The sequence below is a fragment of the Salvia splendens genome, chromosome 3 (assembly GCF_004379255.2).
Source record: "Salvia splendens isolate huo1 chromosome 3, SspV2, whole genome shotgun sequence".
Lineage (NCBI taxonomy): Eukaryota > Viridiplantae > Streptophyta > Magnoliopsida > Lamiales > Lamiaceae > Salvia > Salvia splendens.
Genome location: NC_056034.1, coordinates 297,609 through 571,783, shown reverse-complemented (window position 1 = coordinate 571,783; position 274,175 = coordinate 297,609). Strand labels below are relative to the sequence as shown.

General features: G+C 37.5%; 41 protein-coding genes, 1 non-coding gene and 3 pseudogenes across 64 annotated transcripts; 14 read left to right on the top strand and 31 right to left on the bottom strand.

Moving 5' to 3' along the window:
• The first annotated feature begins 3,809 nt into the window (after positions 1-3,809).
• LOC121794147 (COP1-interacting protein 7-like) lies at positions 3,810-10,152 on the top strand. Of its 2 annotated transcripts, none has more exons than XM_042192187.1 (11): positions 3,810-4,030; positions 4,628-4,758; positions 4,845-5,027; positions 5,118-5,217; positions 5,295-5,316; positions 5,612-5,654; positions 5,818-5,970; positions 6,128-7,823; positions 7,932-9,204; positions 9,324-9,407; positions 9,715-10,152. In XM_042192187.1, exons 2-11 carry the CDS (start codon positions 4,691-4,693, stop codon positions 9,777-9,779), a joined length of 3,687 nt encoding a protein of 1,228 aa, XP_042048121.1. In that variant the 5' UTR covers positions 3,810-4,030; positions 4,628-4,690; the 3' UTR covers positions 9,780-10,152. The 2 variants fall into 2 exon arrangements, with proteins under 2 accessions (XP_042048121.1, XP_042048120.1); XM_042192186.1 differs by having other exon boundaries at positions 3,810-4,191.
• Positions 10,153-10,357: 205 nt separating this feature from the next.
• On the bottom strand, positions 10,358-11,872 carry LOC121794030 (dormancy-associated protein homolog 4-like). Of its 2 annotated transcripts, none has more exons than XM_042192039.1 (3): positions 11,154-11,872; positions 10,892-10,997; positions 10,358-10,775 (listed from the first exon to the last, which is right to left on the bottom strand). In XM_042192039.1, the coding sequence occupies exons 1-3, from the start codon at positions 11,419-11,421 to the stop codon at positions 10,745-10,747; spliced, it is 405 nt and encodes a 134-aa protein (XP_042047973.1). In that variant the 5' UTR covers positions 11,422-11,872; the 3' UTR covers positions 10,358-10,744. The 2 variants fall into 2 exon arrangements, with proteins under 2 accessions (XP_042047973.1, XP_042047974.1); XM_042192040.1 differs by having other exon boundaries at positions 10,911-10,997.
• Positions 11,873-14,190: 2,318 nt separating this feature from the next.
• On the bottom strand, positions 14,191-16,869 carry LOC121793663 (dnaJ homolog subfamily B member 7-like). The gene is made up of 5 exons (XM_042191702.1): positions 16,676-16,869; positions 15,969-16,062; positions 15,472-15,545; positions 14,821-14,877; positions 14,191-14,634 (listed from the first exon to the last, which is right to left on the bottom strand). Exons 1-5 carry the CDS (start codon positions 16,778-16,780, stop codon positions 14,392-14,394), a joined length of 573 nt encoding a protein of 190 aa, XP_042047636.1. The 5' UTR covers positions 16,781-16,869; the 3' UTR covers positions 14,191-14,391.
• Positions 16,870-20,942: 4,073 nt separating this feature from the next.
• Positions 20,943-23,923, bottom strand: LOC121794144 (probable complex I intermediate-associated protein 30). Of its 2 annotated transcripts, none has more exons than XM_042192180.1 (9): positions 23,785-23,923; positions 23,417-23,555; positions 23,247-23,323; positions 22,661-22,774; positions 22,324-22,380; positions 22,093-22,184; positions 21,767-21,847; positions 21,514-21,612; positions 20,943-21,307 (listed from the first exon to the last, which is right to left on the bottom strand). In XM_042192180.1, exons 3-9 carry the CDS (start codon positions 23,296-23,298, stop codon positions 21,116-21,118), a joined length of 687 nt encoding a protein of 228 aa, XP_042048114.1. In that variant the 5' UTR covers positions 23,299-23,323; positions 23,417-23,555; positions 23,785-23,923; the 3' UTR covers positions 20,943-21,115. The 2 variants fall into 2 exon arrangements, with proteins under 2 accessions (XP_042048114.1, XP_042048115.1); XM_042192181.1 differs by having other exon boundaries at positions 22,330-22,380.
• A 21-nt stretch (positions 23,924-23,944) lies between these two features.
• Positions 23,945-24,765, top strand: LOC121794145 (17.4 kDa class III heat shock protein-like). Its single transcript, XM_042192182.1, has 2 exons — positions 23,945-24,158; positions 24,290-24,765. Exons 1-2 carry the CDS (start codon positions 23,961-23,963, stop codon positions 24,545-24,547), a joined length of 456 nt encoding a protein of 151 aa, XP_042048116.1. The 5' UTR covers positions 23,945-23,960; the 3' UTR covers positions 24,548-24,765.
• A 335-nt stretch (positions 24,766-25,100) lies between these two features.
• LOC121794143 (CCAAT/enhancer-binding protein zeta-like) lies at positions 25,101-30,999 on the bottom strand. Its single transcript, XM_042192179.1, has 16 exons — positions 30,150-30,999; positions 29,655-29,727; positions 29,262-29,381; positions 29,057-29,132; positions 28,818-28,886; positions 28,643-28,723; positions 28,363-28,434; positions 28,157-28,249; positions 27,913-28,056; positions 27,650-27,733; positions 27,412-27,555; positions 27,195-27,284; positions 26,943-27,025; positions 26,491-26,853; positions 26,170-26,392; positions 25,101-26,085 (listed from the first exon to the last, which is right to left on the bottom strand). Exons 1-16 carry the CDS (start codon positions 30,964-30,966, stop codon positions 25,375-25,377), a joined length of 3,243 nt encoding a protein of 1,080 aa, XP_042048113.1. The 5' UTR covers positions 30,967-30,999; the 3' UTR covers positions 25,101-25,374.
• A 425-nt stretch (positions 31,000-31,424) lies between these two features.
• LOC121794142 (phosphoinositide phosphatase SAC2-like) lies at positions 31,425-37,675 on the bottom strand. Of its 2 annotated transcripts, XM_042192178.1 has the most exons (17): positions 37,454-37,675; positions 37,171-37,383; positions 36,427-36,631; positions 36,154-36,319; positions 35,339-35,561; positions 35,049-35,125; positions 34,657-34,841; positions 34,483-34,580; positions 34,233-34,366; positions 34,032-34,127; positions 33,415-33,787; positions 33,113-33,234; positions 32,897-33,010; positions 32,516-32,704; positions 32,231-32,407; positions 32,025-32,118; positions 31,425-31,924 (listed from the first exon to the last, which is right to left on the bottom strand). In XM_042192178.1, exons 2-17 carry the CDS (start codon positions 37,291-37,293, stop codon positions 31,805-31,807), a joined length of 2,496 nt encoding a protein of 831 aa, XP_042048112.1. In that variant the 5' UTR covers positions 37,294-37,383; positions 37,454-37,675; the 3' UTR covers positions 31,425-31,804. The 2 variants fall into 2 exon arrangements, with proteins under 2 accessions (XP_042048112.1, XP_042048111.1); XM_042192177.1 differs by having other exon boundaries at positions 37,171-37,675.
• A 5,225-nt stretch (positions 37,676-42,900) lies between these two features.
• On the top strand, positions 42,901-44,838 carry LOC121794239 (annotated as a pseudogene).
• A 79-nt stretch (positions 44,839-44,917) lies between these two features.
• On the bottom strand, positions 44,918-46,891 carry LOC121794240 (putative late blight resistance protein homolog R1B-16). The gene is made up of 2 exons (XM_042192320.1): positions 45,341-46,891; positions 44,918-45,224 (listed from the first exon to the last, which is right to left on the bottom strand). Exons 1-2 carry the CDS (start codon positions 46,710-46,712, stop codon positions 45,208-45,210), a joined length of 1,389 nt encoding a protein of 462 aa, XP_042048254.1. The 5' UTR covers positions 46,713-46,891; the 3' UTR covers positions 44,918-45,207.
• Positions 46,892-47,489: 598 nt separating this feature from the next.
• On the bottom strand, positions 47,490-50,952 carry LOC121797339 (putative late blight resistance protein homolog R1A-10). Of its 4 annotated transcripts, XR_006049822.1 has the most exons (3): positions 48,061-50,854; positions 47,888-47,954; positions 47,490-47,623 (listed from the first exon to the last, which is right to left on the bottom strand). XR_006049822.1 is itself a non-coding variant. In XM_042196097.1 (2 exons), the coding sequence occupies exon 1, from the start codon at positions 50,755-50,757 to the stop codon at positions 48,073-48,075; it is 2,685 nt and encodes an 894-aa protein (XP_042052031.1). In that variant the 5' UTR covers positions 50,758-50,854; the 3' UTR covers positions 47,546-47,623; positions 48,061-48,072. The 4 variants fall into 4 exon arrangements, 3 of the variants coding, with proteins under 3 accessions (XP_042052031.1, XP_042052032.1, XP_042052030.1); XM_042196097.1 differs by lacking the exon at positions 47,888-47,954 and having other exon boundaries at positions 47,546-47,623; XM_042196098.1 differs by lacking the exon at positions 47,490-47,623 and adding an exon at positions 50,900-50,952 and having other exon boundaries at positions 47,856-50,628.
• Positions 50,953-54,936: 3,984 nt separating this feature from the next.
• On the bottom strand, positions 54,937-57,134 carry LOC121797159 (ethylene-responsive transcription factor RAP2-2-like). The gene is made up of 3 exons (XM_042195897.1): positions 56,746-57,134; positions 55,261-56,197; positions 54,937-55,149 (listed from the first exon to the last, which is right to left on the bottom strand). Exons 1-2 carry the CDS (start codon positions 57,026-57,028, stop codon positions 55,311-55,313), a joined length of 1,170 nt encoding a protein of 389 aa, XP_042051831.1. The 5' UTR covers positions 57,029-57,134; the 3' UTR covers positions 54,937-55,149; positions 55,261-55,310.
• A 3,787-nt stretch (positions 57,135-60,921) lies between these two features.
• LOC121794141 (subtilisin-like protease SBT1.5) lies at positions 60,922-63,555 on the bottom strand. Its single transcript, XM_042192175.1, has one exon. It carries the CDS (start codon positions 63,524-63,526, stop codon positions 61,154-61,156), a length of 2,373 nt encoding a protein of 790 aa, XP_042048109.1. The 5' UTR covers positions 63,527-63,555; the 3' UTR covers positions 60,922-61,153.
• Positions 63,556-67,475: 3,920 nt separating this feature from the next.
• On the bottom strand, positions 67,476-72,836 carry LOC121794140 (AT-rich interactive domain-containing protein 4-like). Of its 2 annotated transcripts, none has more exons than XM_042192173.1 (16): positions 72,355-72,836; positions 71,930-72,280; positions 71,654-71,842; positions 71,262-71,315; positions 71,060-71,148; positions 70,629-70,905; positions 70,480-70,536; positions 70,348-70,379; positions 70,124-70,259; positions 69,856-70,029; positions 69,088-69,708; positions 68,864-69,001; positions 68,667-68,765; positions 68,469-68,569; positions 68,029-68,119; positions 67,476-67,935 (listed from the first exon to the last, which is right to left on the bottom strand). In XM_042192173.1, the coding sequence occupies exons 2-16, from the start codon at positions 72,077-72,079 to the stop codon at positions 67,840-67,842; spliced, it is 2,304 nt and encodes a 767-aa protein (XP_042048107.1). In that variant the 5' UTR covers positions 72,080-72,280; positions 72,355-72,836; the 3' UTR covers positions 67,476-67,839. The 2 variants fall into 2 exon arrangements, with proteins under 2 accessions (XP_042048107.1, XP_042048108.1); XM_042192174.1 differs by having other exon boundaries at positions 72,480-72,836.
• Positions 72,837-78,108: 5,272 nt separating this feature from the next.
• LOC121797108 (translation initiation factor eIF-2B subunit alpha-like) lies at positions 78,109-80,737 on the bottom strand. The gene is made up of 5 exons (XM_042195834.1): positions 80,134-80,737; positions 79,542-79,694; positions 79,331-79,472; positions 78,655-78,896; positions 78,109-78,579 (listed from the first exon to the last, which is right to left on the bottom strand). Exons 1-5 carry the CDS (start codon positions 80,557-80,559, stop codon positions 78,373-78,375), a joined length of 1,170 nt encoding a protein of 389 aa, XP_042051768.1. The 5' UTR covers positions 80,560-80,737; the 3' UTR covers positions 78,109-78,372.
• Positions 80,738-82,626: 1,889 nt separating this feature from the next.
• LOC121794137 (1-phosphatidylinositol-3-phosphate 5-kinase FAB1B-like) lies at positions 82,627-90,340 on the top strand. 2 transcript variants are annotated; one of them, XM_042192170.1, is made up of 12 exons: positions 82,627-82,971; positions 83,325-84,001; positions 84,256-84,999; positions 85,393-85,546; positions 85,629-85,973; positions 86,061-86,876; positions 86,953-87,284; positions 87,383-87,506; positions 87,607-87,777; positions 87,854-89,368; positions 89,474-89,740; positions 89,827-90,340. In XM_042192170.1, the coding sequence occupies exons 2-12, from the start codon at positions 83,403-83,405 to the stop codon at positions 90,169-90,171; spliced, it is 5,412 nt and encodes a 1,803-aa protein (XP_042048104.1). In that variant the 5' UTR covers positions 82,627-82,971; positions 83,325-83,402; the 3' UTR covers positions 90,172-90,340. The 2 variants fall into 2 exon arrangements, with proteins under 2 accessions (XP_042048104.1, XP_042048105.1); XM_042192171.1 differs by lacking the exon at positions 82,627-82,971 and having other exon boundaries at positions 83,331-83,522; positions 83,591-84,001.
• Positions 90,341-90,547: 207 nt separating this feature from the next.
• LOC121794138 lies at positions 90,548-91,462 on the bottom strand. The gene is made up of 3 exons (XM_042192172.1): positions 91,148-91,462; positions 90,926-91,041; positions 90,548-90,812 (listed from the first exon to the last, which is right to left on the bottom strand). The coding sequence occupies exons 1-3, from the start codon at positions 91,427-91,429 to the stop codon at positions 90,734-90,736; spliced, it is 477 nt and encodes a 158-aa protein (XP_042048106.1). The 5' UTR covers positions 91,430-91,462; the 3' UTR covers positions 90,548-90,733.
• Positions 91,463-95,434: 3,972 nt separating this feature from the next.
• Positions 95,435-97,900, bottom strand: LOC121795172. Its single transcript, XM_042193624.1, has 3 exons — positions 97,647-97,900; positions 96,379-97,505; positions 95,435-96,255 (listed from the first exon to the last, which is right to left on the bottom strand). Exons 1-3 carry the CDS (start codon positions 97,898-97,900, stop codon positions 95,435-95,437), a joined length of 2,202 nt encoding a protein of 733 aa, XP_042049558.1.
• Positions 97,233-97,339, top strand: LOC121797548. The gene has a single exon (XR_006049909.1). It is a non-coding gene; the product is annotated as a small nucleolar RNA R71 (small nucleolar RNA).
• Positions 97,901-100,644: 2,744 nt separating the features above from the next.
• On the top strand, positions 100,645-103,755 carry LOC121794136 (proteasome subunit alpha type-5). 2 transcript variants are annotated; one of them, XM_042192168.1, is made up of 10 exons: positions 100,645-100,750; positions 100,882-100,929; positions 101,019-101,100; positions 101,291-101,371; positions 101,839-101,952; positions 102,043-102,144; positions 102,615-102,673; positions 103,090-103,192; positions 103,326-103,391; positions 103,465-103,755. In XM_042192168.1, exons 2-10 carry the CDS (start codon positions 100,916-100,918, stop codon positions 103,555-103,557), a joined length of 714 nt encoding a protein of 237 aa, XP_042048102.1. In that variant the 5' UTR covers positions 100,645-100,750; positions 100,882-100,915; the 3' UTR covers positions 103,558-103,755. The 2 variants fall into 2 exon arrangements, with proteins under 2 accessions (XP_042048102.1, XP_042048103.1); XM_042192169.1 differs by having other exon boundaries at positions 100,656-100,760.
• A 280-nt stretch (positions 103,756-104,035) lies between these two features.
• On the bottom strand, positions 104,036-108,479 carry LOC121794135 (alanine aminotransferase 2-like). The gene is made up of 15 exons (XM_042192167.1): positions 108,125-108,479; positions 107,309-107,359; positions 107,158-107,208; positions 106,783-106,848; positions 106,640-106,701; positions 106,324-106,402; positions 106,127-106,231; positions 105,936-106,046; positions 105,725-105,862; positions 105,565-105,639; positions 105,320-105,440; positions 105,077-105,231; positions 104,914-104,988; positions 104,550-104,753; positions 104,036-104,353 (listed from the first exon to the last, which is right to left on the bottom strand). The coding sequence occupies exons 1-15, from the start codon at positions 108,365-108,367 to the stop codon at positions 104,237-104,239; spliced, it is 1,653 nt and encodes a 550-aa protein (XP_042048101.1). The 5' UTR covers positions 108,368-108,479; the 3' UTR covers positions 104,036-104,236.
• A 340-nt stretch (positions 108,480-108,819) lies between these two features.
• Positions 108,820-111,606, bottom strand: LOC121794134 (pectinesterase 3-like). The gene is made up of 2 exons (XM_042192166.1): positions 110,375-111,606; positions 108,820-109,635 (listed from the first exon to the last, which is right to left on the bottom strand). Exons 1-2 carry the CDS (start codon positions 111,414-111,416, stop codon positions 108,959-108,961), a joined length of 1,719 nt encoding a protein of 572 aa, XP_042048100.1. The 5' UTR covers positions 111,417-111,606; the 3' UTR covers positions 108,820-108,958.
• A 1,157-nt stretch (positions 111,607-112,763) lies between these two features.
• Positions 112,764-118,757, bottom strand: LOC121794133 (pectinesterase-like). Its single transcript, XM_042192165.1, has 3 exons — positions 118,139-118,757; positions 117,397-117,901; positions 112,764-113,676 (listed from the first exon to the last, which is right to left on the bottom strand). The coding sequence occupies exons 1-3, from the start codon at positions 118,700-118,702 to the stop codon at positions 112,985-112,987; spliced, it is 1,761 nt and encodes a 586-aa protein (XP_042048099.1). The 5' UTR covers positions 118,703-118,757; the 3' UTR covers positions 112,764-112,984.
• A 6,781-nt stretch (positions 118,758-125,538) lies between these two features.
• Positions 125,539-126,889, bottom strand: LOC121794038. Its single transcript, XM_042192047.1, has 2 exons — positions 126,761-126,889; positions 125,539-126,584 (listed from the first exon to the last, which is right to left on the bottom strand). The coding sequence occupies exons 1-2, from the start codon at positions 126,853-126,855 to the stop codon at positions 126,239-126,241; spliced, it is 441 nt and encodes a 146-aa protein (XP_042047981.1). The 5' UTR covers positions 126,856-126,889; the 3' UTR covers positions 125,539-126,238.
• Positions 126,890-129,468: 2,579 nt separating this feature from the next.
• LOC121795170 lies at positions 129,469-130,748 on the top strand (annotated as a pseudogene).
• Positions 130,749-135,425: 4,677 nt separating this feature from the next.
• LOC121795169 (beta-D-glucosyl crocetin beta-1,6-glucosyltransferase-like) lies at positions 135,426-136,850 on the top strand. Its single transcript, XM_042193622.1, has one exon. The coding sequence runs from the start codon at positions 135,426-135,428 to the stop codon at positions 136,848-136,850; it is 1,425 nt and encodes a 474-aa protein (XP_042049556.1).
• A 6,602-nt stretch (positions 136,851-143,452) lies between these two features.
• LOC121794132 (ubiquitin-conjugating enzyme E2 34-like) lies at positions 143,453-147,082 on the top strand. Of its 2 annotated transcripts, XM_042192163.1 has the most exons (11): positions 143,453-143,638; positions 144,601-144,627; positions 144,718-144,831; positions 144,941-144,995; positions 145,531-145,569; positions 145,753-145,816; positions 145,908-145,969; positions 146,063-146,102; positions 146,191-146,218; positions 146,323-146,414; positions 146,629-147,082. In XM_042192163.1, the coding sequence occupies exons 3-11, from the start codon at positions 144,775-144,777 to the stop codon at positions 146,903-146,905; spliced, it is 714 nt and encodes a 237-aa protein (XP_042048097.1). In that variant the 5' UTR covers positions 143,453-143,638; positions 144,601-144,627; positions 144,718-144,774; the 3' UTR covers positions 146,906-147,082. The 2 variants fall into 2 exon arrangements, with proteins under 2 accessions (XP_042048097.1, XP_042048096.1); XM_042192162.1 differs by lacking the exon at positions 144,601-144,627.
• A 1,239-nt stretch (positions 147,083-148,321) lies between these two features.
• LOC121794039 lies at positions 148,322-150,099 on the top strand. Of its 2 annotated transcripts, none has more exons than XM_042192048.1 (3): positions 148,322-148,446; positions 149,292-149,360; positions 149,524-150,099. In XM_042192048.1, the coding sequence occupies exons 1-3, from the start codon at positions 148,342-148,344 to the stop codon at positions 149,929-149,931; spliced, it is 582 nt and encodes a 193-aa protein (XP_042047982.1). In that variant the 5' UTR covers positions 148,322-148,341; the 3' UTR covers positions 149,932-150,099. The 2 variants fall into 2 exon arrangements, with proteins under 2 accessions (XP_042047982.1, XP_042047983.1); XM_042192049.1 differs by lacking the exon at positions 148,322-148,446 and adding an exon at positions 148,506-149,174.
• Positions 150,100-150,691: 592 nt separating this feature from the next.
• On the bottom strand, positions 150,692-152,244 carry LOC121793490 (RING-H2 finger protein ATL3-like). Its single transcript, XM_042191499.1, has one exon. It carries the CDS (start codon positions 151,840-151,842, stop codon positions 151,009-151,011), a length of 834 nt encoding a protein of 277 aa, XP_042047433.1. The 5' UTR covers positions 151,843-152,244; the 3' UTR covers positions 150,692-151,008.
• Positions 152,245-156,019: 3,775 nt separating this feature from the next.
• LOC121794131 lies at positions 156,020-159,609 on the top strand. The gene is made up of 7 exons (XM_042192161.1): positions 156,020-156,297; positions 156,504-156,962; positions 157,052-157,104; positions 157,515-157,552; positions 157,813-158,131; positions 158,225-158,538; positions 158,843-159,609. Exons 1-7 carry the CDS (start codon positions 156,285-156,287, stop codon positions 159,453-159,455), a joined length of 1,809 nt encoding a protein of 602 aa, XP_042048095.1. The 5' UTR covers positions 156,020-156,284; the 3' UTR covers positions 159,456-159,609.
• A 926-nt stretch (positions 159,610-160,535) lies between these two features.
• Positions 160,536-162,384, bottom strand: LOC121793698 (annotated as a pseudogene).
• Positions 162,385-170,412: 8,028 nt separating this feature from the next.
• Positions 170,413-172,472, bottom strand: LOC121794129 (salviol synthase-like). The gene is made up of 2 exons (XM_042192158.1): positions 171,466-172,472; positions 170,413-171,146 (listed from the first exon to the last, which is right to left on the bottom strand). Exons 1-2 carry the CDS (start codon positions 172,369-172,371, stop codon positions 170,520-170,522), a joined length of 1,533 nt encoding a protein of 510 aa, XP_042048092.1. The 5' UTR covers positions 172,372-172,472; the 3' UTR covers positions 170,413-170,519.
• A 1,271-nt stretch (positions 172,473-173,743) lies between these two features.
• On the bottom strand, positions 173,744-177,821 carry LOC121794130 (26S proteasome regulatory subunit 7). Of its 2 annotated transcripts, none has more exons than XM_042192159.1 (10): positions 177,650-177,821; positions 176,784-176,865; positions 176,471-176,562; positions 176,312-176,389; positions 176,036-176,097; positions 175,406-175,550; positions 175,080-175,298; positions 174,805-174,986; positions 174,287-174,462; positions 173,744-174,193 (listed from the first exon to the last, which is right to left on the bottom strand). In XM_042192159.1, exons 1-10 carry the CDS (start codon positions 177,734-177,736, stop codon positions 174,036-174,038), a joined length of 1,281 nt encoding a protein of 426 aa, XP_042048093.1. In that variant the 5' UTR covers positions 177,737-177,821; the 3' UTR covers positions 173,744-174,035. The 2 variants fall into 2 exon arrangements, with proteins under 2 accessions (XP_042048093.1, XP_042048094.1); XM_042192160.1 differs by having other exon boundaries at positions 174,325-174,462.
• A 453-nt stretch (positions 177,822-178,274) lies between these two features.
• LOC121797361 (uncharacterized protein YDL183C-like) lies at positions 178,275-181,534 on the bottom strand. The gene is made up of 8 exons (XM_042196117.1): positions 181,156-181,534; positions 180,519-180,583; positions 180,087-180,185; positions 179,633-179,680; positions 179,288-179,357; positions 179,112-179,183; positions 178,879-179,007; positions 178,275-178,712 (listed from the first exon to the last, which is right to left on the bottom strand). Exons 1-8 carry the CDS (start codon positions 181,348-181,350, stop codon positions 178,569-178,571), a joined length of 822 nt encoding a protein of 273 aa, XP_042052051.1. The 5' UTR covers positions 181,351-181,534; the 3' UTR covers positions 178,275-178,568.
• A 606-nt stretch (positions 181,535-182,140) lies between these two features.
• LOC121797107 (O-fucosyltransferase 36-like) lies at positions 182,141-185,139 on the bottom strand. The gene is made up of 3 exons (XM_042195833.1): positions 183,490-185,139; positions 183,149-183,398; positions 182,141-182,760 (listed from the first exon to the last, which is right to left on the bottom strand). The coding sequence occupies exons 1-3, from the start codon at positions 184,779-184,781 to the stop codon at positions 182,584-182,586; spliced, it is 1,719 nt and encodes a 572-aa protein (XP_042051767.1). The 5' UTR covers positions 184,782-185,139; the 3' UTR covers positions 182,141-182,583.
• A 4,370-nt stretch (positions 185,140-189,509) lies between these two features.
• Positions 189,510-191,366, top strand: LOC121793857 (cytochrome P450 71D10-like). Its single transcript, XM_042191886.1, has 2 exons — positions 189,510-190,397; positions 190,622-191,366. Exons 1-2 carry the CDS (start codon positions 189,510-189,512, stop codon positions 191,246-191,248), a joined length of 1,515 nt encoding a protein of 504 aa, XP_042047820.1. The 3' UTR covers positions 191,249-191,366.
• A 7,913-nt stretch (positions 191,367-199,279) lies between these two features.
• Positions 199,280-204,237, bottom strand: LOC121794127 (protein STRUBBELIG-RECEPTOR FAMILY 6-like). 2 transcript variants are annotated; one of them, XM_042192154.1, is made up of 16 exons: positions 203,806-204,237; positions 202,763-202,895; positions 202,600-202,671; positions 202,453-202,518; positions 202,297-202,368; positions 202,134-202,205; positions 201,957-202,028; positions 201,818-201,883; positions 201,653-201,715; positions 201,224-201,531; positions 200,855-201,141; positions 200,505-200,770; positions 200,278-200,410; positions 199,975-200,102; positions 199,736-199,892; positions 199,280-199,653 (listed from the first exon to the last, which is right to left on the bottom strand). In XM_042192154.1, exons 1-16 carry the CDS (start codon positions 203,900-203,902, stop codon positions 199,507-199,509), a joined length of 2,139 nt encoding a protein of 712 aa, XP_042048088.1. In that variant the 5' UTR covers positions 203,903-204,237; the 3' UTR covers positions 199,280-199,506. The 2 variants fall into 2 exon arrangements, with proteins under 2 accessions (XP_042048088.1, XP_042048089.1); XM_042192155.1 differs by having other exon boundaries at positions 199,975-200,093; positions 203,806-204,234.
• A 5,721-nt stretch (positions 204,238-209,958) lies between these two features.
• Positions 209,959-214,260, top strand: LOC121794128 (15-cis-phytoene desaturase, chloroplastic/chromoplastic-like). The gene is made up of 15 exons (XM_042192157.1): positions 209,959-210,207; positions 210,905-211,163; positions 211,239-211,371; positions 211,525-211,613; positions 211,692-211,749; positions 211,898-212,053; positions 212,134-212,282; positions 212,392-212,511; positions 212,641-212,854; positions 212,932-213,034; positions 213,131-213,178; positions 213,331-213,376; positions 213,507-213,694; positions 213,777-213,939; positions 214,058-214,260. The coding sequence occupies exons 2-15, from the start codon at positions 210,966-210,968 to the stop codon at positions 214,115-214,117; spliced, it is 1,725 nt and encodes a 574-aa protein (XP_042048091.1). The 5' UTR covers positions 209,959-210,207; positions 210,905-210,965; the 3' UTR covers positions 214,118-214,260.
• Positions 214,261-219,010: 4,750 nt separating this feature from the next.
• On the bottom strand, positions 219,011-222,935 carry LOC121794126 (tyrosine-sulfated glycopeptide receptor 1-like). Its single transcript, XM_042192153.1, has one exon. It carries the CDS (start codon positions 222,406-222,408, stop codon positions 219,259-219,261), a length of 3,150 nt encoding a protein of 1,049 aa, XP_042048087.1. The 5' UTR covers positions 222,409-222,935; the 3' UTR covers positions 219,011-219,258.
• Positions 222,936-225,643: 2,708 nt separating this feature from the next.
• On the bottom strand, positions 225,644-230,276 carry LOC121794124 (vacuolar cation/proton exchanger 3-like). Of its 9 annotated transcripts, XR_006049240.1 has the most exons (13): positions 230,007-230,274; positions 229,205-229,502; positions 229,034-229,101; positions 228,919-228,947; positions 228,141-228,337; positions 227,834-228,046; positions 227,562-227,690; positions 227,371-227,487; positions 227,236-227,289; positions 227,032-227,148; positions 226,838-226,931; positions 225,879-226,023; positions 225,644-225,767 (listed from the first exon to the last, which is right to left on the bottom strand). XR_006049240.1 is itself a non-coding variant. In XM_042192148.1 (12 exons), the coding sequence occupies exons 2-12, from the start codon at positions 229,475-229,477 to the stop codon at positions 226,013-226,015; spliced, it is 1,302 nt and encodes a 433-aa protein (XP_042048082.1). In that variant the 5' UTR covers positions 229,478-229,502; positions 229,896-230,275; the 3' UTR covers positions 225,644-226,012. The 9 variants fall into 9 exon arrangements, 7 of the variants coding, with proteins under 7 accessions (XP_042048082.1, XP_042048084.1, XP_042048081.1 ...); XM_042192148.1 differs by having other exon boundaries at positions 225,644-226,023; positions 229,896-230,275; XM_042192150.1 differs by having other exon boundaries at positions 225,644-226,023; positions 229,205-229,517; positions 229,939-230,275.
• A 2,489-nt stretch (positions 230,277-232,765) lies between these two features.
• Positions 232,766-234,437, bottom strand: LOC121797163 (mitogen-activated protein kinase kinase 5-like). The gene has a single exon (XM_042195901.1). It carries the CDS (start codon positions 234,032-234,034, stop codon positions 233,003-233,005), a length of 1,032 nt encoding a protein of 343 aa, XP_042051835.1. The 5' UTR covers positions 234,035-234,437; the 3' UTR covers positions 232,766-233,002.
• Positions 234,438-238,657: 4,220 nt separating this feature from the next.
• LOC121796443 (telomerase reverse transcriptase-like) lies at positions 238,658-245,261 on the bottom strand. The gene is made up of 12 exons (XM_042195299.1): positions 244,906-245,261; positions 244,667-244,744; positions 244,527-244,592; positions 244,254-244,419; positions 243,662-244,122; positions 243,265-243,391; positions 242,823-242,967; positions 242,418-242,556; positions 240,640-241,746; positions 239,682-240,244; positions 239,295-239,567; positions 238,658-239,222 (listed from the first exon to the last, which is right to left on the bottom strand). The coding sequence occupies exons 1-12, from the start codon at positions 245,200-245,202 to the stop codon at positions 238,952-238,954; spliced, it is 3,693 nt and encodes a 1,230-aa protein (XP_042051233.1). The 5' UTR covers positions 245,203-245,261; the 3' UTR covers positions 238,658-238,951.
• A 1,259-nt stretch (positions 245,262-246,520) lies between these two features.
• Positions 246,521-249,223, bottom strand: LOC121793470 (DNA-dependent metalloprotease WSS1-like). The gene is made up of 5 exons (XM_042191482.1): positions 249,109-249,223; positions 248,265-248,440; positions 247,979-248,174; positions 247,385-247,813; positions 246,521-247,045 (listed from the first exon to the last, which is right to left on the bottom strand). Exons 2-5 carry the CDS (start codon positions 248,417-248,419, stop codon positions 246,851-246,853), a joined length of 975 nt encoding a protein of 324 aa, XP_042047416.1. The 5' UTR covers positions 248,420-248,440; positions 249,109-249,223; the 3' UTR covers positions 246,521-246,850.
• A 1,534-nt stretch (positions 249,224-250,757) lies between these two features.
• Positions 250,758-251,348, bottom strand: LOC121795083. The gene has a single exon (XM_042193519.1). The coding sequence runs from the start codon at positions 251,346-251,348 to the stop codon at positions 250,758-250,760; it is 591 nt and encodes a 196-aa protein (XP_042049453.1).
• A 3,344-nt stretch (positions 251,349-254,692) lies between these two features.
• LOC121794123 (D-3-phosphoglycerate dehydrogenase 1, chloroplastic-like) lies at positions 254,693-257,958 on the top strand. Its single transcript, XM_042192145.1, has 5 exons — positions 254,693-255,406; positions 256,100-256,476; positions 256,601-256,711; positions 256,799-256,894; positions 256,969-257,958. The coding sequence occupies exons 1-5, from the start codon at positions 254,770-254,772 to the stop codon at positions 257,638-257,640; spliced, it is 1,893 nt and encodes a 630-aa protein (XP_042048079.1). The 5' UTR covers positions 254,693-254,769; the 3' UTR covers positions 257,641-257,958.
• A 7,024-nt stretch (positions 257,959-264,982) lies between these two features.
• LOC121794122 (putative late blight resistance protein homolog R1A-10) lies at positions 264,983-272,348 on the bottom strand. Its single transcript, XM_042192144.1, has 2 exons — positions 271,863-272,348; positions 264,983-267,352 (listed from the first exon to the last, which is right to left on the bottom strand). Exons 1-2 carry the CDS (start codon positions 272,295-272,297, stop codon positions 265,127-265,129), a joined length of 2,661 nt encoding a protein of 886 aa, XP_042048078.1. The 5' UTR covers positions 272,298-272,348; the 3' UTR covers positions 264,983-265,126.
• Between the last annotated feature and the right edge of the window lie 1,827 nt (positions 272,349-274,175).

Genomic DNA, 274,175 nt, shown 5'->3' with positions numbered 1-274,175 from the left:
TCGGGCACGTTGATTGAGTACATTCCCGGGTCGCCGAGCTATCTTCCCGTGTGAAATATGTCGTTGATCGCAGAATTATATGTAGTTCTTGTGTTGTGATGACGTTCTGAATAAAAGTTTTAGATCGTTTTACATGTGTTTTTTTGGCTGGAATAGTGATGTATGACTGTGTTGCGTTGATATTGTGTCTGTTTTGTTGGGTCGTAGGCAGTGTGAAATGAGATATATATACAAGATATGTTATTAATTGGGTCCTCTCATTTTGTTTCGGGTAATCCCTACCCAGATTTTGAGCTAATCTGACTGGAATTTTATTGTATTAGAAATTTCGGTCACAACCCTAATCTTTTGGATTTGGGCTAGCCTGGTAAACTAATTGGATAAAAATTAACATGTGTACTTCTTTCTTCTTAAGGAACCTATATTTTCAATAAATATATAAACTTATTAAAAAATTAAAGATATGTAAGTATTGTTAGGATCGTCGACTGCAATATTAGTTTGATATAGTCCGCTTTGGGTCAAGCCCGCACGGATTTGTTTTTGGGTCACTCCCAAAAGGCCTCAAACTGATTGGGGTATGGGTTTATAACCCAACAAACCTCCCCTCAAACCGAGACCACATCGGGAACGCAGTCGACACCAACATGGGTCGTTCCAGCCCTGGCCCCTGAGTCATCCTGGGCCCGACTCTAACTTTGAGTCCTTCAGGGCCCGACCCTAACCGGGGCTCATCCAGGCACAACCCATAGCCACCTGGGCTCTGATACCACTTGTTAGGATCGTCGACTGCAACATTAGTTTGATATTGTCCGCTTTGGGTCAAGCTCGCACGGATTTGTTTTTGGGTCACTCCCAAAAGGCCTCATACTAATTGGGGTTGGACAGGAATTATATACACCTTTCAACTTCCCTCCCTCACCCGATGTAGGATGGGTTTGTAACCCAACAAGTAAATCATATGAAGAGCAAAAAAGTTAATCTAAAATCTGAACAATTGGATAACATTATCTCGCACCAGATTAACTCACAATCCAAGTAACGTGACTCAAACCCGAGGAACTGGCCCTCGGTGCAACTGTAAAGCAATGGGATTAATTCGTAGTAATACTTAAAGTTAGTTCATAAAAATTCAAATCAATCTCATTAGCACAAACTTGTTTGGTGTTGATAGAGCAATGATCTCATGACTGAAATAGCATGTGTCCGAACTAATGTCTTCTTGGCCTAGATAACTTATTTGCATTTACAATTAGTCACTTCAAAATTATGAAACTAATGTGGTTCACCCAACTCACTCCATTTTCTTGAAAACAGATCTAATTTGATCAGCCAATTTAAACAACTTTTTTTGCACTTTTAATTGGTTGCATTACATTTACAGCACATAATATATGATTAGATCAATATAGTGGCAATGGGTGGCCAGCCTGTGATGGTACTGATCATTTTTTATCATAATTTTCACTTCTTTTTTTGGCAGCCAAACTCCCAATTCCCACTTTTTCAAGACATAAAACCACTTTACAAATATACATAGAATAAAATAAATTTGATCGCACAATTTCTGGTAATCTTGGTGGAGTGTGTGGTATATAAATGCATATTCAAGATTAAAAAATTGCTTAGCTCAATAGAAAATTCCCTGCTTTTCAGCATATTATATATGTGTGTTAAAATCGTGTCACAATGTCACATTATTTCATTAGTCAAGAATAGTGAATAGACTAAGTTTTGATGATGCCTAGAAGAATTTCTTCATGGATGAATCTAAAAGTGCGGCAGGAGATGAAATGTGGTTGAATGAAGATGGAGAAGCAGGGCACGTGCCTGATTTTCATATCCTGTGAAAATCCAGCACGTGCTCTGGCCCTCCATCTTCTTCCCTCGTTCCGATGAATTCTTTAAAGCTGGAAAATGGAAAAAAAATTAAATTCATGAAGGTAAATTTTCTTTGCTCCATTTTTATCTCTACTAGATTAATGCATTGATATCCTCTTGATTGCTTTATTCGAACATGATTTTGCTTCAGCCCATTATCAAATTTTGGATGTGCCCCTAACTTTGATCAAGTCTTTAGGTTGTTGACATTCTCACAATAGTCTTTTTGTATGAGTGAATTATGAAATTTCCATTATTAAGGCAAGATATAAAGTCCAAATTTGTGATTATAGTATACAAGAGGGTATTTAATGGGCCTGATTGCAGCCCATATTGTAAGACTGATTGGCAATATATTGACTCTTTCATTTGGGCCCATGAGCTATAGTGATTTTTTACTGAATTATTCTTTTTTAGTAGTTTTACTTTTATAATTTTATTATGAATACTTTGTTTAGTTCTCTTGTGTACTATAAAACTAGATGGTTATAGATTGTTAGTACAATGTGGAGTAATAAAATAGAATTGTAAATTAATTTTAGAATGCTCCCTTCCTATGAAAGGCTTTACCAATAAAGTTATATGCTTGAGAAACTTGAACAAGTCAAAAAATACAGCACAAGCATTCAGATGATGGGCCATCTTTGAATTATAATGTAAGCTTTATTTTTATCTATAAAATGAAAAATAAAAAAAGTAGTACTAGTACATAATAATTTCATAATGTCAAATGCATGTGAAATATGGATTTTCCAAGAGCTACTCATAATTCATGTGGTGAACAATGAATGGAGAGGGTGTGGGGCTAAGAAAGGTTTGGAAAATATGAACAAAAAAAGAAGATCAAGGCAAAGGAATGTTGATTGTCATTTTCCATGTGTATCACAAGAGTTGGTTTGGCTTGGAATAAGAAAAGGCAAAACAATTTGGTTGCTATTGTCATCTATCACCATGTTAGGTTTTACCAATTGCAATGGTGGATTTGGAATTTCTAGTTTTTATATATATATTATCATGATCGGTTTAAATTAATACTACTGATTTATGACAAAAAAAAATTAAGCTAACACTCGCAAAATTAATCAAATCATCCAAGTGATTTTTTTGCAAAATATACTTATTTTATTTTTTTATTAACTATTCCATGGTTTGCCCAAAAATGTCTAATATGACAACTGTATTATTCTCTACACGTCTTTAACTTAATTCCATTTATTCACTCTCATGTTCTTCTAACCATGACAATAAATAGATATAATTGATTGAAATTAAACATTGCCTTATAAGCCTAACGATTACTAGTAACAATAAACGGTGCTTAAAACCCCGCAAAAAATATTAATTGAGATTTGAACTTTTCAAATTTGAATACTCCATATAATACCAATTTCGTCTATTAAAGGAAATAAAGGAATAGGAAAAATAATTATTTTAATGAAATGGCACCATTGCCAAAACTAAACGGCTATTTGTTTATAAAATCACAAGTTTAGTTTAATTCTAGATTATTTTTTATTTTCAAAAACTTGAATGACAAATAATATAATTTTTAAAATTCTCAATCATCCCAAGATTTTCTTTTAGGCGATTCTAATGCTAAATTTGTGTACACATATAAAATTTTAGTGATATCTATAAATAATGATATAAATGTGTATTAATGTAACGACACGGTCAACTAAAAGACATTGTTTTAAAACAAAGAAACTATAAATATATAAATAAATTAAGTTTTTTCCTTAAACCTTATAAAATGATAATTAAATTTCATAATTTTAATAATTATTAATCTAAAAAAAATCAATTAAGGAGGATAATTTCGTAAATTGAGGCCTAGAATAAGCAAGCTAAGAATTCCACCACAATAGACTTTTTTGTCTTTTCATTAATCCTTCACTTAACGATTTCAAACATACAACAGACAAGTAAAGTGAAAACGAACCACACTCAAAAAGAGGACAGAGAGAGAGAGAAAGAGGATTCATTATTTGTCTGAACGCACAAACAATTACAGCATCAAGGCACCACCACTCCATCCTCCATCCTCCGCTCCCCCACCTTCTCTCTCCATACCTACACTTAGCTGTAAATACACACATAATAATTCTATCCATCTTCAGAGAGAGAAGAGAAGAAAAGAGAAGCTCAGGTAGAACCAAGTGTGTGCATTTGTAGTATGGCGGCAAATCCTACAAATTCGAGGTGAATTCGAGCATTTTGATTGAATTTCGTTGGAGATTTATTGTTGAATGAACTTGAATCCGACGATCGCGTTCCAGTGTTGAAGATCTTCGCGCTGGCATCGCTGAGGTCAGTTTATGATTCCTCGATCGCTTTAGTTTGGATTAATAAAATTTGGTGTGTTGTTTAAGTAGTTGTTTGATTAGTGTTGAAATGTTTCTGCATTGGTTTGGATTGAGCTGATAACTTAGCTGTTGCGACGATTCCTAGCTCAAGTTGATGTGTGGCATTTGAATTTTGTTTGGGGAAAATCAGATCTGAGGCATAATTGATTTTTATGTTTATTTTCTGATTGATTTTTAGCTCAATTTGAAGCGCATTGTGGCTGATTTTGTAGATTTTGTGCGATTGTGCAGTTTCAGTGATGGAATTTGGTTGGCATTTGTGCTTTACCTTTTTCTGGTGTTGGATATACTTGAATCTGATTTTGTGTGGTTTTGGTTTTGGAATTTCTATTAATTGTGTATGTGGAATGGAGAGGATTTTCATGTTCTGATGTTCATAGGTCTTAGGGGATGGAAGTGTACATATACGGTGTAAGACGGTGAAGATAATATCGTTTCCTAGTATGGAAAAGATAAAGCCGGACACACCTCTAGATTACGCTGTATTCCAGCTTTCGCCAAAGCACTCGCGGTGAGCTAGCATTTCTTTCTTTGTGATTGCCAGCAGAGTTTACGTGGTAATGCTTGTTGTTGACTTGTGAGCTCGTTTTTCTCCAGATGTGAATTGTTTGTTTCGAGTGGTGGGAGCACAGAGAAGCTTGCTTCAGGACTTCTCAAGCCATTTGTTACGCATTTAAAGGTTGCGGAGGCACAAGCTGCCTCTGCTTCACAGTCAATCAAGCTTGATCCTGGACGACATAAGAATGCCAAGGCATGGTTCACCAAGGGCACACTTGACAGGTAGTGGCACTGTTTCAACCTTCAGCCTGTGTTAATCCTTGAAGATTTGGATATGTCTGATATTAGGTATTTGTAAATTTCATTTTCCAGGTTTGTACGATTTGTTAGCACCCCTGAAGTTCTTGAACTTGTCAATACCTTTGATGCCGAGATGTCACAGCTGGAAGCAGCACGGAGAATTTATTCACAGGTATTTATTGCCTATTAGTATCTTGTTTTCCTAATGAGAAGGAATCAATGCTAAATTACTTTGGTTGCCTGTTACAGGGAATGGGCGATCAACTTTCTGGTAAGAATTTTCCAGTTTCACATTTATTGTTAGATTTATCTTGTGTCGGATGCTTTGAAGGGTATACTATTGTTATTTCTGTACATTTTTGTTGCTTTGAAGCATGTACATTGCTATAGTATATTATACTTATTCATTAGCGTAACAATTGTTACTGAACGTGTTTGGATTTTCTGGATATCCAAGTAATTTTCTAGTCTGCAAGATTCTACGGTCATTTACCACTTCTTGTGTATGTAGTATGGTTTTTACTCTAAGAAGAAACAATAATCTTATTATTTACGACTTGCTCCAGGTGGAGGTGGATTTGGTTCGAGTGCTGCAGATGATGCCACAAAGTATTTCCCCCCCTCTGACTTATGTATTAACTGCCATCATCTTTTTCACTTTCTGTCCAAGTTGTCTCTACTAACGAGCATCGGGATGTTACTCAGCTTTTATTATCCAAAAACGACTTTGAAGGCATGCAATACTTAATTCTTTTGGTTGTAATCTATACAGAAAGGAGCTTCTCAAAGCTATCGACTTAAGGCTTGTAGCCGCACAGCAGGACCTAACTAATGCATGTGCTCGTGCTGCTGTTGCTGGTTTTGATGCTGACACTGTTCCGGAACTTCAAATGTTTGCTGATATATTTGGTGCTGAGCGCCTAAAGTAAGGATTTTCATACATTCTTCGATTTAGTGAATTAAAACAATGATATGTGCATCTCCAACATAAAACGAGCACTGTATGACTAAAGGCATTTTTCTCGTGTGTGAGATCTCCCTGCACTAAGCTAACCTGCTTTTGCTTGCTTCTGCTTTTGCAGTGAAGCTTGTGGAAAGTACATATCTCTATATGAGAGACGGTCACACCTCATCAACCAATTGAAGTCAGGGTCAGAAGACCGAGCTATTCGTTCCTCATGCACATCAGATATGTCCATCGACAATGATTTTCCCTCTCCGCCTCATCCAGAACCAACAACACATCAGAAGCCCCGTCACACTTTTAGTAGAGAATCCAGTGTAGAGAGGGATGGTGGAAATAAGCAGGGCAATGACATTGGTGAAAATGATAAGAAAGATGAGACATCAGCTCCTGACCTAACAGGTTCTATTCAAGCCAGTCAACCTGGAAGACGACTCAGTGTTCAGGACAGGATAAACATGTTTGAGAACAAGCAGAAGGAGAATTCTGGGGGAAAGCCTCCTGTTGTAAAATCTGTTGAGCTGAGGAGGCTATCGTCTGATGTGTCAATGATGGGAGCAGCTGCGGAGAAGGGAGTCTTAAGGAGGTGGAGTGGGGTTGGTGATATGAGCATTGACTTGAGCGCTGAAAAGAAAGACTCTGACAGCCCGTTATGCACTCCTTCCATGAAATTGCCTTCCCAAGAGGATAAAGTTTTGGATTCGGACAATGATGCGACAAAGGGTTCTTCAATAATTAAGCCTCAGTCAAGTGTCATTCCTAGCGAGAGCCGGTCAGAGATTGCTGGGCTAAAGGATCGGGATTCGTTACCGACACAAATTAGGGAAACAAGGGATAAATCCGCTGCACAATCAAGTTTGACGTCCACATGGAAGACTATGGAAGAGTCTTGGGCTTCTGAAGGTGTTTCCGATTCAAGATTGCAAGAGGCTTTTGATGCTCGGCATAAAGAGATTGAAGGTGATTCTTCTTCTGCTCAGCAAGAGTTGAGGTCTAGTGGGGGAACTGAAGTAGTGGAAAATACGGAATCTATTGAAGATTCTGGACCTCGGAGGATGAAGTTCAATGGAAAGGTCTCAGGAGCTGACCTCAGTAAGAAGACAATAGTTCTGCCTGATGGAAGCAGCAGGACGCTGTTTTCTCGTAAAATTGCAAAGGAGGCTCAAGAAGGGTTTGAATCTTTTGCTACACCTCCAGAACAACTTCAGAGGGGAAGGCAGACAAAGGGTAATCAGGACCGCAATGACGAGTTACAGATGAAAGCAAATGAGCTTGAAAAACTCTTTGCAGAACACAAACTGCGAGCCCCTGCAGATCTGTCCAACTCTTCCCGCAAAGGTACATTAGACGATGCACAATATTTTCCAGTGAGTAGTTTTCAGTATTCAAAACCAATACCAGATATCTCCCCTCAAGTTTCCGATAGTTATAACCCAAATGAGCCAACTGGAAATTTGAAGAACAAAACCAAGCTAAATGCTTCGTCCTCCATGAAAACTGTTGATAGTCAGAACAAAGGTGATGCTTTGAAGAAGAGTTTCTCCGAGCTTAGTGTTTCAGAGGGTTCTCGAGGGAAACTATACCAAAGGTATGTTCAAAAGAGGGATGAAAAACTGAAAGAAGATTGGAGTTCCAACAGAACACAGAAGGAAGCTCGATTGAAGTCAATGCAGGATAGCCTTGAGAGGAATAAGTCTGAGATGAAGGCCAAGTTATCTGGATCCGCAGACAGACAAAGTTCAGTATCCAGTGCTCGGCGCCGTGCTGAGAGACTCAGATCGTATAATAGCAGGTCAATGTTGAACAGCGAACAGGTAAACTTTATATTATGCTCTATCTTGGCATTAATGAGTGGAATCATCATAGAATTTGTGCATGCGTGTGTTTTTCAAAGGATTCTTAACAATGTTTCACATTGACAGGAGCATTTAGATTTTGGAGATTGTGATTTTGATGATGATGCTTTGGATTTCCGAGAGAAGAAGCTCATACCTAATAACAAAAAAATTTCATCAACGACTCCTCACCCTTCAGCTACTCCAGTTTCAAGGCCTGCTTCAAAAGCTTCCACTGGTTCTGTAAAGCGAAGAATGCAACCTGAAAATCCTCTTGCCCAATCTGTCCCCAACTTCTCAGACCTGAGAAAGGAAAATACTAAGCCTTATTCTGGAGGTGGCAAAGCAATGCGTTCACAGGTGAGAAATCATACTCGTAGCAAAAGCATAACTGAAGATATGGGTATTGTCAAGGAGGACAAATCACGCCGGCTGCAGGCATTGAGGAAAGGCTCAGCGAATCCAAGTGAGTTCAAGGATGTTTCTTCTCTGGACTCAGATGGTGTTGTATTGACCCAGATTAAATTTGATGAGGACATTCAGAAAAATGTTGGTACCAAGCCTTTTCTTAGAAAAGGTAGTCGTGCTGCCCGAACAAGTATTGCGAGGCAGAGGGTCTCTGTGGGATCCGAACGTGTAAATGATATGGATGAAAATGATGCAATTGCCTCTGAACCTGATGAATGCATAAATACTGTACAAGATGGAGGAGAGGAGGAACTCAAGAGCTTGAATGCCGAAGAGGACAATATTTTAGAAACTAGGGAACCTGAACTAGATACATTTGTGAACTCTGAATCCGAAAATGGTGACGACACTCTCACCTTTTCTGCAGTAGACCAGGCTTTGGGCTCAAAATTTTCAAGAGAAATTCCTTCATGCTTCCTCCCTGCTGACTCTGTGCAAGATTGGCATAACGGAAGTCAAATGTCGTGGAATTCTCGCAGTCAACATCCCTTTTCGTATCCCCATGAGACATTTGATGCTGACACCTCTGTGGATTCCCCAATTGGAAGTCCTTCGTGGAATTCACATTCTTTAAATGTAATGGAGGCTGATGCTGCTAGGATGAGGAAGAAATGGGGAGCAGCTGAGAAGCCTATGGTAGCCGCCAATTCATCCCGTAAGGATATGACTAGAGGATTTAAAAGGTTGCTGAAATTTGGAAGGAAGAATCGTGGCTCAGAGACAATGGCTGACTGGGTCTCTGCTACCACATCAGAAGGAGATGATGACACCGAAGATGGACGAGATCTGGCCAATCGTTCCTCAGAAGATCTCAGGAAGTCGAGAATGGGATTTTCTCTAGCTCAACCTTCTGATGATGGCTTCAATGAAAACGAGCTTTTCAACGACTCAGGTGGTTATAGTATCTCATTATGTTTTCTCTTTCCTTTTATGCTTAGTCAGCAATTCAGGCGGCAATTAAGAACTTCCGATGCCTCTTTACTGATGCGTTTATCTCCTTTGCCCACACAGAACAATCCTCGCAAAGTTCTATCCCAGCACCTCCAGCCAACTTCAGACTAAGAGAGGATCATGTTTCTGGAACCTCAATCAAAGGTGAAGTATGCAATGTCGTGTTTTTCGTTCCAAATACTTGAACTCCAAGAGAAAATGCATACAGAAATCAACATCATCTGCGAGTGATACTTAGAAACATCTTTTACCTATATACTCTTATGTAACCCAAATTATTTCCCTTGACCTCATCATCTACACGCACGAGCACTAACACATACAATGTTTTTTATGTTCATATCTTACTAGTGAGGGTGTTCCTTCTCGGGCTGCTCAAATCATGTATACTTCTCATTATGAAAGTGTATCAGTTCATTTGGTTGCTTACACTATGCTCTGTTTTTCACAGCTCCGAGATCATTTTTCTCACTATCGACGTTTAGGAGCAAGGGAAATGAGTCCAAGCCCAGGTAATGTTTTTCAGTAGACTGTAAATTTGCTCGGATTGGCTTCAACGGCGCTAGCATGACTGATATGAGTGGTAAATGAGTGAGTATGATGCTTTATATGCTCATGGATTCTAATGGCATCTATGGAGACTTAGTTATCATATCTAGTTTCAAAATATTCTATTTTTGTATATTATAACAACTAAACAGTTCCAATTTGTGGAACATTAATGTGATTTTGGTAGCTAAGAAGCATTCTTTCTTAAAACCAGTGTTTGCACTTGCCTTGGAATTTTGATGCTTTACTAAAATATAATGAACCGAACTCTACCATTGTATCTCAGTTACTCTCTTATTCTGGTTTATTTCGTATTGTATTTCACTATTATCTTGTCTAATGAACTGAACTCTGCCATTGTATCTTACTATTATCTTTTCTGACACCGAAAGTCATCTTTAGGAACAAGATATGGGGATTCATTATTTGCATGAGTAGTTAAAGTTAAAGTTATTTTAAATTGATCTAGTAAATCCAACATACATAGCTAACAATAATAACATTGTAAAATTTCTATGGCCAATTATTAAAGAGACAAACAGGTATACTGCTTCATGAGAGAAGTTCAAATACAAAAATAACATATTTACAACCCAAAAAAAAACCTTATGTACATGAATCAAATCCCCCCAAACAATAGTATATAAAAGAAAATCCCTAATTGTCAATTAAAATGACAAAATATATCCAAAAGAAAAAGAAAATCCCCATAAATGAGGAATAAAATAATAACTCGACTTTCCCTCTCTCTACTCTTCTCAGAAGCATTACTTAGAGATCCTAAACAGATGATTTTTTCTTTCCTTTACATTTTCTCCATCATCTGGTTTAATTTTTACATGCAAAACTTACCCAAAAAGGTTAACTTATTTGCATACATACATATATATAATTTTTTTGAACAAATTCATCACTTCCTCTTTGAAATAAACTCAGCGATCCAAAGAATTTACGATCAGAATCCTGTTAAGAAAGAAGATGAATCTTAGATTAGTTATATGACTTGTAAAATGTGTGATAATCAAATCTTGAAGAACTAATTAATGATACAATTAAAGAATAATTGGAGGGCTACAAACCAATCATGAAAATTCTTACTCTCATGGTCGGAATTGTGCAACCCTCCTCCACCCGTTGTCGGTTTCCTCCTCAACCATTTCTTAAAATTCCCTCCTGGAGAATTTGCTAAAAGCACCCCAAAATATATCAATATTTCAAATTGTTGCTTTGGTAAAATTTAGAAATATATACTTGTTTAATACTCCCTTAGTCCTACTATAAGCGAGTCACTTCTTTTGGCTATAAAGAGGTGTTGAATAAAAAAAAGGCTCGGGGTCTTACGTGAGAACGGAGAGCTAGAGGTGGAGCTGGTGGCGGAGGAAGGTGTCGACGGTGATCCGACGTCGACATTTAGGTTTAGGTTACGTAGAGCATCACGGCGCACGACGGTGATGCTCCGGGTGATCCGGGCCTGGTTGGCGTCGAATTGGGGCAGGGCGGTGGCGGATCTCGAGGCGGAGAAAGAGTTATATTTGCGCAGCTTGCCGAGGCCGGCGTCCGGAGGCGGTCCGGCCAGTGTTTCGTCCCAAAGTTTATGGAGAAACCCCATAATTACGAGAAAAAAATATGAAAAAATAGAATTTTCTAAAAATGCCGATTTAATTGTGTGTGTGAATTTTCTTTTGTAACAACCGAAAATATGTAGGTGATGAGATATGGAAATAATTTTCTTGGGATGGAACACCACCAAACACACGACTGTTACAAAGAAGATGGAATAAAATAAATAAATTAAACGGACCTATTTATTTACGATATAACAAAATTAGTGAAAATGGGAAAAACTAAGGTTTTTATAGAGACATTAGGAAGAAAATCCTAAAAATAGATTTTGAGTAATTTGTGGCGAAGCATTGAGTGTTTATTGGATCAAAACCAGTCAATTTTTGTGTGGAGAAATTTGATCACTAACATCATATTCCCTGATTGGTAAAATATTTATTATGAGTCCGAAAAATAATAAGAGAGGTTAGTACAGTGTAGTGCTACTAGTATCTATCTAATTTGTTGGACTCAATTTTATTTAGTCCAAAACTATTGAGTCTGGTTTCTACTTTGTTGGCTATTAAAAATTAGGTTGATGAAGATTTGATTTCCACAAGGAATTACTAAAAAGCATTGTAAAAGTAGAAGCACAAGTTGTTGAAGTGGGGTAATAAGATAAGAAAATAGACAAGTGGGGTTGGAAATGTCGGGCAACAGTGGGCTTAAATGGACTTAATCTCATCCACTTATAAAGTTGGAGGGCCCTCCAGCAATTAAACCAAAAAGAGAAGGGGATAAAATTAATAAATAAATAGTTGACGGCGGTGGATGGCGTCAGCAGCTATAAAAGCTAGGAAATGTTTTTTTTCAGAGTTAGTCCTTTTTGACAAGTACAATCAAGATGAGTGGAGCCCACGTGGACCATTTGCCCACGTGATGTAGCACCCACATTATTATATTCACAATTTTCATAATTGACATATTAGTATATCATAAATTTAACTTTTTACTAAATTAAGTTATGACAAAGTTTGTGGAGTGGTTTACATTACTGAATTTATTGACGTGGATGGAATTTATATGTCTTAAATTAAAACTTTGTGGAGTATCATCTATTTAAATAGTTTATATATGAAATTTGTCAAAATTAGGATATAATCATCATTTATATAAATTGTGTAATTGACAAAACTTAATACTACTAGTTTTTAATTCAATTTCCCTTTTTATTAGTTTTAATCGCTGTGAATTAGTAGAACCTGATTTTTCACAAATACTATTGCTACTTCTATCAATTATGTCAATACATATATAGTACTACTATTTGTTTATGAAAAAATAAGCATTTTTATTTAGAATAAAGCAACTGTCATTTTAAATTTTGTGAATAACTCTAAAAAATGGAATGGAATGGAATGGAATAGAATAGAAAAGGTTGATATTAATTGACGGCTGGTCTCCATTTCCCAACTTGGTTTGTGTTCTGTATATTGATACATATGAACATCTCCAATAGAAATAGCTCAGCTATAGCCAAGCCACAAACTCCTCCTGCCATATGAGTAGCACTAAAAATTCTTCATGTCACATCATCAGGACAAGCAACTGGACAAGCAATAGCTCAGCCATAGCCTAGCCACAATAAACAAAATTATAAAAACAAATAATTAACAATCACACAAAATACGAAATTAAATTTACTACACAGATACGGAAAAACTTAATAATAATATTGAAATTTAAAAAAGTACATTAATTAAAAAATTTACATTAATCTAAAAAAAATTACATTAAAAAGTATCACACCCAGTACTGCGTCTCCGTTGGGGTCGATGTGTGCGAAGAAGCAATCACAAAATCAAAATTGGGGCGACATATGTTGTCCCCCCCCCGGCGTCCCCTGCATCCCTGGGTACCCCGGCATCATCTGCATCTCGGGTGCCCACCCCGGCATCATCTGCATCCCGGGTTGCATCCCCGGTACCCCCTGCCCGCCCGCCATCGCCGGCCCCCTCGGCATCCCCTGCTATCCCGGCATACCACCCCCGGATGCCATCCCGGACATCATCTACTGCCAAGGGTACATGTTGTAGTACCCGGCCATTGGACCCCATCCACCTCCCACGGGTACCGTGGGAGTTTGAGACCCGCTCGTCCCTGAAGTAGGCTCGTTGTTGTGCTCCATTTCGCGTTGTTTTTCTTGTACAGAAATTAAGATAGAGAGAATACTCGTTAAAACAAGTTGTGCAAATGAAAATGACGTGCAAATCGCGTATTTATAGTGTTTCAAAAATTAAATAAAAATAAATAAAAAATTCCGCTGGCCGATCGGGAGCCTGCAATGGCGGCCAGTATATCGGCCAGCGCTCGGGAATCTGCGTGCGCTCGCCGTTTTTCTCGCCGATTTAGCGCTCGCCGGCTGCAATGGTTCGGCGAGCGGACCGGCGAGCGCCAGGGATCGGCTAGCCGGTCCGCTCACCGCCATTGTGGATTCTCAAGTTGATGGCCACCTTTTTGGCACACCATAATAGACTAAAAGGTTGTTGTCACTATATTATTTTGATATAGTGACATACAATAAAATATTATAATCGCCACTCTTTTTTTTACTTTTATACATATTAACAACTACACAGTCATAATTATGTATATAAATGATGTCTGGATACCACAAGATCATGATAAACACATGCTACCATCTCCATCGCCATCCTATTATTAATTTATTATTAAGATATTTCTTTTCAGCACATTACTTAAAAAAATAAATTTAAAAAGTTATGTATAAAAATAAAATAAAGTAAATACAGTGGAAGTGCAATAGCTAGAGGTGTATCAAACAAAATTACAAAATTATTATTCAAAATTATGCAATACAAAAGTAACAAAAAAAAAGGCCATTGCATAGATATAGAAAAACTTGAGATTACAAGAAATAAAACAACTAACTAGAAAAACCAATTTGTTACAAGGGAGATTAAATTCCACAAGAAGGAAGTTAAGTACTACTAAAAATAAAATCATAGGCCTCAAACTACCTCCGACCAATCTTTGCATTCTTTTTCCGGCTACTCTCTCCGACCGTCCCCGGCCTCATCTCATTCGAGCTCCTCTTGTTGGAGACGCCATAGGCCTCATTTCCTGAAGCTGAGGACGATGAGGAGGAGCGTGTTGGGGGCGTGTCTAACCGGGATGAGCTAACGAAGGCTTTGATGTCGCTCTCGAAGAGCTCGTCGAATAGCTCTTGAAGCTCTTCCAATGTCTCATTCCCACTCTCCTATCATACACAAAAATTTTGCTTTAAAATTACAACACAATACTCAGCCATGGATCATTATTAGGTCATAATTGTTGCAACAATAAATTTAAAACTATGCCCTTTTTGGGTAACAATTTTTCATGTTCTTTGTCAAACTTAAGATTAAAAAAACATAAAAAAATATTGTAGGATAAAAGAACTCACACTGGATTTGGTTTGGTTCATCATTGTAGCCATCTCATTCAAGAACTCACCCATTCCCTACATAAAATCAAAGAACAAAAAGAATTGAACACCAATTCAAATATATGCTATATAAAATTAAACTCACATGGTTGATTAGTTGTATTAAACGACGTTATTTAAGTAACCTCACGTTTTGTTCACATAGTATTTTCTATCGGTCACATCATACATAATTTCTATCAAATCCGAGATTATGGACCAACTGAGGAAAAATGGCAAAATTATGATATAATCATGTAAGTCACGAGATTGACCATTAAAAGTTAGTTTTTTTTACAATTTTCCTTGAATAAATTAGACATAATCTAAAGGCCATTATCATCCTCTAATAATTTAATTAGAGACCCTATCTATGTTGGTTCATTAAAGAATTCCAACTATGAGATATTGGGACCACATTCTCATCACCTCAATAGCCACCAAACTAAAATAACACACTAGAAACATTGATTTATATCTATTCAAACAACTTGATCCCACCATTAGTCATATGTGAATCAACTACACCAGAGAAAAGGTGATAAAGTTAATATGCCAAAGATCTCATATTTGAGTATCGTAGCGCAATCTTTAAATTTAATGTTCCAATTAAACGATTATGCAACTTACATCGTTGTCGGCGTCATCGTTGCAGTCGTACACTCCTACATCGTACAGAAACCTCTTGTTGGTGTCTGAAAGCACTGTTTTTGCAACAGCATCAGATGATAAGTAAGTTCACTTGAAGAAAGTTCAAGAATTCAAATTTTTTGACAAAATAAAAAAGTACACTAGCAAGTTGCAATATAATTGATCAAGTTGTGTTTGTGGATAAAAAAAATGAATAGAAACTACTCACCAACACATTAACACAAAAGAGAATCCACAAAAAATGAGTGGTGATCTAAAAAATTTGTGTTCCTATGCAACCAGAATCAAGGCCAAAGAATTCAAACATTTGCATTAAAAATCACATTTCTCAATCAATTGTGATCAAGATGGCCCACCAACCACCTCTGTTTACCATGAACTAACAAGATTTTGGTGTTCTAATTGACAGCTTTTAATCATGATCATTTAAATACTTATAAAATATAATGAACATAATGATGTAATCATTTTTTTACCTGAATATGCTTGCTGAATAGCTTGAAATTTCTTCTTTGCCTCATCCAAATACTTAGAATTCCCTGAAGCAGAGAACCGATCTGGATGCCATTTCTGTCACAAAAACATCAAATTAACTCTTTTCCAGATCAAAATCTATGATTTTAATAGAAAAACCATTTCAACCTAGACATTCTCTCTAGTGTTTGTGTGTATGTGAGAGAGATAGTCATCAAGAAAGATCACAGCTATATCATCAAACAGAGGAAATATCACATTTTTATCAGCAAACTGAGGAAAGATCACATTTTTATCCCAACATCAAGAAAACTGCAAAAGCCCAGTTGCAATATTTTTCAAGTTTTTCAGTGTGTGTGTGATTTTGATCTTCATGTACGACACTTTCAATGTAACTTCAATTCTGAGTAAAGATCACATTTTTATCTCAGAATAAAAACCCAGTTTAAAACCAATTCCAACAATCATACACAACAAATTTATGATGTTTGTGTGTGATTTTGACCTTCATGAACAACACTTCCAATGCTACTACAATTCTCAGTGAAGTAAAGATAACATTTTTATCTCAGGAAAAAAGAACCAGTTCAAAACAACTCCCAACAACCTTACTCACAAAAAATTCACAATCATTTCCAGTATGATTTCCTTATAAACAAACACAAAAAACAAAAATGAACAATCATATGTCAAATGCTGTAATTCTAACCAGAGCAAGTTTCTTGTAGGCATGCCTCAGCTCTGCTGATGTGCATTCCTTCTTCAACTCCAAAACAGCATAATAATCACAGCTCTTATCTTCTTCACCAGCCATAGCCTCAAAACTCCACAATCACTCTACAAAAAAATAAAAAATAAAAATCCGATCTTTTTCTTGTCCCAACACACCCCTTTTTCAGCATATGCGTGTGTTGCATATATAGTAGAAAGTGTACATGTACACATACTAAAATAATACTCCGTATTTGTTACTTCTCAATAAATGCTAAGAGCATCCGCAATGACGCCCGTCCCAACGGACGTCCGACCGACGTGCCGGACGTCCGCGCGGGACGTCCGCCGTTGTGCAAAGGTGACGCGGATATGGACGTCCGCTGCGGACACCGGAGTTCTGTGGCGTTCCCGAGACGTTCGTGGCGACGTCCTTGCGGACGTCCGCCATTGCATTGACCCCACGGACGTCCCGATTATTTAAATTTTTTTTTAAATTCTATAAATACGGCTCGTTGAATTTCATTTCATTCGCTCTACTTGTATTAACGAGTATCTCTCTCTAAATACTTTTCTTTCGAAGATAATGGAGCACCATGATAGTGATTCCCCCGCCACGAGCGAGTCACAGGGACCTATCTTTCCCGTTGGCGGAAGTACCCCAATGTCCGCCACGATGTCCGAAATGACGGGGATGATGCCCCAACCCCAAATGACGACGGGGATGATGCCCGGGTACTACAATATGTACCCGCCTTGGTATGAGATGATGCCCCAAATGCCCGGAGTGAGTGTCGGAATGACCCCAATGTCGGGGATGATGCATGGAATGCCGGGGATGATGCCCGGAATGCCGGGGATGATGTCGCCCCAGATGCCCGGGATGATGATGTCGGGGATGATGCAGAGCTCGCCTGTTGCTGCGGGGGGAGTATGCAGGGGGTCCCCCAATCACCGGTGGACAATGTCTATCGCCCCTATATGGATTTACTGTCGACGGACAACCCCCGAGTACTCCTCTCGAGACTCAGGTCACTGGCATCGAGACGTTCTCGATGGTGGAGTTGTGGCTATCTCCGATCCGGGATTCTCCCACAGACGCACTAACGGCGATAGGGAAGAGGGGGAGGACAGGGAGAGGGAGGGGCATGGGACGGGGCACTACCTCGCCTGCAGCGGGGTACGATGGTGAGGCGGGGGCCGCTGAGGGGGGAGGGATCCAGCTGGAAAAAGAGGACCGTCTGGAGCACAAAGGAGTGCATCGCGCTTGCGAAGGCGTGGATCAGTATAGTGGAGGATCCATATATCGGGGCTAACCAGCATATCGACAGGATGTGGTGGCGCATTAGCCAAAGCTACCTCCAATTCAAACTGCCAGAGGGGGAAGCCTCACAACGGTGAGCAATGCCGGAAACAGTGGGAGCGGCTGAAGAGGCAGCTCAGCCGATTCGCCGGCATTTACACAAACAACCTGCGCTCGGCAACCAGCGGCATGTCTGCCGAGGATGTGAAGCTTCTGTCTCACCATCAGTTCAAAGACGCTGCGGCGGATTTCGGGGAATTCAAATATTGAGATGCGTATCTTGTGGTGCAGACTTCGGCCAAGTTTACTGCGGGTGTTGAATCTGGCTGGCCGAAGCGGATGAAGATCAGCGCCTCCGGGGAGTATAGTAACAATGCTGGTTCCCACGAACTCCCCCCCCTGCCGAGGCAGAGTTCCCGACACCTTCATCGTCGGCCTGCCGCCGTCGCCCGGTGGGGCAAAAGTCCGCGGCGCGGATGGCGAGTGGAAGCGCCAGCGGGTCCGCCGAGGCCCAATCGGCAGCTCCTACTAAAAACGATCCCGAGCTCCGCTCACTCACCCGCGTCGCGCAACATGAAATCCTGTTACGTGCAATGGTTGAATGGCGGACATCGACCGATCGCCATTACAGGTCGTTGCGCGATTTGGGGTTGGGAGACATGGCGGTGAGTGGCGACGAGGGGACGACGAGGGTAATGGCGGCGGGGAATCCGAGGAGTGAGACGACGGTTTTTTTTTAACTATGTAATTTTTTTATAATAATTATGTATGTTTTTTTTGTACTATGTATGTTTTTTTAAATAAAGTGGTTGCAATTTCTCCATATTTGTGTCGAAATTTTAATTCTGTAAATTGTTTAATTCCGTAAATTGTTTAATTTGGTGAATTTGTGAATTTTTATTATTGTGGGAAGTCCGTCGGGATGTCCGCCATTGTGCACTGGAATGTTCTATGATGTGGCAATGCAGTGAAAAGTCCTTATGACATGACAGGAGGTGTTTTTGAAAAAAATCCTTATAACATGACATGAGGTGTTTTTGGGATGTATGCAAAAAATGCCCTAAAAGATCACTACAAGACGTAACCATTTGCAGGTGTTGAAGAGAGAGAAACAACTCTCTCTCTCTCGAAAAGTTTCCAGAAAGCATATTAATGTGTAGGGTGTTTTTATACTGAATAATTCCAAGAAAATAAAATGCTTAAAAAAAGGGGCAAGTTTTGAAGAATTTTGTGGGGTGGTTGGTTTGTTAGATAAGGGATTGTGAGGTTGAAAGGTTTAACGGCTGGGATTGAATGTTGGATTAGATATTTTTTTCAGCTTCTGCCTCCAGAAGCTTCTCCATTTACTGTTTTTGGTTCTCTTGCTTTTTTTAATCCTTTTTTAAAATTTTTCTGGGATTGATGCATGTTTTTGTGATTTCATTTGCGTAGACGACAGGGCATTCTTGGTCATTTAGGGGGTGCTGAAGCTCCCTTGAAGGGAAAACATCTTGCCTTATTCATAGGGGCTGTTGCCTTTCTTTGGGGAATTGAAAGAGGGCCTTCAAAAACATGATCAAATCAAGATAGAAAGAATAAAAAGTAGTGACAGAGATACAATAATAATAGCTTTATACACACTCATGCCTTTCTTGGTTAAGGATTTGTCTCTTTCATTTATCAATACCAGTTTGCTATCTTCCTTTCATATTCCTCCACAATTATCTAATTTATTTTCTTCTCAAGCAATTCACCAAACAAGCTAGTGAGCAATAGCGCGTTCATTCAATGCGTTTATCATGCATGCCTCTCGTGATCAGCTTGCCTATCGCACCACCTTCGGCTTTCGCCCTTCACTTCATGGACAAACATTTACACTGGGGCACCCTCTTGGTGCGCGCATTCGCAAACATAACACTTATTTGAATAAAATGAGAGTAAAAATCTTGTATCAGGCTCATGGAAATTGCCTCCCCACAACATGATTGTGATATCCAACATTTTTCCCTTGTATAATTGTCACTTATCTTTGAAATAACCACTGTATCAAGTTAGAAGATAATAGAATAGATATCACTTTTATATGTTTGCACCACAACCTCAACTTTTGCAATTGGTATCAACAAAAATCTATGATGTATGGCTTCAAGTCTTCAACTTTGTGTTTATGACTGAAATTAGAAGGTAGAGTGGTCCATATTCCAATTATGGGATCACGTGACCAACAGGTGCAAACTGCTGCAAATCACGTGCCTCATAATACAAAAATTAGATACTTTTTCTTATTTGGTTTCAGTTAGGGCCGTCAATTTTTGACACGACACGATAATCTGACACGATAATCTGACACGAATCTGTACTAAGTTATTGGGTTGGGGTCAAGTCTTATTGGATCCGTGTCCTTATCGGGTTGACCCATTAAGAACCTGATAATTTCGGGTTAGGTTCGGGTCGGATACGGGTAACCCATTAAGAAATAATATTATTATTTTTATTATTATTTAAAAAATATATATTACTTTAATTTTTTAATTTCTTATAAATTAGTTTTAAATAGTATAAAACGAATTTTAATTATGTAAATTAGGTTAAAAATTAAGGTTTAATCGTGTAATATTAGGTTTTAATCGTGTCATGTCAACCCATATTATATCGTGTCGATAACGAGTTCGTGTCGGGTGCGGGTCGTGTTCGGATTTGAAGGTAGCAGGTCGGGTTCGTGTTCGGATTTACAGTTTCCTTAACAGGTCGGGTTCAGGTTAGGCCTTATTGGGTTGGGTCATTATCATGTTGACCCGATAACGACCCAATCCGCACGATTTGTCAGAACTAGTTTAGACAGTAGAAGGAAATATGAACTGAATCACAAGATTGTGAGGGAAATTGTGTCCACATCAACAAAGAACAAATCCCACCGTCCTTTTTTCTTCAAATCAATTAAATTTGACCGCAATAGTTAAAGAACTGTGTAGAAACACAAGCCTGAAACAGATCAGCAGCATATTTATTGAGATTTCTTCACATATAGTATGTGTTTTTCGTCCAACGACGCGGGTATAATGACATCATCAATATACACGTAGTAGACCATCGAGGTTCAAAATATGTCTTAACAAAATTGAATTAGTGTCTATACTCGATAGCAACGAGGATCAACTAACTCAATGTTCTAAGAGCTTTGATCCAGTCTATCTCGACTCGAAAATCACCTGGACCAGAGATGGCGCCTGGGATTCCCCCTTCTGCATTCAGCGAGAGAGACATTCCAACAACGCGAGATGGGTTCATCTCGAGCTCTGCGTCTATCACATTGCCTCGCCATGTTGGCAGGTATCGAGCAAGGGGGATCTGCCAGATAGAAAACATAGCTCTTGATTAGTAAGAGAGTTCAGTTTTTGCTCGTGCGCAAGAATATGGAAATGTTTCTCTTTCGTGTTCTTCAATACTGAAAAAGGCAATGGTACCACTTTTAGTCATCTGTATGGTAGGCACTCATATGACTGCCATGGCCACATTGTATGTATGCGTGACAGAGAGAGAGAGAGAGAGCTTGCCTTGGCGATGTACCAGTTGTCCTTAGGCACATAAACAAACGCCTGCCACGAGTTATCTTCTTGTTGTCCCGGAGAATTCACCCAATTCTCTGTATAAATCTGCATCGAAGTTAGATTTATCCTCGATAAGCTTGTTTCTAGTTATATAAGCATCGTTAAAACCGCCTATGATTGAACTCAACTCACTTAAGGCATCAAAAAAGAATATCTTCTTCGATGTGTCCAAAGTTCACAACAGGGTCAAATTACTCACAGTAGATATGTAGCATCGCCCGTCTCCTCTAACTTTTAGAGCCAATGTGTCATACCCATCCAGATCAATGAAGCCATCAAACTGCAAAACAAGTGAATGAAGCTAGTGGTATAGAAAACTTCATCCACTTAAAGGACAATTCTATGGACAGCTTATTCATTCAAACTTTTGCACTATAACAATCATTGGTGAAAACGTAGATACAGCCAGAATACTTACCATTCCAATCCCTCGAAGACAGAAACTTGTTAAAGGAACCATTTTAGAAAAAGAGAATATGAAGACATGCTATTGATCTCTATTTCTCGATTATAGTTTATCATTACCTTCTTAGATCTCATTCCGCAGAATCCACTTCTACTTATATTCCACTTAGTACCTTCACTGACATCCAAGGAAAGGTTTCCAGAGAATACACCTGTGAGGTTTTAGTACCAACAAAAAGTTACTTTTGTGAAGGCAATCGTGAGTAGCTTTCATTAGTAGACAGTAAATAACACTGTTTCTGTGACAATTAAGATGAGCCGATCACATGAGAAAAGGGTTATTTTGCTAACCAGTACCACTTGATCCATTGGCAGACTCTTTTATCTGCAGCGATGCTGATGACAAACCTGAAAAAGTAATGTTTGCCGTTTGTACAATGATATCTGCGATTTTCCTTCTTCATATTCTATCGTTTTTTCAATCTTCATCATAATTCTTTTCATAAACAGTGCTTGCTTGGAACATACATATTTATGATCAGATAGAGCCAACAAAACGAGTACTAGTATTCTGGAGAAACTGGCATCGCCTCACAACATGTGTGCTAAAGTTACACAAAGCCAGATAGAACACAAGGAAGAATTTATCATCTTTTTATATGAACATCAAAATTTCTCATACTGATACCATTGAATTCAGAATCTGCGTACAAATGCCATCGCTTTAGTTCCTCTTTTGAGTCAAACTTAAAGATGTACCGTTCACTTGGAGGAAGCAAGTCCTCAGGTTTCCACAAAAGAGCTGCAAGATAAAAGAAAACAATAAGGCAAACACAAAAGGGGGTATACTAACAAATATTACGAGTACGAGCAACATATCACCTAAACATATAATTCTCAACTTTTTTCTATCCTATCTCTCCTTAAAAACCCCATAATCAACCAAAGATTGAGTTTTCTAGATTTCTCTTTTCAAAGTATTAACAGAAATCATAGTTCCTCACAACAACATAACTCTAAAACAAAAAATTGATCCAAGCATATGTTTTTCATTAATACTCAAAGCTGCATAATTTGACATCCTCCCCAAAACAACAAGAATTCATATGCCAAGTTCATATTAGATTCATCATGTTCCTAAATCAGCTTAGCAAACAGCTTTATAATGCTAATAATTAGGCAAAAGAGGAGCTTCACCTACAGCACACCTCAAAGAAAAGGGAAATGCCAAACGCGGTTGCTGATGAAGAAGAGAAGGCAAGTGAAAATTTTACCTCTTTTAGTTGCATTAACTGAAGCTTGCCACAATCCACGAAACCTAGACATCTTCTCGATTAATTTATGGTGAACTCTGAAATCGAACATCAATTTAGTTTCACATAGTTTACGCATAACATGTATTTGAGTGATCTGAGCTGCGAAAACCGAATAAAAAAGGAATAACCTGTAATCGAATTCGAAGGCAAGAAGAAGTTTTGATGATTTCTTCACAGATTTTCAAAGCGTAGTTTCTAGCTGGACTGAGGAATTGAAATGGTGGAGAGGATCGGATAAAACGGCGCCGTTTACATATAACAGCAACACTGAAAAAAAAACCATTCTTTTAGTATTTCTTTTCTTTTTTTGCGATTTTTATTTTAGATATCAACAAGGGTAAACTTCCTTCAGATTTACAAACTTTTGTACGTTTAAACAAAATTCTAAATACACAAATTTTATATTTATCGCAAGTTTTCATGATTTAATAATACAGAAAAATCAAAAGTTTATAAGCATAATTCGTAGATAAATACTGTGAGAAAACGTGCTTACATTCCAACAGGTGTCGCATTTCCTGTCGTTTCTAGAGTTTTTTCAACAATTCTGGAATTTTCAATCTTCCAGCTTTAAATCTCACTCACTTCAGCTGCAGCAATCATCACCCCAATTTCGTTCAGGCATTACATCGGACACATCCAAATCTTCATAATCTTCGTTGAGCATACCGAATGAGCTCCGTCGTTGAAGCCATGACCGACCTGCTGAATTTACCGGAGACACTCGAGAAGCTACTGCACTCCGCCTCGCGCCACGACGGCGGCGGTGGCCGCGGCGGCGTAGCCAATTTCCCGGCCGACATTCTCGACACGCCGAAGGAGTACGTCTTCTACTTGGACGTCCCAGGGCTATCGAAATCGGACATTCAGGTACGAAATTCAGCTCAGTTGCTCGAATTGAAACGAAAAAAAAATAGGCATTTATGAAATTGATGCGAATTAGCTCGCTCGAGCTGAAGGTATTTTAAGGTATATATCAAATTGGTGCGGAATTGCTGCAGGTGACAGTAGAGGAGGAAAACACGCTGGTGATAAAGAGCAACGGGAAGAGGAAGAGAGAGGAAGGCGAGGAGGAAGGTTGCAAGTATATACGGCTGGAGAGGAGGCCGCCGCAGAAGCTTACTAGGAAATTCCGGCTGCCGGATAACTGCAACGTGTCGGCGATCAGCGCAAAGTGCGAGAACGGAGTGCTGACGGTGGTGGTGGAGAAGCTGCCGCCGCCGCCGAAATCTAAGTCGATCGAGGTCGCCATATCTTGAGATAGCGTTTTGTAGCGTTTGTGTGTGGGTTTTATGGGTTTTAAGTGTGTGTTTAAGAAATCGATGGTTAAATGTAGAAATGTAATTTTGTATTTTGTGTGTGATTATGGGAATTTACTGTTTTAGGCTTCAGGATTAAGTAGTAAATCCACCGTTAAATGTGAATCGTAGTTCTGTTTTTTTGCATGATATCTATAATCTATTTCTTGTTTGTTGCTTATTCCGATTTATGAGAAAATTCTGAATTCAATTTGCAATACTTCAAGATTATTAATGTGTTATTACTGGATGAATTAAAATCAAAGCTGATAAGGTATTCATTTTATTTGTAATAAAATCAAGTAAATGATAAAATAATAAAATTTTAATGTTTATAATAATTTATAAAATTAATAGGTCAAAAATGATTTTGAAGTTATCAAAATATATTATATGTATGAAATAATATCGATAGCAAAACAAAATAAATATTCAAATTATGTAACTAAATTAAAGTAGCATTTCTAATCAAATTATAATCTGTCTAAAAAAACTGTGGCCGAACAAATAAAAATTTTCGCACATAAAAAGATTGATTTCATAAATTGGGGAGAAGCATCGAGTCCAAACAAAATTCCCCTAAAACAAGATTTATAAGTTTATAACTAAAACAACAGGTATGAGCACATTTTGCGAAGTAAAAAATTTGGCAGAAGTTTCAACAAAATTTACTAACCATCTCTCAAATAGGCTGAAGAAGCTTCTGCTTCTGTATGCACGGCCGCACCGTGCATCGTAGAATCTCCGTCGCCGGAGTTCTGCATTAACTTGCACAAGCAGAGCTGCTACTAAGATAGTTTTCTCTTCTTTTTATCCATCTTCGACTTGTGCTTCTTCTCTTTGGGTGCACTCGGTTCAAGACTTTCTTCCTCCATCAAATGTTCGTACTCTTCAAGGCTGGCAAAAGGGGAAGCTCCAGGTCCTTTACTCGATTTCCGCTTCTTCGTCTTCGTCTTCTTCTTCTTCCTCCCTTGTTCGAAGCCCTCGTGGAGGTCGCTTCCACTGTCGCTGTCGTCGCCAAAACCTCCTTCGCCAAGTGCCGCCTCATCTTCGTCGAAGTCGCTACCGTCGTCTGCTTGTCCTTCCGCGATATCATCATCATCACTGTCCTCGTCCAAACTAGCTCCGCCGTCGTCGGATACTTCGTCGTCTGTGGGGATGTCGATTTCTCCGTCGCTACCCTCGGCTATCAAGTCTTCATCGTCTTCGTTGTCAAGATCGTCATAGTCATGATCGCTGTCTGCCTGTGAGCGGTTGGAAGCGTCCAACACGTTTTCGATCTCTTCGTTGTCGCTTTCGTCCTCATCACTCGCAACGGCGTAGATCTCCTCAGCAGCCTCGTCCTCAGCTGTCTTCTTCTTCTTCATCTTCTTCTTGAGTTTCTTGGAGGAGTCCTTTTTGTTCATGTAAAACTTATGGAAAACTACATCCTCAGGTGGCACGTCGGCCTCAGCCAACGACAGGATCTCCGGCCCTATCAGCTGATGGTTCATGTCAATCTGCAAGAAGATGGACGGAAGTTGAAGATCACTCACGGCTAAGCGAGATTGAGCAAAAATGGGAACATGTGGATGCGAACAAACCTTCTTGGCGGGTTCAATGTCGGAGGCGCCATGCCACGTGTTCTGCTTCGGCTTCTTCTCCATGAACTTGTCCAGGAATGCGCCAAGGGAGAGGTCACCGATGGGGTTACCATTGTACACAATGTTCACTCCAGAGAGAAGAGTTTTGGCCATTGCAGCAACGGAGGGGTGCCCGTGTGAAGCAAATACCGTCAGCTCCCGCCAGGCGGCCCGATCTGCATTGCTGTTGGCAACGAGAGTTAGCAAGCATCAAAACACGAGCGCATAAGCAGATTATACGTCAGAATATGCTGATAAAACATTTACAAGAGCTAGAATTACCAATAAGCAGGTTCTCTGTGGCGCGGGTTGTAACCTCCGGGTGGTGGGGTGGGAGCTTGATTACTGCACACTTCAAGGTCACCAGTCGACTCCAACTTTGATTTCACAGTTTTTTTGAAACCACCTCCCCCAAACAAATCATCTGCTTCATTTTGGCCATCCTCATCGGAATCAGAGGTTGCACCTTCGAGAAGTGATTCCTCGCTATCATCATCAGATGCTTGACTGGTTTCAGCTATTTGGCCCTTCTTGTTGCTGTTGTCTGATGCAGGAATTGCCTGATCGCCGTCATTTTCAGTAATATCTTCGAAATGCTCGAGATCATCATCAGCATCAACAACCTCATTTTGAAGCACCATATTCCTAAAGATAAAATAAGTTCCAGTTTCAACCTTCAACAGTATGTACACCTTACTATAATGAAGGTTATTTTGTAGAAGAAAACGACATACCAAAGAGGAGGACGAGCTTTCAGAACTTCAGAAAGCAAAAAAAGACATCCACAAGCATACTGAGGCGGCAGCTGTAGGGCAACCTGTTACAGAGAAGCTGTTAATAAAGTATGACATAATTTGTTGTCCCAAGTACCAGAGTTTTAGTATCTGACAAATGAAATCTGATTGCAGATTCTTGGACGTTCCTAAGCAGCATAATATAATACTAATGTCATATTTTACACTGGCAAGCACCAATTCAATACAAACCTGTAACAGACGTTTTGAGAACGCACATACACGCTTTATATTAATATCATTCTTCATTGCCCTCAATAGAAGTGCAATAAACATTTCTTCCTGCCATTGTGGAATAAAACACGATTAACCATCTCATTAAATGGAAGAAAAAATAGTGTATTAACAAATCAGAAGAAGCATTAAATAATGCAATCATTCAAATAGTAGATAATAGTGTTTTATTGACCTTGGAAGAATTCATTGCAGCTGGAAGCAGCAATTTTGAGTACAAGGCACGATAAAACCGGTCACTGACAATTTGATTTTTGGATGAGATTTTGTCAAGAAGCATCAGTGCTTGGACACCCACATTGAAATTCTTAGAATGAACCTGGTCAGAGAGCACATACTTCCCAGTGTAAGATATCTTTGATATAGACCATATATCAATAACTACAGGAAATTCTTGGCATTAAAAGACCTACCAGCTGGAACAAAAGTGGCGTCTGGACCTCTATAACATCATCAGCTTCCTCAGTTGACACAAATGGGAAAGCTCGATTAACACCCTGCATCAGAAGAAAGGGTAGCTTTCAAATCGGCTATTTGTGAAGTCTTTATCATACTAGATACAACAAGATTAAGTAGATTTGGTAGAGTATGAATAGCAGCATTGCAAAAAAGGGTATCAGATATTTCCCACTTATGATGTTACTAGAAAGGAAAAGGAGAGACCATTTTTACTGACCGTTAATAGAGCCGATAATAACCGTGAATCCATTTCAATATGCGACTCCGATAAGGCTTTTGATTTGCCCTCTTTCGAAGAACTTGAATTTTTTTTGTCCTTCTTCTCCTCTGATTGTGCTGTTGAAGCCTCTGATATCAAAAGCTAAAGAAGTAAAAGATGTAATTAAACTCCTTCACAGGATCACAGAGAGCATATGAACTGGACTGTATAGAAGGGTAAGTATTAAAACTCCAGATCCCACCTTGAAAAGGGTAAAATATATATCAATCAACCGTTTTGCTGCTTTAGGTCCATCCCCTTTGTGACTCAAACGAATTTGAGTCAAGAAGTTCACCTGTTCATCCACAGAAGAATGAGGTTCAATACAATCTTACCCAGATAAAGAAAATAGATCAGTCGAGTTTAAATTCACAGGAAAATAATGAGGAAATCTGATTAAAACCATACAGCGTGATACTTAGAGCGTAATCCAAGACGAGGTCGAAAAAGGAAAGTGTCCACTTCATCTATTACCACTGCCTGTAAAAAGAAATTTTAAATTCTTCAATTTCTTCTTGCACAAGTATGATGGGGAAGGCATGAACCATGTAGACAACAGAAGGAAAATGATTCAAAATTAATTAATAGATCCATCATCCACAAGTAAAAACACAAACTGAAAAGCCCACTGATACAAAAAGTTTTGTAATCCAAAATATTAGCATAAGGTACGAATATGAAAAATCACCTTCATATTTGGATGCTCAGATAAAAGATTCGCCAAGTGATAATCAGCATTTGACGCAACTTTGTTTTCAGGATCTCCAAGCTGCCAGGGAATCAAGAATCAAGAATAAAAATAACATAGTTGCTGCTTTTAATTTGTCCAGCATACTGTTTACAAAAATTGATTCTAGAAGTACCTTATTAACCAGTGCAGATAGCAATTTGCGCTCTTGTTCTGATTTGTTCTTCAGCAACGTATATATAATCTGAAACATTGGATCAAACATGAATATAAGTGCTTCTGTTTCTTTCTTACATGAACCAGTTACACCACATAATCCCACTGGCTCTGATTCATATTGCAAAATTACCAGTCATTAACTGATATGCAAGAAAATGGATAGACTGGCTACACAAGCTAAGGTGATCCACTTACCTTTAATGCCATGCTTTTGAGCCTAACTATCACATCCAGGGAAGCTTCCTGAAGAGCGGAAACAAATTGTTCATACCTGCAAATTAAACAATATCCCTCACGTTCCATGGACAATGATTCTCTACTCAATCTAATCGTATTGCCGAAACTATCATACATAAAAAGTGACAAGAATCTAAATATGAGAAAATGTAACAAGAGATACCTCTCCTTCAAAGATTGCTCCCAATACCAAAAGAGTAATAGAGAGTAACCATCTTTGGTATCAGAGAGGTGATTTAGAGGCCTCTGGGAGAGTGTTTTCAACTTCCGATCAGGTAATAGACTGAAAAAGGAATTTAACAAAGATCAGCTTCCCTTCAAAACTGGAATGCAGCCATAACTAATCAACAGTGATAAACTCAGCCGTTATGTTAAGTCCCAAAATAAGTTAGTTTAGCATATATAGAAGACAGCATACAAGTAAGGAAACTGGAAGAGGCTAGTCTTTGCACAACTATTGATTGTGATTTTCAGCAACATCCACTTGACCAGAAATAAACTGGAAAATTTATTCTGTCAAACAATCAAGGGGAATAAAGAAACAAGGAGAACTCACATAAGAAACATTTCTTTCAGTGCTTCAAAGGCTGTGAATGCATGTCGTTTCCCAACTTTTGAAGTCACCATTCCTGCATATCATAATTCTCACAATGTTAGCTTATAAAGCAGCTAGAGACTCTAAATAGATAAAATTTCAATTTAGGCTATCAACACTTTTCACTTCACAACACATCTACTCTCTAGCATTCCCCAACATAGCAAAAGTCAACTAATCCCAGATTGCTACGACAATTTGTTTTTCTTGCTCTAGCATCACTCTCGGAGCTATTCAGCTCAAATTGGCCAAAATGAAGCCGTGATCAGTGTGACTAATATAGCTTTACAACCCAAAACATAAATCATCAAAGAACACAAAAACCATCTCGAGTCCAAACATAGCAATATCCCAAGAACTAAAACCAATACAACCAGTGTGCATGAGTAAGGTGTGTGTAAGCTGTAACTCAGAAGAAAAAAAAAAAGAAAAGAATTCACTAAAAAGGCTCATTACCCAAAAGAGTGTCAACTGCTCTCAGATTAGCAACTGCATTATCCCCAATCAAAACAGACAGCGCAGAAACCTTATCAGCGGCCGTCCCCGACCTCTGTGTCGCAAAAAGCATCTTAATATCTCCGTGTTGCCCTCGCGATGTCATATATTCCTGCGCATACTGAGCCAATAGTCGCTCCCCCAATTCCTTCTTCTTCTCCACCAATCCCTTCCACTCCTCCGCATCCTTGAACTCGATTTTCTTATCATTCCCGATCAATTTCTCCTCCAGCTCCGCCAAGTCGCTGTGCCACACTCCCGCCAAGCTCGATTTCACCAACGGAAGCTTCGGGAGATTCTTAAACTTACTATCAACAGCATTCTCCTCCGGCAAATTACTGCTCATGAAATCGACCTTCTCGTTTTGAACTGGTCTAGGATTGTTGAACCTACCACCGGCATGATTTCCCTGTGAATTATTGCTCCTGAAATCGCGCTTCTGGTTTTGAGCTGGTTTGGGATATTGCTTGGGGTTTGGTTTAGGATTGCCGAGCTTACTGTTAACATGCTTTTCCTGCGAATTGCTGTTCCTGAAGTCGCGCTTCTGGTTTTGAGCTGGCTTAGGATGCTGCTTGGGGTTCGATTTAGGGTTTTTGGCAGCGGATTTCGGTGATTGAGAGGCGGTTTTGAAGGAGCCGGTTTTGCGGAAATCAGAGTCGTTGAAGCCGGAGGAGGGGGCGGAGGAGGAAAAGCCGAGGGTGGAGGCGAAGGCGGCGACGTCGGAGTTGAGGTCGACGGCGGCGTCCTTTGGGGGTTTGTTCTTTTTCACGGCGACCATTTTCGGGTGGATTGGAAGAGTGAAGCTGCAGTGGAGAAGAAAAGGGTTTTAAGGCCCAATGGTTTTGGGCCTTTTAACGACGTGGGTTTAAGGAAGGCTGATTTGTAGCTGTAGAAATTGGAATGGGCCGATCGATGAAGCCCACGTTCCATTCTGTCGGTTTAGATTAAAAATCTTCCGATCATAAGGGAAAAAGGTGAAACTCATAAATCAAAATTAATCTTCAATCACTTCAACATTCAAATCAAATCATCTTAAATCGATTTAATCTTGGGTCAATTCAATTTCAAATAATCTCGAATTCAACCTTGTAACAATTAATTTCAAAAAATACATCCATAAAAAAAATCAATCTTGGATCAATTCAATTTAAAACCATGCATCAATCAAAATTTAACCCTAATAAATTATAGTACAAACAAAACAAAACAAAACAAAACAAAACAGAAACAAAAAGGTACATACAATGATGAAATAAATTGATAACTACGTATGTACACAGAAGATCAAGTACAGAATTCCCAACGATAGATGAAAAGTAAACTTACTATTTACAACTCGAAGGCTAAAAAAAGAGCGAGAAAAAAAAAAGGATTGCAGTGTTCAAACTATCTGTACTTTCTCCTCAAGAAATGAACAATTTACTACACCAGTAAAATTAGTTGGTTGCAAATGTACAATTTTCAGAATATATCTCTGTACCAAAATTTCTCCATCCATTTTTATTGCTACGTTTTTTTCCACCATTTATTTCTCTATCCACATCCTTTGGATGGATTCATCAAGTCAAATAATGGCGCCAATGTTACTGCACTGTTTTTGGGGACGAACGAATGTCTCAAGGAAAGAGCACGTTGCCGTTGATGACCCAATGCACGAAACTGTCCGAGAATCCAGTGAGGTCGACTGAGCTGCTGGCAGAGCCACATCCGAGGTTTCCGCTGACCAGCTCCTTTCCCTGTAAGCACATAGATGAGGTGACCGAACTTCGTGTTTAAGACTTTAACTATATCCGAATTTAGGCTGAAGATTGAAAAGTGTGTTGAAAGTGAACTGACCTTCAAGCTTGATCCAGATTCATGGCATGGGGTTGATGCCATTTTAATTTCACCCGAAGACATTACAACGTTTGGGGAAGCAATTAGCAATGATCTGGAATGAGGAAAGGTACAGTTAGCAACGAACAAGCAATTTGCATGATCCATGTTGAAGAAGATCGTCAACATGAACCTCAGATTTCTGATTCTGAGAAATAATGGTTTACCGTTCATAAGTTTCCTCTTCACAGGAGTTCCCGGATGAAGATAGGCAATCCACATCAAGAAAGTTTGAACAGTTGATTAAATCTCTGCGGTCAACAAAGTATGTACTCTCGTTTTCAAGAACTTGCTCTTGTTGCGCATCAAGGAACAGCTGTTTACGTGACATTGAGGGAGTATACCTAAAAATTGCAGCCAATGATGTCAAGACATCGTGCAACCAATACAAGATTTAAAAGGTTTTATGTGTGCAATGCGCCATTTACTTCTCCAAATGTAAAAACTCATACCGGGAATAAGTTATAGCAGTTTCACAAGTTGAAAATTCTGGAGTCGATTCTGAAAGACACACGCCACAGTCTTGAACCTCCATAGCTAATGGCCTTTGAGAACTATTCATCTGAAGGACTTTCTCGTCAACATTGGCCGAGTTGTCACAGAGAATGTTCCCATCAGAAAACGATCTTTTGATCATTGACCTGCAAACTCATTTGGCATTAGCAACACAACGCAAAGCACAACAGCAAAATACTTGCAGTGTTCAGAGCAAAAAAAGTTTTTGTTTGCTTTTAATAAACCCATAATCGTAGTATGAACAAAATGTATAATTCACATATCGTGTGTCTGATATGAGTAGTAACATGGTAGGTGCAGGTATGTTTTGTAAATACCTAGCATTTTCTGCTGCAAATTCAGATCCACGTTTTCCAACACTGTAATGTTGATCAGAATCAAGCTCCCAAAGAGCCGGTTTACCCTGCTGTGGCTGAAAATGACCTAAGAACCTGCTCACAAAAAAATTAAGCATGTATAATAAAATATTAATCACATATTATACCAATACCTAACCAAAAAGGATCAGCTTAAGGCAGGACCAATTGGCTTACACATTTATGGCGTCTTGTTTCTCAGCATCCATGTAGGCATTACTGTAAAAACGCTGAAGAGTTCTCAAAAACTCTTGGGACTGTGTTGCTGCTTTCCACTGACCTCTTCTCTCCGAGAAGATCTGTTCATTGTAGCACATATTAGGTCATCAAGAAGAAGAAAGAAGAGCGCTTTGTTTCCAAAACAGAACATCTTATTGAAGTTTACAATGTTTATCTCAGCAAGAAAAACCAAGATGAGAAGTGGGTTTAAGGTGTTGCAGAGTAACGAAATTTTAAAACCTCTCATGGTCAAAATATACCTTATTATGTGCTGCAGATCCACCATACTGTAGAGCAAGAGTGTCGCCCATAGCTTCATAAATCTTCATTAAATCATCTGCCAATGAGGAGTCTAAACCAATACTAGGACTATTGATATACCCTAATGCATGCAACTGATGACCAAGAGCAACGAGCCCATACACATATTGGGCAACATTGGTCCGGTCCAAACAATCAATGCAATTTGTTCTTAATACCCCTTTCTGAAACAAGGGCAACTTTACAACATGACAATCATTCACGTCAGAGCCAATTCTATCTTCAGCATTCATATCATGCACATCTTCATTCATAAGGAAAAGGTCTTCATCGGGGCAATCATCATTGCAATCACTACTGCAGGGGAGTTGGCTGTAGAAGAGTCGATCGGTTATCATAATCGTGTAACAGAAAGAAGGATTATAATCATAACTAACTTACAACAGAAGTAATATTAGTACACAACAAACATAGTGATCCAGAAATTTAGGTAATAACTATCTATCTAGTAAAATGCATAAAACAGTTGGCTTGCCACAATATCACAGTCTTCAAACTGATTAAGTAACAATGCAACAACCTTCAGAAAATATCAGTAATTAATCAAATCCCTCACCTTGATACTGGAGGTAATTCACAATAGAAGAAGCCAGTTAAGTCCAGCGCGTTAGCTGCTACTTTGACTAAATATGCCAGCACACACGCCGCTTTGCTGTAGAGCAGACGGAGAGATCTTAAGGTTACAATATTCAAGTGTGAAAGTAAACAGGAAAAAAAAAAGCAAAGGGAAGGGAAGGAAAGAACTTTGAATTTATACTTTCTAGAGTGTTTACTCAAATCCCAATGAAGGAACTTCAAGCGATTTTCATGTGCGAGATCTTTATTGATGACTTCAATAGCATGAGCAAACTCTGCACGCAGAATAGATTCCCGTGGCTTCTTCTCACGAGTCTGGGAATTGAAAAATGGAGTTTTAAAGACATTTAACACAGTAACTATCTGGAGAATGTAGATGGTGATTCTGCCACTTTAGCAGTATCGGCCCAACAGTCAATGCTAAAGTTTACCTTAATCAAGTTTAGAATAATGATAGGATTGCCATATCTCTTAGCTAGATTCTCAAAATGAAGCCTAGTGGCTTGATATGCATCATCCTTCTTCGATACTGCACAAAGGTATGGTTAGAAGAGTGTCTAAAAAGCACTAAAGTGTGGATAAATTATTTTAAATAATCGCCATACATATGATGTCTGGTTTAATATTCAATCTAGAAGTTTCTTGTGACCAAAAGAGTGGTATTGAACCCCGATTTTGCACAACAGAAGATATTTGTCTTGGTCTTCCTACCACATCCTCAAGCACTATTTGTTCGGTCTCAACATCATTTGCTACACGACCCTTTTCATTAACCCCACGTTTTAAGTATCTGCATCAGAGACACATGGACTGGGTTTTAGTTCAAAATACTCACGTAGTTGAATACAGACCTCCTAATTCACAATGCATTATGGAAAAATCAAACCTGTATTATAGAAAAATGGATTGAGATCATGGACATAGCAAAAGAAATCATTTTTATAAACAATCGTAGAAGAAACAAAAACTATATTAATGAGGCTAGAATTTTAAGGACCTGGTGCCAGCATAGTGACGAGATCGTCTAGCAATAAGAATTAAACTGAAATCGTGGCCAGATACTGAGAGCTTAACCTGTTAAAGATTCAAAGTTAAAAATCAAGTCATGATAGTAAAATATGAAGATACTCAAATATAAGAGATAGTGAGTATTCAATAAAACATGAATTTCACAAAACATAAACTGCTATATCATAGAGATCAGAACAACTAAATCATAAGAGCAGAATCCCTATAACAAATGAGGACAACAGAGACGATGGGCTGACTTCTTATGAATATAATTACCTGTTTAAAGAATCCATAAACCAATGCTACTGTCCAAACAGAATTCCTCAGCTGATTTCGAATACCACGAGTTAAGAATTCATTCCAGACGAACATTGTCTCATAGAGGGATAATCCTGTTTCATGTTTGCTTAGATTCCTTTGAAGACTAAGCATAACATGGTAGGAGTAGCTAAAAAAGAAGTCCTTGGTGAGATCCACATTGCGTAAGAGCTTCTTGTATCTATTTATCAACAAAAGAGAAGGCACGGCAAAACAAGTCAATAGAAGTCCATTTCAAAAGTAAGATATAAGAGAACAATTCTTAAAAACATAAAAAACTAAAGGCAAGAAATGTCCCCCTTAACTCTGATGATACCTTCGTCATTCAACAAGTTAAATTAATACCACAACACCAATGTGGATTGTCCTGCACATTAACTGGGAAAAACTGGCAACGGGCACTAAGAACAATTTAACTACGGCATATACAATAAGACTGTGCTTACGATGATCTCTAAAAGGACTATCAATTATAGGAAAAAATAACACTCAAATGCTATAATGCCGTAAACAATTAGCATCGTACGACAGCCTTTAGAGAAGGGTGCATTGATGATATATTAATGAGATTGCCTCGAAAATGTAGATCCGGCAGAAGACACTATAATATAATATAATAATATAATAAAGGTAAAGCATTAAATAGCTTAACAACAACTACATTAACAATTAACAATAAATAACAAGCGACATAAACATAACACACATATTCAATCTTATAGTTTTGTCCTGTCGAAACATAGCAACTTTTTACATATGAATTGGCAAAAGACCTGTTCTCGCTTTTAGAATAAGCCATATTTGAGTTGGCAGAACAATAAGGTACTGGGATCATCTCGCTCTTGGCAACGGAATATACTGCATGACCACAAATTGTGCCAATCTTCTTTCTTTTAGTGATAATGATCATGTAATAAGGTCCCAAAAATTTTATGAATCCTGTAACCACGAGAAGAACCACAAGAAAGTCAGAAGAAATATACATCCTTTTTTAACTGATTCACACAACCAACTTGTTGAGAGTGGTAATAACAAAGATAACATACCAACAATTCCATAGCATGTGGTGACAAATTTTAATCCGCCCGTAGACTTGTTTCCATCAGCAATTCTTTGCAGAAGCTCGGATTGTTCATCCTGAGAGTATAGTGTCGAATCTTCAACAACAATAAGCTCGGTTTGATCTGATCTGCTTATCTTCAAGACTTTCCAGTACTTTTTCCTTCTCTCAAATCCAAACATATAGAAGTTCTAGAGAAGCAAGAGAAAATGAGTGAGCTGATTGTGTAAGCAGGGAACAAACATAGACTCATGTCATAGATTCAGTCATATATGTTCATACAACCAACTCCAAAACAGAAAGAATGTAAATGCCGTTACTATAGAACTCCGAAAGTGAATAAGATTTACAATGATGCTTCGAGTAAATTTTGCTAAAAGGAGCAAAATATAAAATCAAGACAAATTAATAGCAAGCTCTAGCAGCTTACAGGGTGAAACAAGAAAAAGGCTGCGTCAAAAGACTGAATTTTCACAAATCTGAAGAATTAAACCCCCCCTAAAACCTTCTCCTATTCAAGATCACGTCTCAACGGGTTAAAATCAGATGCCAACGTCAATAATAGTTCTATCCCTTACGATTAAAGCAAATGCACAATCGACAAACTTAACGCACCAATCAAAACACAGCAACTTACTCCCCAAATTCAAACCACATATAGCAGAAGATATCACAACAACAATAATTTAGTTTCAAACAAGCAAACAGCAACGAGATCAGATATTTATACCGAGCGAGTTTCATAAAGCATGAATTTCTGAAACTTGCCACCGCCGCCGCCACTAACGTCATCAAAGCTCGCCTCCACATTGAAAGGAACCTTCGTTTCATTCTCCAAAGTCATGCTTCCCATTCCCCGAGCCTCGAGCTCGGGCTTCGCAAATCCAACTATCGCATACAAATTCTCCAAGCAAAGCTGCAAGTCAACTCTGCTCCACAAACCCTACCATCCTCAAACAACTCAGCCTACACAAACAAGTATCCGAAATCCAAAATAAAACTCTATTACTCACCAACAACTATCTCACTACAATGAGACTCGATTTTCAGCTAAAATTTTTCAAAAAAATCGCGATAAACTCGGAAACAACAGAAAATATGCGAGCGAGGCTGCAGATTGAGAAGGCTGGGGTTGAAATAAGGCGTAGATCGAGAGAGAAGATTTAGAAGCAAAGCTCCGGCGACTGCGTCCACAAAAAATAGGCGTGAAGAGAGAATAAGGAATATACTACTAATAATTTCTATTTTTATGAATTTAATCTGTAGCTGTGTAATTAATGGCTGTCTTCGTTTTCAAAAGATAATTTTCCAGCTTATTTCATTAAGCAGTTTGTAAATTTAATTATTCACATCCGATCAATATTGATTAAAAATGAAGTGAATAAACAAATGATTCAAACACATGCTTGACTTATTAAATGGAAATAAAACGTTTGAAAATAAATTGTTAAAGCTTCTTAATTTTAGGTAAATTTTGGTTCTTAACTATAAAAATCGATAAAAAAAATCACAAAATTCAATATTGCCGATATTTGATCAAATTTTAGTTCGTAACTATAATGTTAGATTAAAAATATCACAAATTTATACATATCGAGCTGATTTTTTGTCGTGTAACAATTATGAATATTGTCGATTTTTTCAAACAAAACTTTTAATTGCGGAACAATACAAAATTTGATCAAATTTTATCATTTTTCATCAGTTTGTTAGGGAAAAATTTATTTGTATGGCTGTATTGAGACACTAGTATTATAGTATATGAATTTTTTTAATTCGTTGAAAAAGGATTTAAATGTCCCAAGCATATTCTTTTGATTTAAAAATGAAGAAAAAAATTAAATTGAGTGTCGTTTTAAAATTCGAGTATTGTTTATTTATTTTAAGATGATATTATGAAAAATAAATTTTTAGACTTGTGATCGTCTTTACTTACACGCATAATGTTCATTGACTATATACTAGTATATGTTATGCTTTATTTAACTCTTCTAAGTTTCGCCAAACGTTTTTTTAATTATTAATGATTTTTCATATTTCAAAAACTGCACTTAATTAATAAATTGGAATAACTATAAATCACGTGATATTAAAGTAACTAAATTCATTATTTTGTTTTTTTTTGTAAAGAAATTCATTGATTTTAATGGTTCTTGATTGGCTAACCGAATTCGTTTGTTAGACTAATGATTATTATTATCGTGATATGTTTCTCTTTAATTTTGGTCAAATTAAGTAACCTCACTTCATAATTTTCTATTTTTTGTTTAAAATTTTGATAATAATTTCAACAACATTAAGGAGAAAAAAAATGCAAATTTTAACTACATTATGCTACTACTATTTTTATCATATTGGAGATGAAAATACATTTCATTTTCGTGGAATAATATGCATAAAATATTTATTCGTTATTATAATAATGGTTAAGAACGACTTTTACTACTATAAAATACATAAATAAGATGCTGTGGTAATATTCCAGCTGTTTACAGCATATGCTGAAATATTCGGTGGCTTTATATTATTTTTATTTTCTGGCATTTTCCTATAACCGCTTCAATTTTACCATAAATTTATGATGTTATATTTGCATCATATTTTGCTACATTATCCTTTATTCCATTAGATGGATATTACCGAAGCTCAAGGTGATATATTATCATAACAGACCGTAATTTCTAAAATGTTCTATTTAATTAAAAATATTATTAATGTTATTAGTTTTAGCATACTTATTAATCATGTCAAGATTTACAATAATATTGACTTTGCCCATCTCTGATCATTTCCCCTAAAAAAGCATTAAAGCAATATTCAACGAAATCATAAAATTAATATAGTATAAGTATTAAGTATTAAGTACTACTATGTCAAAAAAATTCATAACTTGGCCCATCATTATTTCACTTCCCTAAAAAAAGCATTTAAGCAAATATTCAACGAAATAAAGAAACGTCACGTTGATTCTTAATTAAATACCTAATTCTCAGAGAAATGGAAAATTGACTAATAATTTGTATATACAATATAGTAGTACTATATTATATATGTGGGCCTATCGATATTTATTCATCAATTTCATAGTAGCATACCATAAAATATTAAATATATATATATATATATATTCTCCGGTTCTTATCAATATTCCTTCTTATCAACAAATTTCTTATATACTTATCAAACTCTACGCCGACAAAGAAAATGAATATAACTCAAAAATTATAATGATCCAATTAGTCAAATACGAGTAATTAAATGGAGTGGCGTACTATCCACAAATATTTTCCTAGTATATGTTGAGTCCATACATTTACTTGTAATTATAATTCTCATTTCCCACAAGTACATGTTATATAATGACCAAAATACGTAATTTAATTGAAATTCAATTATAGAGTATAGACTATCTTTTGGCTATTTATGGAAGCATACCTCATAAATTACAATCCAATTAAATGTATTTTTTGTCTATACATTACTGCTCATTCATATATCTCGAATTAAATCCAACTTATATATATGTAAAAATCATTTCAAACCTCTAAACATTATTATTTCGATAAAATCATCACAATATTAATAATAAAAACATTTGGTACTCCTACTCAAACATTTACATTAAAATATTTGTATAATTCATTATTAAAATTATTAATTTTTATACTCCCTCCGTCCCATGTTACTCGCACTTTTCATTTTAGGCCGTAAATTTGAGATTGATTTTTTAGTATAATTAAATTAGAATTTTAAGTGTAATGAGACATCACTTAATAAAAGAGCTCATAATTTAATCTAACATATTAATTAAATATAGTTCTAACTTAAACTATAAATAATGTATATAGTTTGTGACGAGCCGAAATAGATGAGTGCAAGTAACCTGAGACGAGACGGAGAGAGTATAAAAATTTATAGAGATGACAGCTTTGCCACGTGTTTGATACGTGCTCTCACGCTCAATCATCGGCCGCAAAATTTAAAACCTTATCATTATTATTCTACGTTTTAACAAATTGGCCCCTCAATTATATATATTCTTCGCAAACTCCCCTTATCTTTCAAAAATTGGCAACATTTATTCGTGAATATGTTTGAACAATTTTAGTTATGTGGCAGTAAACATGGGAAAATATTATTTCTCGTTTATTTGAATTCATGACGGTTTATTCGAAGTTAAATGGATTTAATCTTTAAATTCATGTTATAGTATTTCACAATATCCATGAACTGCATGGGGAAATATTATTAGTATTTAAAAAATGACAAAAATTGCCAAGTATTCTTGTAGAAAAAATGTAGGAGTATAAACTAACAAATTGTATTGTGTGTATATATAGTTACATATATTTATCAAAATATTAAACCTATGTTATTGATAAAACGACAAAGTTAAGGTTAGGTAAAGCTTAATAAGTAGATGACCACAAATATGAACTTTGTGCAAGGTCATTAAGATAATCTCAAGCATATGCTTGTTGTCACTTTAATAGCAATAATTTGATAGCAACCCCTCTTAATATTATAAGTATATAAATGATGTGGCCTTAAAAAAATGTACATGTAAATCATGTGGTTGCTATTGCTTTTTCATGCTTGACCTTTTTTTAATACACGTCGATCCACTTGAGAAGAAAATAGTACTCAAATGTTTGATTTTAGGTCATATTTGAGAAATTATATTGGATAAAAATATTATATACTATATGTTTTTTTAGTATTACTACATGTTAATATTATTGAGTAGCGAGACTCAGTGGCGAATCTAGTTAACAACAAGGGGTACGAGTGTACCCCCAAATAGCAAATAGCCCAGTGGTATAATGCTAATATGTTATAGCACCCAGGTTTCGAGTCCTCCCAAGTGCATTTTTGTTCTATTTTGCTTTTGATATCTATATTTCTGTTTTCATTTGTGCATTTTTCTGCTATTTTGCATTTGATATCTATATTTCTGTTTTAATTTGTTATCAATTTACAGCTGTTACGTATGGATATGATTGAATATAATACTCCAAATAATTTGTTCTCTCATTTGTTTTATACCCAATAACTAAAGTATATATAATTGGATATAATTTTTATAATTTATGACTTTTAATTATGCTCATATTTGGGGATTATATAGAAAATATTATGTATTTTGTTTTGGTTAAAATATTAAAAAAAATTAAACCAAAATAACGTTTGTGCTAGATAAATATATAAGAACCTGCATTTTAAATAGTAGTAATATTTTTCAAGTAATAAGAATAAAAAATAATTTTATTTTTATATATAATGAAGTGATTCATTGAAAAAAAATGATTGGGATAATAGAATAAAAAAATTGATTAGTTGTTAAATCTTTCGTGTAACTATTTATCGTACCCCCAATATAATATTTCTGGATCCGCCACTGGCGAGACTAGAATATGTAATCTCCAAGGCAAAGAAATTTGTCACTAAGTTCGAACCTTGTTTTCGTGATATATATACTTGTAATATTTAATAAAGTACGTAGTGATTAATTTATAGACTATACCCTTTTTGGAAAAACTTGAAAACTTATTTTATCCACAAAATATGTGTTAACTTTTTAAAAGGTTATGGAGTCCTTGTGTGTATCAAAGTACAGAACCATATTGGAAAAATAAATCACTAAATATGGATTGCATATTGTTAAACATACATTTAATTATATGTGCATGTTTATAACTACTTATATCATTTAATATATTTCTTGTGGTCATTTAATAACTTTATTAATATTGACAAATTAAAATCACTCTAGTTTTTTTTATCATACTATAAATAATTACACGAGATAGTTTCATGAAAGAGAATACATGAATTGCCAAAATCAAAATGTAATTTTCAGTGGCTAACAACTTTAGACAGCAAAAACACTTAGAAATATGGATATGGGCTTTGTGAAATTAAATGTGTGGTTGTGGTTTTATAGCCCGTGAAAATCATGGGTTTGTTTAGGTTGGCCGTTGATGACTGTTAGGGTCGTAATCGTGTCGGTATATGATAACGATGAGACCGGAAAATGGAATGGAACTCGTAGAGATATGGCCAACACAAACATAATTTATTCAGGCATATACACTATACAAATGCTTAATATGTAATAATTTTAAAATTAAGATTTTTTACTATTTAGTATCTCAAAATTAACAAAGTAAGAACTTAAGAAAGCTTTCCTAATCTATTTTTTATAATCACTTCCAAGTTCAAAGTGAAAAAAATATCGATATAGTCAATAATAGTATATTAGTTGTTAGAATAAAAATAGCTAAAAAAATTGTTTTTATGTATTATTTCTATTTCATTTGGACAAACTTTGTTTTCAAGTGTGTTACTATAAATATTGGAAAATTTTGTTGGGCCTTGAAATGGGCTTTTATATTAGGCCATTAACTTAACCAGATCTGGTATGCGACTTTGGACCCGACCCATTTACCGGCATCTCTACCTCGGCATTTCTTCTCCAAACAATTGTGCAATGCAGCGATCTACTGTAATCGATCGACTCACTGAGTTGCATCTACCGAGTTCACTCATGCCATGTACACTAGGAGAGCTGCACTCGTCACGCTCACTTCTTTGAGACGCGCAATCAAGGTATGTCAGAGAATCCCTCTTAGTTTTGCTGCTCCGTAGAAATCCATAATTTTGTCCGGTGTGTCGGACCTGCCATTGAACCAGCTGATATTTACAGCAATTATGATGGAGATAGAGCTGGAAATCAATCTGGTTACGTCAATTAAGATCGAAATGATCAGTTTTTTGTCTGGAGTTTAGGTGGAGTTGAGCAGAACCAAAACCTTAGCAGGGTTTATGGGAAAATTGGGGCTGATAGATTTAATTTATCCAATACTGTTGGTAATGGTAACGGTAGTGTTCAGAATCAATCAGATTGTCGGCGGTGAGGTGGATCGGATTCCGAACCGGTAGAATTTTGGCGGGAAGATGGAAATTGGCACTTTCCAGCAGAATGTGGGCTATAAAGGTGGAAATTTGGATGCGAGGCCGCATAATCATGGAGGAGCGTGTTTAGAGAATTCGAGAGGAGGTTCTTAGTGCCGGTAAAAAATGGTGATGATTATGGTATTCATCATCAAAATGATTCAGTTTGAGTGAATCTCAGAGTGGAGTAGTAACGGATTTTCGAGTATTGACTGATTTATCTATGAAAGTGGAGAGCCGATCCACTAGCAAACTGGATGATATTGATCAGTTTACAAGAGAAGGGAAACTTAAGGAAGCGGTGGAGCTGCTGGAACTGATAGAGAAACAGGTGATCCGAGTTGATCTGCCTCGGTTTATGGCACTGGTTAAATCATGTGGGGAGAATTAGGCTTTTGCTGAAGCTAAATCTGTGCACAAGCATCTTGCGAAGTCGATAGCTCATCTTGAAGTCAGAATGTATAATCAGATAATTGAGATGTATTGTAAATATGGTTCCATGGAAGATGTTTGATCATATGCTTGAACGCAATCTAACGTCTTGGGATATTATGATATCTTGGCTTGCTCAGAATGGCCATGGAGAAGAGTCCCTTGAACTGTTTGCAGAATTCAAACAATCCGGGATGAGACCTGATGGACAGATGTTTCTTGGGGTGTTTTCTATGTGTGGCGTTATAAGTGATGTTGTGGAAAGAATGCTGTATTTTGAGTCCATGATGAACGATTATAGCGTCGTTCCTGCTATGGAGCACTATGCTAGCATGGTTGGCATGTTGGGAAATGCAGATTGCAGGGTGCTTAGATGAAGCCTTGGAGTTCATTTACAAGATGCCAGTCGAGCCATCCGTGGAGATATGGGAGACCTTGATGAAGTTCTGTAGAATACACGGAAATGTGATGCTTGGTGATCAATGCACTGAGCTTGTTCAGATTCTTGATCCATCGTGCCTGAATGAGCAATCGAGGGAGGGCCTGATACCACTAAATGCCGGTGATTAGGCATTGGATTCATGAATATAGAGCAGGGGATAGGTCTCATCCGGATGCTTAAAGATTATACGGATTGCTGAGGGCGTTGAAGCAGCAGATGAAGGAGGCGGGATACATACCGGAGATCAAACGTGGGCTCCATGATGTAGACCATGAGACCAAGGAGGAAGCTCTAATGGCTCATAGCGAGAGACTTGCAGCTGCACACGGTTTCTTGACTTCTCAAGCTCATGCCTCTCACGGTTTCGTGTATGCAGCGATTGCCACAATGTGTTTAAGATCATCTCAAAGATAGTTAGGGATATTGTTGCACAAGATCGTAAGAGGTTTCATGATTATAGAGATGGATCGTGTAGTTGTAATGACTTTTGGTGATGGAGACTGCTTAATTGAGGTTCTTCAGGATTTGTACACAATTACTCTCTGGTGTTTGATTGATTTTGTGGTGCTACTAGATGAAACTTCCCTTGTTTAAACAATGCATGATAGATAAGAAGACAACTAGATGAAATAATACAATGAACTTCAAATTTAGCAATGAAGCAACAAATTCTTAAACTTTTTTTACAAGGTTAGTTCTTTAATAACCTACCACACTTCAACTTCAAAGTTGGCACTTGCCAAGCTCTTCAGTGTTTCATCTTTCTTCCAAACCTTGACTCGAACGCAGAGGTCTAGTTGGTCTCCATATAAATCTTCGTGTTCGTCTACAATCTTTTTAGCTGACACCACCACTGATTCACTGCAATATTCCACATCAATCGATATCAAGGTTGCTATTTCTCCGACTTCGGCTGGGATCCCCTCCAGTTGAACTAAACTACAAAGACGAAGCTTCTGCAGAAGTGGAAAGTGAGACTTGTTTGACACAATCCAATCTTCTAGACTATTACAAAGATCCAAATGTAGAAACTTGAGGCTACAGAATTGGCCTTTAACTGTTTCCCACTTGCCTGATTTGAAGAAACCATATTTCAATACAAACTTCTGGAGAAGAGGCAATGAACCAATCTTTGGCATTATGTCTTCCACTTCCATATCATAAGAGGCAACAATAGACAACTTCTTAATGGAGTGTGGGAACCTTATCCACTGCCAATACTCATCACATCCATTTCTGGTGAAGCAACAAAAGTTTTCCAATTTACTCAAACACTCAAGATAGCTAAGACAATTCTCTCCCTTCATTTGTTTCACATTATACATTAGATGCAATTTCTTTACATTAGGAATTCTTCTAACCACCTCCTCATTCAATAACAAATTCACAACTCCGTTGAGTGTCTGCAAATTCTCCATGATAACAATGTCATTGTTGCCACTAGGAGGATCAGGGAGCATCAATTTGCGTCGCCTAAACTCGAGATGCTGAAGTTGATGCAGTTTCCAAATTTCAATCGGTGCGATAAGATCATCCAAACAATGAATAATCAATGTATGAAGATTCCAAAGCAGATCAATCGAAGCAGGGAATTTCGACTTTTGATGAACTCTAACAGCAAGGTACCGTGAGTTCACCAATTCAAACACATTATCTAGGAAATAAGCACCACTAAAAGTATCTACATAATATGCTTTGAATGTCCTCAGCAACCTAAGATTGCGAGGTAGTCGAACTTCTCTATCCCCCTTCCCGTAATCACGCAGTATGGAACGAGCATGTGATAAAGATCCCAAGACTTCATTTATTGACAACCCTGAAATCTTAACTGGAAAAACAACCCGGCGTTCGCTGTTATTTGTTGTAGGATCATCTCTTACGACACGATAAAACCTTTCCTTTTCAACTTCTTTCAAACACATATCTCTCAACAAGTCATGAATTTTACAATATTTAACATTTCCAATAGACCCTAACTTATCAACTAAAATGAGATTTCTACCAACCAACTCTTTCAAGTACTCTTGTGCAGTTGTTTCCATACATTTCCCACTCATTGGTTTTAAAAATCCTTCAGCAACCCACAACTTCAGGAGCATTGAGACGCGGATCCTACGATCTTCCTCAAAAACACCCATATACAAAAAACATGGCTTCAAATAGTTTGGCAGATAGATATAGCTAATCCTCAATATTTTATAGCAAAATTCATCATTATCATTAATAACAATTGAATTCAAATTTTGCTCTATAAGTTCCCAATATTCTCTTGTATGCTTAGATTTTGCCAAAAGACCTCCAATTGTAGCAATTGACAGAGGAAGCCCTTTACAATTTGCTACAATATTCTTTCCAATATTCTCCAACTCAAGAGGACAACTTTCTTTTCCAAACACTGTCTTACAAAACAATTCCCAACCGCTAGCCTCATCTAGAAATTTCATACCAACTCTATAAGACTCATTAAACTGCGAACTCAAGTTTGTTAGTCTAGTTGTTACGATTATTCGACTCCTATTTTCGCCATAAGGGACGGGAAAGAAAACTTTGATCTTGTCCCATACCTCTACACTCCAGATATCGTCAAGTATAACAAGATACCTCCTACCATATAAAAACTTGTACAATTCCCCCCCCCCCCCCCCCCCCAATTCTTCCTCACTCAGATCACTGCTTGAATCGCCACTTGCTTGAAAAAGAACTCCTCTAAGTGTTTCTCTAACACTATAAGTTTGAGAAATTGTAGTCCAAGCACGAATATCAAAATGCTCCTTAACAAGTGCATTCTCAAATAGATTTCGGGCAAGAGTGGTCTTACCAATTCCGCCCATCCCCATGATTGGGATGATTTGGCAGTTGAGTTGATCTCCAGTGAGCTTATCCAAAACTTCAAGAAACACATCGTCAAAGCCCACCATCACGTTTTCCTTCGCGGTGGAAGAAGATGTCAATGAGCTAGCACAGGGAACCTCTCTCTGCAGCCGAGTGACAGCTACAGTCCCCATGGCTTCTTTCTTTATCAGATTCAACTCATCTATGACTTGTTGAAGTTCATGAAAGAAGTCCTCTTCAATAGTTGCAGTTGCAGCTGCGGTTGTGGTTGCAGTTGCAGTTGTGGATGAGCTTGCGCATTTACATACACCTCGAAACAAGTTAATAAAACTGATCATCTTCCCACGTATTGTGGATCGTCTATCATTTTGAGCCACAATTTGGGATTTATTGATGTCTCCATGCATTGTGGAAGATCTGTGAATATTTAGCACAATATGGGATTCGATAACATCCTCAGCTGCATAAACTGCATCAGCAATGCGACGCTCCAATGGATCAGCTTCACGGCCATTGAGAAATTCTTGCAAGAAGGTAACAATTTGAGTGAGAGATTTTGTGAATAGAAATTGGAGGGGAAGGATGTTTGTGAAGAGTATCCATGATGTGCATACAAGAAAGTAGAGCTCCATAAGCAGCCATGCTTAACTCAATCTATGAATGCACACAATGAAAATGAGAAGACAACAATATGGTATTATGACTCCACACTTTAGAATTGCAATATGATATAAGTAGAAGATAAAGATGAACAATTCAAATAAGAAATGGTGTGGTTATTATTCACCTCAATTACTAAGGCTAGGTGGGTAGCTTTTTTCTCCCTTCCACATTATAGCTAAGATAGTTGGGCCCTATGTTTTATTGGCGGTGTAAGATCATGCATGAAGGTGTAAGAGCTTTACAGTAATGAAGCAACAAAATGCTCAAACTTTTTACAAGGTTACAAAAAAATCTCACGTTCTTTCTTCATTAGCAATTTCCATCATCTTCTCCTGTGGAAATGAGAGGATATTTGATGAAGTGATACACATCAACTTCAAAGTTGACACTTGCAAAGCACCTCAGTGATTCATTAGAAGTCGAAACACGAACATGAAGGTCTGTCTCTCCATGTAATTCCTCGAGTTCCTCTACTATGTGTTTAGTTGACATCACTGCTGATTCACTGCAACTGTTCAATGAAATAGACTTCAGAGTTGCTACCTCTCCAATTTCTGCTGGGATCTCCTTCAATTGACGAAAACTATGAAGAAAAAGGTTTTGGAGGAGTGGGAAGTGAGAGCTGTCTGACACAATCCAATCTTCTAGACCTTTACAATGCTCCAACCGTAGAAACTTGAGACTTGTGAATTGACCTTCAATTGTTTCCCACTTACCTGTTTTGAAGAAACCATACTGTAATACAAACTTCTCGAGAAGGGGCAATGAACCGATTTTTGGCATTATGTCTTCCAACTCCAGAGTAAAAGAGGCAACAATAGACAATTTCTTGAGAGAGCGAGGGAGCCTCATCTCTTGCAAATACTCATGACTTCCAAATCCATCGCAGAAGAAATTTTCCAATTTGCTAAAACAGTGAAGATAGCTGAGACAGTTTGCTCCCTCTATTTGCTTCACCTCTTTGTATGTTAGATTCAATTTCTTCACATTGGGAATTCTTTCAACCACCTCCTCCTTCAAAACCCAATTCGTCACTCCTTTGAGGGTATGCAGATTCTCCATACCAACAATGTCATTGTCGCCACTAGGAGGGTCTGGGAGATTCAAGTTGCTTGACCTAAACTCAAGATGCTGAAGTTGATGCAGTTTCCAAATTCCAATTGGTATACCAATATTTCTGCAACAAATGATCAATGTGTGCAAATTCCAAAGCAGATCAACTGAAGTAGGGAATTTTGACTCGTCATGAACGCTTATAGCAAGGTACCTTGAGTTCACCATTTCAAACACATTATCTAGGAAATAAGAACCATTCCAAAAAGATAGGTACATTATAGAACGATCATCACTATCATCATATGCTTTGAAAGTTCTCAACAATCTAAGATTGTGAGGCAGTCTAACTTCACTCTTGCTGCTTTCATCATAATCACATATTATAGAACGAGCATGTGATAAAGATCCCAACACTTTATTTATTAGCAACACTTCAGTTTTCAGAACAACCCGGCGTTCGCAACTTATGTGTAGTGGATCGTCTCTTATCACATGATAAAATCTTTCCTTTTCAACTTCTTTCAAACACAAATCTCTCAACAAATCATGAATTTTACAATACTTAATATTTCCAGTACACCCCAACCCATCAACTAAAATGAGATTTCTATCAACCAACTCCTTAAAATACTCTTGTGCAATTATTTCCAAACTTTTCCCATTCCTTGGTTTTAAAAACCCTTCACAAACCCATAGCTTCATGAGCATTGACACGCGGATCCTACGATCTTCTTCAAAAAAACCCATATACAAAAAACATGGCTTCAAATAGTTTAGCAGATAGATATAGCTCATCCTCAAGATTTTCAAGCAAAATTCATCATTGTTGTTGATAACAACTGAATTTAAATTTTGCTCTATATGCTTCCAATATTCTATCACGCGCTTAGATTTTGCCAAAAGACCTCCTATTGTTACAATTGATAAAGGAAGCCCTTTACATTGCACTACAATATTCTTTCCAATATTCACCAACTCAAGAGGACAACTTTCTTTCTCAAACACTATCTTACAAAACAATCCCCAACTACTTTCCTTATCAAGAAATTGCATATCAACCCTATAAGACTCATTCAACGAAGAACTCAAGTTTGACAATCTAGTGGTTACGATTATCCGACTACCATTTTCGTTATTAGGAAAGAAAAATTTTATCTTCTCCCACACCTCTACACTCCACATATCATCCATTATTACGAGATACCTCCTACCAAATAAAAACTTGTATATTTTTTCTCCCAATTTTTCCTCACTCAGATCACTACTTGAATCACCACTTGCTTGGAAAAGAACTTCTCTAAGTGTTTCTCTAACGTTAAAAGTTTGAGAAATTGTAGTCCAAGCACGAATGTTAAAACGCTCCTTAACAAGTGCATTCTCAAATAAACTTCGGGCAAGAGTGGTCTTACCAATTCCACCCATCCCCGTGATAGGGATGGTTTCGCGGCTGAGTTGATATCCAGTGAGCTTATCCAAAACTTCAAGAAACACTTCCTCAAAGCCCACCATCACGTTTTCCTTCACAGAGGAAGAAGACGTTGACGCAGCAACGGGCTTTTGCTGCAAGTGAGCTTCCACTGCAATCTTCTGCACCCCATTCTTGATCAAATTCATTTCTTCAATCACTTTCTGCAGATCTTGATAGAAGCCATGACCCTCAACGATTGGAGATCGTCGGTCAATCTGAAGCACAATTTGTGATTCGATAACATCTTCGGCTGCATAAACTGCATCAGCAATACGACGCTCCAATGGATCAGCTTCATGGCTACCGGCAACAGGGGATATATAAGCAGCATCAAGAAACTCCTGCAAGATGGTAACATTTTGAGTGAGAGATTCAACTTGTTTTTTGTCAATACGAATTGGAGGGAAAGGATGTTTGCGAAGGGTATCTATGATATGCATAAGAGAAACCAGAGCTCCATAAGCTGCCATGCTTATTAACTCTTTGAATCAAAGAAGATAACCAATATGATATTCAGAGATGAAAGAAGACGTGCTGAAAGAATACAAACAGTATTTAGAAAGACCATTAACCAATCTCGTATTGTTATGATTCCACAATTGAGAATGGTACCTTTTTTATAGAAGATAGAGATCAAAATAACCAATCTTTTATTCGAAGGTGGAATAAGACAATTAACCACTCTGATTTCAAATTTGAGAGTTGCATCTTTATTTATAGATAAAGACTTAGCTTCTCCATATTAAATAAAGGTCAATATTTTTTGTATGGTACGAAATATATTTAAGCCAATAGCGGTAGCTTTATTTATATAAGTTACATAAAACTTGATATAGTCTTTAGTAGTATATAGTCTAAAATTAGTTATTAATATTTGTTCAAAAAAACTTTTTTAGTACCAGATACCTGAAGTGTGTTAGCTATTGGTATTAAACGATTTGTTTTGATTCATATTTAATAGTTTCGTAAAAGATTAATGAGCAAAGGTGTTTTAAAGTCCAAATTTGGTCTAGTACAATTGCAAAAAAACCTATAATCCTATACATTTTAGTGTGTTAGCTTTTGGTCATAGACAATATATGTTGGTCTATATTTAACTCATTGGTTAGGTTAAAATATGGTTGACTGTTACTTTTTAACTAACCCTTAAATATAGACCAAAATACATTATTTATGACCAAAAGGTAATACGCTTAATGTGCAAGACCCAAAAGTTTTTTCTGAAAAATGTAATAAAAACTTTTTTAGTATTTTATTCCTTCTGTCACAATGTAATTGGGTCGTCCCACGATAATTAAGTCATTTTCTTTTATAGCAAAGAAAATCTACTTAATCTCTCTTACTACTTTATTCTCTATTTATATATTTTTCTTCCACTTTATTTTCAATTCACTTGACTAACTAAACGATAATTTCTTAATTTTCGTGCTCAAATAAAAACGCCTCTATTAGGAACGAAAGGGATATTTTATTTATGATGTGATGTTTACTTGAGCTTTTCAATGATGAGGCAAACGCGCAACTGTTATTCAAGTGTGGGTTAGGTTGCTATGGTGAATTAATCTTCAAACAATAGGTGAATTATAAGACTATATCTTGATTTATAAGTTAATAGGGTGGTAAGATTTTTAAGTGGGAGTTATCCGACACAATCCAATCTTTTAGACCAAGACATTGTAGTTGTAGAAACTTGAGCCTTCAATCTTTTAATACAAACTTTTCAAGAAGAGGCAAGGCAACGCACCCATTTTTGCCAATACCCATCATATCATATCATATCATATCCATTTCTGGTGGACCAGAATAAGTTTTCCAATCTACTCAAATACTACTGAAGATAGTTTTAATTGGAATAACAACCCGACGTTTGCGGAGGATCATCGCTTATGATATAATAAAACCCTTCCCTTTTAACATCTCTCAACCTCAACAAATCATCAATCTTACACTACTTTACATTTCCAATCCACCCCAACTCATCAACTAATATGACATTTCTATCAACCAACTCCCTAAACTACTCTTGCACCATTCTTTCCAAACATTTCCCACTCCTTGGTTTTAAAAATCCTTCGGAAATCCACAGCTTCTCAAGCATTGACACACGATCTTCCTCAAAAACACCCATACACAGAAAACTTGGCTTCAAATAATTTGGCAAATAGAAGGAGCTCATCCTCAATATTTTCAAACAAAATTCATCAGTACTGTTAATAACAAATGAATTCAAATATGTGCCACCGATATTCTCTTGTGCACTCAGATTTTGACAAAAGGCCTCCTATTGTAGCAATCGATAAAGGAAGTCCTCTACAATTTGCTACAATATTCTTTCCAATATACTCCAACTCAAGAGGACAACTTTCTCTCCCAAAAACAATCTTACAAAACAAATCCCAGCTACTAGCCTCATTTAGAAATTCCATACCAACTGTATAAGACTCATTCAACTCAGAACTCAGGTTTCACAGTCTAGTTGTTACAATTATTCGACTCTCATTATGGAAATTAGGAAAGAAAAATTTGACCTTGTTCCATACATCAAAATTCCACATATCATCCAAAACTATAAGATACCTCCTACCCCATAAATACTTGTATAGTTTCTCCCCCAAATAGTCCTCACTCAAATCACTCAATTCCCCAGTCTCTTGGAAAATAACTTCTTGAGAAACTGTAGTCCAAGCACGAATATCAAAATGCCACTTAACAAGACCATCGTCGAATAAATTTCTTGCAAGAGTTGTCTTACCAATTCCGCCCATCCCAACTATTGGGATGATTTGGGAGTTGAGTTGACCTCCAATGAGTTTATGATACGAGACATATCTTCCATATCTCGCATATATTTTGCTTAATTGGTTAAGATTAGTTTAGATTTATTTATTTGAGGATTCCACGTTATAAATACGTAGGAATATTTCATAATTGGGGTTCAATCAAGAAATAAAATACTTTAGTTCTTGTCGTGTGCGATCGATGAGCAAACGATTCTCGCGACCTCACGGAGGAATCTAATCGAGGTTAAGGAAACATGAGAACTCATCCCATCTCATAATTGATACATACCAAACAGGAGAACTCATCCTGTTAGGAGAGAAAGCTCATTTAGTGTATACCTCTCTCATTTAGTTTATATACCCCACATCAGTTGTTCTCGAGCTCATTTAGTCTATATACCTCTCTCATTTAGTCTATATACCCCACATCAGTTGTTCTCACAACCGATGTGGGAATTGAGTCCGTAATATTTGACCCTTCTTTAAGAGCCAACGTCCTCGTTGGTCACGGCTGGTTCTTTGCCAGGCCACCACTCCGTGGGCCACTACTCCAACGTCCTCGTTGGTCACGGCTGGTTCTTTGCCAGGCCACCACTCCGAGTTCTCGTTGGTCACGGCGGATTCTTTGCCCGGTCACCACTCCGTGTGGCCAACGTCCTCGTTGGTCACGGTTGGTTCTTTGCCAGGCCACCACTCCGAGTTCTCGTTGGTCACGGCCACGTTGGTCACGGCGGATTCTTTGCCCGCCCACCACTCCGAGCGGTCCCAAACGCACTCGTTGGTCACGGCGAATTCGTTGCCCGGCCACCACTCCGAGCCTTCGGGCTCTCAATGAAAGCACCAATTGATACAGACCAAACAAGAGAACTCATCCAAAAGACTAGCCCTGTTAGGAGAGAGCTCATTTAGTCTATATACCCCACATCAATTGTTCTCACAGCCGATGTGGGAATTGAATCCGTAACGGTTTATCCAACAGTTCAAGAAACACTTCTTCGAACCCCACCATCACGTGTTTCTTCAGAGTTGAAGAGGACGTCAATTCACCAGTGGGCTTTTGCTGCAAAAGAGCTTCAACTGCAATCTTCTTCACCTCTTTCTTGATGAGATTAATTTCTTCCATCACTTTCTGTAGATCATCGTAGAAGTCATGATCTTCAACAAATGTGGATCGACTGTGAATCTGATGAACAATTTGGGTTTCAATAACATCCTCAGCTGCATAAACTGCATCCCCAATGCGACGCTCCAATGGATCAGCTTCACGGCCATCGGCAACAACAGGGGAAATATAACCATCAAGAAATTCCAGCAAGAAGGTAACATTTTGAGTGAGGGATTCAACTTGTTGTTTGCGGATAGAAATGGGAGGGTAAGGATGTTTATCGATGCTATATCTATGATATTCATAAGAGAAACCAGAGCTCCATAAGCAGCCATGCTTAACTCTTGAGTGAAAGAGAGAATCGGTCTTCTATTCAAAGATGAAATAAGAGTACACCTATCGTTTCTTATCAAATACTATTACGAAGCCAATTAAAGTCTGCATCAATAATTTCTTATCAAATATTCTCAATTCTGCACCAATTGTTACATATCCAATATACGGAAATGTTTCTTCACTTGTTTCGCCACCTACTATCTTTTTGACTAGTAACAGGAAATAACACCCTACAATCTTTCAACCTTTTTCCTAACACACCTTTCAATTTTCACCTAACATTATCCTTTGCTTCACAAGTTGCCAACCAGTATGAATTTCACAAACAATTCAGCAAATATGCTTCACAACTTGCTACAATTAATATATACTAGTACATGTTTACTATAACTGCTACCTCATTCTGGTGCTGGAAACAAACAGGCAGATAGGGTATAATATAAGTTTAAACACGTAATAAATCATCCGTACAGGCATCATATCATCATTGTCGATTTTTCAATGTTTCAGACACAAATTTCATCTAGTTTTTACCTATGTAATGCACATTATGATTTACGCAGACTCCTAGTAAAACACCATCAAATGGCATTTGGCATGCTTTGAATTTTGCCATTCTTGATCACTAGCAAACAACACACCTGCAGAAAAGCAAGAGAAAGATATCAACAACAAAGTAATAATGGATTCATCAAATTTCTATTACATATTTAAAGCAAATATAATTTTGAACGGGGGGCAAAAGCACTAACATGTAGCCTTATTTACAAAAAGGCAGCTTTTAACGTGCCAAGCTGCAGCATTAGATACTCCCTAGTATAGCTGGGACATCATCAAAAGACCAAAGACCCATCGCGCTTGCTCCATCTTGAGCTGTCTCTCCATTAAGGAAGGCTTCGAGTGAGGCTTGCCAATTGCTCTCGAGATATGGCATCTGAAAGAACTTCATCTGGGAATCAAATGCTGATAGATCATCAGAGACAGTGTTCCCATCACTGGGTGTGAGATTTTCAGGTATGGTCTTGGTTTTCTTCACTGGGCCAGCATCCTCAGTAAAGTCAGCTTGTTCACCCTCAAGCACCGTTGACAGCATAGATGATATTTCTGAGGGTTTTACGTAGTTTTCACCGCAAGGAAATTCTGAGCAATCAAGAGAATTGCTTTCCTGGTCAGAGCTGAAGAAAACATTTGATCCATCAGTAGGAGTAAGTGGTTTTAGATTGCTCCCATCAGCTGTATTGTAGGTACCAGCATAGCAGAACTGCTTCACTTGCGGTTTCTCTTCAACGACGCCAAATGAATTGCAGTAGTCATCATTTGGCATGCTCATGAAATTCAGACTTTCATTCTCGTTGAGATGAACTGCCAACAGGCTTTCCTGAAGAATCTCCTGACGAGAGTTTGCCTTAACAGTACATCTTGAAGCAGCAGGAGGAGCATCTTCAGGGAAATTCACCTTAGCTTTCTTGCCCCTGATCCTCCGAGCCTCAGCATCGTAAGCTCTAGCAGCTTCCTCCGCAGTGTTAAAAGTACCAAGCCACACACGAACCCCTTTCCTCGGATCACGGATCTCAGCCGCCCATTTTCCCCAAGGACGTTGTCTAATCCCTCTATACTGATTCTTCCTCTTTCTTTTTGAACACTTTCCATCCTCCTCGTCAGATTCAACGGTGTCTGTATGTGTCACGCCTTCATAAAAAGCAACAAGAGACCATAAACATCAAACAAGGAACAACAATGAAGAGAGACCATCGGTATATCTGGGCTATTGAAAGAAAACTCCATATGAACGAAGACTGTATTTCTATCTTCTTAGTTACAAGAACCAACATTAGATGCATAGAATTACACTTAATTACAAGATGTACATATTAGATCCATATGATTACAACAACGACTAAGCAAAAAACATATAATTAGAGTCCAATAACAGAACAAACAGGGAGTACTTGACATCTTTTAGATCTTCTCTAAGAAAGGAACCAATGCACCTTCCTTCATTCAATTCAATCAGAATTACCAAAGCTAAACAAACAACAATGAAAACCAAAAATCCATACCAAAAACACATCCTAACTATAAAGTTGGGCTACGAACTACTGAACATTTACTAGCCTGCTTATAAAAAACACAAAAAGGAAAATAAGAAAGCAAAAAGTTATTCATAAATTCATTCCAGAAATCGCATGCGACAAACCTAACAACAAACATCACCACGAATAAAAAAACAGCCTCACCTTTTGAACCAGAACTCTTCGAAGCGGAGAAAGCGAAGGGCTTCTTCGCGCCAATCTCGTCCTCACTGTCGGAATGATCCTTGAATTCCTGGAAATCAGCCTCGAAGTCGTCCTCCAAATCGACGATCAGCGCAGATCTCATATGCTTGGAGCGATAGCTGCCGCGATTCTTCTTCCGGTCCAAGCCGGCGACAGCGCTTCCCCATAGCAAATCCGCCGTGAGTCGCGCCGACGACCGGCTCGCCGGCGCCACGAAATCCGAGATTATAGCTCCACCACACATTGCAGACTACACTACAGTAACTCTTCGATTCGTTGAGCCGATTTTGCGAATGAAAAATAGGTTTGCTTTTGGGGGAGGGGAAATGAAATTGAGAGAGAGAGTTGCGTGTGGCTTGTCTTTAGTGGTGTTTTATACATGCAAAGAGGCAGATGAGATATCGAGGTGGTGGCGAGTTCTATTTGACGATTTTATCCCTCGTGAGAAGGCGAAATTACGGGTTTGAAGTTTTTTGACATATATGCCCCTGAGATGAGGAAATAATTTCCTTAATTAAAGCTTTAATTGTGTGTGTAATTTATTTCACATTCCGAGTGATTAGTAACAAATTAAGGAAATGAACATATAGATAAAAGCAAATGTTCTATCCAAACGAATAAAGTTACTCACACCAACTCCATTTGCTAAATTAAATTAAAATAGAAGGTGTGTTTACAAGAGTGATTAAAGAAGTTGATCATATGCATGATTACAGGGACGGAACTATCAGCGGCCAAGCCACCGCTCCAGCGGGGGCTTGGCCGATCCCGGAACCTCCTTACCCATAGTCGCCCTCCGCCCCGGCGCCACGACACCGAATGCGAAATGTGTTCAAAGTTGAGAAGCTGCGTCGTCAAATTTGGGGAAGAAGATGAAGGAAAATGGGCTTGAACTCATGTTGGAGTATTAATTTTCTATTAGACCTTAAATTTTATATAATATTTATTGGGCTGTTTTTATTGAATATTATGATAATAAAACAAGTCCAAGTTTAAACAATTAAACACATAAACTAAAAAACCCAACAATTAAATCCCACATGCTATGCAGCCGAGCATAAATTCTTTTTCACAATTTTGATTTCTTCTTTTAATTTAATTTTTTTTCTTCCTATTTTATTTTTCTTTTTAATCATGAGCGGGACACTTGTCACCAAATTGTCCATGCATGATTATGTATTTGTAGATTCTCCAAGTCAAAATGGTGTCAGCTTTATCCAATAATAATAATAATAATAATAATAATAATAATAATAATAATAATAATAATAATAATAATAATAATAATAATAATGTGAAGAGTGTTTCAGCTTATAAAATTGGTCACAAGCTCAATTGAGGAACATGATATGAAAGCTAGAATAAGAAATATTTTACTCACTATTACTTTGGTAATAGTGAAACTTGATTATTAATATTAGTATCTATTTTTAAAATAACTTTGATTATAGTAATTATTTTTGTAAATAATTTTTCCCAAGTAGGACAATAGAAAGGGAAATACAAACAATTGGACAAGTAAACATTCTCGATTGTTTTACTGTTTACAATTAATGGAGGTCAATCATGTCATTTGACATTAATTCTATTTTTACTGGTTAAGTTTTTTATTCAAACTGAAAATTATATGCTGCAGAATTTAGGCACGAGCTGTCATTAATTGACAGGAAACTAATGCTGGATTCTTTTAATCCAACTTTATGTTTAATAATATTTGTAGGTTAATAAAAAATTACCATATGGTTATCATATTATAGATTTTGGCATATCCTTATTATGTTACAATCACTAGTAAGTACTAGCGTAACTTTCACTATAGTAGATTTGAATTTTTCAATCCCCATCCCATTTTATATTTTATCAGTTGTTCCTTAATGTCATTTAATATTGAACGTAGAAAGTCCTGAGTTCAAATTCAATTGAATACTCTTATTTCCTCGATTAGATTTTTCTTTAAAAAAAAACTAAATAAGAAATATGAAAATTCAAAATCACGTGAAGATTCTTATTAGCTTGACATTTCTTGATAAGTGACTAATTAAAGATTCAATTACATCAATTATTATGACTTTAGACGATGTAAAATTTCCTAATCTTTTCGAGAAAGAACTAGAAAACAACCGATTCACGTCATTGTAATTTGTAATTATTGCATTTGTGATATGGTGGTTCAATTAAGATTCTATTTGTTATTAAAATACTATATATTTGCCCAAAATCGTAGAGTTTGTACATGTGAGAATACGAATAATTTGTTTAAAATATTAGTATAATTTAGGTGATTAATTGGTTGGAAAAGATGGACGGCTGTCCCAATTAAAATCCAACATCCTTTTAAGTTAAGGGACAAAAACTTATCTTAATTTGTCTCGTTTTCAAAAAAGGTTTAATGTCCCATTTTATCAAATCAAAATCTCACACGTCAAGATTCCAAATGATCAGAAAGTTGCTAAAATGAAAATATTGAGAACAATAATATGAAACGTGACAATATAAATATGAAAAGAATAAATTTGTCAAAACATGTGATTATGTCTTGAGGCTTTTAGACGGTGCTGGATAATTTAATTTGTAATTTTACCTCACCACTAACCATATAATAAAATAATATTAAGAATAATTAATAATAATAATAATAATAATAATAATAATAATAATAATAATTGTATAGATGACATCCTTATGAATGTGTGCGAAATACAATTCCACCGGATAAAATCTAACAAGAAGATGATATATATTGGTTTATTGTAGCGATATTTTTGGACCACAACTATGAATTATGATAAAAACGTCTCTTGCTTTTGCATTTTTTATGATCAAAAGAGGGCAAGTTGTGAAGTAGCCTCCATCAACTTGCAACACTGAAATAAATAATTAAATTACCCTTCAATTGTTTATCTGCAACTGGTTGAAGTAGTGCAATAATTAAAATATTGTTTATCGGTTCAGACTGAAAATAAATTCTATCGTTACTGTTTATGAATTTTTGACAAAGTTTGTTCAATCACATGAATTATTTTATTCACAAAAGTCGTATTTGTGCTTCATGATTTTTCACGCAACAAATTGTCACTCCACCGAGCATGCAATTCCATGGTAGTATAACTATAGAAGGTTGTATAATTTAGATATATATAAATTGACCTGTATATTGCCAAAAAATAAAAAAAATAAAATGTTGTATCTAAATATGTACTCCCTCCGTCTCATGCTATTCGCACTTTTCACTTTGACATCTTAAATTTAAACATGAATAATTAGTATAAATAAATTAGTATTTTAAGTGTAATAAGACAATACTTAATAAAGGACACACTAACTAACTCTAATATCTTAATTAAATACCATAATTTATAAGAGTATTTAAAAGTAGAAATAGTGCAAATAGTTTAGGAGAGTCTGAAAATGAAATATGCAAGTAACATGGGATAGAGAGGGTACTACCTACTTAAAAATTATGATATTTAACAAGGCAAATTATCAGAAAAATTATAGTTTTCCTATTGAGTGATAACCGCAAATAAATCCAAACTTCAATAGTTATTCGGTTATTTTTTTAAATGGCGGAACGGGTTAGAATTTGTCCAAATTTAAAGGGTTCTCATAATTTGTTTTATTTAGTATGTATGGGCCCAATCGATTGTCGCTTAGCCCCTTTTCTTTATGGGCAAATATGTATGGGCCCAATCCATTTGACTGGGCTTCTATACATGGGCCCATTAACCATGCCTTGAGTTGATTTGACAGTTATCTGAATTTTATGTTTTTGTCTAAGTATAAAAGTTTATTTCGTGAATAAATGGTGTAATTTGTAGTACATCGGTTAAAATTTGTGTTAGAATAGCATGATTTTCTGTCGGCAGAAGGTATAGTGGATGATGATGTATGCATTTCTAATCATGAAGCAGCTCCCACACAAATTCAGCCAAAACTTTCATATTTACTGTGAATTTTAAGAATAAAAATATTTTATAATAGAATCCAAGTGAGTTAATTTCTGCAGTGTAGAGTCGCTTTCGACGTTCAAAAAACCTAAAATTCCAAAGAATTAATTAATTAATCACAAAAGATAATGAAAAATTTACCATCAGTTGTTAAAAAATACTACTACTAACCTACTTTCCATCTGCATAATTTCATAAACAAGAGGATCATGAATCATGATCACTTTGATATAATCATATACACCACAACCAACATTCCCCTTCTTTTTTTACAATAACATTTTTTCATTCTTAAACATGCTAAAACCTCTTAGCATCTTCACCACTTCTCTATCTCCCTCTTCTCTAGCCCATCAACCTACACTAAAACACCTCACATTGATGATCATCATCAAAACCTCCATTCAATTCAAGAATCATGATCAAAGGGGTTGCTGCAATGTCACCACCACGGCGCTCGTCACGTTCCTCTTCCCGTCCGACCACGTGATCGAGCCACTCCTCACGACCGAGCTCCCCGGAGACAGCTCCACCGCCTCCGTCCGCACCCTCACTAGAAAATTCAGCTTCTGCCCCACCCGCCGGAAAACCAACCTCTCCGGCTCCACCGTCACCGCCACATCCACAGGAGGTCGGATTCTCACCGTGTAGATGGAATCCGAATCTCCCACATTCGTCACCGTCCTAATAAAATGCGTAGACAGATTCCGCTTCCCATATTGCTGAAACACTGCCGCCAATGTGGGATAGTTCAAATTCCCAATATGGCCGGCGTGCCTCGCGCCGCCGCAATCCGCCGCCTTCCTCGTAATGATCCGAATGTTCGCCGCCGTGTAGTTCGAATTGCAGAGGAAATCGACGTAGTCGAGGGACGAGATGTCGTAGACGAGGCCGGGATCCATGGCCTTTTGAGGGTGGACGTGGCCGGCGCCGTAGTCCATCACGGTGGAGACGTTGCCGGTGGATTCATCCAGCATTGTCTCCCCGCGGCTGTCGTGACTGTACGCCGTCGTCATCAAGGCCGACTTGATGGCGGCGGGGCTCCAATCCGGGTGCGCCGCCTTTAGCAGGGCGGCCAGCCCGGAGACGTGGGGGCACGCCATGGACGTCCCCGAGAGTATGTTGAACTCCGTGCTCCGCTCGTCCGAGGCTACTCCGCTAGGGCCGACGTTCGCGGGCCAGGCCGCGAGGATGTTGAGGCCCGGGGCCATCAAATCCGGCTTTAGGATCTCTGGAGTCTCCGGATTTGGGCCCCGGGCCGAGAACGCGGCCACGACCGGAGCCGGAGCTACGTTGAGCCGCGTTCCGTGGAATAGGATTGTGGCCTCCGCCGGAGAGTTTGATTTCTCGGCGGATTGGATGTATTTTCTGATTTCATCGCCTTCAGTCGCGCCAACCGCCGTCGCCGGTAACAAGTGGCAATCGGCCACCAAACCCTCACCGTCGAAAACTCCGTTAGCGATAATCATACCAACGCCACCGGCTTTCTTCACTACTTCCCCTTTTGCCGGTCTCGAATTAATCCCTCTGTCGCATAACACGATTTTCCCTGTCACCAAATTAGGATCTAAAGAGCCATCCAAACAGAGGGAAGATGAATACCCATCGCTACCTTCGCCCCCGGCGTAGATTAGCGGGTAGAGCTTATCATGCGCCAGAGCCGGACCGCCGTAAATACTGACGCCGGAAATCTCCCTTCCGTCACCGAGCTTAACGTTAGCCGGAAAATCGCGGTCGATCGTCCCCGCACCGACGGTTGTCATCCACGGCGCGACGTTAGTGACCGTCAATCCGCCGGGGCCACCGTTTCCGGCGGAGGCGGAGACGAAAACGCCGGCGTCCGAGGCGCTGAAAGCGCCGATCGCTATTGCGTCGAGATAGTACGGCACCACCACTCCCCCGACGCTGAGAGAGATCACGTCGACGCCGTCGGCGACTGCGGCGTCGAACGCCGCGAGGATGTCGGAATCGTAGCAACCGGCGTTCCAGCAGACTTTGTACGCGGCGAGGCGCGCCTTCGGCGCCATCCCCGCGGCGACGCCGCGGGCGTAGCCGAGAGTCGACGCCGGAAAAACGTACCTCCCGGCGGCGATTGAAGCCGTGTGAGTGCCGTGTCCGTCTGAATCTCTAGGAGATCGAAGCTCCATCGATTCGTTCATTTTGCCGTTGCTCGCTTCATAACCAGCGCAGAAATACCTAGCTCCGATCAATTTCCGATTACACACATCCGCCGGAAATTTCTCAGCGGCAACACACTCTCCTTTCCACTTCGCTGGCGGAGGACCTAAATCCCGATCATTGAAGCTCTCTCTCTCCGGCCAGATCCCCGTATCGATAACTCCAATGACGAGATCCGACCCAAAATCCGACTCCTTCAACAACCCCGCACTATCTCCCGTCTTCAACCCTAGAAACTCCGGCGAACGAGTCGTGTGCAAGTGCCTCACCTGCTCCGGCAGCACCGCCATCACTCCAGGCAAATTCCTCACCTTCTCCACCTCAATCGCCGACAGCTCCGCTGCGAATCCGTGGAAAACGTTGTCGTACGAGTGAATCACCCGTCCAGATGCCGCATCGGCGGAATCAGACGCGGTGGCGACGGATCTCAGCGTCGATTCGTACCAATTGCTGTGAGTGAGGTATACCGAGGGTTTGGCGTCGGGCTGGACGCGAACGATAAAGGTTTTACGATACTGCGGCGGATTCAGCGCGGAGGAGGCGGTGAGAAGGAAGGGGATTAAGAGAGAGAATGTAGAGAGGGGAGAAATCGCCATTGGAGGTCCAGATTCATTCATGCAGTTTCAGTAGTGTGTGAGTATTTAAGGTGTGAGCTGGAAGAATACAGTTCTAACTTCTAATGATGGTGATATTGATGAACGGCTGAGATTGATAGTTAGGATTTGATTTATTTAGTTGCTAGTGTTTAAATTTTGGTTGCTAGATTAAAGAGACGAAAAGGTCGCTTTGAAATAGTTTGGGTAAATTAAACAATTATTTGATCGAATATATTACTACTATATGACAGCACCTTAATACTAGGGATTATTGTTATTTGTGATGAAATTATATATATGATAATTATTTAATATGTAATCAAATACTACTCATACTTTCAAGGTTTTAATTTGGACAAGCTACTAAAAGATATCATTCTAATGCTCTATGTTATCATTTTTTTACAACGTTTTTCAAATTGTTTATGTATAATGAGTTTAGTTAAATTGGAGTACATCCTAGCTAGTATAGCTCATAAAGTGATCTAATAATTATTAATTGAATGCAGTGATGCTTCCTTATCCAATAATAGATTTATGGGGAACAAACAATTAGATTTGACGGTTAAGTAGGTCACAATCAATTTTTATGCTAAATGAGGCTGTAAAGTATTGCTAAATCCCATAAGTATAAATTTGGTAAATTGACGGTGACGGGTATCTATTTTGTATTGCTAACCTAGATATCGGTGAGGTCCAATCTTGATATTATTGTTGATTGTTTTTTCTATATTCACATCAACTTTAAGGCAAAGTTAATGTGTTTATTGCAAATATAATAAGGTATTTAGAGCATCTCCAATGCTGGCGGACGTCAAATAGCCGTCAAATAGCCTTCACACTGCCACATCATCAGCACTACAATTCTCCTGCCACATCAGCTTGCCACATCAACTGGACATCAAATAGCCATCAAATAGCCTTCACACTACCTATCCACATCACTAATAACAATTATATAATTTAATTTACAATTGTATCAAAATACATAATTTAATTTACGAGACAAATACGGAAAATTCGAATAATAATATTAAAATTTAAAAAGTACATTACTTTTAAAAAAAAGTACAACAATTTAAAAAAATTACAAAAAGTAAAAAGTACATTAATTTAAAAAAGTAAAACAAAATCACTCATCGCCGCCGTCCTCGTCTCCGTCGTCGCCCAACGCTTCTTCACTGCCGTCGCCGCCGCCTCCGTCGCCACCTACGCCGCGGCTATTCCCGCCGGTGTCCCTCCTCATCGCCTCCAGTTCTTCACGCTGGCTCTGGAGCAATACGCGAAGAAAATCCTTCACCTCGGGGTCCACCGCCGCTTGGAAGTCGGCTAAGGTCTTCACCATTTGAGCGCGCGTTTGTTGGCGCGCGAAGAATTTGAGCTCCTCGGTAGACCTGCCGAGGGGGGATGCCGAATGGACATCCTGGGAACTCGGTGTGCCCCCCCTCGCAACCTGCTGCGCCCGCCTTTGCCCAACCGGGCGAGGTCGGCGACCGAACGACCGAGGAGTCGGGACCTCCTGGGCCGTCTCGGGGAGGTCTGACGAACCACCGCTGCTGCCGCTATAATCTCCGGTATAGTTCAGTCTCTGCCTCTTCGGCCAGCCAGCGTCGACGCCTGCCCGGAATTTCTCCGACTCGTTGAGCACAACGTAGCAGTTCCAGTAGGTGAACTCATAGTACTTCTTATCCGGATCGGGGTAGGCTCTTTCCGCAATCCTCCTGCAGTCTTCCTCTGTTTGGCCACTGGTCTGCATGCGGAGGGCGTTGGCGTACAAACCCGAAAATCGAGAGACGCCAGCCCTGATTCGGTCCCAGCACTTCCGGACCTCCTCCCCGGTGCACGGTCTCCCTTCAGGGCAAAATGCCCTGTAGGCTGCAGCTATCTTCGCCCACAAGTTGACGATCCTCTGGTTGTTTGAAACGAGAGGATCGTCGCAAACACTCACCCACGCCTTGGCAACCGCAACGTTCTCCGCGTCCGTCCACTTCCTCCGGCCCCGGATTTCGGCGCGGGGCTGCGACGACTCGCCGACCTTCTTCGCCTTGCCCTTCTTCTTACCCCGCCCTACTCCCTGGCTTTGAATGAGAGTTTCAGAAACGTCGTTAATATCAAAACCCAAGTCCGCTAAGGAGAAGGTCTCCGAATACTGTGCATCCGTTGGGGTCGATGTGTGCGAAGAACCGGTGGAAAAATCAAAAGTCGGCCGATAGGCGTTGTCCCCCCCGTGCGTCGCCTGCGACTGTGGAATCATATGTTGCGCCGGTGGCATCATCTGCTGCGCCGGTGGCTGCATGCCGGGTGCCCACCCCGGCATCATCTGCATAGGGGGCTGCATGCCGGGTGCCCACCCCGGAATCATCTGCTGCCACGGGTACACGTTGTAGTACCCGCTCATTGGAGGCCAACCACCTCCCCCAGGAGCCGGGGAAGTATGGGACCCTGCCCCGGGAGTCGGGGGCGTCTGAGACCCTACACCGGGAGCCGGGGGAGTCTGAGACCATCCCCCGGGATTAACTGGAGTACCTTCGTAGTTGTTCTCCATTGCTCGTTATTGATCTTGTACAGAAAGTAAGGTAGAGAGAGAGTACTCGTTAAAACAAGTGGTGCGAATGAAAATGAGGTTCAACGCGCGTATATATTGTGTTTTGCGAAAAAAAAAAAAAATATTTAAATCCGACGCCGGTTTGGCGCCGATCCGGGAGCCACAATGGCGCCCGTGAGGATCGGCGTGGGAACCGGCGTCAGCGCGGGAATCGGCATGGCGACGCCGATTTTGACGCCGATTTCGCCCACGCCGGTTCCAATGGTTCGGCGTCAAACCGGCGTGGGCGAAAAATCGGCGCTCCGGTGGTGACGCCGACCATTGGAGATGCTCTTATGAAATTGATAATAGACAAAATAAAATACTGAAGCTAATTGAATGTCACGTGTGTGCTGCAATTGTTGTTGAGTGCAACAAAACACACTCGTTTGTCGTTTTATTCCAGTTGTAAAAAGTGTAGTCCTTTAATATATGAACTTCCTCCCCACTTACCAAAAGCAATTAATAATAATAATAATAATAATAATAATAATAATTATTATTATTATTATTATTATAATATACATTTCTTTTATTCTTATGTTACGTATTGAACAGATGCCTCTACTTATAATATTGTTTGGTTGCATGGAATGTCGTGTAAATAAATACGTATATGGGGGACCCTGCTGAATAAAATGTGTGTGTGTGTGTGCGTGGGTTGGGGAATTTGCGGGTATATATAGTTTGAATAAAGAATTTATTACTATTATTTTATTTTTATAGTGGGATTTAAAAATTAAAGTCTAGATATAATATAGTGTGACTTATAGGAGATACTATGCTAATTAATCAATGCAATAGGTTAAAAATATTAATATAATAATATTGAAATGTCAACATAAATTTAATTAATATTTTAATATATTGTGTTGACATTAATATTTAAAATGTTAACATAAATTATGTTAACATTTTAATGTGACATATGCTGATATTTTTAATACAATTATAAGTTAAGCAAATTTTCAATTTATGAAATATGGGACTTATATGTATATCAGTTTATGAATAGATGGATGGACAAAAGAATCTTTACAATGATGACTCCCTTAAAAAGTGAAATTTATCTAAATAAATAATTAATGATGTCAAATTTAAACAATTGAAAAGTTAACGGGTTCAACATACTACTACTACAAAACAACAGTGATACGAAACATAGAGTTCAAAAAATCAAATTAAACAAAAAACAAAAGTTAATCATATTCTCTTCTACCCATAAAAATTGGCAAATCTTTTACTGTCTCTATATAAAATGAGCCCCATTCTCCAATCTCTGCTACTTCAATCACTTTTTATTTCTACATCTCTCCTATTTTATTAGTTTTGCATTAAACTCGTATTGTCCGCAAAATCCCTATTTTTATAGAATAGAGCTTTACATTTAATAAATTACCCACAAAATTATATTTAAAATGTATATCAAAGTACATATGTACAATAAAAATGAAACCGACAGAGGACATTTGAGGCATCTATCAAGTGACATTTTTCATAAAAACTACAAGAGCTACAAAATGCCTTGCCTCAGATACCATATAATTACACATTAAGCAACTAATTTGGCTATTATATCCAATTAGCCCCAACAAATCCCTCTTTTGGGACATTTCCTACCACCTACAATTCTTCCACAAATTACATTTTCCTCCCCATATGTATTCAATATTTCGCCTCTCGCCTCCGTAAAATGAGGGGAAAATGTAATAACCCAAAATATGATTGGTCATAAAGAATTAAGAAAGACTCAAGAATATCCATTTCCTGATTTCATCTTTTTCTTGTAACTAGTAACACTGCATTGTGGGCATATGTATTCCAGCCCATCTGTCTTGGCATAATCCTGAAAAAATTCAAGAAATTGTGGTTTTCAGCCATGGAAATAATCAAATAATGGCTCAACAATTTAACAGTGGTTGTGGATTTGAGATGTTACTTTGAAGGCCCCCAAACCGGGCCGTCGGTCGCAGCCAAAATGGGCCCACTCCCCGCACAAACCGCAGTTGACCCAGTCTCCGGGCGCGCTACTGGTGAATGTTCAAACACGCCGACCATTAGTGATCAACTCAAGGGCTAAACATAAACTATTAGCTTCGTGTGTGTGCAGCAGATCGCTATGTTCGAGAAAAGAGAACTCGTTTTCAAAGCATCGAGCTTTGGTGATTCACTCAAAGGCCAAAATAGAGCATAGTAGCGTGTTGCAAGCACGTGTGTGAGTGTGCAGCAGAGCATAATATTCAAGAAACGAGTAAATTTTAGAAACATCGAGCTTTAGCTATCGACTCAAGGGCTACAAAAATCCGTAGTAGGCGTGTGTGTGTATCTGTGCGAACGTGCAAAATCAAGATAAGAGAAAAGAGGGATTGCGGAAGAAACCTGCGGCATAATAAGCAGCACTCGCCATCGACGTCATCGTGAGCCAATTCGTATTCTAGAAGGTAAGTTTCATAGTGCCTTTTGAGCGTATTTCCCACGCCCTGGTTCAAGAAACGTACGTATATCAAGTTTAAGCAGGATTAAAATGCGTAAGCGTAACACGTTTCAACATTAAGAAATCAAGTTTTGGGGCATTACGGTCATTCTATTGGTAACCGTGTGATTGCGCATCTTTGAAAAAACCTGTCCTTTCCAGTTAATGCCATTTCCGACGTGAAAACCCCCTCGTGTGACAACCTGATCATCATCGAAAAACCATCATCAAACTATGTTACTAAAATGATATTATTTCGATCCTTCAAGAAGCATTACTAGGAGTCTAGGAGAAGTCTTACTTCCCGGTAGAGGTTAAATAGATCGAGACGCTTTGCATTTAGTATGGCATCTGGGAACTCGGCAAGGCCCCCTTGAGGGATGAGACGATTATGCCCTCGAAGGATGAGGAATTGCATCACATCCTTGAGAAATTCCTCCTTCACGAAACGAGAAGCAGAAAGATGAGAACTATGAAAATCAAAACAGAAACAAATGGAAATATTTAGATTGAAGAACAATATACCTCGGAGCACACGTGCAACAGGCTTCTCCCACAACCATGCTTCTTTAGAGGGAGAGGATTTAAAGATATGACCTGCTTAGCTAATGAAGCCGAACTTGATTTCCGATGGGAGGGTGGAGTTATCCCAGCATTATGTTTTGCCGGGGGAGGAGGCAAGTTAGCCTTCACAGGGCCTCCATCGTGCCCATCTGCCACCGAAATTCTAGAAAACGGAAGCATCTTTTGGTGACGAACGTGAGGGATGGGCCTTAAGGCAGCTATCTTGATTCTTCGTCTATGGGTCATACTTGGCAAACTGACTCCGTTCCATAGCATAAGTTCGTTCTCTTCTTTTTTAATGTAGGTCCGGCTTCCTGCAGCTAAACCGTTTAAACTGCCGGTGGTAATTTCCTGGCAAATTGAAGGCCTCTTTCGACTAGGAGGAGGTGGCCTTAACCAGGATGGAGGGCTGCTAATTTTTAGATTATTCGAGAATCCATTCTTCCCCTGCATTGAACAGAAAAATAGCAGACGTTCTGCATCTTCTCTCTCGAATGAAGCTACAGCCAATCCCTGGATGCTGGCGATTCCGAGGGCCACAAAATTACGGTACGAAATATCAGGTGCTAGTTGCCTCAAAACCTAAAGTCAAAATCATGAAGCACTTAGAAAAATAGAAACATAAATGTTTTTCGATAAATCACATACTAACGAATTTAAAGGATGCATAAAAAAATGGGTGCAACGGCCATATAAAATGGTTCAGTAAGAGAAATGAAAAGTTAGCACCTGTGAAGCCCAACTCGGGACCTTCATACAGACTTCGAATACTGCTGCTCCACACGCTACTGAGACGGACCTTCGAGGTTCGGATGTGGGCGGTTTGTTTTCATCAGAATTTGGCGGTGCATGGATCAGCTCGCTCTTGTCTATGATTTCACTCTTTATATGATTCTCCAACAGCTATAAGAATTGGTCGAGTAATTCAGCCAAATTACATAAATAATAAAGAAAAAAAAGCCATAAAGCCAATATTAGAAAAGTTTTAACGCATCACCTGATCATCAAAGCATGTTTGAGCACTCCCCGATACCAAAAGAGAAATGTGGGCTGAACTACTGGTTGATAAATCACATCGCATTGTCACGACACCCCGAGAAAACGTGCCAGCTTGGAGGGGTGGAGGTAGAGCACTGGAAAATGATACAGGCAGGTCAAGTTTCTGACGACCTATATCAATAAACGAGGAAAACAGTATCAACATGTAAATTGCAAACTCACCTAACCCGATTGTGAAGTTTGCTCCCTCGCATCTGAATTAGCACAGGTAATAAAAGTTAACCAAATGAGCACTCAAACAGATCATCGTCTTAAGAGTGAAATTAGCAATAACCGAAGAGTGGTGGTGCTTACTTCGATACTGAGGAGGGCATTCAAACCATCCTCCAACGGGCTCAACAAACGAGAATCCTGAAAATAGTAATCAATTAGGTCCAAGTTTTCCTAGTCTTTTTCAAAACGACGCATTAAATAACATTGGAATTTTTAGTTTACGCCATTACCAAGGAACTAGCCACTCCACAGATGAGGAATCTCATGTTCACATCATCGTCGTATATCTTTATTGCAGGAAGGGAGCCAGAAGTGCTTTCTTCATCTTCCCCAGCATCCTCAACCTCGGGAACGTCGACAGTGATCCTAGGAGGTTCCCCAAAAAGATTAGGGCCCACCTCACCATCGACTTTCTCGCCGTCAGAGAGGACACAATTATTTCGAAGACAGTAAAGCCGAAATGAGGCATCGGCTAGTTGGAACGCATCCCATGTATGACATGATGAGCTACAGTAGATAACATAAAAGGCACCAGGTTAAGATTTTAGCAATTTATATTGAGACATGGACACAACAATATATGGAGGACAGCAATCTTTGTCACACAAGCAAGTGAAAGCAACCGTATTTGATGAATTAATCAGTAAATAAATATAATTACCTTTGTATTACAGATAATAGAGCATTACGAAAATGGCTAGCCGCATAGCATGAAAATGAGTTCTTCCAGTATATTACGTAAGGAATACCCTGCACAGATGAAGACGGTGAGCCGGAAGCAAAATCTGCATACGAATTTCTTTTCTTGTCAAAAATTAAATTGCTAACATTTTCGACAACCAAAATTACTCCTCTTTGCTTACCTTCGAATGAAGAGACTTGGCCAACATTTCACCATCTGGAACCTCCAAATAAACCTTCGAAAAAGCGTTTACTTCCAATCAGACTTAATATGAGCATTAGGGATATGAAAGTAAAAACATTAAGCCAAGATATTTCAAAGTTATTTTCCCTACTAATGCTCGTGTTACTAAGGAGAAACTGACAATCAACCAGTGACACTCTTTTCTAAAGTTGACATCGAATTCAATGCATGTTCCTCTTCATCTTTATATAAACTAAACTACTCGTTGTTTGCAGCCTTGTTCGTATATTAAAGAAAAAAACAAACTTCTACGTAGTGGCAACGAAGAACCAATCCAAAAGCTAATAGCAAATATAACGACAACTTGGTGGAGAAAGCAAAAAAACATACAGTAGTTGGAATTGTGGAGCTAAAAAGTCCGGAAACAGCCTCAGGAGAGGACAGCTCCACCCCTCCCAAAGAGAATGACCCGACTTCCTTATTTTCCAACTGTTTCCCTTGCAAGTAAACAAGATTCGGCTGCAACGAATCAAGAGATTTGCGGAACTCATCTGGTGTCGGGTTCTTCAGCGTTTGGACCTAACAATGCCAACATAAACGATGTAAAAACTGCAGCAAACAACATCAGGTTCGACTTAGACGAGCTAATAAGCATCATTTATGCACCTCTAAACGTCCTGAAGATGCAATTTCAGGGAAGGGGAACCTCCTCTTCTCCTCCGAAACATCTTGATTCCGCTTGCTCTCTGCTGGTTCCGAACACAAGACCGCGAGAAGATTGCAAGTGTGTTTCAGAGCTCCTTGGGTGTGGAACATATCCAAATCACTGGATTTTACTCGAGAAGGGCAGGAAACTTATCCAAATTTACTTATCTCTCACAAAATCCACTTATTCTCCACTTTAAAAACCACATTCAAGCATCATTGCAGCAGCATGATGAACGAACTTCACTTGAACTAGCACCAAAATTCACAACTTATTTCCACACAAATAACACAGAAAAATCGAGGCCTGATCTGCAGAAAAATTAACTGAACCAAAATCAAACAAAAGCAAATAAATTTCTACAGCAACAGAAATCATAACTTACAAAAATCACACAAGAATTACTTAACACATCATCCTCCCAACTTATGAATACCCAAAATCAGCTGAAACAGACACAAAAGACATTGAAGATTTCGAAAACCCAGATGATAAAACAAACAAACTGACCGACCCAGATGGAGAAATCAACAAAGATCGCCGCTTTCAAACCAAAACAAATCTCCTATCGCATACAGAGGGAAGAAAAAATAGGTAACCCTAATGCGACTGCCTATTTAATTCAACCCCGATAAAAAATCAAACAATAAAAGAATAGGAAAAGGGGAAAATAAAAAAGAAAAATCGTGTGTTTCAAGAATCTTTATCAATTGATCTTCGAAACAAGTGATGGACTTGCTCTATCCACCGCTATATCATCTCCATCTAAAAAAAATTGGGGAAATCTTTAATCTTTATTATAATGTGGCAATAAACTAAATTCTTTTCATAATGATCTGTTAAAACTTCAATTCTGATTTTGTTAACTTGAATTCATCTGCTATTATAATTAGGTAAGTTAATTGCTGTAATCATTTACTTGGCAATTTTTATTTTTTTTGGATTATCAAAGTCAAACTACATTTCAATTTTCGTCCCAAATCGTAAAATGTGTTCTAGCACTGTTTTCATTCATTCCCCTTTAGCCAGGATTGATTGAATTATAATTGGAATAAAATTGAGGGAATATTGAATGAAATTTCTGGGTGCTTTGGAAGAATACTGAGTGTTGTATTGTTGTCATCTTCTCTCTCTCTTTCGTTCAAATTTTTTTTATTAATATTTTGGTAATTTTATTTTATAAATCATGCTGAGTATTGTGTAATTCATAAAATGGTGAATGCATGATTGGCATATTGCATTCAATAAACAAATTTAAGAGTGATTTTTTACGAGTAGTGTATGATATTCTTGTTCATCTGATCATCTCCCACCATCAAAACTAAAGTATTTTTTTTGAAGTAGTGTGTGAGATATTAAAATGCTAATAAATTCTTATTTATAAAAATATTTTCATTTTTGCACAATAAATATAGCACTTTCTTTAATAATAATTTCAATTGCATGCTTGACATGTCCAACACTGACCATTTAACTTCATTTTGGTTTAGTAAAAATCAAATCAAGTAGGGGGCTTATATCCTTTACAAATTAAATGTGAATTTCGTATACAAGTTGGGAATAATATGGAGTACTTACTAATATTAATAGAGTAGACGTAGATGATAAATTGTAATACTATGTGACAGAGTTATACAAATAATTTCACCTTTCCATTTTGAATTTAAAAAATTGACTTGTGTGCATATATGATATGATTACAATAACCTACCACAATGGCTGTTCGAAGATGAATAATTATAGCATTAATTATAAATCGCTCTTTTTTATGTTGTTGAATTATTATTATCCAACAACTTTCAAATACTCCTATTATTACTAGTAATACTTTTTTATTACAGCAGTTAATGGTTTGAAAGAGCAAGATGGTTTTGATAACATACGGTCCATTGCCTTAATACAGACTGAAAAGTAGTAGTATATTTTATTTTTGTTGGGCATAATAACATGAAGATACGTCATGTTATGAAATATATTGAGTTCATTTGGTATAGTTGTTTGGTAAAATATTTAATTTACTCAAAAGTTAATTTTTAGGATTATTATAATAAGTAGAACTGAATAATAGTGTAGAAAGATTTGAGAATTAATTTAATTTATTAATATTTTGAGTAAAGGCCAAAAGTGGTCCTTAACATATGACGATTTTACGATTTTGGTCTAAAACATTATCTTTTTAATTATTTAGTCCTCCACAATTGAAAACATGCTGGATTTAGTCCTTTTTAGACGGTGCCGTTAAAAATTAACGGTAAAGGCATGTTTAAACTATTTTGATGGGATTTGGTAACTAAGTACGTTTTGTTAACTACCAGTACTCCTGCTAAATTATTAATCAATTATTTATCAAAAAAAGCTCCACGCGGTGGCGGAGAGGCAGCGCACCGCCGGGTTCCCGCACCATCCCGGCGGCGAGAGGTACTTCTCGTCGTAGTTCTTATTCGAGAACATGGACGCGGTGGAGAACGGCTCCGCACCACCGCCAATCGCGCAGAAGCAAGAGGGTTTCGGCGACGGATCTCGAATGAAGTCTTTGCTGGATCAGAATATTGTGAAATTGAAGTTCAAATCGAAGAACAACACCAAATTAGGATTCGCCGACGGTGTCAAACATAAGAGAATCAATTCCAGAGCTCAAATCCCGATCGATTATTAAGAAATTCTAGAGGAAAACACCTCTCACGAGCACGATCTCATGAAAACAGTTGGGTGGTGGTCGTTGCTTGGCTGGGCAAACTCAGAAGGAAACTTCTTTGCAACCATTGCCTCTCCAAGTTCAATTTGATGTAAATCTGAACCATTTTCGTTGAATTTCTATGTTTCATTTTAGAGGAAGTCGGCTCATTTTTGTTGGATATTTTTTTTTGTTCCATCTTCAATTTGGTTCGATTGTTAGGGTCGATTCTGGTTCAAGGCTGTGACGATTTATAGTTGAATTGGAGTTCTTTCCAGTTGAATTTTTGGGTTCTAGCAATTGCTGGAAATTTCAGTGATTTGGCTGGACACATAGCGTATACGTTCATTTATCAATTCATTATTATTTCATTGCTTTTTGATCAATGAAATTAATGGGATTGTCATGATTAACAAATTAATTTAAGTTGAGGAGCGCGGCGGAGTAGATCGTGGCATCGATAAAACGTTGGGCGAAGGATTGTGAGGATGGAGATGGCGAGAGATGGAGGCAGCACGAATGGAGATGGAGTAGAACGAAATGATGCTGGAATCCCAGAAGCAAATTGTCGATGCATTTTTGAGGGGATTGTTTCAGCTCAAGAACATTAAGAAGAAGGTGAAAAGTGAAAACAGACCCATCTGCAAATTCACCCTCAGTAATGTACTGTATTTTCTTTCTTATTTTTTCAAAAATCCTTATAATATATGGAGTTTGATGCGTAATTTAGTTTTAAATAAATTAAATATTCTAATTTAAACTCCTAATTCAGTCAAAATAGTTTAAACATGCATTGACCGTCAGTTATTACCGGTGCCGCCCAAAAAGGACTAAATCCGGCCCGTTTTCAATTGTGGAGGACTAAATAATTCAAAAGATAATGTTTTAGACAAAAATCGTAAAATCGTCATATGTTAAAGACCACTTTTGGCCTTTAGTCTAATATTTTATCAATAAAAATTACAAAAGTAGATAACCTACTACATACCTCAAATTATAAGAGTAAGTTATTTATAATCAATAAATAAATGAAAAGAACCAAATTGCATGTGTTTCCACTAGTCTTTAACTGGACTTCTCAAATAATAAAACCAAACAAACAACCATGAGCTAAAATCATCACCAAATCTAACACTCAAATCTTTTCTACACCAACACAAAAATCGGCGGCGCCGACGCAACCACGCTTCCAACACCTCTAGCCTCGCACCGGCGACGGCGCTGCCAAGATTCTTCTCGTGGAAACCCCGATTTTCTTCATATCTTCCAAATAAATATTTTAGAGTGGGAAAATTAAAATGTATAAAACCCCAATATTTGAATAATTTAAAACAAATAAATAACTCTGTTTCAGACTAATGCGTTCTAGTTGGTTTTATTTCGAAAACAATTACCTGCACATGTAAATTTCTTTGCCACTCCAAGGCTTGTGGCAGAGGTGGCAAGAATTGAGAAAATTGTAAGAATATTGATAATGGTGGCAAGATATTCCATCTTCTGATTTCATATTTTCTTCACTCGAACAATTTCTATTGGAAAAAAATCCAAAGACAATTTTCCTCGAATAATCCCATTTCTTCGACCTCCACATTAGTGATAGCATGATGAATATCTGTTGAAACTATGTGACACTGTGTGTATGTGTGTTTTTAAAATGGGAAGATTTTATGATTTCAAAAGCTTACATTTCAGTTGAATTTATACAGTACGAGGACGAGAAGCATCGTGTGACCTGTGAGAACACAGAGAAATGGAGAGGCAGCCGTGAGCTGAATAAATTAAACAATTATTATGGAAAAGATGGGTTTTGTCGTTTTTATATGAAGTTTTATTATATCTTCTGCACATTTTAAATAGGTTTTTTCATGATGTTTAAAAGAGTGTACGGACTATTTTTAAAATTATTTTGTGGTTCTCTATTTTCTTCTCTTCTACTACTATTAAATTTTCAAACTAGTTTAGTTTCTGTATTTTTGACCTCGAGTGGTTGTACGTTTGAACCACGAACATATCTTTTATGTTGGATTGGAATTTTAACACAAAATCATCTGGCTTGTATAGAAACGTAGCCTCATATACTACACCATAAATAATTTAGGCTTGGTAATTTTTTTTCCTTGTATTTAAAAATTGTGACTAGCTAGGTTATCATTAAATTTAAAACTTACATAAGGGGCACACTCATGTGCGTTCGGGTCTCACGCTCGACTCGAATATATTTAAAATATCAAACAATTACTTCTTTTTCTTTGAGCTAATGTGAGATAGAGCTTAATCAATATTTGTAATTGAATACATATGAAAGTTCGATTTATTTATTGTATTCACTTTTTTATAAGGGGAAACTTAAGTATAAAACCGAGCTTTAGTTATCATGTAATTTGTAAAATGATATTTTTATTTGAGTAAAGTCAGTAAATTTTGTAATTTGTACAATTTTTATTGATTTTAATCACATTTTAATTTTGTAATTTGTACAATTTTTATTGATTTTAATCACATTTTTATTGACGGGAAACGAACGTAGAAAACTAAGCTTTAGTTGTAAAATGATACTCTCTCCGTCTCATATTACTCACACTTTTCATTTTAGATCTTTAATTTGGGATTGATTTTTCAGTGGAATTAAATTAGTATTTTAAGTGTAATGAGAATCACTTAATGATGAAATACTTAATTTACTTTAATATATTAATTAAATATTTTAATTCTTACTTAAAATATAAATAGTGTAAGTCGTGAAATTAACATAAAACAAATATAGTATTTTTATTTCTAGTATCTTTTCACACTTTAATTATTTTTGCATGTTGTTTTAACCCGTTTAAGTGGTGACCATATAAATTTGTTTGAGAGTTGAGCATCGTGATCAAGCCGTAAGGACTGTCTCATAAAAAACAAAACGTATTTTGTGGCTCTCTTACATCTCTTATTTCATACTAGTGGAGTACTATTTTCTTTAAAGTTCATGTATTAGTTATGGACACAGAATGAAATAGTAATATTTCGAACTCGTGTTACTACTTACTATAATTTGTAAATAATTTAATTTTGGGTCGAAAATTTTGATTTATGGGAAAAAATGAAAAAGAAAAGTAACGATTTGGAATAATTCTGTTTGATTTAAGTACATAGCCATTTTACCTAGCTACCACACTAGGAGGTCTACCATGTTACTCTTCTAGTCTAAAGTCTAAAATGTGCAAAAGTTATACTTCAAATATTTCATGTTACTTGAGTTCGTATTCCATTTTGAACTTTCCAAGAGTCATTTTCAGCAAAAAAACAACACATTAATTCTCTTACTTTACCTTCTCTCATCTCTCTATTGTATTTTGTATCTACTTAACCATACTAAACACTACTTAAATTACGTGCTCCAAAAAAAGACTCAAGTAACGTAAAGACTCAAGTAACGTGAGACGGCGATAGTATAAAACATCACATAAAAATGACAAATTCATCTAGTTAACATAACTATTTATGTGACTCAAAAGTATGTCTATGCTTTCTATGCCAAAAAAAGAATCCTATTTCACCAAGAAAAAATCCAGTGCAACTACAATCATACATTCAAAAAATTCCAACATAATCATGCTGTCCACAAATATCTCAGAAAAGACTAATCTTGAAGCAAAATTTCAGCATGTGCACCAACATGCTAATCCATAATCTTGAAGAACTAATAGAAAAAATGATGTGGTGCCAAAGCAAGCTGCACGTTTTAGTCTATAGGTAGAGCTGGATGAGCTCGTCACTTACCACAGACGGTGTAAGAACGCCAAGATCAGTAAAGAGGAGGGTGAGATACTGTGGGGGGGTGTAGTCGCGAGCAGATCTTTCAACCTCCACCTTTGATGGAATTGGTACGCCAAAATCAATGGGGCGTAAGGCTGGCGCCATGTCTTTCTGGTCCAACGGGTATAGGCGTGCAAACTGCAAGAACGGGCATGCATATGTTTCAGAATAATCCAAACTAAATTTATGAAACACAGTCAGGGTGGATAATACCTTGTAGCTCTCAGCAGCAACGTACATTGGCTTGTTCATGGCTTTGGCAACCAATGCAATTTGGTAGGTTCCCATCATGTTTATAATGCCTCCACTTTCAACCACACCATCTGCTCCAACAAGTACCATGTCTACTTCATCCATGCTATATGCCACAGCAGAGTCAATTAAGAGCTTAACAGGGACATCCAGTTTGGCAAGCTCATTGGACACACGTAATCCTGACCTGTCGGGTCTTCCCTCTGTGTTCCAGAGTCATATCATACACTAAACTGAAAAGTCTATCCTCAAAGAAACATGTATGCCTCAATCCTCATAATTCACAAGTGCATACAGCAAGCCAGTTATTACTTGCAAAAATATGCACATTAACTAATACTATTGAAAAGAATGCCAAGCATTTTTTAGCAATGCTTATGGATGACTTGAGAAGCCATAAATGGTCAGGTTTGTAGTTTGTTTAGAGGAAAATAGATGATTCCAGTATTATTTTCGATAGCCCTCTGACAGATTTATCTTCCTTTCTTATTTTCGTCTCAGAGGAAAGAAATCCATACGACTATTATGAAGTGCTAACTGCTAAGCACTTGGACAAAGGAAAACAGTGATCAAATATGTTACTGATAATGTGGAGAAGTAAGTCAGGTGATATAGAGTTGATGCTAGGAGCACACACCTGTGCAGAGAACTCGAAACAGTTTCTTATTCTCCGCTGCAGTTCTCAGAGCTTCGAGCACAACCCTGGAGAAGCCATGCACCAGAATTGTGCAACCATCGAATATAAAATCTTGACTCAGCATAGCTATTATTCTCCGAGCCTGTCATGGGAAAGATCCGTTTAAACAAATTCAAAGCTTGGAACTCAAAACTGTCTATCAAATGAACACCTTATATGATATCTCCCCAAACTTCTCAGCACGCTCAAGAAGTCGGGACTTGGCAGAACCGAAGTCTTCACGATCTAAAGCTGAAGTTCTAGTCACATATCGCATGAAAATGTCACAACCAGCTGTTAAGGAGATTGAAGTAGTGTCCCATGACTGCATCAGAATTGCAAGAATTCGTAAAATTATCAATGTCATTCTGATCAACACTCATTGTTCTGTCAATCTAATAAACTCAAATTAGAGATTTGCTACTTCACAATTCACATGATCCAAACACAATTAGATAAGTGGTCAAAGATGTGAAACATTCAAACTCATTTGCAGGAATTCAAGCATAATAGAAGCAGAAGTCAATTTTCAATGAAAACCAGATGTTTTTTGTAGCTCTAATTCATCCGTCGAATGGTCGGTTGATCCATACCACTCATTATTCTATCATCTAACTAATCGATTCATTTTATTCGTTTGCCACTTAATATTATCGAAACAATCAGATAAAGATTTACAAACTCAGTTGGAATAATACAAAAACGTTATAACATAAAATGAGGGATAAACAAAGAGCTCGACAAAATCGAAATAATTTGCTTACTTTAAGAGAATCGGATGCCTTTTTAAGCTCAATTTCAAGCTCCATCATCGTTTTCGCTTGGCTCGAACGAATTACCGACGCCAAAGCCCTAATCGCCGCCACAGCCTCCGCCAATTCCGGCTGTTTCCGCCAATTGTTAAACTCGTCAACCACCGAGAACTTCTTACCTTTCTCCTCGCCACCGGACGCGTTGTTCTCCACAGCAGCGTCGTCCGCGTTTCCTGCGACGGCGGCCTGCGCCTGAGCCAGCCAATCGCTCGTTACAACGCCGTGGTGCGCCGCACGCGTCTCGTAGTACATTGAGACGTTAGCGCCAGGGTTTTCAGTCATGGCGGTGGATACAAGGGAGAGCGGGCGGCTCTCGGCGGCGTCTTTCCGCTGCTGCTCCTGCTTGTCGAGGATGAATGAAGCTGATCGATACCACATCTGTCTCTTTTCGTGAAATTAACACGTTTTTGATGGATCGATTTGCGGTTAGCGGGAATGGGAATCAGAAATTTGTGCGATTCAGCCGTGAAAACGACGCCGGCGGCAGGGTTTTGGTGAAGTTCTGGCAGGATTGAGAGAAAGAGGGAATGGGCGGATTTTGGGAATAGTTTCTCTACGGTTATTTAATTATGTAGAGCTCCGATGGAGTTTTAGACGATCGCCACGTCATAAAACTGCAGCATCAACGGTTGGAAAATTTCAATGTGATGTAGTAGTATATTTTTGTTGTGTGTTATAAATGCAGGTCCCTCTGTCCGCGATAAGCCTCTCTCCGCGATAAGTCAGTTTTTTTTATTTTAGTCCGTCCACAATTAGGAGTCGTGATTCATTGTTACTATAAATGTAATATAGTCTTACATTCCACTAACTCATTTCTCTCACATTTTATTTAAGACTAATATATACAATTAGAACTCATATTCCACTAACTTTTTTCGCCAACGTTTTTTAACCTTTCTTAAAAATCGTGCCGCCAAGAAATGAGACTTCATGTGGCAATGCATTTGCTAACAATGTTTAGTTGGCATTTTATGTTCATAGGCAACTCAAACCCTCAACGAGCATCCCCAAGTCATAGATGACTAGTTGGTATATCGTGCCCCTTGATTTGTGCATGCCTCTCGAAGGATAAAAGATATTGTTTTGGTAAGCCAAACCAGCCTCTTGATCATGACGACCTTGTGCCAAGGTTCTTGTGCTCCTCATATTTGTGTTTAGGACCCTTGTAAACCCTAGTGACAATGTTGTCATACCTATTTATTCCTCTCTACGACTTGATTCGTGAAATGAGAATGACTCAATTTTTTGGGACGCCGGTCAATTTGTTTGTCAACGACAGACTTGTAGATATATGCCAAAAACAGAGAACGACATAGTCGGCCCCAAAGCTGAGAGCAAGAAGATGGCGATGCAGCCGATGCAAGGTCCTCGAATGACTATTCGGACCCTCCTAAGTACTAATACATACTTTATTCATTTAAAATTACTTTTATTTTTTATGTTAAACAGAACAATACCATTTTATTTTTAAAATCAACTTCATTTTGAGACTAATGATTTAATAAAAATTATAAATTCGTGAATTGTCATTAAAATTTTATAAAGTTCGAGCAATTAATCAATTTTCTATAATAAAAGTAGAGTACCAATTTAACATGGACCAGATGGGCCGACCCGTTATTTCACTTTCGGATATTAAATTATACTAGAGCCCATGATAAAGCGGTCAGTAGCTTTGCAAAACAATTCTAACATAATTTTGGTAATTACAGCTCTCAATAGCCCATAATTTCAAATCCTTTTGAGATTTGGCCCAAAATTAAAGTAGTTGACCATAATTTGATTTTACATATAAAAATCAAATTATTAAAAAATGGAAATTAAAAACAAAAACATAACGAGTAGAGTACATGATATACAATGAGTGGCAATTGGTGAATGGCAGTAGTGGCAACATAACTTAATTATTACATATTGAATTATAAATTTTAAATCCCGAAAGTGATTTAGTAATTGGTCGGAGTAAATGGAGCAAGTATTGACCATTTACCCAAATTGGAAATTAACATTAACATTTAAATAAATACCCCATAATTGAATAACAGCTCATCAAATTACCTAGTAAAATTGATAACCTAATCAAGAAGATAATTGATATACTCCACTTTATTTTTGTGATCCCTTTTCCAAAATTAATACGTAACACATAATAAAATATTATACATCAAGAAAAATCTATCAATTCCAATTTCCAATTACACAAGCAAATATTATTTTATAAAATAAGAAGCAGTCCGCTAAAACTAATTTATTTTATTGCCTGATACAACAATTTAAGTCAGCTTTCAAATCTAGCAAAAAAGAAAATATATGTTAAGCGACAATTGGAATATAGCCACGTGTCTGTTAACCATAGGCCGTCGCTTTCATAATTTTGTGTTAATCAACAAATTGTGATTATTTAAATTGGGATGAAAATGGCTACGTACAGCTTAGCTTGTTTCAGTCGCTTTCTTCTCAATCAAATTTCTCCTACCATTATTATAATCATGCAATTGCAAATCTCTGACCACGACGAATCATTTCGAAAATTAGTTACTTAGTTGTATTAATTCACGCCCCAATTACGATTAATCTTGGTGATTCAACTTCCGATTTCCCATATATTTGAGGATCAAGAAATTAGGGCTGACACTCGCTGAATGAGAAGGGGCAACTGTTTCTCCCCGAAATCCCGCGTTTTTCAGAGTGAATTGTGTGACAGAGGGGATACAGAGTGATTATTTTTTTGAATCCAGTGATTGCGGCGTGTTTCTCCGGATTTCCCCTTCGGAAGTTATATGTATAAAGGTTCGTTTTTCTTTCATTGCTCTGCTGTGTGTGAGGGATTGATATTGGATTCGTTTTAGTTGTTGTGGTTATTTTTCTTTCATTGCTCTGCTGTGTGGGTAGAGTTGCCAGCTGGAATTCGGGAGCTACGGCTATTAGTTCTTGATCAAGGAAGTTGGGAGGGGGAAAAACGATTAGGGGATTGTGCTTAATTTTGAGTGGATCAAGTGTATTGCAGCTGTTTTAGTTTCAATTGAGTGTTTTATAAGTAGAATCTATTGATAAGATTGGATCAGTTTGTTACTACTTAATAGGTTATTTGTTGTATTGAAGTTGAGGAGTCATTATTAATCTATTGTGATTCTCTGTGTCAGGGGTTGTTGGGAATGGATGTTTGAGTTGGAAAGAAATGAGTATATCACAATGAGTTGGAAGGGAGGGTTGTTGAGTCGATGGATGACCCTGATAGGACGTTTCCGGATCTGGTAGGCTTGTTTAAATCTTGGATGTCATGGCGGTCGGAGCCTGCACATGTGTCGAGGGATTTCTGGATGCCCGACCAGAGTTGCAGGGTATGCTATGAGTGTGATTCACAGTTTACCTTGTTTAATCGTAGACATCATTGTCGTCTATGTGGTAGGATTTTCTGTGCCAAGTGTACTTCGAATTGGCTTCCTGTTGGACATAGCGAGCCAAAGATTTCATTAGAAGAGCGAGATAAGATTAGGGTCTGCAACTACTGTTTCAAGCAAAGTGCGAAAGATCAATGGGGAAAAGAGTTGAGTGTAGCTGTTGATGATGGGCTTCAAGTGGACCTACCCGATGCCAGCTGTACTTCTCCATCAACAACCAGTTTTCTTAGCACCAGATCTAGTGGCACCTGTGGTAGTAGCACTACATTTGTGTCAGTACCACAGTCTGCTGGCCCCACCCCGATGCAATCACTCTCAATGGAAGCAGATTTAGATAGGCAAAATGTTGGAGCAGCAAAGATCAATGTCACGGAGGAGCAAAACCTGTCTGATGACCAATTTGATTATTTCCGAAACAGGTTATTTCTGATCTTCCTTTATTAATTTCATAGATAGCATGTTTCTTTGAGTGTCTCAAGAGATTTTATAAAGCTTGAATAGATTAGAGGCATGATATTTTATTTCGGATGAAATAGTTAATTGTGGTGAAAATATTAGTGTAGTGTAGTTATGCTCAATTGTTTTGTTGAGTGCTTATATTTATTCACGTGAGTTTAAGCATTGAAAATCAATATTTGGTTGATAGTATTTCTCATCATTATTTGTTTAACAGGAGTGATGACGAGGATGATGAATTTGGAATATCTCAGTTAGGTCCCATAGCTAGTGACTTCTCCCAGGTTAATGGCTACTATGGTCCTGTTAAATTCGAGGATATCAACAGTGATTACAACTCACGTAAAGTTCATCCTGATGGAGATGCTGTTGATTCAAAAAGTACGACCAGCTCCCCTTTGCGATATAGTCTTAATTCCCGAAACTCTGAAGAATCACAGCAGATTGCTGAAAAAGATGCTGAACACGATATTGGTGATGAATGTGAGGCACCTTCTTCTCTATATGTGGCAGAAGACGTAAATACAGAGCCTGTTGATTTTGAAAACAATGGAGTTTTGTGGCTCCCTCCCGAGCCTGAAGATGAAGATGATGAAAGGGAAGCACTTGTATTCGAGGATGACGGTGATGGGGATGCTGCTGGAGAATGGGGATATTTGAACAATTCAAGCAGCTCTGGGAGTGGGGAGTTTCGTAGTCGGGAGAAATCAATCGAGGAGCATAAGAGAGCCATGAAGAGTGTGGTCGAAGGCCATTTTCGGGCTTTAGTAGCTCAACTTTTGCAAGTAGATAATCTTCTTTCAGAGGATGAAAATGACAAAGAGAGTTGGTTGGAAATAATCATTGCCTTGTCATGGGAGGCTGCCACATTTTTAAAACCAGATATGAGCCAGGGGGGACAAATGGACCCAGGGGGATATGTCAAAGTAAAATGTTTAGCTTCAGGGCTTCGAAGTGAGAGGTAAATACTTTAACCAGCTTGCAAATGGTTAGTAAATATTTTCTCTGTGTGTGATTTTCTTTAATTTCCACTGAGATGAAAGCAAACAGGGTAATGAAAAAGGTGAAATTTTTTTTAAAGTCAAACTCAACAAAGAGACGAAGCTGGTGATTATGAATACCGAATCATCATAGAACATGGGATTTATGGACCATGTTCTTCTTTCCTCTACTGCTTCAGTATTTCTGAAATATGCCCCTTCCTATAATAAACCTATACCTTTAGGTATATTTAGATTTCAGTCAATGACTCAATGTAGAGGATTTTGGAGGTTGAAAGTAGAACATCATTCTTGTGTTTATATTCTGTTACATTATTTTGTATTCCTCGGATGGTGACAATTTTACCTTACAGTTTGGTGGTCAGAGGAGTTGTGTGCAAGAAAAATGTGGCTCATCGACGGATGACATCAAGAGTTGAGAAGCCTCGCTTAGTGATCCTTGGAGGGGTACTTGAGTACCAGCGGGTTTCTAATGCTCTTTCAAGCTTTGATACACTGTTACAACAGGCAGTATTATTGACTTCACTTTATTTAAATCTAAGCTTATATTTTCCTTGGTCATTGAGTTTAACATTTGACTGTTCAACAGGAAATGGATCATCTGAAGATGGCTGTTGCAAAGATAAGTGTGCACACTCCTAATATTCTTCTGGTTGAGAAATCTGTTTCGCGCTACGCCCAGGAGTACCTTCTCGCGAAAGAAATATCACTTGTTCTGAATATTAAAAGACCACTTCTGGAGCGTATAGCCCGTTGTACTGGTGCCCAAATCGTTCCTTCAATTGATCACCTATCATCAGAGAAGGTGGGTTATTGTGACATGTTCAATGTAATGAGATTTACGGAAGAGCACGGTAGTGCTGGCCAGGCTGGAAAGAAGCTGGTGAAGACTCTGATGTATTTCGAAGGTTGCCCCAAGCCACAAGGATGCACTGTAAGTTTGTGACAGATTTATCATTTTGAAAATTCAGTATTCAAGTTTAGCTCTCTTAGGGGTATTGTGGCTGTTTATTTTCTTCAGATAATACTTCGAGGTGCCAGTGGGGATGAATTGAAGAAAGTGAAGCATGTCGTACAGTATGGAGTTTTTGCAGCTTATCACTTGGCTCTGGAGACGTCTTTTCTTGCTGATGAAGGTGCCTCTTTGCCAGCACTTCCATTGAACTCTCCTATCACAGTTGCACTACCAGATAAGCAGTCGACAATCGACAGATCCATCTCAACGGTACCTGGTTTTTCAGTTCCATCTGGTGATAAAACTCCCGGACCTCAATCTGTTGGTGATCTACAGAGATCAAATACTTTACCCCCTTCAGATCTAATCAGGGAAACGATTGCATCGATTCATGAATATTCAGACACGCATAATATCCCTGCTCCTTTAAGCTCTCAATATGGTGAGCCTCCAATATCATCTTGCGTGGATCAGCATTCATCCTCGAATCCATTGTCTGCTGAAGATCAAGCTATTCTAGACTTGGGCCTGTCCATTGAGGCAAAACCTAGTGAGTTAAACGGACTTTCTGTTGCAGCGGCAGATATCCACTCCTCTAATCAATTTGGAGATTCAAATGTCAAAATTATAGATTCTAAGAGTAATGGCTCAAATCTAACATCTTTACAAACGGATGCTCTCAAAATTTCTGATGAACAACCTGCTCTGAAAGAAGAATTTCCACCTTCTCCGTCAGATCATCAAAGCATCTTAGTCTCATTGTCATCGAGATGTGTATGGAAGGGGACTGTCTGCGAAAGATCACATTTGTTCCGGATCAAATATTATGGTAGCTTTGACAAGCCATTGGGCCGTTATCTGCGGGATCATTTATTCGATCAGGTATCTCTCTCTCTCTCTCTCTTCAAACTGAAGACAAAATTTTCAGTCTTACTGACGTGTCTACCATATGCAACAGAGTTTTGTATGCCGTTCATGTGAGATGGCTTCCGAGGCTCATGTCCAGTGCTACACTCATAGACAAGGTACTCTGACAATTTCAGTGAAAAAACTACCTGAAATAATTTTACCTGGTGAACGGGAAGGGAAGATTTGGATGTGGCACCGTTGCTTGAGATGTCCCAGGGCTAATGGATATCCGCCTGCAACTAGGCGTGTTTTGATGTCGGATGCTGCATGGGGGTTGTCATTTGGAAAGTTTTTGGAGCTAAGCTTTTCGAACCATGCAGCTGCGAGTAGAGTGGCCAGTTGTGGCCATTCTTTGCATAGGGACTGTCTTCGATTTTATGGGTATGATCCATTTCTCGTGTTCCATACATATTTACCACTGCCTCTCGAGCATATTGGATCTATTTTATCAACCAAGTCTACTTGCTTGGCTGATGCAGGTTCGGGCAAATGGTTGCTTGCTTTCGTTATGCGTCGATTGATGTTCATTCGGTGTACCTACCTCCCTCAAAACTTGATTTCAACTACAAAAATCAGGAGTGGATAGAAAAAGAAATGAATGAGGTGAAACAAATGTCATTCTCTCTTTTTATTCCTTCGGGATCTCTTGTCTCTTTAGATATGCCAAATATCCTTTCATTTACACTTTCTAACTGTCTCACAGGTGGTTGGGCGTGCTGAGCTCCTCTTCTCTGAAGTTCTCAATGCTCTACGTCTTTTGGCAGAAAGAAAAAGCAGTGCAGGTGCGATGAACGGTGTTGTGAATGTTCATGAATCTAGGCACCTGATTATAGATCTAGAAGGGCTCTTGCAGAAGGAAAAGTCAATGTTTGAGGTTAGGGATCATTTTCAAATCAAGAGTTTCATTTACAAAGCAATTTTCATGTGATTAATATCCTTTTTTTTGGCAGGAAATGCTCCGGAAAATCATGAGAAGGGAGGCAAGAATAGGGCAACCTCTCATTGATATTCTCGAGCTCAATCGGCTGCGCAGAGAGCTAGCTTTTCAGTCTTATGTGTGGGACCAGCGCCTGATATACGCAGCCAGTCTAGATTCTAGTAACAAACCAAATAAGGTGGAGGTTTCCACTTCAGAGGCCGTTCAGAAAATTCTCTGTGAAACTGAGAGACTTCAAGATGTAAATGTACTAGTTCCAACCAGTAATACTTTAAGCAGTTTGGTGTCGGCTGCTGCCGATGCAAAGCTCAAAGAAAATCCCGATCATGGCAAGGTCGGTCTGCTCTACAATCACCTCGAGGTGATTCCCCAAAGAACTGATTTATCCTCAAATCCGAATCATGGAGATCAGAACCCTCTTGAACCCTCTCATGAAGTAAGGTCTGCTGATAAATCGGATGCTCTGGCTTCGAGCGTCAATGTACATAAAGCTCTCTTAGATGGTCAAACTCCTATATCTTTGTCGGATACTCTTGATGCCGCGTGGACTGGTGAGAGTAATCCTGGTGTAGGAGTCCAGATAAAGTGCAGCGTGCCAGAGTTAACTGAAGTCGATACTTCATCTGCTGTCAGAGGATTTGACAAGTTGGATATGGAATATGACAGAGAGGAGTTGCCTTCCTTCTTATCTACCAATAATTCTGGTGATGTGGATGACTCTGAGAGCTGGCTGACCACACCATTTTCCATCTACCACAGATCACCAAGCAAGAATTGCTCGGGCTTGGACTTGAAGCTGGATGTGTTGGGTGGATATGATCCAGTATACATCTCCTCGTTTCAGGACCCCGAACTCCAAGGTGGGGCCAGGTTGCTTCTCCCCGTGGGGATAAACGAAACTGTCATCCCAGTTTATGATGATGAGCCAACGAGTCTTATATCGTATGCTCTCGTTTCGCATGATTACTTTGGCCAAATCTCTGATGAGCCTGAAAAATCTAGGGACACTGCAGAATCTTTTTTTTCAATGCAATCCCTTGATGCCGGGTCCTCCTTTCAGTCATTTTCATCGTTGGACGAGGTGATGCTGGAATCGTACAAAAGTCTTGGATCCGGAGAAGAGAGCATGTTGATGAGTTTCCGCAATTCCTTGAATTCGGACCCGGTCTCATATACAAAAGCGTTGCACGCCAGAGTGTCCTTTACCGATGATGGCCCCCTTGGGAAGGTCAAATACACGGTCACATGTTACTATGCAAAACGTTTTGATGCATTGAGGAGGATATGTTGCCCATCGGAGATGGATTTCGTTAGATCCCTTAGCCGTTGCAAGAAGTGGGGCGCCCAAGGTGGGAAGAGCAACGTCTTCTTTGCAAAAACTTTGGATGACCGGTTCATAATCAAGCAAGTGACGAAGACTGAGCTGGAGTCGTTCATCAAGTTCGCTCCGGGCTATTTCAAGTACCTGTCTGAGTCCATCGGAACAGGAAGCCCAACCTGCCTGGCAAAGATCCTCGGTATCTATCAGGTATATCTCCATCCAAAAAACTGAATCTTTATCGATGAATGAAGTATGATATTTTGTGGTAAATTTAACATCATGTTTGAATTCTATGTTGTTTCCTTCGAAAAGGTATCTTCAAAACATCTAAAAGGAGGGAAGGAAACCAAAATGGACGTGTTGGTGATGGAGAATCTACTATTCGGAAGAAACATGACACGTCTCTACGATCTCAAAGGTTCATCCAGATCGCGATACAATCCTGATTCTTCCGGAAGTAATAAGGTGTTGTTGGACCAGAACTTGATCGAAGCAATGCCCACATCTCCCATATTTGTCGGAAACAAAGCCAAACGAGTACTAGAAAGAGCAGTGTGGAACGACACTGCTTTTCTCGCTGTAAGTTTCTCATCTTCTCTCCTTATCGTTAACGAAGTCACACTGCCTTTACTTACATGTTCATTTCCTCCCATCTCTGGCTGCAGTCCATAGACGTGATGGACTACTCGCTACTAGTCGGGGTTGACGAACAGAAGCACGAGCTTGTCCTTGGGATCATCGACTTCATGAGACAGTACACATGGGACAAGCATCTCGAGACATGGGTGAAGGCGTCGGGCATTCTTGGCGGGCCCAAGAACGCCTCACCAACCGTGATCTCTCCGAAGCAGTACAAGAGGAGATTCAGGAAGGCCATGACAACGTATTTCTTGATGGTCCCAGATCAATGGTCACCTCCTATGATCATTCGTAGCCAGTCGCAGACGGAGATGGCTGAAGAGAAGTCACAGTCACAGAATACCGCACATGATTATATGCCCTCTGCTTAGTGAAGAAACCTCATTTGCTTGTATATTTTGAAGCTCACTTCATTTTTTTTTTGTATATCTATTTTTCTCCATTTCTATATTCTTTTGTAAGCAGTGGCCATTTGAATCTTGTTTAGTGGTAGAATTCATATTTTTCAGGGAAAAATATATGCAAGTCCCATTGTACACATTCATTTTGTGTGTTGCTCTGTTTTCAGCCATGAAGTTGCAAATCTGCTTTTGCAGATCTATGCATCTTTTACCACTTTTTAGCGACCAATATCCCTATAATTAACGAGTATAATTAACGAGTCGAGCTTAAGCCTCGGGGTTTAAATTGTGAGCTCAATACTAAACAAGTCATTTGTATATTGAGCTCGAGCTACTAACAAACAAGTTAACAAAAACCTTCATTTACATGTACGTTCGAATTCCCAAAATGAAAAATCAAGAAAGAAATACATGATTTCATAGATTTCTGGATTTCATCCACATTATATTCTGTTTCTGAAGATTAATAATTCTTGTTATCAATATACAAAACATCTTCTAATTCCTCAAAAACTTTAGTATTTCTATGATGTCAAAATATAGTCAGCTCTTTTTCATCAGATTCATGAAGCCAGCATCTCTGAAGCAAGTCTACTATCTCAGCATCTCCACTGTCACATGATGAAATAATCGAGTCAAATACAAGTCGAGTTACTAAAAAATTGTCGACAAATTGAATAATTTTCGAGTCTTGCGTTGTGACAAATTAACACTATTATGTTACCTTGAATCACAAGAAATTCGTTGGGAAAAACGAGGGCCTTCATCGTATCCTTCACAAATCATCTCTCCATTTGCATCTTTGTAGCAAACTACACCATTTAATTTATCTTCAAACACCTATGATTAATCATGTGAAAAGAGAAAGAGTTTTAACAAATATTAAGTTGTAAATTAACTTGAACTATAGAACAAAATTCATGTGAATTATTGAAAATGATCTTACCTTGATCTTGTTGTGATCATATGACCTGATCTGGATGCCAGCTGGCATGGGACCGGCGGCACACATCATGACCAAACTACCCCTCGAAGCCCGTTTGATCGGATCGCGGGTAAATACGAGAATAGAAGACGAAACACCGGTCGATAAACTTATGGCTATAGCCATGAAATCATATAGGTTTTGGGAAGATGAGAAAGAAGAAGACGAAGAAGAAGAAATGTGGTTGGTCCTTTTCTTTGTAAGTTTGTGGGGACTTAGTGGAGAGAATGATGAAGCAAACATTATATTGTATATATAAAGAAATAAAAATGGTTGATTTGAGGTTGGGATGCTTGGCTTTTAGGTTTAATACAAAGTTATAATTAAATAATTTGGGAATAGGAGTGAGACAAGGGTGTTAGGTATTATTGCTGCCTAATCAATTTTGCATTATCTCATGTAAATAAATTATTACAATGGTTGGAGGGCCCATTTTGCTTATCTTCAACTTAAATATGAGTCATCTTGATAGGTTGAAAGTGGCATTGATTACATAAGCCAAAATTAGATACTCATAATTGTTACTACTAATTGTTTGAATATAGCATATTTAATCTAAATTGATTAAATAAACATTAATGACATCAACCAATATATAACAAATTGGTATAGTTCAACTTGATAAGACGTGTATGTGAGAGAGAAAGTGTCTTATTGCAAAAACTATTTGTTAGGCATATGTACAAATCAGTTAATAATTAATACTACTACATTTTGGTCTATAAATTGTTTTCTAATATAGGCACATGAATAAGATTTAAAACTAAATAGTGAATAAGAAAGTGGAATACCAATGTCCACATGATTGAACACAACCCATAATTATTAAAGATTAGTACTACTTCTTTGTTGCATTATTGGCGCCACAGTTCATGTACATATAATTGTTTATTACTACTAGTTACTACTATCATATGCAGTAATAAATTAATAGTAGTATATATTTTATGTAATAATAATAATTCCGTCAGACCGTCACCCAAGAAGAAGAACAAAAAAATGTGTACACATACAATTATGTGGATAATTTTGTTAATAGATTAGATTAGATTACAAACTGTAATTAGCTTATATGATAATGTTACTTGATATCTTTAAAAAGTTGTAAATTAATTAAAAAGTAGTAGTACTATACTAGTATTAACAAACTTTCCTTCTCTGAAACCAAGTATATAAGGTAAAAAATAAAATAGTGTGACAAAGGAAGGGGTCATACAATTGTGTGGTCTTAATTAAAACCCAATTTATAAATAAAATTTAGAGTATTAATATTATGTCACTAGGTGGTGAGACCTCATGATGTGATATTTTAGAGTTCTTAATCAATGTATAAAGATTATCAAGTTCAATTATTTTAACTCTAATAATACTACACTACTGCAATAATACAGTATCGTAGTAGTATTTCAAGTGTCGATCCACAGGGAGGCAAGATTGCTTACACTTAATATGACTACACAAAGCATATAAAGATTTTGTTTTGATTTTGAGATGGTTAACTAAATTAAGCTACTAAAATGAGATTTTTGACACGAGAAAGACAGGTCACTCCAAGTTGCTCACTAAGCTTGCGTTGTTTTACACCATTTACAACGAAACATACGACGGGATTATAATTATCAACCTAATCGCGTGCACTGAACATGTCTACGACGTATAGTTCACAGTCAGCTGAACACTTGTTCCATGAACCAACTTTCAACGACATTTAATTCCTGCGGATGCGCGGGAATAAATGTCGTCTACTATAATCACTTACCTAATCCACTATCAATTTATCCCCTGAACAGTTCTAAATCGAAAGCATACCAACAAACGATCAATCCTAAGCTATGTTAAAGAGACAATAGTTAAGATTTAACAACACTACATCATTAGCCAAAAACGTAGCATTTTAATTATCAAACACATTGTTGGTATCAAACATACGATTCAAGGTGTTAAAACAAATACACAAGCCTAGATTACAACTCGGAGCAACAAAGAGAGCCTAGCCTATACACATGGTAGAATGTAGAAATAAAACCATAGGTGTGATGCTCTCGTCGAGTGGAGTCGGGATTCGGGAATGGATGGTCGGAATAATGGCCGGAATGCCTTCCTTCTCTTCTTCCTCTCCTCCTTTCTCTCCCTCTGTCTCTCTTCTCTGTCTCGTTCCCCCCCCATCTGATTCCTTTTTCGCTTATTTTTTATACTCAACCGTCGACTAAACTGCCAAATCGCAGTTGCGCGACTGAAACGCCCGACCGGGCGAATTCAAAGGGTAGAAACGCCCGACCGGGCGAAGTGCTACTGGAGGTATCGTGGGGAAACGCCCGACCGGGCGTTTTGTGTCGTCAATAATCGCCCGACCGGGCGAACTTTCTGGAATCCTCATGCGTAACGCCCGACCGGGCGTTTTTGAAGCTCAGAATCGCCCGACCGGGCGAATTCCTTATCTCTGCATGCTTTGCCCATTTCACCTGCGAACTTCCAGCTTCCAACTCTCCTAAACTTCCCTACAAATACACTTTGATGAGTTACAAGTACATGGAAAGTGTGTAGTTTAGGGGGGAAAAGTATAAGAAATATGCTTCGCATCAAATACCCCCAAACTTAAGCTCTTGCTCGCCCCGAGCAAGATACATTTTAAGCACAAAAACTCAACCAAGTCTAACCCGCAAAGAGATTTTCATCAACAAGAATCATGTAGGGACGTGAGTGACAAGAACTAAACCCCCGACATTTCCAATCGAGATTTCCCACTCTCAAGAACAATCACTCATCCCCCTAGAACTTCAAGTCAAGATGCACTTCAAAATAAGTCCAAGCATGCGATCAAACAACTCAAACCATCATCATTGACTCATTAAGCAATACTAACCACATAGACTCACAGATTTCAAATCGAACCTCTTTAACTCTACCAAGTTCTTTACACAACATCCACAAGCATCAACGATAAGGTCCAAGGTCTTATTTCAAGGTTGTAATGGGGCTAGGGACGAGGTAGGATAAGTATGGATAGTGAGCTCAAAGGCCACACATTTGAGTGCCAAAATCTTCCCTCCTACAACTTCCTTCCAAAGATTAACCAACGAAAAATTACAACCAAACCCACACTCCCCCAAACTTGAGATCTATTCCAGACGAGATTACACAAACAAACATAGAAGCTCTATCTTTATTTCATCAACTTATTCCTTTTTTTTTTTGTTTTTGTAAAGACCTCGACTTTTGTGAATTTGGAGGTCGTCTTTTTCTTTTTCTTGTTTTTTTTTTTCTTAGAACTTCATTCTTTTCACCTTCTATCAAGTCTAGAAATGTCTACTCTTTACAATTCACCACCCACACTCAAACTCAAACCACAAAGCTCAACTTGTATTTAGCACCCAAATAGTAGCAAGGTCTATCGATGAGGCTAAAATTAGGCTTATTTCAGTGGCTAAGTGTTTGGCTAAGTGTTTACACAAAGAATAAGAAATTAAGCTCAAGGTGGCTTCTAGGGGATCATTTGATGGACTAGGCATGTGATCATTTGGCCATGGAGTTCATCCTAGTGCCTTATCCTCCCAAATCGTTAACACAAACGAACGCAAGCACTTCACTTGATAAGCAAATCAATCCAACATAATTTCCACAAGTCATGCGATTTTCACACTCTCCTCAACTCAAGAAATCGGATGTAATCACGACATGCTTTTCAAATAGATTCATGCACCCATTCCATTCATCCTAAGCTTCAAAGTTCAAGTAAAATTAAGTAAAATTTCCCAACCAGAAAGCCGAAGATCTAACATGCATCCGTCAAATACATAGATTCAAAACATTTTAGCATATAATACACCCAAAAAAAACATGCATCATGCATCACAAATCATTCATAACCCCCCCAAACTTGAATGCTTCATTGTCCTCAATGCATGCAAAGAAGACAAATAAAGTAAAGGGAAAGGAAACTCCCCCAAACTTGGCATAACGTCCATAGTGCATTCGGGTGGGAGGGTGGGTGTAAAAATCCTTTGCAGGTGTGCTTCCTCCTAAGCTCCAATCCTAACTCCCAGTTGCTCCTACAAAAAAAAAAAAAAAAAAAAAAACAAAAACTACAAAAAGAAACACTCAATTCAAAAAAAATGTTGGAGGAAAGAATTGAGCAAACAAAACCTCCAACATATGAAATCAAAAATAAAAACAAAAAACTTGGGTTGCCTCCCAATCAGCGCCTTTGTTTATAGTCGTTGGCTCGACCTTCTTCATCCTTGTCTACCTCTATCCAGGCTCCAATAGGCGCTTCCCCGCCTTCTCTTGCTTGATCACCAGCTCTTCACCATCTACTCGAAACACCACCGTGTTTGTCTTGGTCTTAATCACAACATCCCCGGTCGCTAAGAATGGCCTACCAAAGAGGATAGGCATGTCCTTGTCCTCTTCCATCTCTAGGACAATAAAGTCGACCGGGAGTACAAACTTGTCCACCTTCACCAAGACATCCTTGATGATCCCTAGTGGCTTCACAATTGAGTGATCCGCCAATTGTAGCTCAATATCGATTGACTCAATCCTCGCTTGTAGACCGATTGACCTCGCCGTCTTCAGAGCCATCAATGATATTCCCGAGCCTTGATCAAGTAGGCACTTTGGGAACTTTTTATCTCCCATCTCACATGGGATCACACAACTCCCAGGGTCTCGTCTCTTCGCAGGTATCTTCCCCTTCACCAATTGTGAGCAAAATGCGCTCAATCTCACCACACCATCCTCTTGTATCTTCTCCTTTTTTGCGATAAGGTCCTTAAAAAACTTGGAGAATTTAGGAAAGTGTAGGAACAAATCCACTAAGGACACATCTACTCTGACTTTCCTAATGATACTCATCATCCAATCGAGTCCTTTCTCTTGAGTTATTTTCTTTGTCTTCTTCTTCTCGATTGGGAAAGGAGGCGGGGGGATAAAATCTGGAAAATTAAATGGACACTTCGGGTCCATTGCCGGACTTAGCGGGATCTTTTTGCGGATATCCTTCTCTACTCGAATTTTTCCACTTGAATCGGATTCTTCACCATACTTCTTGCTGCCAGATGCAGCCTGAACTTGACCATGTTGGGCACCCTGCACCAACTTGGGACCTCCCTTACATACCTCGTCCGCCCGTGCGTGCGAGGAATGCAAGCCTAACATCTCATCCGCCCCCGCGTGTGAGATGCCGGAAGTACCTTGGCCGTCAATTAATGGTGTCGAACCTAACTCGCGACCACTTCTTAGCTTAACTGCCTTGCACTGCTCATAGCCCTTAGGATTAGGCACCGTATTGCTTGGGATGGTATTCGGGATTCTTGTGTGAGATGCTGTAGCAATCTGCCCAATTTGAGTCTCGAGATTCCTCAATGTAGCCTCCATCTGACCAAACTTCTCTACCGTCCTTTCTTTGAAGCTCTCATTCTCCTTTTGACTCTTGGTCATGAAGGAGAGTATCTGTCCCAATTGATCTTCTACCGATGGCTTCTTCTCATAACCCGGGGGTTGAGTGTTTGTCCTCCATTGGTTCCCCGAGTTGTTGCTAGGACCACTTTGATTCCAGTTCGATTGCTGAGGCCTCCAATTCTGCTGATTGCTGTATTGGTTGCCTTGGTTAAACCCTTGGCAATTGTTGCCAATGTAGTTCACATCCTCGATTGGTGGTCCTTGAAGACTAGAACATTGATCAGTATGATGCCCTCCTTGACACAATCCACATCTCATCACTGCCACTGCTTTGGGTTGAGGAGTCAGTTGCAGCGATTTCACTGCCTTTGTCATCGACGACATCTGGGTGCTTATATCTGCCAATTGAGCTTCAATTGCAGATACTCTCTCTGCATCCTTTGTAGCACCGAATGTGTCTCCTCCTTTCTCTGCTGCTCTCCTTGGGTTGTGCCAGTTCCGTTGATTGTTAGCCAACCTTTGGAATAAGGCTCTCACATCCTCATGCGTTAAGTCATCCAGGTTTCCATTAGAGCCTGCAGTAACTAGTCCCGTGCCTTCATTGTTGAGTCCCTTGTAGAATTTCAAAAGGTCATGCCCCGGAGCTAGACCATGGCTCGGGCATTTCCTTATCAGGTCTGTGAATCTCTTCCAAGCTTCTGCAAAGGACTCATCATACTTTTGATGGAAAGAAGTGATCTCTTCTCTCAATTTCTCGATCTTCATCGGGGAATTATATTCTAAGAGGAACAACGTCTTCAACTCTTGGAATGTTTCAATGTTGTAGCCCGGTATAGAGTCATACCAAGCTCTTGCTTTCTCCCTCAGAGAGAATGGGAATAAGACCCTCTTGATCAGATTGTGTTCCACATTCGGGGGTCTGTGAGAGTTCGTCAACTCGTAGAAGGCATTGAGGTGGCTCATCGGGTCTTCATCATCCCGTCCATGGAAAAGATTCCCCCCATTCACCAAACTAATGTAGTGAGGTGGAATGTTGATGTTGTTGTTCGCATAAGCAAACTCTCCGGGGTACTCAATTCCCGATCTAAGAGTGTCGCCAAACCTCACAACGGGTGGTGGGACAGCGTTGTTGTTATTATTGTCGGCCATCGACTCAGCTTCCAGATCACTGTCACTATTCTCAAACAATGGGTTATCTCTGATTGGACTCGGCGAATCCTGTTGAATTTCAAACCCGGCTGAACTTCCTGACCCTTTCCTTCTTTGATAACAGAGTAATCCGAAAGGCGGTGTACCCTGAGATCTCGTGTGCATTCACGACTTTCTTTTTTTTTTTTTTTTTTTTTATCTACACAACAGAAAATACACCAAGCACAAGCACAATATATTTCCTAATTACCGAAAGCGAGACCTCTCGACAACTTCGGGGTAAGTACTATAAAAAGTGTGTGCTTAAGTGAAAAACTAAACTACCTAAAAACTAAACTAAGAGTTAGGTAAAAATTACCTTAAATAATACACTCCTTCGTCTTCAAGTCCGGACGTGGTAGATGGCTATCACACCGTAGAACACGAACAATGTACCTAAAAAAACTCAAAAAGAAAAATCAAACAAAACGAAATAAAAACTAAAATACTTAAGCATAAACAAGCTATTGCCTCCCCGGCAACGGCGCCAAAACTTGATGTGATATTTTAGAGTTCTTAATCAATGTATAAAGATTATCAAGTTCAATTATTTTAACTCTAATAATACTACACTACTGCAAGAATACAGTATCGTAGTAGTATTTCAAGTGTCGATCCACAGGGAGGCAAGATTGCTTACACTTAATATGACTACACAAAGCATATAAAGATTTTGTTTTGATTTTGAGATGGTTAACTAAATTAAGCTACTAAAATGAGATTTTTGACACGAGAAAGACAGGTCACTCCAAGTTGCTCACTAAGCTTGCGTTGTTTTACACCATTTACAACGAAACATACGACGGGATTATAATTATCAACCTAATCGCGTGCACTGAACATGTCTACGACGTATAGTTCACAGTCAGCTGAACACTTGTTCCATGAACCAACTTTCAACGACATTTAATTCCTGCGGATGCGCGGGAATAAATGTCGTCTACTATAATCACTTACCTAATCCACTATCAATTTATCCCCTGAACAGTTCTAAATCGAAAGCATACCAACAAACGATCAATCCTAAGCTATGTTAAAGAGACAATAGTTAAGATTTAACAACACTACATCATTAGCCAAAAACGTAGCATTTTAATTATCAAACACATTGTTGGTATCAAACATACGATTCAAGGTGTTAAAACAAATACACAAGCCTAGATTACAACTCGGAGCAACAAAGAGAGCCTAGCCTATACACATGGTAGAATGTAGAAATAAAACCATAGGTGTGATGCTCTCGTCGAGTGGAGTCGGGATTCGGGAATGGATGGTCGGAATAATGGCCGGAATGCCTTCCTTCTCTTCTTCCTCTCCTCCTTTCTCTCCCTCTGTCTCTCTTCTCTGTCTCGTTCCCCCCCCATCTGATTCCTTTTTCGCTTATTTTTTATACTCAACCGTCGACTAAACTGCCAAATCGCAGTTGCGCGACTGAAACGCCCGACCGGGCGAATTCAAAGGGTAGAAACGCCCGACCGGGCGAAGTGCTACTGGAGGTATCGTGGGGAAACGCCCGACCGGGCGTTTTGTGTCGTCAATAATCGCCCGACCGGGCGAACTTTCTGGAATCCTCATGCGTAACGCCCGACCGGGCGTTTTTGAAGCTCAGAATCGCCCGACCGGGCGAATTCCTTATCTCTGCATGCTTTGCCCATTTCACCTGCGAACTTCCAGCTTCCAACTCTCCTAAACTTCCCTACAAATACACTTTGATGAGTTACAAGTACATGGAAAGTGTGTAGTTTAGGGGGGAAAAGTATAAGAAATATGCTTCGCATCACCTCATCACTAAGCACCAAGTTAAGATTTGACAGATGCAGAATAGTATAATAAAATATCAAATGTTATATGCATTTCATTTGACTTCTTGAGATCTAATGTTTCTTTCTTCAAATAATTTTCTTTTTTCTTCTGTGGTAAACTCTAATGATTTCATATGTGGAATATAAAAAAATATTTGGTTCTATTAGTCTCTATTTTCAAACTAGTAACCTCATACTCGCAATGTGATTGTGATGACTATTCGAGATGATTAGCCATTAACTAATCGACACCTTCACCTATAGAGGCAAGTGATAGTTTTTTTAAATAAATAGATCCAACGTAGTAACATCAATAATTTGGTTTCTTGGTCAACCTCAAATGGTGAAAAAAAATCATGCTATATTAGAATATTGGGTAAGAAGATATAAAGCTAGGCAAAAGTTATAGTATTAGAATATTGAGACCATTTAATCCTTGAATTAAGGATATAAATAAAACAAATTTAGATAAGAAGAAAAAATTATTGGGTGTTTAATTGATCGAAATTAACTTGTTTTAAAATTGCTGAAATTAAATTGGTCCAAGATTATCCCCGAGTAATTGTCATAAAGAAAGACCAAGACTAATCCTACTTAATATTGTCTCAAGATTAAGTATCAAGTCATATCTATCTAATCGAACAACATCATATGACTTAATTCTATCTAATTTATCAAATCGAACACCAACCAAAGTTGCAACTTGTGTGTGGATGAGTGGGAAAATTTATGAAGTTGCTCGAATAATGAACAAGTATTTTTATTGGGCCATTTATGAATATTATGTCAATACATGTACACTCATACTCATTAGAAAAAGAAATTTCTATTTATAAACGATAAAAGTAATTATCAACTATAAATAAATTATACTCCATAGTCGATACTAATATAGTAATCTTTTTTATTTATATTGGGCCCAAGTTGAAAATTTTAATTGGGCCAATGGCACATTACATGAAAATTGGTTTACATGAATCGAATTATATACGGTCGTTTGGCCCATCCCATCAAACCCAAACCCGCTAACTCTTCCTGGTAACCCGAATATCAACCCATTTTGAGTTTCGGATCTTCCCTATTTTCTTGCTAGACACGAAGGAAAAAGCTCAGTTGCAGAAATATAAAAGTGAAGTTCACTCCGAATTTATTGAAAATATCGCTTTCTTCTTTGGTGAGTTAAGGTTTGTCGGATTCAGATCCGTTTCAAGTTTTCTTCTGCTCAAATCGCGAAGATTAGTTACTGTAAGAATGCAATTCTATTTGATTCATCGTAATTGAGCTGTTTCTTTGATCTGTGCGCAGGAACTTTTGAGGCTTTGTGTTTACGCAATCGAAAATGTTTCTGACGAGGTAATGATGATATGTTTAGGGTTTCTCTAAGGTTTTTGAGCTAATTTATTTTGACAGTGGTGTGATTTGTTTTTTTCTCGAAATTTTAGGACTGAGTATGATCGGGGAGTGAATACTTTCTCTCCTGAAGGCCGGTTGTTTCAGGTTGAATATGCCATTGAGGCGATTAAGGTATTATTATGCTCATTTCAGTCCGCTATTTGAGTTTTTGTTAATGGTTGTGTGTGTATATGTGTGTTAGGTTTGTAACTTCTGAATTGTAAGGTAGTTTTTGTGCTTTCTTTGAGTGTTTTCGTCAATGTGTGTGTGTGTTTGGTTTGTAATTTCTGAATAAAAAGGTAGCTTCTGTGCTTTTGTTTAGCTGGGTTCAACTGCAATTGGTGTAAAGACTAAGGAGGGAGTTGTTCTTGCTGTTGAGAAGCGCATTACGTCGCCGCTGTTGGTATGTTTATCATCCTGCAAATTAAGCTTGGCTTTAAGCTAGTTTGAGCTTCTATTTTATTACTGTGAACATAAGTGCACATTTCAATTATTGGCTATTAACTCCTTGAATGCATGAGTGTGTGAAGGAGGTATGATATTTTTGTTAAAAAATGATGTAAGCTGGCTGTACTTGCGATGGTTACCAAGGATTCAAGTATTTGTTCTAGTTAAAATGTGAGTTAGATATGTTATGCGAAGTAGCTTTGAGGTCAAGAATGGTACAGTGCAAAATAGTGAAATATCAAAGGATACTGCCCAATGCCCCCTCACTTCATTGTAATTTTAGGTGCAAAATGGTGAAAGTGTAAACATGATTTACACTTTCTGAAAGCCAAGTTGTATTTTATTGTCATTTTAGGCCTTCTATGATGTCCAGTGATCTATACTACTATTTATTTGAATAAATGTCACATTTTACTGCATCAGGAGCCGAGCAGTGTGGAGAAGATAATGGAAATCGATGAACATATAGGGTGTGCCATGAGTGGTTTGATTGCTGATGCCCGCACACTCGTTGAGCACGCGCGAGTTGAAACTCAGGTACCCTTTAGTTCATATTCCTTGCCAGTTCTTAAGACCTGTCATGATTTGGTTTCACAGATGTTAATGTGAATCTATTGCATCCTCCAGAATCACAGGTTCTCTTATGGTGAGCCAATGACTGTTGAATCTACTACTCAAGCCCTCTGTGATCTTGCACTGAGATTTGGGGAAGGGGATGAAGAATCCATGGTTAGCCTCTTTCAAGTTTCATACATATATCTTGATTTTTTTTCAAAGAATTGTTGCTATCAGTAAAGCCCGGAATCCCCAAGTTTGTGAAATGTGGTATTCGAAATTCATTGCTCCTCACATTGATCTTCTTGAGGATGCCGAAATCTTAGAGTTGAATGTTAAAGTACGTTCTATACTCCTATCAACGGGGCATTTTATGCCAGAGGATCTTCTAGAGCTTTTTCTTTCGAGTTTCTATCTTGTCGTCTCAATGCCTTTGGAAAGTGTGGATACATATTGTTTTATGCGTCATGAAAGTTCAATGTTTGAGTTGCTTTGATACGAGGAAGATTCCCAAAGCATTATTTTCAAACTATGTAGTACTTGTGTCAAATTGTTCACAATCCAGTCAGTCTTTACTTCTACCCTAATTAAGTTACAAACCATATGCTTGTGTTTTTCTAATTTTCGATCTCTGTTTTGTGCAGTCAAGACCTTTTGGTGTATCTCTTCTCATTGCTGGTCATGATGAGAATGGCCCCTGCTTGTAAGTAATTTTTAGTTTGATTTGGTAATAGCTCTCTTCATATAATTGGATACAAGTCACCCGACATGAAGTCTTCTGCATGGTTGAGTTTTTGTGTTACGGACATAGTGATATAATGCATGTGATATATGTGAAATTATAGAGCTTTCTAAATCCTGAAACAGTTGGTTAGCTCATTTTTAATGCTAATTTCAACTAAATTTTCGAATAGGATCAGCTTCTATGTGGTAAATTATGACCTTTCTGAATGCTAAAGCTGCTTGCATAGTGTTTCTACCACTCAATACTTTGCTAATTGCGGATAAATTTAGCTGTAAATCAAAGTGTAATTTATTACCTTACCTATTATTCCTTTTGGCAGCTCTCCTTGCTACCTGCTCGTTCATTAGAACTTACACTAATTGCTTTATGCACAGGTACTACACTGACCCATCTGGCACTTTCTGGCAATGCAATGCAAAAGCCATCGGGTCAGGTTCCGAAGGTGCTGACAGCTCTCTGCAGGAGCAGTATAACAAGGTATCTAATACTTCCCCCTTTTTACGTACACACATCGAAGTTTAATCACAGAAACTCGATTATCTGTTCATTTGGCTATTCAAGTGCGCGACACTAGATCTTCAGTTACCTGATACATTCGTCATGCTTGCAGGAACTGACCCTCAAAGAAGCCGAAACCATTGCACTCTCCATTCTGAAGCAAGTTATGGAGGAGAAGGTAATACATCACTTTGTTCGTAAGCTTCCCTCTCAATGTAGAGTTTATTAACTGCCATGTCGTTTCATCTCAGGTGACGGCCAACAATGTCGATATTGCCAAGGTGTCACCGAAATACCATCTCTACTCCCCTTCGGAAGTTGAAGAAGTTATAAGTCGCCTGTAAGAGAAAGAGGGATTGGTCTATTTTCTGTTGGCTTTTCTGTTGCTGCAATGTTTGAACTCATTTTGTAGTGCTACTCTATATGTTAGTAGTTTAAACCTTAATTTTCCTCTTTTTTTCATTACAGTATTTTTCTGACTTAACGTTATAACCTTACATTTCTAAATTTAAAACCTTTTTTTTCATTTCATTATTTACTTAGCTTTCGTATTAAGTACTTTTATGTTGGAGCTATGTATAACGCTAATAACTAATCTCCTTTGTTGCAATGTATCTTTTGATTTTTAGTTTTGGACACATAAGAAATGAATGTCCACTTAATTAAGTGGAGAGATAATAAGCATGATAGAAAAAATAGTAGGAGAAAAATAATATAAAATAAAATAATTGATATTGATATTGATATTGATATTGATATTGATATTGATATTGATTTTTACCGTAAATGAAAATGACTCAACAAACATTTCCAAGTGAAACATATCGAACATCAAAGTCTAATTTATTTCTTACCGTAGCAACAAAATAGCCTTCCAAGTCGAGAAACAACCAATTTATGAACCCAAAATTCGGAATATAATGTTTAGCTCTACCCAAATCTGCTCACCAAAAGCATTTTTATTGCCCTATATTGTTTGTACAGATAACCTTGGAAAGTCGAATTCGAACTATCGGGCTTTGCTCAGTCGCGATACTCATCCATGAACGCTTTGTGAAAGTCCGTGAGACGAGACACGATGGCTGATATTCTATCCTCTTGAGGTAAAATCGTGCACCTGAAATGCCATGTCCCGGGAACCTACAACAACGCGGTGCATCAGTCAGCAGTCGAAGAAATCCGCAAGAAAAGTCAAAGCAGAAATAAACCAGTTAGCATGATGAAGCCACTGCTACTCTAAGTCACATTATTTAGATCTTCTCGTTCGAACGTATTGCAAATCGTACAACGCTAACAAATGCTCCCAACTAGTATAAGTTAAGTTACTGGTCGTCACCTGTCCGAATCCAGAACCAGGAACGACTACCACTCCAGTGGCATTGAGGAGACGACGAGCATAGAATGCATCAGGGGCAGTTTTCACGAACTTTGCAGCTTCGATTGCTTTGTTTGGCAAGCTAATGCGAGGGAACAAATACATTGCTCCTTCAGCCCTGTTGCAGGTTACTCCCTCCAAACTGTTGAGCGCATCTTCGAGAGTCTGAATATGCACAAAAATCGAGTTAAAGTCGAGCACGATTTATCTTTTAGCCTATTTCAATCGAGAATTGCAAGTTTTATTCACTTTACTTTCATTGCTTGTGTTTCTCTTAGGTTTTCATGGATGTTTCATTGCAAAAGGTTCGAGACGAAGTGCTAACCTTAGCCCGTCTCGCTAGGGAGGATAAAATTCCATCTCTCTCAGCAGTATAAGATTCATACGATTCATCTCCCACCTGCATTGCATCAGATACGAACTTCTAAATACGAGGCGCACAAAGTGGAAATGGTCTGAAAATCGAACAGAGTCACGATAGTACTAACCTTTGGTGGGCTCATGACGAGGCTTGCGAGAATCTGACCGGATATGTTAGAACAGAGGTTGACCGATGCTAGTTTGTACATCTGCTCTCTTATCTCGGGAGCGAAGCCAGTGACTTCCATGTAACCTCCTCGTTTTCCACATTCTCCGTAGTAACCTGGGAGCATCGAGCGAAAATAAACACATATACTATATTGAGAAAGCTCCTAAGATTATCATGATACGAGATGTGCCTGTAGCTATACCTTTCGACACAGACTGGAAGGATACCAAAGAAATGTCTTTCTCCCCGTAACCCATGGACCGTGCCACTTTCTTGAACGAGTGAAACTGCTTGTCGGGCGCATATATATTTTCTTGGTACACCTGCAGAGGCGCGGCCAGCATCAGCAATCTACTAAATTTATAAGTTGGTTCTGTCATTTTCAGCCCATTCATACACGTAAAAGTTAACGAGAAGCAAAATAGAGCATGTGAAGAATAAAGTCACCTCGTCGGCCAAAAGAACGAGTCCTTCGTTCTTGCAGAAGTCGACAATTTGCTGTTGGTTGCTCTCAGCCAAAACCTTCAGAGAAAGCGATAAATACGGGAACCAAATAACGAAAAATGGAATTAGTTTCTACAAACACGACGATTGGCCAATTTGTTACCTGCCCAGTGGGATTTCCGGGATTTATAACGACTAAAGCCCTGACATCGATGCCCTTTGATCTGGCTGTTTCCAACTGCTTCTTAACATCAGAGACTTCCAAACCCCATCCCGTTGCCTCATCGAGATAATATGGAACCTAGGAGACAATAAAGTGATGGCTTAAAATCATCCTTCGATTTCGAAGAATAGGAAAAAGATGTGAAACGTACAAGAGAGCCTCCATGCAGGGCAATCGAAGCAGAATACAGAGGGTACTGTGGAATAGGGCAAAGGATTCCGTCGTTTTCTGATCTTATCAATAACTGCATCATCATATGCACCTGAAAGACGAGCGCAGATGTTGTTATATCTAGAATTGCACCTGTTTCGCCTGAACAGTGATAGGTGAATTTGTGAATACCGCAGGGCTTGCGCCATCTGTCAAGAAGATATCATTTGGATCGGCCGGGAATCCATCACGAGCCTCGATGCCAGAGCATATTGTGTCGCGCAGTCCTTTGATACCCTGATTTTAATGATGAACAAAAGTTGATACATTAGTGAATAAGACATGAATTCATCTCATGAATTAGATCACAAAATTGCTAATTTTATTACCTGGCTGTGGCTATAAGCTCCAGTGGCTCGTCCAGGAATCTGATCGAGTATCTGAAATGCCCGCTCGATAGAATCAGCACTAGAGATTCGCAACAATGATTTTGTTAGAAAACGAAGATTGAACCAAATAACATGCAACCTAACTACTCCACATGACAATAGACAAAAGGACAAACGCATAACTTGATCAACTAAAAAGTCGAAAAACGCAACTCTTTTCAATCTCGACGGAAGCAAAATTGAAACAAGAATCCCTCGTTGTCACGAGTCCTTCCAATACAACAACGTTAGGTAGATATGATTACGATGAATATACCTAAATATCCCCTGTGTTTCGCCTTTATCCAAGATGGCAGGATGGTCACACAAAGCAAGGACCTGAAATCAGAAACGAGGATGTTTGAAATACAAGCAACTGCACAATTTCGAGCTTCGTTGCACCATTAGAGAATAACACACCTCTCTGAAAAAGGTGATTGGCTGCTGCCCAAGAGATTGAGGATTTCCAATATTGCAGTATATTATCTGTGGAAACAAAGGGAAAATGAAGCAAAAGCAGTGTTTCGGCCAATGCTATTGAGATTCAAGTAAACTATAAAAATGCCAAAACTTTCTCAAATTCGATTAAATTGAAATCACCAAAGCAAGCTTCTAGTATGAATATACCAAAGCAAGCTTCTGCAAGTATTTGAAGATTGTATCTTTTTGTTTGAACTTTCCGTCCTCACTTTCTAATTCATACCATAAGTCGATCAAATTTCTAACATACTTTACACATCACGCTACGATTTGAAACTTGCATGCAAGCAACTCAATGTAGGATACACTACTCACCTCATCGAAGGGATGAGAGTCCGGATTGACCTTCAAGTCTTCTTGTAATTTCTGTCAAAACAAAGCATGTAAAATAACAACAACCTCAAAGTTCACAAACGAAATGACTATGATGCATCGAAACTAAAAAGGATTGAATGAACTCATTTACCTGAGCAAGGTTCACGATTTCACCACGGACTGCATACTCACACTCCAAAACCTGGTAAAGAAGTTTGTTCGATTATTAGAGTTTTCCCCCCTTTTTCTCCAAGAATAGTATTGAACAAGGCAATCAAATGCTGATAATACGAAACACCATGAAAAGGAAAAGCAGCAAATCCGAGATAGATATCACATCATCAAATAGAACAAAATCACATTCTTCACTCCTAATTCAGATAACAAATTTTTTGTGGGCTTCCATACATGTTTTTTGGCCCGGTACGATTCCTATTCTCACTAGGATGATTATGGCTCACTACATTGCCTATATGTAGTTGTTCTCTCATTGTAAGTTGTATCCGAAAACATAGTGAAATCCATGGCTTGGCATCACGCCATCCGTAGACACGCATCGTATAGGACTGGATAAACACTTTATCTCGATTGTATTAGAAATTACTTGTGCTTTATTATTTCCTAACAACAAACACTTAACATTCAGACATACAGCTCAAGAAACAAGCTAATGATAAAAAACATTATCAAAATAACCAATCACAGAGAAAAACAACAGTGGAAAATAAAGCAACATAAAAATGGAAGACTGAGAGTAGTGACCAGCTCAGTATTGACAGTATACCCCACCAAAAACAGAAGGTCAACTAATCTAAAAAAGTAAAATTCACACACAAGAATCAAAACCTACAAAAACAAACCATAACCACTCCCAAAATCAGATCACAAACATCAAAAAAACAATACTAACACCACATATAAAAACAAGCGGGAAACACCCGAACAAGATTTTAAAAAAACAAATCACCTTAGGATTGATCGAATCGATCTTGATAGGGGTGGAGGAATAATCAGAAGCCATGGATTCAGAAGGAGCAGAGGGATTCGAAGCAGCAGAGCTCAGGAAACGCAGGAGAATAGACGATTGGGGCAGCGGATTATGATGTGATTGAGATGAGAAGACTGAAGCGGTGGGATGCTGCAAACTGACAGCACAGATTTTCCTATGGGCTAACAAGTTTTTGGACTTTTCCGCCGCAAATTTCCGCATGTTTTTGATTTATACGAATCGAAACGGGAAAAGGATTTCTGGGTTTATCCTCAGCTGCCGAAAGATTTAATCTTTTGGATGAAAATGGCAAAGGGCGATGTTTTAAGGATTCTTGCCGAACAGTCATTTATAGGAAAAGTTTACAGGCTTTGCAATAACTCAAATTTGGGTCCCACTTTTGGTTAGATTCTGGTAAAATAAAACCTTGTTCTATTTTTGAACATTATAAACTTAAATTAAAATATTTAAATTTTATTTATTTATAGTACTAATAATTTACTATATAACTGTCAACGAATGGGGAGGTTCCAAGATCGGCTAGATACATATTTTATTTTTCATTTAAATGTTTATAGTGTTTGCTTTGTGTGTGGAGTTTGAAGTTTGATTTTTTTAATTGAAAGGGTCTCGACTATACATCTAGCTAATCTAGAGAAAAAAAACAACCAAAATAAATTATATGATAATCAACTAGCAACCGTATAAAGTTTTGATGGAATTACAAATTTTCAAAATACCAAGCAAATTAATTTTACGATGCAAAGTTGTTATAGAGAGACGAAATCAAAATTAAACAAAAAAAATGTTAATTTATGTGGAATCAAAAGCGACATTTGAATCAGCCAACCAAGATGGGCCTTGAATAAATGAATTCACAGTGTACTTAGACGCCTCGGCCGTTGTGAGAGTGGGCTTATACCCGGCCCATTTAACCCGACCGGCAGTGCTCGACCCTGGCCCGGTATTCTGATACTCAGCATAAAAAATCGAGTTGGGCGGGTCGACACCGTTTACCCAAGAAATCCAGCCCAATGGGTTCAAAAACACGCCGATTTCGGTGTGCATGACAATCGTGGTCGAGTAATCTTTCCAAGGCCGGCCCAAATAAGTTGGTGCAGTGAGCTTATCAAATGGGCCCATCACACATCTTTGGATGGAAATGCCAGTGTTTTGGTTAGGGTCTTTCTTGCCTTGTGCAGTGATGGTCACAAATTGATTGGCCATGGGCTGCCTAGGCATGATGTTGCACTTTTGGAAGACGACGGCAGCATTCCCGAAGATGAAGTCGATGGTACCCGTAACGTTGCACTCGCGGTAGAACTGGCGATTGGAGTGGGCGTAGAGGGTGTCTTGGTAAGCATCGAAGGAGCACCGATGGAAGACAGATTGGTCGGAGCCCGACCGGAGGGCCACGGCCTGGTGCTTGTGTGGCCCGGCCGTGTTTATGAACCCTATGTCCCGGGCTATAAATCCCTTGCCAGCAACAGCTATTGCACCAAAAAGTTATTTTAGCTATTAAAAATATATCAAATCTTAAGAGAGATGTTGAAGAGTTATTATTTTATTTTGGTTTGCAAGTACTCTATTATAGAATAATTTCTATACCTACGTGAAATCATTACTCACAACAAAGTTTAAGTGCATATGATTAGATTGCTCACACCACCACTGAAACTACACATATAAAGAAAATAAAAGTAATTAACGTAAAAACAATTCAAATTACTTTTATCAATGTAAATGAGATAAGTGTGTAGACACACACTTAATACACATGATTGTAACTAACCATATTCATACATTATGCACATTTAGTGAATAAAATAAATAAATCAAATATTGCTACTTTTAATTAACAAATGAAAAGTGGAGGTTCATGATTTTGACTACCAAAGTGAGAGCAACAAATATAATGACGTTGACCTAAAAAATCACATGGTAGTGTCTCAAAACTTTCATGACATGTTATAACATGATCTAGTTGAAGCATTATTTGAATTGAATCACATGTTATCTGACATTTTCAGATCACAAATTACTGGAGTGCTTCCCTCAGATTTGATCGATGCTATAATTTTAAATCTAAAGTCCAAACAATAATTTAAAATCAATATCTAAATTCACTATTACTTGTTCCTAATTTGCATCTTGCATTATATTTGTATACTCACAACTAAAATTTGAAATTAATACTTAAAAAATAAAATACGAGACTGAAACACTAACCGAAAGTGGCGGTGTCGAAGGTGGCCACTCCGTCGACATTGTTCTTGTCGGCGGAAATAACCGTGGCAGCGGCGCCGTCGCCGTAGATCATCACATTCCAATGCGCCTTCTCCAACAACACATTCTCCTTATACACTCCGGCCTTCACATATATCACAAATCTCGTCTTACTCTTCTTCTTAAGCCTCTTCACCGCCTCATTCACCGTCGTCACATCGCCGGAGCCATCCGCCGCCACAGTCACATCCGGCTTCGGCCTCTCCTCCTGCAGCAGCCGCCGCTCCGCCGCCCCGACCCACGCCGGAAAACCATCCGCCGCCTCCCCCAGCAGCCGCCGGTGCGCCGGAATCTCGAACCCCCCGAGAAATCCGACCACCTTCGTGACGATCGCTAGGCTGTTGCTGGCGAACTCCGTGGAGTTCGCCAGCAACTTCCTGACGTCATCTCTGACCGCAGTCGCATTCGCCCCTGCCTCGTCGAGGGCATCGAGGCACGTGTCCTGGTCGGTGATCGCCGCGCTCAGCCACGTCCTCAGGTTGTCAGAGACGGAAAGCAGCTGCTTTCCGTCGCTGGTGTGGGCAGAGTCGATGGTCTCGCTCAGCGAGTCCGCGGCGTCGCCCAGCACGGCGCTGCAGACCTGCAGCGCCTGCCTAGCGCTCGCGCCGAGGCTTTCGTGCTTGCGGACGTATTCCGTCGCGAAGTCGGATGCTTTCGCCAATGCCTCCGCAGCGACGGAAAGCGAGTAGCGGAAAATCGTCTGCGGATCGGACGAGTTGGAGGACCTCAAACTCGTGACGCACGACTCGGGGTACTCGGTCGCGCTGCAGAGGGATTTCAGAGCCGCCGAGGTGGTCGCCGGACTTTCGCCGGAGTTGTTTTTCCGGTGAGATAAAATTCCGGCGACAATTCCGGTGATCAGGCCGATCAAAAGAATTGCTGAGATGGCGAGGATGATGAGACGATTCCGAGTTTTGCGACGGAACTCGGTGTCGTCGCGCTCGTCGACTTTGCCGTAGCCTTTGAAGGACTTCACGGTGTCCATGGCTGAGTTTGTGTTTGCGTAAAAGGCGTGTTTTGGTGTTTGTGTTATTTTTCGAGTTGGGGTATTTATTGGAGTTGGAAAGGGTGTTTTTTGTGTTTGTTAATTTGTTTGAATTCTTCTTCTTCTTCTTCGATGCTTCTTTTGTTTTATTTAACCATTAGTTTTGTAGAGATAGTAATACAGTGTGCTCTGGCTGGATTAACGTGTGTGAGATAAGCGCTTTCACATTTGTTCCAGATGAGTACGCGCTTTTACAGTAGAGATAATTTGTTTCTCAATATTAAATTGAGACAACGTTATCTCAAAGATAGAATTAGCTAAGATTAATTTTGTCAAAAAAAAAATGATTCATAACTAATTCGACGAGACGAAAAAAGTTATTTTGATAGGTGTTCTATATTCTAAATTTTCAATTTAGAATTTTTTAAAAATAATTTATAAAGTTTTTTGCATAACAACTCATACTTATAAAATACTGAAAACTCTACAAAATTAAACGGAGTATGAATAAAAAATAAAGTTTTAACTTGGTTGTATCTCATATTAAGTTCTATAATGATGAATCCCACTGAACATCGAATAAGATTCAATTTATCTAAATTATTAAAGCAAACGACCCTTGCCGACAGTTTGAGAGCATAATGAATGAAATTTTAATGAGAAGGGCCCTCTATATATACTATTCATTTTGACCAAATCTCCAAATATATACAACAATGATATATTTTCTTACTTAAGCCTATCTTTCTTAATGCTCCTTTTTAGACTGTCAATGTTATTTCTCAGTTTCTCTCTCCTACAAATTCATCTCATTCTTATCTTTCAATCCCCAATAATGTCATGCCATTCCTATCTGCCAATCCACAATAACAGGAATCACTTGATAATAGTACTCCATATAATTTGAAATAAAGTTCAAAATTTTAAAACAGTAGCATTAAACATTAGAGAATAAGACATGTTATAGCCTTTAGTATTTGGAATGATATAGTGTAGGTTGGGGTGAAACATTCAAATATAGTATAATACTAAGATTAAATAAAATCAAACATATAAGTGTGAGTACAGAAAACTAAATCGCCAAATGGACCCCTGTCGATAACATTTGGGCCGGGTGGTAAGTATTTAATTTCTAGATCCAAAATAAATAATGACAAAAGATTTAAAACAAAAAAGGTGTAGGGTCAAAATACATACTACTTGTGATGTAAGAATTCGTCAAATAAATTATGTCATACATAAAAAAATGGAAAATCTTTTTTGATTGTTATGAAAAAAATGTACTATTATAAATTTCTCAAATCTTCGGTCTCCAAATGTCATAATGTGCTAAAAATACTCTTCATGTAACAACGTGCTAAAAACTTGCATTTTTTTTTTCATTTTTATAGAATAGTACATTATTACAATCCACAAGAAGACAAGATACAACTTATTCCCAATTTAGACACAAAGCCACTAAATCTAAATTGCACATTAAGGATTATTGAAGCAACTCAAATGGGCCTTAGCTATGGGCCTCAATTATGAAAACCAATCTCATCAACTAAAAATTACACACACAAGAATCACAACCCTAGTGAATAAGGGAAGCCGGTTGACGGCAACCAACTCCCACCGGCGACGAACTTCCCCGGCGTGTAACCCGCAGCCTCGGTCGAGCTCGTGATCACCTTGTACCCTTTCCATTTAACCCTTCCGGAAGTGGACGCCCCAGCCCCCGTGTTTTGATACTCTCCATAAGTCAGAGTATTAAGGGCGAAACTCCCGCTCCACTCATGCCACCCGGCCGGGTGTATCACGTCCGTTATGGACGACTGCATGATGATGGTCCTAGCATATTCCTTCCAAGGCCGTCCAAGATAAGTAGGAAAACTTTTTTGGACCGACTTCAAGTCAGAAGTCGCTCCAATCCTACTTTTTTGTATCACTATGCCCGTATTCTGGTTCGGGTCGGTTCGGCCATGGGCCGTGACCATGTTCTTTTGACCCGAATTAGGGCGACGGGCGTGGATGTCACAATCTTGGAGCACTGAGGCGGCGTTACCAAAGATGAAGTCGACAGTGCCAGCTATGTAGCAGTTTATGAAGAAATTTCGATTGGAGTGGACGTAAAGCGTGTCTTGATAGGCTAGAATGTCGCATTTGTAGAATGCGGAAAGATCCGACCCGACCCGAAGCGCGACGGCTTGGTGCTTGGAGGGCCCGGCTGTGTTTTGGAAAGTGATGTCTCGGGCCAAGAACTTTTCTCCTACTACAGCTGCAAACCAGCATTTGAGAATAAGTTAGATGCCATGTTATTTCATTAAAAAAAGTGGATGCAACTACTTTATAAAGCAATGGCATTAACGAAACCATCAAAAGGTGGTTGAAATGCGACAGTTTGACTAAATATTAGACTATATATATTGTTGTGATTTTATGTAACCTATTACAAATCTAGTGACTAAACAATTGTAACCAATATTTACCGATAGTGATTGCTATTTTTTTTTAAGAAAAATTAGTAAAAATACATAAGAAAGCAGTCAAATAATTTGTGTCGGTGAATTAGGTGTCGGTCCGGGTTTTAAGTGACAATTAAAGCGTAATTAAAGGAGGGAACGTGCTAACTTATGAATCATCACATCAATAAAATGAAACACCTTAATGTTATCAAATCATGCTTTAAGAGACGTAGAATTTATTTCCTGTATACTTAAATAGTGAAACAAGAATTTTTTTAATTTATTTCGATGATAGAAATTTTTATATTTAAATTATTTACATAAAAACATTAATCTCGTGACTTATGTGTCAGTCACAGCTGTATACGTATGCATATATGTGTATTACTTAATAAAGAAATAATTTGTATACATAACATAGTACTATGTATTTATAGTATTGCCAATAAAGCTAACAAAAATTAAATTAATAGATGTATACATTATTTATAATGGGAGTGTTATATTGTTAACTCAATACTTAATTGCTAACTATAATTAAATAATAGCCATTAGATATTCAAATCAAGGGCCTAGATCATCACTCCCGGAATGTCAATACGATCAAAAAAACGTCAATAAGGGTATTAAGGTCAATTTACAACAAATTAGTTATAACTAACTTTTGAAAAATATCCCATAACTTTAAAACGCATATAATTTTCTAGATTTAAATTATATTTATATCAAATTAAAGATAATTTCATAAGGATTATAATGAGAAAAATTCAAAAATTTTCAATTTTTTCTTACAACAACAAATGTCAACCTAGTATATAAAATGTCAATATAATACATGTAGAATGTCAATATAAGCAATGTGTTAACATTCTCAAAGCATTGTGTTGACATTCTCACAACATTGTGTTGATATTTTCGAAACACTATATTGACATTTTCATCCAAAACCCTAATTTGGTAGTTTTTTTATCTTTTTCGATTTAATTAATAAAAACGAAAATTAGTTATCGCAAATTTTAGACCACAAGATTTCTAAAATCATATGGTCTTAAATTAGTGTAGTTAGCAATTAAATGATGAATTACCAATTGATCACTCCCCTTATTTATCATATCTATATCTATTTTCTTTAGAGCATGCCCATCTGTGCTCTTGCGCAAGGACGGCGTCCGTGCCATCGGCAAGAGCAGACCCCTGCTCTCCGCTGTACTCTTGCCAACGGCACGGCCCTGCTCGATGCATAGAGCACGAGCAACCGACGTGGCATGCTCTGGTTGACTTAGTTTATCATTTTTTATTATTATTATTTTAAAAAAATTGAAAAATTCAGATTTAATAAAAACATATTTTCTCACTTCCTAATAAAATATATCCATTTTTTCCACACTTTTAATTTATTATTTTTATTGTTTTTACCCCAAAATTCATACTTTTATAATACTCTCATTTCAAACACAAAAAAATGACACTATACCAAACAAATCTCTCAATATCAATTTTTAGGATTTTTTTTAAATTTTTAGGATTTTAATTATGTAACTTTTAATTTTTTTAGTAATTTGTAATAGTATTTCGCGTATTATTAATGCATTTAATATTGTGGAAATGTTTTTAGTAATTGAAGTATTTAAATTAAATAATAGAATGGTGAGACCTTTGAGCATGCTTTTGCGGAAGAATATGAATGTTGGTGTTGTACTCTAGCCAAAATGCAAGAGGTAAAAAATTAATAAAAGTGGATCCGGACACACATCCAAACTTTTTGACAAGAGCATGGATTGAGTTGCTCTAATGCTCGACAGCCATATACGCATGCACACAGTTTTCCATAGATTGTAAAGAATTCAATATTTGTGGGCGCGTATAGTCAAATATTTGCATGCAAATATACCGTGAAAAATTATTATCTTATTTATATTCCTATTATATAGTCTATGTAGATGTAACATCCACGCCATGATTTATTTTATAGAAAAAGGTCAGTCACTCATTTGCATGACAATTGACAACTTGACTAATTATCTTTGTACTCATCAATAGCATAACTTTACAACTAGGCGATCGAAAAAATATCAGGGAATAAAAATTAATTCATTTAATTATTTGTATAGCTTTTTCAAATGGGAATAAGAATTAATCATATTTCGATTATAGTTATCAGAAAAATTATCTTCAACCCCTACCGAACTTATGCTTAGAGAATTATTAGTATTAAAATTCTACAAATATTTTTTGCCACTAATTTTAATTATAAAATTATTATTAGAGCATCTCCAAGGGGAGAGTTAAATAGACAGATAAAGTTATATAACTACCATATTTACCTTTTTTTTCATGGAAAATCATTATCCAATGGAAGAGGTATTTGAGAAGGTATTATATCTTTTTCCATTTTGAAGAGATATCTTTACCTCTCAATTGATGGAGAGGTAAAATTTTATAACTACTATATTTGCCTTCTTTTCATGAAAAATCATTCTTCAAGGGAGAATGTATTTGAGAAGGTATCACACTTTATGTTTTTTTAATGCATTTTGTACTATTATTTTATGTTTAAAAATTATTTACCTTTCTATATACCTTTTTCTTTTGGAGTATTTTTTTTTAAATGATATATTTCACTTTTTGAGTAGGTATATAGATGATATACCTTTTTTATTCACCCTTCTTTATTGGTAATAAAGATGCACTTACTAATATATTGGGACCCAATTCTAGAAATATGGAAGGCTTCTAAGAAACGTAATGATACCTTGTTTCTCTTCTTTGCTATTTTATCTAAAAGGACAGACACTAAAAACTAAAGAATTCATATGATTTTGTACTCAACGTTTTGTATGTATAGTAGATTCGTATATATCGAATTACAATAATCCACCCAATCCTAGTCTCTACTTTGTTCTACTCTAGTCACTTTCGACACCTAGTGACCACACACACACATTCGACTTTTGTCAATATATTCTTAAATCAAATCACTTAATTACATGCAACAATTTTGAAGTTGTATTATTAGTATTGCACAATGTGAAGATCATAATGTCCTACAATTGATTTAACTATTGATACGAGATCTAATTCTAGTATCTTCCACATTACCACATACCATAGAAAAATTCCATGTAGCTAGATATAAATTTTTGAAAATATATTAGTAGAAATTACGAAATTTATCGTATAATTATCGTAATTTTATTGTATTAAAGTGAGAATGACTACTATTTCTGTATTTTTGTTAAAATAGCTAGGAGTACATAATTTACTTATTTCTCTATTTTGAAAATTAGGCATAGTGTAGTAATTTTCATTTATTTACATAATGGTTATATTCTACGGAAATTGCAAACATAAAATATGAAAACTAAACCAAAATATGAAATAAACCGAATGATGCTTACCTAAGAAAATTGAAAAGGCAAGGTGCAAGAAAAATTCAATTTTAGTGGAAAAATGATTATGCATGCACGAACAAAACATTAAAAACAAAACACAAAACACGACTAATAGAGGAAAAAGCAAGAACCGTAACTCACCTACTGTAGCCGAGTTAAACGTAGTGCTTCCGTCGACAACGTTCTTGCTGGCGGTAATGATGGTGGTGGTCCGCCCATCTCCGATGAACATTATGTTCGTCTTCTTCTTCGGCACCTCCACGTTCTCCCTGTAAACCCCCGCCTTTATCCTAATCACGTACCTCTTGCTGCTCTTCTCCGGCGCCGCCGCCACCGCCGCCGCCACCGTCTTGTAGTTTCCGCTCCCGTCCGCCGCCACCACCACGTTCGGCGTCACGGAGGACGACTGCAGCAGCCTCCTGTCCCCTGCCGACAGCCACTCCGGCCAGCCCCCGTCCGCCGCCGCCGTGAGCTTCCTCCCGCCGTTGAGCTTCCTCTCCTCCTCCGCATCCTTCTTCGTCATGTTGGTGAGCATCGCGAGAGAGTTGCTGCAGAGCTGCTCGACTCGAACGACCTGCCCTCCTATGAAGACTTCTCGTACGTGCCTGTCGGCCTTATTGTACGAGAAGCCGTCAAGGCAGGTCTCCTTAAAAAAAATGTGAGATCGCCTCTTATATTAATAATCCTACAAATTAGCTTGAAATTGTAAATTTGCCTTGTTAATTAACTTCATTTTGTACATTTATTATTTAATTTCAATTTTTGTATGCTTTATCGCTTCAAATTAAGGTACTAAAATTATTTGAACATTATTAGTGTCAGAGTGGTTAATGACCGTGACAAAATATTTTACGTCCAATGTTGCAATTAAACAAAAAAAAACCTGATTGGTAATGGCGGAGGAGAGTAGGGTTTTGAGGTCGTCGGCGTGGGCCTCGATCGACTTCTTGAACGGGTACTCGTTGAGCTCGTCGACAGCGGTCTCGAGCTCATCCAGCGTCTCATCCAGCGTCTCGAGGCAGTCCTTTAGCGCCCCCTTCTCCCGCTTCGTGAAGTTGCCCTTGTCGTCGGCGAGCAGCTTTCCGATGGCGGCGTAGTTCCGCTTCACGGCGGTGATCGTCACGTTCAGCGACAAAGTGATGATGTCTTTGGGGGATTTCACCTTCTTGCCGCCGTCGAGAGGGCCGGCGATGGCGGAGTAGCAGAGCTCTGGGTACAATGTGCTGCTGCAGGATGATCGAGCGATGGCGTGGGAGCTGGAGATTTTGAGGGCGGCGCTGTCGCCGGCGCCGGAGGGGCTGTGGCGTCGGGATTTTACTCCGGCGGCGACGCCGATCACGGCGGCTACCAGGACGGTTGTGGCGAGGAGAGAGAGGAGGAGTTTTTTTCGGGTGGTTTTGTCGCCGGAAAATGATCTTCCGGCGAAGAATTGGCGGAGGCGGGACATATTTTTTAAAGAGAAAAGGGATTGGTTGATAATTTGCTGAGGGATAGAATGACTGATCTGGACCTTCCATTTATAATGTATTACTATGATTGCTATTTTTATATTAAAATATATTTTCAAAGTTTATATTCTAATGTATAAAAAATTATTATTTTTATATGCTTATAAATTTTAGATTTTATATATGAGTGTCATTTAAAAAATGAATTTCATGAGTAAATTTAATTTGGTTGATTTAGATTTTTTTTATTAAATACTCCAATGAGTATTTCTAAATATCATATTTAACGTATAAATATTACTTCCCTCGTCCCTCAGTAATTGTACACTTTCGACACGAATTTTAAAAAATGTAAAGAAAAGTGAGTGTAAAAAGTTAGTGGAATATGAATCTCACTTTTATATATTGATTTTATAATAAAATGTGGGTGAAATGAGTTAATAGAATGCATGGTGTCAGGGTCTATATACCATTTATATATGGTAAAAGTGAAAATTGATAATTAATAGGACTTATAAAAATGATAAAAGTGAATAATTAATGAAAGACGGGGATTAGTCCTAATACGTAGTATAATTTATATTTAAGGCGGGACAAAGCTCATCAGCTCATCAACTTTAACAATTGAGACACGCAATGTTGAATTGATTGGGGCTGCTATGGATTCTTTTCATTTTCCTTTTATTGAAAGAAAAAGAGAAAGAAAAATACTTTTCAACTTTTGTTAAAAATATCTAGTTTTCATTTAAATGTTTCAGAACTTTTTTTAATAATAATTTAGGTTTCGGGAGTATTATGCAAGTGTGCAGGGATTATTTGATGTAATTAGACTTGCATAGATTTAAGGTTTGCCTCTATCTATTATCAACCACATTTGATACTGAATATAAGTTTGAAATCAAATATTAATCTTCGACTGCATAAAAAGTTGTAGTTGTTTGTCAAGAAAGTTTAATTTATATGAGTACCATTTTTGAATTTTTTTTTCTTGAATTTATGAGCAAAATAACATGCTTAATTTGGATTTTCCTTGATAAATAATGAGTATTTCTATTTTCTAATGTATAAGAGTAACATGTTAATGTCTAAAATATTGATATAGTTTAAATTCTTTGAATATATGGACAAAGCTTATCATTTTAACAATGGCTACATGCATATTTGTATAATTCATTGGGGCTGCTAGGGATTCTTTAACTTTTTTCATAAATTAAAGAAAAAGAAAGAAATTAAAATACTTAACAAGTTCAACTTCGTCAAAATATCTCTCTCTGTCATCACAATATTTCATAACCCTTTCCATAATAATTTAGAATATTTTGGGAGTACTATGCAAGTGTGCAAAGATTATTTGACGGATTAGACTTACATATATTGATTAAGGTTCCTTTAAGTATTAAGCACAACTGATTTCCAATGGAGTATAATTAAGTTTGAATTCAAATAGTCTGAAATACCTATTAAAATCTCTTAAAAAATTGTGTTTACTATGGTAAATTGCTTACGTTTAATCTTTTAAATTATGTCAGTTTTCTTCATAATTTGATAATATAATTTTTATATATTCATCGTACAACTCATTCTTATATATCTGCATAGGATACTAAATAAAGCGTCTACATGCTTACATATCACAAATATACTTTTCTTAGGGAAGTGAGTTGCTAAAAGGTATATACCCATTTGAAAAGTATTGCCTTTGAAAAAAAAGGACTAATTTCATTTTTTAACTATTTAGGTTGCTATATTACGATTCTGATTGATTGATCGAATATAAATTGAGCAATATTTCACCCCCAATATGTTAGTATTGCCAATTTTGAAATTAATTTGCCCCAATTTGATAGGGAGTTCAAAGATGCCAACTTCTTCTCCATCTATTAGGTTGGAGGTTCGAATGATCATGATAGATGGATTGTTGGAAACGATTAAAATCTTAATGCCAATCTTATGCAAAAAAATTATAGATTATACAAAAGTGACAAACATATATAAAGTGTAATTGAATTAAATTTATAAAATTCATGTGCATGGTAAATAATTTCCTTTTACTTTTTATCCAAAAAGAGGGTGGGGTTTGCTTTTCACACAAAGGAATTGTGTTATTGCCCTAAATGTACAATTAAATTGGAGTTTTCAAACTTTTTTTATAAACAAATTCATAAAATTTGAATAAAGTTGATTCAAAAATATAAATTTCTTTGTTCATTATATCATCCAATCATATATATTCTTTCTTGATTTATATTATTAGGAAATAATAAATTGAAAGGTGGACACAAAGAGAAAAGTGTGAATAAAAAAAAATAAAGATTGCAATCATGCACTCTTTATTCAATTATTTATACTTTTCACCAGAAAATAGACAGTTTCATAGATAGTGATACTAGCTCTGATTTCTACTATAATATTACGATGTTTATCATCAATATAATTAATTAAGTAATTATTCCCTGTCTAAATTTATAAAATTTCCTTTTTAAGCTCGACCTGAAACGATATTAATACCAATCGTTTGAATCCCACCGACAATGGGATTAAAAAATATATAAATTAATTTGATGTTTTTAATAAGGTCAAAATCAATCACCTATTTTATAAAGTATGGATAATTTTGATTTCTTTCGCCCAAATTATTATAAATTATGGATAATTTTGAATTCTTTCCTTTGTTTAATACCTAGTTTTCGGCACTTTATATTTTTAACTACCGTATATTCTCACCTAGTTAGATTGGCGTATAAAAATGCGTATTGTTTTTATAATTATATATTCAAAAATGTGTTTGATTAGTGTACAGCTATGGTGTCTGCTGGAAAGAATATATGTTTTTATTATATTTTTATTTTAATTTTAATTTTATTTTTATTTTTATTTTATTTTATTTCTTTGAAAGCATTTTTAGTCAGACCCTCACATGCATATGATGATGCATTGGGTAGGTGTAGGTAGTACTGTACATATGTTATTTAATTATCAAACTATTTTTTTCATCTTCGTTAATGATTTTCTGTCTTATCTTGTGTCTCTTTGGTCATGATCAAGAAATAAATTTATATATGGTTTAAGTTAAGCAGATTCCAAGTACAAATTTAATTTACCAGTACTAGAAATGAGTCCTCTGCATTTTTAATGTTTAATATTGTAAAGCCCCACTTTGTACTTGTGTTAAATTGCTTTAAATTGAGATTGCTGTGTTTGGAAATTAAAATTTCATGGCCTTCATAAAAATTGTCAATGATGTCGATAGAAATTTTGTATTTAGCATAATAATTCAATAATATTTTTAATTTATTAAGAAAACTCAGTTATTTGTAACAATAGGGAACATTTATCCAGGATCATTCAGTAAATAATTAATACACGTATTTTTATTATTTAATGTGGCTTTTTTGAAGCACCAATCACGGCATATAATTAATTGGATTCGTTTGCCACTAGTAAAGCAAATTTCCTTTATTCGTCTTGTAGCTAGACTTTAATGATGATTATTCGACTTAAATAAATAAATATTGTGTCATATAGGAGTATTTATTAGTTAGACAATTTGGATTTTTAAATTTGATCCTTGGTGAAAAAATAGATTGAATTTATAACTCTTGCCACTTAAAAAATTACAATTGCATTCCAAAAAATATTTATCCAGTTGGTGAGAATGCAAATGTAAATTTTTTTATTATAGAAAAAAGTAATGTTTAATATTTTTAATGACTCACAAGCATTATGTTTCATTAATTGTAATATAATTTTTTCATCTGCGTTTTAATTTGTAGCATATCATATTCTGATATTCATATACGGATGTTGATAAGTGAACTTGTTTTAATTCGTGAGTGCTTTATTTTCAATATTTTATATAGACGTTAATAGTTAGCCCATTTTGAGCAGGCCTTTACTTCCTAGGCCGAGTTCTCATAGTCATAGAAGCATTTTTCCTAGTTTTGTTAAATTAAATTAATTATCCAAACTGAATTCTACTTGGAGTTGGAGACGAATTCTTAGCGCAGTTGGAGACGAATTCTTAGCGCAGTCTATAATTTTGTGTGTGTATATATATATATAGAAGTTCGTTCTTAACACTTAATAAAATTTTGAAAAATTGCAGATACATGTAGACGATACAACAGAAACATATATCGACAAAATACAACAAGATACAAATATGATGGCCAACGAAATACAACAATATTTCACATGTGAAATCTGTATAGAACCAACAATGTTGAGCCAGAAATTAAGCCACGACACCAATTGTGTTCATAATATTTGTTTCACGGTACGTTGTATGATTGCATCATGTTCTTCTCACATTATTAATTTTTCTACTTTTTTCATTTGCTTTCAATCTGTAAACCGTACACTAAAATTATATGATTAGGCTTTCATTGTTATATTTTACTACGTTTCTTTTCACTAAGGATGTGTTCGGTTTGCAAGATTGTATCCCGAATTAAATTTGTAGTGTGTTTGGTTCATGAGATTCAATCCCACAATTCAATCTTAGATAGATAATCATAGAATAATTAGTCATAACTATCCCCTATGACTAAAAAATCTCACAACTCAATTCTAAATTCTATCTTGGTACTATTATTTTATCTAGGAAACCAGACACCACCTAAGGTGGCGTTCGGTTGCCATGACTAATATCATGAGACTATCCATCTAGAATTAAGTTGTAGGATTATTTTAGTTGGAGGGGGAAGGCTATGACTAATTATCATGAGACTATCCATCTAGGATTAAGTTGAAGGGTTCAATCTTATGAACCAAACATGATACATATTTAATCATGAGATTTAATATTACCAACCGAACACCCCTAAGTAGATTATTTTTGTACCGTTTAAGATCAATTAGTGCATAGTTGGTGATATTCATAGAATATAAAATTAGAAATTTTCAATTTTATGTAATTGTCCCACAATAATAAAAATTTGAAAAATTGACGTGATACAAAATCATGCCTTTCTAATAAATTATCATCGTTTTATTTTCAATTTTTTACCATTGCAGGACAATTGCAGAAAAATGAAATTTTATTTTTTTATTCCATGAAATACTGGAAATCAACTACTAATAATTATGATTTAATTTACTAACTGTTCCTTAAATTAAAAATTCTTACAGTATGTAAAACCTATATAGTACTATTAATTACACTACTTGTGAATTATCCTATTTCCATTTATGATTTATGTGGATGTCAATTAGAACCTGTAAGAATACACATTTGTATAATAAAAAACATATAAGTAGACAAGTACTATAGGAGTATCACATTATAATACTACCACCGTCCCAAGATATTAGACTCATTTCTTTTACCACAAGAATTTAAGAGGTGCTGTTTAGTGGTGCAAGTGAAGTTGGTAATAAAGTATTTTTCTAATTTCTTTTTCTTTCCCGTGTCATGCAGGTGTGGGACCGTATATTGCCACGTATGTGGTTCAAAAAAATGTCGTCAAATACACAGGAGTCGAAATTTGCTGTGTGTATTTGCAACAATATCTTTGTTTTGTTTTATGTTAGTTGCTTCTATTTTGTGGCGATAATTTGGAGGAAATTGAAATTAAAATTCCATCTATTATTTTTGTTTATGGAAGACAGTGCTAAAGTCTAAAATTAGACATCTATCTTTGCTCCAAGCAAATTTGGTCCTACACGTAATTGCGATAACTTTTGGTCTTAAAAGTATGTTTTGGTTCACAATTAAAAAAAGAAATTTCTTAATTTTCATAATTAATAGTAGAGTGAACTACAAAACTAGTACCCAGAAAATAAGGTTTACTTTTGGTCTTAAAAGTATGTTTTGGTTCACATTTAAAAAAACTTGTTCATTTTCATAATTATTTTTCAGATAATTTATCTCAAAAAATTTCTTCATTTTCATAAATTCAAAAATCACAAGTTTGATCCTCAAATCAAACTAAATAGACAAATATACCCTCAAGAGTTAAAGAGTAAAATAGTGAATTTGAGATTTATGAAATTTTTTGACTAAAATTGTATTTTGTAAATGTTGAGTACTAAAAATGTGCAAATTCTATTTTTTGGGTACCAGTTTTGTAGTTCACTCATAATAGTACTATCATACCATATCAATTTTCATATTCTTCCATGGGGATTTTTTACAGATGTTCTAAGTTGTCAATTAATTATTAGTTGGTTCATTTATTTTATTAGGTTACAAATCCATCTATGTGATTTAAGTATTTATGTTGGTTAACGATTGATTAAATCCTCTAATGAGTCGTTACTATTGGGTTTAAATAATTGCAATCATTTTTTGGGTTGCTTAATCATGCTGTGTTATAATTGTAGCATATCATATACAGTTGTTAAAAATATTACTAGTATATGTCAACTAGGGAAGGCGCTTCTTTTTTTGTTTGTTTTAATCCATAAAATCATGACTGATTGATTTTCAATGAATATCATAATTCCTTTCAAATGGTTACATTTTATTATGTTTAGAACTGCCTTATTATGAGAATGTTTTTATGTATAAAACAATATTTTTTATTGCATGATATGATTTTGAAGTTGGTTTGGGCTTGGATTGGCCCTGTCCAATATTTTGTATATAGACCTTCGTGGGCAACCCGAAAGGTCTACTTTATAGCGGGCCTATACTTCCCAATGGCCCGATTCGATTTATCATGAATTCCCAAATTTTAGAATTTTTAGTGATCAGAGAGAAATACAATAAATAAATCCATAAAATTGGCTAAGTAAGCAAAAACTATTGGGATTAAGAGATTATATACAGAGCACACACTCCTCTGTAAATTCCAAGTAAACTGTATACATGCATTATATTCTTAATGAAAAATACATAAATAATAGATTTCCTTTATTGAATTTAAAATATAACACACAAAAGGTGGTACTGATACAATAAGAAAACCAATGCCAATCGAACCAAAAATCCAAACTCTGAAGGAAAGTAAATTGATCCAATCTGAAAATCCAAAAAAATACGAACCAATTAATACTTTGATTTAGTTCTCTTCAATTATTTGGAGTAGGAATATTCCTCTCACCCCTATATTTAGCCATTTTAAGGGCAATTGTGGAGGCAAATGAAGAAGTTGCATGATTCTGGATGACAAACATTGTTCAGTTATTTAGAGCACATATATTCTGCTCATCCCTGTATTTGACCATTTTTAGGGCAATTGTCAAAACAAATGAAGAAGTTGCATGATTCTTGATGACATACATTGTTCGATTATTTAGAGTACGGATATTCTGCTCACCCCTATATTTGACCATTTTAGGGCAATTGTCGAAACAAATGAAGAAGTTGCATGATTCTTGATGGCATACATTGTTCAATTATTTAGAGCACGGATATTCTGCTCACCCCTATACTCGACCATTTTTAGGGCAATTGTCGAGACAAATGAAGAAGTTGCATGATTCCCTAGCACAAACGCCGCAACACCCGTTTTGTGGCGAGAAGTTGATAGGTGAGAGTGTGCGGAATTCAAACATTCTTCCCCAATTTGATGTTTTCTATACTTGCCTTTCTATGGAAGCATAGATCGCATTGGCGACAATGATACATCCATCTCCTGGGATCTTGGATGGAAGTATACATAGACCGCATTGGTGACAATGATACATCTAGCTCTTGGGATTTTGGGTGCAAGTATAGATTGCATGTGCGACAGTGATACATCCAGCTCTTGGGATGCATTTCCATTCTGGTGGCGCTTGTCCCATCCGCGGCTGGTGGTTGGCGCTAAGGGGTTGTTGTGGGTGAGTTGCGTGTTGAAGGAAATTATTTCTATCATGACGAAGGCTCTATTTAGTTCCTCAACCACCTCATTTGTTGGAAGCCGGAACATGTCTTTCTCATTCCACCCATTTACTCTGTTGCAAACATACATCGTTATTGTATTTTCTCTCTCACAAACAAAATTGATCTTTAACTAACAAAAATTCTCTTAAATTGCATGAAAATAGTGACTCGGGCTATTAGCTACACAACAAAGACAAGTACTACATGCTATATTCGTAACATAGAAATAAGACATATATATACGTACCTAGTCGTGCGAGGCGGCTTGTTGAAGGCGCGCTCAAGATGCGTAACATAACTGCAAATCTCCTTCTCCTCCTCCTCCTCGTCAATCTCACTCATTTCTCTTTCAATTCAATTTGGAATGTTTATTCGTTGTGTGTGTTAGTATACAATTGGCAAGTACTTATATATATAATGACAAATCTTGGGGGGATTTTGGTGCTTTGAGTTTTTCAAATTAGGCAGACAATATAATAATACAAACTTGTAATGTTGGCAAAGGATATATGTATCACTAAATTACTCAAAGAATCTCCTTTTTCTTTTGTGTTTGTCGTGTACTTTTACCTTAGATCATTCAAAGATTGAGGAACTAATGAGTTGAGTCAAACCAGTAGTTTTTTTGGCATAGTTTTTTTAATTAAAAATTTAAATGCACTAATAAATATTTTATTCAAAGTAATCAGAAGAATGGCATCTTCTCTTTTTCCTTTTTCTTTTTATTTTTTATTTTTTTTTCCTTTTTTTTTGCTTTTGAGGAACTTATGCTCTCTTCTTTGTAGTACTCCTACTTTATATTTACCTGCCAATTCAAATTAGTGTGTTAGTAACCTTAGTTTGTAAATGACCAAAATTTATGTTAACGCCAATCTCAAAATGTTAAAAATATTTATACTGAAATGTGTTCCTCCAATCCACCACCGTATAATTTTAATTCCCTTGTTTATATTTTTTCAACATAAATAGCTTATTAAGATATTGATTTAGGTAGCGCTCTGCTTAGCATTTCATCGAACAACTGGAGCGCTTGGAAGAATTTCAAACAAAACAAATGAAATATGATCCTTCTAATTAGCAGATTTAATTCCTCTTATCTTGCATTTTAAAAATCATTCCGTTGTATAATCTTTCAATTGTTTAATGGAATTAAATATTAACACATAAGAAGAGTAACAGAAAAAAGATAGATATTAAATCTAAAAATGTCTTATAAATAATAGTACTTAATAGATTAAATTCATAAAGCTTTACAAATTATTGTCCAAAATGATACTGCTAGTAGTATTTCTTTTTTCTTTTTTGCTCAAATAACTATGTTGAAAGGCCCAAGTTATAATGGTAAAGCAGTGGGTTTGGATCGGCTCGATCCAATATTTTGGGTTTGGGTTGGCCCATATATACCTTAAGTTGGCCTATGCTGGAGAAGCATCGCAGAAATTTCTTGCGCAGAAAAATGGGTTTGATAAATTAAAAGTGAATCAATATTATTTTAAAGAGAATAAAAATTTACAAAAAATCTGAAAAATGTAAATAAATGGAGTTATTATTAAAAAAAAGAAGACAGAAAGTAAATTTGGAGGAAGAAAAATCTATGCACTTTCTCCGACTAGATTATTGTTTCTTTTGTTTATTTTTCAATACTTTAATTGAATAAATTGAAAAAAATAAAGTTATTATTAGACATGCGGTGAATGGGGCAATAGAAGGAAAAATGGCTACAGTTATGGATGCTCTAACCATTTCATATATTAGGCATATATGGGTAGTGATCAATTGCTAACTCATCATTTAATTGCTAACTACAACTAATTTAAGACCATAGGATTTTAGAAATCTTGTGGTCTACAATTTGTCATGTGTAATTTCATTTTTTATTTTTTAATATTAAAAAGATAATAGCAATTATCAAATTTAGAGTTTAGAAACACAATGTCAATACAGTGTATGAAATACATCAACACAAAGACATGACAATGTCAATACAATTTCATATTGACATTGTACAAGCATTGTATTGACATATTATTTGTCATGTATTGATATAAAACTGTTAACGAAATTTATGAAATTTTTTGAATTTTTTTTCAAATTTTGACATCAGAACATATGTAAGTGAGATCTCGTTAGAATCCTTATGAAATTATCTTTAATTTGATATATGTTGTGCAAAAAAATAATTTAAATCGAGAAAGTTATATACGTTTTAAAGTTATGGAATATTTTTCAAAAGTTAATTACAAATAATTTATTGTAAATTGACCTTAATATCCTTATTGACTTCTTCTAGGCCCTTGATTTGAATATATAATGACTATTATTTAATTATAGTTAGTAATTAAGTATTGAATTAGCAATATAACGCTTCACCAAAACATATATAAGTATATAAATAAACTGAATCGTTCACCATATCCACGTCAATATCTCTTCGTAAAAAACAAATATTTTGCAAAATATACTCGATAAGCCAAGAATATATTTGCTTGGGATATACAAAATGGTTTCTCAACCACTGATTTTATTTATCCAATAAAGAATCACTAATTCGTGTGACAAATACTAATTTATCAATACATCCCCCAAATCCCATCCAAATCATTTCCATTCGAATCACATATAAACCCTAAATTGGGAGAAAATATTCAGTAATATAGACGTGCAAAGTTGGTGTTCCATTTTTTTGACAAGTGATTTGATTCTAAATCAATTCATGATTCTAAAATATGAAAAAAATTCCCAAATATTTGTGACCCTCACATTAAAACATTTAAAAAAAAAGTTTATGGTGAAATATTATGCTAGCTTAATTCTAAAAAGATATTCTAAATCACCATCGGATTATGATAAGCTTTGATTTTCGGCTAGCCCGTCTCTAACTCTTCGATAAACCCTAATTATGAAAATTCCATTATAAAAATGGCATTATCAGTATCATTTTAGAAGGAATTGCACATGAATTCTCTACACATTCTAATGTTCCCATGGCTCGCCCACGCCCACATCTCCTCCTACCTCTCCCGCCGCAACTTCACCGTCCACCTCTGCTCCACCGCCGCCAACTTCAAGTCCATCGAGAACAATATCGGCACCTCCATCCGCATCGTCCAGCTCCACCTCCCCGAAACGCACCTCCCCCACCACCTCCACACCACCAACGGCCTCCCGCCCCGCCTCAAGCACACGCTCGACACGGCCGCGCCTGAGCTCCGCCGCGTCCTCGCCCAAATCCGCCCCGACCTCCTCGTCTACGATTTCTTCCAGCCATGGGCGGTCTCCCTCGGCGTCCCCGCCGTGGAGTTCATCGCCAGCAGCGCCACCATGATGGCCTACCTCTTCCACTGCTTCTCCAAGCCGGCCGCCTCCTTCCCCTTTCCCGAGATCTACTACCGGGATTATGAGCTCCCCGCGCTCGCGGCCGGCGAGAGAGTGAGGAGGGACGTCTTTGACGGGGTTGGCTTGTCAAACGGCGTCGTTTTTATCAAGGGTTTTAGGGAGATTGAGTCAAAGTATATTGACTATTTTGGCTGATTTGTTAGGGAAGAAAGTTGTTGGTGTTGGTGCCCTAGTCCAAGAAGCTACTAGCATTAATGGTAGCCATGAATTGATCCAATGGTTAGACAAAAAAGGAGAAAAGGTCTACTGTTTTTGTCTCTTTTGGGAGTGAGTATTTTCTTACTAAGGAAGATATTTTAGAGCTTGCTCATGGTTTGTAGCTTTCCAACTTCAACTTCATAGGTTTGGAGGATAACAAGATTGTTCTAGAAGATTCCTTGCCACTAGGGTTTCTTGAGAGGGTTGAGGGTAGGGGTTTGGTGGTGGAGGGGTGGGCTCCACAGGCTCAGATTTTAGGGCATGAGAGTGTGGTTGGTTTTGTGAGCCATTGTGGTTGTAGCTCAATGATGGAGAGCATGAAATTTGGTGTGCCTATTATAGCTATGCCTATGCATCTAGACCAACCGCTCAATGATAGGTTGGTGGAGCAAATTGGTGTGGGTGTGGAGGTGGTCCGTGGGATGCTTGAGAGGGAGGCGGTGGCCGCGGTCATACGCAGCGTGGTGGCCGATGAGGGCGTGAGGAGGAGTGCTGTGTCAATGAGTGAGAAGCTCCAAGTGAAAGTGGATCAAGAGATTGAGGAGGTTGTTCAAGTGCTTGTCAAGCTTTGCGAGAGCAACAAGAAGAACAAGACCAATGACTTACTGATTTTTGGTTACTTCTTTATTAGCAGGTTGTAAAATTTAATTTTGTAACGAACGTATAATTTGATTAAATTAATCATAACGATTATATTTTATGACCGATTTGAGGTACAAATCATTATTTTTCGCGTAATATTTAAGTTGAAAAATAGTTTATCCGTCCATTTTTTTATGTCTACCTGAAAATATTCATGTAAAAATGTACCACATCGATAAACTAAGGACACAAAAGGACACAAAGTATGAGAGCTAATTGTTCTAGAACAAAATCATAAAATAGATAACCGAATCAACTTATAATAATTTTCCCAGTATGTTTCATTTGTATATTGCGGTATCAAGAGTCACGAGTCGAAAAGATTGAAGATTTTAAATTATAATAATGAGATTAATAACACTGGTGATTATACTATTAATGTTGTTTACATAGGGGTGCATTATCGAGTATATCGAGATTAATAAGCCAAGAAGATTTTAAATCCTATGGTCTTAAATTAGTTATAGTTAGCAATTAAATGATGAGTTAGTAATTGATCACTCCCAATATGCCTTATATATGGAATGGTTAGAGCATCCTAGCCATTTTTCCTTCTTTTGCCCCATCCACCATTTTTCCTTCTTTTGCCCCATCCACCGCATGTCTAATAATATAAAGATGCGTGACTTTCTGTACATAGGAGATTAAGAAATGGAAGAAAATCAAAATAAAATCAAAGAAAATCAACCATGAAATACACGTCTACATGGAAGGGAGATAATCATGAGAAGTGTATAACCGTTGCATTGAGGATATTCCTAAACTAACCTTTTCGTTATTTATAAGTAATATTACTAATTACACATGGCATAAAAATCGGCCATCAGATTGAAATAATCAATGGTTTGGGATTTGTTTTATGTTTTACAAATATTTACCATAATGATATGACATCCTTACATTCATATATATATATATATAGGGATGTATTCATTTCCTTTTTGTATATTTTCTCTTTTTTCCTTCTTGATCTCAGCCCCACGATTTTGTCATCCGACGGTTAGATTAGTGCCACATGTCATTTAATAATGCAGAGTTTCTGTTGAATAATGCACACCGACTAATAATGCACCATTATAGTGTAATAATGCAGATTTTCAGTTGAATAATGCACACCGATTAATAATGCACCATTATAGTGTAATAATGCAGATCATCTGGACCGTTGATGAATGAGATCTAACGGCTCATATTAAGAAGAATAAAGGATCTAAGGGATGAATAGGAGAATAACGCTCCCATATATATATATATATATATATATATATATATATATATATATATATAGGGGAGCGTTATTCTCCTTTTCACATCTTAGATCCTTTTTCCTTCTTAATATTACGCGTTAGATCTAAGGCATCAACGGATCAGATTGATTCTATAAAACTGGTTCCGTGTTGCATTATAGAAGGTGGTTGTATGCATTACAGGGTTATTATTGACATTTGACGGAAAAGTAACTGCCACATTTTAGTATCTGCGAATAATGCACCACATGGTCACGAGTAATGCATATAATTGACTATATAATGCACAATATGTGAACTGCAATGCATACGAATAAGATGTACCATGTTATGATGTTTGGACACACGTTTCTTGTTTCCCCTAAGGGTTTAATAAGCTTAGGGGCTAGGGTATAGTACGTAGACACGTATGTAATCTTCACATGGTAACGAGTAATGGATATAATTGACTATATAATGCACAATTTGTGAACTGCAATGCATACGAACAAGATGTGCTGTGTTATGATGTTTGACACACGTTTCTTTTTTCCCCTAAGGGTTTAATAAGCTTAGGGGCTAGGGTATAGTACGTACGCATTAATAACAAATTATAAAACGATACGAATAATTCATCAAATTGTCACGAGTAATGGATGTTATTAACTATATAATGCACAATATGTGAACTGCAATGCATACGAATAAGATGTACCATGTTATGATGTTTGACACACGTTTCTTGTTTCCCCTAAGGGTTTAATAAGCTTAGGGGCTAGGGTATAGTACGTAGACATTACTAACAAATTGTTGTTATTGGAATATACGTCTGTGCATTATTTGGTTTAGGTAGTGCATTATGTAACTGTTAATTGTCATTATCTCAGTATATTATGCATTATTAGAGGTATTGTGTATATGGGTTAATCAACGGATTGAAGATTACATACGTGCATTTAGTAATGTCTACGTACTATACCCTAGCCCTAAGCTTATTAAACCCTTAGGGGAAACAAGAAACGTGTGTCAAACATCATAACATGGTACATCTTATTCGTATGCATTGCAGTTCACATATTGTGCATTATATAGTTAATAACATCCATTACTCGTGACAATTTGGTGAATTATTCGTATCGTTTTATAATTTGTTATTAATGCGTACGTACTATACCCTAGCCCCTAAGCTTATTAAACCCTTAGGGGAAACAAGAAACGTGTGTCAAACATCATAACACAACACATCTTGTTCGTATGCATTGCAGTTCACAAATTGTGCATTATATAGTCAATTATATCCATTACTCGTTACCATGTGAAGATTACATACGTGTCTACGTACTATACCCTAGCCCCTAAGCTTATTAAACCCTTAGGGGAAACAAGAAACGTGTGTCCAAACATCATAACATGGTACATCTTATTCGTATGCATTGCAGTTCACATATTGTGCATTATATAGTCAATTATATGCATTACTCGTGACCAAGTGGTGCATTATTCGTAGCGGTTTCCAGCCATTATTAGATTACTATTGTACCCTCATAATGCACAAAATAGGACAAATAATGCAACACGGGATTAATTACCCAATGTTGATCTTGACCGTCCATTTCTCTAATCTAATGGCTGATATTAAGAAGGAAAAAGGAGGAAATATAGGAAAAGGAAATGAATACATCCCTATATATATATATATATATATATATATATATATATATATATATATATGGGTTGCGTTAAAGATAGAACCATTCTTAAGTGTAGAACCTAGAACTCTACATATTTTATTCATTGGATGAGGAAAAAATGACGGTCAAGATTAAAAATCATACATATTAGACTATGTTTTCACGACATTCCGGACTCAACATGTGAAAAAGCTCACATGTTGATGGAAGAATGAATGAAACGAAGAAGAGTCCATGCATGCTTTATTTTTTCACTTCTCTGCATTCACCCATTAATAATAGTTTTGGTTGTAATGGGAAGTTGCTGTGCAAATCAACACCATTGGATTAAAAGATCTAACGACCTCCGTTTGACATTGGTTCTACGTTTAAGAATGGTTCTACGTTTAAGAATGGTTCTATCTTGATCACAATATATATATATATATATATACTCCCTCCGTTCCATAGTAGTGGAGACACTTCTTTTTGACACAGAGATTAAGAAAAATTATGTTAATTGGATTAAGTAAAAGAAGAATAAAGTAGGAAATGAAAAAGGTAGAGAGATGAAGATAGTAAAGTAAGAGAGTGTAAAGTAAGTGAAAAGAAATGTGTTGACTTTTACTAAAAAGAGAAATGACTCCACTACTATGAAACATACTAAAATGACAAAATGACACTCCACAACTATGAAACGGAGGGAGTACTTATTTTGTATTTCATCACATATAATTATTCTATGGCCATGAATTTGTCATTTGAACATTATAAGTTGAGTATTAATTTTTTATATTGATGATGTTTCGGTATAGAATTATTTCAGTTGTTAAAGTGTGATTGTCTATATGTAATCGAGATCCAAAGTGTTTTAATTGATATAAATTGGCCAATCCATTATTTTGGCTTTGGGTTTTGGCTGGCCCATTCCACAACAAAATAAAGATCATCAAGGCATTCTCATTCCAAAGATAATTGTTCACTCTCTTAATTAAATTCTATTCAAGTAACACACATACACACAAAAAAAGCCCTAGTTCTTAAAGAGAATAAAGTTACGGTAAATAGGGCACAAGGGAAAATGGTTACAGTTAAAAGTTACGGTTTGCTCTAAAAATTCCATATATAAGGCGTATATAACTCTATAAATAAGCTCTGATTCTTTGATCACCATACCCACATCAAGATCTCTTTGGATAAAACAAAGATTTTGCAAAACATACTCTATAAACCAAGAATATATTTTCTCGGAATATACACAATGGTCTCTCAACCTTGCATTGATTTTATTTATTCAATAATAAATCATAAATTCGTATGAAAAAAACTAATTCATCCATTTCGAATCACATATTAACCCTAAAAAAATCACATATTAGTATAAACCAGAGATGAATCGGTGCGTCAAATTTTGAATCTAATTCTATTCATAATTCTAAAATATCGAAAATTCCCCAAAACTTAAAAAAATCATCTCTGGTGAAATAATGAATCAAAAATTCGTTTTACCTAAACTAATTCATCCATTTCGAATCACATATAAACCCTAAATTAGGAGGAAATATTCACTACTCCTACTATAGACTTACCATATGACAATACGAATTGGTGTGTCATTTTCTAAATCCATTCACGATTCTAAAAAATTTTCTCCAAAATTTGTGATCCTCACATAGAAACATAAAAAAGTGAAATATTGTGCTATCTTAATCGAATAATGAAACAAACGAATTCTTGGTAAGAAATATTCACACAAAAATGTGACACTCGATCTATAAAAATGGCACGATCTCAAGAACTTCATCACACACTAGAAAATTTCTTCTCTAAAAAAATTCTCATGGATTCTCCATTAAACATCCTAATGTTCCCATGGCTTGCACACGGCCACATCTCCCCCTACCTCGAGCTCGCCAAGCGCCTCTCCCGCCGCAACTTCACCGTCCACCTCTGCTCCACCGCCGCCAACTTCAAATCCATCGAGGCAAACATCAGCGGCGGCAAGGAATATTCCATCCGCCGCGTCGTTCTCCACCTCCCTGAAACGCACCTCCCCCGCCGCCTCCACACCACCAACGGCCTCCCCCCCGAGCACATGGACGGCCTCAAGGAGACGCTGGACATGGCTGCCCCCGAGCTCCGCCGCGTCCTCGCCGAACTCCGCCCTGACCTCCTCGTCTACGACTTCCTCCAGCCGTGGGCCCCGCTCGTCGCGTCGGAGCACGGCGTCCCCGCGGTGGAGTTCATCACCAGCAGCGCCACCATGAACGCCTACCTCTTCCACTTCTTCTCATCCGCGGTGGACGACTTCCCCTTCCCGGAGATCTACTACCGGGAGTATGAGCTCGTCCACCGCGACCGCCTGCTCGCGGCGGACGAGGGGGTAAGGAGGAACGCCTTTGCCGGGGTCCGCCGCTCAAACGGCGCCGTTTTGATCAAGGGCTTTAGGGAGATTGAGGCCAAGTATAGTGACTATTTGGCTGAATTGCTTGGGAAAAAGGTTGTGGCTGTTGGTGCCCTAGTCCAAGAAGCTAATACCATTAGTGGCAGCCTTGAATTGATCAATTGGTTGGACAAAAAGGAGAAAAGGTCTACTGTTTTTGTCTCTTTTGGGAGTGAGTATTTTCTTACCAAGGAAGATATTTTAGAGCTTGCTCATGGCTTGGTGCTTTCCAACTTTAACTTTATATGGGTGATTAGGTTTCCCAAAAGGGAGGATAACAAGATAGTTCTAGAAGATTCCTTGCCACTAGGGTTTCTTGAGAGGGTTAAGGGGAGGGGTTTGGTGGTGGAGGGGTGGGCCCCACAGGCACAGATTCTAGAGCATGAGAGTGTGGGTGGCTTTGTGAGCCATTGTGGTTGTAGCTCAATGATGGAGAGCATGAAATTTGGTGTGCCTATCATAGCAATGCCTATGCATATTGACCAGCCGCTCAATGCTAGGTTGGTGGAGCTGATTGGTGTGGGTGTGGAGGTGGTCAGGGACGGCCGGGGGAGGCTCGAGAAGGAGGTCGTGGCCGAGGTCATACGACGTGTGGTGGGCGATGAGGGCATCAGGAGGAGTGCTATTTCCTTGAGGGAGAAGCTCCGACTCAAGGGAGATGAAGAGATTGACGAGGTTGTGGCCGTGTTTGTTAAGCTTATTTGGGAGAACAAGATGAAGAAGAGGAACAAGAAGAGCAAATGGCTAGCTAGCTTTCATTGAAATACTCTGTAGGAGTATTTTTTTAGTTTCTGAGTTCTTGTTATTTACTACTAGTACTAATTTCTTTTTCATGTTAGTTACTAGTATAGTAGTACTAGTTTTTTTTTCAGTCCGCTGCATATAGTTTTTTAAATGCAGTTGGTTTTTATTCGGACGCCATAATCTGTAATTTTTTTAAATGCAGTTGGTGAATTTGAATTGTTTTTGAGTGAATTATGAGACTTGTCTTTTTTAATATTAGTGACATGATGCAATGCCTTTATAACTTTGACTGTGTTTTTTAACTTAAACCAAAAATTTAAATATTTAATAATGGTTGTAAACATTGATTTAATTTACGATGACAGAATATATAAAAAAAATTGATTGAATTAGTTTTGTAATAAACATGTAATTTGGTCAAGTTAATCACAATGGTTATATTATAAGCTATTTGTGGTACAAAATCTTTATCTTTTTGTGGAGAAATAGTTAAGTTAAATAATAGTTGATCGTCAATTTTTGAAATCTCCATGATATCCTGGTGTCTAGGATCAAAATCAAAATCAAAATCATTAAGTAAACATATATTTAGGACCAAATTAAAATGGACTTTAGTTTGTACGAAAATTAAAGAATTCGGAATTTAACTAAGTAAATAAATGCTAGTACTAAATTTCTACAAAAATTACTAAGTAGAGGCATAAAATATTCTGAATTTTATCCTCTATACATGGATAAAAACCTACCACAGTGCTAGTGGAAAAGCAGTGGGTTTAGGTTGGCCGATCCAATTTTTGGGTTGGCCCATTTTCTGAGTGGGCCTATTCGTCCCAAAACGATTCTGGTCGATTTTTTACTAGCGCAGTCAAACTATAATCTATGATTGAGTTCTGAGATAAAATATATAGGTGATGTTCGGTTTCCTAGATAAAATAATACTATCAAGATATAATTTAGGATTGAGTTATGAGATTAATTTAGTCATAGGGGATTAGCTATGATTAATTATCCAATGATTATCCATCTAGAATTAGGTTGTGTGATTGAATCTCATGAACCAAACACACTACATATTTAATCACGGGATACAATCTTGCAACCAAACACCCACATACAATACTACTTAATTCTCATCAAATTATATTAAAATTAATTCATAATTATAATAAAATAAATAAATGTATAGATCCGTATCATGGGTCCACATTTCACTAACTTTTTTTCCTTATTTTTTCTTTACAAAGTCAAACAACCTCTTAAAATAAGTGTCATGGCGGACATGAGGAGCATATCACAACCACTTGTTCTCTCTTCCCTTTATACTTGGAACTCATTTCACCATATTTTAGATTAATCCTTTGAGAGTTGCTTCTTCCATCCCATCCCCTTTAGGGATCACATCTTTAACAACATTCGGGAATCATAGGCCCGCACTCGTTGATCCAACAACAAGTGCGGGCCGAGGGTATCCATCATCTTCTACAATAATGCATCCACCTCTTGGGATTCGTTTCCCTTTCACAGCAGAATTCATCAGGATGGAATTGATCAAGCACGACCGCGCTGCTGCAGGTGGCGCTGGTCTCATCCGTGCCTTGAGGTGAGCTGTGGAAGCCGGATCATGTCTTTCTCATTCCACCCATTTATTCTGTTTAAAACATATATACTAGCTTACTACATGCTTATTCTTAAACTTATTAGCTTCAACTTACACACGTTAACTAACAAAATTTAATATATATATATATATATATATATATATATATATATATATATATATATATATATATATATATATATAGGGTTTTGATCCATGCAAAACCATTCTTAATACAAAAATGCAGAACCAAGCATACAAAAGTCATTTTTAGGTCATTGTAAGCTTATTTTTACGTCATTATAGTAAGGATGACATGAAATGATCTTAACATGACCTCAAACCCAAAGTTTATAATATGACCTAAAACTGTTTTACAATGACTCTCTGTGTTTTTGTTTAATTATTGACCATTAGATTGTCAAATCTCATGGTCAAGATTTGGTCTGGATTTTGTATTGAGATCAAGTTTTGTATTGATCATTTTCCTATATATATATATATATATATATATAGGGAGATGATCAAAATAAGTATGTGTTTAAATCCAGAAATGCAGACCAAATCTTGGCCCTAGGATTAGATGATCTAATGGTCAATAATTAACCAAAAACACGGAAGGTCATAATTAAGCAATTTTAGGTCATATTATAATATTTGGGTTTAATGTCATGCTAAGATCGTTTTATGTCATGCTTTGTTAGCATGACCTAAAAATTACCTAATTATGACCTAAAAGTGACTTAATTATGATATTGTTCTGCGTTTCTGTATTTAAATCTAGTTTTGCATAGATCAAAACCCTATATATATATATATATAGGCATAGCCTATACTTATATTTGTACTTCACTTAATACTCAAATTGAAAATATCAAATAAGTGCATGCTATATTTGTAGTATTTTTGAAAGTAACCGTGAGATCGAGATTCGAGCTATAGTTTAAGAATAACACGAATATTTATTGATTTAGATAAGTAATGAGATTGATTCCGGTAGAATTAAATGATAGACGTACATACCTAGTTGAAGGTGCACTTGACTCACGATGGCATGCATCGAATTTATAACCATATTTCACACATTGACGTGGGTCATGAAAATATATTGAGAGAGGATGATGGCAAATTGGCAATCATCAACCATCTCTTTCTTACTCATTTTTTGTTCCTTTTATTTTCTCATCTCTCAATTAATCACTTTGGAAAGTTGATTCTTTGTGTGTGTTTAGTTAGATATTTGAGTACCTATATATAAGCAAATTTTGGAAGACTTTTTGAAACTTTATTTAACTCATAATAGTAGAATAATACAACACTTGTAATATTATTGTTAGCAAATAATATTGTGTCACTAAGATATATACTCAAGAATCTGCTTTCTCTTATGTCTCTGACTCTGTCTGCGATCATTCAAAATTTGAGGAACTAAACTAACTTTGAGTAGGGTCAATTCAACCAAGTTTTTATGACAGTTTTTAAATTAAAAGATGTTTCGATATTCGTTATGCTACTAAATATATTAATCAGAAAAATCGGTGTCTTCTCTTTTTCCTTTTCCTTTTTTTTTGTTTTTGTAAAATATCCCTTCTTAGGTAAATAAAAAACTTCTGTACAACAGCAATTAGTTTCTTAACAAACATGTAATTTGAATAAATTATAGCGATATTTTATGAGCGACTTGTTATAAACTGGGGTACAAGTTGGATTAGATATGCTACACATGACTTCTTCATTTTTCTAACAAAATAGAATGATTATCCCCACTAATTTTCCAGTTGATGTAACAAGTTTAACCTCTATAATTAAAAAAATGGGCCTTAAACGAATAATAGATTAATAGTGGTGCACTTACATTTTAACAAGGCTCATAGAAAAGTCTTGTAACCGACGACTCTAGCATATAGTACTATTGATTTCAATGATGCTTGCTGCATATGATCATGACCTACTCATCTCTATCAGCCTAATTAAACTTTTATGAATCTTAGAGATGTAATTGCAAATGAAATCAAAGGATGTATCAAGAATGGATAATTTATTTGCTTAAATATTACTCAAAAAAGTATACACATGAAAGGTTCCGGTCTAGAGTTGCTAAGTGGGTTGAGTTGGGCTATAAACTGATCCAACTAGCTCAGAGGCGGAGCCAGGATTTCATTGTAAGAGGGGCAAAATTATAATATAGGATATTTTTAATATATTTTAAGAGGGGCGATTGGTATAATTTTATATATATATTCAAAAATTTGCAATAAATGTATAGAGGTGAAGAAGGAGTAAGGAGGGGCATTTGCCCCACCTTCAACCATGCTAGATCCGCCCCTGAACTAGCTTGAGGCACGGTCCAACCGAAACCAACGACAATCTGATTTGACTGAGTTGGTTTCTTTTTAAAATTGTGGACCCAGTGTAACTTAATTAGGTCCACTTTGTGAGAGTATATATTTATATCGAGTTGCAATGACTAAATATTAATTATAAGTATCGAGTAATTGTAAGATCTGCTTTTCAAACTGTAGTTCAATATATAAGCATTTGATGATATTAGAACTTTAAGGGGATTGATAATGCCACATACATTATATTTTAAATTAAAAAAAATTATTAATTAAACTAAAAAGGTATTAATGTCAATTCTCTCTCATCAAAATCATCTTAAAACTTTAAATTTACGTAACTCTCTCGATTTAAAAAAAATCACAAAAAATATACCAAATTAAAGATAACTTTATAAGGATTCCAACGAGATCTCAATTGCATATGTTCCGACGATATTAGGGTGATGAAATTTTATAAATTTTATTTCAATTTTCGTATAAGTTGATAAGCAGATTTTATCAACAAATGTAAAAAAATCTCAATATAGTCTATGCAAAATCTCAATATAATATAGGTAAAATATCAATAAAATTGTGTTGATGTTTTCTTGTACTTGTGTTGATATTCTCATGTCATATTGTTGATATTTGTAATACACTATGTTGATATAAAAACACCCACGAAAATTACCATATGATAACATAATGGCGATATTACCCTTTTGTTGATATTTTGTCTACTATTTATTGAAATTTGTGAGCTTTAATCTCATCCACTCATTTCAAAATCTAAGGGTGTAGATTTAGTCTTAGTTTTGGATTATGATGTTATAAGCATTAGAAAAGGACCCTAGAACTATATGTAATGATATATTAGTTTATTACCCTATTAAATAAATATATATGCTCACATTTATCTTATATGTAATTATTTTTAAGAAATTGAATTAAAAGACGGATTTGGAAAAGGTATAAATGAATAGAAATAATTATGATTAATATAATGTTAAAATTAAGATCACAAGGTGACGGATAAATGGGTCTTATATTATATGGGGCGATTTCAAGATCTACTAAGAGGCCTGGCCAAGCCTGGGCTTAAAAAAGTCCAGTTAGAGCGAGCCTGCATTTAAAAAGTCAAATTAAAAATTAATTTGACATTTAAACGATGTCGATTCCAATGTAGGTTTGAGACCCATGTTTTGAAATTTGTCGTTATTATATAGTACTACATCCGTTGCATAATAGATGTCACACTTTCCTTTTTAGTTTGTCCCACAAAAGATGTCTCATTTTTCTTTTAAAAAAAGCTCCCTATCACATTAATATATATTATTAGGAGTCGAATAATCATGACAACTAGGCTGTCAAACTTGAGTTCTTGTGGTGTAGCAAATCATATCCCACATCGGAGAATGAACAAGAGTTGCAAGCATATAAATGAGCTACCCCAACTCCATTAGTATGAGGCCTTTTGGGGAGTACCCCAAGAGCAAAACCGTGAGGGCTTTGCCTAAAGCGGACAATATCATACTAATGTGGAGTTCGGGTGTGCACCACCGGGACCCAACAGTGGTATCAGAGCCTTGGTTCAGGGGCTGGGCCTGTGTGGCTCGGGGTTCGGTGGGTTGCGCTTGCAAGTTCTCCGATGTCTCTGCGTGAGCTCGACTAAGACCTGGGGTGACCTGTGGACCTGTAACATGGGGCAGACATGTGGTCTTGGTTTGAGGGGAGGTTTGTGGTGTAGCAAACCATATCCCACATCGGAGAATGAACAAGAGTTGCAAGCATATAAATGAGCTACCCCAACTCCATTAGTATGAGGCCTTTTGGGGAGTACCCCAAGAGCAAAACCGTGAGAGCTTTGCCTAAAGCGGACAGTATCATACTAATGTGGAGTTCGGGTGTGCACCACCGATACCCAACAGTTCTCAATTGAATCTCTTATAGAATTGGCGACAAGAGAATAGTTGGAGAGTATAGATCATGATTTTAAGTTCAATTGTCATTAACAATATAGCTGATGAATTTTACTTGAAAATATTGAGGATGAGCTATATCTACCTCCCAAACTATTTGAAGCAAAATTTTTTGTATATAAGTATTTTCGAGGAAGATAGTCATATCTGTGTGTCAACGCTTGAAAAACTACGCGTTTTCGAAGGATTTTTAAAACCAAAGGGATAAATGTTCGGAAACAATTGCACAAGAGTACGTGAAAGAGTTGATTGATAGAAATCTCATTTTAGTTGATAAGTTGGAGTCTATTGAAAATGTTAAGTATTGGAGTACAATAAATTCATGATTTGTTTCGAGATTTGTGTTTGAAAGAAGTAGACAATCGTGTCATGAAGGATGATGATCCAATTAATGATAGGGAACACTGAGTTGTTCTTAAAACTCCACTGTTATTAAAAAGTGAAGTTTTGGGATCTTCGGCACGTGCTTGTTCCATTATAGCCTCATTTTTAGTCATTTAAATAATTAAATTTTAGTAAAAAATATGAAATAAAAAAATAAATATCCATAAATTTATTTATTAAATTATGATTAATTGATCATGAATTACTCTCCAAGAGAGATGGTGAACATAAGAATTTAACTTAACTTAACTTAACTTAACTTAACTTAGGGGTTTCATAATTAATAAAATTATTTTTACCTCAACATTCAAGTAGGGTTATAAGTTATAACCATCTTTTAATTCCCAAAAAGAAATTAGGAGTAACAATTTAAGCTCAAAAATATATCCTCTGCCCAAATTCAACGCGTTGGATTTTGTTGAGTGGTTAGAATTAATTATCCAAGATTAAAAAATCGCTGAAAGCTGAACTCTGCTAAAGACTTTTCGATCAATTGTTCGTTTGATTTTGGGTTCTCTAACTCCGGTAAGGACTCAGTTTATACTACTGTTTTTTTGGCTCTTTTGATTTTCGGATTTATGTTTAATTTTCTAATTAGATTGAGATTCAAAAATGTGAGAGAGATTACCGATTTGTTTAATTTTCTGATTTTGATTGATAATCGATTACGCTTGTATATGCGCAATTGGGGTTAGATCAATTTGGGAAATGAAATTATCGAAAGTTAGAAGTTCCTAAATTTGCCTCTGGGGATGTTGGGGTATAAGGGCTATGAGTTTGACTGCATTCTTGGAAAATTTTGGATTATTCGTTGATGATTGACCAATAGGTAATTATTTCTAGGATTTGTAGCAATGGTGATTGTTGAGCAGAAGATGCTGTTAATGTTTCCGCATTCATTAGTCAGTCGCCGCCTTAGTTAACACCATTCTGTGCATCTATTGGTCAATCTGTTGTGATTCCTAATATCACGTAGAGATTACTTTTGCTGAATACTGATGAAGATGGCAAGGAGCTGAGTTTCTATTGAATTTGTAAAGTTTGTAGGAAGTTAGCACTTTAGTAATTTTTTCTTCGATAAGAAGTGGCAATCACGACCGGGGCCTAATTTAACATCTGAACCGTGGCCCTGTTTAGTGGGGGCTTATTTAATTGATTTAAAGAGATGGGAGCATGTTGGTTAAAAATAATGGATGGTAGCTTAAATAGGTGTTTGGTGTGATTACGGATATTGCCTAATTTACGAGGATTTAGAGAATAGGAGCAGGTTGGTTAAAAATAATAGATGTTTGGAGTTATTACGATATTGCCAAATACTCCATTGCACTAAAAGTTTTTCACAACTGATTTGATATTCTTCCAATTTGGGAATTGTTATTTGATCATGTCTGAATGATCTCCTCTTGCATCTCTCATCTGAAAATGGGAAAATGTACTGTCTGATTATGTTCTTCTGTTTTGATGTGTGTACTATTGAATTGCTTCAGTGGAACTTCGGTCATTGAAATTTCAGTGTAAGTCGTATTGTGTATTGCCTGTTGGCAATTTAAAGAAAAGAAGGGGAAAAAGTTTTTTAAAGTTAAAGACAAACTTTCGCTTAGCAGGGAACATCCTATTCGATACTGTGGACAAGATCAATATCCCCTGTAAGCAACATTCAAATGGCCGAAAAAGCATGTTTAAAGCGCCTCCAAAAGGAATATAGAGCCCTATGTAAAGTAAGTCGTTTTCAACTTCTGGAAATGCTTGAAATTTCATGCATGGGGCTATGGATATCCTTTCTGGTGAACTTCATTTAACGTTATATACTGATGATGTCACATACAGGAACCTGTCTCCAATGTCGTGGCACGCCCTCTGCCAAATGACATCCTTGAGTGGCGTGAGTCTTCCTTGCCTATTATTAAAACTTACTTCTATAGTTATTTTATTATTATTTTACAGTAGCATGTGGTTCCCCACCTCTTTCTGAACATGTTCTTAAGCATAGTTTGCTTTCATTTTTTCCCGGGAATATAAATAGTTTCTTTCTCATTCATTTGACAAATATGTTTGTCCACAAGTAAATGATTGGTTATACTTTGGAACCAGCTAATAATGGTAGTTCATCACTTCATCTACATTTTCCTGCAGCATATTAGTTGATGGGAGGTTAGTTCCCATCTTTTGTTGTTGTCTAAGATACTCTCCATAGTATTGATTGTGGAAATTGCGTTAAAGATGAGACAGCTAATTTTCTTTGTGATGGGGTTCTTCTTTCCAGTTATATTCTCATTGAAGTCAAGATCTTTGATAGTGTATCTGAAGAGCTAAATGGTGTCACTGGTGTTGATTATTTTGTTTAAATCATGATATCTAATGGTTGTTTCAGATTAATTATGTAATGATATGACTCTTTTTCCTAATTCTGTGTTCAGATTATGTTTTGGAGGGAAGTCAAGGAACACCCTTTGCAGGTTTTTGGCTCTTTTATTTTCCATCTATAACATGTCTGATTCAGGAGGATAGTTATAAATGGGTTGCATGCGTACTGTGTTTATCTGCAGATGAACTACTAATGCTTTTAACCCTGGACTGTTTTGTGTCTTTGTACTAAATAATTGTCTTTGATTTTCTTTTACAATCTCTGATCATTCAAGGTGGATATTACTATGGAAAGATAAAGTTTCCACCAGAGTACCCATTTAAACCTCCGGGAATCACGTAAGTTTTCATCTCTTATGCCATGTCTCCTCCTTTAAGCATGATGTTGCAATCTACTGTTCATTTAAAATGTTCTCCATATGCTGTGTAGCATGACTACTCCAAATGGACGCTTTATGACACAAAAGAAGTTATGCCTGTCCATGAGTGATTGTAAGTTATTTGTTGTTGCTCTAGCATATTATTTCCTCGTGTTATCTGTACTCATTCTCTTGTGTCACACTATTTATTTGATTCCTTTTCCAGTCCATCCTGAGAGTTGGAACCCCATGTGGTCTGTCTCAAGGTAAAGGATTGTCTAGAAAAATATCGCTCTTCATTTTCTCTACCAATTATATAAGTTTATTGTGCTGATTTTTCCCATTTCTATGCAGCATACTGAATGGCCTCCTTTCATTCATGGTGGGTTCCATGCTAATGGGGAATTTGATCATTTTAAACTAGTAAACTAGTTTCCACAGTCGAAATATACAACCAGGTGCTATTTGTTTTCTATTTTGTTTCAGATGGACAATAGTCCTACCACTGGCAGTGTCTCAAGTACAGACGCAGAGAAAAAGAGGCTTGCAAGTACTTCCCTGGCTTTTAATTGTAAAATGTAAGTCTTACTTAAGGATATGCATTCTCTTTTATCTTCATTTCTTGGTCTGCGTAAGATGAATTAAAAGTGCCTTTTATTTTGTTTATTGTTACCAAATCATCAGTTAATTTATTCACCAATATATTGCTGTTGAATGATGAACATTAGTTACTTGTTTTAACATCTGGGAGTTATGATTGATCTCAAAGCTCTCTTTTTTTGTTCCAAACAGCCCAACTTTTAAGAAACTATTTCCAGAGTACCTGGAGAAATACGAACAACAGTTAGCGACCGAGCAATCTGCTGATCAGGCAGCACAAGAATCCGTCAGGGATGAAAGTTCCCGCCCCACATTAAAGAAACGTGGATCCCAGGTGGATGCGAATAACGTAGACGTCCCAAAAGAGGTAAATAACCAGCAGAAACGCGGGTCTTTCCCTACCTGGTTGTCAGTGATGCTCGTTTGCATTTTCGCTGCTGTAATGGCTCTACCCCTGCTTCAACTGTGATGATATATGGCCATCTTGAAAGGGATATTTTGAGTGTGATTTAGGTGTAATATTAGCATTCTCTAAAGCTGTGGCAATTACTTGATATCTTATAAGTCTTAAATGTACCGAAACAGGACCTGTACAGTGGTCGTGCAAATGAAGGAAATATGATTTGAATCCATGTATTGTGTATTACTCCTTTCCTTCACTCGTGGTTTGTGTCTAAAGTAGCTTAACCCACTTTTTTTGTGCTTTAAAAGAGTAATTTTTTTGGAATGACCCCTTAATAGTGGGATGACTCATTACATAATTAATCAACACATTAAATTCAAGTGCATTCATTAGCTGAGGTTTCAATTCCAATGCCTGAAATCCTCTGTTTGTCTTTTCCTCCTTTTCTGGTCTTTTGTCTTCTACTTGAGCTTCCACTTCCTCCACTGAAGTGGAATATTTATCCTAGTTATATGTTTAGTTGATGAACTATTAAATATATTAACTTTAAAATTTGAAAGTTCAGTTTTTTAAACTTTTGCCAAGTTGTTATTTTGCATATCAACTTTAAAATTCGCCCATATATTATTGAAGTGTCATTTGTTTTGATATTGCAACTAATAAAGTTTTTGAGGCTAACATGACTTGAAAAATTATTTAAGTGGCACTGTAGAAAGTCAACCAAAATAACCTCACAAGACATAGTAAACATCAAAATGACATCAACTAAATTAAAGAATAAATTGCTTGCTGAATTTCTGTACACTTTTCTTCTTCAAGACCATCGACTCACATTATTTGTCAAAAGTTCACATGTTCATGTCACATTGTGAATAAGTCCCAAGTTCTAACTCCTAAATACATCTAAGAGGAATGATATGCTACATACCTTATGTGAGCATCACTCTCGTTTGACACGCATTTAACGTTGTTCGTTTCGATTTATCTGTTTAGTTTGATTCTAATACATTAAAAAATGTTATTGCAATTTTTAATTTCAAAAAATTCATAAAAATCAAAGCTCGATTTGCTCGTTTTCTCTATAATTTCAAATAAAATAATAAATAAAGCTTTGGTTTTTATGAATTTTGTGAAATTAAAAATTGCAATAACATTTTTTAATGTATTAGAATCAAACTAAATAAATAAATTGAAATAAACGAACAACGTTAAACGTGTGTCAAACGAGAGTGATGCTCACATAGGGTAGGTAGCATATCATTCCTCCTACATCTAAATTCATTTGAGTTATGCAATGAAATATTTTGATTTGGTAAATTTCATTTCTCAAGAAAAGGATAAGATATCATATATCATGGGATCCTCCTAAACATGCGGCGTGAAGAATTGAGAATGATGAAATAGACAAACCCTATGATGACAAATATTATTAGGTTGTGGCATTCCACTACTTCTTGCTTTACAAAACATCCTTTTCACCACTAATCTTTAAACCAAACTTTATGCTTAATTTAAGTTTGAGTTTATTTACACCAAACTTCACTTCATTTCTCCATGATTTCATGTCTGAAGACCTACTAAGCCAGCAAAATGAAGGACCATATTTTGTAAGCAATCTTCCCTTTTATGAGATATATTCTCTATTTTCATATTGATATTTCGGTAAAATGTCAAATAATCACGAAAGATAGTCAGATATATACTCCATATCCCAAGATTTTTAAAAATGTAATTATAAATCACGAAGTTTACAATTTAAACCAAACTTCACATCTTAGCTTATTTTTGCCAAAAATGAGACGGATGAGATAATTGCGAAAATTGTAAACTTTGTGAATTGATAATTCAATTTTGAAAAGTGTCCAAAAGAACAAGAATTTGACCATCCTTCATGATTTATCAAGCAATTTGCCCTACTTTAATTAAAATATTTAGTTAGTCGTTTTAGTGGACTATTATAACTTAGAGTAAACGTGACACACATCATAATACGGTTGAAATAGGATATGATCTACTTTGGTAACATTGATTCACGTTTTGATTTTGCAAAAAACTTACCTTTTCTTGAAGATATGCTCTCTCTCTTTCTCTGGAATTTTACAAACGTTAGAAGTAAGTAGCTTTCACTGCCATTCCAACTGCTACAGTTTTCCAAAATTTCCAAAATTTTCATGTGGCCTTGCATACATATTAGCTGGCCTTAACGTTTTCACACATTTTGCAAAGTGAATAAAAAATCACTATAAAATAAAAAACAGAGATATAGTCCATATCTTTAGCTAGATAATTTCATTGTGTTGTTTGCTCTCTCTGCAAATTCAAGATCATTTCCAAGGTACGAAATAGTTCTGTGTGTTTTTTCACTTACTGAAAATCTTCCAAGAATTTTTATTAATCTCTTTTTTTTTTTTTTTTATGTATATACATTGATGGTTATTCTCTTAATCTTCAGGCAAAGATGAATGAATCTGCAGATGATTATTATAGCCATGAATTTGATTATCAGTCAGATTTCACACAGGTTTGTTTGATCCCATGTAATGTCAGTAGTATTCATATATTTTATTTATTTATTTATTCTTGAAGTTTAAAATCTTAATATTACTTCCAATTTTCAGTTCTTGCATCTTTTTGGTTTCAAAATCTTTTTTTTACTACAGTATTATTTTCTTTTCATGTTTCAGTTCTTGAAAGAAGCCAAAAACAGCACCTTCCAAGTGAATCTAAATGGAGTAGAGAAAAAGGAGACAAAACAGTTGGATTGGGAAAAAAAGCACAGGAAATCATGGAAAAAATCCCTATTTTCTTGGTTGAAGAATGGCACTAGAAGTAAAAGTAAAACACTCAACCAACCATCTCACTCTCACACCACTTGCCCGCCCTCGAGGGCGAAGCGCGCCAACATGTCAGGCCCAATCAGACGATCTACTGGTGTTGTCAGCGCATCGTCTGAAAGGACCCGTCGTGCGGCGTCTGGGCCCCTGGCCGGGCTTTTTGGTTCGACCGGGAGCCCGAAAGGAGCATACATGTGCCTTGGAGAGATTAAGGAGCAGAAGATTCAAGCTTATGGGCCTATATATATGGTCACATAGATGTTTTTTTGGGAGATATATAATTTATTGAATTTTGGATGAGTTGAGACAACAATTGGATAATTGTTTGGTGCCATCTTGTTGTAGACCACATATTTTGCTTGCAGTTGGGTCAACATGGCATATTGGCAATGGCACCACCCCTAATAAAAGTTTATGTTTTTATTACCCTACAAAATATTAATAATTACACATTGTCAAAAGGTTGAAAACAAGTAAATTCTAGTCTTATATCATCATTTCAAAAATGGTAAATTCCATTTTGGTGAGTCCCACAATTTTAAAAATCAGTTGGAAAAATCAGTTTAGATTTTGTTCGCAATTATCTCATAACAAAATATTAGTTAAATTATAGCTGATGAATTATACATAAACGTCATTGGCAGTGAATTAAATGATATCCTCTATTCATAAAGAAAATGACGTTGTTTAATTGAAAAACATAGTGTCGCACATAACAAACATGATTTTTTTGTCATGTGATAATTAAAAACAAAACAAACTTTATGAGTTTTCTGACTAATTTTTAAAGTTGGAAAATAAGCCAGAATTTTACTTACTTCATGCTTTTACCAAATGTTGGCCCTTTTAAAAAAACAACATATGCAAAATTGTGCATACTTCTCATTTCTCAATATCTAATTCACATCAACAAACATTACTCTAACTTCCATTTCATTTCAATCTCTCATCATCTCACAAAATCAATAGTATCCTAAAAAGAGATGTGGATCACAAAGGATAAGACAAAGAATCAAACTTCAAAAATCTTGATATATACTAGTAGTATATAATAACCTCTTGAATACATAGCTATTACATTGACACTATGCAAGATTTCTATATAGAGAATCTAACCTATATCTTTATACAACAAATTAAGCATATCCCAATTCATATATGCTGCAAGAAAACAACTAACTCATCTCCATCAAGAATCAAAGAACATCTAACAAATAATCCATCTCACAACCTCTCAATCATCTCTAAGCAAATCACAGCTCAAACTTGTTGAACCATAACCATAGTGAAAAAGTCTATATGCCTAATGTGAATATAAAACCAAATCAAAATCAATCAACTCAACCCTCTTACTCCTTGTTCAAGATCAAGATTTCTCGGGGTTGAGGGATTCACTCTTCTGTTGCCACTAAGCAGCCTCTTCAACGACCTCAGCCTCGTTGGGACCGTGGATTTCTGCTCTTCCTCCTCAGCCCCTTCGCACGAAGGGGCTGAGGACGAGGACGAGGAAGAGGATGAGCTCGAAGACTCCCCATTGCCTTGATGGCCCTCTTCCACACAAGGGGCAAAGGTGCTTACTTGAGTCTCATTCCCCCAAATCAACACATTGGTTGGGAAATTAGGTATCACAATTGCAACTGAATTCTCCACCACTGGATCATGAATCACACCCTCCCCATCTGTGGCGAAATCCGAGGATTTCGCCACAGGGTTTCTGCAGAGAGGGCAAGTGGAGTGAGATTGAAACCACATGTCAATGCAATCAACATGGAATCCATGGTTGCATTTGGGCAAAAGTCTTGCCTTTTCACCCTCAGAGACTTCACACAGACACACAGCGCATTCCAAACCCTCTTTGAACTCTTTCGGATCGAACACCGTGATGGGTATGGTTTTGAGCAGCGAAGGGTCCAATCCGCGGCGGATGGCGGAGGCCGCCGCGGCCTCGTGGTGCCCCGCCGCGAATTCGAGGTGGCGCCGCCTCGTGGCGGTGGCTGTGGTGCTTTCTTGGCGGCGGTACCAGTACCTCCTGGCGTAGAGGTGGAGGCAGAAGACGAACACCACCACGAAGAAGAGGAAGACTATCGCCACCACCATTATCTTCCCCGTCAGCTCTATCACTCCCGCGTCCCCGATCTTGCCGCTGCTTAGCTCCGCCGCGTCGGCCATTTTTCGAGGATGGAGGAAAGATTGAGTCTTTTTTGTGAAGTGACCCGAGATTTCGAAAGGGTTTCTTCAAAGATTCGATCTTTTTGTCAAGCAATCCAAGAACTCAAAAGGGTTTCATCAATTAGCTGAGCAGAATTGAGATTTCGAGGGATTGGGTTCTTGAAACTGAGAAAAAATGTAAAGAGGGGAGAGGGGAAGAGAAAATGAGGATAAAGTTTGAAAATTGAACTGATCAAATTGTGATCTTTTGAAGAATGTGATGGGTTTCTATATGTAATAGCAGAAGCAAAAGGGAAGCTGCAAGAGAGGTCGTGGAAGTGAAGAGGGTGTCAAGAAATGGAGAGAGAGAGATCAGTCAACCGAGAGATGTAAGAAGGGAAAGAGGCCTACACGGCGGCGTCTAGAATGGGTGCAAAAGCAAAGAGACCAACTGCAATTTGATGGAGGCTTTTAAATTTCTAATTGACTTGTATTTTTTATTTTATTTTTTATTGTTATTACTGATAATTTTTAGTACTAGAATTTTAGATGGAGGAGACGAGGATTTTAGATCATTGACTTCTGTTGATTTTGCGTTTGACCATGAAAAGAATTTCAAAGTCTTCTAACTTCTTTTTTCAATCTTGTATTTTAACATGGTTTATATGGTTTTTAATACTTAAATGTAGTTTATAATAGCTTACTTTCTAAAGTAGTTTCTACTCGTAAGAAATTTACACACACACATAGTTTACATGTTGTTTGGTTTAATAGATATGATCAATATGGTCTATGGACCAAGTTATCTATCACAGGTATAATTATGCAAACAAAGCATTTAATTAAGTTATACTCCTTATTTTATCAATCATACTTTATTACTCAAACACACATTAAATTATAGTTGTACAAGTATATATTAGGTATAGTGTGTTCCACTAACTTTATTAGTGCCCTAAATACCTCATCAATATGAATTTATACTATAGGCTAGGCGTACATGTTACTAAGACATGAATTTTGACCACAATATAATATCAAGAAATTAAAATCGTTTTTTGAAATAAGGTAATAATAACTCCAAATGAATTATGACAATAACTGAAATGGACACAAGTAATTGAAAAATCATTTGTGAAGATGTTGACTAGTGTGCTTTTTATTTAAAGATAATAAATTTGAAATTAATTTATTTTCATCAAAATAGAAAATTTCCAATTAGGATAAGGAGTCTTGTCTTATGCATTATTCATTAGACATAAACTGTGATTAATTATCTTGTCATAGGGGAAGAACAAGAGGGTGGTTGATAATTAATCTATAGCCAAATTTGACCACGATATGCACTTTCTTTTGACCCATGTTTAATTCTAAAACTCAATTTTGAATTTGCCAAAATGTTGACTGTTTATTTTCTTTCAAGTAGACTTGTTTTGATCAAATATTGCAGCTGAAATCATTTTCAAACCACATAAGAGTATATAAAAAATTCAATTTTCAGTACTAGTACTCATATACAAGCACAAGAGTCTTAATTATCAAAATAAATTTAACTAAATAAACTTAAAGTTTGAGTGTGTGTGTATGTATGTGTGTGTGAGAGAGAGAGGGGAGGCATCATGATACGTTCATGAAATTCATTGACATGGTTTCAACTTTACCTCAAATGAAAGACTTTATCTATTTTAATATTTTGCTTACATGTTACCATACATTACACTATATGTTAATTGTAAGAAATGAATAGTGTGCAAAATGGGCCCTAAATTATTTATTGCAAAGGTGTAGAGTCAAGTTTACAAATGCCCTTTTGCATTTGGCATGTGGTAGAAAGTGACAACAATCTAATTCCCATAAAGATCAGTCTTTTTCTTATGAAATTTAGTTAATTCTCACAAGGTGTCAAAATTTACTTGAAAAAATACACATTTCTTCACATATATTTTTAGGTTAGAAACAAATATCCAATTTTGCTAAATCGTATGATTGTCATAAAAAGAAGTACTACTCCATAAAGAAGTATTATAATAAAAACAAATATTGTTTGTATATGTATAAAATCATAATTATGTTTCCATGTAGAAACAAGCCAATTGCCCAAAACAGGTTCAAAAATAGTATAAACATTTAATTTTAATCATATATAGTTCAAGCAAGTAATGCTTTACATAACGCCTTCTTTAAAATTTTAAATTGAGGAAAATAATTATTGATACTGCTTCTGTGACTGAAAAAATAAAATATTTTAATTTTTATATTTGTCTCAACGCTTTAAGCCATTTACCTATTATTTCCCCATAATTATTGGGATTTGAGGTCAACAACTTTCCAAAAGTTTCATTTTATTTTCTCCCACCGAAAGAAATACTATTACTCCCTAAATTTTGGCAGGGCAGACAAAAAATGTCCCCAGTGGTGCGTATACATGAATTCTTGCAAAAATTTAAGCCATATTTAGGGCAAAATGATGAATATGAAATAATTGCCCCCTATTTTAGATATAATCATATAATTTTTCTTGCCCTTTACTTGATTACGATTGTTAATAATTTAAATTTGAATGGGAACACGCGACAAGATGTATGATTAATTAAGGGACTAAATTATGTGGCTAGGATTATAATAGTATAGATTTCAAATTTGGAAACATGGCTAGGGATGGCTGTATCCTATCTAATTTAATTTCCCTTTTATTATTTTTGTTATATCATGTATATTGCTATTATTTGATTTTACATTTTTTAATTAAAAGGTCACACTCTCCATTTATTAGACCATCTTAAAAATGGTCATACTTTAGGTTAAGATGGAAAGTTAAATCCCAAAAAAAAAGGTAATTGTGCTCAAAAGAGGACGTTAACTATAAATTGTACTCTATATTAGTATGTTTTAAAATATACTACTAGTATATCGTGATATTTGCATATATTTTGAAGTTATATTTTGTACTCCTACTAATGTAGGAGTTGATAGTGACATCACAAATATAAATTTAAATAGTAGTAGCCCCCAACAATTTAATGATGGTATGTTAGACAAAATTAATATATATGTGTGCTATTTGTACTCGACTAGTGACAACCAACGACAATCGATTGAATTGTTGTAAAGTTTTTTTGGCAATAATACATTTTTGAGTCGTATTATTGTCTCCCTCCTCTCAATTCGAACGTAAATAATCGATATTATAGTTTCTCCATTGTTATAAAATAGAAACTAATTAATATTGTTATTTCTTATAGTTTAAGAAAATGATAATTCTGCTCCAAAATTAAATCGATGATATTAAAAATAGCAATAAGAGGCATAACGTGAAATACACGATCATAGACTAAATGAAATTATTCCCACCAACACAAAAAGCAAAAACGATAATTCGACGACTTAGTCAATCATCTCACTATTATTTAGTCCGAGAGAACACGGATATATTTTTACTATTTATTTTTAAAAATAATAAATAAGACAGAATATTTAAAATATAAAGATTTGTTTCATAAAAAGTGTAGTAGTATCTTTAAGTATTGGGTCATTGGGTGAACTCTTTTGATTATCAAATGAATATGGACTTAGGAAGCTAAATTTCATTCTAATTAGGACCTTGAGAATCCTCATGCATATCATAAAAGTAGTGTTTAAAGCTTACACCATCCAAATATAAAATAATGTGATCTTGTTTGATTATTGATTTTATAAAATTTATTAGTAATATTTTAGTTAAAATTATACGCCAGATAGGCGCACACTAGGCCCAATAACTATGCGTTTCAATTTAATATCAAGGCCCATTTAAAGCATTAAGCCCAAGGTTAACCAGGAGAATATATTAATATTATTAATTTTATATAAATTTTATTAGATTATAACTTATTGTTATTAATATTATTAATTATATGAACACATAAATAAAGATTTCTATTTATTCATTTATTCAAAGTTTTGCGAAAAATGATAAATAAAACTTTGACTTTTAAGTGATTTATAAAACTAATTATGTTAATAATAATTTCAAAGTATTAAAATCGAATAAATATATTTTTAAAATTTAAAATTAAAATGAAAATGAAAACAAATATATGAACAAAAGCTATGCAGATAATACTAACACGACGTATCTAAATATTTATTATACTTACAAACAAATTGCATAAATTTGCAAATATCAACCAATTAAAGGGGAAAATAAATAAGTACTCCGTGAAAGATATTCTCATTATCCACCGCCGGTTTCCCACACCAAAACAATCTGTGTCAGTGTGTGGCTCTCGCTCCGTTTTTTTTTTCTTTTTTTATCATAATTGAATTCATTTTCTATGAATTCACCAACCCTTTTGTTTAGTTCAATCTGATTTCACTTCGCTCTATCCAATTTTGAAGTCATTGCATGGAATTCCCCCAAACGACGGCGATTTGTGGTTGTACTTAAACAGTGTGCTTTGGATTCCTGACTTGATGAGATTCCCATGCCTTTATTAGGTAAATTTGGCCGGAAAAACCCTAATTTAGGTTTCATTGTTGGGGGTTTCTTATATTTACTCTATATACATTGTGCTTCTGCTGCTGTGTTGGTTTTGGAAATTGTAAAGCTTTTGTTTTTATGAATTATAACTGAGATGTTGTTGCTACTAGAAATGTGGGATTTTCTAGCTGAGGCTGTGAGAATTGATGTGTTTGTGTTGCAGATATTGCTATTTCACAACCTTGCTCTTGTTTCCTCAACAATATAGGAGTATCATTTAAGTCAGTAATCGATCTTCCTAAGAGAATAGTAGTTGGCAATGATAGGAGGTTGGTATTGGGATCCACATTTTCAGGGAGGAACTTTTGTAATGGAGGAAGGGTGGGTGGAGACTTTACCTCAGGGAGAGCCGGGGTGTGGCAGGGTAGGCTGATGATAAAGGCTGTTGGTACGCTCGAAATTTCTAGTGTACCTTGCAAAAGTGGAGGGGTGAAGAGGCTTCAAAATGCATTGATGATGAATGTTGATTCTGTGAGGTCGAGTTCCACTGAAATTGAACCGGCACAATCTTCAGGTGAAGACTCAATGGACATGGATGAGAGGGAGTGGTTGAGACGGATGAGGATTTCCAAGGCGAATAAAGGGAATACGCCGTGGAACAAAGGAAAGAAGCACAGCCCAGGTGATGCAACACGTGCTTTTATTAAGTGCTTGTGAATGAACTGATTCTATTGAATCTAGCAATGTTTTAAATGTCTTCTTTTTGTGCAGAAACTTTGAGGCGGATAAAAGAAAGAACAAGGCTGGCAATGCAAAATCCTAAGGTAATAGGATAACCAATTTGTCTTATTTGTTTCTGATAGTTCATAGTTAAATAAACCTTCTAACTAAATTTTATCTGATCGGTATAATCTAAAGGCCTAGCTGCATAGTAGCAGTTTCAAAATATTATGTCAATCATTTTCCCTGTTTGGTCACTTTGTTTAATTGTTGTCCACATACCAATCTTTGGAAACGTGTATGCATAGTATCCGTTTTTCTTGATTCTGTCGCATAATATTGGCAAGGCTTTCTCTTTCATTGCTAACTTCATTTAGTTTTTTTTTTGCTATTCCATTTATCAGTTCTATTATCAATTGATTACACACATATAGAAATTCCAGCTTGAGAATATGAAGTATGAACTTACTATATTTGATTTGAGGAGGCATTGTAATGATTTATGGCAATGTAGGTCAAAGCCAAGCTGATTAATTTTGGGCATGCTCAAAGGTAGATTCACTTTCCTGTATATTTCGCATTTTTATATTGGTTCTGGCATTTTAGCCATTACTTTTATTCGTTTTCATTTGGGCTATGAAAATGATGCTGGAGGTGCTTATGTTGATTACACCTTTATAGTAGCTAGTGGGCTTGTGTTTGATAGATTTAAGGAAACTGATCTCCGTTTTGTATTGACTTCATTGGCTTTGGAAATTATTGAACAGTTTTACAATATGCTGTCTCCTCTCTGTTTTTCTACATCTTCGCAGTGAAGAGACAAGGTTGAAAATTGGAGCTGGTGTTCGACTTGGATGGGAGAAACGCCGTGAGAAATTGATGGTCCAGGATACTTGCTACTATGACTGGCAAAATCTAATTGCGGAGATTGCCCGGAAGGGTCTTCAAGGCGAGGAACAATTGCAGTGGGACTCATACCAGATCTTGGATAAAGAGCTCCAGCAGCAATGGCAACAGAGTGTCGAAAAAAGAAAAAGCATGCCTAGACCTAAGGGAAGCAAGAGAGCACCCAAATCAGCCGAGCAGAAGAGGAAGATCTCAGAGGCCATAGCTGCAAAATGGGCTGATCCTGTAAGATCGGACTTGGGTTTACTCAGGGTCCTTCTCTCAAAAATCTATTTTCTCAGTTTTCATTCTCATGCTTACATTTCTCATATAATTTAGGATTACCGGACTCGGGTCTACTCTGGTCTAGCTAAATATCATGGCAAACCTGAGGGGAAAGAATGGAAGCCTAAGAGAAAGCCTGCTGGTGACGGACAGGCTCAAAGTAGAGGTCGTAAAGACAAGGATGAGAATGATGATGCTGCAAGACGCAGGACGAAAAACCTAAATCAACCAATTAGAGCAAAGAGAAGAAAAGCACCATCATACAAGGACCCGTTGGCCAGCACCAAACTGGAGATGTTGAAAAACATTCGAGCCAAAAGAGCTGTTGCTGTCAACAACCCGAAAACTGAAGCAATCACTAATGCCAAGTAAGTTCTTATATCCATAGCTGATTGCTTCAATTTGGTTGATTTTTCTCCGTCAACAGAATAATGCGTTAGAGGAAAAAAGAAAACAAGGAAACTATAATCTTGGTTTCTTATTATATTGTAGACAGATGAGTATCTCCAATACTGATTTCTGGAAATTGATGTATAGTTCGTATTTGTGGCTGTGCATGTGTTACATTTATTTGTTCATCTTGGATTAATGGATTTCATGTGTTTGTGCATATATTCTCATTTCTCACATAAAACCCCATTCTCATTTGATCTTTTCTCTCTATATCTGCAGGTCGTTGATTGCAGAAGCCGAGAAGGCGGCCAAGGCGCTTGAAATAGCTGCTAAGACTAGCCCTCTTGCTCATGCTTCGTTGATGGAAAGCAGGATGCTGATCGCGGAAGCACATAAGCTCATCGAATCCATAGAGCTCGAAGATGCAACAACATCTATTGAAGAAGATAATAGGGGAACTCCAAATCTTGAAAACGAGGCGTATGCAGACGAGAAAAATATGGAACTCATAAAGCCCGTGATAGTAAACGGAGTCCACAGCATCTCTGACGATCCTGAAGAAACCTATAGCTTCAGTTTCGATGAGTTCATTTTTGCAGATTTCATCAATGGCAACAGCTCAAGTCCTTACCCTCTTGAAATGGAAGAAAACGGGCCTAATGGCTCTGTCTCATCAGTTTTAGATAGCATGATGAACAGCTCTGATTCGACCAAGAATCGTGTCGATCATAAACCAAACCCTAATGGGAGATCAGTTCATACACAAACTTCGGTCGTGAAGGGACCGGAGCTCCGACATGAGAATGTAGAGGCAGAGAAGAAAGGGGCGAACGTGGTCAAGAAATGGGTTCGTGGGAGGCTCGTTGAAGTTGAAGAAGAAGAAACATCTTAGGTTAGCTCTAGCATTTTTGGAATTAATGCATTAGTTTCTATATATCCATATTGATAGGAAGTATAGAGTGTTCAATACTAGCTTATATCCAGGTTTTGATGTCCAAGAATTATTCAAATTTTTACTTAAATCTTAGCAAAAGCCATGCATATAATTCATGCCTTCTTCATTTAAGGAAACCTAATATTACATACGCAATGGTCGCCCTGGTCACCACCCTCGTTGCAACGTCGAGCCAAGTTTGTTTCCCCGAGAGATCCTTGAGAAGAAGCGATCTGTTTGCAAAGATTTTAAGAGTGTCTCCAATAGGGGAGCCGCGGCTCGTGGCCCGCGTGTGGCTCTGCCGCGGCTCCCTATTACGAGAGCCACGGAAGGCCACGGCGGGGGGCGCGCCCATGGGAGAGCCACGACTGCGGCTCGGCCGCGGCTCCCTATTGTGGCGGCCGAGAGCCGCGGCTCAGCCCAATTTTGAATTTTTTATTTTTTAATAATTTCAAAAATTATTTATAAATACCTCATTTCACACCCATTTTTAATATTTTTGAAAATTGTTTATAAATTTTTAATTTTTTTTATTAAATTATGCATTTTTTTTATAATTATTATAGTCCGATAATTTTTATTCTAGTTAAATTAAAATATATAAAAAATGAAAAAAATAATTAATTTGTGGCTTGGGCTTGTCCACTATTAGGGAGGACAAGTTTTTTGGTGGTCCGGCCAAGTTTTTGTGGCTTGGGCTGAGCCACGGGCTTAACTATTGGAGACACCCTAAGTTCTCCGAAGAACTCAGAAGCTCTCGAGCGTGCAGATCCTGGCGCCACTGATACTATATTTATTCACTTACCATGAACACCATTAATAATCATAGGTGTTCTGGTTTCATGAGAAACTGCGTAGAAAGAAATATAAGGATTAATACAAATGTAGTTATACTGCAATCCATGACCGTGGAGTGGATTAATACTTATAGTCAAGTAACTCATTTTCTTTGTTTACTTACTTGTAAACATCTTTGAAGAAAATTAGGTGACCGACCATCCGCCTCCATAAGGCATTAAGCACCCTTACATACTAGTATAATTTAATAAGGGATAATAATTTCATTTATGGTGCTTATTAGTTATTACACAATCACAGATAGTGCTCTAAATTACACATCATCACTCCAAGTCATGCAGTACTAGCTAGTACTATTAATGAGTGAAGCATGTACTTGCAGGCAAAGGTCGTTTAACAATGGGAACCAAATGCAAAGGCTGTTTCCTTCTAACAGTGGCGCCAAAGGCCTCCTTCATATCCAAATCTTCATGTTTCGGCATTTTCCAATCAAAATGATACAGAAGCATAGCAAGCGGAAGCTCTACGTTTGCCAGTCCAAATGACATACCAGGACACATTCTTCTTCCTGAACCAAAAGGTATATATTCTAGATTGTTCCCTTTGAAATCAACGCAGCTCCCCTCGAATCTCTCTGGTATAAACTTCTCCGCATCGTTCCAATACTCGGGATCCCTTCCCAGTGCCCATGCATTCACTATCACTCTGGTTTTTGCTGGGATTTCGTATCCATCAATTTCACATCTTTCGACGTTCATTCTGGGGATTAAAAGTGGAAGTGGAGGGTGCAACCTCAATGTCTCTTTGATGATTAATCTCATGTATTTCAGCTCGTCAAACTTGGCTTCATCTACGTATCCCTTGTCGTCAAAAACCTTCCTTACTTCTTCTTGTGCCTTGCTGAGTATGCTTGGGTTTCTCATCATCTCTGACATTGCCCATTCCACGTTGATGGTTGACGTGTCGGTTCCAGCTACGAACATATTCTAAACCAGTAATATAAGTAATGCATTACAAGGTAAAACACACCTTTTATTTAGAAACAAAGTTTCATTTTAGATTTTTCCAACTTAAAAATGTGAATCTGCTTACTCTCACATTTCCAAATAAAATTAATAAGCTTTGCCATTTTTTTAATACTGAAATACACATTTAAGTAATATCTTAATTGAGAATGAAGGAAGCACAAACCAGAACCACAGCTTTGATATTTTGAGTAGTAAGAGGGAATTCAGTTTCATCTTGTTGAATCTTGAGCAGAACATCCACCAGATCTTCCACCTCGCCACCATCACCAGCGGCTTTATGCTGCTCGATGATGCTATCGAACAGCTTGTCTAATTTTCGATACATCCGTTGGGTCTTAAACTTGGCTCCGGTGATCAACGGAAGCAAGTTGATGGACGGATAGAGATCGGCCAACATGAATCCCGTCGCCAACTGGATGCTTTCTTGGATTATAGAAGTCACCGTTCCGCGCTCATTCGTCTTGCCCCCGACCACCACCCTCGTTGTAACATCGAACGACGTCAAGTAGAGTATTCCTGAAATATCAACCGGAGATCCTATCCTTTCACAAGAAGCGATCTGTTTGCAGAGACTCAAAGTCTCCTCCTCTCTTATGCGGCGGAAGGACTGCACGCGCCTCGCGCTCAGGAGCTCGAGCGTGCAGATCTTCCGCAGCTGGCGCCACTGATCCCCGTAGGGGGCTAGGACGATGTCGGAGTAATTGTAGGTGAGCTTCTCCGTCATCAGCCCCGGGGGCCGATTGGCGAAGTTGATATCGTGAGTTCTCACCACCTGTTTGGCGAGGTCGACGGAGGAGATGATGACGGAGTGGATTTCGCCGAGCTGGAGATGCATCAAGGGGCCGTGTTTGGCGGCGAGCTGTCGGAAGATGTGGTGGGGCGGGGCGGGGCGGGGCGGGGCGGAGCATGAGGTGGAGGTTTCCGATGAGGGGGAGGGTTTTGGGGCCGGGAATGTGTGAGTAAGTCTTTGCATGTTTTGAGATTGTTTGAGATTTGAGAAACATCCACACAATGAGGAGAAAGGAAAGTAGAGGTATTAGTATATTGTTAAAAAGCTCCATAATGTTTAATTTGTTTTGTGTGAAGTTATTCATTTATATGTATATTGAGTAGCTAACAAATGTTGACTATCATGGTGAAGTGGAGTTGCATCAATATCAATTCATATATACTGATGGTGAAGTAGAGTTGCATCAATATCAATTCATTGAAAGACACCGCATAGTATATACTTTTATATATATATATATATATATATATATATATATATATATATAGAGGTGTGTGATCTAATACTAACTTTTTTATAGTAATAACTATATCAAATACAATTTTGATCTGAAAATATTTTATTTTATTTTATTTTATATTGACTCTATTAATTTTATATCGAATAAACGATCATCACTGTAAATAGAAAGAGTAATCCTTAAGGGTGTCCACTATAAGGTGGACACGCCCAATAGCCCCGCCCCAATTTTTTGTCCATAGCCCCAGTTTATTGTCCACAGCCCCAAAATTCTATTTCCGCTACTATAGTGGACACCTCCAATAGCCCCAAATTTTATAATCAACTTTCATTTTAAAATGTTTCAAGTAATTACGAACAAATTTATCGGGCTATACGTACGTAGAAGAAGTCGACTATACGAATTAAAAATAAAAATAAAATTTAAATTGAAATTTAAATACAAATTAAAGTGTAAAAAAAAAATTTCAAAATGAAACCGCCGCGGCGGTTGTCCGCTGCTATAGGAGCCGCGCCTATAGCCCCGCCCGCCGCGTCCTCGCCCCGCACGCGGCGAAGCCTCGTCCGCCGCCCTCCCCCCCACCAGCCGCGTCCGCCCTCGCGGCGGACACCCCCCCACTATGACCGCCGCGTCGACCGCCCCCCACCGCCCCCTTCGCGGCGACCGCCGCGTCCACCTTATAGTGGACGCTCTAATAGTCTGTTTGGTCAAATGTTTGAAATTAATTAATAAGCGCTGATAATTCCACACACGCATTTTGAATTTAAAGTTTATATATATATACGAACAAATCAATAGTAGTTATGCAATCTTGAATTATTGGAACTTAATGGTGTGTAATTAATCATCAAAGTCGCCTCACCATCTTGAATGGATATGTTCGAAATTTCACTGGAATTGATATGTTAAAGTCTCTGCAATTAATAATAGTTGACTTTATATCAGCTAGAATAATTAAAAAAGTAATTAGCTGAATAAATTAGTTTTCGTCATTTTTCAATCCTATAATTGGAAAAAGAAAACAATTTTATGTGTATATAATTGGAAAAAAAAGTAATTAGCTGAATAAGCACTAGCTTTGTTAATAACATATAACCATGCATTAACTTGTAAATATGTATTCTTCATTTAAAAATATAAAATTATTGTAATAAATTCAAAATCATTGTAGATATTATATTACAAAAGTGATATAAGCAGAGTAGTAAATATTTAGATTTCAAAAATATTTAAAATGTTTATTTTGTTACATAGAGAATAAGATGCATGGATCACAAATTATAAGTACTTTAGGACAAAAAAATATTAACACAAGATTAAAAATGATTTTAAGTAAAGAACAAATATAACAATATGACATATGCAAATTAGTAAAAGTTTAAATTTCATAAAGTATATAAATGTTTTACTTTGATAATAAGAAGAAATATGAATTGATAAAATAAAAAAAGTAAAGAATGGAAAAAATACGTTCTTGTTGAGGGTTAAGCCCTAAACTTCTTAGTTAAAAACTCAACACTAAACCATTAGACTACTACATTTTATATGACATTTATTGAAAACAAATACATTTCTACACTTCACAGATGGGGCGGATATGCTATTTTCGGCTCGATTCAAGAGAAAGTATAGGCTCTCCGAACGGCTGGGAGGGGGCGAGATCCACCAGTGCTACTAGGTTTTTGCTGAAACTCACCGCCAAAAAAGAAAACCGAACTCCACAACCCCAATATATAGGCTGGAGTATCTCTACATACGGTAAACCTAATTTACAATAATTGTTATTCTATATAAGGCACAATATTCTCCCATATCAACTGCATATAATCTTTCTGATTTTATGTGATATTTCTTCTAACACTCCCCCTCAAGCTAAGTAATTGGATTCTCAATACTTAGCTTGCATAATACTTCTTGAAATGACTTCGAATTCACTGCCTTTGTCAAGATATACGCCAACTGATCTTTAGACTTGACATGAGACATTACCACCACTTTTGCTTCAATGTTCTCCTTGATGAAGTGTCTGTCTACCTCCACATGTTTGGTTCTATCGTGTTGCACCGGGTTTTCCGAGATACTAATGGTCGCCTTGTTGTCACAAAACAATATACAAGGAAGGGTAGGTCGAAGGTCTAATTCCATCATCAGTCTTCGCAGCCATAATATCTCTGTTAGTCCACTCTTAATTCCTCTAAACTCTGCCTCTGCGCTAGAAAACGCTACTACCTTCTGCTTCTTGCTTTTCCACGTTACAAGGTTCATTCCTACAAATCTAAAATACCCGGCAGTTGATTTTCTATCATTTGGGTTCCCTGCCCAGTCAGCATCGGGGAAACCATGTATCTCCATGTATCCATGCTTCTCAAACATAAGTCCATGTTCAGCTGTTCCTTTCAGATACCGAACGATTCTCAAAACCGCTTCCCAATGTGCTTCTTGCGGTGCAAGCATAAACTGACTCATTACTCCAACTGCGTACGCAATATCTGGTCTAGTGTGAGATAAATAGATAAGTTTCCCGACTAACCTCTGATATCTCCCCCTGTCGGTCGGCTTTGCTCCTTCCACTATCTGCAATCCATGATTTTGCACCATAGGAGTATCTGCTTGTTTACAATCGATCATCCCTATCTCAGCCAACAACTCAAGTATATACTTCCTCTGATTTATGAAGATTCCCTTATTTGACCTTAGCACCTCTATCCCCAAGAAGTACTTAAGGAGACCAAGATCCTTCATCTCAAACTCATGGAATAAGTTCTTCCTTAGTTCGACCATCTCCTCTTCACCATCTCTAGTAATGATTATGTCGTCTACATATATGATCAGACATGTGATCTTTCCTCCTATTTTCTTGATAAACAAAGTATGATCTGCATTACTCTGTTCGTATTCGTACTGTTTCATTACTTTTGTAAATCTCTCAAACCATGCTCGAGGTGACTGTTTCAACCTGTATAGTGTCTTCTTGAGCTGACACACTTCCCCATCTACAAAATCTCCCGTGAAACCAGGCGGTGGTTCCATGAATACTGTCTTAGGTAACTCTCCGTGCTGGAATGCATCTGTCACATCAAACTGGTGGAGCGGCCAATCCTTATTAGCAGCAATCGAGAATAACACCCGCACGTTATTAATCATAGCAACCAGGGAGAACGTTTCAACATAGTCCACACCATACGTCTGGGTGTATCCTTTCGCCACGAGTCGTGCCTTGTATCTCTCTATTGTCCCATCTGGTCTTCTTTTTATAGTGATTACCCATCTGCACTCGACAGTTCTAGCTCCTTCAGGCAATTTGCTTGTGATCCACATATTATTCTTCATCAGGGCTTTCATTTCAGTAAGCATTGCTTCCCTCCACTTCTTATACTTCATTGCCTCCTCGGCTGTCTGTGGGATTTCTTGTTCTTCGTACAGTGCTGCCTCAAATGCCCGAGCCATTTTAGTTAGATTTCCTTGTACGAAGTTTGCCACCCCATAGCAGCTCTTCTTCCCTATCTTTTCAGGTGAATATCGTTTTTCCGGAATCCCCCTTGTACTTCGGAAAGGAAGCACATATCTCCCGGTGTCTTCATCCACGGTGTTATCCTCCTCTTGGGGTTCTGTATCAACCGGGTCAGTAATAACTAGACTCTCAACAACATTCAGTTCAGTAATTACCTCAGATATCGTCGGAGGAGGATCGCTTGGGAGCGGATGAGAAGGTTCTTGTGGCGAGACGTGCTCGGCGGCAGTGACCACCACTGGATCTGTTGAATCCCCAATCGAGGAGTTTGGCAATGACACAACCCAACTTAGATAGTCCTCGGAATTACTTGGACCACTCTCCCCCTGAATACTAAGGTGAGTATGATAGAAAATTTCGGTTTCCAGGAAATTGCAGTTCATGGTGGTGGTGATTTTTCGAGTGAAAGGGTCATAGCATCTGTAACCTTTTGATTCACTCCATACCCCACAAAGACACATTTGGTTAGACAAGGTTGATAGTTTGGTTCTCTCGTATTTTGGGATATGAGTGTAGACGGTACAACCAAAGACTTTTGACTGAAGGTTCAAGTGTTCGGGTATTTTGGCCTGTTTGGATAGTGAATGAATGGGGATTTTCATGTTCAGGATTTTTGTAGGACGACGATTGATGAGGTAGATGGATATAGCAACTGCTTCTGGCCAAAAATATTTGGGGACTTTGGATTCAATCATTATAGCTCGGGTCATTTCTAGGATTGTTCTATTTTTTCCGCTCGGCAACCTCATTTTGTTCTGGTGTATAGGCACACGAGGTTTGGTGGATCACTCATTTTTCTTTGCAAAATTGGGTAATAGCACTGTTAACGAATTCCCTCCCATTATCTGACCTAAGGGTTTTGATAGTGGTATGAAATTGTGTTTTAATCAATTTAAAGAACAAGGTAAATTTATCAAACACATCAGATTTGTTTTTCAAAAAATAAACTCACCTCATTCTAGTGCAGTCATCAATAAAAATCACAAAGTATCGAAAACCATTCTCGCCCACCACTAGTGCGGGACCCCAAACGTCAGAGTGTACTAAAGAAAACATGGATTTCACACGAGTATTTGTAGGCTTAAAAGACTGTCTATGGCTCTTGGCCAAAACACAAGTTTCACATGAAAAAACATAAGAAATTGGAAGGTTCGGATAAAACAATTTAAAGTAACCAGGAGAAGGGTGTCCTAGTCTTCAGTGCCAGAGCCAAGTTTCCTATTTCGTGGATCCGTGAGCCAGCATTGCACTGCCATGTTGAGCTATCTCGTCCACGTAATAGAGTCCTTGCTTCTCAGTGCCACGCCCAAGAATCCTCCTCGTCTGAATATCCTGCAAAATACAAAAGTCGGGGTGCATTAGGAGCGTGCAATTCAATTCCTTAGTCACATGACTAATTGACATCAGTCTCTGAGATAAAGTAGGGACATATAGACAGTTCATGAGTCTGAGTGTAGGTGAAATTTCAATTGTGCCTGATCCTTCAACAGTAATCAATTCCCCACTCGCAGTTCTAATATATGACTCTGTGCCATTATCAAAAGTAATAAAATCATTCCTTTCTGGAGTCATAGTATCAGTTGCCCCACAATTAAATATCCAACCCTTGAAGTGTTTATCAATTACATTATGAACATGAAATGCAACGGAAGTTTCTCGTAGGGGTTAAAAACTATTTTTAGACACATAATCGGGGCAAATATGATATTCTCGACCAGTCTGGGGTTCAATTGCAATTTTTGGGCAGTCATGGGGGCGAATATTAACATGGGGTATTTTCTGAAATTTCCAGTTCTTATGGGGTAGCAACTGTAAATAAGTGTGATTTAAATTAGGGAAATTAGGGTTTGGGATTAACCCAAACCCGTTACCTCCTTGCGTCGTTCCGTCAAGGATTCCAGTCATCTCCGTGAAATTCCCGGTGCCTCTCACGTTGTCGCCGACGGGTTGGTCCTCATGACACACCCCAGCCCCTAGTCCACCTGATTCCCCATGATTTTCTCCGTCAATTCACCGTGGTGTTCCATCGTTGTTTACCCCGACGGCGAGCTTCGCCTGCGCCGCCCCTGCTCTCGATTTCTGTCGCTCTTCCCACCATTCCGGGTACCCCAATCGTTTGAAGCATGTCTCCCATGTGTGCTTCTGTTTTCCATAGTGGGAACACCATAATTTTGAGTTGTCGGGGCGTTGATTTCCTGATCGGCTGGTGGCGGAGGGGCGCGGTGGAGCGCCGCAGTACTGTGGTCGCTGGTTCTGGGTGGCGGAGCCCTGTCCGATCGCCGCGAGCCCATGTCCGATTTCACCCCCAAATGACGTATCGGCGTTGCTGCCGTTGGCTTCTCCGGTGGGTGAGGGCGATGCCAGTGGCATGATTCGACGTTGAGCCGCCTCCGTCTTCACCCATCCGTAGGCTGCCTCCACTGATGGGGTCGGCTCCTCCTTCAAGATATCCCTCCGAATTGAATCGTACTCCTGATTCAATCTGGTCAGAAATTTAATCAATTGTTTCTCATTCAAGTGTGTTCGAAACTGATCGATTCCCTTATCACAACAACTAATCGGCTGCTTCTGGCTTCTGTCGATGTTGATCTACATCCCGTGGATCCTCCGGTAATAAGTCTCCGGATCGAGGTTTCCTTGTTTGATTTTATTGTCTTCTCTTCCAGGTCGTAGATGTGGTATTTGTCGGCCTTGTTCTCGAAGGTCACGACAAGACTGTCCCACAACGCTTTGGCGGTTAGATGGTGCGCGAAGTCGGCAACGATACCGTTCTCGATGTTGTCGACGATCCACGAGAACACCACCAAGTCGTTTTCCTCCCACACATTGAGCCCTTTGCTTCTTGGTTCCGGGGGCTCGTTCCTGATGTATGAGTAGGCTCATCGGCCTCCAATTTTCACTTTGATCAATCGAGACCAAAGGGGGTAGTTTCTTCCATTCAACTTGAATGCAACTGTGATACTTTTGCTATTCCTCAGACTTGTTACCTGTTCTGGATCGGTTTTTGTGTCCTCTGTCTCTGACATTTTTGGTTATAGGATATGTTATCTTATCTGGGTTTGATCTGGTTTGAAAAGGGTCGAGAAAAAGGTATTATCGGCTATGATGAAAATTTTCTGAGCCAAGATCGATCTGCTCTGAGGCCATGTAGAAAATCAGTGGAGAGAATCGGTCGTTTATTCAATAATGAATATGATACAGAAATTATAAGAATATATAGGCTAGAGTATCTTTACATTTGGTAAACCTAATTTACAATAATTACTATTCTATAAAAGTAACAATAGTTTCACATATCAACGGCATATAATCTTCTTGATTTTATGTGATATTTCTTCTAACATTCCCAAATCCCAATGAAAATATGCAAGGATACGCTGCACGGCCACCACATGTTTTCTGAAATTCCCATAGCGGTCAAATCCCACCATGCCTAATTGCCTATTGTGGGCAAGTACGAGGCTACACTCATTACAACCAAGTGTTTCTTCACCAGGGAAGCAAATTAGAGTAAGTTTTGTGGGATTCTTGTCTTTGATGCATATATCCAATAAATTAAATATTACTAGTACAATAGCCCTCTTTAGAGGTTTGTCTTGGGCCACTTTATAGTTTTCTAACTTTGAGTTAAGTTCGACTCTTTTCTTCTTTTTCACTTTGTTCTTGTTAGTTTTGTTTACTCCGTATCAACTCGGCTCTTGTCAAATGGAGTTGTGATACAGATATCACACTGCAACAATCCAAAGATGCACCGGATGTAACGGAGGAGCCACCGGTGGACAGCAGCGAGGAAGAAGGAAGCGCAAGGGAGGAACCACGAAGGACTTCAAGGCAATCAAAGAAGCCAGATTGGTTCAAGGATTATGTTTCCCGTTAGTTATAGCAATTTTTGCCTTTTATTATTTTTATTTTTATTGTTGGATTATCTATTTTTGGAACTTTTGAGTCGAACATATTATAAGCTCCGTTTCGGGTTTTCTTATTGGTTCTTTCCCGAAATGATCCAGTCGAACCAAACCTAGGGTCCTTAGTATTATAAATAGAGGTTCTGTGCATTGAAACACCAAGAATCAATATATAAGAATTTACCTAAATTTCCGTTCTTTATTTTTCCGCAATTTTTCTCTCGTCCAAACCCTAGTCGGACAAAAACCTAGGCTGCTCGACGGGAAGATCCCGCGAACGAACATACCTTTTATCCGACAATCCCTCGTCGCCACAAACCGATACGAGTAACGTCGTATCAAGTTGTCATTAATCCTTTAACCATACAACTTCACTTTTGATTAGTCTAAACTCAGCCACCACATTTGATAGGATCATATGAATTTTAGGCATAATAATTTCATTTATTGTGCTTACTACATAATCGGACATAGTTTTATTAATTATACATCATCAGTCGAGAATAAAAGAAGCCAAAGATAATAACCAGTCAAACATGGGTTGGAAAAGGTCGTTTAACAATGGGAACCAAACGCAAAGGGTTTTTCCTTCTAACAGTTCCACCAAAGGACTCCGTCATATCCAAATCTTCATGTTTCATCCCGTTTGGCATTTTCCAATCGAAGTGATACAGAAACATAGCAAGCAGAAACTCTACGTTTGCTAGTCCGAACAACATGCCAGGGCACATTCTCCTTCCTGAACCAAAAGGTATATATTCTAGATTGTTCCCTTTGAAATCGACGGAGCTCCCCTCGAATCTCTCTGGTATAAACTTCTCTGCATCGTTCCAATACTCGGGATCCCTTCCCAGTGCCCATGCATTCACTATCACTCTGGTTTTTGCCGGGATTTCGTATCCATCAATTTCACATCTTTCGACGTTCATTCTCGGGATTAAAAGCGGAAGCGCAGGGTGCAATCTCAGTGTCTCTTTGATGACTAATCTCATGTATTTTAGCTCATCAAACTTGGCTTCATCTACGTATCCCTTGTCGTCAAAAACCTTCCTCACTTCTTCTTGTGCCTTGCTGAGTATGCTTGGGTTTCTCATCATCTCTGACATTGCCCATTCCACACTGATGGTTCCCGTGTCGGTTCCAGCTATGAACATATTCTAATCCAGATAAAAAAAAAAGTATTCAAGCATGAGATTTTCAACCTCACAATTTTTGCGAAACAAAGTTTTATCTTTGGAGTAATTAAACACAAATGGGAGAATGTACACGTTGTGAAAAGTAGCTCCATAATAAACTAATTATCAAATTAATATAAAAGAATATCGTCATCAAATCTTAAATGATTTACTACAATCTTCAATCTAAAATAACTGGTATGTCCTTTATTTTGAAAAATCTCAATCCACTTTTATTATTTTTAAATAACTCGCATTTTTTCTCCATAAAGTAGAAAATTGAAAAATTGAGAGCACAAACCAGAACCACAGCTTTGATATTGTGAGTGGTGAGAGGGAATTCAGTTCCATCTTGCTGAATCCTGAGCAGAACATCCAACAGATCATCCACCTCGCCACCATCCCCGGCGGCTTTGTCGGCTTTATGCTCCTCGATGATGCTATCCAGCAGTCTGTCTACTTTCCGATACATCCGTTGGATCTTCATCTGGTCTCCGGTGATCAACGGCAGCAACTTCACGGAAGGATACAGATCCGCCAGCATGAACCCCGTCGCCAGATGAGTGATCTCCAGGATTATCGAAGTCATCACGCCGCGCTCCTTCGTCTTGTTCCCGACCACCGCCCTCGTCGTCACGTCGTACGCCATCAGGTAGAGATCGTCCGACAGGTTCACCGGAGAGCCTTCGAAGGAAGCCATCTGTTTGCAGAAATTTAGACTCTCCTGCTCTCGGATGGGGCGGAAGGACTGCACGCGCGCGGCGTTGAGGAGCTCGAGCGTGCAGATCTTCCGGAGATGGCGCCACTGGTCGCCGTAGGGGGCGGCGACGATCTCGGAGTAGTTGTAGGAGAGCGTCTCCCCGACGAGGGTCGAGGAGCGGTTGGCGAAGTTGATGTCGTGAGTCCTCATCATCTGTTTGGCGAAGGCGACGGAGGAGATGATGAGGAAGTGGATTTCGCCGAGCTGGAGGTGCATAAGGGGGCCGTGTTCCGCCGCGAGGCGGCGGAACATGTGCGGGGGGGAGTCGGTGCGGAGAAGGAGGTGGAGGTTGCCGATGAGAGGGAGGGTTTTGGGGCCGGGGATGTGTGAGTAAATTTTTGATGATTTTGAGATTTTTTGAGATTTGAGAAATAACAACACAAAGAGGAGAAAGGGGAGTATCAGTATAGGTATAGCTATGAGTGTGGATGCCATGTTTAACTCCATGATTAGTGTTTAAACTTGGTGAACTAGTCTTGTGTTAGTCATCTATATATACAGAGAGAATGGGATGTTGAGTAGCACATCAATTAATCCCTTCTTCGCTTCCGACTTAAGTGATACTACTAGTATTTTATTTTGGCAATAAAATTAAGAAAGTGATGTTTAGTAGCTAAACAAAGAAATGAAGGATTAATTAAGCCTTAATTTGTGGTTTAACTTCAACCACGTACTTAATTTAATTTTACAACTTTGATCACAAAAATATTAATTTTAGTAAGCAGTCAGCACACGCATTGTGACTCTGATCATTATTTTATGGATTGTAAAAGTAAATTCAACAATAGAAATTTTGTCTACTTGAAAAATTTTACAATTCAAAATTATTTAGCAGTCCTACCGTACGACAGCTACGCCCTTTTTGGACCGGGAAAAAAAAGGTATTTCAACTATTTGGTGTTTATATGGATATATTCATTTACATATTCATATTACTACTGCTATTTAATTATATTTCATTATTTGTTTCTGTAGGATTTGATTTGTTTTATTTTCTTAATATAAAATTTGTATTCAAATATGTTAAATGAAGAAACATAATTATTTCTCTTTCCCAATTCTCATTATCTCTTCTTCAACTCTCAATTACATCAGTATGTTAATAAATATTACTTGTATCTCAGGTCGTGCATTTTTCTTCTAATTTATTTGTAAATTGAAAGTGATGTTGTAACTGTGATTTGGATCGCAATGGTTGTTTTATTTGAAATTAAGCATCAAATTGTCATCAGTCATTGAACGATGCAGATTATAATGTCATAGGTAGGAAAGACTCAGTGCAATTAATAATCATTTTTTAAGTTAATTGACTTTTTCTGCATATCTCGCTTTGAATATAATAAGTAATCAATAACTGCCCAAGAAAGGAGTAGGTTTTTTTAATCTTTTTCAATGCCTGCATTGCTCAGCCATTTAAGTTAAAAAAATCAAGAAGTAGAGAAGATAGAAGCCATAAGACATAATTTTAGTTCTAGTTGGAAAATAATTTTATACAACAGTGACAAGAAAATGTATCAAGGTAGAAAAGCAAAGGGAACTTAGCTTTGAATTTTTACAAGAGGAGTAACCCCATCAAATCTACTCATTAAATTTTGGAAGTGATGTTTTATTCTTGAATTAGAATTGATATGTTGGGAAAATTCACTGCAATTGATATGTTAAAGCCTCTGCAATCGATAACGAGTTTTAGAGAAAGAAAAAGAAAATGGTAACGTTTATATAAATAGCAGCATTCATCTAAAATTTCAAGTCATACTTAATCTGGTTGAAATGTGTACCAAAAAAAGGTTATGCATACTTTTAACATAAAACAGCGCAATAGATTCAATTTCAACCCAAAAGTGTAGAATTTCAGAATAAGCTGAATCATGAAGGTCTAGGAAGGTGCTTTTAGTACAAAATCCACAAAATAAATTCATTTTCATTCTGATAATATTACATGGAAATTAATCAAGAAGAGTTCAGTACAGAATGAGCAAAGTTACCAAATGCCAAATAAAGCCAGAGTTTGCAACTGCGTACCGTTTCAGATTGGCGTCCAAGATCAAAAGCATCTCTACCTCCAGCTGTGCATCTGGCACCATAAAGAAAAGCGTAATACGACGCAGTGTTTAATTGTAAACCATATACTTGGGTGTTGCACTGAATTTCTGATATCCTTTGATGACTTTGTTGACAGCATCAAGAAAATCTTTCTCAGTCACCGTCTTCCTTCTTGCACGGATAGCGTACATTCCTGCTTCTGTGCACACACTTCTTATGTCGGCGCCTGATTTTGGACAGAAAAGACGATTTAGTATATCCATGCCATACCATCAAGTTGATTTTTTGTACAATATGCAAGCATTGGTTAACAGTTTAACAGTGGAATTTGGGCACAGCCGAGCAAGAAGTTCAAACCGGATGTCCCTCTCACAGTTCATTGTGCGTGTGTGAATCTTGAAGATCTGGGTCCTGCTCTCGAGATCTGGCAGTCCAAATTCGACTTTGCGATCTAGTCTTCCAGGACGTAAAAGCGCCGGATCAAGGGTATCAGGTCTGCATAAAACGAACACATTAGTTGAAGAGGTGCAACAAATTTATGTAAGCTCGATGATAAAAGACAAGCATATTATGTTCAAATTACAAGTTTTATCAAAGATTCAATCAACAATGCATTAAACTGTAGCTCTGTCCTTCTTTAAAAAAATGGTCAGCTTCAGCTTCAATAATAGTACTCCACATAACTAAGGCAGAACTTGTTATAACTCATCAAATGGATAAGGGAAAATGAATAAGTGCAGGCACATCTACAAATTTGAAAGTTGTGGTCCCAGTGCACATGCCAAAAGTAATACCCACAGTGAAAAAGCTAAAAATGGGGCAAAATAGACTACCGACCGGTTAGTTGCCATCAGAACTTTAATATTTCCACGAGCATCAAATCCATCTAGCTGATTCACGATTTCAAGCATGGTGCGTTGAACCTCATTGTCTCCACCCACCCCATCATCAAAACGTGCACCTCCAATAGCATCTACTTCATCAAAAAATACAATACAAGCTTTTTTCGAGCGAGCCATCTGCACAGAGGCAAAGCGAAAAGGTACATTAAGTAAATTCCAAGTTTAGATGAAAACTTTGAGAGAAAATTGGTAAATTTTAGGGTATGGAACCTGAAATAGTTCACGAACCATCCGAGCTCCCTCACCAACATATTTCTGAACAAGCTCACTACCAATAACACGGATAAAGCACGCATCGGTTCGATTAGCCACTGCTCTCGCTAGCAGAGTTTTGCCAGTTCCAGGGGGACCATAGCAAAGAACACCCTTGGGAGGATCAATCCCCAGCTTTACAAACTTTTCAGGGTGAAGCATAGGCAGCTCAACCACCTGAGGATAACCATTATTATTCACAAATCCAATTAATATTCCAGTTGATAATTTTAACCTATAACTATAGGTATGAAGACAACATTCCAGCATTACTATACAACTACCTCTCTCATCTTTTCAATCTGCTCCTTGCATCCTCCAACATCATTATATGTAACATCTGGCTTTTCCTCCACCGTCATCATTGTAACACTTGGATCAATCTTTGGAGGCAAAGGAATCTGAATTTGATATTTATTCCTGTCCACGCTGCAAGAAAAACAGACTTAAACTTCACATCACGGCAGAAAAACAAACATAAGTAAAAGCCCGCACAACCAACAATCAGAATCTCAGGCCTACAACTTTGACTCCAGAAAGATAATTTATAGTATCGATTATCTTCAAATCAATTTATTAATGAAAAGTAACAACTGCAGTTTGGTGAATTGAATGAGGAAGTCCAAATCCATCTTGCATCTTTAACATGCAACATATCACTTATGCAATGAACAAGATAAGAGGAGAAGATAAATATATCCAGGTCCTAAAGAACAGGAATTCACAGATTACACAATGTTCAGAGTCTATGAATAGTTCTTGAGTTTTTAACTGATAAACCCATTCTTAGTGTTAGTTTACATCACACATGCAGTTCAGCAAAGAGGCATATAAACCACGCAAGATATGCGATGCATCTAGGAAATTTGGGACCAGAAAAACAAATTATAGAAAATAAAGATGGAAAAGCTCACCCAACACGCATGCCTTCTTCAATATCAGTAGGTGAAACTTTATCACCAAGTCCCACAACAAACTGCAACGAGAAAAATAACACATGATGAACAAAAGTTAGACCACACAACATTACCAAAAAAAAGAGGCATAACTGTCCATCAAGTACTGGTGTAAGCTACGATACAAGAGAGGTGAGATATAGATATGGTGGTGTTAACCTATCTCTTAATTTTCCAAGGATGACAATAAAAGAAATTATTGGGGAAAACCTACGAAAAAGGCAGGTGAAATACCTTGGCAATCTGCTTGACATTTATAACATACTTGGCATCCTCTGTGTTTGGATTGATTATCTTTGTGCATCGTGCAACCTATTCAAGGAAAAACACTATATATCATAAGATATGAGTCTAGAGGGATGTATAGTAGACTTCGAAATCCAGAAACAAAACCTGAAGAGGCTGTTCCTCCTGCATCATTTGCTTATCAGATACAAGATCCCACTGACTTGGTGCAGCTAAACCAGTGTCCGATTCCTTAATACCTATTATGAATTTAAAAGAGCATATTAGCATCAAAATAAATGTTAACTAGACAAATTAACCAATTGATCAGGCAACCATTGCAGTTCAGTGGTAGCATTCATGGTGTTCATTAATGAATTCTCCACTCCACTCCCACCCCAGCCAAAAGAAGGGAGGGAAATAAGAAAAAGAAGCAACTACTAAAGATCAGATCAGTTTCGAATATAGTAAATTTACATACCACATAAATCATTAATCTTCTTCGCCATCTCCTTGATTTCCTTCTCAGCTTTCTTTATGCTGTTCGAGTAAGGTCCCAAACCCTGCGTATACCAACATACAAAAACAATAAATAGCAACACCAAAGCATACCATGAGTACCATATAAATTTTAATTGCATGTCACAACTCCTTACACATTCCAACAAAATATTGCCCATATGCAAAATATAGCCCCCATAAATATAACAAGTTTAAATAATAAGAGCAGGTGAATACAGAAATTAAGTTTGCACGACGGAGCATCATCAAAACTACTCCTAGCCCAACTAATTGTTTCGCCTATGGATCCAATTGCACATGGTGGTTCATCATATTTATGTGACAATGGTTTGTGCAGTTAATCCTTTTATACTAAGTTTGTTGTTTAGAGCTTAGTCAACCTCTAAAGAGTTCCCATCCCTTTATACTAATTACTAAGTTCGTTATTTAGTCAGGAACACTTAACTGTAAGTTTGGTACAATAATATGCAGATATCTTGTGGTGCTAAGCATTGGTGAGTCGAGAATGAGCAAATGTTCTAAATTATATACTATTGAACAAAAGGATTACATATTCAATGTAGTATTAATTTTGCAGGACGGTTTCCAATAAAACATTGCAAGACAAAAAAAAATGTGAGCGAAATATTTATCAGCTAGGTGAAACCAGTCCGACCAGCAGCTAACTAAATTCATGGAAAACTATATGAATCCTCGTTTCCACCAAAAAACATTCATCAGCTAGATCCTATTGCCTCTCAGTCAACAAAAACAAATCATAAGTCACGGATAGATTGCGTAACATTAGGGTTTATGACAAAATTAAAAAAGAAAGGAAAAAATTACATAGGTTTTGAGGAGGGCGATATCATCTTCATCGAGAGGCTTAGGATTCTTCTCGTCCTTGATCTCATCCTCTGGATCGTGCGCCATTTCCCCAAACTCTAATCGAATTTTCCTCCTTCCAGACTTGTTGGTTTATGTTTTGGTGAAACTTTTCTTGCAGAAGGAGCTGAGTATTTTTATTTTTAAGATAAAGTGAAAAACAAGTTATTTATACTCGAATTAATTCACGTGGTTTTGTGGGCTGCCTTTTGAAATTAGATAATAGGCCATATTAAACTTAAAAGCCCAATATACTTATTGGGCTTATATGATAATACGCAGCTAAATTGGTAATTGCTTCCACAATTGCAATAAGATAGTTACAATAATCACTGATCATCTCCAAAAAAATAGTATTAGTAAGTTTGGTAAACATTTCACTTTTAAGCAAAGATTTGAATCGTCACGACGAAAAAAGAACGGGATTTTATGTAGCTTTATTTTATGTGTTAAGCGGAGAGAGTAAAGTAGTAAGAGAAAGGAATAAAGTAGAGATAAAAGTATTTCTATTTTTAGTAATGAATCACCTTGGTTGGGACAAATCAAAAGGGAAAGTGAGTCATCGTGGAGATGAGGGAGTAGTAAATAAGAAAACAGCAAATGTGAAGTTACATTTCTTAAGTTAAGTACTTAACAATGTACTGGTAAATCACAATTCTGCATCTGTCCCAAAATTAAGCATTCATGATCCCAGATTCTAGTCTCTTGCATCATTTGCCTTAATGGGCAATTTTTATTGCTTTTTTCCACGATAAACATATACAGATTTGCTCGGATTCTAGCCAATAAAAGGTTAACTAGCCAAAAAAAATCCCCATGAATGAATGATGGAATTCACTAAACTGGAAAAGAAGCTGAAGAAGCTAACTAAAACTGATGACTAAACTGAATCGCTGTATTTCTTCACATCTGCAACATTAAGATGGTATTTCTGGCAAATCTTTGATATCGCAAACTCGCTCAGACAACAGTCATCATCCTTGTTTTGGATAAGCTTTTCCAGTTCCTCTGAAGGCTGAAAAACCTAAGCATGATAAAGAAATATCCCGAGGCAATTAGATAGTAAAACCTAATAAGACGTTATGAACTTGCACATCTTAGTTATAGAGTCAATAATGAAACAGATCAATTCATTGGCTGGCATAAATATTTATTCCAAGATGTGGAGGTAAGTTGGAAAAGAAGCTTACGAATAGAGAGGTCGTCGAATTTTCATTATTTTTATCCTGTGAGGAACTATCTTCGCTTTTGGCTGTCTGATCAGAAGGATTGGGCCGATAGGAGGCGTCAGTGACTAAGTGCATCAGCTTTTCACTTCCCTGGAAGGGGAATAAAAGTTGTAAGCTAAAAGGTGCGTACCGATGCTTTTAAAGAGCATCAGAAAGTTGTGATTTTGACAAAATGTTTTCTGATGATTCCATGCCTGTGATGCTCTCCAGTGAGAATAGGCGCGGAATGAGATCCAAAAGAATGGGATGTTAGGCAAAGGAAGAACCTGCATATGATTACCACATATTTAATCAAAAGGATTGACTTTATATTGAGCAGAGGAAATAGAGCACAAGAAAAAAACAATTTTATTTTGGTGCAGTGACATACCATGAAAACTGATGTCAAAGGCACCATTATGGCTGAGCAGTAGAAGTATTTCGTATGAATAACAGATCCCCTGGTAAGCATGTTACACATTTGATTCGAAATTATGAATGTTTATGGGGTTGATGTTTACCAGAAAGACTCACTGCCTAATCAAATGATAACACATGGGGAAGCAAGAAAAATGATGATGAAACCTATATGTTATGGCATGCTACACATTCATGATATTCATGCCTTGGAACTAAAGACAGAGAACAATATGAGATATAATGCTACTCTTTTATTAAAAATAGATAATAATATTCAAGATTGCACAAAGTATCACATAAGATTCAATAAGGTTACCTGTACGCTAGATGTCGGAGTCTTCGGCGAACAAGTCTTGGATTCAAACTGTCACAAGTAGAAACAGATTGTATAGAAAATAAATCTCCACGTAAACAAATCATATAACACCTGCATAGCATATTAACCTTCTAATATAGTAGTACTAATTTTTTTTCCCATAATTCTTATGGTTGCTTTAATTTTTAAATTTTAAAAATTGCTAGATAGCATTCTTCTATCATTTTATGAAGCGGGTAGCAGTATGCACTAAAGAAAATGTGCTTTGGAGTATGTAGTTATGCACCAATATTAAGTAAAGGTGGATTGTACAAGATTAACATTTATTATTCTCCTGCAATATAAATTTGCACTTTCTTTTTATCTTAGTTTTAGGCTGGCATCAGAATAGGTAAAGTATTGGGGGATATTGACTATAGATGTCATGATTATACATGGAATGGAATCAGATTACCTCGATGGATACACGATATCCACTCTATTAATCTCCTTTGGAATAGATTTAAAGAAGATTTCTGATGGCTTCACACGTGACAACAACTTCACTCCAAGCCTACATGTTAGAACAATCAGGTAAAATTATAAATGGTAATGAGAACATGTTTTCCCCGTTCCACAGACTATAGATTAAAGAACTAGTGAACTACACAAAAACCCCCTCCATCCCATTAATAATGTCTCAAAAGGCTCCAAAAACAGAGATTAAGGAATGCAGCATTTGTGGCTATAAATTAAAGACCCTCACTTGTAAGACAATTTTAAGGATTTTTTGGGTTGGAGACATAAATTGGACAACCCAAAAATGATACAGGGACAGAACAGTTCATAACAAAACAAAAACTCAAAAAAAAAGACCAGGAACAATATCATGTTCATCTATATATACCCATGAATTTTATTCTTCAAAGTTCCTTGGGGCGCCTTCTCCAGCTTACTCCAGGCTCCATTCATCTATATATTATCAATGCTAACAGTTAGATGAACACACTCAAAATATTAATTAATCCATTCACACTTATAAATTTTACAACAAATATTGGCTCTAGTTAGTGATGTCTAACCAACAAATCCTGCATCTACGATTTGATGTAGGTTGACAAATTTTTTACACTTTACTCAATGAAAACAACACTATCCAGTGGAGAAGATGGCATATATCCTAGTCAAAATACAGGAACAAAGTAGAAAGACATCCATTTAATCAGTAACATAACAAAACAAAGCCAATCAATCACAACTCAGACACCCACAAGCACAATGCTTTAATCACATTACTCACTAAAAACCACGCATGATCACATTTAATCAAAGACGAGCCCTATAAACACCAATTGCGCAATAAACTACGCAGCACCAAGTAACAAAATCCGCTTAAACTAGTGTAAATCAGCGCAAATAACTAATTCCAAACAAAACAAAATCCAAATGCCTTCAGCTAGCTGCACATTTACGACAAAACCGTTCGGCACAAATCAAAATCAAACACAATCATTTTAGCAACAGACAAAAGCTAATGAGGAGACCTTGTTTGCGAAGAAATCAACGGCGAGCTCAACTTTCGAGTCCTCGGAGGGCTTACTGCTGGAGAGCTTGTTCCAGAGCTCCGTCACCGTCGAAGGAGCGGTGGATGACTGAGCGGCGGCCGCCGACGGGTCAATCGATCGGCTGAAACACCAATTCCTTCCTCTGATCGGAAACACCACAACTTTAGCCCTCATTTTGAAATTCTACGATAAATAAATAGAATGAATCGTAGAATCTGGAGCTGTTTGCTGTTTGAGAAGGAACTCGAGAAGATAAATGGAATCTGAAAACGAAAATGTATGGAAATTACAACATAGAGTGGCGGCGTTGTTTAGAAATTGTGTTTCAGTACTATTAAAAACTAAATGAGTGCTTAAATTATCAGAAATAGAAGTAGTAAAAAAATACTAAATGAGTGCTATATCCACTTGGACTCCATTTATACCTTTTTACAACTACATAATTTTTTTAATTTTCATTATACATTATTTTTCAACTATGAAATTGTTGGTTGAGATTTGAGAACTTATTTGAGTTCAATTTAATTCATTACAAACAATGATGCATATAACTTTTCAAGTTAGATTTAAAACTCAATTGATGTTTTAGTACAATGAATAAATCTTTGACTCTTATTTTATTTCGATTTGTCCTAAAATAAATCTATGCTTAATCTTTAAATATCAATTTATTAAGTCATCCTGCCAAGAAGAAGCATCACAACACAAGGCTATGCATTTTGTATTTCGATTTGTCCTAAAATAAATCTCTGCTTAATCTTTAAATATTAATTTATTAAGTCATCCCGCCAAGAAATCCTGCCAAGAAGAAGCGCCACAAATCAAGGCTATGCATTTTGGGGACGGCCCGTGTCCATCAAAACACACCAAACTATCGAATTAGACCAACTGACCAAGCTTGATATCTCTAGTTAATCTTTACGCATCCAAACGATAAACGTAGATAGTCGATAAACGCATCATCTAACAAAAGTCACCAAATATTTTTATAACATCGACAAAAACCTTGTTCACGAGGGATATTCAACATCGCCAGTATTGCACATAAGCTGAACTACTGTATACAACTCAACACAACACAACAAACAGACACCAACTAAGCTAACTTTCTCAAGAAACTATGGAAAACAAAACTACAAGTCAAAATTTCTGGCTGAAGCTCTTATTACATATGGAACAAGATAAATCAGGTATGATCTAATTTACACCATCAATTCACATGTCCAAACAAATATGTGGCAGGATCCAGGGGTCGTTAGCCATCTCCTTCAGTTTCCCCATGGCAGTGGATTCCACGAAAAAAAATAAAGATTAAGCAGTTTAAGCAAGTAGATAGTAGGGTGAGACTCAACTTCATAAGGAGCACCAGTATCTTCATGAGGAGAGGTGAATGTACAAGATTCAAGGTCACTCATCTTCTGCGATGAAGTTTGGAAGTTCACCCTGGCACAAGTACTCGTCACATTGTGATGCTGAGCCCCAGTCCTTGCGGAGACGTAGAATATCATCAGTGAAAGTGGATCCAGAGGATCCAATGAAGACTGATGAAAGAGCGCAAATAGTCTTGTCCAGCATTGCCTCAACCTTCACACAATGAAAATTTCTAGTTTTAGATATATTTATTCAGACAGTAGTATTTCAAAGATTCTGTGATATCTCAGTTATAAATCGAAAGTTGGTTTGATTATTTAACCATCCTTCAAACCTATCAATTCAATCTCATCCACCACACAAAAGCCCTAAATGGTATTCCACCCTCTAGACGATGTCATGCATAACCACGCGGTGGAGAGGTTGATGCGTTGACCCAACAAAAAAGTGTATAGCTAGTTCTAACAATCTATGAAATGTTCTTGTCATGTATAGATTCAAGATCAAGTGCCTATTTATGATTCTTAAGAGATAACCAATTGCTAAGAGCTACTAATGGAATGAGATAAGATTCAAGAACCAACAAGAAACGTATGCCCACCTGAGAGTCTCCCTCAAGTCCGTGTCTGTATAATAAAGCATCCCATTTTTCAGCTGAATTGCGAGCTGGTCTCTGAACAAGCGGTACAGTCTTCCTGTTCAAGACAACAAGTGATTGAAGTAAACCAGTTTCACTTTCTGCAGCATCTGTAGAGAGATATATCACTGGACTACTAGCCCTCTCAACAACTCGATTGATGCACTCTGCAGCTTGCGGAACAGGATAGAAGCAGCTTGGTTGTTTGGCATTGCTGAGAAACCATTAAGAAATTCATGTTACACGTCACATAGAATCACAGGATAACATGTAGCAAGGCCTGAAAAGATAAGGTAAATAAGTACCAGAATTTTAAGAAGCCGTGGCGCCGGAAATGAAGAGCCACAAAGTCTTTACCCAAGAATGTCTGTATGAAACGTTGAGCAGTGAGCAAAATAAGCCTACTCGGCTCAATCAAAGTCTTACATTTATGTGCAATCGGACCTCCTGGCTGCATCACCCAATCTCTCTCGACATCAGCAAAGAACACATCTCCGATTGCAATGACATCACTGTCCGAAGAAAACTTTGCCAAAACATCCTGTACTGTCCTCTGTTTTGGCTTCTTAACATCCTCCTTCCAGACAGCTTCAACCTTACTCAAAGAGACCCCCGACCCCTTCAACTTCTTCACACGCTCATCATCCATAAAACATGGCTGTGGCAACGAGAAATAACACATAAACTTGTCTACATGCAAATGGTTCTTCTTGCTCTCTGCAAACTCCTCAAATGTCACCACGACTTTCCTCCCCAAGCACTTATTAATGTGATCAATATCCAACAGGCGGTGGAACTCATAATCAACCTTTGAACTCGGGATCACCAAAAACCGGTTCAACAAAGCCGCAAAGAACATATGCTTCTCCAAACAGATCAAATGATTCGACATTTGGCCAGATACACAAATAGCAAACAAATACTTGTTTGATTTCGGGTTCCACTCTATTGTCTTCCTATCTCCCAACCTCTGATCCACCTTCTTGCACCTAGCCCAATCAGACAAACTCGAATCCGTGTAATTTGCAGACAAATCCACAGAACCCTCATCCTCGTGAGCTGACAACAGAGTCCCCTGAACTTGCTTATTCAACGAAATTTGGCCAAAAACTCGGGACTTCAAGTCTTCCAACACCCCAATATCCTTACCAGAGTTCAAATCCACCGAATTACTATTATTTACCAAGCTAAAATTCGATCCACCAATCAATGTAGTATAATTCCACATCTTAACAAGCTCAATTTCCTGCTGCTTAAGCAAATACAAAGCACGTAACTCAGACTCACGCATTCGATCAGCCAACAAACCATTACCCCCAATACCCCTAATCGACGGCACACGCATCCGGAACACATTCTTCAAATCGGTGGTAAAAAAAACTATCAAAATCACCACCGGCAGAGAAATCGCGAGAATGTACCTCTTATTGAATCTGCGCGCGGCGCCGGAGACTCTGCTCCTCAATTCGCCGTCGATTCCGAAAGCCGAGCGGTGGTTGCGGTGATCGGGCGACTTCACGGCGTCGTTCGGCCTCGCATTTTGCAAAATCAGATTCTCGCGATCCTCCTCTTCGTCCGATAGCTCCCTCTCCATCATTTTTGGCGTGAAATCGAGTAAATGGGGCTGGAGAAGCAGCAATTAGGAGGATTGTGTGTTTATTTCTCAGTGAGCTCCGCCTGTGTGGATCTCTTCTGCAATCGTGGGAGGGTTTTGAAGAGAGAGAAATGGGTGTTTGGTTGGGAGGGAAGAGTGAGAAGGAAGGGAAGAAGCCACAACTAATTCTGCATCATTGGTTGTTGATCGGAAAAGAACATCGTCGGTGGAAAGTGACCTGTGACCGGATCTGCCAGCTGCAACATGACCCGCTTTATATGGGCTTTATTTTCCTATCTTGGCCCAAATTTGGGGTTTGGTCGGCCCATTTATATAGCTGAATGCCCGTGAGGATTATAGTGTAGATTTAATTTCTAATGACCAGCTTGTCAAATAATCTGGGATTGAATTAGTCTGGTGATACATGTGCCTCACCACCGTAGATCAATTCCTATCACATATGCCCCAAATTAGAATCTATATATGCAATTATGAAATCTAATACATAATCCCTCTGTCCACAAACAATTAATAAAGTTGTAAATGGTACGAATTTTAATGTATAATTGATAAAGTATAAGAAAGTGAGTCAAAATGTGGTGAAAGTAGTGTTAGTGGATTGTTGGGTCCACATTTAGAATAATGTGTATGGTTAGTATTTGGTTTAAAACTTTCTATTTTCAGAATTAGTCTAATTTTGGTGGACGGCCCAAAATGGTAAAACTTGTAAATTTTTTTGTGGACGGAGGTAGTATAAGTATATGGACTTACAAATATTACTCCATAAATAAAATTTGTACTTACAACCCGAGTCACAATTTCCAACAATTTAAGAGAATTTTCGTTGATATTTTTTATTAAAAAATAAATTAGAAGTTGTTTTTAGGTATGTAATTGATTGTGATGCCCATTTCATGAAATCATATCAATTTTATTCGACAAAAAATTATAACGCCTACACTCGTCCATGCAAAATAGTCTTCCTTGGTAGTGGACATTAATAAAAGAGAGATTGAGTAAAGAGGGGAATGAAGTAAGTGGAAAATAGAACTCACATCCTAAGAGAATAATCTTACCATAAATACATATAGAGTAATTTAATGGACGGATAAAAATATATACTATAAAAAAACATGTCCATATTACATATAGACATGTTGCATGTATATGTATAGAGTAATTTGGTAAAACAAATTGCATGCTTTGCCAAATACTGCATGTCTATAGCACGCTTGCAGTTGATTGAAACAAATTGCATTTGTCACGAATTCACAAAGATAAAAAGGACCGTATATAGCAGTGTGTTGTATGTTTGAAGGGTCGATATCTTTGTGCTATTTAGAGAGTCAAAAGATTAGAATAAGAGGGATTCTAGTGTTAGTATCCTATTTTACAAAGTTAATCTATTGGATAATATTTCAGTTTAATTGCAGTGGATTTATTATTTGCAACAAATTTAAGCAAATAAACAAGCCAACTGGTAGCAACAAAAATAAGAGTTACACATTCAATGGATTGAAGTAGCAAACATGCTAAACAGTACTACTTGCAAAGAAATACGCTCAAAACAGAACACAGTGAAAACAGTTGGTGTCAATCCGCACATCCCCAAGAACTACTTCCGACATAAGCGGCCTCATCAGTCCATGAACAGACAGACAGACAGAGATTACATGTGCAGAGCATAACTAGATGAGGAATATGCAAGTGACACTAATGAGCTATAACCAGCATATTTGCAATATTTTCTGTCTATATAAGTTTACCTAGAAACTGAAAATGGAAACCAATGTACCATCTAATGCATTATTGTAACAGCCTCATTATCTCAACTTGAAAGTTGGGGCCTGCGAGGCTCTTCCGTAATGCTTGGTTTGGTTGTTGCTGTTGTTGAATTCATCTTGCTGCTATCGTCTTGTCTTGGCAGACTCCACCACTGATTCGCTGCAATATTCCAAGTGAATTGATTGCATTGTTGCTATTTCACCAATTTCACAAGGGATCTCCTCCAATTCCTTTGTTGCGTAAAGGCGAAGTTTCTCAAGTAGGAAAATGTTATGATGATAATTATGAGCCAAGTTGTGGTTTGCATGTACGAGAAGATGTCAAACGACGTACATAAGAGAGCACATTTCCGCCCCCTCGGAAAAACATTTCTGGATCCGTATTCTTGCATTTTTTGGCTGGGAATATCAGCAAACACCAAGTGGGCGTGGATGAGTTTATTCTTGCCATATTATGGCAAACGTCTGCTGGGTGTAGAGTTACTACGTTTCTCTTCCTTACTTTCTTCTTTGGAGAATTCTACCAACAAATTAATTTTTTTATGGACTTTTAAAGGTCAAAACTTTTATAATATTTTAAATAACGAGAGTATAATTTTTAAACATGTTGTTGGTAAATAACCATAAACAATAAAGATGTAAAAGTAAACCATAATTTAATCAAGTATATGATGAAAATATGAATACATCGATGATTGAAGTTATCTCCCAATCTAACTAGAATCGTTTTCTTTTTCCAATTATAGGATTGAAAAATGACGAAAACTAATTTCTTCAGCTAATTACTTTTTTAATTATTCAAGCTGATATAAAGTCAACTATTATTAATTGCAGAGACTTTAACATATCAACTGCATTGAAATTTCAAACATATCAATTCTAGATGGTGAGGCGACTTTGATGATTAATTACACGCCATTAAGTTCCAATAATTCAAGATTGCATAACTACTATTGATTTGTTCGTATAAATATATAAACTTTAAATTCAAAATGCGTGTGTGGAATTATTGGCGCTTATTAATTAATTTCAAACATTTGACCAAACAGACTATGAAGGATTACTCTTTCTATTTATAGTGATGATCGTTTATTCGATATAGTCAATATAAAATAAAATAAAATATTTTCAGATCACAATTGTACTATTTGGAGAAAGTTAGTACTCCTATTTTTTTATGATACCTATAAAGTTATTTTTTTATGATACCTATCTAGTTACAAGACTAATTGTATATTAATCAAATTAATTAGTAATGGCATGCAAAGTAAGATAGTTAGTATAGGGTGGCAAATGGCAACCCCATATATATATAGTCCCTCCGTCCCGAATATTTCGTCCCAGTATTCCATTTCGGTCCGTCCCACATAATTTGTCCCACTTCACTTTTACCATTTTTGGTAGTGGACCTCATATTCCACTAACTCATTCCTACTCACATTTTATTATAAAACTAATATATAAAAGTGGGTCCCACAATCCACTAACTTTTTCAACTTACTTTCCATTACATTTCTTAAAACTCGTGCCCGGTCAAAGTGTCCCAAATTATCTGGGACGGAGGGAGTACTATATACTACGTGGTATCTTGCAATGAATTGATGCAACTCTACTTCACCATCTTAGTAAACATTTGTTAGCTACTCAACAGAATTCAAATTAGAATCACAACATTCTCCAACCAATGCTGCCATGCGCAATTCTACTTCACCATCTTAGGCAACATTTGTTAGCTACTCAATATAATTCAAATTACAATCACCCCATTCTTCCAACCATAAGTTGTCACAAGGCAAATATATATATATATATATATATATATATATATATATATATATATATAGGGTTTTGATCTATGCAAAACTAGATTTAAATACAGAAACGCAGAACAATATCATAATTAGTTCACTTTTAGGTCATAATTAGGTAATTTTTAGGTCATGCTAACAAAGCATGATCTAAAACGATCTTAGCATGACATTAAACCCAAATATTATAATATGACCTAAAATTGCTTAATTATGACCTTCCGTGTTTTTGGTTAATTATTGACCATTAGATCATCTAATCCTAGGGCCAAGATTTGGTCTGCATTTCTGGATTTAAACACATACTTATTTTGATCATCTCCCTATATATATATATATATATATATATATATATATAGCATTATTCTTCTTTTCATACCTTAGATCCTTTATTCTTCTTAATATGGGCCGTTAGATCTCATTCATCAACGGTTCAGATGATCTGCATTATTACACAATAATGGTGCATTATTAGTCGGTGTGCATTATTCAACTGAAAATCTGCATTATTAAATGACACGTGGCATCAATCTAACCGTCGGATGACAAAATCGTGGGGCTGAGATCAAGAAGAAAATATGAGAAAATATGGAAAAAGGAAATGAATACATACATCCCTATATATATATATATATATATATATATATATAGAGGTGTGATCAAATACAAACTCTCTAAAATACAAACTATACAAACTATGTCAACGGAGTGTACAAATTCTGTCACCGGAGTGTACAAATTATATCAACAGGGGTCGATGTCAATATGTCACCGGGGGTCGATGTCAACGGAATGTACAAATTCTGTCACCGGGGGATGTACGGAGTGTACAAATTCTGTCGATAGGAGTGTCCAAATTCTGATTTTTCGATGTCAAAATGTTGACATTAGAAAAATCTCTTATATTAACCGTTGATTAATTGTATTAAGTGAGTAGGATTAAAGTTTGTATAGTTTGTATTTTAGAGGGTTTGTAGTTTATCACACCCCTATATATATATATATATATATTATAGCATATACTATGCGGTGTCTTTGCAATGAATTGATGCAACTCTATTTCACCATCTTAGTCAACATTTGTTAGCTACTCCATATGCATATAAATGAATAACTTGACACAAAATAAATTAAACATTATGGAGCTTTTTAACAATATACTAATACCTCTACTTTGCTTTCTCCTCATTGCGTGGATGTTTCTCAAATCTCAAACAATCTCAAAACATGCAAAGACTTACTCACACATCCCAGGCCCCAAAACCCTCCCCCTCATCGGAAACCTCCACCTCATGCTCCGCCCCGCCCCGCCCCACCACATCTTCCGACAGCTCGCCGCCAAACACGGCCCCCTGATGCATCTCCAGCTCGGCGAAATCCACTCCGTCATCATCTCCTCCGTCGACTTCGCCAAACAGGTGGTGAGAACTCACGATATCAACTTCGCCAATCGCCCCCCGGGCCTGATTACGGAGAAGCTCACCTACAATTACTCCGACATCGTCCTAGCCCCCTACGGGGATCTGTGGCGCCAGCTGCGGAAGATCTGCACGCTCGAGCTCCTGAGCGCGAGGCGCGTGCAGTCCTTCCGCCGCATAAGGGAGGAGGAGACTTTGGGTCTCTGCAAACAGATCGCTTCTTGTGAAAGAATAGGATCTCCGGTTGATATTTCAGGAATACTCTACTTGACGTCGTTCGATGTTACAACGAGGGTGGTGGTCGGGGGCAAGACGAAAGAGCGCGGAACGGTGACTTCTATAATCCAAGAAAGCATCCAGTTGGCAACGGGATTCATGTTGGCCGATCTCTATCCGTCCATCAACTTGCTTCCGTTGATCACCGGAGTTAAGTTTAAGACCCAACGGATGTATCGAAAATTAGACAAGCTGTTCGATAGCATTATCGAGCAGCATAAAGCCGCTGGTGATGGTGGCGAGGTGGAAGATCTGGTGGATGTTCTGCTCAAGATTCAACAAGATGAAACTGAATTCCCTCTTACTACTCAAAATATCAAAGCTGTGGTTCTGGTTTGTGCTTCCTTCATTCTCAATTCAGAAATTACTTAAATGTGTAATACGAGGAATATGTATTTCAGTACAAAAAAAATGGCAACGCTTATTAATTTTATTTGGAAATGTGAGAGTAAGCATATTGACATTTATAAGTTGGAAAGATCTAAAATGAAACTTTGTTTCTAAATAAAAGGTGTCATATATGTGTTTAACCTTGTAATGCATTATTACTGGTTTAGGATATGTTCGTAGCTGGAACCGACACGTCAACCATCAACGTGGAATGGGCAATGTCAGAGATGATGAGAAACCCAAGCATACTCAGCAAGGCACAAGAAGAAGTGAGGAAGGTTTTTGACGACAAGGGATACGTAGATGAAGCCAAGTTTGATGAGCTAAAATACATGAGATTAGTCATCAAAGAGACACTGAGATTGCACCCTGCGCTTCCGCTTTTAATCCCGAGAATGAACGTCGAAAGATGTGAAATTGATGGATATGAAATCCCAGCAAAAACCAGAGTGATAGTGAATGCATGGGCACTGGGAAGGGATCCCGAGTATTGGAACGATGCAGAGAAGTTTATACCAGAGAGATTCGAGGGGAGCTGCGTTGATTTCAAAGGGAACAATCTAGAATATATACCTTTTGGTTCAGGAAGAAGAATGTGTCCTGGTATGTCATTTGGACTGGCAAACGTAGAGCTTCCGCTTGCTATGCTTCTGTATCATTTTGATTGGAAAATGCCAAACGGGATGAGACGTGAAGATTTGGATATGAAGGAGGCCTTTGGCGCCACTGTTAGAAGGAAACACCCTTTGTGTTTGGTTCCCATTGTTAAACGACCTTTGCCTGCAAGTGCTTGACTGATCATTTATATGTGGCTTATGTGTCCTCGTGTTATTGGAGTGATGATAGGTAGTTTAGAGCAGTATCTATGATTGTGTAATAAGCACGATAAATGAAATTATTATCCCTTTTAAATTAAATTACTACTAGTACTAGTGCCTACAATTACTCCATAACAAACTGCAATTGAACTTGTCAGCCAAATTTGGATAAGCTATGGCTGAAGTTTGAGTGGCCATAACTTTCTCAACTGAAGCAGCTTTGCCAAATACTGCATGCATGTCTATAGCATGCTTGCAGTTGATCAAGCTTCAAGACCTCAACAAATTGCATTTGTCACGAATTCACAAAGAAAAAGGACCATCTATAGCAGTGTGTTGTTGGGGCGTTTGAGTGAGAGACTAGTGAACTCTTATGTTTGAAGGGTCGATACAAGTGTTGGGTGGGCCGCTATTAGTCCACCTGGCTCGATTGAATCTAATATCTTTGTGCTATTTAGAGAGTCAATAGATTAGAATAACAGGGATTCTTAGTGTTACTATCCTATTTTACAAAGTTAATCTAATGAATAATACTTCAGATTCTTACGTACGTACTTCAAATATTTCCACTGTGTTTACAATTTACTTTCCAGATAGCAATAAAATGCAAACATCTCTCCTACAAACTCCAAACTGTGATCCGGACCATTATATTTCAAGATTTAATGTTAACAGAATATTGATATTGTGTTAGCATTTTCTGTAATCTATTGACATCAAATCTTGAAATCTAACATAGTTTACAATTTCGTGAACTTTCACACACATACATACATACTGATACGAAGGTAGTCGTATCGAGTTTGGTAGCGCGAAGACGCCGGAGAACTGATAGGTTCGTTCGCGGGAGCCTCCCGTCGAGCAGCCTAGGGTTCCGTCCAACTAGGGTTTGGACGAGAGAAACTTGCGAAAATATAAAGTGCGGGAAGTAGGAAAATTCTGTATATTGATTTCGTGATATTTCAATCATACATGGCCTCCTATTTATAATGCTAAGGACTTAACTAATTCGATTCAGGAAAGGACCAACAAGAAACCCCGAATCGGACTCAACTTAGAAATTCCCAAAAATAAAAGATATGCTAAAAAATAAAATAATAAAAATTACTAAACGTCTAAAATAATTCTAACTTAACGCGAAACGTAATCTTTGAACCATGCGGGTTTCACCGCGCGTCTCGTCGACCGTCGCGGTTCCTTCGTTGCGACTTCTTCCTCGTCGCTGTTGTCCCCTTCGTGCTCGCTGATCGCTTCTGGAAGCTCCATGTCGGGTTGCGGCAATGCGGTCAGAGTATCCGTATCAACCCCCTCCCCGATAAAATCGTCCTTGTCCTCAAGGAGCGTCGGAAAACGGGCAGCAATTGTAGCAAGCGGCTCCCATGTCGCCAACGACTCATCATCGCCAGACCACTGAACCAGCAACTGCTCAACTGCCCTTCCCCCGTGAAGGGCTGTCCGCCGGTCCAAAATCCTCGTCGGTAACGTCACCGAACCACCCCCTACAAATTCCTTCGGAAGATTCCCAAGTGCGACGGGAAAACCACCCTCCACAAACGGCCGAAGTAAACTCACATGGAACACATCATGAATCCGCGCCCCATCGAGTAATTGAAGACGATAAGCCACGGGGCCGACTTTTTCCAAGATCGTGAAAGGGCCATAATATCGTTGAGCCAGCTTTGCAGAGAGTGGACGTGCCACAGAGTGCTGTCTATATTGTCGCAGCTTAAGGAGGACCTTATCACCGACCTCGAACTGGACACCACGCCTATGCTTATTGGCGGTCGCGCGCATCCTCTGTTGAGCGCGTTCCAGATTTTTTCTCAACTCCACCAGCAGCCTCGCCCGCTGCTCAATCAATTCAGCCACTTCTGGTTCATCCCGTATTCTACCTGCCGTAGGCTGTACCGCGACGAGGGCTGGAGGCTCGCGGCCATAAAGGGCACGAAAGGGAGAGGTGCCGATGCTCTCATTGTGGAAACAGTTAAAAGCGAGCTCCGCCCAAGGAAGAAAATTTTCCCATTTCGTCGGATGATCTTCCGTGAAGGCACGCAAGTATTGCTCTCTAACCCCCTGTTGCGGACCTCCGTTTGACCATCTGACTGCGGATGATAAGCGGTCGAGAAATGAAGTTTAGTACCGCTAAGACGGAGCAATTCCCGCCAAATATCCCCCAATAAAATCGGATCACGGTCAGAAACAAGAGTCTTAGGAAAACCGTGATGCTTCACCACTGTATCAATGAATAGACGAGCAACTCGCACCGCATCATACCGGGCTGGCAGCGTGGCAAAGTGGGCATATTTCGACAGACGATCCACCACCACCATAATTGTCGTATATCCTTTCGAGGGTGGTAATCCCACAATAAAGTCCATCGAAACATCCTCCCAGACCTGTGTCGGGATGGGAAGCGGCTGGAGCAGACCCGCTGGCTTTTGCGTGGAGTACTTAGTCGTCTGGCAAGTCACACACGCGGCCACAAAAGCCTTCACATCTCGCGCGCATATTCGGCCAGTGGAAGAAGGCATTCAACCTGCGTAGAGTCCGCTCGAACCCGGAATGTCCTGCCTGCGGTGTGCTATGGGGCTCAAATAACAAGGCATCGCGCAAGGTCGAATCCTTGCTCACCATCACACGCCTGCCCTGAAAAATCAAGCCATCGCTCACGGAAAACTTAGGATCCGACGTGCCATCCTCAATCTGACGTCGCAGCTCGCACAAATCGGGTGTAACTGCCGTTTCCTCTTTCAAAAGACGTACTAAGTCGGGCATGGGATGGGCCAGAGCCGCGAAGAGGGCCGCGTCGACATCCGCCTCATCGTCCCTACGTGACAGTGCATCGACGACCCAATTTGCGGCTCCCGCTTTATACTCGATCGTGAACTTGTAACCCATCAACTTGCGAACATAGAGATGTTGCTCCGGTGTTTGGACGACCTGTTGCAGGAGTTCTCGCAAGCTCTTCTGATCACTTCGAATCACAAACTCCCGACCCAACAGATACTGTCTCCATTTTTGGACAGCCTCCACAATAGCATATAACTCCTTGTGATAGGTGGAGGCACTTCTGCGACGTGGACCCAACTTCTTACTGAAAAAAGACAAGGGGTGACCCTTTTGCATAAGTAATGCCCCAATGCCGAAGTTGCAGGCGTCGGTCTCCAGATAAAAGGTCTGTGAGAAATCTGGTAGGTGGAGAACCGGTGCCTCCGTCATGGCCTTCTTAAGTGCCTCGAAGATGTCTGCTGCCGCGGGCGACCAAGTGAAGGAGTCCTTCTTGAGCAGGTCAGTGAGAGGGGCAGCGATCACTGCATAGTGGGCGATGAATCGACGATAATACCCTGTAAGCCCCAAAAAAACCCTTAGTTGTTTTACTGTTGACGGCGAGGGCCAGGCGAGCATTGCCTCAATCTTGGCGGGGTCGGCTTTGAGTTGCCCGTCGGAGACGAGTTGACCTAAATAATACACTGACGTGCTACAGAATGTGCATTTGGATAGCTTGACAAAGAATCGGTGGGTTGCCAAAATGGTCAAAACCTGATCGATGTGGGATCCGTGGGTTTCCAACGTCGGACTGTACACCAAAATGTAATCAAAGAACACAATTACCGACTTCCGCAAGAGGGGCTAAAATATGCAGTTCATGGCAGATTGAAATGTTGACGGGGCATTCGTCAAGCCGAAGGGCATAACGAGAAACTCAAAATGACCGTCGTGAGTGCGGAAGGCCGTTTTGTACGTGTCTGGCTCATGCATCCGGATTTGATGATAGCCCGAGCGGAGATCCAGTTTCGTGAAGAAGCGAGCGGCTCCTAATTCATCAAACAGCTCGTCTGCTGTAGGAATTGGAAAGTGATCCGGCACTGTTGTTTTATTTAAGGCTCTATAATCGATGCAGAACCGAAAAGTACCATCCTTCTTGCGAACCAGCAGGACTGGGGAAGAGAAGGGACTCTGGCTACGCTGAATTAGACCTTGTTCCAACATATCCTTAACTTGTTTCTCAATTTCGTTTTTCTGGAAGTAAGGGTATCTGTAGGGGCGAACGTTCACCGGTTTAGAGTTGGGAAAAAGGTGTATCCGGTGGTCAAACTGTCGCATAGGTGGAAGGCCAATAGGTATGTCAAACACCGCTACATGCTTGGTGAGGACCCCTGCGATTGTCGGAGGTAAATCTGCGGGAAACTCGACCCCTGGACGCGGTGGGGTAGAATCAGCCTGGGGTGATGTCTCGAACAGTTCATACAACTCAAACACGGATGAATGCGCCATTAAGGATGCGAACGATGATAGCGACAAATGAGATGGGACAGTTGCCATGCCGGAGAGGACGATCAGTTCATTGTCCCGAACAAACTCCATAGACTTTGCAACAAAGCCGGTGGTGACCCGGCCTAAGGATTCCAACCACTCCATTCCCAAAATGACGTCCGGGCCGTGAACTGAGAGGACATGCGGGTCAATTGAAAAATGCGTCCCCTGCATTGTTAAACGAGTGCCCATGCACCTATGGGAGCACAACAGGGATTCACCGTTTCCAACATAAACCCGGAATGGTTTGATGGCGGTTAGGGGGAGACGTAGTTTCTCCACAATCCGAGGGTGTAGGAAATCGTGAGAGCTCCCAGTGTCCACCAAAACTGATACGCGTTCTGATCCAATAACACCCGAGAGAGTGAGAGACTTGGAGCGACGGCGGCCATCAATCGCCAATAAGTGGGACAAGTCTGCTGTTATCACCTCGTCCTGAGGGGTCTCTGCTGGGAATTCAGCTGGGTCATCTTCATCTTCGTTGACACCCATATAAGCCAGAAATCGGTGGCTGCAAACGTGGCCAATCACCCATTTATCCGGACAATAGAAGCATAATCTCTGCCTTCTGCGCTCGGCCTTTTCTGCCGCAGACAGGCGAATGACGGGGTTCCCGTGTCCCGTGTGCACGGAGCCGGTTGCGCGGACCTGCTGACCTGACTTGTTGATGCGTGCCCTAGGGGGCCCGCCGCCGGTAACGCCGCGGGTTGGCGGTTGTCCCGCGGAGGCCATTGCCGTCGGGAAAAGGGAGCCGGCGGTTGAGTTAACTCGGGTCTGCAAGCGGCAAGCTGTACTGCCAGCGCGAATGCCGCGGCTAGCGATGCCGGCCGGTGAAGTAAGACCTCTTCTTGGATTGGTTGTTTCAGGCCGGCCACATATAAGTTGAGTAAAATATGATCAGGGACACCAACGGCTTTGTTTTGGAGCTTCTCAAAAGCTAGTTGATATTCCGATACAGTTCCTGTCTGCTGCAGCTTTTTGAGGAGGCCTACGTGCCTGACGTAGCACTGGGGGTCAAAGCGACAACGCACGTCATCCAAGAAGTCGGGCCATGTCACAAATTCGTGGCTGTCGCAGTAATTCCATATCCAGTCCGCGACAACAGGTTCAAATAGCATAATCACGTAGTGTAAACCCTGGGCTTCCGGTGTTCCTAAGTGATCGAAATAAAACTGGATTCCGATAGTTGACCGGCCATGTTATATTTCCATGTCTGAGGAACAGATTGCGGCTGTCGAGAGTAGCCCGCCGCAGAGCCTCCCGAATCTGGAAACGCAAACTCCGTTGATGATGTCGTCGTGGGTATGCCTAGGGTTTGGGAAATCCCGGAGGAGGCAGGTGGAGGCCTATGGGCTATCGTCGAGACGCCGATCGATGGAGTCTGTATGTGAGGGAATCATTGCGCTGGAAAGGACGTGGGGAAAGGCGGCGCCGGATCGGGCAGAACGACAATCGTCGACGCGGCGGAAGAAGAGAGGGCGATGTCAATCGCGTTGTTAATTCTGCAATAACCGCCGTCAGTTGCACCATCTGCGCGGCCAGGTCGTTCGCTGGCTGTTCCGGCACCGAGCTTGACGTCGGCGATGCAATGGTTACACCGATCGCTTCGGTGCGGCCCACGCCTGATTTGTTTGATGACATGATCGTGGTGATGAAACGTGGGAGGAAGAGAATCAGATGAAAGCACCAGATGATACGAAGGTAGTCGTATCGAGTTTGGTAGCGCGAAGACGCCGAAGAAATGATAGGTTCGTTCGCGGGAGCCTCCCGTCGAGCAGTCTAGGGTTCCGTCCAACTAGGGTTTGGACGAGAGAAAACTTGCGAAAATATAAAGTGCGGGAAGTAGGAAAATTTTGTATATTGATTTCGTGATCTTTCAATCGTACAGAGCCTCCTATTTATAATGCTAAGGACTTAACTAATTCGATTCGGGAAAGGACCAACAAGAAACCCCGAATCAGACTCAACTTAGAAATTCCCAAAAATAAAAGATACGCTAAAAAATAAAATAATAAAAATTACTAAACGTCTAAAATAATTCTAACTTAACGCGAAACGTAATCTTTGAACCATGCGGGTTTCACCGCGCGTCTCGTCGACCGTCGCGGTTCCTTCGTTGCGATGTCTTCCTCGTCGCTGCTGTCCCCTTCGTGCTCGCTGATCGCTTCTGGCAGCTCCATGTCGAGTTGCAGCAATACGGTCAGAGTATCCGTATCAACCCCCTCCCCTATAAAATCGTCTGAACCAGTACTAGCTTCATAAACCAGTACTAGCTTCATAATTATCAACACTGTACTTTGCGGCAATGCGGTTCAGACTTTGCAGTTAGTTGAACAGTGTTGATAATTATGACAACTGCAAAGTCTGAACCAGTAATAGCTTCATAAACCTTAAAGTCTGAACATTGATTAAAAATGGTGTGAGCTTGTTCTATATGAAAATTCATAAACCTGTTTTTATAAATCACAGCCATTTGCAAACAGCCTGAGTGGGGAATCACAAAATAAACAAACCAATAATTTACCATCAAGTTGCTGCCGTTGATAACCGGAGCCCAGTTCAAGATCCAACGGATGCATCAAAAATTAGGCAAGTTGTTCGATAGCATCATCGAGCAGCATAGAGCTGCCGGTGATGGTGGCGAGTTGGAAGATCTGGTGGATGTTATGCTCAAGATTCAGCAAGAGATGGAACTGAGTTCCCTCTTACAACTGAGAATATTAAAGCAGTGGTTCTGGTTTGTGCTTCTTCATTCTCAATTTTCAAATTTTCCTCCCTCCTATTCACTTTTAACTTGACTTGAGTTTAAGGAATTAATTAAAATGTGTAATATGTATTAAGTAAAAAAATTACTAGCTTTTATATAGTTTGCACAAGTTAATGGAATATTATAGAGTTTCTTAAAAGTAGTATTGAGATTTTTGAGTTGGAAAAATGTAAGATGAAACATAATTTCAAAATAAAAAGGTCTCCTATGCTCTATTCTTCAATTCATCTCTTGTGTTTTTTTTTTGCATTATTTTGACTCGGTCGCTTATTTCATAATGAGATTTAATTAGTATGATTTTAATTGAAGTTTTTTTGTCCCTAAAATAGCTCTAAAGCAAAATAAGCTAGTATCGAATACGAAAGACCAAAATTGTGGGGTTGAAAATCTCATCCTTAAGTACTTCTTAGGATATATTCATCAACCATCAGTGTGGAATGGGCAATGTCAGAGAAACCCAAGCATACTCATCAAGGCACAAGAAGAAAGGTTTTTGACGACACGGGATACATTATGCATGGGCGCTGGGAAGGGATCCCGAGTATTGGAACGATGCAGAGAAGTTTATACCAGAGAGATTCGAGGGGAGCTGCGTTGATTTCAAAGGGAACAATCTAGAATATATACCTTTTGGTTCAGGAAGAAGAATGTGTCATTTGGAGTGGCAAACGTAGAGCTTCCGCTTACTATGCTTCTGTATCATTTTGATTGGAAAATGCCGAAACATGAAGATTTGGATATAAAGGAGGCCTTTGGCGCCACTGTTAGAAAGAAACACCCTTTGCATTTGGTTCCCATTGTTAAACGACCTTTGCCTACAACTGCTTGACTGATTAGTTGTTACTCCCATATGGCTTTTGTAATCTTGTGTGATGGTGTGTAATAAACTTAAAACTTATTATTCCTATAAATTAGCGAGCAGTGCCTTCTCAAACAGAACCCAAAATATATATTTAAAAAACAAGTAAAAGTCGATCCATAAACACCAAGAATGAACAAATTTTGGTCACCTATTCTTCTTCACTATGATACACATTTTGCTTAAACCAATATTATATCACATAACATTGGCACCACAAAAGCATTTTCTGGAAGCATAAACAATCATCACAGATTGAATCATAAATATTCAATTTCTAGTGATTGGGGGAACTTATGGAGTGTAGTCATCAGCATCTCCAGATCCAGCCCTCGCCGCACCGTCATTTCCGAAAGTTCGCTTGCTCATGTTCGCTCGCTGCACCAACCGCACCAACGCTTGAACCACTTCCGACATCGGTGGCCTGAACTCCGGCTCCGGCTGATCATAAAACAAGAATCATGTAATGTAAACTGAAGGAGATGAGAGAGGGGGGACGGGGAGAGACGAGTTTTAAGCATACCTGGACGCAGAGAGCGATGACATCTGCGAATCGAGAGAGGGATTTGACGGGATAGAGGCTTTTAAGAGCGGGATCGACCATCTTTGATAAGGCGTCGATGTCATGGAGCTGTGGCGTCGCCCATCGGACTAGAGATTGCTCGGATCTTGGCCTTGAGCTACATTAGGAAATGAGTCACTAGAGAAGAGGTGTGTGTGTGGAATTCCGTTGTTCATTTTGTGGGAGGACCCGGAGTTTACCTATCGAATGGTGTGCGTCCGGTGAGAAGTTCCAACATCACGACACCAAAGCTGTAGACGTCGCTCTTGATGGTATACACACCTGACATAGCGACCTCGGGCGCGCTATACCCGGATGCCTGCAAATGCTTCATGTAAACATTAAGAAATCGACAAGAGAACCACCGTAGCTCGTAAGATTGAATGCATTATATTTCCCGTCGAATTATGATTGCCATGAGTACAAAAAAGAAGATTAAAGAGGTGTGCCTGGTTACGTCGCACCAATTTAGAGAGAAAATGGAGAGGAAACGATGATCGTACCTGATCTGGTTCGCTGACAAGGCTCGCTAACGCACAGTCGGAAAGATGAGGACTGAGCTCGTTGTCGAGTAAAATGTTGGCTGATTTGAAGTTCTTATGAATCACAGAGGGTGAACATACTTCATGTAGGTACCTGCAGCGCATGACCAGATGAATCATAAGAGGCATTCGGGAATATTTGAAACGATCAGTCTCTAATATATAAGAAACGGGCCTCTGAGACGTACTCAAGTGCTCTTGCAGTTCCCAGTGCAATCTTGACACGGCTGTTCCACGTCAGAGGCTTGGTGTATTCATCGGAGAGATACAGAAATTCGTGCAGAGATCCGTTTTTATGGAACTCATAAACAAGTAGGTGTTGTCCATGCTCGCAACAATACCCTATCAGCTCAACTATGTTCGGATGATGCAACAGTGAAATTTCCGACACAATCGCAAGGAAATCGTCTGAATTGGACAGAACGGAGGCGTTTATTTTCTTTACAGCAACAACCTGTTACCAAAACATAAAGCAATTCGTTTTAACTGTAAAAATCGGTTTTAACAGTTCGCAGATGCAAACATCAGTAGAGCATACCTTTCCATCATCCAATTGAGCACGGAAAACCCGCCCGATGGATCCTTCACCAATGAGATTTTCGACATTGAAACTATCAGTTGCTATCTGCAAGTCTGCAACCGAGAATGATTTAGCATCTATTGGAGCTATGTTCACTTTCTTGGGCGTAACAATGGGCATCGCAGTGACATCGTCTTCATCGAACGACTTGAGGCGGTCGATTGGAGGTGGTCGCAGACTTATCACTGAAGGTTCATCGAAAGCTTTCATGTTGGCTGCCGCTGAAATTTGAGGAGGCTTGCTCTCTGCAGTCAGATAACAAAGCATCGCGTTATTTCCTTTACTCTTGCAAACAGGCATACGAAGGTGAAGTCAAGGAAAAATCACCTTCCACTTCATGCGGAGGTTGAGGAGCAAAAGGCCGGTTGTTGAGCTTCTCGAGGTCAGCAGATGGCTTTCGGCGAGATCGTCTTTTTAGTATAAAGAATGCTGCGATAGCTCCAACCACCAAAACTGAAATAACAATTCCGACTATCGCACCAGCACCGATACCAGAACTACCTCCACCTCCGCCTCCGCTGTTATTAGACGAACCGCCACCGCCTGATCCGCGATTCCGGTTGGGCCTGGTGGCAGGAGGAGTGCCGGGTGGCGGTGGAGGTGCAGGCCCCGTGCTAAGCTGATTACCGCTCGTTCTGTAGGAAGGGGGAAATTACATCGTTATGTGATCAAATAAGCTCAAACTAGTTTAAAACTCATACTATGCGGGGCATAAATGGCAAGAAAGTATAGATATATACAGATCGAAAGACTTACTTCGGGTTTATGCTTTTCAACTGCTCCGGTACCCATCCAGTAAAACGGTTATTTTCAACATTCCTGCGAAATAAAACATATACTCCATTAGCCAATTCTCGCTCACTGTAGAAAACATTCAAATAGAATGTGTGTGTAAAAACGGCAATTTTATCGGGGACTCACAGATTCTGAAGAGGAAGAGTTGCAAGGACATCGAGGGTTCCTGCAAACTGATTGTTTTGCAAGTACCTGCATAAGCAAGAAGGTTGTTCAAGAATAAAATGAGAACATAAAATGTGGTGAGAACATATGGACTGCTTACATGTCGTGTATACTTGTCAAAAACTGGAAACTCTGTGGAAGATTGTCAGACATGGCATTATATGAAAAGTCCCTGAAGCATGATCACACGAGAAAGAACTTGTATCATTTTGTAACCTCATAACTTTGGTAAGAGTCAAAACAAATAGGAACTGCAACACGAGGAGATTGGCCTTACAATGTGGTGAGAGACGTAAGTGAAGTGAACTGGAGAGTCACTTGGCCACTGAATTGATTACGACTCACATTGCTGCCAAATGCAAAAAGTCATATATTTCTTCACAACAAAAATTATACATAAATTGTTTCTTTGGGGCAGAGGAGATATTTGGAAAACGAACAGGTATTTCAGAGGACTCATCAACGAGATGGAATACGGAAGTAGACCACTGAAGCCACAGTTGGCGAGGTTTCTGCATTGATTAGAAAACAAATGAGGTGAGTCAGGAATGAGGAAACTCAAATATGACAAAATGGCAAAATAAAGGAAGCCTTACAGTCTCTGCAGGTTTGGAGGTAGTTGATACGGAAGCTGGTTTCCAAGATTGTTGTTACTTATATCACTGCAAATATCCATCGGATGATATCATCAAGATTTCATTTTTCCAGAAAACATTCATTGGAACTAATAACACGTGACTTACAATACGGTTAACGACGTGAATTTATCTAGCTGGTACCCCATATTTCCGGAGAGTCCTAATCCTGGTATCTTTCTGATAAAAACACACAGAAAACGGGAGTATCAGAATCTAGCATACGAGAGAATAAAAATGAGCAAATTAAAAGAGGTCATCGTTGATTCACATTTCTGAAACTTTTGAGTTTGAACAAGTAACTCCCTTCCAGTTCTCTCCACAAGGATCGCCACCGCTTTGCTTCCAGTTGGTAAGTTGCTGTGCTGAATTCAAGCTGGTGAACAAGAGATTGAGATTGGATACTGCATATCCGCGAACAAACAATCAAAATATAGATTAAATTAGTCGAGATAAGAAGCATATATGTCACTGCAATAGGTCAGAGTCATCCATGTCGAAAATAACACTAAAATTCTCATATATTTGAAATGCAACATCTTGGAGGGGACGTGCAATATAATTCTGCTAGCCAATTATGATTAACGAGCCATTGTTACAATAATTTTGTAGAAGCTGAAGTAATTATCAGAATCAAATGGAAGTTCTCACACTTGCAGTTTTCTTTTCTATCGGAGGATTTGTACAACGTTCTCCGAGACTAGCATCTAATGAAGAATTAATCACAAAAACAGTAAGCTATTCATAACAAACACGAATTATTAAGCTAAATCCTAAAATTGTTTACTCAACCAATCAAAATTCATGTTTTAAAAATGGAGTCTTGAAATGTAAATTTAAAGCTTGCACTAGAACAACAGAGCATCAGAAACCACAATGGTGAACACCAGTTTAAGAATCAAATTCTCTCTCCGCCATGTGTAGAAAACTCTAAATTTCAAGACCCAAATATTCAGGAAGCTATTATGAAAAGCCCCAAAAAAGCAGAGAAAATATCTTTAATTTGAAAATCAATGGCATCAATCAAACAAAAAGGCAGCAAGCAGAAAAGTAGCAAACTTTGTATTCAAATCCTGTTTCCAATTTCTGGATTTCATCTCATCATCAATATGCTCATGTTCTTGACTTTCCACCACAAATTTAATTTTGGGGGAAAATCCACCCATCATTACATCAATCAGTCAATCTCAACCAGAACCCTCAACCATTAATAATCCCTCTCTCTCTCTCTCTCTCTGATCCATAGATAAATACACACATGCATATACAATCTGAGGAAGGAAGATTTAAGAGCAAGACTAGTGAAGAACTTACCATCATTTGGATCTGTGGCCGCATTGGCGGAGCTCAGAATGCCAACAAGCAGCAGCGCCGCTGCCAACGCCACCAGCAACTCCTCCGCCTTCCTCATCTCTATCTGAATCAGCTTCTTTTTGCTCTTCACAAAAGGAAGAGCAATACAAAGAAGGAGAAGAAGAAAATTAACTCCAAAAAACTCTTATCTTTGATGAAGGCAGCTCAGGAACAGACAACACTTTTCTCAAACTCTTTCAATTATTTCTCTCTCTTTTTTACAGAAATATTCAGTCAAATGGGAACAAATTTCAAGAATTAATTTATTTTGCACACTTAGGCATTCTAACATAAAGCTGGCAGGCACGATCTGCTAGAAGAATCCAAAGCCACAAATTCTCCTCTCTATATCTCTCTCTCTCTACCGATTACTAATTGTAAAAGTAATATATGCCCGTAGACTTAGCACTCCCGATTTATTTAGTACAAGTATAATAAATATTTCTTGAAAGAGAAAAACACTGAACATAAAATTAAGTTATCAAGAACGCGTTTTTATGTCGATTTTAGTTATTGCAAATTATTGAAATTGTGCTCAAGATAGTATTTTTCTCTTAGATTTTATTAAATGTGATGTAGCTTTCAACAACCTACAGTTGCCACATGATAAAATTGCTAAACTTTGATGGGGATTTTCGAAGATAAAATTGAGTTTTGTTTCTTTTCTGAAATAAATTTTCCCGTTATAGAGGAGCGAGTCACGGGATTTCATATAAAGGGGTATCCTTTTTGACTTGGAAAAAGTTTCATTTTTTTTGTTTTATGAATTCTATAAATTTATTTTCTCTTATTACAAAAAAAAATTAGTAATGATGCCATATGCATGTCATGGTATTAATCGAATTTATAGAATAAATAATACTCAGTACGAATGAGACATGCCGCGGAATAATAATTATAAATGAGAAAAAAAAAATCATGGAATGTATATTACTTAGTAGAATAATAGAACAAACAGTGCAAGATACTTAATTCATTTCATTTGGATGTATTGCAAAGGAAAGGTGTCTAAATTTTAGAATGAAATCAATTTTATTATTTTTTTTCTAAAAATAAATAAATGTGTAAACTGGAGGCACATCAAAAACCAGTTGTATTTCATTTTCCATACTTTAATGCAGCTGTTTTTTCTAGCTAATCTCTTTGTATCTACTCAATCATATTTTTCATATAAAATAAAATTAAAAAAATGGGTTTCAACGTTGTGAAATTATTTAATTGACAAATCGTAATAATTTTTTTTATAAGCATAAAGAATGTAGTACTAAATCTTCCATTTTCAATATTTATTTTCCATGTAGTAAGTGCAGGGTTGTAATAGTAGATAGTAGTATTATATTTATTCATAATCCAATTTTAACGATTTAATAATGGATATTTCAACTTCATTTTGAATGTATTATTTACAAAAATATTCAATACGAAATTAAATGATACGTACAATGTATCAGGACGACTGTAAGTAAGGTTATTAATTCAACCTTATAATTATTATAGGGAGTATTAATTTGCAGTAAAAGATGGTAATGAGTAATCTCCTTTAGGCGTTGTCCCTTGTACAAAAAGATAAAGTCCAAATTAGTGAGATTAATTAAATGTATAGTGAAAAGTAATTAATAACGTTCTAGTAATTATTTCAATCTTTTGACGACTTTTCTATAGGCTCCTATCATCATCAAATTAAACTAAATTACTATCTTACCCTAATCACATACACCTAGCTATGTCTTGTCTTTAAATGTGTATAATTCATTTTGAATAACATAGAATATACATATACATATACATATATATCATTGCATTATTTTCGAACCAAAGATTTTAAAGAATGATTAGGTTGAATGTATTATTTTTTTATGAAATAAAAGAAAATTAAAGCCACAGCTCAAATAATGAGTACAAAAATGAGTTGGGAAGTCAAGAAAAATGAGTTGTTGATATATGGTTAGGGTTTTAATATGTGGTCAAGCTCAAGTGCTTTGAATGTACGTACTTGAGTTTTATATCAACATTAAGCTGTCTAGACCCCATGCCCAAACATTAAATTATGACAATAAAATCAAAATTTGTTAAACTTAGATAAACCAGTTATAGAGGGGGAAATGTTTGCAATTTCATTCCAATAATCCATTAATATATTATACAAAATATTATTCAATATTTAGCATATATATTCGGTTCACCACTAAAAAAACTATGATCCAATAAGATTTTAGTCTAATGGAAATGATAATTCTCAAAATTAAAATGAGCCCACCTATGTGTCAGCATATCATAACTAAATTAGTTAAGAGATGGGGCATGGATAGTAGGTATATGTGATTTCTTCAAGAAATAGTTTCTTTTTTTCTTAGAAAACAAGACAAAAAAATAAATAAAAATCGGTTAAAAAATGTCAAACACAATGGGATGTAGTCAAATGCAAACTCTAAATATTGTGCAAACTCTAAACTATGATCTAGACCGTTAAAAAGTGTCAACAGATGACAAAATAATAACAACAAAAAATGTCAACACAATGTCAACAGTTAATGTTATGTTGACATTGTCTTGACATTGTGTTGACACTATGTTGATATCAAAATCTGGAAATTTACATTGTGTTGAAATTGTGTTGAGGAGTTTGGAGTTTGTACAATATATAGAGTTTATATTTTATCACAATCCATACTATTTATAATATTATATAAATAAATACATATGTTATAAGCTTAACTGATGTTTAGTTACGTTAATCTTATGATCTAATCATTGGGTTGACAGTCTAACTAAAGAGTTAATTATTGTCAAAATTATCAAATTATAATTTACATGATAATTCAAAAATTAAAATATGGAGCATTTTATTTGTGTATATACGAGTATTTTTGTGTTTTAGTGATCCAGTATTAATAATCTACATTGTATTAAAATTAAGTAAATACTACTAGTATTCAATAGGCCAAGATAGGGGTGGCAAATCGTGAGTGTCGGGTCGTTATCGTGTCGACACGATAACGACACGAACACGATAACAACAAACACGAACACGACCCGTTAAGAAAACCTCAAACACGAACACGAACACGACACGAAACCCTCAGACACGAACACGACACGAACCCATTAATGACACGAACCAATTTGGGTCAACACGACACGATAACAACACGTACACGAGATGACATGATAACGACTCAATAACAACACGACCTGATAACGGTTAATCCTATTAAAAATGAAAATAATAAGAATTAATAATATTAAAATATTATTTGTTAACGGATAACACGAACACGACACGAACACGTATTGTTAACGGATAACACGAACCCGACACGAACACGACACGAACACGACACGAAATTTTCGTGTCCTTAACGGGTCGACCCGATAAGGACACGAACCCAATAAGCTATGACCCAAACCCATTATTTTCGTGTCGGGTCAAAAATTGACAGCCCTAGGCCAAGACATATCATTTACAAATAATTAACGAAAATGAAATTACATTAATTGCCATACAGACCAGGGCAAAATGAATGAACCGAGTGTGATGGTTATTGGTGAGTTTGAGAGAGACAACAAAACCATATAATAAATTAAAAATAGATGATTAGTAGTATAATACTATAATTAATTGTGACGTCAATCACAACCAACTACAAAGACATCTTATTATTTTTAATGGTAGATGTATAACATATTAAAAATTATTGTCAATTTACCTTGAAGGGAAGAAATCAAGTGGATGGTGGATCTTGTTAATTGGAAGGCCACTATTGCTTGTGATTGTTATTTTATGTTTTTCTATATGTGACAAATAATATTTTTTTTATCTTTGCTAACCAAAACTAGCCTTAAAGAAAGTTTTGTGCTTTTTTGGTATATGTGTTAGTGTCATGTCCACTACCCATGTTTGAACTATTTAATCAGTATCTTCTTATTTTTTTGTGATATTATTTTGCAAATTATTTGTTAATTCCATTGATATTTGATTTTTGAAAGCATTGCAATGGCTATGAGGTCTAAGTTAGGGTTATGATAACTTTAAATTGTTGAAGTAGTTCATTTCATATCCTAATTAGTTGACATTGCCAAACTTGTTGAAGCCAGCTAAGCAATGTATATATAAGTAAAACTAGGCACATTATGTATGTATCGATATATACACATAAATAAATACTCCTTTCCCATTCTCTCCACCAAGCTTATAACATAACACTCATTTGTAAGATATACTTTGTGAATAGATACAAAAGTAACATTTATTATTTTATTTTATAATCATATAAACGCTAAAAGTAAATACGTGGAGAGAAATATGTATCGAATCATGATGCGATTCAAGTAGAATTGAATCCAACCTCTATATTATATTAATAAGAGGTACGCATTCCACACACATGGCATCTAGTTATTGTGGAGCAGGCGTGCTGTCAATTTCTAATTTTTTTTAGTAATATAAAATGGTTTAAAATATACGCATGATCATAATTTGGGATTTACTTTAATGATAATAAACTTAAAATTACATTTCAAGTAGTTTTTTTTTTATCGATTGGGTAGTTTGAATCTTGACAACTTCAATAAAAATGTAGATTAGCACCATTTGCCTTATTTAAAAAAAATTAATATCCAAATTGTACCTATGATTCAATTATGCTTATAAACTCTCATAAAGCTAAACTCCACCTTCACTGAATATTACAATTATTTTATTGCATCACATGTGGTATTTATGTGTCTATGTGCGCATTTTGTTAATAAAATAGATTAGAGAAATTAATGATATAGTACTATAGTTTTCAAGATTAGATGGGGTATATTTGCAATTAAAACAAAATAGAGTGGTAGTTTTGTGCAGAAGTTGGTGAGTGAGTGTCTGAGTCAGACCAACGATCAAGTCGGTTGTTCCTGTCGGTGGAGCTCTCTTTCTCTCTCTGTCTATTCTATATAGTGGAAAAGGAAATTAAGCAGTTCAAGCCAATGTTTTGATTGGAAAATTTCAAAGAACAATTATTTTTGCTTTAAATATGGGGATAGTGTTCCACATTATTATTAAGTCTTATGATGAATGTGAAAGAAGAACAACATATTTAAATCATATATTATCACTATAAAAATAGTCGGTTATTTTTTCATATTGTAAATTAAACTACCTTATTTCGATTACGATTTCAATTTTGGTTTGACTCAGAATTGTGGTCACTATTTAAAACGACGTCCAAAATTTAAGTTATAACTAAACGCATCTAATTCGATTATGATTTCAATTTTAATTCGACTCGTGGTCACTGTTTCTGAACCATTGACCACGGTCCGATTTTGATTCGAAATGATGGTTCGGGAATCACGTGGTGCATATTATTGTTGTAGACTTGTTGTATTACTATTTTTCACTCGAGGCCCATTTAAATGCCCAATTTTGGGATCAAAATACGAAGGTGAAATTGTATTTCAATATGGGCTAATTTTTGGGCTATGCCTAGCAGTAGTATTTACAAAAGCCCCTTTTGAAGTAATGCTGTGAGGATATCTACAAAAATATGTATAATTAGAAATAAAACATAATTAATAGTTTTATAAGTGACTTATATCTAACGCGTGTATAAACTTAAAGCTTAACTACTCCAAAACTTTAATACTCTCTCCGTCCGCCATTAGGAGTCTCATTTCTTGGCGGCACGAGTTTTAAGAAGTGTTAAGAAAAGTGATTGGGAAAAAAGTTAGTGGAATATGAGGTCCCACTTGTATATATTTAGTTTTAAATGAAATGTGAGTGAAATGAGTTAGTGGAAGGTGGGACTCTATTACCATTTATGGTAAAAGTGAATCGGGACTCCTATTCGCGGACGGACTAAAATAAAAAACGGGATTCCTATTCGCGGACGGAGGGAGTATTTATCTACAAACATATTTTAAACTCTTGTTTTTATCACTAGAAAGGAGTATAAAATTTGTTGAATTTATACCGAGTTGAAGACTTGAAGTGAGACATATATCGAGAGAATGGACGATGACATAGTTGAATTTCCTTGCCAAATCAATGAGATGAGACGAGAAAACAGGGAGAGGGAATTAATTGGATGATGGTATATTCGAGGCCATTGCAACAATTTACTATACGCAAAAGAAGCCAAAAAAACAAACCAATTCTCATATAACAGCCAAACCTACGCTACTCAGTCATCACCATTAATTTTATTCAATTCTTTTTCTGCATATAATCCTACTCATCTTGGCTCCAATGATGCCACAACTCAGCACTATCAAACCTTCTGCAATTTCTACTTACCTCTGTTTCTTCAAATAAACCCGTGTTTTCAGTTTCTAACACAATTCACCAAGATTCTCCACCTCCCAATTCTTACTTCGCCAAAGGTAGCATCTTTCTTTTTCCCTCTCTCTCTTTCGATTGAAGGTAGTTTTGTTGAAGAATTGGGTTTTATTGTAATTCAAAACTCTATATTTTTGCCTGAGTTTGGTTTTTCGAAACTGGCCCTTCTCAATTTCAATCAAATTAGAGGTGAAATTACCAATTATTGAGATTGCCTTTTGTTTTTTTAGCTAAACTGAGGCCTTTTTTTGTTGAGTTCGTTTAAGCCTGGTGCTGTTTGTGATGCATCTACCTACAATTCTGTGTTGTGGGCAAATTATTTAAGGAAAAATGTGTTTTCGAATGGATGGGACTAGTTTATGTTTCATGCTTGTATTACATCTTTTCAAATGTTAGAATTTGTTTGGATTTCTTTGCTGCTTAAGAATGATGTTTGAGATTTTTAAGGTAACCATTCTAGTTTAGCAAAGATTTTTTTTATTTATGTTTACATATATATTGAAATATGGATTTCTTGGATATGAATAATGGATGCTTACTCAACATGAGAAATGCCATAATTTTTTGTGAAAAGTTGCAGTTGAAATTAGTGGGAAGGGAATATTCAATTCCATTCTAGTATAGGAAAGTGTCTTTGTATTTCTGATGATTTCATATGTATAAAAAGTCTGGCTTTCTTGATATGGATAATGTATGATTACTCAACATGAGAAATTCCCTAAATTTTTTGACAAATTGCAGTTGCTGTTGAATTGTGATTGAAATTAGTCAGAAGGGAATCAAAGAATCTTCGATTCGAAAGATGTCACAATTCGGACATGTTTCTGCGGTCAACTTGAGCAGGCAGTGTAACATGTGCACTGTCTTTAGCCCGCAGCACGGCAGCTCTATTGGGAACGGCATATCCTTTGCAGTTAGTGATGCCATGGGCCACAAGCTGAGGATGCCAACTACCCATGCTTTTTCAAAGAGATCTAACAGGAACGTGCATCCTTTGAAAGTATGCTGAATTTTAAATCTTAAATTAGTTTCGAGTAGATGAGTGTTTGATCTGATGCTAATATTTGTTAAATAGGTTGTTTGCATTGATTATCCGAGACCTGAGCTCGAAAATACAGTTAACTTTTTAGATGCTGCTCGTTTATCCTCATCATTTCGCACATCTCCTCGTCCAAGCAAGCCGTTGGAAATTGTGATTGCCGGTTCAGGTAAGAATATCGACTGTTCATATTTTAGCTTGAATCTCGATTCTCTACCGGATAGCATAACTAGTTCTCGTTTTTATAGCATCATTTGTTGCTTGATATTATCTTGCAAAGTTATTGTTGTTGGCTTAAATGTGTACTGTTGGATTCATATAGGTCTGGCTGGTTTGTCAACTGCAAAGTATTTGGCAGATGCCGGCCATAAGCCAATATTGTTGGAAGCGAGGGATGTTCTCGGTGGAAAGGTTGGCATTCCGTTTTTGCTCATTGTTTCTTCTTTTTTGAATTTTGCCTTGTGATTTATCGTACTTCTTTTCACCCAGGTGGCTGCGTGGAAAGATGAGGACGGAGATTGGTACGAGACTGGCCTTCACATATTCTGTAAGTTCAATATCTCTTCTCCAATTCTGAAATTCAGTGATGGCAACTGTAATTGTGTTTTACTCCGTTCTATTTAAACTGCCTAAAATCATTTTTCGAGATCATGTGCACTATATGACTCACCTATTGTTGTTTGTTTTTGTATTAGTTGGGGCGTACCCAAATATACAGAACTTGTTTGGTGAGCTCGGTATTAATGATCGGTTGCAATGGAAAGAACACTCTATGATATTTGCGATGCCAAACAAGCCAGGAGAGTTCAGCAGATTTGATTTCCCCGAAATCTTACCTGCACCTTTCAACGGTGAGCTAGAAACGTACTTTACCAGACAACAAGGCTTATATAATTCTCCATTGAAAGTCGTTACTTTGCATCATCTGTAGGTATTTTGGCAATCTTGAAGAACAATGAAATGCTTACATGGGAGGAGAAAGTCAAGTTTGCCATTGGGCTTTTACCAGCTATAGCCGGGGGACAATCTTATGTTGAGGCGCAAGATGGAATAACCGTTACAGACTGGATGAAAAAGCAAGTACGTGCTTCTTTTCTTCGTCAAGGGATGCAAGTTATCCATTATTAGAGTGATTAGTTAAACATAATCAGTTTTACTGTTAGCGACTCATTATCCTAATCTTTCTCAGGGCGTACCGGAGAGGATAACCGACGAAGTGTTCATTGCCATGTCGAAGGCACTGAACTTCATTAACCCCGATGAGCTTTCGATGCAGTGTATTTTGATTGCATTGAACAGATTTCTACAGGTAGATTTTGGATTTAGCTTGAATTCGGATGAACTCGTATGCTTTGACGATTCTGTATTTATGTTCACAATAATTTATAGTACTAGAATTTGGGAATTTGGTTTTTATTCATTTTTGTGAATACAACAGGAGAAGAACGGCTCAAAGATGGCTTTTCTGGATGGTAATCCGCCAGAAAGACTTTGTATGCCTATTGCCGAACATATTCAATCGCTGGGAGGCGAAGTCCGTCTGAACTCAAGAATACAAAAGATCGATTTAAATGAAGACGGGAGTGTCAAAAGCTTCATACTGACTAATGGTGATGTGATTAAAGGTGATGCATATGTCTTTGCAACACCAGGTAGAGTCTTCACTATTCTCATGTAGCTTAAGTCGGATCTCTTTCGAATATCTTTTGATTTATCATTGTCTTCTCAGTTGATATCCTAAAGCTTCTTCTGCCCGAAGAGTGGAGAGATATCCCATACTTCAAAAAGTTGGATAAATTAGTCGGAGTTCCAGTTATAAATGTTCACATATGGTGGGTTTTTTTATATCTTCTTCCACATTATTTGGCGATTACTTTCTTTAAATGTGACTGGTTACGAAAAATTGATACAAATTTGATTTTATTCAGGTTCGACCGGAAACTGAAGAACACATATGATCATCTACTCTTCAGCAGGTTTTCTTCCGTCATTCTGTTTCATCATTGTATTTTATGATTCCATGTGCCATACAAGTGATGATGATTTAACATCTTGACATAGTAAAACTTTGTTTGTATTTCCTCACGAAACCTCTGTTGAGCTTCTTCGTTTGCATTTCCCCCTGCAGGAGCCCGCTCCTCAGTGTCTATGCTGACATGTCCGTAGCTTGTAAGGTATATCATGCCATAATCACGCCCCTCATTCGAATTGCTTACCAAACTAAGGCAGCTTCATTGTTCTTGATGCCGTAAATAATTACCACTAAAATTTTCTGAATTGTTTCACACACAAAAAAATCTTCAGGAATATTACGATCCGAATAAATCCATGTTGGAGCTGGTTTTCGCCCCTGCAGAAGAATGGATCTCCCGCAGCGATGAGGAAATCATCGAGGCCACAATGAAGGAACTCGCGAAGCTGTTCCCCGACGAGATCTCTGCTGATCAGAGCAAAGCGAAAATTTTGAAGTACCACGTTGTCAAAACCCCACGGTAAGAAAAATGAATCTCGACTTGTAGTAGTAGTAGTTGTTTGATCACGTACATAAAAATTCCAACCGACTTTCTTTCTTAGGTCTGTGTATAAAACTGTACCTGGCACGGAGCCTTGTCGTCCCCTGCAAAAATCTCCGATTGAAGGGTTCTATCTAGCCGGTGACTACACGAAGCAGAAATACTTGGCTTCGATGGAAGGTGCTGTCCTATCAGGAAAGCTTTGTGCTCAGTCAATTGTAAAGGTGATTTCTTCAACTGCAGTTCATGTTTTTGATCGAACAGTTCTTACACATTTGAGCTAAGAATTTTGAAGATTTTGATTTCTTGCATCAATTTATCTTTTTTTGGCTCTTTTCACAGGATTGTGAATTGCTGTCTGAGAGAGCGCAGAAAATGGTGGCAGAGGCAAGCTTAGTCTAAGCTAGATTCTTTAAAAAAAGAAAAAGAAGAAATTAAATGCTGTAAGAAACATTTTAAAAAAGTGTAGAAATAGAGGATAATACATTGTTCCAGCTTCTGAAACTGGTTTTTGATGATTGATTGAGTTGAAAATCGACAACTAATTATAGTATCTCTTTATTTAAGCATAAGTCTAGATAAATTGAAAATATCCATTTAAATGATTAATTTTTAGGAAACTGAAGAAGTTGCGACTCTGACCGGTTTCATTCTTTTTACATTGGATACTTTTAACAATATGAAAAATTTTCAAATGAAAATTAAAAGTTTATAAAGTCAAATGATGGGGAAAAGAAGAAGTACCCTAAATATTTATTTTATTGAAAAGATTAAGGTGGTTGCTGCTTTGTGCCAACACAAACTACTCAACTCTCAAGATTAAGGTACATTGCATCACAAAAGGAGATTCTGATACTAATTTTTAATAGTAAAAGGAATGTTCCTCCAAATTAATGAGTGTACGATTTCATGCCCTCGTATTTTTTAAGAAGGCGCCAAATTCTACTCCATCTTTTTATGATTTTCTTAAACTTATGAAATTACTACTACAATTTACCTCTTATTTAAGTAAAAAAAACTTCTCATTTCGTTGATTGTTCACTTAAGTAGTATTCTACATTATTTTAGCTGTTTCAAATTACTAGGAGTATTATGGAATGAGAATTTGTTCAACAAATGTAGATTGATTCTGTACTTAATACTTCAATTGGGAAAAGGAACGAGAATTTGCTTAACAAATGTACATTGATTGTGTAATTAATACTTCAATTGCCACCATAATTAAGTTAATAGTAACTTTCCTCCTCGGATTATGCGTAACTTTGAGTTGTTTCATGCTGCAATTTTGTTAGATTTCGATAAAGGAAGATTCAAAGTAAACACTCCAATAAAATACATTTATATTTACAGCATTTCTTGTTCATTTCCTACCTTTGAACATGCTTTTAGTCTGTTCAATTAAAATAATTGGAATTTTTTGTAATACTATCATAATACTAGTCTCAAGGAGAACACACACAACATGACAATAATCTTAAGCTATGACTTACAGTAAAAACTAACAATTTTTAATTTCAAAAAAAAATGATCATGATTAGCATAACTACAGCTGTACTATCTTAAGATCATGGTCTCCATCTCTATATTTTATTAACAATCTAGTAATTCTATTTAATGATGCTAATTTAAATCATGATCTGAGTAAATATAATTTAGGGAAAATTGCCAAAAAAAAACCCATTGAATTTGGTCAATGTTTTTTTTATGAATTATGCAACTTTAAAAAATAGCTGATTATACCATAACTCTGATAATTTTTCTAATTGTCTTATGGCAAAAAAATCCAGCACTCTACATACATGTTTTCATTTTTTGATGAATAGTAGTACTCTGTCTTTCGTAATTTTTGTTGCAATGTAAGTCTATCTTTGAACACTTTAATAATAATTGCTCAAAAATGAACTATACATAAAAAAAAACTGAATACATTATGACGTCGGTTTTTTTGGCTATAAGGCAACTGAGAAAATTGTCATAATAATATGATCATCGATTTTTTGATGTGTTATAGAATTGATCAGAAATTAACTAAATTTAATAGTTTTCCGATAATTTATTGAAAGTTAAGTTAAAAATACATGAAGCCCTATAATCTGTTTTGAGATGCATGCAAAATAAAAAAAATATATCAAGCTAAAATTTATTCAAAATGAACCCACAAAAATCTGTGTCTGCGTAGGCCATTTAACTTGTCGGCTGCTCGATACACTATTCCCACAATCACGCCTTCTTGCTTTGTCTTCATCTAAACAACTCTCCATTTTCGATACAAACTTTACCACTTTTCTAACCCAACACACCTCATTATTCCAACCATCTCTTCAATTCCAATCCACCGCTATTTCTTTACTCCATATTCTATGCTAGTTTAGTGTTTTTTTAATTCGTCTCATTGATAAATTAAATTGTGAAATTTTCATTATATTTTCAAAATTCTTTCAATGTTAAAATGAGGTTTCTCGTGACCATCGCTGCACGAAGGAATTTTTATATGTTTTCCCAGATCAAATTATTCGAATATTGTGTAAATTATTGTGCTAAAGCTTCTAATAATATTCTGAATCAACTAAAAACTGGAGTAGTATTTATAGAAGAAAATATATACTAGAGTCCATGAAAACTCATCTGAAAAATTAGTTCGTTATGAAAGAGCCTATTTGGTGTATAAACCCATATCAGTTCCGTCACAACCGAGACGATCATAACAATTGACCTCCTTTAAGGCCAACATTCTCCTTGGTCCCGACTAGTTCTTTGCCAGGGCACCACTTTGAGTTCACGTTGGTCAAGACCACATTGGTCACATTTGGTTCTTTGTCAGGCCACCATTCAAATCGGCTTCCAAACGTACTCGTTGGTCATAGTTGATTCCTTTGCCAAACCACCATTCCGAGTTATTAGGCAAAACACCAATTTTTACAAACCAGTCAATAAAACGTATTTAAGAGAAATATATTTGAGATATAAACCCATGCATACTAGCTAATTGTCTTTACAATCAACAATATAGGACATAAATTCACCCAATCTTAGAATAATGAAAATATATTAAATCTATTTATTCAAATCATGCCAAATTCCCATGCAGATCCATCAAATTTGGAACCTGTCCACGTACATTCCTACCATCCAACAACAAGTCAACTTCTTGATCATATAAATATCACAACCCTTTTGCCATTTTCCCTCAAGGGTCCAGCTTCACAAATCTTGTGAGCTTTTTTCCCCCAAAAATATTGAAAAACTTTTCACGTTAATTCCCAATTCTAAATCTCTCCTCACCCCCCCCCCCCCCAAAAAAAAAAACAAAAACAAAAAACTTGAAGAAATGGCTGAAGTGCAATTCAAGAGAATTTCCTCTTCAAAGAGCTTCACAAGAAAGTGTGTTTCTTTAGTGAAGAAACAAAGAGCAAGAATTTACATTCTCCGCCGCTGCGCCACCATGCTTCTATGTTGGTACATTCAAGGCGATGAATAACCAAAAAAATAAAGAAATAAAAACCCTCTTTTCTATCACTTTCTATATATCTATCTATCTCTCCAAAATATGATCAAATCCTACCTATATCAATATGTTATGCCACTTCTTCAAATCCCAACAAGAGCTTGGTTTTAGCTCAAGAAAATTGCTTATTAGCAAGACTATAGGAAGCCCAAATTGTTTCACCATCATCTTCCTCTTCTTCTTCTTTTTTTTTAGTTTTATTTTGCAAATTTACTCTCCTTAGGAAAATCCCATAATTTTTTTACCTAAATGGTGGAATCCCATTTGAGGTTTTTTTGGGAAAATTGGAGAGCAAATTAGCAAGTTTTTACAGCAATTTGGGCTTCTTGAAGAACTAATGATGCAGAAATTGAAGGGGAATGTATGATTTGGCATGCAAAATGGAGAATGCAAATGGTGCTGATATTGTATGAGGTCATATATATGTATGTAATAAAGTGGAAGGTGTAACTAGTTTTGTAACATATTTATATTTGACATATGTTTTGAGTTTTATTACAAGAATAAAAAAGCGTTCAGAAGAAACGAACTGGATTTTAAAAGAAAAATGATTAATGTCTCATATGATATTTCATCAAATGAATAAACTCTTTCTAGAAAAAGAGAATCAAAACTCAACAGTACTAAATTTCTTGGGAAATATAATACCGTTTCACTGGGCCTATACTCACAAAAAATAAATTGGGCCTATAGAAGTTAAATTTCCAAATAAAAACGCTGAGATAGTTACATCGCTTTCATTATCTTTAGGCTTCAGTAACTATCAATCTTGTTTATCACATAAAGCTGAAATGGCGTATTTTCCCTCCACCTTTTGGAAGCAATGGATTTAATCTTACAGAGAGGATTTGAGGGTATTGCTTCACTTTCCCTTCCCTTTTTACTCCGTGATTTTTGCTGCTATTCTTCACTTTTTCCATCAACTCAACCTGCTTGTGAAAATACCTGAACGAGAAACTGGAGCTAAAGTTTTTCTATTTAGCTGGAGATTCACCTCCCCTAAGTTTCAAGGAAATCAGTATAAAATAAGTTTTCCTTTTCTTTACATTTTCAGCCTAGCAAGCATTGATGTAAGAAAAAATCACACAATCTTAAGAAAATTTGTGTCTTTTTGGAGGGTGTTTACATGTTTATAGAAAAAAAATCATACTACTACTTTTTATCCTTTAAAATCATGGATTCTTGTTGATAACTGAACTTAGTTATTATGGTGTACTAGGAAAAATTTCAGTAGTGAATAAGTTACTGGGAGTATCTCTAAATTAATGTAACTTAGATGCATTATTTATGCTTTATTAATTGTGACTTCCTTCACTAAAACTGGTGAGAAGCTTGCAACAATAAAGATGAATATAGATTAGCTCTAATTTGATCATATGGATCACACCATTATTATCTCAAGATGTGTTAGTTAGATGCCCTTTGAGTTTTGGAATATGCTGGTAAAAAGGTTGTGGGGGTTTCAACTTTGAAGGTGATGAATTATGTTTTAAGTTTTCCACATTTTGTTCCTTCATATTGGGTTAACATAGAAAAGGAGACTAGTGTTAACTATGAAGTCTTTATCAATCACAACACACTACACCACTTTAACTCTGTGGCCATTATCCTTAGTGGGATTTGATTCTGTTGAATTGATTTGATTCTAGTCGACTTAAAAAAGAAATGTCGATAATTGCTGATCTAAAAGAATGATTTATCTGACAAAGTGCGGTGATTTTTTGCCTTAATGGCCACAAAGACATTTCCATCCTTATAACTAAGCCTATATTTCATTTTCTGGTGAAAGCTTAACTGAAAATCTTGTTTTGCAAGAGAATTATTATTTTCATTTGTTCATGAGAAACTACATTTAGCTCTACCTATCAAACTGTTCAATACATGACTTTCCATGGATGCAAAATATCTATTTACAACATGAAAATACTTACATTACATCAAAATCTGAATGGAGGAAAAATTCCTATGAACATGACTTTTTCGATTTATGTTGGCATTGACAGCAAACTCTTAGTTCTGTATTTACGAGTTCTTCACCTTATGCAGTCTGTCTGTTGGATCCTACATCTTTCAGCCAATCAACGATTTCTTTTATAGTCGGCCTCTTGAACGGATTGTGGTTGACACACATACAAGCAACATCAAGCACTTGCAGCATCTCTTCCTCAAAGCCTTTCCCTCTCAGGAGAGGGTCGAAGATTTCCTCTTGCCTTCCCTCGCTCCTCATTTGATGCACCCAGACAACTAATTCTCTAGACATCTTTGACTTGAACAGCTCAACAGGTCTCTTCCCAGTTAGCAGCTCGAGCATTACGACTCCAAAGCTATAGACATCCCCTCTAAAGGTCGCTATCCACGACTGGCTGTATTCGGGTGGAATGTAGCCGAGGGTGCCAACCAGCTCCGTGGTAACATGAGTACGATAAGGAAGAATCAACCTTGCTAGGCCGAAATCAGCTACATGTGGTACAAAGTTTTGATCGAGGAGGATGTTACTGGACTTGAGGTCACGGTGCACGATGTGCGGTTCACATATTTGGTGCATGTAAGCCACCCCACAGCTCGTGCCTTGAGCAATCTTGAGACGAATTGGCCAGCTAAGCTGAGATGCTCCATCGGGCTTCTCGTGCAGCCAGTAGTCGAGGCTCCCGTTCTCCATGTAAGAGTATATCAGCAGCCTGAAGCCGTCGTGCACGCAGTAACCCTGCAGAGTGACTAAGTTCTTGTGTTGGGCTGTGGATAAGGCTTCCACTTCTGCTTTGAATTCCTTATCCATCAACCCCATGTCTCCCGAGAGCTTCTTGATCGCAAGCTTTGTGCCGTTGTTAAGAGTTGCTTTGTACACCAACCCGAAACCCCCACAGCCAATGATATTCGACTGGTTGAAGTTGTCCGTGGCCTTCAGCATATCGAGTATAGTGAGATCCTCCACTCTGCTATTGTCGTTCCTGAACAGTATAACAAGGCTGGTGTCCCTTGCTACCTCAGGGAACACCCCCGAGGAGTTGAAGGACATCGTATCGAGATCCTTCTCATCACCATTGCCTACTTGTAGGACTCTCCTCTTTGAAAAGATGCAGTAAAGAAGTAGAATCATGGTGAAGATACTCGAAGAGATCACAAGCGTGAGTATGATAGTTTTCTTCCCATTTCCTCTCCTTTCCCCCAAGGGTGCCGTGCTGCCTGACTCGTTGTTAGTGCACGGCCGCTGCAGGACGCGCCCACACAGCCGCAGATTCCCCTCAAAGCTCGTGTTTGGGAACGTGTCAAACTGGCCTCCAGTAGGTATTGCTCCTTCAAGATCATTGTGTGCAACGCTGAAAAACGACAGGAAATGTAGATTCTGCAGCGATGGCGGGATTTGGCCCGAGAGGTGATTTCCGGACAAGTCCAGCTTCTCCAAGTTAGTGAGACTAGATATTGTATCAGGAATGTTACCGGAGAAGTTGTTGTAGCTAAGATCAAGGGCTATGATGAACTTCAACTGACCAATCTCAACCGGGATGGTGCCACTGATGTTGTTATAATCAAGATACAATGCGGTTGGAAGGTTCGAGAGCTGACTATATTGCAGGTTGGAGGCGTTGTCCGGCCTCACAAACACAGGCAGCTCTAAGCTCGTGGTGTCGACTTGGTCGGGGTTCTTCTTCGATGCTAGCCGCTGCATTCGAGTAAGCTCCATCGGGAAGTATCCCGTTAACATATTATGCGACAAATCTAAGTAGAAAAGGTTCGGGAATGTCCCGAACCAGCCGGGAACAGGGCCCGTGAAGTTATTGAAAGACAAGTCGAGAACCTCGAGTTTAACCAGCCCCTTGAGCCACAAGGGGACAGGGCCGGTGAACCAGCAGCCCCCGAGAGCCAGGATTTGGAGTTCTTGAAACGCACCGGGGGCGATGAGGGCCTCGTCCCCCGGCATTGCTTCATCATAGAAGTTCTTTGAGAGGGTCAATGTGGTGAGATTCTTGCACCCCGTGAGAATCTTCATTGCAGTTGTCATGTTTGTTAAGGTGTTGTTGGAGAGAGATAGGAATGAGAGCGACTGCAGAGACGCTATCTCGGGCGGTATCTCTCCGGTGAGCTTGTTCGTGGCGAGGCGGATTGCGGTGAGCATCTTGCAAGAGAAAAGGGTTGTTGGTAAGGCGCCACTGAAGTTGTTGTTGCCGAGATCAACTGATCGGAGGCGGGTGAAGCTGGAGAAGTCGAACGAGGAAAGCTCGCCTTCGAGGTGATTCACCCACAAATTCAAGGTTTTGATGGATGTGCAGTTTGTTAGAGAGGGTGGGATTGTGCCAGTGAGCTTGTTTATGTGGAGGTGCAGCTCTTCCAATTCGGACAGTTTTCCGATGTCACGTGGGATGGGTCCGGTGAAGCCGTTGCCGTACAAGGCGAGGACTTTAAGGTGGTTAAGATTGAGAATCCTCTGATCGATTGGTCCTGAGAGCTGGTTGCCAGGAAAGGACAATTCCTGCAGTTCCCGGAGATCATAAATATCTCCGGGAATCTGGTCTGAGAGGAGGTTAAATCCTCCCCTCAGGCTAAGAAGATTCTTGCACTGCCCGAATCCCGGACCGATCGGGCCAGTCATGTCGTTGTTGGTGAAGTCGAGGCGCGTGATCGAGGGGGCGAAGCCACAGATGAAGGCCGGGATTGTTCCGGTGAAGCTGTTATTGCTGATGTCGAAGTAGTCCATGTCCGGAACAGGCTGGAAGAAGGAAAGCTGCAATGTTCCATGAAAATGATTGCTTGAGAGATTGAATGTGTTGATCTGAGGTGGAAGTTTGTCGAGCTCCCCGGCGAGGCGGTTCCAGCTCAGATCAACGAGACGTAGGCGATCCAACGAGGCGAAGAATCCGTCGGGGAGAGGGCCGGATAGGGAGTTGTGGGAGAGGCTGAGGTGAGTTAGGGAGGTGAGGTTGGTTATGTAAGGGGAGATAGTCCCGGAGAGGCGGCGAGACGGGAGGTGGAGAGTGATGACGCGGGCGGAGGCGTCGCAGCCGATGCCCTCCCAGGTGCAGCAGTCATCGGAGATGGACCAAGTGAGGGGGGGAGAGGCTGTGATGGTGAGATTGAAGTAGGCGAGGGCGTCGCAGTCGGCTGCGTGGGAGGTGGAGACGAGGATGCGGATGAGGATGAGGATGAGTAGTAGCGGCAATGTGCGGCGGAGCTTGGGGAATGCAAAGAGCATGGCTGGTGTGACAAGAGGTGGTGGATTGAATTGGATTGGATTGGATTGGATTGGATGATGAGACTAATATTGGAGTTTGATCATTATGGGAATGGATGAGAAGGGGATGAACATAAGAAGAGGGTGATGATGATGCGTGGCGTGGGATTGATTATCCACCACTTTTCTTGATCCAAAGGGATACAATTGTCCATGGATAGAGAAGAAGAAAAGAAGAAGAAGAGAGAAATAGAGAAAGTGGGGTGATGTTGACATGGCCCAATATTATAAAGTTTGGCTCTAAATTATTATAAAGTTTGGGACGGCTGGCTGGCTGGCTGGCTGGTGGACTTTATTTATTAAGACTCGCCATAAATTAGTATTTGTTCGTCTCCCATTATATACCTCATAACCTATATTACTTTTTAAATTAGGAAAAATGTTTATATTATAGTTTTTCTATTATGTGTTATTTGTAAATACATATATTGGAATTGGGCATAATTGTGAATTAGAGAAGGCGTGTATTATACGTGGTTGAGGTCAAAAGTCCCATTCCACAGATGCTCTATCCACTTACTATAACATATAGTAGTAGTAGTAGTAGTATTATAATTTGGATGTATTACTTGAATCTTTATATGTATTTCTTGTTTATAAGGTTAATTGATTTATTAGACCTAGCTAGGGTATTTAATATCAATTTTTAACAATAATATTTGGTTAATATGAATTGAGATAGTAGGAGTAGTACATAAATATGATTCGAATAGATCATTTTAAGGATTTTGTATGCTATTTTTGGTATAGTGTAGTACACATAAATCAATCAAGAGTCACCATTCTTGAACATGTTTTTACATACTTTGGTGGATAAAAATAAAACTATTACATCTGCCACTTGCAATTTTGCAATACAGGGATATATTTTAGTGGGTATGACTTTAGCATATTTTAGTAAAGAAAGAGTTATCATGTACTCCATATAACTCATATATATACTCCAGTTTGCTGTCAAACTTAGAACGCAATATCAATTTTTTAAATATTTTTTCCAGTATATAATTATTTGGGAATTAGATTCTTGTGTTACTATTATAATATATTGGGTAATGGGTAGATGCACATGCCATGTCTTTATATATATAAGTATATCAAATTGGGTGTCGCACGTACAATTGGACATTTATTTGCTTCATTGACTAACCAAATAAATTATTTCTACCAAGTCTAAGAAAATGACATTTTTTTTCTTTCGAGTTTTTTATTTGGAAAAATAGTTATATTAGTAAATCGTATACTACTATTTTAAAAAATTTAAATTATACTATTACAATAAATATAATGATTTAACGGTAGATTTACAATTAATAAAATTTGTGAACATAAATCTAATTAATAAAGTGAAAACCACGTGAATACAACAGTGATTTATTTGAAGGCAAAATCATCACTCATTAAATATGATTGGAATTGTTGACCAAGAATTATAGGTAATACTAATAATATGTAGTATGTCTATTTCATGGAGAAAGTCTTGATCAAAAATACCTTTTGTCACTCTCTTGTATGTCAACAGATATTTACCATACCAACAATTTTGATTATATTTCACATAATATTTTAGTAGGTTGGAAAATTATTGGTCAGGTCATGAGAGTTGCAGAGACCACCTAATAAAATAATTTTAGATCCAATTTGGTATTATAAATTAACATTACAGCCCACAGTCAAAATTCAGCACCATATATGTCCAAATTATATAATGAAATTCAAGTCCAAGGAATAGTTGGTATAATTAACATATTGACCTTATAAAATTGAACATAGTTGTTCTTTTTTATTTGAGTTATATCATTATAGTTATATGAGTAGTATTTATAACTTGTACTACAAATGTTGTCATCAAAATCCTTTTTAAATGCCTAATAAATAAACAAATATATAATCATATAATGGTGTATAAAGAGGGGATCGATATGGCACTCACTATTTGTGAGCGTTATTGGCATTTAGGTAACATTTTTTTATTATACTTTTGAATTTGCTATGGAGGTCATTCAATTCATATATTACATAAAAAACAATATTCGATCTATTGATTTTCCATTTAACTTTGGAGATATGATTAAAAGAATAAATCGAACTTAGATTTTTATGTAGTAATTTACAAATTTTTATTTATTAAGATAAAAGAAGTAATACTAGGCCACTTTCATTTTGTTCTAAGTTCTTAATGCCAAAACTCACATAGAAATCAACCATATTTTGTCAATATGGTCATGTTATTACATGCAAAGTGTCCCAATTATCACATTATAACCATATATCAAATAGTAGTGGTATATTTTTTCCATCAAGAATAGTAGCTTATCAAAAGCACAAAATATAATCAACAGAACACATATATACGCGTGTGTGTGTGTGACAAATCCAACCCACTATGGATGTTGGTTAGTCCTTAGAGAGAGAGAGAGAGCATTATCATCTATAAGTGGATTTCCTTCACTAAGAAAATGATGAATTATTATTTATTATTCACCCTATCACTTCACCAGTCATTACCATGAAATGGTCGGCCAATATTGCACAAAATCCATTTAATTATTTTTTCTCTAAGTCAAACTATGAATTATGAATATATCTTCCATTTTCAACTATGGAATCACTGTTGGGAGGATTACAACAATTTATTCCAATATATCTTCAAAAGTAAACAGGAAATACACACCATCCACAAATTTTTTGAAATAATAGTATTTGTTTCCTGTTGAGAAAATATTTTAGGAACATTTTGGGCTCCACTTATTATCCTTTTCCAATGCTATTATTAGTAGTATTAATATAATAATTTAGTTTGATGTGATGAACAGAGTTTAATTTATATCTTGGAACTTCGGAATCTTGAACTGTTGAACACAATCACATTTTCTTAAGCATTATACTATTGAATAATTATAATACAAAATAAAATAATTTTCTAATTTTGATCTAATTTTTTCTTTGACCAACCTCATGATGTGAACCAATGTAGGAAATTGATAAAATAATTCAAAATTTGTTTTAGAGTTATGTAAAGATGATTTCTTGTGCATCCCAAATTGTTTAGTGTGAAACTCATCTCAATAGGCTAAGTGCCCACATCTCATTTGTTTACATGTATTTTTTTGGGCTCATCTTAAATAAATAAAGAAACCTTCAAAGATTTCATCCTCTATTTCATATAGCCTGTCACAGCACATTTGCTATGATCCAATAAAAAATGAAAAGATGATTTTCACTTTCACCAAAGTGAAAATATATTGTGAAACGATCCAATTCAAGAACATGCTCCAATTCTTTGCATCCAATCTAAATCACTAAGATTACAACCTGTATAGCTACAAAGGGCCAAAAATTTAGTCGAAGGGCCACGATTTTTGCACGAGCAAACGTGACAAAACTATCAAAGTACAAAATGAGTACAGAGCCAGTGGCTCTGTAGGTTTTACCTGCTGCACGACTGCTCCTTCACAAGCGAAAATTAAAAAGTCTCACCAACGAACAAAAGGTTACCGCTGCTGTGTGTGTTCTTACAAGGACTCGGAATCTTCTCAAGAATCACGAGCTTCACCACTCCATCAACTCAATCACCCTCTGCATCATCGCACACAATAAAAACAATGAGTTTTGGGAAGTTTAGCTCGCCACGTTTATGCTCAAATGACTTGTGGTTTCTACAATGTCGTTCATGCTAATAGAAATAGTTCGTATGGACAAGGAACAAAGCATATTTACATATCATTCTTTCAAGACTCTTTTCAATGTCAGTTCACCTTTGATTCATGTAATTTTCAATCCAAGTACTTAATATTCGGTCTGAAATAACTTAACTATAGTACTCTTTTGTAGTAGTATAAAGGGCCTAACTTTAACCATAAAAATTGAAATTACAAGAACTCAAATTTTACAAAATGGCCTAATTTTACCATAGATGAAAGTGCATGAACTCAGTTATTAACAACAAAAGTGTACTCAACTCCAAAAAAGTTTGAAATCAAAGGAACCTAATTATGTGTAATTCTAAAAAGTTTGAAATCAAAGGAACCTAAATATGCATTTTCCTTCTCAAAATCTATAAGAGCTACTATCTGTGTTCATAACTACCTACCTTTTTGTTTGAGTGATAGAAAGGACTGGTAAAAATAATCCAAGCTAATTCATTGTTTACTTATAGATTTTAATGGATTGATTAATTTTTGAGCTCGTTTGACCGTCTCATCCTTCAAATACGCAATCCTAATCGATCATGTCACTCGCCCTCTAATAGTACATCATAATCAAGTATCATGAGATATGCTAACCGCTGCACAGACTACATTTATTCATGAAAGTGACTTATAAATCTAAGAATACACGAACAATAAAAAACAAAGGCGAAACTCATAAAAAGTTAATCAGGACTACTAACCCTTTGTTGGATCAATGTGCACAAAGAAACTGGCAGCGACGATGATATAGCACAAAATAAGCATCAAACCTTTGAAATAGTTTGATTGACCTTCCTGCATCGAGAGAAGCAGCAAGAATAAAGATTTCACATATATCTTTCTCCGAATGAATTCAATCGAATGTTACATGCTGGGGCGTTTTAGGGAGACAAACCTGAAGCATAAACGCCACCACTAATACTGTGATGAATAGTGTAGCAGTCTCGAAGAGTTGAAAGTTCAAATCCATAGGCTGTCCCATAATCCAACCGACAATTACACAAAACGGAATCTGGAAATACCATAAATTTAAGAATCATAAGTTTGTTTAACAGATTTAACCACCTCAATGTAGAATCATAAGTGTATAAAGGCTTACTACAAACATTGAAATCTGAGTAGACGACCCAATTGCTACTCCGATAGTTATGTCCTGGAAACAGAACAGTCAAAAGAACGAAAGGTACAAAATGTTACAAAAAAAATAAGAGTGCCACGATATTCCAACACTCACAAGCTTGTCCTTCATTGCAAACATGATAGCACTAGCGTGTTCTGCAGCATTCCCAACGATTGGCAGCAAAATAACACTAATAAAGGCGACGGGCATGTTCATTGAATCGGATGCTCCCTGAAGAAATGTCAAAGCTGCCGTCATATTTTTATTTTCTCAAATTAGAAAGTGTTTGTTGTGTATCTTGATACCTGTATTGCGTCAACGAGATATCCAGATAGAAGGGATATCCAAAGAGTCAACATAGCAAGCCACCCGATTGCTTCCCACGGATTAATCTCGGGGACTTCATCATCATCAGCTTCGTCATTATCCCTAACCTGCATAAACACCAAGCAAAATAGCAATCAAATAGTGCATAAAATGCAGATACACGTAGATTCGTTGAATGTGCTCCGTGCAGAATATGTGTGTAAATGAACGCCCACACGTTACTCAAGTTAGAAGCTTACTAAATACGAACCTCATCAAGAGAACTATACAAATTATTCTGACTCTTGAGCTGAAAGAAAAGGTAGCTCGCATAAGCAATCAACATAACACAGCTGGTGACTCGTGAAAGAGCCATCTCCGACTTTCCCTTGTGCGCTTCTGTATGAGTGAATTGTAGAACAGCCGGGAATAATATGCACATAACCGCCATTAACAGTAACCCTGAATTCACAAGCGCAGTGGCCTGAAAATCCCAACACGCGTTAGTTTTTATTCGGGCTAGAATGCCCCTTTTTAACTGAAAAGCAAAACAAAACTCCATCCAATTTGATCACCACCTTATTGAAAACCTGGACTCTGTGGTGATGAACGAGCCCACCGCAGAAGAAGGCACAACCAAGCACCAAGAGCATATTCGACAAGATGGAACCCAGTAAAGATTGCTGAACAACCCTTATCATTCCGTTTTGTAATGCATAAATTGAAATTATCATCTCAGTAGCATTGCCAAATGTAGCATTTAGAAGGCCACCAACTGTAGATTAAACAATGCAAAGCATTTAAAAATTTGGATTGGATAGTCTACATATGTCAGCACACTGATAAAGGTGATTGAGAGGCATATAGAAGTCCGAAAATTGATGAAAGAAGAAAGTAAAATCATCCACACCATGTCATATAGCTAACTGAGTTCTATCACCAAGCCAATGGGATATTACCACTTTGCTTTAATTTCTCGTCTCAATATGTGAGAAAAGATTTTGGGCTTCGTTCATTTTGAAGGAAACTATAATATCGAGCACTATCTTACATTCAAACTTTCCTCAAATATTGAGGACGCATTCACAAACACTACTATACCACCTCAAATCAGATATCACTCTGAGTACCCACGAAGCCCGTTCATCAATTTCCCAAGATAACTGGCATCCACGAATGGGGAATGGGGAACCATTCCTAAAAGGATCTACTAGCTAGTTATTTAGACATGAAAAATACATTCATATGATCCTTACGTAAGCAACTGAGGCACCCTTTGAAAATTTTACGAGATGGAATTTGCAGCAAGCTTCAGTTTTAAGGTACAATTAAAGGCGAACAGAAAAGGGATCGTACCAGTTGGACCTGTATAACACGCAAGTTGCCTAGCACAAAAAGTGGAGCACATCAGTTTTTCATTCAGAAACCGAAAACTATGCCTAGCGACGAATTTTGGGGAGCAGATACTCACTCAGTAGCATAACCAAGGCGCTCTGCCAAAGGGATAATGCCAATTAAGCTGAAGAAGAAGACCAATCCCTACAATACATAACAGATATACATCAAAAACCACAAAATACACTCATCAAGGGATTTTCAGCAGTATCCCTTTTCCATATAGACATGATGACTGTTTACTTACATGCATTTTTGTAAAATAATGTAAGCATATAGCTAGAGGCCCAAATGGCAGCAATATGTTGATCCTCGCTTTGATCAAGACAATGTATATACTTCTGAGGATGCTGACTCGATTCACCTTTCGTATAACCCAAGAAGCAGAAAACTGAGGGTGTGCCAAGATATGACGAGAAGGTTCAAAACTCAACGAATGCATCTTATTAGTCGGCTGCGACACACTAAAAGGGATCTCCTCGTCGGAATCAAGGTCTATCTTTTCCTCAATGGATCCCATCTCCAGAAACACTTAACTGCAGAAACTGATAAAAAACAAACTAATGATCTAAGGTCATATGATGAATTAATTTAAACCATTTCCACATAAAAATGAATCAGAAATTAGGGGAAAAACAAACATTTGAATAAAGCATCAAACTCACTTATTAATACTAGATTCAAAACCATTGTCAGAGAAAATGTATCAGAAATTAGGGGGAAATGTAATTTGAAGAACCCAAGAATGCTCAATGTATGAATTACTACAATAAGCAAGATTTCAGTAAAAACAATAATTCAATCCAGACAGTAAATTAACATAAATCAACATCATATCCTATTCAAAAATTCCAAAAAACTGCAGATTCTACATCAAGTCAGACCTAGTCAACAGATCAAGAAAATTCAAATTAAAGAGCTACGAATTAGATAAATACCACCAAAGAAAACGTAGGCACAAATACACACAGATCAGGATACCTTGAAGCAGCCCACTTGGAAAAAAAAGGATAAAATGAGAAACAGGTGATAAAGGTCGAATCTTTAACCTTTATTATTAAGTAGGTTTCTGCCTTTTCTACTGATGCAAAGGATTTGAGCTCGGAAACTTAGCTGAAGCAAATATCTATCCCTCGTTTATCCACGAAAGAAAGAAAGGACTACTAGTATAATTTTACATGGAAGCTTATATACTCGTATGTTCTACGAGAAGAGCAATAGAAAAGGGAAAATTTCTAGTAGAAAAGTTGGCATATTTATTAGATATTTCCAGTCTTGAAGGTGTGAAGGTTCCAAGAAACAGCACCCAATATGATTTGGTTTTCGATCTATCCTTTATATCTTTGTGCAGTAATTTATTTGTGTAACATGTGTAAGGTTCATAATTAATAATAATTCAATGTTTCAAGGTTTAATCTTTACTTTGATTTTTTACCATGCTTCCAAACATATCCCTTTCATTATCTTTTTTATAGTTCATGAAAAGATGTGGTCTTGGTTTTTTTTTTGCAAAATAAAGTTCAAGGACTAAATTTAAATTGGAAAAACAGAAAAAGGAAATGCAGTCAATTGATTTATTTGCAAAGGTAAATTTTTTTGTAAATTACATGCAGTAATTAAATTTGAAATATAAATAGAGACATGAAATGAATTATATTTATATATTGGATGGTGGTGGGGCATTGAAGAGGACTATAAATCTGACCTGCCAACGACAGAGATGCAACCACTAGATTAAAACCAAATAAATACCCTTTTGCATTTCATTTTCTTCACTCATTTAAAAAAATAACAATAAATAGTTAAAATAAAAATAATAATAATAATAATAGAAAATATATCTCTTACTTTTAAATATTTATTATTATTTTCTAAAATGAGTGCAGAAAATAAAACGCTTTTATTAACATGGAATAGAAAGCAACAATAATTGGATTACTTGGGTATTAAATTCTTATAACTATTAGTTTAGAGCGAAATCAGATGTCACACGTTTGTTTAAAATTTAAGCATTAAATGATGGAATGATATGTGATGATCGATCTACTATTAAACCTGAATAATTTTCTGGTATTTCTAATTAATTTTTTGGGCATCAAGAATTTAGAAAACATCTCTACCTAATCATATTAAACTTTTTTTCTTTTTTTAAAAGATAGTAATCAATATTCATTTCTCTCTCGTACAAACCAAAATAAACTTATACTCCATCTTTACAACACTAGGAAATTTAAACAATGTCACTAATTTTGGAAAGGCAGCAATTTTGGGAAAGAAATATTTGGCCTATAATATTTATAGTTTCTCATCTTAACACAAAGGCCTAAAGTAGTATTTATAGATCTTTCACAAAACAATTATTAAGGCCCAATTATTAAGTGGGCCATTAAATTTTACTCTCTCTACAAAACAATAATTTTCTTTTGGCAAATCCTAATATGTAAAGAAGGTAACAATGAAGCACATAGAAATAAGAAACATCAAAAAATTATATTTGGCTTTTCGGGGATAATATTGTTTGAGACAGATTAAGATCTGTGTATTTGTAGTTAGGAATCTTGTTTGAAACGAATCCGAATCCGGATCCGAATCCAAACTCATACCGAATTATATAAATGTTGGATTAAAATATGTAGATTGTAGAGATTGAGATCCTTGCCATAAATATTCATCATTTAAATGAGATCAAGAGAATTTAAACTATAAGGCTCATGTTATCGAATGAATATGAGTTTTGATCTAGATTTTGAGTTACCTCCCATTGAATTACAAATATACAACTAAATATGAATTTAGATTAAAAAATTCCAACCCATCTCACAAGTAATGGTTTTGCACAAGTTATCGTGTTTCTTTGTTGCTTATGATAATGAAACAAGAAGCATAAGTTTATAAGACCATTTCCACCTCTGACTAAAATGCAAATAAAATTCACCAAGTCAAAATTGAACAAGACACAGCAGATTTCTAAATTATTTCATTCATCTTCTGCAGTCTTGTTTGGACAACCTAGTGTCCTAGTAATTCTTGCACAAACACACACTTCAAGACTTATGTTTTGGTGTGTTGACTCACTTCTCTTTGAATCAGCCAACCCCTCAAACTTTCAACTGCTAACATGAGAGAGAGGCACCAAGAAAAGTCAAGCCCAGAAAATAAAAACAGATTAACATATTGGTAACATTTCCATATCACACTATGCCAAAAAAGGGAGCAACAAAGCTCCTAAAACAACAACATCAATAATAGTAAATCTTCGATTTATAATGGATGATACTTTGTCCTAGTCCTAGATAAGGTGACATGGGAAAAGCAAAAGACAGCCACTGATGAAAAAACTGATGAAAAAAGAAAACCAAATGATCACATGTCTGCAACAAAACATGTGTATTTTTGGAGTTGGGTTCTAGCTTCATTATTGATACACTACTGTCCTTGCAAGAAAGTAACATATCTTTGCTCAAAACTGAAAAAAAAATGCCCCCAAATTCCATCATAAACTTTACCTTAAAACCAGCAAATTAGCAACTACTGTGTATAAGATGTGGCATCAAAGCATATGGGATATAGTATGAATTATCATCTGTGGATAATGTTCGATTTAGTACTAAAAAAGATAAGGATACCAAGACAAGAAAAAACCCCTTTTCCATAGTATCTATCCTATACAAAGAGGTGTCAATAACTCAGGGCAAAAAATAGCTCATTTTCCTTTCCCAAATGATAATACTAGCACTTAAAGTAATCCAGACCAAAAACATATTGGAAATTAACTTCTTTTCAAATGATTATCATAATAGCATCCAAATAATCCCCCAAAACAACTAAATTAGCTTCATTTCAGCTAAATAAAATACACAAAAAATGGTGGAAGTGGTTTTTGATGATTGAATTCATTAATCTTCTGCCTTGTTGTACATGAATCATCAGTCTCCCTTCTAAAAAACATGATTTTAATTCCACAAGACTACCATTTTTAGACTAAAGGAAGCTCAACACCATAAAATTTTTACTCTTTTTTCAAGAACAAAAAAAAAACCTTCAATCAAGCCGAGGAATAATGCTGGCGCGGCGGCGGCGGCAGGAGCTGGTGCGCCGCTGCCTGGTGATGAACCGCGCCGCCGCCCCCGGGAGAGGAGTGCTGCACGATGAACGGATGCTTGAGCAGCTGCGCCGCCGAGAGCCTCTTCGCCGGATCCCTCTGAAGGCAGCAGGAGATGAAATCCCTAAATTCGCGGCTGGCGGAGAGCGGCGCCTCAGGCGGCTGCGACAGACAGATCGCGCACATGAGGCTCGCCCAATCCCCCTGCCTCCCAACGGCGAAGGGGAATTTCCCCAAATAGAATTCGAGAACGCTGACGCCCAAGCTCCAGATGTCGCCGGCGTATCCGTCGTACTGGCCGTGGTTCAAATCGGTGTTGATCCGCTCGGGGCTCATGTAGGCGATCGTGCCGACGGAGGAATTGCAGGGATCCATCGTCTGCGCGAGGATGCGAGAAACCCCAAAATCGGCGATTTTGACGAGGCGGCGCGAATTGATTAGGAGATTGGAGGGCTTGATATCGCGATGGACGATTTTGCGGCGGTGGAGGTAGGCCAATCCGGCGAGGACCTGGCGGGCGAGGTCGGAGAGGGGCTGCTCGTGGGGGATGTGGGTGGATTCGAGGGAGCCCTTGTCCATGAATTCGAGGAGGACTTGAATCTCGCCGCTGTGGTCGAAGAGGTTGTGGCATTTGACGACGTTGGGATGGTCCACGTCGCGGAGGATCAGGATTTCGCGGCGCATCTGGTTGCGGACGGCGTCCTCGTGGTTGCCGTAGATGACTTTGAGGGCGTAGACGCCGCCGGTGGGGCGGTGGAGGACTTTGTAGACGGTCCCGCCGGCGCCGCTGCCGATGCGGCTGAGGCGGTCGAGGTCGGAGTAGTTGAGCTGGCAGGAGGCGGATGGAGGGGGGAGGGGGAGGGGGACGGCGAGGGAGGGGTCGCGGTGGGGGAGGGGGAGAGTGAGGTCGGAGCGGCGGCGGCGGCTGGATTTCCCGGCGTCGGCAGGGGAAGAAGGGGTTTGGAGAGGCCTCATTATTGGTGGGAATATGGAAATGAATAATAAAGTGTTTTTGCTTTTCTTCTTTTTTCTTTTTTATTTTGGGAATCAATGAGGGAAGGAAGGGGGAATCATGGAATTAATGAAGAGACAGAGAGGAATGTTGAGGTATTGTTGAGAATGAGATAGAATGATGAAATCTCCATGGAAAAAAAGAGGCTTCGAGGGAGAAGGTTCATGGAAGAGGGGAAATGGGAGGAGAAATAGTGAGAGGGGAGGGAGGGGGTGGCATTGGGTTAAAATAAAATATGGTTTGGAGGGGAGATGTGATTTATGATAGAGAAGTGTGAGAGAAATTTTTTGAGGTTTTTTTTTTATGCAAGTTTTGAAAATGAGAATTATATTTGACTTGTGAGGGTGTTTTTGAGATGGATGCTTTTTTTATAGGATGAGGGTTTGATGGAGATGGTGTGGGATTGTGGAAGAGGGATATATAGGAGTACATGGTTATACAATGGGATTTAAATAGAGGGTCGTGCTTGATCGAACTTATTATCATATACAAGGATAGAAAAATTGTATTAAATTCCAATCTTGCTATAATTGAGCTTAGGGTTCAACTCAATTCTTCAAGGTTATCGGATACAATGATGGAAAAATTGTATTAAATTCATACCATAATTGAGCTTAGGGTTAAACTCAATTCTTCAGGGTTATCGAATACAACGATAAAAAAATTGTATTAAATTCAGTCTTGCTATAATTGAGCTTAGGGTTCAACTCAATTCTTCAGGGTTGTGTTCGTTTTTTTCCACATTTGTCATTTTCCTTCTGATGCCAAAAATGATCTTTTTCATTATATCATATCCGACGAAAAACTGCATTAAATTCGGCCTTTATAATTGTAAAACTAATGGTCTGACTCAATCCTAGAGGGTTGGGTTCACTTTTTCTACATTTGTCATTCTCCTTCTGATGTCATCAATGATCTTTTTCACTATATCCTATCCGGCGAAAAAACTGCATTAAACTCAACCTTTAGAACTACAAAACTAATGGTGCAACTCAATCCTCCAGGGTTGGGTTCACTTTTTTCATTTTTGTCATTCTCCTGCCGACAATGATCTTTTTCATTATATCATATTCATCGAAAAACTGCATTAAATTCGATCTTTAGAACCACAAGATTAATGGTGTGACTCAATCCGTCTGGGTTGGATTCACTTCTTTTCTTTATTTGTCATTCGTTGTTTGTCTTCTCATGCTAACAATTATCTTTTTCTTTGTATTCAACATGGTGAAAAACTACATTAAATCGACCTTTAGAACTGCAAAATTAGTGGTGCGACTCAATCCTTTATAGTTAAGTTCACATCTTTTCATCATTTGTCATTCCTGCTTTGTTTAAAGGCAACAAGATCTATTTTTACTAGTTATGTTTAGAGGTCATAAGTTAGTTCCAAGTTAGAACATAAATGGAACTACTCACTCCGTCTGCGAATAGGAGTTCCGTTTTTCCATTTTAGTTCGTCCGCGAATAGGAGTTTCGGTTCACTTTTACCATAAATGGTAATAGGGTTCCACCTTTCACTAACTCATTCCACTCATATTTTATTTAAAACTAATATATAAATGTGGGACCTCTATTCCACCAACTTTTTTTCCACTCATTTTTATTAACATTTCTTAATGGCGGACGAGGGAGTAATACTCTCTTGTTTCATTTCAACGTTTAGTGCTTGTTGTTGGAATTATTTCAATGCTAATAACTATTGTGATCCAATGCATCAATTTCAAATTCATTCAATATTTTTGACGAAGCATATGAGCAAGATATCAACAATTATTCCTAATATGGTTTTACTAGATATCAAATGTGAATGTAAATATATTATTCATTTGATTGATGCCTGAAATTTGACATTTTGGGCAGTCTAAAAATGCAATTTGACAACCATTTTTCCTATTTACACATTCTTTCCCATTTTAGCCATCTTGAAGTAGGTCACTCTTTTTTTCTTTTCCCAAGTTCCCTGTTCCTTCCTTTTCTATATTATAAAAATTCATCCTATCACTTTGATTGCTGTTGTATTCTTATTTTGAGTAGTGATGGGTATTGAATACATTCATACTAATTGATTAAGAAATAATAATTTCATGTCCAAATATAAACTAAAGTTTGCCAGATACTCTCTATGTTCTGCCTAAACAGAGTCGTTTTATTTTCTTCAACTCCATAAATAATTAAAGTAAAAAAAGAGTAAAGTAAGTGAGAATAATATAAAGAATGATTTTTTTTTCGAAATCATTTTCTCTTTCTTTTCTTTTCTTTAGTCTTTCATCACTTTAATACTGATATTATTTTTTAAAACGAAAAAAAGAAAATAAATATGGAAGGAGGGGATCATATAACGTAAACGATTACTTTCTGCATGTCTATTCCCTTCAAATTAATTAAACTAACGAAAATCAAAACAAAAGGATGGGAAAGGATCAGTCGCAAGAGGAGAGCGTGTGCGAGCACGGGCCAATAGGAGAAGGTGTGGAGACTGTGTCAGTGTGAATAGTGCGTGACAGCGATAAATGAGGGGCGTGAGCGTATTTATTTGCAAAACCGCCTTTTTATGGGCCCCGTACTTCGGGTTTTTTACTCTACAACTCTACAAGCATTTTGTCTGAGCATCTCCAATGGCGGACATCCGGTCGGGCATCCGCAACAGGCGACCGGGACGTCCGTCATTATGGCGCGACAAGTCGGATACGGACGTCCCGTAAGGACGTCGGATGTCCTCGGACGTGCGGGCGACGGGCGGGTGGACGTCCGCTATTGTGCCGTGGGTCAGACGTCCGGGTCGGACGTTCGGTATTAAATTTTTTTTTAAACTCTATGTATTTTTTTTGTTTTATTACTCTGTAATTTTTTTTCGAAGCATGCATGTTTTTTTAATGAAGTTGTTAATTTTTCCCGTTCGTATTCGTCTTGAAATTTTATTTCCGTAAACGTAAATTGCTTTATTTGTGAATTTGTAATTTTTTTTATTGCGGGAAGTCCTAGTGGGAAGGGCGATGAGAAGAGCGGATTATGCAGGGGAAGTCCTAGTGACGTGGCAGTGGAATGGGAAGTCCTAATGACGTGACATGAGGTGTTTTTGGGAAGTCCTAGTGGATGTCCGAGTGGGACATCCGGGCATTGGAGATGCTCTTAGGAGTAATAGTATAATAGAGTCATATTCTTTTAAAAATGATAAATTCCACATATACTCATAATATATCCAACTCAATTGATTTATAGTATCATATTAATGTACATTATTGAGGCTAGGTAGCTATTAGCAGCCAGATACTAGCTGTGTTATTCTTGATGATTAGTCCCAATCACTTAATTTTGACATGAAAAAATTGACACCACAATTTCAACGGTTATCTCCTCAATTTATTTGTTTCTTTTCAATGTGAAATAATGAAAAGGACTTGTCCCATTAAATTAAATTAGTAAAGTCAATTGTGAGAAAAATATACAAATTCTGGAAAATGCACTTTTCGCTATTGCAAAAATTAGTGATTAAAAATTCATGGTATGTACAGTACAGAAATAATTTAAAATTTGTTTGTTTTATTTTTTATTATTAGAAGTAAATTGGACATTTTAAGTTCACTAAAAATAATTTCAAAACGTTAATAAACTAAAAAGCACATCTCATCCCATCCCAACAAAAAGTGGAAAAAATAAAAAATTACACAATTAAAATAACCTTGGTGTTGAAACCTGAAAGTGTCTCTTTTAAAAGTTTGTGTGTTTTTCGAAGTGATGTTGACAAATCAAATAAGTCAAATCCGTAAACAGTAGTTTCTATAATTATAGTAAGTTAATTACTTTTCATTAAAGAACTAATTAACCAAACTAAAGGGCAAAGAAATAACACCAGTTGACTTCTCAGTAGAAGATGAAGACCTCCAAACAAGGTCATGCAATAAAGGGTTTCAGTTTCATGTAATTATCGTACATTTGTCCCAACCCATATAAGCAGGTAGGAATCAGATCATTCATTCCAATCTTCTTAAATGCTGAAGTTTGGCAAAAATGAAAAAAACCTAACTCAATTCCAAAATGCTCAAGTTGACTTTAGGCAATGTGTCTTCTAAATTTGCTCAAGTCAACCCCTTTCGGTGACTTACTGGAGCAGGGAGTGACGATCTAAGTTCTACCTAGTCCCTCTATATCGAGGTATCTCAAAATATAAAATACAATTTGCAGAAATCAAACACAATAAGTATGATTTAGCATAATTACTTCATGGTTTGACCTTAAGCCCGAGTTGCAAGGAAAGTCCCAGTCACGAAAAGATGAGCCAGTCCATTTTGTAAAAAAGTTGTATTTGCAACTCGGCACAAGGGTCGAACCATGAAAGTATACAAGTTAGGTGATTAGCAGCCTAAATATTAAAGTAATGGATATAGATGATACCTAAGAAAGAAATACGAAAAGAATGGTTTTCACCAGTCATGACAACAAAATCCAGAAAAGATCTTCTAGAATAAGATGCTTTGCACTTAAACTAATAGAAAGTGGAGTATTAATAGTCAGCTTTCACACAGTAGCAAAAGATTAGAGGTATAGCAAGTAGCATCATCAACTTCACTTAATCTTATATTCGGCTAATTTGAATTCCCAACTGTAGACAGTGTAACTCCTTATGCATTCTTATGAAACACAGTGGAAATTTACACGATTAGCATAATATTTAGCAGAGTGCATACAGTTGGCAAAAATTTACAGTATTGGCATAATATTTAGTGGAGAATGTACCAGATTGACAAAAGAGACTCGAGAGCATAACATATTAGCACCTACTGAATTTACTTCCAGTTTCATAACCCGAAAAGGATGCTGCAGCATCGATATACGCCAAAAACATACCTCCTAAAGAAGAGGTCATCCCACGCCTCACAAAATCAATATTTGATGCTCCAAAGCACAGAAGAATGCACTTGATCAACGGCATATTTGAGCTCAGACGACATGTTCTCCACCTCACCATAAGCCTTCAACTTGGCCCTGACCAAACAAAGCAGACTCTTGAACCTCAAGTGCTTCTTCAGCAGCACCCGGCTGTAGGCGTGTAATCCCAGCCAGATCACGTCAATCCTTTTCACATTGTATCTGGGACGAAAATCAGCACCTCTGAAAGAATACATCCTCCTTCTGATTAGCCTGTTCATGTACCTGGAAGTGGAAATACATCCATCATGCCTAGTGTAAAGGAAATAAACTGTGTTGACAAAATTTGAGACATACCTCGGAGAAGTCTCTATAGCTTTGAGCAGGAATCTGGGGTGAAATTTCGGTAGAATTGATAAGTTGGAGAGGTGGCAAATGAATTTCATGGCACAAAGCAGAAAATTTTGATAGATGTTGAGTCTAACCACCCCTGGAGAATTGATGTTGGAATCATATAAAATAGGGTGGAATTTAGGCCTAAGATAACTTCTTAACTTTGATTTTAAGTTTTTTCCCACTTTGCCTTGACGTGATATTGTTAGTGTTGAACGCATATGATGATTCAAGTATCTGTATAACATACAAGAGTCACTTATATATACCGGCTATAAATAGTAAATGAGTAAACAATGTTAGGAAACATTCAACAAAATAAGCCAACTGATGAGGAAAAATCAGGCAAACCTTGTATAGTCAGCTTGAATTTCTAATGTAGAGCAGTTGACAAGGAGGCCACTCCATTGAAGAAATGAGATATTGTCTTTGCCGGTATGAAGCCTGTTTGACAGTTGGCCTTGTTGATTTTCCATGGTAAAATTTAGACCGTATTTCTCCTTATTCATGCAGCAGTTATAATCACGAACTCCTCTTTCCAATCTGGTGAAAAACATAGACGCCTGCCTCTTTGAAGCTGATATGAAGAGAAAATCATCAAGGTATCTAAGCAGAAGAGATTCACTACCAGGTGCAGCTATTTCAGTTTGACGGTTGCCCCCTGAAACTGAAGTGCCATCAGAAGAATGTTGTGTTACTGACAAGGTCCTCTTAGCTTTCTCCAAGAACGGAAATATTACATTCCTTTCCATGTGTCCATAATAATATGAACCCAGTAATGCGGACAGAACACTCCCTTGAGGTATACCAACTTCTTGAAGATAAAACTTGTTCCTAAACTGCACCATGTTGCGCATAATGTGCTCCTCCAAAAGTGAATGAATATTTTCCTTCTTTATTTTCCAGCTTGCATCCTGAAATGAGAAAGAAAACAGTGTGAATGAATTGGAACCACTCTTAGTATCAAATACTCCACAACATGGGCTTATAGTTGCACTGTGGCAGACTCATTTTATGCAATGGCGCTCTCTGAATTCGGCTTTGGCTAAATTAATGTAGCCATCACAAAAAGCAACTATAGATATAATGACAAATCGTTTAAGTAGACCAAAGCTGACTGCATATAGATATATTAAAAATAGAGGGTAGAGATCTGATAGCTGGTTTTGACACCCCAAAAACTTGGGCATATATTTTGCATGAAATGGATAATAAAAGAAACAGAATTAAAAGAAAAACGTCAAAGTAGGTTTTGCAAGACTAGTTAGTCTCCAGCTTATTTAATAAGATGATTTTTTTTTAAAAGTACCTCCTTAAGAACAATACTGCCCAATGACTGGACATGAAATTTTGATTGCATTCTTGTAGATGCAGTGGAAATATCTTGATGTGCTAACATCACATGAGGCTCAATCTTTAAATACTTATCTGTGCAAACAACTTGAGTGAACTTTTCCAGAATATGTTCATCATCACGTAAGGCATCCTTCATCACACTGAGCAATTTTTCATGATTTACAGAGTCAAAAGCTTTCGCCACTTTTGAAACCACCATGAATACATCAGGCAGGCTAATTGACCCGTTTTTCAGATGGAACAAGAAAGGCACAAGCTTTTTGTAGACATCATTGTAGTCAAAAACTGATGAACCCATCTTTTCTGGTTCCTTTTCCCGTAAACCTTTTAGGACTACATGCACATCATGAAGCACTGTATTAACAGACTTAAAGAACCTATGAACTCTGTGGCTGCTATACGCTCTTCTCCATGAATTTTGATTGGGCTGAATTCTAGAAGGTGTGGATACAGGAATTCTGGACGGTGCTTGAAGATTAGTCAGCATTCGGAATCCATTACTCTTGGGAAGTAGTCTGAACCTAGAGAAACCAAAAGATCTCTTCCCTAATATGTTTCTAGCAGACTCAATATCTAGTAGACGATACCGACCAGCAATCATGCACCTATTTTCTCTCATCAACTTCTCCCAAATAGACTTTTTATAGTATAGTACCTCCTGCTTCTCATGCTCACTTTCTGTGACATAAAAGTTGGCTTGGACCAGTGGTGATACTAGATGTGTAAAAACCCAAAGCATCCAACATTCAAGGATCGCATGCCTGGAATTATCTGGGATACCAATACAGCATCTCGAGTTTTGCTTATATGAAAAGATGGGAAACTTGGATATTTTTAATCTATGAATACACTCCTTCAGAGTGAGCTTCTCAAATCTTCGTAGCGAAATGAACTTCGAGATGTTTCTTCTCAGACATCTCCAGTTAGATGGTTCTCCCAGCAATGGTGAAGGGATTATTCTCCTACAAATTGCCCAAATGAATGATCCTACCTGATGATGCTTGAGACGACTCAAAACCGGTTCAGCTTGAGCAGCATTGGCTTCTTGGACCATCGCAACCTGAAACAATTTGACATCACTTTGTAAACCATCTAATCTGCTCATAGTTAAGTGTTTCTCAGAGTCCTAAATTTAAAGGTTAAAGGCATAAAATCATCCAGCCACACACCTAATTCCCACACAGGAAACAGAAACAGGATTAGACCACATAAATTGCTTTTAATGGAGAAAAGATGAACCACACGATTACCAAGATGAAGCAGAAGTGATCTGGAACTCCTTCCTTAGAAACAAGACATATACCGATAAAAGATGTCTAAATGATAGAATTTATATACTCCCTTCGTCCCATAAAAATATGTGCACTTTCCATTTTCGTTTGTCCCACGATAATATGTGCATTCCATTTTTAGAAAGCTATATCAATTTAATAATATAGGTCCCACTATCCACTAACACTACTTTAACTACCATTCTCATCCTCTCTTACTTTACCATACCATTCTCCTCCTCCCTCTTACTTTACCAATTTTATCTTAATTCTCGTGTCATACTCATTGCCCATATTCTTATGGGACGGAGGGAGTAGAATATTTGTAATTCAACTCAAACATTAGAGGGTACAAGAGGCGCAAATTTCAAATTACCTAAGGACCATGGTAAAAATGAGTCATAATGTACACGGTACGTCTTCATTGTAGGACAGCACAAACTTGTTAAGATATACAAACCTCAAGCCCAGTGCCAGCTCCCCTACTAGCATCTTGGTTTGAGGATCCTACAGAACAGTGTTTCTCCAACAGCCTCGCATGTCTATAATATCGAGTCTCGCGTATAAGCTTTTTCAGAAGCACTTTAAGGGAATGATACCTAGAGAAAAATACACACACTCCTGTTAAGAGAATGTGAAATATGTGCAAGTTTAAGTAATGTATTCTCTGCTATGTGATCTCAGAAGCATTTCAGTAGTGGATTGTATTACATCCTATTCTTCTAGAATGAACTTCTAAATGCACAACACATGCTGTCCGGCTGTCCCCCATAATAGTAATAGATCTGAAAACTGAATTATTTAGATTCCGGAGTAAATAACTGTAAATTCATGTAGTATAACATAAATAAAAGCAGTTGCTTACAAACAGGTGGAATTGACGGTAAGACCATCTTCAATGTGACAGCATGGTGTGCTCCCATTAATTTTGTCAGGACCAAATGCTTCAAAGATATGATTGAACAAGATGGAAGCACCAGAATCATTAGGCCTTAGAGAATACAAAATGTCTACTCAATGTTAAGGCCGAGCATCCGAGATAAATAGGAGGCAAAAGTTCAAGATCTACAATGAGAAGCTTTCTTTTGGTAAGCATAGAAGAGTTGGAAGGCAGTGGAGGCATTCAAAGATAAGCACCACTATCAAGCTAATAAATATACACTAACTAAAACCCAAATCCCATGAACTTCACCGAAAAGTAAGACTCTAATCACTGTATGGCACATGGTACAAGATGATGAAATATACTGACCATCTGAACTCATGCACACTAGTAAACAGATATGAGCACATTCTAAGAAGGATACGCTTCCTTGGCAGCATTGATGAACAATTCTCCATCCTATAGAATATGTTCTTTCTATCAATCTCAGCATTTCCAAGAATCCTTGGTTGATTTTGGAAAACCAAATTGCAAAATAAAGGAGCCATGTTCTACAAAACAAAAAAACAAAAAGGTCAAATATGACTTGTCCAGGGGCAAAATGACTTATTATTGTCGCCTGAATATGATTACATGTACCACAACATACATCATGGATCAGGATAAATGGCTATATTTGGCTCCATTAATCTACTACTACTAAACAAAATCAAATTATTTTTCTCCACACCAATCTAGAAAACAATATTCATTTGAGGTTAATAATAAAAGAACTAGAGATAATGACATGTAAGCTCTATAAAAAACAACAAAAAACTTACACCCATGTCATTTTGACTTGAACTTGAGACAAGGGGTAAGTTATCACAGGTACTACTACTTCCTCTAGATGGAAGCAGAGGGGGCGTTCCCGAAACAGCCAACTGTCTACGCTTTCTTTCACGCTGCCAGCGATACTCCCGTTTAAGCTTCCGAGGCTTAACAGTATCTTTCTTAGAGTTCCCTTCAATTTGTATTGGAGGAAGTTCTTCTTCAGAAATGCAAGAAGACCCTTCAGGCATAATGTCATTTTGACTTGAACTTGAGATGAGGGATAAGTCACAAATGCTACTATTTCCTGTTGATGGGGAGAAAGAAGGCATTCCCGAAAGAGCCAAGTGCTTGCGCTTTCTTTTACGCTGCCAGCTATGCTCCCGTATTTGCCTCCGAGGCTTAACAGTATTTTGCTTAGAGTTACGTTCACTTTGTGTTTGAGGAAGCTCTTGTAAAACATAATTCGACCCTGCAGGCATAATGACTTCTTCAGAATTAGGATGATTGTACAGTTTAATTACTAAGAAGAAAGCAAGGTGGCTTGGACATATAATGTTTCTGTTGCTAATATCCGTGGAGTGTCCACACAATAAATGTCACCTGGTGGATGATGCTGAGGTCTATGCGTTGGCATGATTGTAGGGAAGTTGGAGCACAAATTGGCAAGGGAAATACCAGAAATCTGATGGTGCTCATTCAGAGGAAGAGGAAGAGGAAGAAACATTGAAGTATGCTTTAACAAATACATCATGAGAGCATCACCGACCTAAAAGCATCACCGACCTAAAATTAGTCATTAGCACACCAATCAAGTAGTAAGTATACCTAGACAATAGTAGTAGTATCATGCAGCCATCTATCTCATTCAGTTACCCTTTTTAAGAGGAGAGACCACTTTTCAGATGAGAGTTGGGCAACAGCAGGACTAGACTGGGCCTCCTGTTACATGCAATAAAATCCAATAGCATTATCAAAGCAATGGTCGGTCGAATTAGGTGTAACGAAACACTTACTTTATCATATTGGCGGCATATAAGATTTGAAGTGGTGGGTTGCTGATGCAGTATAATTTCAATAGTTCTTCTCACAAGCTGAAACCATACATACATGTCAAGTTCTTATAATGAAAATACACTACAACACTGAATCTTCAAAGCAATCCTCAACACCGTCGGTGCAAGTGAACTTGTGTTGCGGTTGCCTAATACGATAGATTTAGATGACTAGTATAAATAGTTGGGGCGGGGCGTACCGCGAGTTGCGAGCAGCGGCAGTGATGATCGAAGACGGGAAGGGGAGGGGCGTCCTCGGAGACAACCACGAAGCAACCGTTTAGAAGGTCGCGGTAGTCGTCGTCATCTGTAGATCTGAGGAGGAACGACATGGCTTCGTCGCCGCTGCAAAAGAGGCAGCGGGGGTGGCCTTTGTAGTTGCAGGCGGCCGGCGGAGGAGGGATGAAATCCAAGATAGTGTCAGCGAGAGACCGCGCGCGGTTGCCGAACAAACTCCACAGAAACTCCGGAACTCTTTTTTTCTTCTTCGGCGCCATTGATTTCGCACGGGTGGAAGGGAAGGAAAAGAGAGTCTCAAAATTTGTATCTTTTTCTACACGCTTCGACTACATATGTTGCGACTACGAATCTTGCAATTGCAAAACAGTTTTTTAAACTATTAAATCCACATCCACACACATTTCATAAAACGCATGTTTTTTACTATCTATCTATCTATATATATATATATATATATATTCTGTTGTTCCATACACTCCTAGCTGCGTTTAAAGAGACGTGGATGCAGTACTAGTAGTATTTTTAATTCTCATGTGTCATTTTCCCAAGACGGCGTCTTTTCAGTTTTCAAATCATATCATAGCTACACTTACAAAAATGACAAATTCAGGAAGCAAAGCATGATATTTGCCTGTGTTTCTCGAACTATTTAGAGATTGCACGCACAAAAATGTTTTTGAGTTTGTTGTGCGGGCTAATTACATATTTCTTACCAAATATTTTACCTTTGTTTCAATTTAGTACAAAAAAATATTAAGTTTACATATTTTATATAAAAAGTTTACTTGGTCTTTCAAAATAATACATTCCATTAAGTTTCAATTTAGTACAAAAAAATATTAATTTTACATATTTTATATAAAAAGTTTACTTGATCTTTCAAAATAATACATTCCATTAAGTCCCTACTAACACCGTTACATCCAATTATATCATACATACAAAAAGTTTCATCAGTGTTTCAAATTTGTTCAAAAAATTTTAAATTAAAACCTTCCATTAATTATTTCAAACACAGTTATTTTTATTACTCACAAAAATGAAAAAACAATACATTGAAAAAAAAACCACCACTCTTCACCATCAAATTAGTGAATTGCATTTCATTGTGAAGCTTCCTCATGTAACAATGGAGAATACAACTAAAAAGATATTGAATCTTTTTTATAAAAATTAAATATTGACTTACTGACGGTTTAAAGCTCAAATTAGTCATTTTGTAAAGATGAAATATGGACTTATTTTATAATGTGCTCTATAAAGAATACAATAAAAAAATAAAGTATATTAAGAGACAGAAATTTTTTTAAACCACGATCAATTGCTGGAAGAATTGATATTGATTGTTAATTTTTAGAGTGATTATTTGTATTAAATCTCTAATTATTCTTTTAATATGATGATAAGTTGGACAAAATTATAAACTGACTAACGGTGTTTGAAATATTTAACGGAATGTACTAATTTAAAACACTAATATAACTTTTTGTATGAAATATGTACGCTTAATACTTTTTGTACTAAATTGAAACAAAGGTAAAATATTTTGTATGAAATATGTAATTACCCCGAGAATTGCCGAAGAAGATGAATTTGTCTTCTTACTAAAATTTATGGTGCTCAATTTCACTGTTTTGGTACAAAATTTCCCTAGTCTGACAATCTAAATAAGTGTACTCAATAAATAGAATTTTACAAATGTAATCATATACATTATGGAAACTTAATCTTACTACAAAGTAGTACAGTATTTGGTTAATTCAAATTCCCAACTAAATTGTGCATTATACTATTCATACACGGCTAGAATTTTACACGGACAGCAGTAATATTTAGCAGAGTGTGTACACACAATTTGCAAATCAAGATTGTTTTTGTCTCAATGATTTATCGCGATTCATAGGTTCAGGTACCTTGATATGGCCCGGGAGTGGCGGTAGGAGGACCATACGAGTATCTCCATTCTCCACAAGCCACGCATCTTTCAATCTCGGTGCTGTTGTCTAGTGTGCAAAACTTGCAAGACCAGACTTTGAACTTCGTTGCTCCGTTGCATTTACTCTTAGGTGTTCCACAGGCTTCGCATATAAGAGCTCTTTGCTGCAGTAAATATATATGCACTCAGCAAAGAAAATCAACCAAAAAACTATATCACCTCAGAAATATTTTTTCTTTGAAAGGGTACTTATATGTAAAACATGTGTAGTTACATGAAGATTAACGGATTATATGGTTGGTGATGCATAACATAGGCAGGTTCTAATGCCTAGTTAAGCATACTATTATATACAAAAGTCATGTTGTAAAGAGCATAATTTATATCGAGGCATGTTATGTGGCAATTCCATAATAAGAAATACAATGCTCATATTCAAGTGGAGTAGTAATTAAGGTTATAATGTGAACATCATAATCTGAAATGGAAGCAAGGTTTTTTACCTGATTTAACAAGGTGCATGTGTCACACTGCCATGATGATTCGTCTTTCTGGTCCTGGACTGACGTTGAATCAAGAACTGATGTTCTGGTAGTTCTGACATCCAATGAACTAGTTGGGCTTTCGGAAGGCCCCTCGTGCTCTAGTGATTTGGATCCACACCATAAATCGTCGTGTAGTCTCCTCTCTGCAGCCATAGCAGCCGCTTGAACTGGACTTAGCACGGCTTTAATGCTACTATCACCACCAAGGCGTTTAGGCCCATGGGGTAACAGAGCTTCATTTCGAGACCTCTTTTCAGCAGCTGCTAGAGCTTGCTGGCGTAGGGAAGATAGAGGAGGTTGACGAGAATATCCACCCAGTCTCTTCCCAGGGAGATCAAATCCTTGCCCAGTTCCAGTTATGCCTTTGGCCATAAGCTCTTCACATTCCTAAGAAAATGGTGAATTTGAACCAAATGAGCATACTGCATACATAATCATTAAGAAGAAGTCAAAAGGATGTGCTCGAATTAGCTCATCTGAGATATTTTTGCAACGAGAATAAAAGAATTGCTGCTTCACAACATTCAAAAATGAGATCAACAGCACAGCAACCTTTCTCAATTCATCCAAAAGATTGTAGAAATCAGCATTGTGAGGGCCATGTTCGTTGTGACAAAGCTCATGCAGCATTGTGTTGAGAATATGATCATAAGGGAAAAAATCCCACTCGTTGTTTGGTCTACGTAGTCTCAACTTCACCTCAGTCCCTCCTCCTATATTTAGCCCTAAAAGAGATGGGTTAGGTGGGCTGCAAGTCAACAATACGTATTAGCCAGCAGGCGAAGCATGACAAAGATGAAAAAACATCCAAAACCACAAAGAGAAATTTTGATCCCACCAAAACTCAGATAGGACCTTCACTTTCCATTTTCTCTTCCTCATGATAGGTTGCACTTGCTTTGCCACTCTTTCGAGAATTTCCCTCGCCTCATCCTCACGAACCTTCTTTAGAGGTTTGATTTCCCAGACTTTGTTAAGATCATTCAAGTCCATGAGGATAGCACGAATGCACAACTATAGTGATCAAAAGACAAATTGCAATAAGTTAAACTAAAATGATTTGTTGCTAACTACTTACACCAAACTATTCAAAAATTAGCATGTGGTTTTATAGCAAGTACGTGTCAAGCATGAAATTCACCATAAATACCAAAGTCACCTAGCTCTCGTTCTCACAACAATATGCAGCTGCGTCATCACTATTTCTAAAATGCAATCAAACAAAATTTCCAGAAACTCGGTAATTTTGAATTTTGAGTCTAAACTCAACATTTTGAAGCACAATTAGCAGAACAGATTCTTCACATCCAAATCCACACCACTTTTAACTACATGTAGCATCAATTTCAACATCTCCACTTTTCCTAACAAAATTGGATCACTTTTTCTGCATCATCATTCCATATCGAGACATGTCTTGCTTCAATTACACAAGTGATCACCGATTAAATTAATGTGTATTAACACTATAACAGGAAAAAGAATTATCACTAGCTCGCCTCAGCTTATGCTTCCATTTTGGTCAATTTTCCCTAAATAAGCATATTTTCTGTAAATTCCATCCGAATTAAAGCAAAGCAATAACATCTCATTGCAATCAAAACATAATTAGATGACACGATACAAAATATCTACATCAGCAGATAATTGAAGAAATACAGAAGCTTCACGACTGGAAATACCTGGAAATTACGACTGAAAATCACAGATATCCAGCGCAAAAAAACAGCACTGACTTGCCGCGAACTTTGAGATATTGAAAATTTGCTGTAATAAATATTGAAAATTTGTGGCCAATAGGAATTTCTTATTGAGCAAGCTACCAAGAAAAATTTTCAAATTTTACACTCATAAAACTATTTGTGGGCCAAGGCCCAAAATGGAGAATTGGGCTTTTCTTTTTTCCTATGGACAATCTCTTTTTCCATCAATGAAAGATTTGTGTTTTTTCACCTGTTGCAGTTGGAGTATGGAACGAGAAATAAATAAATTCACCATAGTTATAAATAACTTGTAATTATATATTTAGGCTTAACTCAATTCTTATTATGACTATAATTAATGTCCCCTGCTTGATCGAGGAACTGAGGAAACAATTCATATATTAATTGGTTTATAGAGTGTTATATTGCTAACTCAATACTTAATTGATAATTATAATTAAATAATAGTCATTAAATATTCAAATCAATGGCCTAGATTATCAGTCCCGTAATGTCAATACGATCAACAAAAAACGTCAATAAGAGTATTAGAGTGTCCACAATGGTCGCCCTTGAGGGCCACCAAAGTTGGCCCGGCCACCAAATGTGGCTCTCCATGGCCCTCCACAATGGTAAAACCCAAAAATAACAAGGGCCACGAAATGTGGCCCTCTCCAAAATAAAAATTAATTTGTTTACTTTTTAATGATATTTTTTAACTTAACTACAATAAATTTTATTACACTATAATTTATGATATTTATAATTTTAATTAAAATAAAATAATTTGGATTGTAAATAAAAAAAATTTCACAACCTAACCAAAAAAAAGGTTTAACAAGAACTTCGTTGTATTATATTAAAATGGAAAAATTATACAACGAAATTTTTCTAGTTTAAAAACAACAACCCGAAAACCTATATCACTCTGCGACGCTCCTTCTACGGTTTCAGACCTCTTCAACCAAATCAGCTTGCAGTGTTGTATGCGATATTTGGCTCCGCATATCAGTGTACCGCTGGATCAAGTATTCATTAGTACGTGGTACACCCATCTGCAGGGGCTCCATGACAATACCCGAGCTCGAACTAGCACCATCTTCCGGTGTCCATCGCTCTGCAGCAAATCATTCGTCAGCTATTATCATATTGTGCAATATGATACATGCAGTCATGATGTCTGGGACATCATTTTAGTGCCATTGTCGAACCGGGCACCGTATAATGGCCCATTGCGCTTGGAGGACACCAAAAGCTCGCTCAACATCCTTCCTAGCACCCTCTTGTTTTTTCGCGAAATAGGTTTGCCTCTGCCCAACGGGTTGTCGGATCGACTTCACAAACACGGGCCAGCGAGGGTATATCCCATCGGCCAAATAGTATCCCATATTGTACTGCGTGCCGTTGGCCATGAATCTAACTTGCGGGCCCTCACCCCGGCACTCGTCATTGAACAGATGGGACGATCGTAGAACGTTGATGTCGTTGTTCGACCCAGCGACACCAAAATACGCATGCCAGATTCGCAAGCGGTAGTCAGTAACGGCTTCCAGGATCATCGTGGGATGTCGGCCTTTGAAACCAGAAATGAACTGCCCCTTCCAAGCCACCGGGCAGTTCCTCCACTCCTAGTGCATGCAATCGATGCTCCCCAACATCCCTGGAAAATGATGTACAGTCCCGTGCATATCAATCAGACTCTGGCAATCATCGGCCGTTGGCTTCCGTAAATACTCCCCTTTGAAGATATCCTTAATGCCCCTACAAAACTGCCTCAACGTCTGTAGGGCAGTCGTTTCGCCTATCTGTAGGTATTCGTCGAACATGTCAACGGGCCCGGCATAGGCAAACTGCCTAATTGCCACCATACACTTCTGATATGTCGACAAGCCGGGTCGGCCGGTGGCATCATATCGCAAGTTGAAGCACTTGAACCGCTGCGCCAAACACGTCGCTATATGGACGAAGAGTTGTTGCGACATTCTGAATCGCCGACGGAAAATCTCTGGCGGATAACGGGCGTTCTCGCTGAAGTAGTCTTCCATCAACCGGCGGTCAGCCCCGGCATGGTCACGGTCGATATACCGCCGATGATAGAACGGCCGAGGGACTGCCACCGCCTCTGCCGCCGCCTCGTCAGCTTCATGTTGCACCGCTGCAATCAGGTTTTGGAACTCCAGATCTACCGCTTCTTGGTACCGTTCATCGTCGTAATCCATATTTCAGAAGTTGAATTAAAATAGATTGGAAAGATTGGAAAGAGTGGTGTTTGAATTGGAGTAGAAAAATGGAGGAAAAATGGTGTGTATTTATAAAAAAAGAAGCAAAAAATAAAAATAAAAAATTTCGGTGGCTGGGCCACGAAACGCGGCCAGCTGCAGTGGTGGGCCGCGGAACACATGGCTCAGCCGCGTGAAGGCCGCGGCCTCTCGGCTCTCGACCCTCAGCCACCATTCGTGGCTCTCTGCAGTGGGGGCCGCGCACCCAAGCCACGGCCGCGGCTCTCCCACTGTGGACACTCTTAAGGTCAATTGACAACAAATTAGTTATAACTAACTTTTGAAAAATATCTCATAACTTTAAAACGCATATAACTTTCTCGATTTAAATTATGTTTTTGCACAACATATATCAAATTAAAGATAATTTCATAAGGATTCTAACGAGATCTCACTTGCATATGTTCCGATATAAAAATTTGAAAAAAAAATAAAAAATTTTCAATTTTTTCGTACAACAATAAATGTAAATATAGTATATAAAATATGTCAATATAATACATATAGAATGTCAATATAATCAATGTGTTGATATTTTCAAAACACTACATTGACATTTTTATCCAAAACCTAATTTGGTAGTTTTTTTTTTTATCTTTTTCGATTTAGTTAATAAAAATGAAAATCACACGTGATAAATTTTAGACCACAAGATTTCTAAAATAATATGATCTTAAATTAGTTGTAGTTAGCAATTAAATAATGAGTTAGCCATTAATCACTCCTCCCATGTTACTACTATTTTCTAACATATATTAAGTGTATTATATTATTTGGATTGTTATTATATTGACTCATAGAGGAAAAAGTGTATTGCTAATATTATATTAACGCATCAAGGAAAAAGGATTGACAAAATTTAAAGAGTGATGCTAAATGGCCATAATGTGGCCGGCCATAAAGAGTTAATTTAGTCCATTTACATGTATAAAAAAATTATAATTACCGATATAAACTTATATGTGTGTGAATGGACTTGTAAGTTGATACTTATCTTTGAATTCCATTACGTAAAACATATTAATATCACGAATTACTGTATACGTTGAGCAATATATAATGAATATGATATAAAAGTAAAATCAAGTAGTATTAAACCAAAAATTTGAAAAAAAATGAATTTTTTTGTTATTTAATTAATTTATGGCTGGCCATAACGTGGCCACCTAGCATTATTCAAATTTAAAACCATAAAGTGTATTTTTATGTATTTAGATTATTATATTGACTCATCAAGCAAAAAGTGTATAGTTATTATTGGGATTGTTATTATATTTACTCTTCAAGGAAAAGGGATGGACAAAATTTAAAAACAAAAGTAGGCAAAATGAATGATGTATAAGGTTAATAATCATTGCGCAAATTCTACTAAACAAAAGAAGCTGTTTTATTTAATTATTCTTTTGTCGGCTGCCCTTTTGCGAATGGTCTAAACAAAAGAAGAAATGATTTAAAATGGATTTCGAATGGCCTAACCAAAAGAAGAAGTGATTTAAAATGGAGAAATCCAATCGAAATAAAATCGGAAGTGATTTATAATGGAGTAAGTATGGTTAATGACTTTTGCTATAAAAAGTGAACTCTATTAATTTCGGATAAAATAGGATTATAACAAAATGATAGTTTTATTCACTATCAGACTTACATGTCCATGTGACCAACTACTACTTGAGTGTGAATTTTCGTCATGGCATACGCATTAATTTATTAAAAAAAATTATCATTTAAATTATTTTCTTAGTGCCAAAATTTTAGTTTTGTTTATTTAATTTTAACATGCCGTTACTTCTATATGTGCGAACAAATGCAAAATAGAAAATTTATGTCCACTAAAATTTTCCAAGTATAATGGATCTTTCAATATTTAAATCAACAAACTACTGATTGAGTTTTAAAGTTGATGATGTTACATATTTTGAAAGAATTCCAACATAGAAACATATGTAACATGTGAAACAGTATAAAACTTGTTTATAAAAATCTAAAACTTGACAGATTTTTACAACAACCATCACATGTCATGAAACAACAAAGCCAAAATTGTCAATTATACCAACCACATGCAATGAATTTACTTAAATTATGTACTAGTAAATAGTTTAATCATGTTAGTGCACAATTACATTTGTCACAATCTCCCACCTATCACTTGGCTAAGGGTCAAAATTGTAACTTAATTTTTACGAGATAGATTATCCACCTCTACAATGGTGGTATTTATTTTATTTCACACATTTATTTTGATTGTAATATCTACAAAAATTTATTACGACTTTAATTAATTTATATAATTTACTTAAAATTAAGTCTATCTTGTCATTTTCTTGAAATAAGTGAATAAAACAACAAATCAAACTTTAGTTTTAATATAATTTATAAAGTTAACAATGCCAATACTCAATAAGAACTTAAGGTATTAAAAACAAAATAATGTCATGAAATAAAACGCTTAACATTAAACACGGATTAAATGAGATTGATGCTTAAGAATTATGAGTTGATAAGATAAAACATAATACTACTACTCATGACTTAGGTCACGAAGAAATGGTAATTTTCAATAATTAACATCAACATTTTTAATCCAATAATTTATAACTACTGTGTTTATTATGGTTAAATACTTGAAGTCGCCGCCAATGTTTACCAAGTCTTGGTTTCGCCCTTTTAAAGTCATGATTGTCAATTAAGGCTATTATCATTTTTAATGATAATTAGTCATAACTCTTGATTTCTGGCTGTTACCATTTTTAATGGTAATTAGTTATAACTCTTGATTTCAGCCTCCATATAATTGTACTACGATACACGCTTGAATTCAAAATAATAGTGTGAGTGAAGTGAACTCAAAAGCATTATTTTAGAAATCAACCAATTTAGTCGTAAAATCATATTTTTATAAATTAAGCAATTAGAGATAATTTTCCAATTTTAATAAATACATGTCTCAGTCACCTTTTACCAATTTTAATTTATACTACTATAATTTACATTACACTAATTTATTATACTTAGTAAAATTAATTATATAAAAGCAGTAACTTATGGAGTACTAGTATTGGGAGTAGTACTGAACTTTTTTCCACTAACTCTTTTTATATTTATTAAAATTCGAGCTAAATTTATTTTTTGGGCAAAAATTTAGTAGTAGTAATATAAAATAAATCTTTAAATTAAAATCCTAATTTCATAGGCTTATTATATCTTAAAAACTGACCAGTAAATCACAGTTTCTCTTTATATATGGTCTATATAGTTTCACAATTCATCTGCCTTCACATTTTCCGCCAAAATCTCTGCATACGAATCTCTCACACACTACACCCACTCATCCAGAGAGAGAAAAACACAAACGAAAAAAATGGCCGCAACATCCATTTCCTCCGCGACAAACAAGCTGACAGACCAATCGCCGCCTCTTCCGCTCCACACCAAAGCCGCACGCCCCTCCGCCGCTAGCCTTTCCTTCTCCAATTCATCCATTTCCATCCAAAAACTCGCAATCTCCGCCACCTCGAGGGATCTGAGCTCGCGCAGCTCCGTAGTCAGCTCTCTGAAGACGGCGAGGGAATCGAAGCAGGCGTCTCAGCCTCGGAATTCAGATCCGGAGGTGAAAACGCCGAAGCCGACGATTCTGGTCTCCGAGAAACTCGGAGAGGCCGGTCTCGACCTGCTGAGGAGCTACGGGGACGTGGAGTGCCTGTACAATCTCTCGCCGGAGGATTTGTGCGCCAAGATCGGGGAGTTCGATGCGCTAATCGTGCGGAGCGGCACGAAGGTGACGCGCCAGGTGTTCGAGGCGGCGAAGGGGAAGCTAAAGGTTGTCGGACGAGCTGGCGTGGGGATTGATAATGTGGATCTGCAGGCTGCAACGGAGCTTGGTTGTCTGGTGGTGAATGCGCCGACGGCGAACACGATCGCCGCGGCGGAGCATGGGATCGCGCTGCTAGCTGGAATGGCGAGGAACGTTGCTCAATCTGACGCTTCAATGAAGGCTGGTATGATTCGATTCTACCCTGTTTTTGACTGTGGATCCATAATTCAGTTCTGATTTCATGTTTGTCCTTTTCCGTTCATGACAAAATTAGGTGTGTATGAAATGTTCTTTTCCAAATAGTTTAATGAATTGATGCTGATACAGATCGGAATGCATACATAGAACAAGCTGATACTATATATTACTCGACATTCGAAAAAATCTATTTATTACTATGTGGTAGATGAATAAAATATTGCTCTTAAAATTTTCCTTAGTAAATGCGCGAGACCGGTTAAACCGCCGCTTTGTTGGTGGTTGGAAACATTTATCATGGTATCATATTTTTATGTGTAAACAACAGAGTTAGTGAAGTGGTGTGAATTTTGAGGAGAAGAGGTCTTTGAATTTCTCATTTTTGATATGCCAAACTTCATAGTGATATTATGGCTATAGGAATCGTTTGCTATGACTATAGCTACCTTGAACCACATTTTAAGTTTGTCTATGCCGTGCCCCTGTTCTTGAAGAAAATGAAGGATCATAAACTATGATGGATCATAAACTATGATGAATATTACTCCACATAATATATATGGTGAAATGGTAAACATTGGTCAACAGGGGACTATTTTTCATGCAACTTTAGAGGTGTATTTTCTCTGTATTTTCTTGGCTTCATGACCTTACTTGGATATTGCAATGCTGTTGACAGGACAATGGCAACGTAACAAGTATGTTGGTGTCTCACTGGTTGGGAAGACACTGGCTATCATGGGATTCGGCAAGGTTGGCTCTGAGGTTGCAAGACGTGCTAAGGGCCTTGGAATGCATGTTATTGCGCATGACCCATATGCCCCAGCTGATCGAGCACGCGCTCTTGGTGTGGAGTTGGTGTCATTCGATCAAGCCCTCTCCACTGCGGACTTCGTGTCGCTCCACATGCCGCTTACTCCTACTACAGACAAGCTATTCAATGACGCAACATTTGCAAAGATGAAGAAGGGAGTGCGCATAATAAATGTTGCCCGTGGTGGTGTGATAGACGAGGATGCTCTAGTGAGAGCTCTTGATGCAGGAATAGTTGCACAGGTTGAATGTCTTTTCATATGGTTGATTAATTTGCTAGTTTATGTTCCATTGTCCTCTGCAGTCATATTTTGAGTTCATATCTAGCAATGGAACCTTATTAGTTTTTCCATTCTTGTTTTTGTAGGCCGCCCTCGATGTCTTCACAAAGGAGCCCCCATCAAAAGATAGCAAACTAGTGCAACACGAAAACGTCACAGTTACACCACATCTTGGAGCTAGCACAAAGGAAGCACAGGTATTAATTTTGTAACCATTATCTTGTTCCTATTATTTTCCTGTGATTGTTTTTGTTGCATAACACGCGCTCTTACCTTCGTTGCAGGAAGGAGTTGCAGTCGAAATAGCAGAGGCCGTTGTTGGTGCGCTGAGAGGGGAACTTTCTGCAACTGCAGTGAATGCTCCTATGGTTTCTCCAGAGGTAAAAAAAACATCATACACTCTTGCCTCGAGCATTTTCTTGCATATCTAGTTATAACTCGATTTCCACCTCAGGTCCTGTCCGAGTTGGCTCCTTATGTCAATCTGGCTGAGAAGCTGGGTAGACTAGGCGTCCAGTTAGTTGCTGGAGGACGCGGAATACAATCCGTGAAGGTGGTCTACGGCTCGTCCCGCGCCTCTGACAACATGGACACGAGACTTCTCCGATCCATGATAGTAAAGGGTATCATCGAGCCTATCTCAGATGCCCATATCAACCTTGTCAATGCAGACTTCATAGCAAAGCAGAAGGGTCTAAGAATCAGTGAGGAAAAACTATTAGTCGACTCCTCATCCGAGAGCCCCATCGACTCCATTCAGGTCCAGATAAGCAACGTTGGGTCAAAATTCGAGAGTGCATTGCTGGATAATGGGAACATAAGCATCGAGGGGAGAGTGAAGGACGGCATGCCTCACCTGACACGCGTGGGAGCATTCAGCGTGGACGTTAGCCTCGAGGGAAATCTGATCCTCTATCGCCAAGTCGACCAGCCTGGCATGATCGGGACAGTTGGGACGATTCTTGGAGAGAGCAACGTGAACGTGAGCTTCATGAGCGTTAGCCGGACTGTGAAGAGGGTGAAGGCTATTGTGGCCATCGGGGTGGACGAAGCGCCTAACAAGGAAACGCTCAAGAAGATAGGCGAAGTGCCAGCAATCGAAGAGTTTGTGTTCCTTGATCTCTGAAGTTGATTGTTTGTATGGTTTATGGAACTTTGCTGGGAGAAAAAACTTTGTTTTTCAGTGACTCTTATAATAATAATAATAGGCATCTTAGGCTGCTGATGCTGAAAATCTACAGTAAGCAGCTTCTCTACAGTTATGTTTATCTGTTGTTTAGATTTTAGATTAGTTTTGAGATGACTGAAAATCAGATATGTTGGCTGTTGTACTAGAAGAAAGGAATTGCCATGAATTTTGGTTGGAAACATTTTGTTGTGATTCACTTTCAACAATTTGTGATAATATCACTTTAGAATTAGTGTTGTTGTATAATTATGTTTTTTTTTCTCTTGTGTACTAATGTTTGTTTAGTATTCTTCTGATTTGGTACACCTTTTTATTATTTTGGAAGAGAATCGACCATTATAATTGACATGATTATGTCTATTAAATAGAGACATTATAATTGACGTAATTATGAAATAAAAGAAAAGAAGAACTTGAATATGGTCATATGGAGTACTATTATCTGATATTCAAACTATAAAAATTAAATTCAATTAAGTTGGAGGAATTTGGACCCAATGTTCCAATTGGTTAATTACGTCATACAGTATATATGAATAATTCAAACCATAATATTGATTAAATTCATAAAAAAAGCTATTGATAAAATTTATTTTAATTGAATTTAAATGTATACACACCCAAAACATTTATTTTTACATACCCATTTTAAAAGTACACACTGAGATGGTGTTAGAGACCTAATTCCCTAACGTCGATTTCCAAGCAAAATCAAGAAACGAGATGTCGTCGTTTGTCGAGCGCCCAGTGTTGGGTCGTGACTTGAACGGCAAAAGATTGTAGCTGATGCGCGAGAAGTTCCCGTCGACAGCTTGATGGTTTGTTTCTTGATGCAAAAGCAATTGAGCCAAAGTATATTATTTCATAGATAAATCATTTGATGACAAGAGGCTCTATTTATGCTAAAATCCTAGGGTTGGTTTGACCTAATCCTAATACGTTCGGGAAAGAACCAACTAAGAAAACCTGAACTCAAATAGAAATATAATAACGAGAATAATCCTAAAATAGAATAAACAAAAATATAAAATAGAAAAGACTCCTATGCGTCGGCGGCTTGATCCGATCCCGCGGCCTCAAGGTCCTCGTCGCTGCTGCGTCTTCTGTGTCCGTAACAGCCCTCGGTTCCTCGGCCATGGCTGGCTCCTCTGCTGCCTGGGCATTCGTATCAGATGGCAAAGAAGAATCTTTTTGTGAAAAGGAGTTTATATGTTGATCATCTGTGTGGTTCATTTTGTGATGATCTCTACATCAATTAAGTTCTGCTGCTAAATGCTTTTTGTTTTTGGTTATGATTTCATTTCGCAAGGTAAGACCTGCTTTTGCATAATTATTGCATTCCTTTTCATTGCAGAAAAGCTGGGTATAAGAAGCAGATGAAAGTATTACGACAAGAAAGACATAGTGTAGTGTATGCTTGATTGAATTGGAAGTAAGATTTAATTGGTCTGGCAGTTGTTATGCATCATGCAGGACGTAAAGCAAGGGTGCTGTTATTTATACCCAGTTCAATATCCTTCAATTTTCGTATTCATTATTGGTTTAGTAGAGAGTATAATGAGAATGACAGGCATCTATTTTATATTTTGGGTGTTTTTCTCTTGACCTTGACCTTGAGATACATATTCAAAAAACCCATTTGGGTTGGGAGAAGGAAGGACTCGAAGGGGATGTATCTCGTTCCTTAAACCCCAACAAATGCAAGCATCCCAATCATCATCTCATCACCATCACCATCACCATCCGCGATTGTCTGCTTTTGATGTTTTTCATCTTTCCCTTCTGGAAAATACTTGTGGGTGTATTCCCATTGAGCTGATTTATGAATGGTGGCTAAGTCGATGATGATGATGAGAATGTGGAACTCGATCAAGAAACACTAGAACACAAAAGACTTTACGTGGTTCGGTTCAAAATCAAACCTACATCCACGGGAAACTATCTAAGATGTTTATTCACACTCTTGAAGATGGGATTTACAATAGGAAACACAAATGAGAAGGAAGAACAACACACACTAGCTATCTTCACTCAAGATACAAGTATCGACGTCTCTCTCTCTTTGATTCTCCTCACAATCTGATTCTCTCTTGATAATGGCTTCATGCTATGCATATATACTCTTCATGTAACGTTGATTAACTCCACTCAACGGCTATCAGCTGTTAGTTGCAACTGCTCTCTCACAACTGATTGCATGGTGTTATTTCTGTTACCGAGCTCCTATGCGCGTCAGCCATCTCAACCGAATCATCTACGAGCCACACACATGGCCACAAACCATAACAATCTCCACCTTGGACATGTGAACTTATTCTTAGACCTTTGTCTCCATATCACCACTCCACCTCACTGAGTAATCACACCCACCAATCTCAAGCAATATTCTAGCTTAGAAATTGGTAGCGCTTTGGTTAATGCATCAGCCGCATTATCTTCAGTGCTGACTTTCACCACTTCCACTTCTCCTTTCTCAATCATATCTCAGATGAAATGTAGCCGGATGTCTATACGCTTGCATCTTTCATGGAATACTTGATGCTTAGCTAGACTAATGGCTCCGGTGCTGTCACATAGCACCTTAACTTTATTCTGCCTTACTCCGAAGTCAGCTTGGATCCCTTTCAACCAGACCCCTTCTTTTACTGCCTCGTGAGGGCAACATACCCTGCTTCCGTAGTAGATAAGGCAACAACTGATTGGAGATTGGATTTCCAACTTATTGCAGCACCATACAATTTGAAAATGTAGCCCGTTTGAGATTTTCTGCTGTCCAAGTTTGCAGCGTAGTCTGAATCACAATACCCTATAAGTGCATCATCATCTTCACAATGAACTCTCTTGAATAATATTCCAAGCTCCTTGCTACCTTTCAAATATATGAGAATCCACTTTAAAGCATACCGGTGTTCTCTTCCATACTCCTTCATGTATCTACTTGTCACGCTTACACCATGAGCCAAGTCTGGCCTCGTGCAAATAATGCTATACATGATGCTTCCAATCATGCTCGCATAGGGAATCTTTGACATCTCTTGCCTTTCTTCATCTGACTTTGGAATCTGCTGTAATGACAGCTTGAAATGCTGAGCTATTGGAACAGCTACCTTCTTGGAATTCTCCATTTGAAACCTCTTAAGCACCTTGCTCAAGTAATCACTTTGCACCAGGAATATCTCCCCTTTACTTCTGTTTCTCTGGATATCCATTACAAGAATCCTTCTTGCTTCACCTAAGTCTTTCATGTCAAACTCCCTGCTCAATTCAGCCTTCACAGATCTTATTTGATCCATGCTACCCGCTGCTACAAGCATATCATCAACATACAAAACTAGATAGACCACTGCCTTCTCTCCATCTGACTTTATGTATACACAATTGTCATAGGCTGATTTTGTGAAACATATGCTGCTCAAATGTGAATCAAACTTGAGGTACCACTGCCTACTACTTTGTTTCAAGCCATACAAACTTTTCTGTAATAAGCAGACCTTGTCCTCTTGCCCTTCAACAATGAAACCCTTAGGTTGCTCCATGTATATGGTTTCAATCAATTCTCCATGTAGGAATGCTGTATTGACATCAAGTTGATGTAATTCCCAATTATTCTGAGCAACAACTGACAGCAAGATCCTTATAGAAGAATGCTTTACAACCGGAGAGAACACTTCATTGAAATCCACCCATTCCTGTTGTAGATATCCTTTTGTAACTAATCTTGCTTTGTATCTGACTTTGTTCTCATTAGAAACCTCCACCTTTTTCTTGAAAATCCATTTGCATCCCACAGGTTTGTGAGAGGGAGGCCTATCTGTCAATATCCATGTTCTATTCTTCATCAGAGAGTCTATTTCTTCTTTCATAGCCTCAAACCAGCTTTCCCACTCATTCCCCTTCATTGCCTCCTCATATGTGACAGGTTCATCGAACTCAATGCATTCTCCTACATGGAGAGCAAAATAAGCCATTTCGTAATCTGAAAATCTGGAAGGCAACTTTGTGATTCTCTTTGGTCTTCCTCTTGGCTCAGTTTGGACAGTGGGGGTGGAGTGTAAGGAAGAAGCATCTTGATCAAAATCTGAGTGCCTCTCATCTTTTGCATTCTCAGCAACTACACTCTGATCCACTGCCTCCACCTCAATTAATGTAGACTTTCTGTTTTCTGCCAAGTAAGGCATTGTATCCTCATCAAACGTGACATCTATACTAACAACTAGCTTCCCATTTCTTGGCTCAGTACACCAGAGCCTGTATGCCTTTGATCCAGCCTGATACCTAGAAAGATACATCTCAATGCTCTGACTCCAGCTTTCCTTGCTTGATGTGTGCATATGCCTTGCATCCAAAAGATCTAAGCCCATTGAAATCCGGTAGAAATCCATGCCATCTTGCATCAGGTATCTCAAAATTCACGGCTGATGAGAGAGATTTGTTTATAACCACCGCAGCAGTAGCCACAGCTTCCCCCCAAAATCTCTTGTCAACTCTAGAGGATAGCAGCATGCATCTAACTCTCTCCATGATGGTTCTATTAATCCTTTCAGCCACCCCGTTTTGTTGGGGGTTTCTTGGTGCTGTCTTATGTCTTTGGATCCCCTTATTCTTACAGTATTCAGAGAACTCAGCAGACAGAAACTCCAGACCATTGTAGGTCCTCAAACACTCGAGGCTGATCCTCTTTTCTCTTTCAACCATAATGTGCCATTCTTTGAAGAACTTAAATGCCTCTGACTTTTCTTTCAATACTTGAACCCAGAGCTTTCTTGAGAAGTCATCAATTATAGTCATGAAATATCTACATCCATTCATAGTTGGAGGTTGAGCCGGACCCATATATCACTATGAACATATTCAAGAACAGCCATTGAAGTGTGCTTTCCCTTTGGAAATGGTCGTTTCTTACTCTTGCCCATCATGCACTGCTCACATCTGCTAAAATCTTGGTTCTTATCCATCTTGAATACACCTTTGTTGGCCAATCTCAGCATCTCCTTTGTGCCCAGATGTCCCAACCTGATATGCCAAGTGAGTGCTCCAGTCTGTCTCTGAGCAACATGTGTGCTCCCAGTGATCACAGATGCATCAAGATAATAGAGAGTGTTCTTCTTGACTGCTATCATCACCGATTTGGAACCTTTGTAGACAACCATTCTCCCATCTTCTGACCTGAAACCATAACCTTTGTCTCAAGAAGGCCAAGAGAGACAAGGTTCCTTTTAATCTCAGGAATGAACCTCACATCTGTGAGCAACACCACAGAACCATCCACCATCTTCAATATGATATTTCCTCTTCCCCTCACGCTGCAAGTCTGATTATTGCCTAGGATCACAGAGCCACTAGAAGCCTTGAAATCCTCAAACCCCTGCTTGTGAGAGCTCACATGGAAGCTGCAGCCTGAGTCTATGATCCATGATTCTCCTATTTCTTTATCAACAACGTTCATAATATGATGAACTAGTTCTTCCTGCACTACATCAGTGGAACCTTGATCATTCCTCTCCCCAGCTTGCTTTCTCTTCCAAGAGAAACAATTTTTCTTAATATGCCCTGGTTTGTTGCAATAATGACAGCTAGGGTCTCCTTCTTCTCTGCCTTTCTTTCTTGAAAATTCTTGGGGGCCGCGGGCTTGGACTTTGGTTTGAACTTGAATTTCTTTACATTCAGAACCTCCGCGGATGCTTCAGCAAGACCATTCTCTGACCTCTGCAAGATCTTTGATTTGAGAGCTGTTTGCACTTCAATGAGGGTGATGGATTTCTCCCTCCCGTACAACATGGCATCTTTGAAATGCTCAAATGATTTTGGAAGAGCGTTTAGCAGTGCGATCGCTTTGTCCTCCTCTTCCATCTTCGCATCAACACTTTCCAAATCATCCAGAATCTTGTTGAACTGATCCAACTGGTCTTCAACCGCCTTGTCATCGATGAATCTGAAAGAATACAATCTTTGTTTGAGATATAATCTGTTCGCCAAGGACTTAGTCATGTAGAGATCCTCCAATTTCTTCCAGATTGCTGCTGCAGTCTGCTCCCTAGCGACCTCTCTCAAAACTTTATCATCCAAGTTCAGAATAATCACATTCTTTGCTTTCTTCATGATCTCAGCCTGCTTCTCTTCAGGCTTTTCATCCTTCTTCTCCGGGTCAAGAGCATCATCCAAACCTTGATGAGTGAGCAATGCCCTCATCTTAATCTGCCAGAGACCGAAGTCGTTAGAACCGTTGAACTTCTCGGTCTCCAACCTTGCCATCGCCATCTTCTTCTCAATCGTTCCCACTGACGGCGCCAATTGTGAATGGTGGCTAAGTCGATGACGATGAGAATGTGGAACTCGATCAAGAAACACTAGAACACAGAAGACTTTACGTGGTTCGGTTCAAAATCAAACCTACGTCCACGGGAAACTATCTAAGATGTTTATTCACACTCTTGAAGATGGGATTTACAATAGGAAACACAAATGAGAAGGAAGAACAGCACACACTAGCTATCTTCACTCAAGATACAAGTATCGACGTCTCTCTCTTCACTCTCTCTTTGATTCTCCTCACAATCTGATTCTCTCTTGATAATGGCTTCATGCTATGCATATATACTCTTCATGTAACGTTGATTAACTCCACTCAACGGCTATCAGCTGTTAGTTGCAACTGCTCTCTCACAACTGATTGTATGGTGTTATTTCTGTTACAAACCGAGCTCCTATGCGCGTCAGCCATCTCAACCGAATCATCTACGAGCCACACACATGGCCACAAACCTTAACATGATTTCTTCACTTGTATGCACAATTCATTTACTGTGTGTTTGTAAATATTGATACAATTACTAAAGACTGAGGATAAGGTTCAAAGTATGAGTAAAAATATGTAAGGGTGGGATAGTGATGATCCATTCTTTAAACTCAGAAATTCATTACAGCTTTTATGCCAAAGCATTAAAGCCTCATGACAGGAAAACCACAAAATCCAGAGATATAGACGGCGAGTACATTTTCTGGTTGAGTCAAAGTAAATAGATAGAACTAAGCAAACATCTTCAATTTCTTGACCCTAGTAATAGTATGAACCCATTTTTTTTTTGTAAAATTCAGTCATTTCATTTACTATAATAATATGAACCCATTTTTCTCTAATATTTCCTCTGTATTTAACTTGTTTGTAAAAGAAATGTCTGAGGGAGAAAACCTCTTTAATTGTAGTGCAGGGAAGAGATTTATCTATTTTTATAAGCATTATAAATGCAAAAATCAAAGAGGACATTAGAAATTTGAAGAATGAAAGAGAAGAAGAGAATGATCGGACAGAAAAAGAAAATAAGTGGAAGCTAATCTCCACTTATAAAATGTGGTTTCGCCTAATTACGACAAGGGAAAAGAATCCCACAAGAAAAACCCTTGAAGATTACTACAATCTTACCAGTCAAGCAAGATCATGTATAGCCGGAAAAATAGAGAGGTTGAACAGAGCATTATTCCTCTTCTTTTCCTCCTTGATCAACTTAGCAGAGGAAGCAGCAGTTTTACAAAAATGCAAGTCCAAATTTTGGAAGCTCTGTATCTCAGCCAGCTCAGCTGGAATCTTAAGAAGATGCTCACACTTGCGCAGCACAAGGCCTTTAAGCCGAGGGAAATGTTGCGATGAAGCCTTCCAAATACATAAATCTGTGTGATCAATGTACAAGAACTCGAGGTGATGGAAACGCCCTAAAACTCCCTCCCAAGTGCTCCCCATAAACGCTTTATCTTTAAGCTTGAGCACCTGTAGATTCTCCAACAGTCCGAGGGTAGACATGTAACTCCACTTAAGATGAGTTGAACACAGTGTAAGGCTGATGAGAGTAGTGGGAAACTTGTCAGGCTGAGGCAGGATGAGCAGTTTCTCTTCAGAAGCCAGCTTGGGATACACGTCGTTTATCAGCTCCAACTTCTCCAGCTTCGTCATCTTCACCAAGCTGTTAAAAGATCCAATCTTGCCTTCAAAGAGCGAGGCCAGTCGCCCACGAATGCCTAGTTTCAACAGATTAGAGGCTCGATCTATAAGCTCTGCAGTGCAACTCTCTGCTGAGATTGTGCCTAGTGTTCGAAGCTGTGCACCATGTTTGCTGTCCTTCCCCGGCTTTTGCAAGGTGACAGATGCATTCGTCTTGAAATGCCTTAGCTCCTTCATCCTCCATATATCCACTTTGACATCGAGCGTGCGGGATGTTGTGTGGACTACAAGGGTTTGTAGGTTCCATAGCTTGCTGAACTTTGCTGAAAGGACTTGCAGATTGAAAGACAAGACCATGAACCTCAGATGAAGAAGCTGGTACATATCATTGGGGATTTTGGTAAATATGATGGGTTTGGCATCTAAAACTCTGAGCAATTTGAAAGCTGCAGGGATGGCTGAAATGTTGGCATCTTGCAAGTTGTATTCCTCGTTGGGAATGCAAGCAAATGAGCGGATGCGTGGGCCAGAAGGCTTCGAACTGAGGAAGCTCGAGCAGTTGGAATGGATGGCAAGACGGCGGCAGTTTGTTATGTCTGAGAGAGGAGGGTCAAAAACACCATCAACATACTTAATTTCTTGGAGAAAATTGTCTTTTTCTTTTCCAGCTTTAGTTATGCAGAAATCACGCAAGGCATCATGAATCCGGCATGTTTTAACCTTGCCATTAGGTTTCATCTTCTCAGTCATGACCAAGTTTCTGTTAATAAGATACTCCAAATAGTTCTGTGCAGTTTCCTCCAAGCTGCATCCTTTCTCGTGCTTTATGAATCCCTCCGCAATCCACACGCGGATCAGCTTGGAAACTGGGATTTCATAATCTTCAGGAAACATCCCAAGGTAAAGAAAACATGCCTGCAAATAATAAGGCAACTTGTCATAGCTCAACGATATGAACTTGTTCATGCGATCCTTTGGATCCTCGTTCATCAGATGGGTGCCCACACGTTTGGACACCTTCTCCCACGCCCTTTCCGTTGCGCCGATATCTGAAGCTGAATACTTGGTGGCGAGGATGCCTCCTATCACCACTATTGCAAGAGGCAATCCATTACAATCTTTTGCAATCAAATTCCCAATATTATGCAAATCAGAAGGGCAGTCGAGCTGGCCAAGAGCCTCCAGCCGGAGCAGCTCCCAGCTCTCTTCCTGATAGAAGAAACGCAGCCTCACGGGTTCCCTCGGGCGACTAGCATATTTGCCTAAATCTTCTTCCCGGCTCGTGATCAAGACTTTACCCATCTTGTTGTCGGCAGGCAGAGCCTTTTCGATTCTGTCCCAATCCTTATGAGACCAGACATCGTCCATCACGATCAGGAACTTCCTATCGTTGAGATGAGTGGCCACCATTTCGGACAAGTGTTGCTCGTCTTTGGCACGTAGTTCCTCGTTTATAGGGATGATCTTTTCGAGGATGGCGATGAAGATGTCCTTGTCTGAAAACTGCTGAGAAACGGAGACCCAAATGCGGAGGGGGAATTCGAAGACGATGCGTCGATCGTTGAAAATCTTCCATGCCAAGGTTGTCTTGCCAAGCCCAAACATTCCGGTCAGAGAAATTACATCAATATAATTAGTTTCTGTAGTCAGACGCTCTATAAGCTCTGTGAAAACATCTTCAAAACCAACCACATTTTTATGCCTTGGAGGCCGAACCTGTTTCATACACAATATTAATGGACTACTAAAATAAACAACCAAAATCTCATATTCTACTTCCTAACAAACCTATTATTATACAGACAAGAATACACATTAAAAATATTATTATTAGATTAAGGTGATCAACGGCTTTTATTACGCCATCTGCCAGATTTATAGTACTAAAATTTGTTTCACACAATACTTCATATGATATATATATATATAGTCTCATTATTCACAAATCCACTCTTAAAGACTGAACCACCGAACCATACCAAATTAAGGTTTTTAAATCTAGTTTTTTTGGATGAGAGTCACAAATTTATCAATTATTTTCGCCTTCATCACGAGCATATTTTAATTCATCTAAAGGTAAATAAGTCATACTAACATGTTACGAAGATTGAACTTCATTCTAGTAGGTTTTTACTTCATTCTAGTGGGATTATTACTTCATTCCAGTACGTAAATGCGGTTTCGCCGTCGCGTGCTGTTTTTTCTCTATACAATATCTATCACCACCGCCACAACGCTGATATGGTGTAATAAACACATGCAATGATGTAATAAATTATTGGAATGAAGTATGTGTAGAAGCATTTGAAGTCCTGCTGGAATGAAGTAAAAACCTTATCCAATGAAGTAATAACGTTTCTGAATGAAGTAATAAACGCATTTGAATAAATGTGATCAATGTCGAACCAATTTTAAAGACCGAACTAGAGACCAAATCTGGGCCATTAGATCTAGTTTTTTTGTGAGATGTGCTGCTGTGTAAATTTTTCGGTCTTCATTACAAGCCCATTTTACTTCATTGTATAGGTTTATTACTTCATTCCGTACGTAATACCTTGAAACTACAACATGTTTTTACTTTCTTCCAGTAGGTTTTGAAATGATTCAACATATGTTTCATTTGAATTCATTAACCTGAGTTTTTACTTTATTTACATAAAAAAATGTAATCTATGAAAACTAGATTTAAATACAGAAACATAGAACAAAAGCATACGTAGGGCATTTTTAGGTCATAGTTAGTTTATTTTTAGGTCATGCTAACCAAGTATGACCTAAAATGATCTTAACATGACATTAAATTCAAATCTTATAATATGATCTAAAACTGCTTAATTATGACCTTCCGTGTTTTTGGTTAATTATTGACCATTAGATCATCTAATCCTAGGGCTAAGATTTGAGCTGCATTTATGGATTTAAACACATACTTATTTTGATCATCTCCCTATATATATAGGTTATATATATATATATATATAGAGTTGTGATCAATGTGTGTGTATATATATATATATATATATATATATATGGGTGCGTTAGAATGGTAACCATATTTATGGTGATAACCTATCATTTTATGGGTCAAAAATATCATTTTTACTAAAAATGATATTTATACACTATAAAATGATATTTTTTCAGCATGCATAAAATGATACTTTTAATCCATAAAATGATATTCTATTTTATAAAATGATACTTTTCGTCCATAAAATGAGGGTTATTAGGTTATCACCATAAATAAAGGTTATCATATGATCACATACCTATATATATAGGGATGTATTCACATCCTTCGTGTAAATATTATCCAAACATTCAACTGAATCTCAGCCCCACGATTTTGTCATCTGACGGCTGTGTCATTTAATAATGTAGATTTTCAGTTGAATAATGCACACCAACTAATAATGCACCATTATAGTGTAATAATGTAGATTTTCATTCTAATAATGTACACCGACCAATAATGCAGATTTTTCGTCAAATAATGCATGTCATCACAACCATCAAATTCAAGGATCCAAGGGCTGTGATCTGATTGAAGCTTACACTAAAAAGCTGTGAACGACCTTAACACACCCCTACATATATGAATATATATATATATATATATATATATATATAGAGAGAGAGAGAGTAGTGATCTACGTAAATCACTACTTAAATGCATAACTAGAAACACGAATTTAGTTCACTATAAGAAGCGATTTAGTTCACTACAGGAAGGAGTGAACCAAAACGCCATTATAGTGAACTAAATCCTTCATGGAGAAAATACTTCACTATGATGGTATTTTAGTTCACTCCTTGTTTTGAAATTCATATAGTGAACTAAAATGCCCATATAGTGAACTAGATCATCTTGATCTAATGGCTGAGATTTGTTATGTAGTTATACACTTAATATTAGTTATACTTTGATCATCTCCATATATATATATATATATAGAGTTGTGATCAATGTCGAACCAATTTTAAAGACCGAACTAGAGACCAAATCTGGGCCATTAGATCTAGTTTTTTTGATGAGATGTGCTGATGTGTAAATTTTTTTCGGCTTCATTACAAGCTCATTTTACTTCATTGTATAGGTTTATTACTTCATTCCGTACGTAATACCTTGAAACTACAAGATGTTTTTACTTGCTTCCAGTAGGTTTTGAAATGATTCAACATATGCTTCATTCAAATTCATTGACGTGGGTTTTTACCTGATTCACATTTAAAAATACAATTTATTCAAGTGAGTTTATTACTTCATTCAGAAACGTTATTACTTCATTGGATAAGATTTTTACTTCATTCCAGTAGAACTTCAAATGCTTCTACACATACTTCATTCCAATTATTTATTACATTATTCCATGTGTTTATTAAACCATATCAACACCGTGGAAGTGGTGATAGATATTGTAGAGAGAAGAATGGCACGCGACGGTAAAACCGCATTTACGTACTGGAATGAAGTAATAATCCTATTGGAATGAAGTAAAAACCTACTGGAATGAAGTAATATATTCTGGAATGAAGTTAAATCATCGTAACATGTTAGTATGACTTATTTACATTCGGATGAATTAAAATAGGCTCGTGATGAAGGCGAAAATAATTTATAAATTTGTGTATCTCATCCATAAAAAACTAGATCTAAAAGCCCTAATTTGGTATGGTTCGGTGGTTCAGTCTTTAAGAGTGGATTTGTGGATAATGAGACTCATATATATAAATCTTAAAAATTAAATTTTATACTCCTTTCATCCGTTATTACCATTTTAGTACGTCCGCGATTAGGAATTCAAGTTCAGTTTCACTATAAATGATAGGTGGACCATACATTCCACTAACTCATTACATTTACATAGTATATAAAAATGAGTCTCACTTTCCACTATCTTTTTCCACTCACTTTCCTTTATACTCTATTTCTTAAAACTCGTATCAAACTCAAATGAGACTTCTAATGCTGGACGGATGAAGTGTAAATTTTCCGATTTAAATTATATTTTTACATACTACTCTATTATATATCAAAGTAAATGTAACTTTTCAAAAATTCTAACGAAATCTCAACTGCGTTAAATTGAAAAGAATTGCACGAAATGTAGCTTATATATTTCTATAACGACCTATAGTATAATACTCTTCATTGCATTTTTTATGCCCTAAGTCAAATGTGTATAATATCAAAAAAATTTGTTAAGTGTGTTTTTGAATTTGCAAGCAGTTTTGATTTAGTGCATACGTTGCAATGCTCAACTGCAATGGGACTATATGCAGTGTTTATAATGGCAATAAAATGTGTGTATATTTGAATTATATGTATATCTAATACAATTATCAATTGGGCCATTTTACCACTTAATGTTCTTCACATTAAACTAACGTTGGCAAAAAACCTAGATTTCTACCATCCATATTTTATCTAAAGATTCATATTTGGTTGTTTTGATATAAAATTAGAATTTATTTTAACCCTTCCAACATACCTATAACTGTATATCTCTATTGCCTAGCACCGAAGCAGAAACCAAATCTTAGTCGTCCATTTTCCTAATCTGATGGATAAAATAAATTAAGCAAATCTTAATTTTATACGAAGTTCATTTTTAGATTTTTTAATTCATTTTACAAGAAGTTCATTTTTAGGTTTTTTTAAAGTCATTTTATACGTAGTTTATATTTAGATCTTAGTCATTAGAAATGACTTGAGTAATTTGAGATATTTTAAAATGAAATGCGATTTAAATAACTTGAGACATAAAAAATAAGAATTTAAGTTTAAATGGATCTAAAGGTCATGAGCTAATTATGAAGATAATTTAAATACATAAGGTTATAGTAATACTTATCATTCTTTTCCTATAAACCATTTTTGTTGGCAAAAAATAATTTTGATTGTGAATATAAAATTGGTATGGCAAAGAACGAAAAATAATTAGTAAAAGATGTGACTCATTTTATTAGAAAGAAAAATATGGGGTATTATAAACAAATAAATAGAGACTAATTTTAATGGGCGATTAGAAATGGAAAAATAAATATAGAGTAATTATTTTTGATGGAGATCAAACTCACACTTTGTTTTCTTTATTTCTTTATTTAACTGTAGCAAAAGTTGTAAATCTGGAGTCTGAATATATGCCAATTGGGAAAGCTCTAAAATGAAGATAACACAAGTCGAAGCAAAATATGACGGCAATCGCAGAAAAAGATAGCTGACCTCAGGTTTTTCATGTTTGTCTTCATCGGGGAGGCTGAGGAGGTTGAAATCAGCCCTACCCTTGTCGACTTTCACCCGCACTTCCTTCACCCGTTTCCCGATGTCGTGGAGTGTGAGCAGCGACTTGAAAGCTTTGGCAAAGTAATTCCTTGACCTGTTGTTGTCGGTGGACAGGGTGACGAAGGCATCGATGGTGTCTTCAGCCTCATAAACAACGTCGCGGATGTTGTTCACCAGTAACTGGATGCCCTCATTCTTTTTCCTCCTCTTCACCGAGTCCTTGAGAAAGCCGCGGAAGATGATGAGATCCTCCTCCAGCAACTTCACTTGGCTCTTCGTTTCAGTTATCAGGTGGCTGTGGTGGGCCACCAGCTCGATGAGGTTCTTCAACAGGAACTCTACTGCTGCGTCCGCCATTGATTTCACCCTCTTCATTTCCTCTCTTTTATAGGACCCAACCTTAATTTTTTAATCTTGGCCTATAGTCACTCCAGGGGTTGTTCCAATACCAACATTTTATCCCATAATTTTAACGGTTTAAAATAAAATAAGAATTAAACTATCTAACCTTTTTTTTATATAATTAATGTACAATATGCAATGCTAACAAATTCAAGTTATATGGTTATGCATGCTGAATGTTTGCGCACTACTCCCTCCGTCCAAAAAAATAGTCCCATCTATGGACTACACGAGTTTTAATATGAAATCGTTTAAGTAACTCATGTTATAGATGTCAACACGAAGGCATTTATATGTCAACAAAATGTAGTTGACATATGTATACTTTGTGTTGACATCTATATTACATGTCAACACAAGACATACGTACGTCAACTACATTTACTTGACATAAAAATGTCTTCGTGTTGACATCAATAACGTATGTCGTTGACATAGTTATTAGTTATCAATGTAAGATAGTTATCAACTGTGATCAATTGCTAACAAAATCGCTTGCATATATTGATTCTTGATTTCTTGTGAACATATTTAAGTTGCATGCGTGTGTTGACTCTAAAATCAAGGGAAATTCAGTGACGGATTACAATTTTTAAAATTACGAAATGGTGAGCGAGTAGTTATGAATTTCAAAGTATGACTTAATAGATATACAGTCGATATTTCTATATAAAATAATACGCTCATGAAGTACAATTATTTTAATAAATTGTTTGTATTTATTGTGGGAAGTTAGAAATCCACTATCATTATAGTTTTAAAGTGATTAATTTAATTTTGGTTGTTGTTGATAAAATAAGAGCCATATTTTTGTTAAAGAAATTGATTGGGGAGAGTTTAAAAATGAAACAAGCAGGCTTGCACGTCGGCATTGTTGACGATGCAGCTGTAACGCAAGAATGGTTTTTTGTGATATGAATTGTAATGTGAATGTACTATATATTGTACTACTATTATTCTACTTTTAATATACTAAAATAAAAGGCAATTGAGTAGGACCCATTGTGGACATTGGCCAAGATTAAAATTTATTTGGTTGCACCGAAAAATCTGCAAATCTTTGGCATTCACAATGGAATCTTCTTATTAAAAAGTAAGGGTATTTGGCTGCATTCACAATGGAATCCTATTTCTTAATTTTTTCTTATTTCATTAATTTATTGTTGTGATTATTTATTTATATTTTTAATAAATTAATGTAAAAATAATTATAAAAATATAATTTCATTAATACTAAAAAGTAAATAAAATTTTGATTATTTTGGCGTAGTTGCAAATTGGAAAAGTGAAAACTAAATTAATTAAAAAAACATGAAAAATTACAAAAAAGAAGAAGTGTAAATGGATAAAAAGAAAGTCAAAAAAGTTAAATTGAACAGCTAAAGCTGTTTACATATAACTAATTCACGAAAACAACATCTGCAGATATATGAACATGGTCTACATTGGGGACTTCTATCATTCACATGTTCGACAGCAAATTTGTTGGTGGCATTATTGGTTTAAATACTTGTACTTTTCTTAAAGGTGGAAGCAATGATAGAGTTAGTTGTTTTTATTACAGTATTTAATAATTATGGAATGAAAGAAACTGGAGGAGGGTGGCTAGACTTATTAGTTATTCTGTTATAAGGTTAAAGAGACTAGGGGCATAGCAATCATGGTATTTTTATAAGTAGATGATATCTCCATTCAGTCGATGTTTTTTTTATCATGCGAGTAGATAATTTGTGCGTATTTGGTTAGTGACAGTCGACATGCCACCAACTATTTTATTTTAAGTATACATATTTTTCCCTTCAATTAGTGTAGTTAATAGTTTGTTTTTTGACTTTGGGTGTAGAAGTGACA

What these genes read in the sequence shown, in the direction of transcription:
- LOC121794147 (XM_042192187.1), top strand. Translation starts at nt 4,691, where the DNA reads ATGGAAAAGATAAAGCCGGACACACCTCTAGATTACGCTGTATTCCAG. An exon ending in CACGGAGAATTTATTCACAG is followed by an intron (nt 5,218 to 5,294) that starts GTATTTATTGCC and finishes TGCCTGTTACAG; the next exon opens with GGAATGGGCGATCAACTTTC. An exon ending in GCTGCAGATGATGCCACAAA is followed by an intron (nt 5,655 to 5,817) that starts GTATTTCCCCCC and finishes TAATCTATACAG; the next exon opens with AAAGGAGCTTCTCAAAGCTA.
- LOC121794030 (XM_042192039.1), bottom strand. Translation starts at nt 11,421, where the DNA reads ATGGGGTTTCTCCATAAACTTTGGGACGAAACACTGGCCGGACCGCCT. An exon ending in CTCTAGCTCTCCGTTCTCAC is followed by an intron (nt 10,998 to 11,153) that starts GTAAGACCCCGA and finishes GGGTGCTTTTAG; the next exon opens with CAAATTCTCCAGGAGGGAAT. An exon ending in AGTAAGAATTTTCATGATTG is followed by an intron (nt 10,776 to 10,891) that starts GTTTGTAGCCCT and finishes CTTTCTTAACAG; the next exon opens with GATTCTGATCGTAAATTCTT.
- LOC121793663 (XM_042191702.1), bottom strand. Translation starts at nt 16,780, where the DNA reads ATGGCTGGTGAAGAAGATAAGAGCTGTGATTATTATGCTGTTTTGGAG. An exon ending in CCTACAAGAAACTTGCTCTG is followed by an intron (nt 16,063 to 16,675) that starts GTTAGAATTACA and finishes TTTTTGTGACAG; the next exon opens with AAATGGCATCCAGATCGGTT. An exon ending in TGAACCAAACCAAATCCAGT is followed by an intron (nt 14,635 to 14,820) that starts GTGAGTTCTTTT and finishes TGTGTATGATAG; the next exon opens with GAGAGTGGGAATGAGACATT.
- LOC121794144 (XM_042192180.1), bottom strand. Translation starts at nt 23,298, where the DNA reads ATGTCTAGGTTTCGTGGATTGTGGCAAGCTTCAGTTAATGCAACTAAA. An exon ending in CGCAGATTCTGAATTCAATG is followed by an intron (nt 22,381 to 22,660) that starts GTATCAGTATGA and finishes TTACTTTTTCAG; the next exon opens with GTTTGTCATCAGCATCGCTG. An exon ending in GGCGATGCTACATATCTACT is followed by an intron (nt 21,613 to 21,766) that starts GTGAGTAATTTG and finishes ACTTCGATGCAG; the next exon opens with ATTTATACAGAGAATTGGGT.
- LOC121794145 (XM_042192182.1), top strand. Translation starts at nt 23,961, where the DNA reads ATGAGCTCCGTCGTTGAAGCCATGACCGACCTGCTGAATTTACCGGAG. An exon ending in TATCGAAATCGGACATTCAG is followed by an intron (nt 24,159 to 24,289) that starts GTACGAAATTCA and finishes GAATTGCTGCAG; the next exon opens with GTGACAGTAGAGGAGGAAAA.
- LOC121794143 (XM_042192179.1), bottom strand. Translation starts at nt 30,966, where the DNA reads ATGGTCGCCGTGAAAAAGAACAAACCCCCAAAGGACGCCGCCGTCGAC. An exon ending in TATTATCGGCTCTATTAACG is followed by an intron (nt 27,734 to 27,912) that starts GTCAGTAAAAAT and finishes CTTCTGATGCAG; the next exon opens with GGTGTTAATCGAGCTTTCCC. An exon ending in CTGCAATGAATTCTTCCAAG is followed by an intron (nt 27,285 to 27,411) that starts GTCAATAAAACA and finishes CCACAATGGCAG; the next exon opens with GAAGAAATGTTTATTGCACT.
- LOC121794142 (XM_042192177.1), bottom strand. Translation starts at nt 37,293, where the DNA reads ATGGGAAGCATGACTTTGGAGAATGAAACGAAGGTTCCTTTCAATGTG. An exon ending in GAATTACCTCCAGTATCAAG is followed by an intron (nt 33,788 to 34,031) that starts GTGAGGGATTTG and finishes ACTCTTCTACAG; the next exon opens with CCAACTCCCCTGCAGTAGTG. An exon ending in GAAGAGGAAACTTATGAACG is followed by an intron (nt 32,119 to 32,230) that starts GTAAACCATTAT and finishes TCCTCATTCCAG; the next exon opens with ATCATTGCTAATTGCTTCCC.
- LOC121794240 (XM_042192320.1), bottom strand. Translation starts at nt 46,712, where the DNA reads ATGAAATTTCTAGATGAGGCTAGCGGTTGGGAATTGTTTTGTAAGACA.
- LOC121797339 (XM_042196097.1), bottom strand. Translation starts at nt 50,757, where the DNA reads ATGGCAGCTTATGGAGCTCTGGTTTCTCTTATGCATATCATAGATACC.
- LOC121797159 (XM_042195897.1), bottom strand. Translation starts at nt 57,028, where the DNA reads ATGTGTGGTGGAGCTATAATCTCGGATTTCGTGGCGCCGGCGAGCCGG. An exon ending in GAAGAGTTCTGGTTCAAAAG is followed by an intron (nt 56,198 to 56,745) that starts GTGAGGCTGTTT and finishes CTTTTTATGAAG; the next exon opens with GCGTGACACATACAGACACC.
- LOC121794141 (XM_042192175.1), bottom strand. Translation starts at nt 63,526, where the DNA reads ATGAATGAATCTGGACCTCCAATGGCGATTTCTCCCCTCTCTACATTC.
- LOC121794140 (XM_042192173.1), bottom strand. Translation starts at nt 72,079, where the DNA reads ATGTTCCACACCCAAGGAGCTCTGAAACACACTTGCAATCTTCTCGCG. An exon ending in GCTCCACAATTCCAACTACT is followed by an intron (nt 71,316 to 71,653) that starts GTATGTTTTTTT and finishes GCTTTTTCGAAG; the next exon opens with GTTTATTTGGAGGTTCCAGA. An exon ending in TATTTAACCTCTACCGGGAA is followed by an intron (nt 68,766 to 68,863) that starts GTAAGACTTCTC and finishes GATGATGATCAG; the next exon opens with GTTGTCACACGAGGGGGTTT.
- LOC121797108 (XM_042195834.1), bottom strand. Translation starts at nt 80,559, where the DNA reads ATGTGGTATCGATCAGCTTCATTCATCCTCGACAAGCAGGAGCAGCAG. An exon ending in TTGGGGAGATATCATATAAG is followed by an intron (nt 79,473 to 79,541) that starts GTGTTCATTTGA and finishes TTCCCATGACAG; the next exon opens with GCTCGGAGAATAATAGCTAT. An exon ending in TTGCTGCTGAGAGCTACAAG is followed by an intron (nt 78,580 to 78,654) that starts GTATTATCCACC and finishes CCGTTCTTGCAG; the next exon opens with TTTGCACGCCTATACCCGTT.
- LOC121794137 (XM_042192170.1), top strand. Translation starts at nt 83,403, where the DNA reads ATGGATGACCCTGATAGGACGTTTCCGGATCTGGTAGGCTTGTTTAAA. An exon ending in CCAAGCCACAAGGATGCACT is followed by an intron (nt 85,974 to 86,060) that starts GTAAGTTTGTGA and finishes TATTTTCTTCAG; the next exon opens with ATAATACTTCGAGGTGCCAG. An exon ending in AGGAAAAGTCAATGTTTGAG is followed by an intron (nt 87,778 to 87,853) that starts GTTAGGGATCAT and finishes TTTTTTTGGCAG; the next exon opens with GAAATGCTCCGGAAAATCAT.
- LOC121794138 (XM_042192172.1), bottom strand. Translation starts at nt 91,429, where the DNA reads ATGTTTGCTTCATCATTCTCTCCACTAAGTCCCCACAAACTTACAAAG. An exon ending in ATGATCACAACAAGATCAAG is followed by an intron (nt 91,042 to 91,147) that starts GTAAGATCATTT and finishes GATTAATCATAG; the next exon opens with GTGTTTGAAGATAAATTAAA. An exon ending in CGAATTTCTTGTGATTCAAG is followed by an intron (nt 90,813 to 90,925) that starts GTAACATAATAG and finishes ATCATGTGACAG; the next exon opens with TGGAGATGCTGAGATAGTAG.
- LOC121795172 (XM_042193624.1), bottom strand. Translation starts at nt 97,900, where the DNA reads ATGCACACGAGATCTCAGGGTACACCGCCTTTCGGATTACTCTGTTAT. An exon ending in GGAATTGAGTACCCCGGAGA is followed by an intron (nt 97,506 to 97,646) that starts GTTTGCTTATGC and finishes GAACTCTCACAG; the next exon opens with ACCCCCGAATGTGGAACACA. An exon ending in ACCATTAATTGACGGCCAAG is followed by an intron (nt 96,256 to 96,378) that starts GTACTTCCGGCA and finishes AACATGGTCAAG; the next exon opens with TTCAGGCTGCATCTGGCAGC.
- LOC121794136 (XM_042192168.1), top strand. An exon ending in GCATTACGTCGCCGCTGTTG is followed by an intron (nt 101,372 to 101,838) that starts GTATGTTTATCA and finishes TTACTGCATCAG; the next exon opens with GAGCCGAGCAGTGTGGAGAA. An exon ending in GATGAGAATGGCCCCTGCTT is followed by an intron (nt 102,674 to 103,089) that starts GTAAGTAATTTT and finishes CTTTATGCACAG; the next exon opens with GTACTACACTGACCCATCTG.
- LOC121794135 (XM_042192167.1), bottom strand. Translation starts at nt 108,367, where the DNA reads ATGCGGAAATTTGCGGCGGAAAAGTCCAAAAACTTGTTAGCCCATAGG. An exon ending in AAATCGTGAACCTTGCTCAG is followed by an intron (nt 107,209 to 107,308) that starts GTAAATGAGTTC and finishes TTGTTTTGACAG; the next exon opens with AAATTACAAGAAGACTTGAA. An exon ending in CAGATGGCGCAAGCCCTGCG is followed by an intron (nt 106,047 to 106,126) that starts GTATTCACAAAT and finishes CTCGTCTTTCAG; the next exon opens with GTGCATATGATGATGCAGTT.
- LOC121794134 (XM_042192166.1), bottom strand. Translation starts at nt 111,416, where the DNA reads ATGGACACCGTGAAGTCCTTCAAAGGCTACGGCAAAGTCGACGAGCGC. An exon ending in CTTCGACACCGCCACTTTCG is followed by an intron (nt 109,636 to 110,374) that starts GTTAGTGTTTCA and finishes TTGGTGCAATAG; the next exon opens with CTGTTGCTGGCAAGGGATTT.
- LOC121794133 (XM_042192165.1), bottom strand. Translation starts at nt 118,702, where the DNA reads ATGTCCCGCCTCCGCCAATTCTTCGCCGGAAGATCATTTTCCGGCGAC. An exon ending in CCTCCGCCATTACCAATCAG is followed by an intron (nt 117,902 to 118,138) that starts GTTTTTTTTTGT and finishes ATTTTTTTTAAG; the next exon opens with GAGACCTGCCTTGACGGCTT. An exon ending in GTTTAACTCGGCTACAGTAG is followed by an intron (nt 113,677 to 117,396) that starts GTGAGTTACGGT and finishes GCTGGTTTGCAG; the next exon opens with CTGTAGTAGGAGAAAAGTTC.
- LOC121794038 (XM_042192047.1), bottom strand. Translation starts at nt 126,855, where the DNA reads ATGAGTGAGATTGACGAGGAGGAGGAGGAGAAGGAGATTTGCAGTTAT. An exon ending in AAGCCGCCTCGCACGACTAG is followed by an intron (nt 126,585 to 126,760) that starts GTACGTATATAT and finishes TGTTTGCAACAG; the next exon opens with AGTAAATGGGTGGAATGAGA.
- LOC121795169 (XM_042193622.1), top strand. Translation starts at nt 135,426, where the DNA reads ATGGCACGATCTCAAGAACTTCATCACACACTAGAAAATTTCTTCTCT.
- LOC121794132 (XM_042192162.1), top strand. Translation starts at nt 144,775, where the DNA reads ATGGCCGAAAAAGCATGTTTAAAGCGCCTCCAAAAGGAATATAGAGCC. An exon ending in TCAAGGAACACCCTTTGCAG is followed by an intron (nt 145,570 to 145,752) that starts GTTTTTGGCTCT and finishes TGATCATTCAAG; the next exon opens with GTGGATATTACTATGGAAAG. An exon ending in ATGGCCTCCTTTCATTCATG is followed by an intron (nt 146,219 to 146,322) that starts GTGGGTTCCATG and finishes ATTTTGTTTCAG; the next exon opens with ATGGACAATAGTCCTACCAC.
- LOC121794039 (XM_042192048.1), top strand. Translation starts at nt 148,342, where the DNA reads ATGCTTAATTTAAGTTTGAGTTTATTTACACCAAACTTCACTTCATTT. An exon ending in AAAATGAAGGACCATATTTT is followed by an intron (nt 148,447 to 149,291) that starts GTAAGCAATCTT and finishes CTTAATCTTCAG; the next exon opens with GCAAAGATGAATGAATCTGC. An exon ending in ATCAGTCAGATTTCACACAG is followed by an intron (nt 149,361 to 149,523) that starts GTTTGTTTGATC and finishes TTCATGTTTCAG; the next exon opens with TTCTTGAAAGAAGCCAAAAA.
- LOC121793490 (XM_042191499.1), bottom strand. Translation starts at nt 151,842, where the DNA reads ATGGCCGACGCGGCGGAGCTAAGCAGCGGCAAGATCGGGGACGCGGGA.
- LOC121794131 (XM_042192161.1), top strand. An exon ending in AGGAAAGAAGCACAGCCCAG is followed by an intron (nt 156,963 to 157,051) that starts GTGATGCAACAC and finishes CTTTTTGTGCAG; the next exon opens with AAACTTTGAGGCGGATAAAA. An exon ending in TGGCAATGCAAAATCCTAAG is followed by an intron (nt 157,105 to 157,514) that starts GTAATAGGATAA and finishes ATGGCAATGTAG; the next exon opens with GTCAAAGCCAAGCTGATTAA.
- LOC121794129 (XM_042192158.1), bottom strand. Translation starts at nt 172,371, where the DNA reads ATGGAGTTAAACATGGCATCCACACTCATAGCTATACCTATACTGATA. An exon ending in ATATCAAAGCTGTGGTTCTG is followed by an intron (nt 171,147 to 171,465) that starts GTTTGTGCTCTC and finishes TATCTGGATTAG; the next exon opens with AATATGTTCATAGCTGGAAC.
- LOC121794130 (XM_042192159.1), bottom strand. Translation starts at nt 177,736, where the DNA reads ATGGCGCACGATCCAGAGGATGAGATCAAGGACGAGAAGAATCCTAAG. An exon ending in GAAGATTAATGATTTATGTG is followed by an intron (nt 176,563 to 176,783) that starts GTATGTAAATTT and finishes AATTCATAATAG; the next exon opens with GTATTAAGGAATCGGACACT. An exon ending in GAAGAAGGCATGCGTGTTGG is followed by an intron (nt 175,551 to 176,035) that starts GTGAGCTTTTCC and finishes TTTTTCTTGCAG; the next exon opens with CGTGGACAGGAATAAATATC.
- LOC121797361 (XM_042196117.1), bottom strand. Translation starts at nt 181,350, where the DNA reads ATGAGGGCTAAAGTTGTGGTGTTTCCGATCAGAGGAAGGAATTGGTGT. An exon ending in TTGAAGAATAAAATTCATGG is followed by an intron (nt 180,186 to 180,518) that starts GTATATATAGAT and finishes TCTAACATGTAG; the next exon opens with GCTTGGAGTGAAGTTGTTGT. An exon ending in CTCCGACATCTAGCGTACAG is followed by an intron (nt 179,358 to 179,632) that starts GTAACCTTATTG and finishes CATGCTTACCAG; the next exon opens with GGGATCTGTTATTCATACGA.
- LOC121797107 (XM_042195833.1), bottom strand. Translation starts at nt 184,781, where the DNA reads ATGATGGAGAGGGAGCTATCGGACGAAGAGGAGGATCGCGAGAATCTG. An exon ending in CACGGCTTCTTAAAATTCTG is followed by an intron (nt 183,399 to 183,489) that starts GTACTTATTTAC and finishes ATGGTTTCTCAG; the next exon opens with CAATGCCAAACAACCAAGCT. An exon ending in GACTTGAGGGAGACTCTCAG is followed by an intron (nt 182,761 to 183,148) that starts GTGGGCATACGT and finishes CATTGTGTGAAG; the next exon opens with GTTGAGGCAATGCTGGACAA.
- LOC121793857 (XM_042191886.1), top strand. Translation starts at nt 189,510, where the DNA reads ATGGAGCTTTTTAACAATATACTAATACCTCTACTTTGCTTTCTCCTC. An exon ending in ATATCAAAGCTGTGGTTCTG is followed by an intron (nt 190,398 to 190,621) that starts GTTTGTGCTTCC and finishes TTACTGGTTTAG; the next exon opens with GATATGTTCGTAGCTGGAAC.
- LOC121794127 (XM_042192154.1), bottom strand. Translation starts at nt 203,902, where the DNA reads ATGAGGAAGGCGGAGGAGTTGCTGGTGGCGTTGGCAGCGGCGCTGCTG. An exon ending in CTCAATTGGATGATGGAAAG is followed by an intron (nt 200,771 to 200,854) that starts GTATGCTCTACT and finishes TTTTGGTAACAG; the next exon opens with GTTGTTGCTGTAAAGAAAAT. An exon ending in GGACGCACACCATTCGATAG is followed by an intron (nt 199,893 to 199,974) that starts GTAAACTCCGGG and finishes TTCCTAATGTAG; the next exon opens with CTCAAGGCCAAGATCCGAGC.
- LOC121794128 (XM_042192157.1), top strand. Translation starts at nt 210,966, where the DNA reads ATGTCACAATTCGGACATGTTTCTGCGGTCAACTTGAGCAGGCAGTGT. An exon ending in GGAACGTGCATCCTTTGAAA is followed by an intron (nt 211,164 to 211,238) that starts GTATGCTGAATT and finishes TTTGTTAAATAG; the next exon opens with GTTGTTTGCATTGATTATCC. An exon ending in CACGTTGTCAAAACCCCACG is followed by an intron (nt 213,695 to 213,776) that starts GTAAGAAAAATG and finishes TTTCTTTCTTAG; the next exon opens with GTCTGTGTATAAAACTGTAC.
- LOC121794126 (XM_042192153.1), bottom strand. Translation starts at nt 222,408, where the DNA reads ATGCTCTTTGCATTCCCCAAGCTCCGCCGCACATTGCCGCTACTACTC.
- LOC121794124 (XM_042192148.1), bottom strand. Translation starts at nt 229,477, where the DNA reads ATGGGATCCATTGAGGAAAAGATAGACCTTGATTCCGACGAGGAGATC. An exon ending in TGTATAGTTCTCTTGATGAG is followed by an intron (nt 227,691 to 227,833) that starts GTTCGTATTTAG and finishes GTGTTTATGCAG; the next exon opens with GTTAGGGATAATGACGAAGC. An exon ending in CTCAGATTTCAATGTTTGTA is followed by an intron (nt 227,149 to 227,235) that starts GTAAGCCTTTAT and finishes TGGTATTTCCAG; the next exon opens with ATTCCGTTTTGTGTAATTGT.
- LOC121797163 (XM_042195901.1), bottom strand. Translation starts at nt 234,034, where the DNA reads ATGAGGCCTCTCCAAACCCCTTCTTCCCCTGCCGACGCCGGGAAATCC.
- LOC121796443 (XM_042195299.1), bottom strand. Translation starts at nt 245,202, where the DNA reads ATGGCGCCGAAGAAGAAAAAAAGAGTTCCGGAGTTTCTGTGGAGTTTG. An exon ending in GGTCTCTCCTCTTAAAAAGG is followed by an intron (nt 244,420 to 244,526) that starts GTAACTGAATGA and finishes TGATGCTTTTAG; the next exon opens with GTCGGTGATGCTCTCATGAT. An exon ending in ACCGTCAATTCCACCTGTTT is followed by an intron (nt 242,557 to 242,822) that starts GTAAGCAACTGC and finishes ATTTTTCTCTAG; the next exon opens with GTATCATTCCCTTAAAGTGC.
- LOC121793470 (XM_042191482.1), bottom strand. Translation starts at nt 248,419, where the DNA reads ATGGACTTGAATGATCTTAACAAAGTCTGGGAAATCAAACCTCTAAAG. An exon ending in AAGGTCCTATCTGAGTTTTG is followed by an intron (nt 248,175 to 248,264) that starts GTGGGATCAAAA and finishes GTTGACTTGCAG; the next exon opens with CCCACCTAACCCATCTCTTT. An exon ending in CATGCACCTTGTTAAATCAG is followed by an intron (nt 247,046 to 247,384) that starts GTAAAAAACCTT and finishes TATTTACTGCAG; the next exon opens with CAAAGAGCTCTTATATGCGA.
- LOC121795083 (XM_042193519.1), bottom strand. Translation starts at nt 251,348, where the DNA reads ATGGATTACGACGATGAACGGTACCAAGAAGCGGTAGATCTGGAGTTC.
- LOC121794123 (XM_042192145.1), top strand. Translation starts at nt 254,770, where the DNA reads ATGGCCGCAACATCCATTTCCTCCGCGACAAACAAGCTGACAGACCAA. An exon ending in ATGCAGGAATAGTTGCACAG is followed by an intron (nt 256,477 to 256,600) that starts GTTGAATGTCTT and finishes TTGTTTTTGTAG; the next exon opens with GCCGCCCTCGATGTCTTCAC. An exon ending in CTAGCACAAAGGAAGCACAG is followed by an intron (nt 256,712 to 256,798) that starts GTATTAATTTTG and finishes CCTTCGTTGCAG; the next exon opens with GAAGGAGTTGCAGTCGAAAT.
- LOC121794122 (XM_042192144.1), bottom strand. Translation starts at nt 272,297, where the DNA reads ATGAAGAGGGTGAAATCAATGGCGGACGCAGCAGTAGAGTTCCTGTTG. An exon ending in ACAAACATGAAAAACCTGAG is followed by an intron (nt 267,353 to 271,862) that starts GTCAGCTATCTT and finishes TGTATGAAACAG; the next exon opens with GTTCGGCCTCCAAGGCATAA.